This window comes from Heterodontus francisci, chromosome 43 (assembly GCF_036365525.1).
Source record: "Heterodontus francisci isolate sHetFra1 chromosome 43, sHetFra1.hap1, whole genome shotgun sequence".
NCBI classification, from domain to species: Eukaryota; Metazoa; Chordata; class Chondrichthyes; order Heterodontiformes; family Heterodontidae; genus Heterodontus; species Heterodontus francisci.
The window spans coordinates 30,920,886-31,161,496 of NC_090413.1; the positions used below are offsets into that span (position 1 = coordinate 30,920,886).

The 240,611-nt window shown below is 49.3% G+C and overlaps 7 protein-coding genes across 22 annotated transcripts in view; 2 read left to right on the forward strand and 5 right to left on the reverse strand.

The window, feature by feature from the left end:
- Positions 1-56,740, reverse strand: part of LOC137355658 (potassium channel subfamily T member 2-like) — a 121,357-nt gene extending 64,617 nt beyond the window's left edge. The window contains exons 1-6 of the mRNA XM_068021031.1: positions 56,551-56,740; positions 27,000-27,079; positions 20,066-20,168; positions 7,550-7,606; positions 3,065-3,144; positions 2,315-2,453 (exon numbers count right to left, since the gene is read on the reverse strand). Coding sequence (XP_067877132.1) covers positions 2,315-2,453; positions 3,065-3,144; positions 7,550-7,606; positions 20,066-20,168; positions 27,000-27,079; positions 56,551-56,639 — 548 coding nt within the window. The 5' untranslated portion in view covers positions 56,640-56,740. The remainder of the gene's footprint in view (positions 1-2,314; positions 2,454-3,064; positions 3,145-7,549; positions 7,607-20,065; positions 20,169-26,999; positions 27,080-56,550) is intronic.
- A 3,621-nt stretch (positions 56,741-60,361) lies between these two features.
- On the reverse strand, positions 60,362-76,102 carry qtrt1 (queuine tRNA-ribosyltransferase 1). Of its 3 annotated transcripts, XM_068021357.1 has the most exons (10): positions 75,834-76,101; positions 74,716-74,784; positions 73,473-73,611; positions 71,868-71,946; positions 71,576-71,691; positions 70,751-70,889; positions 70,272-70,347; positions 69,579-69,688; positions 68,973-69,057; positions 60,362-60,696 (listed from the first exon to the last, which is right to left on the reverse strand). In XM_068021357.1, the coding sequence occupies exons 1-10, from the start codon at positions 76,050-76,052 to the stop codon at positions 60,544-60,546; spliced, it is 1,185 nt and encodes a 394-aa protein (XP_067877458.1). In that variant the 5' UTR covers positions 76,053-76,101; the 3' UTR covers positions 60,362-60,543. The 3 variants fall into 3 exon arrangements, with proteins under 3 accessions (XP_067877458.1, XP_067877460.1, XP_067877459.1); XM_068021359.1 differs by lacking the exon at positions 68,973-69,057 and having other exon boundaries at positions 60,609-60,696; positions 75,834-76,102; XM_068021358.1 differs by lacking the exons at positions 60,362-60,696; positions 68,973-69,057 and adding an exon at positions 69,076-69,315 and having other exon boundaries at positions 75,834-76,102.
- A 9,456-nt stretch (positions 76,103-85,558) lies between these two features.
- Positions 85,559-99,031, forward strand: LOC137355813 (uridine-cytidine kinase 2-A-like). 6 transcript variants are annotated; one of them, XM_068021362.1, is made up of 8 exons: positions 85,559-85,689; positions 90,370-90,529; positions 90,800-90,896; positions 91,650-91,792; positions 92,866-92,963; positions 93,323-93,371; positions 93,679-93,838; positions 98,399-98,487. In XM_068021362.1, exons 1-7 carry the CDS (start codon positions 85,594-85,596, stop codon positions 93,810-93,812), a joined length of 777 nt encoding a protein of 258 aa, XP_067877463.1. In that variant the 5' UTR covers positions 85,559-85,593; the 3' UTR covers positions 93,813-93,838; positions 98,399-98,487. The 6 variants fall into 6 exon arrangements, with proteins under 6 accessions (XP_067877463.1, XP_067877465.1, XP_067877461.1 ...); XM_068021364.1 differs by having other exon boundaries at positions 93,679-93,832; XM_068021360.1 differs by lacking the exon at positions 93,679-93,838 and having other exon boundaries at positions 98,399-99,031.
- A 10,748-nt stretch (positions 99,032-109,779) lies between these two features.
- Positions 109,780-184,824, forward strand: dnm2a (dynamin 2a). Of its 9 annotated transcripts, none has more exons than XM_068021375.1 (21): positions 109,780-110,001; positions 120,088-120,161; positions 120,504-120,653; positions 121,233-121,436; positions 123,090-123,188; positions 130,475-130,635; positions 131,803-131,945; positions 132,877-133,012; positions 133,151-133,218; positions 142,548-142,686; positions 147,080-147,166; positions 147,311-147,381; positions 161,472-161,523; positions 162,156-162,167; positions 163,996-164,109; positions 164,646-164,755; positions 165,230-165,341; positions 166,145-166,312; positions 174,156-174,391; positions 176,512-176,736; positions 182,807-184,824. In XM_068021375.1, the coding sequence occupies exons 1-21, from the start codon at positions 109,841-109,843 to the stop codon at positions 182,844-182,846; spliced, it is 2,562 nt and encodes an 853-aa protein (XP_067877476.1). In that variant the 5' UTR covers positions 109,780-109,840; the 3' UTR covers positions 182,847-184,824. The 9 variants fall into 9 exon arrangements, with proteins under 9 accessions (XP_067877476.1, XP_067877475.1, XP_067877469.1 ...); XM_068021374.1 differs by lacking the exon at positions 142,548-142,686 and adding an exon at positions 145,402-145,540 and having other exon boundaries at positions 109,781-110,001; XM_068021368.1 differs by lacking the exon at positions 182,807-184,824 and adding an exon at positions 178,308-181,677 and having other exon boundaries at positions 109,781-110,001.
- A 1,702-nt stretch (positions 184,825-186,526) lies between these two features.
- Positions 186,527-191,410, reverse strand: LOC137355659 (transmembrane emp24 domain-containing protein 1-like). Its single transcript, XM_068021032.1, has 4 exons — positions 190,904-191,410; positions 190,020-190,117; positions 188,664-188,832; positions 186,527-187,456 (listed from the first exon to the last, which is right to left on the reverse strand). Exons 1-4 carry the CDS (start codon positions 191,408-191,410, stop codon positions 187,238-187,240), a joined length of 993 nt encoding a protein of 330 aa, XP_067877133.1. The 3' UTR covers positions 186,527-187,237.
- Positions 191,411-201,442: 10,032 nt separating this feature from the next.
- On the reverse strand, positions 201,443-206,025 carry LOC137355660 (ribosome-binding protein 1-like). Its single transcript, XM_068021033.1, has 6 exons — positions 205,766-206,025; positions 205,286-205,451; positions 204,153-205,168; positions 202,896-203,018; positions 202,200-202,290; positions 201,443-201,532 (listed from the first exon to the last, which is right to left on the reverse strand). The coding sequence occupies exons 1-6, from the start codon at positions 206,023-206,025 to the stop codon at positions 201,443-201,445; spliced, it is 1,746 nt and encodes a 581-aa protein (XP_067877134.1).
- A 79-nt stretch (positions 206,026-206,104) lies between these two features.
- On the reverse strand, positions 206,105-226,520 carry LOC137355661 (putative uncharacterized protein DDB_G0286901). Its single transcript, XM_068021034.1, has 7 exons — positions 226,507-226,520; positions 213,994-214,204; positions 209,418-209,791; positions 208,895-209,299; positions 208,415-208,580; positions 207,937-208,297; positions 206,105-206,259 (listed from the first exon to the last, which is right to left on the reverse strand). The coding sequence occupies exons 1-7, from the start codon at positions 226,518-226,520 to the stop codon at positions 206,105-206,107; spliced, it is 1,686 nt and encodes a 561-aa protein (XP_067877135.1).
- Between the last annotated feature and the right edge of the window lie 14,091 nt (positions 226,521-240,611).

Sequence of the window (240,611 nt, forward strand, 5' to 3'; positions counted from 1 at the left end):
TACCTATAAGAGGCAAATTTATATTCGTTCAGTGTGGACTTTTCGAGATGGGTAACAAAGATGAACCAGATAAATATGACCAGTTAGTCTCACATCATTGATAGGCAAATGCTTGAAATAAAATTTAAAAATGTTTAGAGGTGCCTGGCACAACCAGTATGAATTTGTTCAGGAAAGTTCTGTTACACAAATTTACATTGGATAAAAAACAGGAATGTCGTAAATGGGGTAAATATGAATTCTGAGGCGGTGTCTCACAGAAGGCTAGTTTAAAAAATCAGGCATGTGGTATATGAGGAAGTACAATAGTCTGAATAGAAAGCTGATTAACAGACATGATCTTTCCCAGATTGGAGATGAGGTGATGCTGACATGACCCAAGACTCAGGGCTGGGTCTGCTTCAGCACTTACTGACAACACAAAGCATAGGGATGGCAAGCTCTAAGGCATACTTTAAAAAACTATAGGAGGACAGTGACAGAATAGTTGAATGGATAGATGGTACAAGGTGACAGTATACACTTTGGGAGCTTTGGCCAGTTGGGGTGATGCTTTGATACAGAGAGTGGTTGAGGTCGAAACAAGTGAACCTTTAAAGAAAAATTGGATAATGTCAGTAAACCCTTGTATGCCAATGGGACATATTAATTTCAACAGTTGGAAACTTACCTTAGACTTAATGGGAAAAAAAACCCTCCAAGTAACTTTTAAAAACTAGCAGTCAAGATGGCTACTTACCATTTACATCTGAATCACCAGGAGATTGGACTGGAGACAAAAAGTCTCACAAGAAGCCCAGCCAAGACAATGGCTTGCTCTAAGGGATTGAATTACCTAGAATGGTTTTCATTAGCACAGCAGTCCAAGGCCATCCCCACACATTGACTTTGAATAAGCCAACCCTTTCCAAGTGTGAAATGGACATCCTGGAGCATGTAGAATCATGAATTTTAATAGAAGATTGCAGAAAAAAACTCATTAGAAACCAAGGGGTTTGAGAAGAACCATGTAACCACCTGTGTTCATCTCTGAAAAACAAGTTTTGTTATACAGACAAGCAGTAACCAAGTGGACTGTAGCTGAGAAGGCTGCTGCTTCCCTGTCTCTCTCTTTCCCCAGAAAACATCAAGTGAAAACTGTCTGCGACTGAGGGACCTCCAAGCCTACAGACTGCTACAGCCAGTGACAAAGGGGATGACAGCCAACTGCAATTCTGCCTTCAAGCAACCCTGAGTAAAGCAGGCCAAACATAGTGCACTTTGACCAGCGAGGACTTCAACAATACAGCTTCAACCGAGGACTATTGGATTTACAGACTGTATTTAAGTCCCATTTAGTCTGGACTTTAATCCAACCACCAAATCTGTTTTCCCTCCTGTAATCTATTTGTGTGTGTTGAGATTCTCGTGTGAATGTGTAGCGGTATTTTTTTAATTGGGTTTAGAGTGTTAAGTATAATAAACTTACCTCTTGTTTAAACTCAAGAAAACCTGTCTGATTGGTTCTTTTGTAATCACAGTAAAGGAAAAAGGTAAAACACTCAGAGGTGGTAAGCACAACCACTGTTTAAAAGGAATAAACCCTGTTGCAGTCAAATAAGAGGATGGGACAAGAGGGGAGCCTGAGACCCCCTCCTGACCTGGCCATAGCAATAAATATTCAAAGCACAAGGAGAGGGGGCTACAGGGAAAGAGTGTTGTTATTTTTAGCAGAAAAACACAAAATGCTGGAATTACTCAGTAAGTCTGGCAGCATCTGTGGGTAAAGACACGTTAACTCTGTTTCTCTCTCCACAGATGCTGCCAGACCTGTTGAGCATTTCCAGCACTTGCTGTTTTTATTTCAGATTTTCAGCATCTGCAGTATTTTGCATATGTATTATATTGGGCTGATTTTTGGATTGTTCTCACAAAAAGCTGGCACTGATTTTAATCGCTCCACCATTGGTGGCCATGCCTTCAGCTGCCTGGGCCCTAAGCTCTGGAAATCCCACCCTAAACCTCTCCATCTCTTACTCTCTTTCATCCTTTAAGACACTTCTTCAAACCTACCTCTTTGACCAAGCTTTTGGCTCGCTGTCAAATTTTGTTTGATTACGCTCCGGTGAAGCACCTTGGAATATTCTGCTACATTAAAGGTGCTAATTAATTACAAGTAGTTGTTGTTAGCTTCTATTGTTCTCTGGACTGCAACAGGAAGGCAGTACTGGAACAGTGCTGATTTCTGGTTTTAATATTCTGTAGTGTTAGGTTGGCTTAAATTGTATCTCCTATTTCTGAGTCTGAGGTTTTGTGGGTTCACGGCCTTCAGTACATGATCTCAGCTTCCACTACTTCCCACACTTTGGAAGGCTTGGCTGCCTCTTCGGGTGAATATTGAACATACCATGGCTCAGTTGATCGCACTCTTGCCTCTGAGTCACAAAGTTCCAGGTTCAAGTCCCACTCCAGGACTTGAGCACAAACATCAAGGCTGACATTCCACTGCAGTACTGAGGGACTGCTGCACTGTCAGGAGTGCCATCTTTCACATGAGATGTTAAACCGAGGCCCCATCTGCCCCTCAGGCGGATGTAAAAATCCCATGACACTATTTCAAAGAAGAGCAGGGGAGTTCTCCCCAGTGTCCTGGCTAATATTTATCCCTCAATCATCACAAAAACAGATTATCGGGTCACTAACACATTGTCGGAGCTTGCTGTATGCAAATTGCTGGCTGTGTTTCCTGCATTACAATTTTAACTACACTTCAAAAGTAATTCATTGTCTGCAAAGTGTTTTGAGATGTCCAGTTGTTGTGAAAAACGTGAATCTTTCTTTCTGTCTTGTTTTCCAACATTCCTCCCTCAACCAACATCAATAAAATGGAATAAATGGTCATTTACTTTATTGCTGCTTGTGGGGTCTGCTGTACAGAAAATGGCTACCAATCTCACCCACATATCAAAACTAACATCACTCTCTGTCGGGTGATCACAGGTTTTGATGTAATAAAAGGTACTTGGTAAATGCAAGCCATTCTAATCCCAAGACTCCAAGATCTTCACCTGTATGACCCCTTTACCGACAACACTTGGAGCCTCAGAGTCTCTTACCTGTAAGACCCAGAAAGGCAGCGGTCTGTTCACCCAAATGATTGGAGACCTGCAGACGGAAAGAGTGAGTTATCACATTTGTATACAGAAACAAAAACCGGACCTCCGTCTCAAACACACACAACACACAGCTCACCCGCTCAGGGGACTTTCCCCAATGTCTGAGGAACACACCTGAGTGCCCAGCATACAGTTTATTCATTTATTCAAAGAATCCTCACCCCTCCATCTCCCTCACCCTCGACCCCCTCCGTCTCCCTCACCCTCTTCTCCCTTGACCCCCAGTCTTCCTAACCCTCGAACCCCCCTTCCATCTCCCTCACCCTGGACCCCACTTCCATCTCCCTCACCCTCGACCCCCCCCCTTCCATCTCCCTCACCCCCAATCCCCCCGCCAACTTCCTCGCCCTCGACCAACAACCCCCGCCAACTTCCTCGCCCTCGACCAACCACCCCTCCATCGCCCTCGACCCCCCTCATCTCCCTCGCCCTCGACCCCCCTCATCTCCCTCGCCCTCGACCCCCGCTCCATCTCCCTCGCCCTCGATCCCCCGCTCCATCTCCCTCGCCCTCGACCCCCCCCGCCCTCGACCCCCCCCGCCATCTCCCTCGCCCTCGACCCCCCCGCCATCTCCCTCGCCCTCGACCCCCCCATCTCCCTCGACCTCGACCCCCCCTCCATCTCCCTCGCCCTCGACCCCCCCTTCCATCGCCCTCGCCCCCGACCCCCCCTTCCATCGCCCTCGCCCCCGACCCCCCCTCCATCTCCCTCGCCCCCGATCCCCCCGCCAACTTCCTCGCCCTCGACCAACAACCCCGCCAACTTCCTCGCCCTCGACCAACCACCCCTCCATCTCCCTCGGCCCCCGTCTCCCTCGCCCTCGAGCCCCCCTGTCTCCCTCGCCCTCGACCCCCCCCTCCGTCTCCCTCGCCCCCCCTCCGTCGCCCTCGCCCTCGACCCCCCCTCCATCGCCCTCGCCCCCCCTCCGTCTCCCTCGCCCTCGACCCCCCCCTCCGTCTCCCTCGCCCTCGACCCCCCCCTCCGTCTCAGTCGCCCTCGAGCCCCCCTCCGTCTCAGTCGCCCTCGAGCCCCCCTCCGTTTCCCTCACCGCGACCCCCCCTCCATCTCCCACACCCTCGACCCCCCTCCATCTCCCTCACCCTCGACCCCCCTCCATCTCCCTCACCCTCGACCCCCTCCATCTCCCTCACCCTCGACCCCCCTCCATCTCCCTCACCCTCGACCCCCCTCCATCTCCCTCACCCTCGACCCCCCTCCATCTCCCTCACCCTCGACCCCCCTCCATCTCCCTCACCCTCGACCCCCCTCCATCTCCCTCACCCTCGACCCCCCTCCATCTCCCTCACCCTCGACCCCCCTCCATCTCCCTCACCCTCGACCCCCCTCCATCTCCCTCACCCTCGACCCCCCTCCATCTCCCTCACCCTCGAACCCCCCTCCATCTCCCTCACCCTCGAACCCCCCTCCTTCTCCCTCACCCTCGAACCTCCTTCCATCTCCCTCACCCTCGAACCCTCTTCCATCTCCCTCACCCCCGACCAACAACCCCTCCATCTCCCTCACCCTCAACTTTCCCATCTCCCTTACCCTCGACCCCCTTCATCGCCCTCAACCTGACACCTGCGCCCTCTCCCTCAGCCGCGTCACCCGCTCCATCTCCCTTACCCTCGACTTCCTCACTCCCGACCTCCCCCACCCCTGACAACCTTTCCATCTCCCTGTATTTATGCATATTGCCCCAAAATATATATCCCAGTCTCTGGTAGTTGTGTTTTTAAACACTCCTCTGCTCCAGACCACTCGATATGAATCTGTGAACATCACTGCCTTAAGAGGGAAACATTCCAGAGATTAGATAGAGAGGGGGTCTGCTGCCTCTTCCTGATAACAGTCCCATCACATGTTCCAAAAACAGCATTTTCAACTCCTCGTCAGAGTCATTTACGGTAGAGGAGGAGGTCATTCAGCCCATTGAGTCCATGCCAGCTCTCTGTAGAGCAATCCAGTCAGTCCCATTCCCTCACTCTATCCCCATAGCCCTGCAAGTTTATTTCCTTCAAGTGCCCATTCAATTTCCTTTTGAAATCAATCATCGTCCCTACCTCCACCACTGTCATAGGCAGCGAGTTCCAGGTCATTACCCCTCGGTGTGTAAAAAGGTTATTCCTCACATCCCCCCCTGCATCTCTTGCCCAAAACCTTACATCTGTGTCTCCTAGTCCTAGCACCATCAGCTAATGGGAACAGTTCTTCCTTGTCTACCTTATTTAAACACATCATAATCGCGTACACCTCTATCAGATCTCCCCTCAATCTCCTTTGCTCCAATGAGAACAACCCCAGCTTTTCCAAAATAACCTTGAAGATAAAATGCTCCATCCCTGGAACCATTCTAGTAAATCTCCTCTGCACCCTCTCAAGAACCCTCACATCCTTCCTGAAGTGTGGTGACCAGAACTGGATGCAGTATTTCAGCTGGGGCCTAACCAGTGCTTTATAAAGCTTCAGCACAACTTCCCTGCTTTTGTGCTCAATGCCTGTATTTATGAAGCCCAAGATCCCATCTGCTTTACTAACCACTCAGTATATCCATCTTCAAAGATCAATGCACATGCACCCCCAGGACCCTCTGCCGCTGCACAATCTTTACAACTGTGCCATTGAGTATATGTTGCCTCTCCCCATTCCTTCTGCATTATTAAATTCTCTATTAAATTCCATCTGTTACTTTCACTGTCCATTCTGCCAGCCTATCTATGTCCTGTTGCAGTCGATTTGTATCATCCTCACTGTTTGTCTCCAAGATTGGTATCATCTGCAAATTTTGAAATTTGACTCTGTATTCTAATATCGTAGTCATTATATATATAAAAAACAAAGTGACTCCTAACAACGCAGCGGGCCGCTGACATCATCAGAGTGCTCCAAGCTGCGCACGTGCGTAAATGGTCTCCTGCATTCAGTGAGATGCTGCGCATGCACAGGAAAACGTCATCGTGTAATGCCAACGTCATCAAGCAGCTGAATGAGGCACTTTGAGGCTGGAGCTCGATCCCTACTACTCGTTATCCCTGCTCGCTTCCCCCCACTCAGATACTCTCTCCCGCCCCACTGGCCGCTCTCTCCTCTCGGCGCAGGGCCTCCATGCTTTCTCCCCGTCCCCCCTCCTCCCCACTGGCCACTTGCCCGCCACAGCCGCTCGCTCAAGACTGGCTGACTGTTCCCCACTTCTCGCTTCCCGCACCCCCACTCCGTTCCAACCGCTCACTCCCCGCCCCCACCACCTGCAGGCTGTAGGCCACGCCACTTTCCTCCACTCGCTCCTATGTTGCCCCGTCACCCCTCGCAGCCCGCCTTGCTTGTTCGGGCGATGCGCGGAGAACAATCAAACATGGGAGCGAGTGGCCGAGAGGAGGGAAGTGGTGCGGCCTGGTGCCAGCATCTGGAGTAGGTGGGGTGGGGGGGGGGGGGAAGCGAGGAGTGAGTGGCCAGAGAGCGGGGTGGCGGGGGTGGGAAGCCAGGAGCGGAGAACAATCGGCTTGGGGGGGGCGGGGGTGGGAGAGCAGTGGCGAGGTCTGGAGCAAGCGGCTGAGGGCGGGGGGAAAACGGCAAGGCTGTAGTGAGTGCTTAGGAGAAGGCAGTGGGGAGCCAGTGGAGAGAAGACGGGCGCAGGAGGGTCCGATAGAGGGGATTTTTGGGTTGACGTTCCTCTGTGATAAATTGAGTAGTGCCATCTTTAATCCTGGCAACTGCCTGAACTTTGCCAACAGTGACATTTCAGTGGAAGAGGCTGCATTTGCGCATGTTCTAGTACTACACCACCTAGTGGTTGTGTTGTCAGCAAACGCAGCCATATAATGAAGAAGTGGTCCAAGCACTGACCCTTGGGGAACACCACTGTCTACCATCCTCCAGCCTGAAAAACAACCATTTACCACGACCACTGGTTTCTGTCCTTAAACCAATTTTTTATCCAAGCTGACACTGACCCTCCTATTCCATGAGCTTCAATTTTGTCAACTAGCCTTTTATGTGATACCTTATTCAAACACTTCCTTAAAATCCCGAGAAACAACATCGCATTCCCTTCATCAACCTTCTCTGTTACATCATGAAAAAATTCGATTAGTTAAGCATGATTTGCCTTTTACAAATCCGTGCTGGCTATCCTTAATTAACTCAAACCTCTCCAAGTGCCTTTTGATTTTTCTTCCTGATTACTGTTTCTAAAACCTTACCCACCACTGATGCTAGACTGACTGGCCGGCAGTTACTAGGACCATCCTTACACTCACTCCATAAAGTGTAGTGGCTCATTCTGCTGTGTATGACATGCAGAAGAAATTCCCTTCCTGGCTAACATTAACAGCAATAAAATCAAGAGCACTCCACAATGACTTCTTGAACACTGACAAACAGGAGAGACACTCACCAATCAAAGGTCACTGATTCCAGATGTACAGAGTGGTTTAATTTGGGACAGTTCCAGCTGTGAACAAACATTGAAGCAGATCATCATGTGGTACTCAGGAGAGTGACTGCAGCCCACTGCAAACTACAGCAGGAGTATGTGGGGGCAATTCGCATCCTATTTCCCTTTACCCATGGCCCTTGGTAGTCTGGCTCCATCTGTCTCTGGAGCTGTCTGTTTATGGCTCGCTGACTGTGGTGAGACTCAGTGCCAGAACATTCCATCAAAAAAGGACAAGGGAATCCAATTGACTGTCAGAGCGATCAACAAGAACATAGTAAGAAAATGTCCCTCTCAAAATATAAGAATTGGCCCATAGGAATTTCATTTTCCAATAGAGAACTGCCTTCAACAATCAGGAGGTAAGGATGGGAAAATCACAGACACAGACCAACATCCCAGCACCGTGTGGGGGAGATCAGAGACACAGACCCACATCCCATCACCGTGTGGGGGAATCACAGACTCAGACCCACATCCCATCACCGTGTGGGGGAATCACAGACTCAGACCCACATCCCATCACCGTGTGGGGGAATCACAGACTCAGACCCACATCCCATCACCGTGTGGGGGAATCACAGACTCAGACCCACATCCCATCACCGTGTGGGGGAATCACAGACACAGACCCACATCCCATCATGTGGGGGAATCACAGACACAGACCCACATCCCATAACCGTGTGGGAGGAAGCACAGACTCAGACCGACATCCCATCACCATGTGGGGGAATCACAGACACAGACCCACATCCCATCACCGTGTGGAGGAATCACCGACTCAGACCCACATCCCATCACTGTGTGGGGGAATCACAGACTCAGACCCACATCCCATCAAAGTGTGGAGGGATCACAGACTCAGACCCACATCCCATCACCGTGTGGGGGAATCACAGACACAGACCCACATCCCATCACCGTGTGGGGGAATCACATACACAAACCCACATCCCATCACCGTGTGGGGGAATCACAGACACAGACCCACATCCCATCACCGTGTGGGGGAATCACAGACTCAGACCCACATCCCATCACCATGTGGAGGAATCACAGACTCAGACCCACATCCCATCAAAGTGTGGAGGGAATCACAGACACAGACCCACATCCCATCACCGTGTGGGGGAATCACAGACTCAGACCCACGTCCCATCACCGTGTGGGGGAATCACAGACACAGACCCACATCCCATCACCGTGTGGGGGAATCACAGACTCAGACCCACGTCCCATCACCGTGTGGGGGAATCACAGACACAGACCCACATCCCATCACCGTGTGGGGGAATCACAGACTCAGACCCACATCCCATCACCGTGTGGGGGAATCACAGACACAGACCCACATCCCATCACCGTGTGGAGGAATCACAGACTCAGACCCACATCCCATCACCGTGTGGGGGAATCACAGACTCAGACCCACATCCCATCACTGTATGGGAGAAATCACAGACACTGACCCACATCCCATCACCGTGTGGAGGAATCACAGACACTGACCCACATCCCATCACCGTGTGGAGGAATCACAGACTCAGACCCACATCCCATCACCGTGTGGGGGAATCACAGACTCAGACCCACATCCCATCACCGTGTGGAGGAATCACAGACTCAGACCCACATCCCATCACCGTGTGGGGGAATCACAGACTCAGACCCACATCCCATCAAAGTGTGGAGGGATCACAGACACAGACCCACATCCCATCACCGTGTGGGGGAATCACAGACACAGACCCACATCCCATCACCGTGTGGGGGAATCACAGACACAGACCCACATCCCATCAAAGTGAGGAGGAATCACAGACACTGACCCACGTCCCATCACCGTGTGGGGGAATCACAGACACTGACCCACATCCCATCACCGTGTGGAGGAATCACAGACACTGACCCACGTCCCATCACCGTGTGGGGGAATCACAGACACTGACCCACATCCCATCACCGTGTGGAGGAATCACAGACACTGACCCACATCCCATCACCGTGTGGGAGAAATCACAGACACTGACCCACATCCCATCACCGTATGGGGGAATCACAGACACTGACCCACGTCCCATCACCGTGTGGGGGAATCACAGACACTGACCCACGTCCCATCACCGTGTGGAGGAATCACAGACACTGACCCACATCCCATCACCGTGTGGGGGAATCACAGACACTGACCCACGTCCCAGCACCGTGTGGGGGAATCACAGACTCAGACCCACATCCCATCACCGTGTGGAGGAATCACAGACACAGACCCACATCCCATCATGTGGGGGAATCACAGACACAGACTCACATCCCATCATGTGGGGGAATCACAGACACAGACCCACATCCCATCAAATTGTGGAGGAATCACAGACTCAGACCCACATCCCATCACCGTGTGGGGGAATCACAGACTCAGACCCACATCCCATCACCGTGTGGGAGAATCACAGACACAGACCCACATCCCATCACCGTGTGGGAGGAAGCACAGACTCAGACCCACATCCCATCATGTGGGGGAATCACAGACACAGACCCACATCCCATCACCATGTGGGGGAATCACAGACACAGACCCACATCCCATCACCGTGTGGAGGAATCACAGACTCAGACCCACATCCCATCACCATGTGGGGGAATCACAGACTCAGACCCACATCCCATCAAAGTGTGGAGGGATCACAGACACAGACCCACATCCCATCACCGTGTGGGGGAATCACAGACACAGACACACATCCCATCACCGTGTGGGGGAATCACAGACACAGACCCACATCCCATCAAAGTGTGGAGGGATCACAGACACAGACCCACATCCCATCACCGTGTGGAGGAATCACAGACCCACATCCCATCACCGTGTGGGGGAATCACAGACACAGACACACATCCCATCACCGTGTGGGGGAATCACAGACACAGACCCACATCCCATCAAAGTGTGGAGGGATCACAGACACAGACCCACATCCCATCACCGTGTGGAGGAATCACAGACCCACATCCCATCACTGTATGGGAGAAATCACAGACACTGACCCACATCCCATCACCGTGTGGAGGAATCACAGACACTGACCCACGTCCCATCACCGTGTGGGGGAATCACAGACACAGACCCACATCCCATCACCATGTGGGAGAAATCACAGACACTGACCCACATCCCATCACCGTGTGGGGGAATCACAGACACTGACCCACATCCCATCACCGTGTGGAGGAATCACAGACACTGACCCACATCCCATCACCATGTGGGGGAATCACAGACACAGACCCACATCCCATCACCATGTGGGGGAATCACAGACACAGACCCACATCCCATCACCGTGTGGAGGAATCACAGACTCAGACCCACATCCCATCACCATGTGGGGGAATCACAGACTCAGACCCACATCCCATCAAAGTGTGGAGGGATCACAGACACAGACCCACATCCCATCACCGTGTGGAGGAATCACAGACTCAGACCCACATCCCATCACCATGTGGGGGAATCACAGACTCAGACCCACATCCCATCACCGTGTGGGGGAATCACAGACACAGACACACATCCCATCACCGTGTGGGGGAATCACAGACACAGACCCACATCCCATCAAAGTGTGGAGGGAATCACAGACACAGACCCACATCCCATCACCGTGTGGGGGAATCACAGACTCAGACCCACATCCCATCACTGTATGGGAGAAATCACAGACACTGACCCACATCCCATCACCGTGTGGAGGAATCACAGACACTGACCCACGTCCCATCACCGTGTGGGGGAACCACAGACACTGACCCACATCCCATCACCGTGTGGAGGAATCACAGACACTGACCCACATCCCATCACCATGTGGGAGAAATCACAGACACTGACCCACATCCCATCACCATGTGGGAGAAATCACAGACACTGACCCACATCCCATCACCATGTGGGAGAAATCACAGACACTGACCCACATCCCATCACCGTGTGGGGGAATCACAGACACTGACCCACGTCCCAGCACCGTGTGGGGGAGATCAGAGACACAGACCCACATCCCATCACCGTGTGGAGGAATCACAGACACAGACTCACATCCCATCATGTGGGGGAATCACAGACACAGACCCACATCCCATCAAAGTGTGGAGGGATCACAGACACAGACCCACATCCCATCACCGTGTGGGGGAATCACAGACACAGACCCACATCCCATCACCGTGTGGGAGGAAGCACAGACTCAGACCCACATCCCATCACCATGTGGGGGAATCACAGACACTGACCCACATCCCATCACCGTGTGGAGGAATCACAGACACAGACCCACATCCCATCACCGTGTAGAGGAATCACAGACACAGACCCACATCCCATCACCGTGTGGAGGAATCACAGACACAGACCCACATCCCATCACCGTGTAGAGGAATCACAGACACTGACCCACATCCCATCACCGTGTGGAGGAATCACAGACACAGATCCACATCCCATCACCGTGTGGGGGAATCACAGACTCAGACCCACATCCCATCACCATGTGGGGGAATCACAGACACAGACCCACATCCCATCACCGTGTGGGGGAATCACAGACTCAGACCCACATTCCATCAAAGTGTGGAGGGATCACAGACACAGACCCACATCCCATCACCATGTGGGGGAATCACAGACACAGACCCACATCCCATCACCGTGTGGGGGAATCACAGACACAGACCCACATCCCATCAAAGTGTGGAGGGATCACAGACACTGACCCACGTCCCATCACCGTGTGGGGGAATCACAGACACTGACCCACATCCCATCACCGTGTGGGAGAAATCACAGACACTGACCCACGTCCCATCACCGTGTGGAGGAATCACAGACACTGACCCACATCCCATCACCGTGTGGGAGAAATCACAGACACTGACCCACATCCCATCACCGTGTGGGGGAATCACAGACACTGACCCACATCCCATCACCGTGTGGGAGAAATCACAGACACTGACCCACATCCCATCACCGTGTGGAGGAATCACAGACACAGACCCACATCCCATCACCGTGTGGAGGAATCACAGACACTGACCCACATCCCATCACCGTGTGGAGGAATCACAGACACTGACCCACATCCCATCACCGTGTGGGAGAAATCACAGACACTGACCCACATCCCATCACCGTGTGGGGGAATCACAGACACTGACCCACGTCCCATCACCGTGTGGGGGAATCACAGACACTGACCCACATCCCATCACTGTATGGGAGAAATCACAGACACTGACCCACATCCCATCACCGTGTGGGGGAATCACAGACACTGACCCACGTCCCAGCACCGTGTGGGGGAGATCAGAGACACAGACCCACATCCCATCACCGTGTGGAGGAATCACAGACACAGACTCACATCCCATCATGTGGGGGAATCACAGACACAGACCCACATCCCATCACCGTGTGGGGGAATCACAGACACAGACCCACATCCCATCACCGTGTGGGGGTATCACAGACACAGACCCACATCCCATCATGTGGGGGAATCACAGACACAGACCCACATCCCATCACCGTGTGGGGGAATCACAGACTCAGACCCACATCCCATCACCATGTGGGGGAATCACAGACACAGACCCACATCCCATCACCGTGTGGAGGAATCACAGACTCAGACCCACATCCCATCACCATGTGGGGGAATCACAGACTCAGACCCACATCCCATCAAAGTGTGGAGGGATCACAGACACAGACCCACATCCCATCACCGTATGGGGGAATCACAGACACTGACCCACGTCCCATCACCGTGTGGGGGAATCACAGACACTGACCCACGTCCCATCACCGTGTGGAGGAATCACAGACACTGACCCACATCCCATCACCGTGTGGGGGAATCACAGACACTGACCCACGTCCCAGCACCGTGTGGGGGAATCACAGACTCAGACCCACATCCCATCACCGTGTGGAGGAATCACAGACACAGACCCACATCCCATCATGTGGGGGAATCACAGACACAGACCCACATCCCATCACCGTGTGGAGGAATCACAGACACAGACCCACATCCCATCACCGTGTGGGGGAATCACAGACTCAGACCCACATCCCATCACCGTGTGGGGGAATCACAGACACAGACCCACATCCCATCATGTGGGGGAATCACAGACACAGACCCACATCCCATCATGTGGGGGAATCACAGACACAGACCCACATCCCATCACCGTGTGGGGGAATCACAGACTCAGACCCACATCCCATCACCGTGTGGGAGAATCACAGACACAGACCCACATCCCATCACCGTGTGGGAGGAAGCACAGACTCAGACCCACATCCCATCATGTGGGGGAATCACAGACACAGACCCACATCCCATCACCATGTGGGGGAATCACAGACACAGACCCACATCCCATCACCGTGTGGAGGAATCACAGACTCAGACCCACATCCCATCACCGTGTAGAGGAATCACAGACACTGACCCACATCCCATCATGTGGGGGAATCACAGACACAGACCCACATCCCATCACCGTGTGGAGGAATCACAGACTCAGACCCACATCCCATCACCGTGTGGAGGAATCACAGACTCAGACCCACATCCCATCACCATGTGGGGGAATCACAGACTCAGACCCACATCCCATCAAAGTGTGGAGGGATCACAGACACAGACCCACATCCCATCACCATGTGGGGGAATCACAGACTCAGACCCACATCCCATCACCGTGTGGGGGAATCACAGACACAGACACACATCCCATCACCGTGTGGGGGAATCACAGACACAGACCCACATCCCATCACCGTGTGGGGGAATCACAGACTCAGACCCACATCCCATAACTGTATGGGAGAAATCACAGACACTGACCCACGTCCCATCACCGTGTGGGGGAATCACAGACACTGACCCACATCCCATCACCGTGTGGAGGAATCACAGACACTGACCCACATCCCATCACCATGTGGGAGAAATCACAGACACTGACCCACGTCCCAGCACCGTGTGGGGGAGATCAGAGACACAGACCCACATCCCATCACCGTGTGGAGGAATCACAGACACAGACTCACATCCCATCATGTGGGGGAATCAAAGACACAGACCCACATCCCATTACCGTGTGGGAGGAAGCACAGACTCAGACCCACATCCCATCACCATGTGGGGGAATCACAGACACAGACCCACATCCCATCACCGTGTGGAGGAATCACAGACACAGACCCACATCCCATCATGTGGGGGAATCAAAGACACAGACCCACATCCCATCACCGTGTGGGAGGAAGCACAGACTCAGACCCACATCCCATCACCATGTGGGGGAATCACAGACACAGACCCACATCCCATCACCGTGTGGAGGAATCACAGACTCAGACCCACATCCCATCACCGTGTGGGGGAATCACAGACTCAGACCCACATCCCATCACCGTGTGGGAGGAAGCACAGACTCAGACCCACATCCCATCACCATGTGGGGGAATCACAGACACAGACCCACATCCCATCACCGTGTGGGAGGAAGCACAGACTCAGACCCACATCCCATCACCATGTGGGGGAATCACAGACACAGACCCACATCCCATCACCGTGTGGAGGAATCACAGACACAGACCCACATCCCATCACCGTGTGGGGGAATCACAGACTCAGACCCACATCCCATCAAAGTGTGGAGGGATCACAGACACTGACCCACATCCCATCACCGTGTGGAGGAATCACAGACACAGACCCACATCCCATCACCGTGTAGAGGAATCACAGACACTGACCCACATCCCATCACCGTGTGGAGGAATCACAGACACAGACCCACATCCCATCAAAGTGTGGAGGGATCACAGACACAGACCCACATCCCATCACCGTGTGGAGGAATCACAGACACAGACCCACATCCCATCACCGTGTAGAGGAATCACAGACACAGACCCACATCCCATCACCGTGTAGAGGAATCACAGACACAGACCCACATCCCATCACCGTGTAGAGGAATCACAGACACAGACCCACATCCCATCACCGTGTAGAGGAATCACAGACACAGACCCACATCCCATCACCGTGTAGAGGAATCACAGACACAGACCCACATCCCATCACCGTGTAGAGGAATCACAGACACTGACCCACATCCCATCACCGTGTGGAGGAATCACAGACACAGATCCACATCCCATCACCATGTGGGGGAATCACAGACACTGACCCACATCCCATCACCGTGTGGGGGAATCACAGACTCAGACCCACATTCCATCAAAGTGTGGAGGGATCACAGACACTGACCCACATCCCATCACCGTGTGGGGGAATCACAGACACAGACCCACATCCCATCAAAGTGTGGAGGGATCACAGACACTGACCCACGTCCCATCACCGTGTGGGGGAATCACAGACACAGACCCACATCCCATCACCGTGTGGGGGAATCACAGACACAGACCCACATCCCATCAAAGTGTGGAGGGATCACAGACACAGACCCACATCCCATCACCGTGTGGGGGAATCACAGACACTGACCCACATCCCATCACCGTGTGGGAGAAATCACAGACACTGACCCACATCCCATCACTGTATGGGAGAAATCACAGACACTGACCCACATCCCATCACCGTGTGGGGGAATCACAGACACTGACCCACGTCCCATCACCGTGTGGGGGAATCACAGACACTGACCCACGTCCCATCACCGTGTGGAGGAATCACAGACACTGACCCATATCCCATCACCGTGTGGGGGAATCACAGACACTGACCCACGTCCCAGCACCGTGTGGGGGAGATCAGAGACACAGACCCACGTCCCATCACCGTGTGGAGGAATCACAGACACAGACTCACATCCCATCATGTGGGGGAATCACAGACACAGACTCACATCCCATCACCGTGTGGGGGAATCACAGACACAGACCCACATCCCATCAAAGTGTGGAGGGATCACAGACACAGACCCACATCCCATCACCGTGTGGGGGAATCACAGATTCAGACCCACATCCCATCACCGTGTGGGGGAATCACAGATTCAGACCCACATCCCATCACCGTGTGGGGGAATCACAGACACAGACCCACATCCCATCATGTGGGGGAATCACAGACACAGACCCACATCCCATCACCGTGTGGGAGAATCACAGACTCAGACCCACATCCCATCACCATGTGGGGGAATCACAGACACAGACCCACATCCCATCAAAGTGTGGAGGGATCACAGACACTGACCCACGTCACATCACCATGTGGGGGAATCACAGACACAGACCCACATCCCATCACCGTGTGGGGGAATCACAGACACAGACCCACATCCCATCACCGTGTGGAGGAATCACAGACACTGACCCACGTCCCATCACCGTGTGGGGGAATCACAGACACTGACCCACGTCCCATCACCGTGTGGGGGAATCACAGACACTGACCCACATCCCATCACTGTATGGGAGAAATCACAGACACTGACCCACATCCCATCACCGTGTGGGGGAATCACAGACACTGACCCACGTCCCATCACCGTGTGGAGAAATCACAGACACACCCACATCCCATCACCGTGTGGAGGAATCACAGACACTGACCCACATCCCATCACCGTGTGGAGGAATCACAGACACTGACCCACATCCCATCACCATGTGGGGGAATCACAGACACTGACCCACATCCCATCACCATGTGGGGGAATCACAGACACAGACCCACATCCCATCACCGTGTGGAGGAATCACAGACACAGACCCACATCCCATCACCATGTGGGGGAATCACAGACACTGACCCACATCCCATCACCATGTGGAGAAATCACAGACACACCCACATCCCATCACCGTGTGGAGGAATCACAGACACTGACCCACATTCCATCACCGTGTGGAGGAATCACAGACACAGATCCACGTCCCATCACCGTGTGGAGGAATCACAGACACTGACCCACATCCCATCACCGTGTGGAGGAATCACAGACTCAGATCCACATCCCATCACCGTGTGGGGGAATCACAGACTCAGACCCACATCCCATCACCGTGTGGGGGAATCACAGACTCAGACCCACATCCCATCACCGTGTGGAGGAATCACAGACACAGATCCACATCCCATCACCGTGTGGAGGAATCACAGACACAGATCCACGTCCCATCACCGTGTGGAGGAATCACAGACACTGACCCACATCCCATCACCATGTGGAGAAATCACAGACACACCCACATCCCATCACCGTGTGGAGGAATCACAGACACTGACCCACATTCCATCACCGTGTGGAGGAATCACAGACACAGATCCACGTCCCATCACCGTGTGGAGGAATCACAGACACAGACCCACATCCAATCACCGTGTGGAGGAATCACAGACTCAGATCCACATCCCATCACCGTGTGGGGGAATCACAGACTCAGACCCACATCCCATCACCGTGTGGAGGAATCACAGATCCACATCCCATCACCGTGTGGGGGAATCACAGACACAGACCCACATCCCATCACCATGTGGGAGAAATCACAGACACTGACCCACATCCCATCACCGTGTGGAGGAATCACAGACACTGACCCACGTCCCATCACCGTGTGGGGGAATCACAGACACTGACCCACATCCCATCACCGTGTGGGGGAATCACAGACACAGACCCACATCCCATCAAAGTGTGGAGGGATCACAGACACAGACCCACATCCCATCACCGTGTGGGGGAATCACAGACTCAGACCCACATCCCATCACTGTATGGGAGAAATCACAGACACTGACCCACGTCCCATCACCGTGTGGGGGAATCACAGACACCGACCCACGTCCCATCACCGTGTGGGGGAATCACAGACACAGACCCACATCCCATCACCGTGTGGAGGAATCACAGACACTGACCCACGTCCCATCACCGTGTGGGGGAATCACAGACTCAGACCCACATCCCATCACCGTGTGGAGGAATCACAGACACTGACCCACATCCCATCACCATGTGGGGGAATCACAGACACTGACCCACATCCCATCACCATGTGGGGGAATCACAGACACAGACCCACATCCCATCACCGTGTGGAGGAATCACAGACACAGACCCACATCCCATCACCATGTGGGGGAATCACAGACACTGACCCACATCCCATCACCATGTGGAGAAATCACAGACACACCCACATCCCATCACCGTGTGGAGGAATCACAGACACTGACCCACATTCCATCACCGTGTGGAGGAATCACAGACACAGATCCACATCCCATCACCGTGTGGGGGAATCACAGACACTGACCCACATCCCATCACCGTGTGGAGGAATCACAGACACAGATCCACATCCCATCACCGTGTGGAGGAATCACAGACACTGACCCACGTCCCATCACCGTGTGGAGGAGTCACAGACACACCCACATCCCATCACCGTGTGGAGGAATCACAGACACTGACCCACATTCCATCACCGTGTGGAGGAGTCACAGACACACCCACATCCCATCACCGTGTGGGGGAATCACAGACACAGACCCACATCCCATCACCGTGTGGAGGAATCACAGACTCAGATCCACATCCCATCACCGTGTGGGGGAATCACAGACTCAGACCCACATCCCATCACCGTGTGGAGGAATCACAGACACAGATCCACATCCCATCACCGTGTGGAGGAATCACAGACTCAGACCCACGTCCCATCACCATGTGGGGGAATCACAGACTCAGACCCACGTCCCATCACCATGTGGGGGAATCACAGACTCAGACCCGCATCCCATCACCGTGTGGGGGAATCACAGACACTGACCCACGTCCCATCACCATGTGGGGGAATTACAGACTCAGACCCACGTCCCATCACCGTGTGGAGGAATCACAGACTCAGACCCACGTCCCATCACCATGTGGGGGAATCACAGACTCAGACCCACGTCCCATCACCATGTGGGGGAATCACAGACTCAGACCCACATCCCATCACCGTGTGTAGGAATCACAGACACTGACCCACGCCCCATCACCATGTGGGGGAATCACAGACTCAGACCCACATCCCATCACCGTGTGTAGGAATCACAGACACTGACCCACGTCCCATCACCATGTGGGGGAATCACAGACCCACATCCCATCACCATGTGGGGGAAATCACAGACTCAGACCCACATCCCATCACCATGTGGGGGAATCACAGACCCACATCCCATCACCATGTGGGGGAAATCACAGACTCAGACCCACGTCCCATCACCGTGCATCGTAGTGTCTAAAAACATGAACTGGTCTTTTCTCGTTTGGATTCAGATCAACCCAATTGTTTTTATTTCTGTGAGGATTCTCTTGTACTGATGCACTGAAAAGTTCAGAGCTACTCACCAGCCCCCTCTGCCCTCACGGGGGTCATCCAGCAGGACTCGGATTATGTAAATCATACAGCTTAGTAACTTGAGAGAGAATTTAAACAGTCTGACTCTCAGACCTGCAACAAAGAAAAGCATCAACAGATCACTGCAAGCACACATCAAATATATACCACTTCCTGCTTAAAGCCCCACCTTCTACCCCATGCCCCCATCTCCACCTCATTCCCACCCCCCCCCACCAATCTCCATCCTGCCTCCACCCTCCCCATGCCCCAGTCTCCATCCTCAACCTCACCTGTGGCAGACTCTGCAGAGTCTGCTATCCTGCCAGTATCACTGCTCCACTTCTTGCATTCCTTCCCAGCCTCCGCTTTTTATGGGGAATCTGTAAACAGTGTGGATTCTGACTGGGGCACAGTGTCTTGGCAATCATTTTCCACATATGTCTAGACAATAAGTGTCAGCATGGTATTTGACCATCCTTGGCCTCAAGAGCCAAGCCCCTTCCCGTCCTCTCCTAGTGCCCCCACATTCAGCAAGCGTGACTGGACCTGGAGTGAGAATCCTGGCTCACTGAAGCCAATCACAGTCAAATCAACTAACTGCGCACAGATTGATCACAATTTGGAACCTCCTTTGTCTGTTGGGCTCAGTACCACAGTGGGCAGTGCCCTTACCCCACTAGGATACAGGGAACACCCAAGCATCGTATTGGCAGTGATTGGATGCTTGGACAGGTAGGTGAGTGCAACTTTCCATTCCTTCAGCTTGAATTATTAACTAATTCACTAAAAAAAAAGATTGTACTGAGATGGCAGGGCTGGTGGTGTGCTCCAACTGCAACATGTGAGAATCTGTGGAAAGCACTGCAATTCCGGACAACCATGTCTGCAATAAGTGTCTGCAGCTTATACGGCTTCAGCTCAGAATTGCTGAACTTGAGACTGAGTTGCAGACACTGCAGAGGATCAGGAAGGGGGAGAGTTACCTGGACACTTTGTTCCAGGAGGCAGTCACCCCCCTTAGAGTAGGGAAAACATTCGAGATGGCCACTGGTCAGGGATAGGAGGGTGTGACTGCGAGTGAGGCAGGCAGGGGGAATCAGCATGTAGTGATGGAGGAGCCTCAACCTCTGACTTTGTCCAACAGATACGAGGTCCTTGCTACCTGTGTGGATGAAGAGAGGACTGCAGGGTGGATGAGTGGACTGACCATGGCACCATGGTGAAAGATGTCATTCCAGTGGGGGGAGTGAAGAGGAATGTGGTAGCGATTGGAGACAGTGTCGTCAGGGGGATAGATACAGTTCTCTGTAGCCATGACCAGGAGCTTCGACCACTGTGTTGCTTGCCTGGTGCCAGGGTTAAGGACATCTTCGCGCAGCTGGAGAGGATCCTGGAGTTGGAGGGGGAGGATCCAGTTATTGTGGTCCATGTGGGAACCAATGTCATAGGTAGAACCAGAAATGATGTTCTGCTTAGAGCATTTGAGGAGTTCGGGTCCAAATTAAAACACAGAACATCAAAGGTAATCATCTCCGAATTGTTACCTGAGCCACACACAAATTGGCACAAGGTCAAGCAGATTAGAGAACTAAATGCATGGTTCAAAGAGTGGTGTGGGAAGAAGGGGTTTCGATTCTTGGGCACTGGCATCGGTACTCAGGGAACAGGGAGCTATTCCATTGGGATGGGCTTCACTTGAACCAGTGAACCAGTGTCCTGGTCAATCGCATAACTAGGGCTGTGGACAGGGCTTTAAAACAACACGCGGTGGGGGGAGAGTTTGGGTAAAGGGAAATTTAGAAATCCAAAGGGAGAGGTTAGGGCATCGGAGCAGGATAGTGATGTGGGTAAATGCCAACAGAATGGGACAGGAAGGGTCAGAAAGTTTAACAAAAATTGCACATTGGCATATAAAATTATTGCAGGGAATAGGGGTAAAAAAATGAAGTTCCTTTATCTGAATGCATGAAGCATCTGTAATAAGATAGATGAATGAGTGGCACGAATAGAAGTAAATGATCTAGATCTAATTGCCATTACCAAGACATGGTTACAAGGAGATCAAGATTGGGAAATAAATATTCCAGGGTACACAATATTTCGGACAGACAGACAGAATGGCAAAGGAGGAGGGGTAGCCCTGATAGTAAAGGATGGCATAAAGACATTAATAAGAAGGAATCTGGCCTCAGAAGATCATGAAAAAGAATCCATTTGGGTGAAAATTAGGAATAGCAGGAGTCAGAAAACACTGGTGTGAGTAATTTACAGGTCCCCTAACAGCAGTTATATTATTGGACAGAACATTAAATGGGAAATTATTGGAGCATGTGAAAAAGGTAATGCATTAGTTGTACAAAGAACAAAGAAAATTACAGCACAGGAACAGGCCCTTCGGCCCTCCAAGCCTACGCCGATCCAAATCCTCTATCTAAACCTGTCGCCTATTTTCTAAGGGTCTGTATCTCGTTACTTCCTGCCCATTCATGTATCTGTCTAGATACATCTTAAAAGACGCTATCATGCCCGCGTCTACCACCTCCGCTGGCAGTGCGTTCCAGGCACCCACCACCCTCTGCGTAAAGAACTTTCCACGCATATCCCCCCTAAACTTTTCCCCTTTCACTTTGAACTCGTGTCCCCTTGTAATTGAATCCCCCACTCTGGGGAAAAAGCTTCTTGCTATCCACCCTGTCTATACCTCTCATGATTTTGTACACCTCAATCAGGTCCCCCCTCAACCTCCGTCTTTCTAATGAAAATAATCCTAATCTACTCAACCTCTCTTCATAGCTAGCGCCCTCCATACCAGGCAACATCCTGGTGAACCTCCTCTGCACCCTCTCCAAAGCATGCACATCCTTTTGGTAATGTGGCGACCAGAACTGCACGCAGTATTCCAAATGTGGCCGAACCAAAGTCCTATACAACTGTAACATGACCTGCCAACTCTTGTACTCAATACCCCGTCCGATGAAGGAAAGCATGCCGTATGCCTTCTTGACCACTCTATTTACCTGCGTTGCCACCTTCAGGGAACAATGGACCTGAACACCCAAATCTCTCTGTACATCAATTGTCCCCAGGACTTTTCCATTTACTGTATAGTTCACTCTTGAATTGGATCTTCCAAAATGCATCACCTCGCATTTGCCCTGATTGAACTCCATCTGCCATTTCTCTGCCCAACTCTCCAGTCTATCTATATTCTGCTGTATTCTCTGACAGTCCCCTTCACTATCTGCTACTCCACCAATCTTAGTGTCGTCTGCAAACTTGCTAATCAGCCCACCTATACTTTCCTCCAAATCATTTATGTATATCACAAACAACAGTGGTCCCAGCACGGATCCCTGTGGAACACCACTGGTCACACGTCTCCATTTTGAGAAACTCCCTTCCACTGCTACTCTCTGTCTCCTGTTGCCCAGTCAGTTCTTTATCCATCTAGCTAGTACACCTTGGACTCCATGCGACTTCACTTTCTCCATCAGCCTACCATGGGGAACCTTATCAAACACCTGAATGAAGTCCATGTATACGACATCTACAGCCCCTTCCCTCATCAATCAACTTTGTCACTTCCTCAAAGAATTCTATTAAGTTGGTAAGACATGACCTTCCCTGCACAAAACCATGTTGCCTATCACTGATAAGCCCATTTTCTTCCAAATGGGAATAGATCCTATCCCTCAGTATCTTCTCCAGCAGCTTCCCTACCACTGACGTCAGGCTCACCGGTCTATAATTACCTGGATTATCCCTGCTATCCTTCTTAAACAAGGGGACAACATTAGCAATTCTCCAGTCCTCCAGGACCTCACCCGTGTTTAAGGATGTTGCAAAGATATCTGTTAAGGCCCCAACTATTTCCTCTCTCGCTTCCCACAGTATCCTGGGATAGATCCCATCCGGACCTGGGGACTTGTCCACCTTAATGCCCTTTAGAATACCCAACACTTCCTCCCTCCTTATGCCGACTTGACCTAGAGTAATCAAACATCTGTCCCTAACCTCAACATCCGTCATGTCCCTCTCCTCGGTGAATACCGATGCAAAGTACTCGTTTAGAATCTCACCCATTTTCTCTGACTCCACGCATAACTTTCCTCCTTTGTCCTTGAGTGGGCCAATCCTTTCTCTAGTTACCCTCTTGCTCCTTATATATGAATAAAAGGCTTTGGGATTTTCCTTAACCCTGTTTGCTAAAGATATTTCATGACCTCTTTTAGCCCTCTTAATTCCTCATTTCAGATTGGTCCGACATTCCCGATATTCTTTCAAAGCTTCGTCTTTCTTCAGCCGCCTAGACCTTATGTATGCTTCCTTTTTCCTCTTAGCTAGCCTCACAATTTCACCTGTCATCCATGGTTCCCTAATCTTGCCATTTCTACCCCTCATTTTCACAGGAACATGTGGGGGAGTTTAATCTGCATATTGACTGGGACAATCAAATTGGCAACAGTGGTCTAGAAGATGAATTTGTAGAATGCTATCCTGACAGTTTCTTGGAGCAATATGTTGTAGAACTGACTAGGGATAAAGTTATCTTAGATCTCGTACTGTGTAAAGAAGCAGGGTTAATCAGCAATGTCATAGTAAAAGATCCACTGGGAAAGAGTGGTCATAATACCATTGAAATTCATATTAAGTTTTAAAGTGACACATTTCATCACAAACTTAAACAAAGCCAATTACGAAGGTATGAAGGGATAACTGGCTAAGGTTAATTGGGTAAATAGACTGGAAGATATGGCAGTAAATGAACAGTGGGAAACATTTAAAGAAACAATTCAAAGGGTTCAACAAAAGTACATTCCATACAAAGCAAAAACCCATCCGTGGCTCACTCAGGAAGCTAAGGAAAATATTAGACTAAAATAAGAGGCTTACAATATTGCAAAAAACCGTTGCAAGTCTGAGGAATGGCAGTGTTTTAGAAACCAGAAAAGGGCCACCAAAAAGTTGATAAAAAGGGAAAAAACAGAATGAGAGTAAACTAGCCAGCAATATAAAAACAGATTGTAAGAGCTTAAGTATTAAAGGAAGAGAGTAGCTAAAGTAGACATTGGTCCCTTAGAGGCAGGGACAGGAGAAATCATCATGGGGAATGAGGAAATAGCAGAGGTATTGAACAAGTATTTTGTGTCTGTCTTCACAGTAGAAGACACAAGTTCCATACCAGAAATAGGCAGTAACCTAGGGGCTAAAGAGTGAGGAAATTAACGATATTGATATCAGCTGAGTAAAGGTATTGGAGAAACGTGAGGAACTAAAATCTGACAAGTCCCCAGGACCAGATGGCCTACACCCTAGGGCTCTAAAAGAGACAGCTGCAGAGATAGTGGATGTGCTGGCTGATTTTCCAGAATTCCTTCAATTCAGGAATGGTTCTGTCAGATTGGAAGTTGGCAAATGTTATGTTGCTTTTCAAGAAAGGAGGTAGAGAGAAAACAGGAAACTACAGGCCAGTTAGCCTATCAGTCATTGAGAAGATGCTAGAAACTATTATTAAAGAAGTCTTAACATTGCACTTGGAACAGCATAGTATGATTTGAATAAGTCCGCAAGGTTTTACTAAAGGGAGATCCTGTTTGACAAATTTATTAGTTTTTGAGGATGAACTAATAGGATAGATATAGGGGAACCAGTAGATGTAGCATACCTGGATTTTCAAAAGGCATTTGATAAGGTGCCACATAAAAGATTAATAGGCAAGATAAAGGCTCATGGTGTTGGGGGTAATATATTAGCGTGGACAGAGGATTCGTTATCAGACAGGAAGCAGAGAATGGGCATAAATGGGGCATTTTCAAGTTGGCAGGCAGTGAATAGTGGGGTGCCACAAGGATCAGTGTTGGGGCCTCAGCTATTTACACCCTATAGTAATGACTTGGATGACGAGACGGAGAGTAATCTATCTAAGTTTGCTGATGATACAAAGCTCGGTGGAAAAGTAAGCTGCAGGGAGGATGTAGAGAGGCCGTAAAGAGAAACAGACAGGTTAAGTGAGTGGGCAACGAGATCACAAATGGAGTATAATGTAGCGAAATGTGAAGTTGTTCACTGGTCGCAAAAGTAGAAAAGCAGATTTTTCTTTTAAGTTGTGAAACTGGTAAGTGTTGATGTTCAGAGAGACTTGGGGGAACTCGTACAGGGAACACACAAAGTTAACACGCAGGTGCAGCAGGCTATTAGGAAGGCAAATGGCATGTTGGCCTTTATTGCAAGGGGATTGGAGTACAGAAATAAAGAAGTCTTACTAAAATTGTACAGGGCTTTGGTGAGACCGCACCTGGAATACTGTGTGCAGTTTTGGTCTCCACATTTAAGAAATAATATACTTGCACTGGAGGCAGTGCAGCGAAGATTTACTAACTCGGTCCCTGGGATGAGAGGGTTGTCCTATGATGAGAGGCTGAGTAAATTGGGCCGATATTCTCTGGAGTTTAGAAGAATGAGAGGCGATTTAATTGAGACATACAAGATTCTGAAAGGGCTTGATAGGGTAGAAGCTGAGAGATTGTTCCCTCTGGTCAGGGAATCTAGAACACAGGGACACAGTCTCAGGATAAGGGGCTAATCATCCAGGACTGAAATGAAGAGAAATTACTTCACTCAAAGGGCTGTGAATCTTTGGAATTGTCTATCCCAGAGGGTTGTGGATGCTCCATCATTGAATACATTTAAGGCTGGGATAGATAGATTTTTGGTCTCACAGGGAATCAAGGGATATGGGGAGCGGGCAGGTAAGTGGAATTGAAGCCCAAGATCAGCCATGATCGTATTGAATGGCGGAGCAGGCTCGATGGGTCATCTGGTCTACTTCACCTCGTATTTCTTGTGTTCTACACAGTATCTAATACTTCATACCTGTCACCATCCCACATTCACTGATCAACCATCCAACAGAAACTGACTCATTCAAGAAGTTCTCCTTACTGGATCGTTGGTTTTTGATGAAAAATAATTTTAGTCGTTCTTTGAATGTGTTCTCATTTACATAAAACTCCACTTGCACTCTGTAAGAGAATCAAAGCAAGAGAAAATGAGTAAACAAGGGACACTAAGGCAAGGGCAAACACTGGACCAATCCAGGCCTGCAATCTGTGACAAATAACAGACCGATCATAGCAAACGGTCTTCTCTCCATGCACACTCCTCTTCGAGTGCTTACTCTCACTGGGATATAGATTCTACAGAGGCCACCTGGTAACTCATCCAACCCACATTCTTCAAATCCGAGCCGACAATGAGTGTCAGCAAACTATGTGATCACGAAAAGCACCACACATCCTCACCCAACATCCACGTGCACTTTTCCAGCAGGGGTAAGGAGCTGGATCGCTCCTCTCCTTGGCCAAGAGGCACTGAGTACAACTGTAGCCCTGACCCACTGCCAGTCAATCCAGCACTAATTCTAGAATGAACCTAGGCATCTCTGCTCTGCGTGACCAGTTTCAATGCCCAGCAGCAATCACTCCATTCTGTTGAACACATTGATACAGACAGAGTTTACAGCCATGTAGCTCCCAGTCTGAGTGACTGACAGACAGCAGGGATCTCATCAAGGGTGTTTGCTGGTGTAAAAGCTCTTGCAAACAGGCCTGAAACATCTGCACCCGTGACACTGCATCACAACCAATTAATGCTGTTTAATAAGCAGACTCGAGATGGAAAGACACAAAGCAGGGACTGGGTAAGAAGAGGTTGTGATTACAGACTGGGTGAGGATGGGTCAGCAAGGCACAACAGCCACTATGATAATATTGGCCATCTTGTGAGCCAGTGCTGGCACATGATTTTACACAATATCGTGGTCGAGCCACACAAAGAATTGTACCCTCCTAGCACCAGGCTGCTTTATGTCTGGGTGATGACACACAAATAGAGCCTCCACTTCCAAGCACTCCCACTCTCTGTTCACATGCACCTGATACAATTAGAGTTTGTTTTTCTACCAAAGGTCTCTGTCGCTGTGAGGCTAGAGCGCCCTGTTCCTGCAGACACACTCCATCACCAGAAGACAATGACAACACTGAACCTAATCCTTAAGAACAGGTAACACTAACACCTTGGGCATCCTCTCCCCAAATTATTTTCATCCTGCCCTGAAGGCAGTAAGTCTAGCTACAGTTCAGCATTCTCTTGTATTTCAACCAACGGGCTTCCTTTATGTGTTAACTTTGAGACAGCTGGAGTCTCTTCTTAAACCACTCCAGAAATTGTGCAGGACGGCAGCACAGAATGAGGGAAAGATTGGGTGGTGAGCCGTCTCATCTTACAACCTCAACCTGGATTTCCCTTCTGGCTCAGCCATTGCTTGCCTACCCACACATGCTCAAGATCTGTCTGAATCAGTGGAAAAGACCAAACTATTAGATCAAATCGTTTTATTTCTTAACTGGTAAGAGATTAGAAAGTGTGGATGTACAAAGGGACCTGGGTGTCCTTGTCAATAAGTCATTGAAAGCTAACATGCAGGTGCAGCAAGCATTTAAGAAGGCTAATGGTAAGTTAGCCTTTACTACAAGAGGATTTGAGTACAGGAGTAGCAAAGTCTTGCTTCAATTGTATAGAACCTTGTTTAGACCGCACCTGGAGTACTGTGTGCAGTTTTGGTCCCCTGACCTTAGGAAGGATATTATTACCATAGAGGGAGTGCAGTGAAGGTTCACCAGACTTTTTCCCGGGATGGCGGGACTGTCCTATGAAGAGGGATCGGGGAAACTGGGCCTGTATTCTCCAGATTTTCGAAGAATGAGAGGTGATCTCATTGAATCCGACAAAATACTTAAAGGGATAGACAGGGTAGATGCAGCTAAGATGTTTGCCCTGGTTGGGGAGTCCAGAACCAGGGGACACAATTTCAAAATAAGGGGGAAGCTACTTAGGACAGAGATGAGGAGAAATTTCTTTACTCAGAGGGTTGTGAATCTTTGGAATTCTCTACCCCAGAGGGCTGTGGAAGCTGAGTCATTGAGTATGTTTAAAGCAGAGATTGACAGATTTCTAAATACCAATGACATAAAGGGATATGGGGATAGTGTGGGGAAAAGGTATTGAAGTGGAAGATCAGCCATGATCGTATTGAATGGCGGAGCAGGCTCGATGGGCTGAATGGCCTACTCCCACTCCTATGTTCCTATGTTCAGGCAAAAAAAATCCTAAGACTTGTATACCAAATACAATTACACAGAATTGTTGGATTAAATCACCAGACAATATCACTCAACTTTTTACCTTTACACTTTGAACACAATTTTGGACAATACTTGTGGAACTCCTGTAGCCTCTGACTCACATAAAGGCACAATAAAATCTCAAGGGCATGGAGCAGCCTGGTTAAATGCTTTTCGTCTGTTCAGCATTCAAGCTGATGTAAAAGCTATTCCTTCACGACTATTTCTCCAAAATTGTACTTTATTCATAAAATTTGTAAACGTACATTATCTAACAGTTCTAATTTGCCATTACATGAAGTGCAAAACAGTTCTATTTCGTTCAATACAGTATGTGGCACTCTGAGGTACCGCACTACACTTAAAATTACAGGTTATATTTACATTTCATTTTGAACATTCTCTGGTGCATACAGCCCAAGGAATGTTTCATGAGTTCCAGCCCCTCAGTATACTGTGGCGGGAGGACCTTAGACTGTGGTTTTTTTTTCCCCGTTGAGCCTTTGTGCGGCTGCCCCAAGCTTTAGTGCATCCCTCAGCACAAAATTAGGGCCGTTCAGGAGAGATGTTAGGAAGCACTTCTTCACGCAAAGGGTGGTAGAGGTTTGGAACTCTCTCCCACAAACAGTAGTTGAAGCTAGAACAGTTCTAATTCTAATTATGGATGAAAATGGATTAGTGTAGGGGTCAGATGGTTTCACAGGTCAGCGCAACATCGAGGGCCGAAGGGCCTGTACTGCGCTGTAATGTTCTAAAAAAAAAAAAAAAAAGTCCTGAACCTTGGAATGTGTCAGTCTGCAACACTTGGTCATGTACTGGAAGACCAGCACGTTTCGGGCAGACCAAAGAGCATCTTTCCCCATGCTCATGGTCCTCCGACAGCAGTTTATCTCAGTGTGCGTCCCTGGGAACAGCCCGGAGAGCACTGAGGCCTGTATTACAGAGCAGCTCAGGTTAAACCTCAAAAACCACTGCATCTCTTTCTGGACCTTTGCAAAGGCAAATTCCAGAAGGAGGAAGTTTTTTTCCCCTCCGCAGCAGCATCGGGGTGTGCATGAAGGATCGGACAAGGTCAAGCTACGCCTTGGTGCTTGCTGAAAGTTCTAGCGATGAGGCATTCTGAAGACATTTGGCAGAATGACATTGAGAGTCTGCTCAGGAAACTATCCATCAGGATCTACAATCTCCTTTTTCCACAGGGCCTCCAGAACATTGCGTGCAGACCACTGTCTGAATGACTTGTAGTCAAAGGTATTTTTCTGTCCAAACCCTTTCACGAGGAACAGGTATTAGGGCATGGTCCAACTGAATGGAGTGTTCTACGGCAAAGTTGCCAAACCCATTCTTCGTGACACTGTGGACAGATGGAACCTCAGCACATAGTGACATTTGCTGTTTACATACCGGGGTCGACGCACAGCTTGATGCAAACGCACACAAAGGTGGCCATCAGGATGAAGGCGACATTGGGTATTTTTTTTCCCCTCTGCCTGAAGATTTGTATATCATGTCCCTGTGGACATTGTATCCTTCATAATTAAACTGAATCCAACTATTTGAAACTTCTACTTCCAGTGATAGTCCATAGACAAAGGGATCTGCAAAAATTATCTACACCAGCAAATACAGCCACACCAAACAGGACATGACTCTAAGATCAGCAAACTCATATTGTTTGCTGAACTAATAAGCCACTTTGTCCCAATGGGACTGTCTGAAGTAATGTAAATAATTTCCATTGAAGTGGCATCTATACACTAGATATGGTCTACTGTTTCACCACCCCCAACACACAGACATAAACCAGCAAAAACAGATATCCAGATATAATCTTGCTATACAACTTGGGCTATCAGAAGGAGCCGTGATCAGTTGTTACCTTCCGGGAGCCAAGCGGAGTGGAGTGGACCTGCGGGGAGAATCACCGACCTAGCAGAGGATAAATAGAGGCCGAGGATCACGGCCTGGTTACTTACCTTCCGGGAGCCGAGTGGAGTGGAGTGGACCTGCGGGGAGTATCACCGACTGAGGAGAGGATAAATAGAGGCCGAGGATCACGGCCTAGTTACTTACCTTCTGGGAGCCGAGCCGAGTGGTGTGGACCTGCAGGGAGTATCACCGACCGAGGAGAGGATAAACACAGACACAGTCCAGGCGCGCCGGAGTGTTTGAAAAAAACAACAGTGACATCACAGGACAGCTGCAAGTTGATTGGTTGGTGAGTAACTACTGTTAGGGAATAGCTCTAAATAGGTGACTTAGTAACTAAGCTAAGAAAGGTCTATAGTTTATTTTCCATATATAGTAAGTAGTGTTTTTTAGGGAGTTCTGCAGTAACGAGGACCAGGGAAGAAGGGTCCTAGAGTAATTGATATTATTTGATATTAAGCATCCTCCAAAAGGTTTAATTTAAAGGGTTAAGTCATGGCAGGAGAGCTCAAAGCCATGGTGTGCTCCTCGTGCTCTATGTGGGAAGTCGGGAACAATTCCAGTGCCCAGGACCAGCATGTGTGCAGGAAGTGTCTCCAGATGCAGCTCCTGGAAGCCCGGGTTTCGGAGCTGGAGCGGCAGCTGGGGACACTGTGGAGCATCCGAGAGGCAGAGAGTATCATGGATAGCACATATAGACAGGTGGTCACACTCCACAGGCAGGAAGGGAATGGGTGACCACCAGGGAGAGCAAGAGGACGAGGCAGGCAGTTCAGAAATCTCCTGTGGCTATTCCCCTGCAAAACAGGTATACTGCTTTGGATACTGTTGGGGGGAATGGCCTCTCAGGGGAAAGCAGCAACAGCCCAATTCATTGCTCCAAGGTTGGCTCTGCTGCACAGGGGAGGAGTAAAAAGTGTGGGAATGCAATAGTTATAGGGGATTCAATTTTAAGGGGAATAAATGGGTGTTTCTCTGGCCGCAAACGAGATTCAAGGATGGTATGTTGCCTTCCTGGTGCTCGGGTCAAGAATGTCCAGCGGTTCCAGGACATTCTGAAGGGGAAGAGTGAACAGCCAGTGGTCGTGGTACACAATGGTACAAACGATGTCGTTTAAAAAAAAGGATGAGGTCCTAAAAGCAAAATATAGGGAGTTAGGAAGTAAATTGAAAAGTAGGACCTCAAAGGTAGTGATCTCAAGATTACTACCAGTGCCACGCGGTCAGAGTAGAAATAGCAGGATATATCGGATGAATACGTGGCTGAAGAGATGGTGTGAGGGGGAGGGTTTTAGATTCCTGGGACATTGGGACCGGTTCTGGGGGAGGTGGGACCAGTACAAACTGGACGGGTTACACCTGGGCAGGACCGGGACTGATGTCCTAGGGGGAGTATTTGCTAGAGTGGTTGGGGAGGGTTTAAGCTAAAATGGCAGGGGGATGGGAACCTTTGCAAGGAGTCAGAGGAGAGGGGATCAAAGACAAGAACAAAAGACAGTAAGGGGAATAAGGAAAGCGATAGGCAGAGAAATCAAGGGCCAGAATCAAACAGGGCCACAGTGAAAAACTGTGGGAAGGGGACAAGTAATGTTAAAAAGACAAGCCTTAAGTCTTTGTGCCTTAATGCGCGGAGCATTCGCAACAAAGTGGATGAATTAATCACACAAATAGATGTAAACGGGTATGATATAGTCGGGATTACGGAGACATGGCTGCAAGGTAACCAGGGATGGGGAATGAACATCCAGGGGTATTCAGTGTTTAGGAAGGACAGACAAAAGGTAAAAGGCGGTGGAGTTGCATTGCAAGTTAAAAAGGAAATTAACGCAATAGTGAGGAAGGATATTAGCTCTGACGATGTGGAATCTGCATGGGTAGAGCTGAGAAACACTAAGGGGCAAAAAACGTTAGTGGGGGGTGTATATAGACCACCAAACTGTCATGGTGATGTTGGGAATGGCATTAAACAGGAAATTAGAGACGCATGTGATAAAGGAACATCTGTAATTATGGGTGATCTTAATCTGCATATAGATTGGGCAAATCAAATTAGTCACAATACCATAGAGGAGGAATTCTTGGAGTGTATACGGGATGGCTTTCTGGACCAATACGTTGAGGAACCAACTAGAGAACAGGCCATCCGAGACTGGGTATTGTGTAATGAGAGGGGAATAATTGACAATCTAGTTGTACGAGACCCCTTGGGGATGAGCAACCATAATATGATAGAATCTTCACCAAGATGGAGTGTGACGTAGTTGATTCTGAGACTAGGGTCTTGAATCTTAATAAAGGAAACTACGAAGGTATGAGGCACAAGTTGATGATGATGGATTGGGAAACGTTACTTAAAGGGACGACGGTGGATAGGCAATGGCAAAGAGCGCATGGATGAACTGCAACAATTGTTTATTCCTGTCTGGCACAAAAGTAAAATGGGAAAGGTAGCCAAACCATGGCTTACAAGAGAAATTTAGAGATAGCATTAGTTCCAAGGAAGAGGCATATAAATTCGGCAGAAAAAAAAAAACAGACCTGAGGATTGGGAGCAGTTTAGAATTCAGCAAAGGAGGACCAAGGGATTGATTAAGAAGGGGACAACAGAGTACGAGAGCAAGCTTGCAGGGAACATAAAAACTGACTGTAAAAGTTTCTATAGGTATGTGAAGAGAAAAGGATTGGTGAAGACAAATGTAGGTCCCTTACAGTCAGAAACAGGGGAATTTATTATGGGAACAAAGAAATGGCTGACCAACTAAATGCAAACTTTGGTTATGTCTTCACAAAGGAGGACACAAATATCATACCAGGAATGTTGGGGAACACAGGGTTTAGTGACAGGGAGGAACTGAAGGAAATCAGTATTAGTAGAGAAATGGTGTTGGGGAAATTGATGGGATTGAAGGCTGATAAATCCCCTGGGCGTGATGGTCTGCATCCCAGAGTACTTAAGGAAGAGGCACTAGAAATAGTGGATGCATTGGTGGTCATCTTCCAAGATTCTATAGACTCTGGAACAGTTCCTACAGATTGGAGGGTCGCTAATTTAACCCCACTCTTTAAAATGGGAGGTAGAAAGAAAACAGGGATTTATTGACCAGTCAGCCTGACGTCAGTTGTGGGGAAACTTCTACAGTCCATCAACAAAGATTTTATAGTAGAGCACTTAGAGAACAGTGGTAGAATCGGGCAGAGTCAGCATGGATTTATGAAAGGGAAATCATGCTGAACACATCTACTAGAATTCTTCGAGGATGTAACTAGTAGAGTTGATGAGGGGGAGCCAATGGATGTGGTTTATTTGGACTTTCAGAAGGCTTTGGACAAAGTCCCACATAAGAGATTAGCATGTAAAATTAAAGCACATGGGATTGGGGGTAGTGTATTGCAATGGATAGAAAATTGTTTGGCAGACAGGAAACAAAGAGTCGGGATAAATGGGTCTTTATCCGAATGGCAGGCTGTGACTAGTGGGGTACTGCAGGGATCAGTGCTAGGACCCCAGCTATTCGCAATATACATTAATGATTTAGATGAGGGAACTAAATGTAATATCTCCAAATTTGCAGATGACACAAAACTGAGTGGGAGGGTGAGTTGTGAGGAGGATGCATAGGGGCTTCAGGGTGATTTGGACAAGTTGAGTGAGTGGGCAAATGCATGGCAGATGCAGTATAATGTGGATAAATGTGAGGTTATCCACTTTGGTAGCAAAAACAGGAAGGCAGATTATCTGATCGGCTATAAACTGAGAGAGGGGAATATGCAACGAGACCTGGGTGTTCTCGTACACCAGTCGCTGAAGGTAAGCATGCAGGTGCAACAGGCGGTAAAAAAGGCAAATGGTATGTTGGCCTTCATAGCGAGAGGATTCGGGTACAGGAGCAGGGATGTCTTGCTGCAATTATACAGGGCCTTGGTGAGGCCACACCTGGAATATTGTGCGCAGTTTTGGTCCCCTTATCTGAGGAAGGATGTTCTTGCTATCGAGGGAGTGCAGCGAAGGTTTACCAGACTGATTCCTGGGATGGCGGGACTGACATATGAGGAGAGATTGAGTTGATTAGGATTATATTCGCTGGAGTTCAGAAGAGTGAGGGAGGATCTCATAGAAACCTATAAAATTCTAACAGGACTTGACAGGGTAAATGCAGGAAGGATGTTCCCGATGGTGGGGACGTCCAGAACCGGGGTCATAGTCTAAAGAAACGGGGTAAACCATTGAGGACTGAGATGAGGAGAAACTTCTTCACCCAGAGAGTGGTGAACCTGTGGAATTCGCTACCACAGAAAGCAGTTGAGGCCAAAATTGTATGTTTTCAAGAAGGACTTAGATATAGCTCTTGGGGCGAAAGGGATCAAAGGACATGGGGGGAAAGTGGGAACAGGTTACTGAGTTGGATGATCAGCCATGATCATAATGAATGGCGGAGCAAGCTCGAAGGGCCAAATGGCCTACTCCTATTTTCTATGCACACAAATGCCAGGCAATGCCCTTCTCCAACAAGAGAGAATCTAAACTTCTCCCCTTGACATTCAACAGCATTACCATTGCTGAATCCCCCACTATCAACATCCTGGGGGTTACCATAGACCAGAAACTGAACTAGACTAGCTATATAAATACTGTGGTCAGAGGCTGGGAATTCTGTGGCGAGTAACTCACTTCCTGACTACCCAAAGCCTGTCCATCCTCTGCAAAGCACAAGTCAGGACTGTGATGGAATGTTCTCCACTTGCCTGGATGAGTGCAGTGCCCACAACACTCAAGAAGCTCGACATCATCCAGGACAAAGCAGCCCGCTTGATTGGCACCCCATCTGCAAACATTCACTCCATCCATCACCGACGCACAGTGGCAGCAGTGTGTACCATCCACAAGATGCACTGCAGCAATGCACCAAGGCTCCTTCGACACCACCTTCCAAACCCGCGACCTCTACCACCTGGAAGGACAAGGTTAACAGTGGGAACACCAACACCTGCAAGATCCCCTCCAAGCCACACACCATCCTGACATGGAACTATATCACCGTTCCTTCATACCAACACCCCAAGGACTGCAGCAGTTCAGGAAGTTGGCTCACTACCACCATCTCCAGGGCAATTTGAAATGGGCAATAAATGTTGGCCTTGCAAATGATGCCCACATCCCAAGAATGAATAAAAAATTTAAGGATGGGATAAAACATAGAAAATAGGAGGAGTAGGCCATTCGGCCCTTTGAGCCTGCTCTGCCATTCATTATGATCAGGGCTGCTCATCCAACTCAGTAACCGGTTCCCACTTTCCCCCCATACCTTTTGAACCCTTTCGCCCCAAGAGCTATATCGAACTCCTTCTTGAAAACATACAATGTTTTGACCTCAACTGCTTTCTGTGGGAGCGAATTCCACAGGTTCACCACTCTCTGGGTGAAGAAATTTCTCCTCATCTCAGTCCTCAATGGTTTACCCCATATCCTTAGACTATGACCCCTGGTTCTGGACTCCCCCACCACCGGGAACATCCTTCCTGCATCTACCCTGTCAAGTACTGTCAGAATTTTATAGGTTTCTATGAGATCCCAACTCACTCTTCTGAACTCCAGCGAATATAATCCTAACCGACTCAATCTCTCCTCATATGTCAGTCCCGCCGTTTCAGGAATCAGTCTGGCAAACCTTCGCTGCACTCCCTCGATAGCAAGAACATCCTTCCTCAGATAAGGAGGCCAAAACTGCACACAGTATTCCAGGTGTGGCCTCAACAAGGCCCTGTATAATTGCAGCAAGACATACCTGCTCCTGTACTCGAATCCTCTTGCTATGAAGTCCAACAGACCATTTGCCTTTTTTACCACATGTTGCACCTGCATGCTTACCTTCAATGACTGGTGGACGAGACCACCCAGGTCTCATTGCATATTCTCCTCTCTGTTTATAGCCGTTCAGATAATAATCTGCCTTCCTGTTTTTGCTACCAAAGTGGATAACCTCACATTTATCCACATTATACTGCATCTGCCATGCATTAGCCCACTCACTCAACTTGTCCAAATCACCCTGAAGCCTCTCTGCATCCTCCTCACAACTCACCCTCCCACCCAGTTTTGTGTCATCTGCAAATGTGGAGATATTACATTTAGTTCCCTCATCTAAATCATTAATATATATTGCGAATAGCTGGGGTCATAGCACCGATCGCTGCAGTACCCCACTCGTCATGGCCTGTCATTCAGAAAAAGACCCATTTATCCCGACTCTTTGTTTCCTGTCTGCCAACTAATTTTCTATCCATCGCAATACACTACCCCCAATCCCATGTGCTTTAATTTTACACGCTAATCTCTTATGTGGGACTTTGTCGAAAGCCTTCTGAAAGTCCAAATAAACCACATCCACTGGCTCCCCCTCATCAACTCTACTAGTTACATCCTCGAAGAATTCTAGTGGATTTGTCAAGCATGATTTCCCTTTTGTAAATCCGTGCTGACTCTGTCTGATTCCATCACTGTTCTCCAAGTGCTCTGCCATAAAATCTTTGATAATGGACTGTAGAATTTTCCCCACTACTGACGTCAGGCTGACTGGTCTATAATTCCCTGCTTTCTCTCTACCTTTCTTTTTAAATAGTGGGGTTACATTAACTACCTTCAATCTGTAGGAACTGTTCCAGAGTCTATAGAATCTTGGAAGATGACCACCAAAGCATCCACTATTTCTAGGGCCACTTCCTTAAGTACTCTGGGATGCATACCATCAGGCCCTAGGGATTTATCGGCCTTCAATCCCATCAATTTCCCCAACACCATTTCTCTACTAATACTGATTTCCTTCAGTTCCTCCCTGTCACTAAGCCCTGTGTTCCCCAACATTCCTGGTATGATATTTGTGTCCTCCTTTGTGAAGACAGAACTGAAGTTTGCATTTAGTTGGTCAGCCATTTCTTTGTTCCCATAATAAATTCCCCTGTTTCTGACTGTAAGGGACCTACATTTGTCTTCACATACCTATAGAAACTTTTACAGTCAGTTTTTATGTTCCCTGCAAGCTTGCTCTCGTACTCTACTTTCCCCTTCTTAATCAATCCCTTGGTCCTCCTTTGCTGAACTCTAAACTGCTCTCAATCCTCTGGTCTGTTGTTTTTTTCTGGCGAATTTGTTTGCCTCTTCCTTGGATCTAATGCTATCTCTAATTTCCCTTGGAAGCCATGGTTTGGCTACCTTTCCCATTTTACTTTTGCGCCAGACAGGAATAAACAATTGTTGCAATTCATCCATGCGCTCTTTGAATGTTTGCCATTGCCTTTCACCGTCGTCCCTTTAAGTAACATTTCCCATTCCGTCATAGCCAACTCACGCCTCATACCTTTGTAGTTTCCTTTACTAAGATTCAGGACCCGAGTCTCAGCATCAACTACGTCACTCTCCATCTTGGTGAAGATTCTATCATATTATGGTCGCTCATCCCCAAGGGGTCTCGCACAACTAGATTGTCAATTATTCCTCTCTCATTACACAATACCCAGTCTAGGATGGCCTGTTCTCTAGTTGGCTCCTCAATGTATTGGTCCAGAAAATCATCCCGTATACACTCCAAGAATTCCTCCTCTACGGTTTAGTTTAGTTTAGAGATACAGCACTGAAACAGGCCCTTCGGCCCACCGAGTCTGTGCCGACCAACAACCACCCATTTATACTAATCCTACACTAATTCCATATTCCTACCACATCCCCACCTGTCCCTATGTTTCCCTACCACCTAACTATACTAGGGGCAATTTATAATGGCCAATTTACCTATCAACCTGCAAGTCTTTTGGCATGTGACTAATTTGATTTGCCCAATCTATATGCAGATTAAGGTCACCCATAATTACAGATGTTCCTTTATCGCATGCGTCTCTAATTTCCTGTTTAATGCTATTCCCAACATCACCACTACAGTTTGGGGGTCCACTGTATTGCGAATGCTCCGCGCGTTAAGGCACAAAGCCTTAAGGCTTGTCTTTTTAACATTACTTGGCCCCTTCCCACTATTTTTCACTGTGGCCCTGTTAGTTTCTGGCCCTTGATTTCTCTGCCTATCACTTTTCTTGTCCCCCTTACTGTCTTTTGTTCTTGTCTTTGATTTTCCCCTCCTCTGACTCCTTGCAAGGGTTCCCATCCCCCTGCCATTTTAGTTTGAGCCTTCCCCAAACACTCTAGCAAATACTCCCCCTAGGACGTCTGTCCCGGTCCTGCCCAGGTGTAACCCGTCCAGTTTGTACTGGTCCCACCTCCCCCAGAACCGGTCCCAATGCCCCAGGAATCTAAAACCCTCCCCCTCACACCAACTCTTCAGCCACGTATTCATCCAATATATCCTACTATTTCTACCCTGACTAGCACTTGGTGTGAATGTTACTGCCATTTATCAGCCCAAAGCTCAATATTGTCCGGGTCTTGCTGCATGTGGGCACCGACTGATTCAGTATCTGAGCAGTCTCAAATAGTACTGAACACTGTGCAATCATCAGGAAACATGCGCACTTCTGACCTTATAGAACATAGAATATTACAGCGCAGTACAGGCCCTTCGGCCCTCGATGTTGCGCCGACCTGTGAAACCATCTGATCTACACTATTCCATTTTCATCCATATGTCTATCCAATGACCACTTAAATGCCCTTAAAGTTGGCGAGTCTACTACTGCTGCAGGCAGGGCGTTCCATGCCCCTACTACTCTCTGAGTAAACAAACTACCTCTGACATCTGTCCTATATCTATCACCCCTCAACTTAAAGCTATGTCCCCTCGTGTTTGCCATCACCATCCGAGGAAAAAGACTCTCACTATCCACCCTATCTAACCCTCTGATTATCTTATCTTTCTTTCTTTCTTTTGGGCCTCCTTATCTCGAGAGACAATGGATACGCGCCTGGAGGTGGTCAGTGGAGTAACCTCTCCATGGCGCATGCCTGGGCAAATTTATGGAGGTTGAGAGTTGCCCAGTCGTCAAAACCCCCCTCTCGGCCTTTCTGGTGGGGTCCAAAGGAGTGCAGGACACGACGTTTGGCACCAGTATGGCTGCAGGAACTGCCGGAAACATGCCAAAGGTGACACATGACCGCCTACGGGGTTCCGCTCCGGATTTTCTGTTAGGGTTTACTCCCTTAGCCTTGGTCTCTCCCGAGACGCCCACAAGGCAGTGGGGTTGTTGGGGCCCCTACACAGGTGTAGGATGGTGCCGGTGGGAGGAGGGGATGCAAGGGGGAGGGGTAGAGGGAGGGGGTGGGGGGGGGGTGCAGGGGAAGGGGGTGCGGGGTGAAGATGGTGCGACCCTAGGAGGCAGTTATTCAGCTACTTTTGTGACACCATTGAAATAACTTCACATCAATACCAGAATGATAGTATAACTCTGAAGTTGGGTTCTGACCTGACTCCAGAGAGATGTGTGTGAGAGAATCCCTGGAGAATTGGTCTCTCCAGCTTAACAGTGTACAAAGAATAAATTAACTGAGTTAGCATTGCATGTAGTATAAATGCAGTGTCAAGCCAAGTTCAATAAACATTCAGGGGGTCCTGGCTACTTTACAGACATATGCAGAGACAATTTAAAGGTTTTCAGAATGTGGCTGCATTCAAAACAATCAAAATTTACCATCTGCAGCAAGCATACACAGAATTCTCATGAGTCCCCGAGATTCTCATGTTGCTTCACCAACTATTTTCAATAATAGTTATCTTTCTTTTAAAAAGAGAAAATTATGTAAATTAACAGTTTGAAATCCAGAGTTGGGACATTCAGCTAGATATAGGCAATAATGGATGCCCAGGATTGATGACAAGGCAAACATTTCACTAACGTCACCTGACCCCTCAATAAAAACTTATACTGGTACGTCCCCTCACTCAGGAGGGTATCTTGTGGCACTTAGCAATGAGGAGAAGGAGAACATCAAATGGGCACAGAAAGAAAAGAATTTGAATTTATATCACATCTTCAGTCATAGCCAGTCGAGTCAAATCTGCTCTGGAGTTGGTGATTTACCTTAATCAGACCTGCACTGTACCCGGCAGGAAGATCTCTGATAGTCTCGTGCTACTCAGGGATACGAACGTTATCTTATATGTCTCTATTAAGTCACCTCTCCTCCTCCTTCTCTCCAACGAAAACAACCTCAAGTCCCTCAGCCTTTCCGCGTAAGACCTTCCCTCCATACCAGGCAACATCCTAGTAAATCTCCTCTGCACCCTTTCCAAAGCTTCCACATCCTTCCTATAATGCGGTGACCAGAACTGCACGCAATACTCCAGGTGCGGCCACACCAGAGTTTTGTACAGCTGCAGCATGACCTCGTGGCTCCAAAACTCGATCCCCCTACTAATAAAAGCTAACACACCATATGCCTTCTTAACAGCCCTATTAACCTGGGTGGCAACTTTCAGGGATTTATGTACCTGGACACCAAGATCTCTCTGTTCATCTACACTACCAAGAATCTTCCCATTAGCCCAGTACTCTGCATTCCTGTTACTCCTTCCAAAGTGAATCACCTCACACTTTTCCGCATTAAACTCCATTTGCCATCTCTCAGCCCAGCTCTGCAGCCTATCTAAGTCCCTCTGTGACCTACAACATCCTTCGGCACTATCCACAACTCCACCGACCTTCGTGTCATCCGCAAATTTACTAACCCACCCTTCTACACCCTCATCCATGGAGGGAAGATCATTAATGAAGCAACTGATGGTCGAGCCTAGGACTCGAAATGAGGAACTCCTGCAGTGATATCCTGGAGCTGAGATGATTCACCTCCAACAACCACAAACATCTTCCTTTGCGCTCGGTTTTCCCCGATTCCCACTGACAATTTTGCTAGGGCTCCTTGATGCCACACTTGGTCACATGCTGCCCTGATGTTAAGGGCAGTCAGTCACCTCACCTCAGGATGCTTGGGGTCCTTTGCTACTCTGGCTGGGATCAAGCAACTGACCATTGGCCAGAGATAGAACCTGGGTTTTTCCTTAACTGCATGGCCCAAAACCACATAAGGCAGTGCATTTATCAACTGAGTTGTAAGCTGGGACGGTTATATTACAAACAGATTTTAAGAAACAAAGGACAGCCCCAAGAACCATCATTACAGGATCATTTTATCTTTTAATGTGAATGAAGTGGTGACAGGAAGTTGGGGTTTTGTTGCAGTTATCAGCAGATTATGATGGCCACAGTGCACGTTGAATAATTACTCAACTGCCTCTCCACCTTTTGCTGAAACCCTCATTCATGACTTCCTTATCTCTAGACATGACTTTTCCAATGCTCTCCTGGCTGACCTCCCATCTTCCACCCTCCATAAACTACAGCTTATCCAAAATTCTGCTGCCCGTATCATAACTTGTATCAAGTCCTGTTTGCCTGTCATCCCAGGACTCGCTGACCTACTTTGATTCCCGGTCCATCATCACCTTGAATTTAAAATTCTAATCCTTGTTTTCAAATGCCTCCATGGCCTCACCCCTCCCTATCTCTGTAATCTCCTCCAGTCCCACAACCCTGCAAGATCTCTGCACTCCTCCAACTCTGGCCTCATTACTCGACTCCAGGTGGCTGCGCCTTTGGTTGCCACGGCCCTAGCTGCAATTCTCTCCGCCTTTCGACCTCACTCTAATCCTTTGAAGACACTCCATAAAACCTTGCACTTGGACTCAACATTTGATCACTTGTCCCAATCTATCATGTGGGTCAGTGTCAAATTTTTGTTTGGTAACGCTCCAGTAAAATGCTTTAGAAACATAGAAACATGCATAGAAAATAGGAGCAGGTGTGATATAAATTGTTGCTGTGGTATCTCCTCGCCATCCAGACACGTACCTCTCATTGGCAAATCACAAAATAGTAGGGAACAACCCCAAAAATTCAGGAGCAGAATCAGGATTAAGCGAGCTTTCGCAAATCCCTGTCTAACCAGACAGGCTGTCCTGGCCACAGGCTGGCAATGAGGGCTGGTCAACTCTGTGAAGTGAGGGCAATTGACAGGAACCTGCCAGGCTCCAGAAAACTTTAACTGAGACACTGACTGAAGGATAAACACTAATTAAATTGTTGCGCTTAAACTCTGCAGCCTAGGAGACATGACATCACTCTGTCCCCACCCGGCAATGCAGAGATCACGGAGCCAAGGCTGCACCTGATCAGGGACAACCTAATAGTCACCATGACAACAGACAGTGATCGCTGGCTAGCCCCTCCCTATCGGACCACATTGAACAATCAAAGTAAATACTGTCAGCAATTGTTTCCAGAAACTGCAGGAAGGGCTGCTCATTAAAGAATTAGATTTCATTACCAAAGACTTGGGGCACTGCCACGTCTGAGTAAAAGGCAGCTGTTAATACTCACTGCACATATATCATGTCATAATTTACTCTTTATGAACACGGAAACTTGACAATTTAACAAGCCCAGGAACAAGGATGTTTCCAGGTCCACCACTGCTCTCCCAGCCCAGATCAGCTAACTTATTTTATTTATTTAGAGATACAGCACTGAAACAGGCCCTTCGGCCCACCGAGTCTGTGCCGACCAACAACCACCCATTTATACTAACCCGACAGTAATCCCATATTCCCTACCACCTACCTACACTAGGGGCAATTGACAATGGCCAATTTACCTATCACCTGCAAGTCTCTAGCTGTGGGAGGAAACCGGAGCACCCGGCAGAAACCCACACGGTCACAGGGAGAACTTGCAAACTCCACACAGGCAGTACCCAGAATCGAACCCGGTACCTCGAGCCTGTTCTGCCATTCAATCAGATCATTGCTCAATCATTTACAAACCTTGATAGGAAACAGGAATTGGTCACCTTTTGCACCCGGAAGGTCTGGATCTGTACTCGCTGAACAAATAATCCGCCAGTGAGTGTCAGTGAATGTGGAACCGTACCCCAGTGAGATTTGGTACCTGTGGAACAGTACCCCAGTTAAGAGTCGGTACCTGTGGAACTGTACCCCAGTTAAGAGTCGGTACCTGTGGAACTGTACCCCAGTTAAGAGTCGGTACCTGTGGAACTGTACCCCAGTTAAGAGTCGGTACCTGTGGAACTGTACCCCAGTTAAGAGTCGGTACCTGTGGAACTGTACCCCAGTTAAGAGTCGGTACCTGTGGAACTGTACCCCAGTTAAGAGTCGGTACCTGTGGAACTGTACCCCAGTTAAGAGTCGGTACCTGTGGAACTGTACCCCAGTTAAGAGTCGGTACCTGTGGAACTGTACCCCAGTTAAGAGTCGGTACCTGTGGAACTGTACCCCAGTTAAGAGTCGGTACCTGTGGAACTGTACCCCAGTTAAGAGTCGGTACCTGTGGAACTGTACCCCAGTTAAGAGTCGGTACCTGTGGAACTGTACCCCAGTTAAGAGTCGGTACCTGTGGAACTGTACCCCAGTTAAGAGTCGGTACCTGTGGAACTGTACCCCAGTTAAGAGTCGGTACCTGTGGAACTGTACCCCAGTTAAGAGTCGGTACCTGTGGAACTGTACCCCAGTTAAGAGTCGGTACCTGTGGAACTGTACCCCAGTTAAGAGTCGGTACCTGTGGAACTGTACCCCAGTTAAGAGTCGGTACCTGTGGAACTGTACCCCAGTTAAGAGTCGGTACCTGTGGAACTGTACCCCAGTTAAGAGTCAGTACCTGTGGAACTGTACCCCAGTTAAGAGTCAGCACTCACATGAGACACTGATGGGTAAATATAGAATGGCAATGTTTTATCATCCTCTCCTGCAGGCTCGCCCCTCACAAACCAAGTCAAATATTATATTCAGAGAAACAACTGATCTTTTTAAATGATTTCATATCATCTTTGCCTTTTGAAAGATTCATTGCGACTGTTAAATAAAAGTTGATCACCGATGAGTGAACGTTTGTCACAATAAAAGACATGCAGAATGTACACCCTGTCAAATGACTCCTTAAATGAGCTTTCCCAAAAATACCACAGTGTACGGGAATTATATTCTGAGCCGAGTCAAAAAGAAAAAGGAAGCATTTGTAAGGGCTGGAAGGCTGGGAACAGATGAGTCCCTTGAGGAATATAAAGACCGTAGTAAGGAACTTAAGCAAGGAGTCAGGAGGGCTAAAAGTGGGTCATGAAAAGTCATTGGCAAACAGGATTAAGGAGAATCCCAAGGCTTTTTATACGTATATAAAGAGCAAGAGGGTAACCAGGGAAAGGGTTGGCCCGCTCAAGGACAGAGATGGGAATCTATGTGTGGAGCCAGAGGAAATGGGCGAGGTACTAAATGAGTACTTTGCATCAGTATTCACCAAAGAGAAGGACTTGGTGGATGATGAGCCTAGGGAAGGGAGTGCAGATAATCTCAGTCATCTCATTATCAAAAAGGAGGTGGTGTTGGGTGTCTTGCAAAGCATTAAGGTAGATAAGTCCCCAGGGCCTGATGGGATCTACCCCAGAATACTGAGGGAGGCACCTTTTGTATCAGTCTGCCATGAGGGACCTTATCAAAGGCTTTACTGAAGTCCATATAGATAACAGCCACTGCCCTTCCTTCATCAATCATCTTTGTCACTTCCTCAAAAAACTCAATCAAATTAGTAAGACACGACCTCCCCTTCACAAAACCATGCTGTCTCTCGCTAATACGTTCGTTTGTTTCCAAATGGGAGTAAATCCTGTCCCAAAGAATCCTCTCTAACAATTTCCCTACCACTGACGTAAGGCTCACCGGCCTATAATTTCCTGGATTATCCTTGCCACCCTTCTTAAACAAAGGAACAACATTGGCTATTCTCCAGTCATCTGGGACCTCAGCAGTAGCCAATGAGGATGCAAAGATTTCTGTCAAGGCCCCAGCAATTTCTTCCCTTGCCTCCCTCAGTATTCTGGGGTAGATCCCATCAGGCCCTGGGGACTTATCTACCATAATGCTTTGCAAGACACCCAACACCACCTCCTTTTTGATAATGAGATGACTGAGACTATCTACACTCCCTTCCCTCGGCTCATCATCCACCAAGTCCTTCTCCTTGGTGAATACTGATGCAAAGTACTCATTTAGTACCTCGCCCATTTCCTCTGGCTCCACACATAGATTCCCTTCTCTGTCCTTGAGTGGGCCAACCCTTTCCCTGGTTACCCACTTGCTCTTCATCTTCGTATAAAATTCCTTGGGATTTTCCTTAATCCTATTTGTCAATGACTTCTCATAACCCCTTTTAGCCCTCCTGACTCCTTGCTTAAGTTCATTCCTACTGTCTTTACATTCCACAAGGGATTCGTCTGTTCCCAGCCTTCCAGTCATAACGAATGCTTCCTTTTTCTTTTTGACTAGGCTCACAATATCCAGCGTCTTCCAAGGTTCCCGAAATTTGCCAAACTTATCCTTCTTCCTCACAGGAACATGCTGGTCCTGGATTCTAATCAACTGACATTTGAAAGACTCCCACATGTCAGGTGTTGATTCACCGTCAAACAGCCGCCCCCAATCTAAATTCTTCAGTTCCTGCCCAATATTGTTATAATTAGCCTTCCCCCAATTTAGCACCTTCACCCGAGGACTACTCTTATCCTTATCCACAAGTACCTTAAAACTTATGAATTATGGTCACTGTTCCCGAAATGCTCTCCTACTGAAACTTCGACCACCTGGCCGGGCTCATTCCCCAATACCAGGTCCAGAATGGCCCCATCCCTAGTTGGACTATCTACGTATTGTTTCAAGAAGCCCTCCTGGATGCTCCTTACAAATTCTGCCCCATCCAAGCCCCCAGCACTAAGTGAGTCCCAGTCAATATAGGGGAAGTTAAAGTCACCCACCACTACAACCCTGTTACCTTTACATCTTTCCAAAATCTGCTGGGACCTTTGCTCTTTGTAGTATATATAAATGATTTGGAGGAAAATGTAACTGGTCTGATTAGTAAATTTGCGGACGACACAAAGGTTGGTGGAGTTGCGGATAGTGATGAGGATTGTCAGAGGATACAGCAGGATATAGATCGGTTGGAGACTTGGGCGGAGAAATGGCAGATGGAGTTTAATTCAGACAAATGTGAGGTAATGCATTTTGGAAGGTCTAATGCAGGTGGGAAGTATACAGTAAATGGCAGAACCCTTAGGAGTATTGACAGGCAGAGAGATCTGGGCGTACAAGTCCACAAGTCACTGAAAGTGGCAACGCAGGTGGATAAGGTAGTCAAGAACGCATATGGCATGCTTGCGCCTTCATCGGTTGGGGCATAGAGTATAAAAATTGGCAAGTCATGTTGCAGCTGTACAGAACCTTAGTTAGGCCACACTTAGAATATTGCATGCAATTCTGGTCGCCACACTACCAGAAGGACGTGGAGGCTTTGGAGAGGGTACAGAAGAGGTTTACCAGGATGTTGCCTGGTCTGGAGAGTATTAGCTATGAGGAGAGGTTGGATAAACTCGGATTGTTTTCACTGGAACAACGGAGGTGGAGGGGCAACATGATAGAGGTTTACAAAGTTATGAGCGGCATGGACAGAGTGGATAGTCAGAAGCTTTTTCCCAGGGTGGAAGAGTCAGTTACTAGGGGACATAGGTTTAAGGTGCGAGGGGCAAAGTTTAGAGGGGATGTGCGAGGCAAGTTCTTTACACAGAGGGTGGTGAGTGCCTGGAACTTGCTGCCGGGGGAGGTGGTGGAAGCAGGTACGATAGCGATGTTTAAGAGACATCTTGACAAATACATGACTAGGAAGGGAATAGAGGGATATGGACCCCGGAAGTGCAGAAGGTTTTAGTTTAGGCAGGCATCAAGATCGGTGCAGGCTTGGAGGGCCGAATGGCCTGTTATTGTGCTGTACTGTTCTTTGAACCATTTGACCAAACTCCAGTTGGGTCGACTCTGTTGGGGACCCCCTTGGAATTTCCCAGTCTGGGCCGTTTGGATTAGCACAGTTCATTCTACGTAGTCTGAAGGCCCACCTCCATCAGCCAAGCCAGTAATCTGTGCAGCTGACAGAATCGCAAGACATAATCAAAATATCCAGATACCTCTTCAACAGAGTCTAATATATTCAATCCCTGTTAATTCATTGGTTCAATTTGATGGAAATAGGTAAAAGTTTAAAGACATAAGGAGCAAAGGTGGGTCAGTGAAGTCGAGGAAGAGATCAACCATGATCGGACTGAATGGCGCAGCTGGCTCGAAGGGCTGAATGGCCTCCTCCCGTTGCTATGTAAACACTAATTGTGGTGCTGAGGAATGAATTCTCCTCACTCAATCCCACATTGAGAGAAATGAAAGCAGTGAAATTGCAGTGACCCATTACTGGGCAGTTTTGCTGCAAACCACATCAGGAGCTTGCCAGGTGGCTGATCATTGCAGACAATCTGTTAGGACTGAGCTAAGAGAGGTGAATATCACACATGGCCCATTAGAGATTCAGCAACAGGATAGAAGCACTGACATTTCAAGGCACTGATTATACAGTCATTAATGTCATTCAAAGGCCACTTGTGCATTACAAACAGCACTGCATCCAGAGGTAACACTCCCACACAACAGGCAGCTGGGCTGGGGGCGTGCAGTCAACATACTGTTTAACAAATCTACAGTAGGATTTGGCTCTGTGCAAATCCTAAGGGCTGGTGATAATCAGAGGTGCTGGGGAAAAGACAGTTTTGTTGGAACAGAGGGAGTTCATTCAGCTCAAGTCCGATGTGCCGTTTACTTTTGATCAGGGATGATCTGTACCAGAACTCCATTTATAGAACCATACAAAAATTATGGCACAGAAGGAGGCCATTCAGCCCATCATGTCCGTGCCAGCCGAAATAACTAGCCGCCCAATCTAATCCCACCTTCCAGCACCTGGTCCATAGCCTTGCAGGTTACAGTACTTCAGGTGCAGATCCAGGTACCTTTTAAAAGAATTGAGGGTTTCTGCCTCCATCACTGATCTGGGCAGTGAATTCCAGACACCCACCATCCTCTGGGTGAAAAGGTTTTTTCTCATGTCCCCTCTAATCCTTCTACCAATCACCTTAAACCTGTGCCCCTGGTAATTGACCTCTCCACGAGGGGAAACAGGTCCTTCCCGTTTACTCTATCTAGGCCTCTCATAATTTTGTACACCTCAATTAAGTTACCCCTCAGCCTCCTCTGTCCGAAGAAAAACAACCCTAGCCGATCCAATCTTTCCTCATAGCTGCAACTTTCGAGCCCTGGCAACATTATTGTAAATCTCCTCTGTACTCTCTCCACAGCAATTATGTCCTTCCTGTAATGTGGTGACCAGAACTGTACACAATACCCCAGCTGTGGCCTAACGAGTGTTTTATACAGTTCCAGCATTACATCCCTGCTTTTGAATTCTACACCTCAGCCAATGAAGGAAAGCAATCCATAGGCCTTCTTCACCACTTTATCTAGCTATCCTGCCACCTTCAGGGACCTGTGGGCATGCACTCCAAGGTCTCTCACTTCTTCTACCCCTCTCAATATCCTCCCGCTTATTATTTATTTTTTATTTTATTTATTTATTGATACAGCACTGAAACAGGCCCATCGGCCCACCGAGTCTGTGCCGACCATCAACCAACCATTTATACTAATCCTACACTCATTCCATATTCCTACCACATCCCCACCTGTCCCTATATTTCCCTACCACCTACCTATACTAGGGGCAATTTATAATGGCCAATTTACCTATCAACCTGCAAGTCTTTGGCAGTCTTTATGTATTCCCTCGCTTTATTTGCCCTCCCCAAATGCATTATCTCACACTCCTCTGGTTTGAGTTCCATTTGCCACTTTTCCGCCCACTCAACCAAACCATTGATATCATTCTGGAGTCTACAGCTATCCTCTTTACTATCAACTACACGGCCAATTTTTGTGTGATCTGAAAATTTCCCAATCATGCCTCCCATATTTAAGTCCAAATCATTAATATATACCACACACAGCAAGGGACCCAACGCTGAACCCTGTGAAACGCCACTGGAAACAGCTTTCCATTCACAAAAACATCTGTCGACTACTACCCTTTGTCTCCTGTCCCTGAGCCAATTCTGGATCCAACCTGCCACCTTCCCCTGTAACCCATGGGCTTTCATTTTAATGATCAGTCTGCCATGTGGGACCTTGTCAAATGCCTTACTAAAATCCATGTAAACCACATCCACTGCACTACCCTCATCAATCCTCCTAGTTACTTATTCAAAAAACTTTTTCTGTTTATTTCATAAGATCTTTCAGGTGATGGATCTAATGAGAAATAAACAAGCTTGGGTTAAAAATATTTTGTCCTTTCCCTCCCTGTTTGTTTTCTTTCCGTGTCTCCATGCTGTTCCCTGGTTACAGAAGGTTGGCTGATCATCCATCCCATTCACTTGGATGTCACGCTCGGAGATGTAGTAAAGCAGCTAATGTTTGCCTTGTGCTCCTGATTTCCTTTGGGGCTGGCCACTTTTCAGACACAGCCTGGAATTCAGGGAGTCACTGATGGGAAACTGTCAACACAGAGTCACCCAGCAGTGTAAACTGATCCAAATACAAGGAACCAGGTCATTTACTCTCTGCTGAGACTCTCCTACATTAACCACACACCATTCCTTCCTGCCACATCACTCCTTCCTATTTTCTCTTGGTAGAGAGAAACTCAGCAGCTAATCGCGAACCATTTGCAAATCTGGAGCTTCAATGACATAACAGTGTTGCTGAGAGTGGTGGGACTGCGCATGAGAGGCAGATGGCTGAGAATAGCTAAATAATCTTCACACTGAGAATAAAGATACCGTATCTTCTTCCAATGGTGTCTTTTTAATCAAGTCTGTCATTGCAGGCTTCCTCAGAGACATTTCAATCAATAACACATCCAAACACTGGCCTGCAATTGCTGCAGCTGCACTGAATTTAATAGGCATTACTGAGGATCATACTCACTGATTACAATCTGCTGCTGCTTGCTCCTGTATACTTTTCCTGAGTTTGCTCTGTCACTTTTTAAAAAATTCATTCATGGGATGTGGGCGTCGCTGGCCAGACCAGCATTTATTGCCCATCCCTAATTCCCCTTGAGAAGGTGGTGGTGAGTTGCCTTCTTGAACTGCTGCAGTCCATGTGGGGTAGGTACACCTTCTCTAATAATGTTAAGGCGCGTATCCATTGTCTCTCGAGATAAGGAGGCCCAAAAGAAAGAAAAGAAAGAAAGGATTGCTAATTCCAGGCCATGTTACTGTTTACACATTTTCACACGCATGCAGACACCACTTTCCTCTGACATCAGGTTTGCTCAACCCAAGACAAGACTGAAATATTGAGATTTTTCAAATTTATCCCCCTTCTAAAGCTGCTAACTCATGCTGGCAAGCCTTTTCGCCCAAGGGGGCTGACTCTCCCGTGGGCACAGCACCCCCTCCTCTCCTGAAGGTGCTGACTCTCCCGGGGGCACAGTTCCCTCCTCTCCTGAAGGTGCTGACTCTCCCGGGGGCACAGTTCCCCCTCTCCTGAAGGTGCTGACTCTCCCGGGGTACAGGTGCATTGGCACAGTCTGTCTCTAGTACCACACTTGTTTTCCATTCTTCAGGGAAGTCAGTGGGATAGTTTTCTGTGGAGGCATGTGAAGAGATCGTAGTCACGCTGGATTCTGCCCTCACTCTGTGCACTAAAGACACTATTCAGCTAGACCCTCTGGACAATGATGAGCAGCAGGAGCCCTGGCTGAGTTTCCCACACTCCCTGCCCCTAAATTCCAGGGCAGCCTCCCTTATAATCTTGGTCCCACAATCCTGGATATGTCTTGCAGATTATCAGATCTCACTGAGGCCACTGAACTTGTAATGTCCCAGGATTTACAAAGTAATGGTACGTGACACTGTCTGACACTGACTTACTTCACGTTCCACCATCTTTCGGTGCTCCAATGGATTCCTATTCAGGATGGGCTGCCCTGACATGAAAGGAGGGAGTGGTGCTCACTGTGGTAGCTAGCCAAGGCTTTCTGAGCCCAAGTTTGGTGTGTGACTCTTGCCAGTTCCCTAACGTGGATCTTCAATTTAATGAGACCTCAAGGATTAGCTGATCTACTCACCTGAAAGTGTCTGGATACCATGCAAGGTTATAGAGTTCATGAATATTAAGCAGCGTCTGTTCTGTTTATTCCGATGGAATCATCAGCTTCCGACCTCTCTTGGAATTGGCAGGGATCAATAAAACAGAACAGTTTGTGACATTTATTCCTGCCAGAAGCTCGAAATACATTGGTTACTGAGCACTGGCACCCGGCCTCAAGCATTTGGATATATTCAGATCAGTAGCAGAAAGCGTGGCTGATTTTCCCAACCCAGGAGTGCTGAATCCAATTAGAGCACAGATTGCTACTCCTTTGAGAACCTGGGCCCTTTCTGCACTGTGTGCGCTCCACACCGAGTCAGATCAACTACCAGCTCAGTATAGAAAGAGAGGCTCCTCCACCCTCCCAGCACCGGGAAGTCCCCCGGGCAGAGAGAGGCTCCTCCACCCTCCCAGCACTGGGAGGCTCCCCGGCAGAGAGAGGCTCCTCCACCCTCCCAGCACCGGGAAGTCCCCCGGGCAGAGAGAGGCTCTTCCACCCTCCCAGCACCGGGAAGTCCCCCGGGCAGAGAGAGGCTCCTCCACCCTCCCAGCACCGGGAGGCTCCCCGGCAGAGAGAGGCTCCACCACCCTCCCAGCACCGGGAGGCTCCCCGGCAGAGAGAGGCTCATCCAACCTCCCAACACCGGGAGGCTCCTCGGCAGCGAGAGGCTCCTCCACCCTCCCAGCACCGGGAAGTCCCCCGGGCAGAGAGAGGCTCCTCCACCCTCCCAGCACCGGGAGGCTCCCCGGCAGAGAGAGGCTCCACCACCCTCCCAGCACCGGGAGGCTCCCCGGCAGAGAGAGGCTCATCCAACCTCCCAACACCGGGAGGCTCCTCCACCCTCCCAGCACCGGGAGGCTCCCCGGCAGAGAGAGGCTCCTCCACCCTCCCAGCACCGGGAGGCTCCTATGCAAGAGCACCCACTCCCCCAGGTGCTGGAGAGAATGAAGGAGCCATGAGTGCTGGAGTCATGTCACTTTCCCCATTGTAAATCTCCAGGCAATCCTTGGCATCTCAAATGGGGGAAGGGGTTCAAAAGACTGGAATTTTTCACTCCTGTTGGGGAAAACCGAGGGACAAAGTATCTGATTTTCCCACTCAGTTCTGTGTGGATTATTTCATTTATTAAAACCATCATATTTAAGTTTGTGCTGGTTTGTATAGAAAAGAGTTAAAACTGTTTTTCTGCTGAATAATCTAACACCCCAGGGAAGTGGCTGATGGTAATAAAATTTCTCTATTCAGCTGCTGCAATGGTAATGGCTTCATGTTTCCATAGTCACCGCTCAGCAGGAGGTGATGTGACCAGCATCAGGTGCTGACACACTGAGCCTGACTCGCAGTTGACAGGCAAAGAGTGGGAGCTGGGAATCACCAACAACTCACCCATAATGTTCCCCAGAGTGTCTCCAGCACTCTTAGATCCCCCACACCCGCCAAATCCCCCAATGCTGTAAACCACAAAATCACTCAACACCAAACAGTTTTACAATTATATTAGGAAAAAGAGTGTGGTCAGGAGCAATGTGGACCCCTTGCAAACTGATAACATTGATAATGTCAATGAAAATAAGAGAATGATGCTTATGTATATAATTACTTTGCAGCAATACTTACAATGAAGGAAGAGGTCAGCATGCCAGACATCAAGGAAACTAATTTTGTATCAGGGACAGGAACTCAATAAAATTAAATGAAGCAAAATAACAGTAATGAAGAAAATAATGGCACTAGGAAGTGACAATTCCGCAGGAGCAGATGGTTTCCATGCCAGGGTTTTAAAAGAGGTGGGGAAAAGTAGATACCCTCACTATAATCTTCCAAAGTTCTCTTGATTCGGGAACTGTCCTTTCAGATTGAAAAATTGCACGTCACTCCTCTATTTGAGAAAGGCGAGAGGGGGAAACTGGCAAATTATAGACCAGTTAGCTTAACATCTGTTATTGGGAAATAATCAAAAAGGCTATTGAGTGCTGACCTTTATATCTAGAGGTCTCGAATACAAGGGGATCAAGTTATGCTTCAGTACAAGCCCTGGTCTGACCACCCCTGCAGTTACTGTGAGCAGTTCTAGGCACCACACCTTAGGAAGGACATCTTGGCCTTGGAGTGCAGTGTAAATTTAGCAGAATCACATCTAGCCTCCGAGGGTTAAACTACAAGGAACGATAACAAACTAGGATTGCGCTCCCTAGAAATAAGGAAGTTAAGGGATGATTTGATCGAAGTTTCCAAGATATTAAGTGGAACAGATAGGGTAGATAGAGAAAAACAACTTCCACTGGTTGCAAAGTCTACAAATTAGAGCCAGTCTTTTCAGGAATGAAATTAGGAAACACTTCTACCACCCTTTGTGTGCAGAAGATTGGAACTCTCTTCCACAGCAATTTATTCTTGATCAATTGTAAAAAAACTGATGATAGAGTTTTGTTCTCCAAAGGGATATAAGGCAATGGCTTCAAATTATGAAGTTAGGTTGGGTCTGCTATGATCTCATTGAATGGCAGAACAGGGTTTAGGAGCTGAATGGCCTACTCCTGTTCCTATGTTCCTAAACCAGGATCCCCAATATTCCTCAATGCTGGAATCGCCAATATTCCCCAATGCTGTGTTGTACCTGTGGGCCTACACAATGAGTGTCAGTAGTCAATTAAACCGCAGGTCTGATCCTTCCTTCACATCAGACACAATAGAGAGGAGATTCCCACTAGTGTCAGTACTGGGACCGAGGATGAAAATAAATCACACCAATTGGCATGAGGATTCACAAGAAGTTCAGTGCCAGCAGTACTGAAATGTTTTGTAACTGCTTTTTGGTGGCGAGAGTTCCAGATTTCCACTACCTTTTGTATGAAGAAGTGCTTCCTGGCATCACCCTAGCTCTAATAGAAGGTTATGCCCAAAATTAACAGCGCAGAACTGACTCTCAGTACAACTCCCATAAATGGCAGAGGGGAAAGGTCACAATGCTGTCGATACAGCGGGGAGGGGGAGGGGTGCGCGAGCTGTCACAGTGCTGTGGCTATGAGAGGTGAGGTTCACTTTAATTGAGAGGTTAAGATGCATTCGTGGACTCTTTGTCAATTCCAGCCATATACTGATGTCATCACAAACAGAATGAGATTAGAGCCAGGAAACAGTAACTTCTTTCTTTCAATGATGTGTTTCCTGTTAATGATGCACTGTAGATGCAAAGTGCGCATAAATTCGCACATTGACATTGTTACTGTCGAAGACAATACACTGCGATTCTCAGCACCTTAACAACTTGAATTTATATAGAGATTTTAATGTGGTCAAATGTCCCAAGGGGGCACAAGAACAATCATCAGACAAAATATGACACAAAGCGACATAAGGAGATATTAGGATAGGTAACCAAAAGGTTGGGCAGAGGTAGGTTTTAAGGCACGTCTTAAAGGAGGAAAGCGAGGTGGAGAGGTTTCGGAAGGGAACTCCAAAGGTTAGGATCTCAGAAGTTGAAGGGGTGGTCGCCAATGGTGGAGAGATTAAAATCAGGGATGCTCAAGAAGACAGAATTAGATAAATCCTGATATTTCAAGGGTTATGAGGCTGAAGGAGATTACAGAGATAGGGAGGGGCGAGGCCATGGAGGGAATTGAAAACAGGCTGAGAAATTTTAAAATCAAGGTATCAGGAACTGATGGCTGGGTTGCTTTTTAAGAAAAAAAGAGAAAATTAACCAGTGAGATCATCATTGACACAAATACTGCAACTAACACTTCCACTGGCCCTTCACTGACAGGGATACTAAAAACCGCAATGATTTGTATTTGCCCAGCTCCTCTAACATAGAAAAGTGTCAAACAGTCAAAATGACACTGAAACCAATAACATCTATAATAACAGCAATACTAACACTATCACTGATGCTGTCGCTGACACCAATACCAGCACTGCAGATATATTGGTACTGATATCAGTTTGATGTCACAGCCAATAAACTGTGGAAGAAATAAAGATAGCTGAACTACAAAATTCAGAGACGTGTGAGAGTGGCCCCATTAACCTGTTGCCATAATGTTCTTTGCCCACACTTTAGATTTGCCAGGATTTTAGTTTAGTCAAAGATGGGTGTGAAACACAGGAGCAGATGATTCCCCAAAGAAACACACTTGGATGGGAGGTACTAATGGAATTTGAAAGCTGAGGGAAATTCAGCAAAGGGTTAAATCAAACAATTTAAAGCAAAATAGAACACTATCAGACTGTTTTAATATGCTATGATCTTGCTTGCTATTTAATTTTGGAAAAAATCTCTTTGGAATAAGTAGACTTACCGGTCATCGGCCTGCCACTCGCCCAGCAGCACATCCCGGAATCGGTACCGAGGGGGGAGGGGAAGAACATCTTTTTCCAGCTCCACCATCTTCAGCAGCAAATTTTGATTTCTAATAGGAGCCAGGATTCATTTAACTCTAGTAAACACACTGCCCAGATGCCACGTCCAGACCTCTTTGCTCCAAACTCTATCTCCTTTCAAAAAACAAGAGTTTTAAAACAATTTTATAATGATAAAGAGGAAAGTAAGTTGTAGCAACACTGGTTTAGCTCCAACAGGATACGCTCATGATTCTGACCAGGAGCAAAAGGCATTTTTGCTTTTCACAAGAAGCTCAGTACAACTGCTACTTAGTAAAGCTCCTGTTGAATGAGAGACAAGAGGGGCATTATCTGCTATTATAACTTCAAGCTTTGTGTACCTTCCTTAGACGCATGCAGAGCAGGATAGAGCCAACAGCACAGAATGCATAAGGTACAAGAATCCAAACAATACGCTGCTCTAAGGGCTTGGATCTAGGGCAGCACAGCCCCTCATTCCTCACAGCTTCTGCCTCTGACTGGTTCCAAAATTGCTCTGGCACAGACTGAATTTCTGGCAGCACAAGATGTTCAGTTAGGAATGGCAGAGAATATAATCATCAAGGAGATGATTAGTGACACGACAGTCCATAAATCACTATTAGTTACAAAAACAAAAGTGGAAATGGCTTCTTGTCATCTAATAAGCATTACCCAGATGTAATGTTACCCTATCATTTCCTGCTCATTATCTCTTGATTCTCAATTGATAAGCTTATAAAGATTAAATGACAAACATTAACCCTTTGTGTGCACTGTCACCGTGCTGCTACTCCTCGTCAGCTTCTGTTGGCAAAAGATAAAACTGCACAAAGCTAATGATAGTTGATAGCTAAATAATGGTAAAGCTCGCTGGTTCAGTGAGTTTCTCCAGTAACAAGCTGGTCCACAGAGAGGTTCAAAGCCCCAGATACCATCTCTACTCTATGCAGTGTTAGTTGGCTACAACTAAGGGAACATTTGGGTTTATAGTTGGCCTTAGCATTCATTAAGCATAGGAAAAGTCAGACAGGATTCCTGGGGTGGGGCGGGGACGCACGCGCATGTGTAAGGCTCAGCTCTGATCAGGATTGGCTAAAATGCCCCTGGCCACGGATTAACCATAAAAACACAAGGAATAGGAGTAGGCCATACAGCCCATTGAGCCTGATCCGCGCCATTCAGTAAGATCATAGCTCACCAACATCAATTTCACTTTCTTACCCTATCCTCACCTCTTTCAATTCTCTTAATGCTCAAATATGGGCACTGACAGGATTTACACATACATAAAGAATGGGCCCTTGTCTGCAGACTAAATTACTGCACAAAGCAAGAAACTGGGCAGGAAATTGAAGGTTAGACAATAGCATAGCCTGGAAAAATTTCAGGGCTGTTGGTGTGTACAATGCTTATGATGGATGGATATTGGCATAACTGACGATTCCTGTAGCAATGGTTACTACAGTTAATAGCTCCTGTGGCCAATAATTAGTGTAATTGGCAATTACTGCAGCCAATGAGTAGCTACTGCTGAGGTTCGTGTAATTGTTGGTTACTGTGCCCTATGGTTAGTAATGGTTGATAGTTAGTGTTGGGATAATTCCTTCCTGATCCTTTTAACAGATTCTTAAAACTAGAATCCGTTGTATGTCTGACAATTAATTTCATTTAGTCTTGCTTCAAACTTGAAATTTCCTACAGAACAGTACACTTTAGACCCATACCTAAAACCATCTGTACAGGGAACTTGTAGAGGGAAATCGCTTAAATTGACACATGCAAGATCCTGAGGGGTCTTGACAGGGTGGATGTGGAAAGGATGTTTCCCCTTGTGGGAGAATCGAGAACTAGGGGTCACAGTTTAAAAATAAGGGGTCGCCCATTTAAGACAGAGATGAGGAGAAATTTTTCTTTTTAGAGGGTTGAGAGTCTTTGGAATTCTCTTTCTCAAAAGGCGGTGGAAGCAGAGTCTTTGAATATTTTTAAGGCAGAGGTCGATAAATTCTTGATAAACAAGGGGGTAGGTTATCGAGGGTAGGGGGAAATGTGGAGTAATCAGTTCAGCCATGCACTGGAGCAGGCTCGAGGGGCCGAGTGGCCTACTCCTGCTCCTAATTGGTATGTTCTTATCCAATTCACATGTCCTGATCTTGAAGATCGACAAAGTTCGTACTGAGTGAAACGTTGTGTCTTTTAATTCCATTTTCTTGTTCCTGCTGGATTCAGCACTGTTGGGTGTTTTATGACCCATCGTTCTTTGAACAGATGCTAGGATGGGGAGGGCCCCACACGGTAGTGTCATTTTCTATGCTTGTTTTGCCTAAGTCAGTTTTTGATACACAAACCCCTGATGTTATGGTTAAAAGCAACAGGAACCCAGTGCCTTTTATATTGCAGCAATCTCTTCTCTTACACGCCCCCTGCTGTGATCAAAAGCCTCTGAATTATTAAGCTAACACCCTTTTAGCTCCATACCATCCAACTAGCCTATTTATTTAATAATCTATGTGCCAACCCTTACAGTACAATGTCCTCAGTCCTGAAATTCATCTTCATTTTATCAACATCAGAGGAGAAAAAACAGGATTTGTGAGCAAAAAACTTCAACTAGTTGTGCTACATTAGCTGTTCTATATCAGAATAATGTAACAACACATTTACACTTGGTGTAATGGTTAGTTACTGTGGCCAAAGATTAACATTTAATGTAACTGGTGGTTACTTTGGTCAATGGTTACAGTTGATCCTGTAACAGTCAGTAGTTACTACAGATAACAGGTCGATGATTACTTTTGACTACTAAAATGATTAAGTTCACACATTTAGTGTAAATAAACCCATAAACATTCTTTCTCTTCAAAATAATATTGGCTTTGGATCTTATTATTCACTGTGGCAATCACGATTGGCTTAATCCAACCAATTGCACCATCTAGTGGAGCCGTTCATACTGTAAGTGGTTACGGTGCACAGAATCACAGATGGTCATATTTGTTAAAACAATTGCTGGCAAGTCTCTGAGCATCTTGTATTTCTTGTGTGCTCCATGTTCAGAAACTCAAACCACTCTTTGGCTGGAGTAACACAGGTGCCTCTCTGCTGGCATTTGATGGAGCCTGATCTCTGTGGTCATGCATTGCGTGGGGTCTTGGTTGAGCAAAGAGAGGATGAGGCTCAGCTATAATGCCAACAGTTGAATGTCTTACCGGTAGTCACTATTGGAATCTCATGTACAAAGAATGACCAGTCTGGTGAGCAAATGTCAGCATTTTGAGGGTATCTGAGGTGGGGGGCGGAGGGGATCAGCCGAACTGATGGGAACAGGAAGCACTGGTGTCAGATGTGACCCTTCTTGATGGAGTCTATGACCATTATGTCCCTTGGCTGTACTTATTTGTCGAAGCTGCAGTGGTCAGGTTGCTCGATATCGCTGCTCTTCAGGAAACAATCGATCACACGGGCAATACCTCAGTCCCTCAACCAATTGTGGTTCAGCTGGTCATTCACGTGGGAGCTGAGGTGTCGCCATTCAGGGAAAGCAGACCCTGAGGGAGGCTGAACAAGAGCAGAATTTCATCACTTCACATTCTTGCACAGGAATTAAATCCAACCAACTTACACTAAGCTTCCTCGCTCCAGTGCAAGCTTCAGACAGACTGGCCAAACTCCTGGAGTCAAGATCCTGTTATTGGCAATGGGAACTGAGGCGTTGTCATGTGTATAATACACTCTAGACTGATGAAGCACTTCTTAAAAATCATTTTTATTTTCAGAAAAAATTATTACACAGACAGCAACACAACATGGGTGAGTGCAGCAGTGTGAGAGGTCATAGTCACATGTGCTGGAGGGTGTCCTTTGGGTGAGTCCCTCACCTTCACAAAGCAACAAGTGCTGGAAGACATGAACCTTCCCCGGTCCCAGTCTCTCTATTCCAGTTTAACATTGACAGTGCCGAGTGCTTCAACAGCCCAGCGTGGGTATTGTTCCATGCTCCCATACATCTGCTTCATGAACTGCTGAATGAAGGCTGGGAATCGCCCCTGCTGAATACTCTCTCGGATTGAGCGCATCAGGTTCAACTGCAAAACATAATTAAGTGCCTTAAAAACAAAACCAAAGAACTAATCCTGGCTCAGCACAAGCGACAGCCCTGGCTGGAGAGACACAGGATGCAGCCCTGACCAGCCAAGAGCTCTGGATGCCAGCTGTGATGCCACCATAACCGACAGCATCCTGTCTTAGGGACCAGGGAAGCAACCAGGCTTATTCCTGCTGATCACTATCATCAGAATGTATACACGTCCATACGTCAAGAGGATAAATTTTTTTTTTCAACAGTAAAATAGCCCTTGATATTCACAAGATTATTTAACCAAGCCACCTGCAGCACCACAAGAGTCAATAATGCCGAGAAAGGGGAGAAAACGGCAGACAGAGGCACCAAAAGCACAGGTACTGCATGCTAACAGCGCAAGCATGCTACACCAAAAGCACAGGTACTGCATGCTAACAGCGCAAGCATGCTACACCAAAAGCACAGGTACTGCACGACATATTCAACACCTTCTGGCAAGGGTGAGGCAAGCAGCAACAGTATGGGTACCTTTGTTTGATTTTAGTATTGTGTCATCGTGGTAAAGGAGTTACTGGGGTTAATGAAACACACTGAGGCTGTACAGGACATTAGTTAGACCACATCTGGAGTATTGTGTGCAGTTTTGGTCTCCTTACTTAAGAAAGGATATTATTGCATTAGAAGCAGTTCAAAGAAGGTTCACTCGACGGATTCCTGGGATGAGAGGTTGTCTTATGAGGAAAGGTTGAGCAGGTTGGGCCTATACTCATTGGAGTTTAGAAGAATAAGAGGTGATCTAATTGAAACATAAGATCCTGAGGGGACTGGACAGTGTGGATGCTGAGAGAATGTTTCCTCTTGTTTGGGAGTCGAGAACTGGGCGACAGTTTAAAAATTAGGGGACTGTCACCTAAGACGGCGATGAGGAGAAATGTTTTCCTCTGAGGGTCATTAGTCTGTGGAATTCTCTTCCCCAGAAAGCAGTAGAGGCTGGGTCATGGAATATATTCAAGGCTGAGTTAGATTTTTGATCTACAAGGGAGTCAAGAGTTATGGGGGACAGACAATAAAGTGGACTTGAGGACACAATCAGATCAGCCATGATCTTATCGAAGGGCAGAGCAGGCTTGAGGGGCCGAATGGCCTACTCCTGCTCCTAATTCCTGTGTTCTCTACACTGTCCCATCAAACACTCCTAGAGCAGGTACAGCACGGGGTTAGATACAGAGTAAAGCTCTCTCTACACTGTCCCCATCAAACACTCCCAGGACTGGTACAGCACGGGGTTAGATACAGAGTAAAGCTCTCTCTACACTGTCCCCATCAAACACTCCCAGGACAGGTACAGCACGGGGATTGGCTGGGCAATTTGGAGCATTTCCTGCCAGCAATCAGGGGGAGCAGCTGCACCTGTGCTGCAGCAACTGCAGAGTGGAGATTGGAAACTGCAGCAACTGGGGAGAGAGACTGGAGAAAGGTGAATACAGAGTGGAGAGTGGAGACTGCAGCAACTGGGGAGAGAGACTGGAGAAAGGTGAATACAGAGTGGAGAGTGGAGACTACAGCAACTGGGGAGAGAGACTGGAGAAAGGTGAATACAGAGTGGAGAGTGGAGACTGCAGCAACTGGGGAGAGAGACTGGAGAAAGGTGAATACAGAGTGGAGAGTGGAGACTGCAGCAACTGGGGAGAGAGACTGGAGAAAGGTGAATACAGAGTGGAGGGAAACCATCAAGGAAGGCTGCAATTTTTCTGGAGAGGTGGGTGTCAGGGCACCTGAAAGACTCTTCAGTTTGAACTGTTTGGGGGAGGGAGAAGAGGCCTGAAGACTCAGGGGTGGGGCAGCCAAATCCAGTAGGGGCCCCTGTATTTGTATTGGTGTTTGCACACAGGGAGCTCCCTCCCCACCCCAACTGCCTGCTCGGGACAGCTGGAGTTGCCCGGGTGAAGACTGTCTTGTTAAAATCAGAAGAGGGGAGTACTGGGCGGCTCCAGCCGTCCTGGGCGAAGAAGCCTCCCCCAACTGGAAGACAACAAACAGTTTTGGACTAATTGATATAAAGGTGCTCCACCTGGCAGTTGGATCAAACATCCTTTTCAGCCTTTCTCTCCCTTCCTCCACTCAGTCGCCTCAGTCACCTATCCTCCCCTTTTCCTTTACCATCCTACGCCATCCTCCTTTACTCCCACTCCACCTTGTTTAAAGTTTGCTTTTTTAAAAATTGTGTAAATTTGCTTTGTTTCTTGGGGGTGGACGTGGCTCTTAGACCCCATGGCAAGCCCTCCTTCGCCGGTGGCGGGGCCTTCCCGTACATATGCTGCTGCTGCACCTGTTGCCCCGTCACCGTTTGCTTTATTAACATCGAAGCATGGGGTCAAGAGCTACGTCCACCCGAACATGACTATGGAGGCATGCGTGAAAGCAATGGCCGAGGTTGTCGGCCCTTCGGCCATTGTTGCAGCCTCTAAAATGTACGGGAAGGCAGTGTTATTCCTGAAGACCGAGCGGGCAGTGTCCCTGGCTCTGAGCAAGGGGCTCACCGTGGGCGGGACCTTTCTGCCAGTGGACCCCCTGGAGGCCACTGCGCAAAGGCTCATTTTATCCAATGTCCCACCCTTCATCCCTGGTGAGCTCCTCCTTCCCCACCTGCACCATCTGGGGGAGGTAAAGACGGGGCTCACCCCAGTCCCGCTCGGTCTTCGGGAGAACAGCCTCCGACACGTGTACTCCTTCCGCCGCCAGTTATTCATGCAGCTGGCGCGGGAGGAGGTGACAGAGGGCAACTTTAATGTAGAATTCCAGGGGACGGCCTACCGCGTCTTCTGGACCTTGGACGGGGTGCGGTGCCATGTCTGTAAGGGGGTGGGGCACGTTCCTAAGAACTGCCCCAACCTCCCGGCTGCCAACTCCAACTCGGCGGCCCAGGGTGGCGACGCTGCACCTCCTCCCACCCCCCCTACACCACCACCAGATGCCATTCAGTCGGTACCGGAGGCTGTGGTTTTCACGGCCTCCGGCAGGGAGGGGGGTGACCGTCCAAGTGGAAGGAAGGCGCGGAGGAGAAATAAACATAGAGAGGCGCGTCCCCTAGACACCGTGACACTACCCGAGTCTGAGCTCAGCCCAAGGCCCGATCTCGGGAAGTCAACTTGCCCCAGGGCTGGGCTCAGGACCAGGGTGAATAAAAAAAAGGAGAGTGTGGAGGTGAAGGCCTCTGATGATATGGAGGTCTCTGAGCCTCCGCACACAACTGGGAAAAAGAGGAGAAGGCACCCCTCCACAGAGGTAACAAGGGGCCCTGAGGCGCAGGGCCCATCTGTTGGAGGGGAGCTGTCTCCTGTTTCGGGTCCCCAGGTTTCCCCTACCGCCACCACCAAGGCTGCAAAGTCCGGGAAGGCACCGGTACTTGAGGCCCCTCCTGAAGGAGTAAGTGGGGCCCTGCTTGTGGTGGGGGAGCCTGGGGACGCCGCCCATTCTGCCACTGCTACTGGGTCGGGTGCCCTGAATGAAGGGGAGGGCGAGGCCCCAGAGGGTCGGGCCTCCCAGCCGGAGTCCACCACCAATCAGGAGACACCCGACCCAGTGATAACTGAGAATGCTGCCCCATCTGCTGGGCCTGTGGGTGCTGGCGGAGCGGGAGATAGCCTCCTCCCTCCGCCTCCAGTCTCGGCTCCGGCTGGTTTCCCGGAGTCCGGAACTTCTGTCTCCCCTGGACCACTCATTGGCCTGGGGACGGAGGTGGAGGGGGGTCCTGAACCGCTGGTGCCTACAGGCTCCAGTTTCACAATAGAACCCAGAGAGGACTCCTCCGCCATCGATCCTGGGGGTGGGATCGTGACGGAGGCGGGACCAGCTGGCGCGGCCGGGACGTCCGCCCCACAGTGTGTGGTGGATGTGTCGGCCGCTGGCGGTGACGACCCGGAGGAGGATGGGGATTCGGTGCGGGGCACGGAGGATGATCTTGATTCCATCGCCAGTGAGGTGGTGGAGTCCCTCGTGCTGCCCACCGAATCTCCTCTCATCCCCACAGCGGAACTCCGGGATTTCCTCGCGGCTTGCAGGGGTTGCCGCAATAAAGTTCAGCTGGCCCTCGACCGTTGGTCGAATCTGGCGCTGATCATACAGTCCGTCCGTGCCGCCCTTAAGATAGCGGGCAAGCGCGCGGACGTGAAACTGGTTGAGAGGCGCCGTTTTAATGTGTTCCTCAATGGGTTGCTGGGGGAGTGGAGGGCCAGGTGCACTTCCACTCCCTCCTCACAGTGAGGTGTTGGTGTCGGGTTTTAAGTACCTTTGACATGAAGATAACCATAGCCAGCCTCAACATCAACGGCAGCAGAGGGGCTCACCGCAGATTTCACAATCTCTCAGTCATTAAGGAAGGGAGATACGCGGTGAGCTTTCTGCAGGAAACCCACACCGTTCCGGGAGACGAAGCCACCTGGCTCCTGGAGTGGCAGGGTGGGGTCTACATGAGTCACCTCACCCCTATTTCTAGTGGGGTGGCTATCTTGTTGGCCCCGACTTTTCAGCCTGAGATCTTGGGGGTCAAGGAACTAGTGCCGGGCCGCTTGCTCCACCTCGCCGTTCGCCTGGGTAGCGTGCCGCTCCACTTTGTGAATGTGTACGCGCCCAGGCCCGGCACGTTGCAAGCGCGCTTCTTTGAAGAAGTGTCCGCTCTCTTGAGCTCCATCGATAGCGGCGAGTGCATCATCCTCGAGGGGGATTTTAACTGCACCCTCGAGGTGGGGGATCGCTCTGGTCCCCAGTGCGGCCAAGCGTCGGTGGAGAAGTTGAGGGGACTGATCAGCTCCCTTAACTTGGTGGACGTCTGGCGGAATCTCCATCCCGACTCCAGCGCCTTCACATGGAGGTCTGGAGGAGGGGGGTCGCGAATCGACCGCCTCTACATTTCGCAGGCGTACGTCTCCCGCGTCTCGGCGGCCACCATGCGGCTGGTGCCGTGCTCGGACCACCACCTGGTGTGGGCGGAGTTCACTCCGCTCCGCACGCGGGCGGGGTCCGCATACTGGCACTTTAACAACCGGCTGCTGGAGGACGTGCGATTTCGGGACTCGTTCTGTCGATTCTGGGCCGACTGGGGAAGGAAGCAGGGGGGCTTCCCCTCCTTGAGGCTACGGTTGGATGTGGGCAAGACTCACATCCGCGTCTTCTGTCAGGAGTACGCGAAGGGGTCGACCAAGAGGCGGGAAGCCGAGATCGGGCGCCTTGAGAGGGAGGTGCTTGACTTGGAGTCCCGCCTCGGTCATGCCGTCGTGGACCCGGCCCTGTGGCAGGCGTACAAAGAGAAGAAGGGCGCGCTGAGGGACCTGCAGCTCATAGGGTCCCGAGGCGCGTACGTGAGGTCGCGGATCCAGATCCTGGAAGATTTGGACCGCGCCTCACCCTTCTTCTACTCGCTGGAAAAATGGCGGGGGGGTCCGTAAGCAGCTCGTCGAGCTGCTGGCCGACGACGGATCCTCCATCACGGATCCGGAGGGAATGGGCCTCCTGGTCTGTACTTATTACAGTGCGTTGTTCTCTCCGGATCCGTCCAGCGAGGATGCGCGCAGAGTTTTGTGGGAGGACCTGCCGCAGGTCAGCCCGGAGGGCGCCGAAGGATTGGAGGCTCTGCTCACGTTGACGGAGCTGACTGGCGCCCTCCACCAGCTCTCGAGGGGCAAATCCCCAGGGCTGGATGGGTTGACCGTGGAGTTCCTCAGGGCGTTCTGGGACGTCCTGGGGGACGATTACGCGCGGGTCCTGGGGGAAAGCCTGGCAACCGGGGAGATGCCCCTCTCGTGGCGCAGGGCGGTCATCGTCCTGCTGCCGAAGAGGGGCGATCTCCGCCTGCTTAAAAACTAGCGTCCGGTCTCCCTCCTCAACACGGATTATAAGATCTTTGCCCGGGCTATGTCTACCCGCCTGGGCTCCATGCTGGCCCACATGATCCACCCCGACCAGTCCTACACGGTCCCGGGCCGGTCCATCCAGGACAACATCCACCTGGTCCGGGACCTGATCCATCTTTCCCAGAGGACTGGTCAGTCGGTCGCCTTTCTCTCCCTCGATCAGGAGAAGGCGTTCGACAGGGTGGATCACGATTACCTTTTCGGGACTCTGCACGCTTTCGGACTCGGGCCGCATTTTGTGGCCCGGGTCCGACTTTTATACGCTGCCGCAGAGTGTCTAGTCAAAGTTAACGGGTCCTTGACGGCGCCCCTTCGCTTTGGGAGAGGAGTGAGTCAGGGATGCCCCATGTCCGGCCAATTGTATACCATCTGCGTGGAACCCTTCCTGTGCCTGCTTCGCAGGAGGTTGACGGGATTGGCTCTGCACGAGCCGGCCATGCGGGTCATCCTCTCGGCTTACGCCGACGACGTGCTCCTCGCAATCACAGATCCCGTTGACTTGCGGAGGATGTGCGACTGCCAGCAGACCTTTTCTGCCGCGTCCTCCGCGAGGATCAATTGGGAGAAATGTTCCGGACTCCTGGTTGGTCAGTGGCGGGTGGACTCCCTGCCGGAGGAGATGACACCTTTTGCGTGGAGCACCACGCACCTCCTCTATCTGGGAGTCTACTTTAGCCCCACTGTTGAAGCCTGGCCGGCAAACTGGCAGGAGTTGGAGGCGAAAGTCACTGCTCGGCTGGGGCGCTGGACAGGACTGCTCAGAGTGCTTTCCTACAGGGGCCGAGCGCTGGTCATAAACCAACTGGTGGCCTCCATGCTGTGGTACTGGTTGGTCACTTTGGCCCCGCCCCCTGCATTTGCCACCAAGATCCAGAAGAGACTCGTCATTTCTTCTGGGGCAAGAGGAAACACTGGGTCTCTGCCGCGGTCCTGAGTCTCCCGATTGAGGAGGGCGGCCAGTCGCTGGTGTGTGTCCGCACCCAGGCTGCGACTCTCTGTCTTCGGACCCTGCAGAGATACCTGTACGTCGAGCGTCCTCCTAGATGGTGTGCACTAGCGACGTATTTTTTCCGCCAGTGTCACTGCCTTCAAGACTACACGCAGCTCTCGGCGGAGTCCGTCAGCCGCGCCTCTCTGAGGGAGTTGCCTGTCCTTTACCGGGATCTATTCCGAGTCTGGAACATGGTCGCCTCCAGTCAGGGCGCTCCCCCGCCGGCGGAGGTGAGCGCCTTGGCTGTCCATGCGGCCGACTCCGGGGATGGACCGGCGGGCGGAGGAGTAGCCGGAGCCCACGGGATGCCTCTCACTGCAGGTGGCGAGGGGGCTCGGGAGTGCAGAGCACTCCCGGCCGAGCCGACGCCTGCTCGGAACTGCTCATCGGACCCAGGCCCCGAAACCCTCTTCGGGAGCTGGTCCCGCACAACCCGAGCCGCCTCTCGGAAATGCCCTCTGTGCCAATCCAATCGGCGCGGAGGGGTTTCCTGTACGGGCTGCTCCTGCACACACTCCACTTCCTCGCCCTCGTCAGCCGGCTGGACACGCCCTGGCGGTCCGCGTTGCCATCTGGCGGCGAGGGGAAACCCCGATGGAGGTCTCGCTCCGCGGGAGTCTTCCTCCTTTACATCGGGGACCTGGGGTGGAGGGTGTTGCACAGAGCAGTCCCATGCAATAGGCTTTTAAGTAGGTTCACGGACACCCAGGCCGCCTGTACTTTCTGCGGCCTGGACGAGTCCGTGTTCCACGTATATACGGAGTGTGTGAGGTTGCAGCCCCTATTTGAGTATTTGAAGGGGCTGCTCCTCAACTTCTGGCTGCACTTCAGTCCCACGCTCCTGATCTTTGGGCAGCTGGGGCGGAGGGGCGTGGGCCGGGAGGAGGATCTCCTCGTCAGTCTGCTCCTGGGCCTGGCCAAGGTGGCAATTCACAGGTCTAGGCTGCGGCCCGTCGGGGGGTCCGTCCTCCATGATTGCCTGCCCCTCTTCCGCGGTTACGTTCGCGCCCGGGTGTCCCTGGAGAAGGAGCATGCGGTGTCCACTTGAGGCCTTCCGCGACCGGTGGGCACCGCAGGGACTGGAATGCATCATCGACACATTTGATTTGAGTTTTTTGTTTATCTGTTTTTAATAAAGTTATTTTAAAATTATGTATACAAAGGGGGCCTGAGGAATAAAGGCCCCCTCGTCATGAAAAATATAAACAGGGCCTGGGGTATAAAGGCCACCTTAAATTTAAAAAAAAAGAAACAGGGTTAAATACAGAGTAAAAATAAAACAGGGTTAGATATAGAGTAAAGCTCCCTCTGCACTGTCCACATCAAACACTCCCAGGGCAGGTATAGCACGGAGTTAGATAGAGAGTAAAGCTCCCTCACCTGGTAGGCGATGTTGTGGATGGTGATGTGATGGAGGGCGGCAGTGTCATTCCTGAATAGAGCGTGGAGGTATGCTCGAGTGTACCTGTCAAACACAGCGCAGCAGTTTCAACAGATTCATAGAACTGATGGGCCAGCAGCTCCTCTGACCCCAATCGCAACAGGGATATTTCTGTTTCCTGCAAAATTCTGCCGCGCCGACTCGGCCTACAGTAGTTACCCTTCAATACCCTCTTCCAGTTGCCATTCTTCAAGTTTGAGCCAATTGGACTATGGAGCATGTCACAGTTGAATTCTGACCTGTCCTCCCCGATATCCATTCACACACACTTCAGCAGGGTCCCTGCATAGTGACCAAGAGCAGCAGTCACAGGATGATTTTTCTCAATCTAACCCAGAGCCAAGGCTAATTATATCACCTTAAATGCTACCCCCAGCTGAAATCAGCACACTTAGCATAGATCAAAGATCAAGCCAGGCACCTGGCTTGATATCTCTAATCTAAACCTGTCTGTCTGTAGTGCTCAGTAGCACAGCAGAGTGAGTTTTCCCCACACAGCCCTTCAAACAGCAGCTGACTATAGGGCAATTAGCCACCTTTCTTACCTCTTACATGTAGGACAACTACAGTCCTCATCGATGGGCTTGAAATCCTTGGCATATTGTCTGTGTTTCAGTTGCAGAGCTCCCCATGGAACGAGCGCAGACCCAAACCGCTGAGAAACCAGAAGGGAGAGGTTAGACTGCAGGGTTGAAGCGAGCAACTAACAGCAGCTCAGAGACAACCCAAAGCCCATAAATGCTGTGTGTTTAGCAGTGTTCCTGATCCCGACTTCCTCACCGCCCTAAAATTCAGCAGCACAACTAAGTGAACAAGGTCCCCACAGCGGGATGCTCCTCACTCACCAAAGCTGCATTCCAAGAAATAAATCCCTATCCTCCGGCTTGAACCTTGAATCCTCTGAGCGAGCAGAGATTATTTTGCCCATTCTTAGTCTCGCTATGCCACACCCCATCTGCCCAAAGTCAGTTACCAGTCTCTGCCCAGAACTTGCAAATTTGCTCGATTCAGCCTTTCACATCACTATCGAGCTGCCTTAGCAGGTCCTGTGCATCTTTTGGTCAGACAATTCTCGCCCAATGACGCCTTAGACCAACATCTGCTCTACAGGGTTCTACAAAAGGTGCTCTTAGGACAGAAAACACTGAAAAAAATCACATCTGCACATCTCCCAGAAGGAAAGGATTTCACGTCCAAAACGTTGGGTTTGCCTGCGCTGCAAACAAAGAAATTCTTACCGCTGTCCGTGTGGGAAACACACAGTCAAACATGTCACAGCCCAGAGCCACACACACCACAAGATCTGTAGCATACCTGGGGGAAAAGAGAAAACAGAGAGGATCAGAGACCTTAAATATATTACACAGTTCTCATCACTTTAAGCAGCACACTGTCATCTGCTATAGTGGACATATGGTGACAAGGTGGGTAGATGGCCCCATGAGATCCATGCAGATAAGAAAATTCCCCAAACCCCGCCCTCCCCACAAGAACTCCCAACCCTACCCTCCGAGAGGGAGAGTCATGCGCACCCAGACTGAGAGTCTGGACTGCGGGGTAGGCCAGAGGGCAGGATGGAACGGCAAGACGGGAGCCGAGAGGACGAGCGAGGGAGCGAGAGAGAGGGAGAGGGCGAGCGCCCGAGCGGGAGAGCATGAGCGCCCGAGCGAGCAGGAGGGAGAGAGCGAGAGTCCCGCGCACCCAGGAAGTCTCCTACCCCACTCCCATCAGGTAGCGTGGCTTCTCTTGTGGGAGGTACTCTGTGCTGAGTGTCACCATTCTCCAGAAATGTTCCTTCTCTTCTCCTCCACTCAGCCCCCCAATGGCAAAACCAGAGACATCACGCTTGATCATCTCTGAAATTGTAAAGCACATAGGAATACTAAGAAATAGAGTAGCTGGTAATGGGCATGGAGACAGAGCAGAGGCAAGAGTCAGCATGAGTGTCCAGAGATGGGCATTCACAATATCAGAATCTGAGCGTCAGTGAGAACGGCACGGAGGTCCATCTACTTGTGCATCAACAGGAAGGCAGAACAGGCAAGGACGGGGTGAGGAAGATTGATGGAATAACTAATGGATCATCCATCAGAAGATCTAGTCAAATGATCCATTCTCCTGCTTCTCAAGTTGCTGAAATGTGTTCAGCGATCCTTCATACCTCATGCAAGTGACCACTGTTTGTACTTTCCTTGCAGAGAGTGAGACGGTGGGGGTAAGCTGGCCGAGATATTGGGCTGGGGGGGTGGGGGGCAAGAGATGGGGCTGGGGGTGGGGGGCAAGAGATGGGGCTGGGGGGGGGGAGGGGGGGGGGGGGGAAAAGAGACCGAGGCGGGGGCAGGGGGGAATGGAGGAGACCAAAGCAGGGGGAAGACAGAGGGAACGAAGCATGTGGATAGTCTGTGATGGCAGCTTAACTCACAACATGGATCAGTTGAGCAGCCAGAAACAGCACCGAGAGACGTCAATCAGCAAGCAATGGGAAAAGATGTTTTAGGAACAAATCTCCTGTTAACTATTAAAGAACAGTTTGAAGTCTCACCTGTCAGACATTTCTTACGTAGTTCAGCATTCAGACCGCCCTGAATAATTGCAAACAGATTCTGCTGCCCGGGGTTCTTGTTTGCTGCAATGCAACGATCCAACCAGCGGACAGACCTGAGGGGGAGAGGGGGGGGGTGGGGGGGGGGAGGGAAGAGAGAGAGAGAGAGTGGGTGGGTGGGTGGGTTTTAGAGAGGGGGGGAGACAGTATGATACCATGAGCATGAAAGTGAGTGTTTGGGCGTGATCAGCAGAGATCACGGTAACCCTGAGAGAGATCCGATGCTACTGACCTGTGCATGGCTTCCTCCACTCTGGGTCCACACATTGTGCTGCTGACAACATCATCCAACTGCATCATGATGTCTGAACCTAGCTCAAAGAGAGAAAAGTAACGAACCAGGAGGAGCAGAAGCCCCCTCTCCTTCATTCCTCCAACCCCATTCTCCCACCCCCATCCTCCGACCTCGCCCCCCTTCGCCTGGCTGCCAACTCAACCACTCCCCATTGCTACACCCAAACAATAGCCTCTTCAATTTATTTTGTTGCACTTGGCCTATTCATTTCAGTGTGTGGTACCTTTAAATTCTTATGCGCCACGCCCTGGCAGGGTATCTGAAAGGTAATGACCTGAGTGGCCTGCGCGGTAACGTCCTGGTTGCTGCAGGCCGCACATCAGTGCAGCTTAGAAGGAACTGTATCCGTCCCCGTCACACCATACCTCCAACCTTCTCCCCAGCTACAGCCGACCCGCACCCACACCACCTCCCCCCCCCCCAAACACCCGAGCCCCCCCAACCTTCTCAACACCCCCAACACCCGAGCCCCCCCAACCTTCTCAACATCCCCCAACACCCGAGCCCCCCCAACCTTCTCAACATCCCCCCCCAACACCCGAGCCCACCCAACCTCAACACCCCCCCCAACACCCGAGCCCCCCCAACCTTCTCAACACCCCCCCCAACACCCGAGCCCACCCAACCTTCTCAACACCCGAGCCCACCCAACCTTCTCAACACCCGAGCCCCCCCAACCTTCTCAACACCCGAGCCCCCCCAACCTTCTCAACATCCTCCCCCAACACCCGAGCCCACCCAACCTTCTCACCCCCCCAACACACGAGCCCCCCCAACCTTCTCCCCCCCCCACACACCTTCTCCCCCCCCACACACCTTCTCCCCCCCCACACACCTTCTCCCCCCCCACACACCTTCTCCCCCCAACCCCCGAGCCCCCCCCCAACCTTACCCCCAGTCGCCCGAGCCCACCCAACCTTCTCCACCCCTTCAACACCGGAGCCCCCCCAACCTTCTCCCCCCCCAACACACGAGCCCCCCCAACCTTCTCCCCCCCCACACACCTTCTCCCCCCCCACACACCTTCTCCCCCCAACCCCCGAGCCCCCCCCCCAACCTTACCCCCAGTCGCCCGAGCCCACCCAACCTTCTCCACCCCTTCAACACCGGAGCCCCCCCAACCTTCTCCCCCCCCAACACACGAGCCCCCCCAACCTTCTCCCCCCCAACACACGAGCCCCCCCAACCTTCTCCCCTCACACACCTTCTCCCCCCACAACACCCGAGCCCCCCCCAACCTTACCCCTTCAACACCCGAGCCCCCCCAACCTTCTCCCCCCCCAACACCCGAGACCCTCCAACCTTCTCCCCCCCAAACACCCGACCCCCCCCAACCTTCTCCCCCCCCCCAAACACCCGACCCCCCCCCAACCTTCTCCCCCCCCCAAACACCCAAGCCCCCCCAACCTTACCCCCAGACACCCGAGCCTCCCCAACCTTCCCCCACCCTGACACCCGACAACCCCCCACCAAACCTACCACCTATGCTCGACTGCATTAACCAGTCTATTTGAGGCTGATTGACTTTCCCCGGATAGTTACCGAGAACATTCTGTATTTCAATAGATTTTTCAGGTGACAGAAGAATTTCCTTCCCATCATAAGGAGAGCGGAAACGCACCCCTTCTTCTGTCACTTCTGCCAATTCCACCAACGACACCATTTGAAACCCACCACTGTCCTGCAGGGAGAAAGGAGACAAAGTAGCAGAGAGGCACCCAGATACCCACTCACACTGTGCATTTATACGTCAGAGTTATACAGCACAGAAACAGGCCCATCGTGTCTGTGCCAGCATCTAATCCCAAAGTTTTCCTGGTTTTATTTCAAATTGTGTTCTTTTTCTTATGTAAAGGCAAGGGATTGTCCAGGAAACGGAGACTATTACAATAAGTTTGATATAGCATCTTGCATTTATGTAAAGTCTTCATCTTAAAAAGTCCCGAGCTGCTTCAAAGGAGCGTTACAAAATATGACACCAAGCCAAATAAGGATATATTACGGTAGATAACCAAAAGCTTGGTCAGAGGTCAGTTTTTAAAAATATCTTGGAAGAGGTAGAGACGCAGAGGGGTTTAGGGAGGGAATTCCAGGGTTTGGGGCATTGGCAGCTGAAGGCATGGCTGCCAATGGGGGAGTGATTAAAATCAGGGACGCTCAAGAGATCAGAATTAGAACACAGAAAGCTCGGAGGGTTGTAGGATTGGAGATTACAGAAATAGGGAGGGATGACGCCACGGCAGGATTTGGGGACTAAACATGAGAAGCTGTTTCACCTTGTCCAGAACAGTTGAACCAGAGGACATGGTCTGTGCTGAAATGGGGGAGAAATTCAAAACGAATGAGTGGGTGATCAATCTAGGGTACAGGCTCCCTTGGGAATGCTGGAAGCTGTTAGTACTGATTCATTCCAATGCAAATTAAAAAGACTTCTACCACAAATTATCAATCATTTGAGGCGTGACAAACGTTGAATGGAGTGTGCTTGGGAGGAGCAGCTGCGTTTGCACCTATGGTTCCCAAAGCTCTCCCCCACTGGGGGGTTTTCCTCACCTCCTGTCTGGGTCTGTTGCAGACTCTGTCAGTGATTGATTTTTGTGATTAGTAAATAACTTCATCATTATAACATGTGTCCACCAGGATGGTAGAAAGGGAACTGGATGGACCTTGGTCAGTGTCGAGCAATTCCTACGCTCTGCTAAGTGTTAAAAAGTATTGCATCCAAAAATCTGTTCTCTAAAGCACACATTATTCCTACTGTTAAATATTTCCATGAAAGACTTACTGTGAGCAGTGCTCTCTTCCAGTTCATGAAACAATGCAGCCCACTGGCCTTTCTGATAAGTTCCGGCCCCTGCAGTGAAAAACATGTTACCACACTCCGCACACCGCGATACACAGTCAACAGCCGCTCTCAAACACAACAGCAACCACCCACCCCCCCCGCCCCCTCCCTCCATCCTCACCCCCCCACCCCCCCCCTCCCTCCATCCTCCCCCCCCTCCATCCTCCCCCCCCTCCATCCTCACCCCCCCACCACCCCCCTCCCTCCATCCTCCCCCTCCCTCCATCCTCACCCCCCCACCCCCCCCTCACCCCCTCCCTCCATCCTCACCCCCCCACCCCCCCCTCACCCCCTCCCTCCATCCTCCCCCCCCTCCATCCTCCCCCCCCTCCATCCTCACCCCCCCACCACCCCCCTCCCTCCATCCTCACCCCCCCACCCCCCCCTCACCCCCTCCCTCCATCCTCACCCCCCCACCCCCCCCTCACCCCCTCCCTCCATCCTCACCCCCCCCTCCATCCTCCCCCCCCCTCACCCCCTCCCTCCATCCTCCCCCCCCTCACCCCCTCCCTCCATCCTCCCCCCCCTCACCCCCTCCCTCCATCCTCCCCCCCCTCACCCCCTCCCCTCCATCCTCCCCCCCCTCACCCCCTCCCTCCATCCTCCCCCCCCTCACCCCCTTCCTCCATCCTCCCCCCCCTCACCCCCTCCCTCCATCCTCCCCCCCCCTCCATCCTCACCCCCTCCCTCCATCCTCACCCCCCCCTCTATCCTCACCCCCCCCACCCCCTCCTTCCATCCTCACCCCCACCCCTCCCTCCATCCTCACCCCCCACCCCTCCCTCCATCCTCACCCCCTCCCCCCTCCCTCACCCCCCCTCCCCCCCTCCCCTCCCTCCATCCTCCCCCCCCCTCTCCCTCCATCCTCACCCCCCCTCACCCCCTCCCTCCATCCTCACCCCCTCCCTCCATCCTCACCCCCTCCCCCCTCCCTCCATCCTCACCCCCTCCCCCCCCCCTCCCCCCTCCCTCACCCCCCCCTCTCCCTCCATCCTCACCCCCCCCTCACCCCCTCCCTCCATCCTCACCCCCCCCACTCCCTCATCCCCCGTCCTCACCGGCCTCATCCCCAGGTGGTAGGTGTTCCCCAAGCAGATCTGGCAGCCGAGTGCCTCCAGCTGCGACACCGTGATCCCCTTCAGGGTCCCCTGTGTCCCGACCGGCATAAATACCGGGGTGTCGACGACTTGATGGGGAAGCTGGAGACGGCAGAGCCGGGCCCGGGTGACGGGGCAGTCGGTGCGGCTCAAGGTCCGAAGCGGGAGCGGGGCCGCCATGGCCGGAAACGGAAACTGCTGCAACCCCTGGCAACTGGTCGGAAGCGGAAACTGCTGCAACCCTTCACAACTGGCCGGAAGCGGAAACTGCTGCAACCCTTCACAACTGGCCGGAAGCGGAAACTGCTGCAACCCTTCACAACTGGCCGGAAGCGGAAACTGCTGCAACCCTTCACAACTGGCCGGAAGCGGAAACTGCTGCAACCCCTGGCAATGTTCCGGCAGGTTTCCTTTTTATTAAACAATTTAAATTATGCAATATTCTATTAATTATCATTTCACCAGCAAAGTGCATTGTTAACACTTCCTTAATAGTAGATTCCAGCAATTTCACAACAGATATCTGGGGTGAATTGCCCAGAGTCAGGCAGCTTCCTGGGTGCAGGTTAACTGACCGGGAATTCCCTCCTTCCATCAAATCAAAGGATTGACCCGGAGAGAATAGTGTCCGTGGGAACTTTAACCTTCACCTGACCCTCCGACAGTGCAGCACTCTCTCAGTACTGACCATCCGACAGTGCAGCACTCCCTCAGTACTGACCCTCCGACAGTGCAGCACTCCCTCAGTACTGACCCTCTGACAGTGCAGCACTCCCTCAGTACTGACCCTCCGACAGTGCAGCACTCCCTCAGTACTGACCCTCCGACAGTGCAGCACTCCCTCAGTACTGACCCTCCGACAGTGCAGCACTCCCTCAGTACTGACCCTCCGACAGTGCAGCACTCCCTCAGTACTGACCCTCCGACAGCACAGCGCTCTCTCAGTACAGACCCTCCAACAGTGCAGCACTCTCTCAGTACTGACCCTCTGACAGTGCAGCACTCCCTCAGTACTGACCCTCCGACAGTGCAGCACTCCCTCAGTACTGACCCTCCGACAGTGCAGCACTCCCTCAGTACTGACCCTCCGACAGTGCAGCACTCCCTCAGTACTGACCCTCCGACAGTGCAGCACTCCCTCAGTACTGACCCTCCGACAGTGCAGCACTCCCTCAGTACTGACCCTCCGACAGTGCAGCACTCTCTCAGTACTGACCCTCCGACAGTGCAGCACTCCCTCAGTACTGACCCTCCGACAGCACAGCGCTCTCTCAGTACAGACCCTCCAACAGTGCAGCACTCTCTCAGTACTGACCCTCTGACAGTGCAGCACTCCCTCAGTACTGACCCTCCGACAGTGCAGCACTCTCTCAGTACTGACCCTCTGACAGTGCAGCACTCCCTCAGTACTGACCCTCCGACAGTGCAGCACTCTCTCAGTACTGACCCTCCGACAGTGCAGCACTCCCTCAGTACTGACCCTCCGACAGTGCAGCACTCCCTCAGTACTGACCCTCCGACTGTGCAGCACTCCCTCAGTACTGACCCTCCGACAGTGCAGCACACCCTCAGTACTGACCCTCCGACAGTGCAGCACTCCCTCAGTACTGACCCTCCGATAGTGCAGCACACCCTCAGTACTGACCCTCCGACTGTGCAGCACTCCCTCAGTACTGACCCTCCGACAGTGCAGCACTCCCTCAGTACTGACCCTCCGACAGCACAGCGCTCTCTCAGTACTGACCCTCCGACAGTGCAGCACTCCCTCAGTACTGACCCTCCGACAGTGCAGCACTCTCTCAGTACTGACCCTCCGACAGTGCAGCACTCCCTCAGTACTGACCCTCCGACAGTGCAGCACTCTCTCAGTACTGACCCTCTGACAGTGCAGCACTCCCTCAGTACTGACCCTCCGACAGTGCAGCACTCTCTCAGTACTGACCATCCGACAGTGCAGCACTCCCTCAGTACTGACCCTCCGACAGTGCAGCACTCCCTCAGTACTGACCCTCCGACAGTGCAGCACTCCCTCAGTACTGACCCTCCGACAGTGCAGCACTCCCTCAGTACTGACCCTCCGACAGTGCAGCACTCCCTCAGTACTGACCCTCCGACAGCACAGCGCTCTCTCAGTACAGACCCTCCGACAGTGCAGCACTCTCTCAGTACTGACCCTCTGACAGTGCAGCACTCCCTCAGTACTGACCCTCCGACAGTGCAGCACTCTCTCAGTACTGACCCTCTGACAGTGCAGCACTCCCTCAGTACTGACCCTCCGACAGTGCAGCACTCTCTCAGTACTGACCCTCCGACAGTGCAGCACTCCCTCAGTACTGACCCTCCGACAGTGCAGCACTCCCTCAGTACTGACCCTCCGACTGTGCAGCACTCCCTCAGTACTGACCCTCCGACAGTGCAGCACACCCTCAGTACTGACCCTCCGACAGTGCAGCACTCCCTCAGTACTGACCCTCCGATAGTGCAGCACACCCTCAGTACTGACCCTCCGACTGTGCAGCACTCCCTCAGTACTGACCCTCCGACAGTGCAGCACTCCCTCAGTACTGACCCTCCGACAGCACAGCGCTCTCTCAGTACTGACCCTCCGACAGTGCAGCACTCCCTCAGTACTGACCCTCCGACAGTGCAGCACTCTCTCAGTACTGACCCTCCGACAGTGCAGCACTCCCTCAGTACTGACCCTCCGACAGTGCAGCACTCCCTCAGTACTGACCCTCCGACAGCACAGCGCTCTCTCAGTACAGACCCTCCGACAGTGCAGCACTCTCTCAGTACTGACCCTCTGACAGTGCAGCACTCCCTCAGTACTGACCCTCCGACAGTGCAGCACTCTCTCAGTACTGACCCTCTGACAGTGCAGCACTCCCTCAGTACTGACCCTCCGACAGTGCAGCACTCTCTCAGTACTGACCCTCCGACAGTGCAGCACTCCCTCAGTACTGACCCTCCGACAGTGCAGCACTCCCTCAGTACTGACCCTCCGACAGCACAGCGCTCTCTCAGTACAGACCCTCCGACAGTGCAGCACTCTCTCAGTACTGACCCTCTGACAGTGCAGCACTCCCTCAGTACTGACCCTCCGACAGTGCAGCACTCTCTCAGTACTGACCCTCTGACAGTGCAGCACTCCCTCAGTACTGACCCTCCGACAGTGCAGCACTCTCTCAGTACTGACCCTCCGACAGTGCAGCACTCCCTCAGTACTGACCCTCTGACAGTGCAGCACTCCCTCAGTACTGACCCTCCGACAGTGCAGCACTCTCTCAGTACTGACCCTCCGACAGTGCAGCACTCCCTCAGTACTGACCCTCGGACAGTGCAGCACTCCCTCAGTACTGACCATCTGACAGTGCAGCACTCCCTCAGTACTGCAGTGTCTGCCAGGAGAATGTGCTGAAGCTGCTGGAGTGGAACTTGAAGCCATGACTTTTTGACTCTGAGGAGAGAGTGATATGAACGGAGTCACAGCTGACACCAGCAGGGGAGGCAGTGCCCTCAGCAGGTTCCTTCAGGTCTATCTGATCCTGCACTGTCTGTTTCACCCAGGAACCTGCCTGACTCTGGGCAGTTCATCCCAGTTGTCTGTCTGACCTGTGATAGACTGTCTGACAGCTGTTCACATTCTGCAGTTTCGACTCTTTTAATTGTCAATTAGAATGTTACTGTCAGAAATCAATTAACATAAGCCCCCAGCCCACATCAAAGGGGTGCAATCAATAAATCCAAATTATTAATAAGACAAAAGGAAACTTATCAAATTAAATCTCCTGAATGCGCAAGACCTGAAGCATACCGTCAGAGACGGCACAGTCCCTCAAACAGGGCCACTGAATTTCCAATGTAATTAAAGTACTTTAATTTGCAGATTCTTTAAATAATTATTTGTTTCCAAAATTGAAGAGTTTGTGCTGCTCTTGACTCTGTTCAGAGTGATCCTTCACCAGGTCTGGCACAGAGATTGTGTTTAAATCAGCCTGGGTCAGAACAGGCTGCAATGTGGAAATGCTGCAACTGAAAGGAAAAGCAATCGCAGCCTCCCCATCTGGAGACTGGGAACTATCCTGGGAGTAAGATCCAGAAACAGGCCCAGGAATCATGCAGTCTCATGGCCCAGATTTAAAATATAAATTCATTGTTCCATTAATTTCCTTCCATCTCAAACTGACTATTCAGGGCAGTTCAGGAAAACCTCTGGAGCCAAACTCACTTCAGTGAGGAAAGAGAATTATCTGAATGGACAGCACACTGAACCCGCGCCCCCATCACCCTGACCTCCACACTGACCCTCCCCATCACCCTGACCCCCCCATCACCCTGATCTCCAGCCTGACGCCCCAACACCCTGACCCCCAACACCCTGACCCCCCCAACACCCTGATCTCCAGCCAGAACCCCCAACACCCTGACCCCCCCAACACCCTGACCCCCCCAACACCCTGACCCCCCCATCACCCTGATCTCCAGCCTGACCCCCCAACACCCTGACCCCCCCAACACCCAGACACCCCATCACCCTGACCCCCCCCCCCCCATCACCCTGACCCCCCCATCACCCTGACCTCCACACTGACCCTCCCCATCACCCTGACCCCCCCAGCACCCTGACCTCCACACTGACCCTCCCCATCACCCTGACCCCCCCATCACCCTGATCTCCAGCCTGACGCCCCAACACCCTGACCCCCTAACACCCTGACGCCCCAACACCCTGACCCCCAACACCCTGACCCCCCCAACACCCTGATCTCCTGCCAGAACCCCCAACACCCTGACCCCCCCCAACACCCTGACCCCCCCAACACCCAGACACCCCATCACCCTGACCCCCCCCATCACCCTGACCCCCCCATCACCCTGATCTCCAGCCTGACCCCCCAACACCCTGACGCCCCCAACACCCTGACCCCCCCAACACCCTGACCCCCCCATCACCCAGACACCCCATCACCCTGACCCCCCCATCACCCTGACCTCCCCCCCCATCACCCTGATCTCCAGCCAGAACCCTCAACACCCTGACCCCCCAACACCCTGACCCCCCCAACACCCTGACCCCCCCCCATCACCCTGACCCCCCAACACCCTGACCCCCCCAACACCCTGACCCCCCCCCATCACCCTGACCCCCCCAACACCCTGACCCCCCCCCATCACCCAGACACCCCATCACCCTGACCCCCCCCCATCACCCTGACCCCCCCGTCACCTTGACCTCCAGACTGACCCTCCCCATCACCCTGAACCCAACACCCTGACCCCCCCATCACCCTGACCTCCACACTGACCCCACCATCACCCTGACCTCCAGACTGACCCCCCATCACCCTGACCCCCCCGTCACCTTGACCTCCAGACTGACCCCCCCCCATCACCCTGACCCCCCCGTCACCTTGACCTCCAGACTGACCCCCCATCACCCTGACCTCCAGACTGACCCTCCCCATCACCCTGAACCCAACACCCTGACCCCCCCATCACCCTGACCTCCACACTGACCCCACCATCACCCTGACCTCCAGACTGACCCCCCATCACCCTGACCCCCCCGTCACCTTGACCTCCAGACTGACCCCCCCATCACCCTGACCTCCAGACTGACCCCCCCATCACCCTGAACCCCCCATCACCCTGACCTCCAGACTGACCCCCCCATCAACCTGACCTCCAGACTGCCCCCTCATCACCCTGACCTCCAGACTGACCCCCCATCACCCTGAACCCCCATCACACTGACCTCCAGACTGACCCCACCATCACCCTGACCTCCAGACTGCCCCCCCATCACCCTGAACTCCCCATCACACTGACCTCCAGACTGTCCCCCCCCCCCATCACCCTGAACCCCCCAACACCCTGAACCCCCCATCACCCTAACCTCCAGACTGACCCTCCCCATCCTGACTCCCCAACACCCTGACCCCCCCATCACCCTGACCTCCAGACTGACCCCACCATCACCCTGACCTCCAGACTGACCCCCCAACTCCCTGACCCCCTCATCACCCTGACCTCCACACTGACCCTCCCCATCACCCTGACCTCCAGACTGACCCCACCATCACCCTGTCTCCCCCCACTCTGACCTCCAGACTGAGCCCCCCATCACCCTGACCCCACCATCACCCTGTCTCCCCCCACTCTGACCTCCAGACTGACACTCCATCACCCTGACCTCCAGACTGACCCCCCCATCACCCTGAACCCCCCATCACCCTGACCTCCAATCTGACCCCCCCCATCACCCTGACCTCCAGACTGACCCCCCCATCACCCTGATCCCCCGTCACCCTGACCTCCAGACTGACCCCACCATCACACTGACCTCCAGACTGACCCCCCCCATCACCCTGAACCCCCCAACACCCTGAACCCCCCATCATCCTAACCTCCAGACTGACCCTCCCCATCACCCTGACTCCCCAACACCCTGACCCCCCCATCACCCTGACCTCCAGACTGACCCCACCATCACCCTGACCTCCAGACTGAACCCCCAACTCCCTGACCCCCTCATCACCCTGACCTCCACACTGACCCTCCCCATCACCCTGACCTCCAGACTGACCCCACCATCACCCTGTCTCCCCCCACTCTGACCTCCAGACTGAGCCCCCCATCACCCTGACCCCCCCGTCACCCTGACCTCCAGACTGACACCATCACCCTGACCTCCAGACTGACACCCCATCACCCTGAGCCCCCCAACACCCTGACCCCCCCATCACCCTGACCACCCCCAACACCCTGACCCCACCATCACCCTGACCTCCAGACTGACCCCCCCATCACCCTGACCTCCACACTGACTCTCCCCATCACCCTGACCTCCAGCCGGACCCGCCATCATCCTGAGCCCCCCAACACCCTGACCCCCCCATCACCCTGATCCCCCCATCACCCTGACCACACCCCCCATCACCCTGACCACACCCAACACCCTGACCCCACCATCACCCTGACCTCCAGACTGACCCCCCCATCACCCTGACCTCCAGACTGACCCTCCCCATCACCCTGACCCCCTCCCCCATCACCCTGACCCCCCCATCACCCTGATCTCCAGCCTGACCCCCCAACACCCTGACCCCCCCAACACCCTGACCCCCCCATCACCCTGACCCCCCCATCACCCTGACCCCCCATCACCCTGGCCCCCCAACACCCTGACCCCCCATCACCCAGACCCCCCCAACTCCCAGACCCCCCCAACACCCTGAACCCCCCATCACCTAGACCCCCCCATCACCATGACCCCCCCATCACCCTGATCTCCAGCCTGACCCTCCCAACACCCTGACCCCCCCATCAACCTGATCTCCAGCCTGAACCCCCCCAACACCCTGACCCCCCCCAACACCGTGACCACCCCATCACCCTGATCCCCCATCGCCCTGACCGCCAGACTGATCCCCCTATCACCCTGACCTCCAGAGTGACCCCGTCATCACCCTGACCTCCAGACTGAACCCCCCATCACCCTGACCCACCCATCACCCTACCGCCAGACTGACCCCCCCCCCCCCATCACCCTGACCCCCCCCGTCACCTAGACCTCAAGACTGACCCCACCATCACCCTGACCTCCAGACTGACCCCCCCATCACCCTGAACCCCCCATCACCCTGACCTCCAGACTGACCCCCCCCATCACCCTGACCTCCAGACTGCCCCCTCATCACCCTGACCTCCAGACTGACCCCCCCCCATCACCCTGAACCCCCCATCACACTGACCTCCAGACTGCCCCCCCATCACCCTGACCTCCAGACTGCCCCCTCATCACCCTGACCTCCAGACTGACCCCCCCCCATCACCCTGAACCCCCCATCACACTGACCTCCAGACTGACCCCCCCCATCACCCTGAACCCCCCAACACCCTGAACCCCCCATCACCCTAACCTCCAGACTGACCCTCCCCATCACCCTGACCTCCAGACTGACCCCATCACCCTGACCTCCAGACTGTCCCCCAACACCCTGACCCCCCCATCACCCTGACCTCCACACTGACCCTCCCCATCACTCTGACCTCCAGACTGACCCCCCCGTCACCCTGACCTCCAGACTGACACCCCATCACCCTGAGCCCCCCATCATCCTGACCCCCCCATCACCCTGACCACCCCCAACACCCTGACCCCACCATCACCCTGACCTCCACACTGACTCTCCCCATCACCCTGACCTCCAGCCTGACCCGCCATCACCCTGAGCCCCCCAACACCCTGACCCCCCCATCACCCTGACCTCCAGACTGACCCCCCCATCACCCTGACCCCCCCTAACACCCTGACCCCCCCCATCGCCCTGACCTCCAGACTGACCCTCCCCATCACCCTGAACCGCCCATCACCCTGACCTCCAGACTGACCCCCCCATCACCCTGACCCCACCATCACCCTGACCTCCAGACTGATCCCCTAAACACCCTGACCCCCCATCACCCTGACCTCATGACTGACACCCCCATCACCCTGACCCCCCCAACACCCTGAGCCCCCCATCGCCCTGACCTCCAGACTGACCCCCCCATCAACCTGACCCCCCCAACATCCTGACCCCCCCAACACCCTGACCCCCCAACACCCTGACCCCCCCATCACCCTGACCTCCAGACTGACCCCCTCATCACCCTGACCTCCAGACTGACCCCCTCATCACCCTGACCTCCAGACTGACCTCCCCATCACCCTGACCTCCACACTGACCCTCCCCATCACCCTGAACCCCCCCCAATCACCCTGATCTCCAGCCTGACCCCCCCCAACACCCTGACCCCCCCATCACCCTGACCTCCAGACTGACCTCCCCATCACCCTGAACCCCCCCCCCCCAATCACCCTGACTTCCAGACTGACCCCACCATCACCCTGACCTCCAGACTGACCCCCCCCCATCACCCTGACCTCCAGACTGATCCCCCCCATCACCCTGACCCCCCATCACCCTGACCTCCAGACTGACCCCACCATCACCCTGACGTCCAGACTGACCCCCCCCCATCACCCTGACCTCCAGACTGATCCCCCCATCACCCTGACCCCCCCATCACCCTGACCTCCAGACTGACCCCATCACCCTGAACCCCCCCCCCCCCAATCACCCTGACTTCCAGACTGACCCCACCATCACCCTGACCTCCGGACTGACCCCCCCATCACCCTGACCTCCACAGGTAAATTGTCCATTGTAAATTTCCCCTTGTGTAGGTAGGTGGTAGGTGAATTGAGGGAAGGTGGGGATGTGGTAGGGAATATGGGGTTCATGTCGGATTAGTTTAATGGGTGATTGATGGTCGGCACAGACACGGCGGGCCGAAGGGCCTGTTTCAGTGCTGTATCTCTCTATGACTCTATGTATATGTATCTATGGTTGTGTCTTTGGAATTCTCTTCCTCAAAAGGCGGTGGGAGCAGAGTCTGTGAATATTTTTAAGGCAGAGGTGGATAAATTCTTGATATAAAGGGGGCGGAAGGTGGCCGAGTGGCCTACTCCTGCTTGGTCTGTTCATCTGCCAACCTGTCCAGCTGGTGTAAGGGCGGGACTCCAGCTTTGACTGACACCTTTCGTGACCAATAGAAATACGAAGCAGTAGCTCCTTGACGTCATCGGGAAGGCTCAGCCATTCACAGCGCGCCTTAGAATCAGGTTCGGTTGACGCAGCTGTGTAAAAATACGCATGCGTGAGTTGTGCCAGTAATGTCGGCGATGATGGTGGGAGATGCGGTGTTGGCGAGGAAGATGCAGCACCGGCCTTTCCTCATTGCCGTTAGCGGCGGGACCGCAAGCGGGAAAGTAGGTGGTGGTATAGATTATGGCGACTTTTAGCCCGGTGTTTGACAAGGACCGCGTGTCGGCCGCAACCTTCAGGTCGAGTTTGAGGGAAATCAGCATGGCAAATGGAGCGCAGGCGCAGTGCCGGGTCCGGGTGGCGCGCAGGCGCAGTGCCGGGTCCGGGTGGATTTCTGCAAGTGAGCTGTGATTTATTTATTTTATTTAGAGATACAGCACTGAATCTAATCGTAACTTCAATGGAAAGATTTGCTTTAATTATTGGCTTCAGATACTGCCTGGGTTCAGGGAGGGACTGTCTGGATCTGCTTCTTATCCACATCCACATGAGCAGGAGGAGGCTATTTGTTCTGCCTTGTCTCTGTGACTGTTGTTAACAAAGAGGAAGAGCGTCACTGACCTGAAACCTTGTGTCTGCACAGATGCTGCCTGACCTGCTGAGTATTTCCAGCATTTTCTGTTCTTGAGGGAGTTAGATCAGGTTTTAACTACCCTTTGTATGAAGTGATACTTCTTGATATCAACCCTCAACAGCCAAGCTCTAACTTCAAGTTGTGCCACTTGTTCTAGAATGTTCCACCAGAGGAGATAGTGTCTCTCTGTTTAGATTATGTTTTTTATTAATCATCTTAAGTACCTCAGTTAGATCACACTTAATCTTCTATACTCCAGGTAGTGCCAGCTGAGTTCATGCAACCTGCCCTCATAATTTAAGTTTTAGACCCAGTATCTTTCTGGTGAATCTGTGGTGCCCCACACTACGACTAATTTTTCTTCTTTGGCCTCCTTGTCTCGAGAGACAATGGGTAAGCGCCTAGAGGTGGTCAGTGGTTTGTGAAGCAGCGCCTGGAGTGGCTATAAATGCCAATTCAAGAGTGACCGACTCTTCCACAGGCTTTGCAGATAAAATTGGTTGTCGGGGCCGTTACACAGTTGGCTCTCTCCTTGCGCTTCTGTCTTTTTTCCTGCCAAGAGCTAAGTCTCTTCGACTTGCCACTCTAGCCCTGCCTTTATGGCTGCCCGCCAGCTCTGGCAATCACTGGCAACTGACTCCCACGACTTGTGGTCAGTGTCACAGGACTTCATGTCGCGTTTGCAGACGTCTTTAAAGCGGAGACATGGACGACACGGTGGGTCTGATACCAGTGACGAGCTCGCTGTACAATGTGTCCTTGGGGATCCTGCCATCTTCCATGCGGCTCACATGGGCAAGCCACCTCAAGCACTGCTGGCTCAGTAGGGTGTATATGCTGGGGATGTTGGCCGCCTCGAGGACTTCTGTGTTGGAGATACGGTCCTGCCACCTGATGCCAAGGATTGTACGGAGGCAGCAAAGATGGAATGAGTTGCAACGTCACTCTTGGCTGATATACGTAGTCCAGGCCTCGCTGCAAGGTACTGAGGACACAGGCTTGATACATTCGGACTTTTGTGTTCCGTGTCAGTGCGCCATTTTCCCATACCCTCTTGGCGAGTCTGGACGTAGCAGCAGACGCCTTTCCCTTGCGCTTGTTGATTTCTGTATAGAGAGACAGGTTACTGGTGATAGTTGAGCCTAGGTAGTTGAACTCTTGAACCACTTCCAGAGTGTGGTCGCCGATATTGATGGATGGAGCATTTCTGACGTCCTGTCCCATGATGTTCGTTTTCTTGAGGCTGATGGTTAGGCCAAATTCATTGCAGACAGCCGCAATCCTGTCGCTGAGTCTCTGCAGGCACTCTTCAGTGTGAGATGTTAATGCAGCATCGTCAGCAAAGAGGAGTTCCCTGATGAGGACTTTCCGTACTTTGGTTTTCGCTCTTAGACGGGCAAGGTTGAACAACCTGCCACCTGATCTTGTGTGGAGGAAAATTCCTTCTTCTGAAGACTTGAACGCATGTGAGAGCAGCAGGGAGAAGATCCCAAACAGTGTAGGTGCGAGAACACAGCCCTGTTTCACGCCACTCAGGATAGGAAAGGGGTCTGATGAGGTGCCGCCATGTTGAATTGTGCCTTTCATATTGTCATGGAATGAGGTGATGATACTTGGAAGCTTTGGTGGACATCCAATCTTTTCTAGTAGTCTGAAGAGACCATGTCTGCTGACTAGGTCAAAGGCTTTGGTGAGATCTATGAAAGCAACATCGAGGGGCATCTGTTGTTCACGGCATTTCTCCTGTAGTTGGCGAAGGGAGAACAGCATGTCAATGGTGGATTTCTCTGCTCGAAAGCCACACTGTGCCTCAGGGTAGACACGCTCAGCCAGCTTCTGGAGTCTGTTGAAAATGACTCGAGCGAAGACTTTCCCCACTATGCTGAGAAGGGAGATTCCACAATAGTTGTAGTCACTGCGGTCACCCTTGTTCTTAAAGAGGGTGATGATATTGGCATCGCGCATGTCCTGTGGTACTGCTCCCTTATCCCAGCACAGGCAAAGCAGTTCGTAGGGTGCTGAAAGTATAGCAGGTTTGGCACGCTTCATGATTTCAGGGATAATGCCGTCCTTCCCAAGGGCTTTTCCGCTGGCTAGAGAATCAATGGCTTCACTGAGTTCCGATTTTGTTGGCTGTACGTCCAGCTCATCCATGACTGGCAGAGACTGGGCTGCATTGAGGGTGGTCTCAGTGACAACATTGTCCCTGGAGTACAGTTCTAGGTAGTGCTCCACCCAGCAGTCCATTTGCTTGCGTTGGTCAGTGATCGTGTCCCCTGATTTAGACTTGCGGGGGGGTAGGGGCGATCTTCTTGATGGTTAGCCCAAAAGCTCCCTTAATGCCATCATACATTAGAGTCATCGTGCTACAACACTGAAACAGGCCCTTCGGCCCACCGAGTCTGTGCCGACCATCAACCACCCATTTATACTAATCCTACATTAATCCCATATTCCCTACCACATCCCCACCTTCCCTCAATTCTCCTACCACCTACCTACACTAGGAGCAATTTAAAATGGCCAATTTACCTATCAACCTGCACGTTTTTGGCTGTGGGAGGAAACCGGAGCACCCGGAGGAAACCCACACGGTCACAGGGAGAACTTGCAAACTCTGCACAGGCAGTACCTAGAACCGAACCTGGGTCGCTGTAGCTGTGAGGCTGCGGTGCTAACTACTGTGCCACCCTCTGATGTTTCTGGTGTCGGAGACCAGCTGAATATGACTGCATAGGTGTTGCCAGTAGTCATTTGCGCAGCACCTGGCTGTTCTTTGTGCAGTGCTTCTGGCTGCTTTAAGTGCTACGGATGTTAACTCGCTGGGGGCTTTCTTGTAGTTCAGCAGTGCAATGCGCTTAGTGGCTATGACAGGTTCCAGCTCTTCAATGTGAGATTGAAACCAGTCTGCATTCTGCTTCACACGTTTGCCATAGGTGGTCATTGCTGAGTCGTAGATGGCGTCTGATGTGGGCCCACTTGGTCTCTGCATCCCCTGTGGGAGTGTTTTGAAGGGCTTTTTCGAGTGAATTTAGAAAGTTACGTAACAGCTGTGGATGAGAAATTCTGCTAGTGTTGATGCGCGGGCGACCCTTCTGCTTGGAGTGATGCAGCTTCTTTGGTTTGAGTCTAACCTTGCTGCACACCAGGGAGTGGTCGGTGTTGCAGTCCGCACTGTTGGAGCTGCGTGTGATTTGGACAGTGTTTATCGAGGCTCACCTTGTGACGATGAGGTCCGGCTGGTGCCAACGACGTGATCTTGGGTGCCTCCATGAAACCTGGTGTCAGGGTTTAGTATGAGGACGAGTTGGTGATGCAGAGGTTGTGATAGATACACAACTCCACACTAAGGTCAGCATATCCCTTTTGTGTTGCGCTGTCCAGACCTTAATGCTTAGATGCCATTTGGGACCCTCAAATGTTTCATTTGTAGCTCATCCTGAGTTAAACGACCTGCCCCTTTCTCACTGCACATATAATGTAACAACTTTCAATCCTTCGTATTCTTGATAAAGGCCAACATTCCATTTACTGTTTGAAATTTTTTTGTACCTGTCCCTTAGCTTTTGGTGATTTCTGTACTTAGATTCCTAAATCTCTCTCCTCATCCACAGTTCCGAGCTTCTCCCAATTTAGAAAATTGATCTTTCCTTCTCAGGTCCACATTGAACTCCATCTGCCACTGTTTTTCCCACTTGCTTAATCTATTAATGTTTCTTAACTTTCTGCTCCTATCTGGACTTCTTACAATGCAACCTTAATTAATGTCAGCAAATTTCAACGTCCAGCTCTCCGTTCTAGATGCAGGAAGCACCGAGCAGGTCGCTTTACAGCTGGGGCAAGAGACTCTGGTGTTGACCCCTCCGGCTCAGCTTGAGGTGCCACTCCTCCCTCTTATTGTTAGACCCCCTACCTTTCATTTCAGAGCAGTGCACTGCATTTTGCAATGATACTGACATTACTTGCTCATCAAATGTGGTTCCCAGTTGGTGGGTGGGGGGTGGGGTGGGGGGGTAGGGATCATGTCACTGCCCCCCCATCCCCCCCTGCCAGTCACTGAGATCAGACAATTATGTATGTGAAAATACAATAAATAATTTGCTGATGTACTTTAAATTACTGACGAATAGTGAATTTGAGTCTGTTGTGAATTGTAAATCATTGTAGTGGTTGTGATGTACCAAACTTGCCTTTTTAAACTCTGAAAAATGGGTGAGTTTGGATGTGTTAAATATTTGAGATATTGTTTAATTGTCTGTTTTTGTCACAGTCTTCGGTGTGTCAGAAAATTGTTGACCTGCTGGGACAGAATAAAGTGGACCAGCAGCAGAGACAGGTGGTGATCCTGAGCCAGGACAGTTTCTACAAGGTTCTGACCGCAGAACAGAAAGCCAAGGCTAGTAAAGGACAGTATAACTTCGATCATCCAGGTACCTGCATGAGAGAGAGAGATTGGGTGGGAGAGGAGACGGTAGGAGGGGGGTCTGTGGGGGTGGGGGGGTAGGGTTAGCATGGCTTTTGCAATTTCTGTTTAGCTTTCCTTGCATTAATGAGAGTGTGAATTCTACTTTTGTTCTGTGTAGTGTCATGGTGCTAGGGTCTTCTGGTGAGGCTATACGAGAAAGTTCTCTGTCTGTGTGTTGTGGGGACTCTGGCTTTGCTTGTTGCTGATTTTGTTTTTTCATTTCCACTATATACAGATGCATTTGACAATGAGCTGATTCTACGCACCCTGAAGGACATCATCAATGGCCAAACAGTATCGATTCCTGTCTATGATTTTGTTACACATTCACGGTGTGTATCAGAGCATGTGGAATTGTCACACCGAATTCTGTGTGAAATAGACAGCTAAAGAAATGCAAAGCAAAAGTTGTAGGAATTGGAGTCAAAACTGCTTGTTTGGGAGTGCGGACTGAGGGGGGAATGGGCTAGAGTGTCTGCTGCGCCACTGGTAAGGGGTACTAGTTAGATCTTGTGTGGTATTGGTGCGGGGTGGTGGCGGGTGCGGCGGTATCAGGCTGGCCTTGTGTTTCCTGGGTGGGGGCAATTGGCCAGGGTTGCTATAGCTGCTGGTTTGGGTGGGGGTGTGTAACCTTGGGTGATTTGGCCATGGCTCCTTTTAATTGAATCCTGCCCCTGCTGAAAAGTAGATGTGGCTGTGGATATTGGGTGAAGGCAGCAGCACGGTTAAGTGCAATGGCCCCCGCAGTGGACTGCCCTGCACAAATAAAGACTGGCTACTTGGTTAAGATGCTGGGGACAGGCATTGCCTGTGGACCTATCCAAGCAAATAACCAGAGTGGGGGATTGACTGTGGGGACGATATGTCAGCGATTGCTGGTTTATGTGGCAAGGTGGCTAGACCTCCATCGGCATGTTTGTATTCTGGCAAACCCATTGTTCCTTAAACTAAGGAGGGCTGGTAATCAGTTTAAATCTGAGATGGATGGAGATGGGTCTGATTCAATGGCGGAGAAGGGTGGAGAGGCTAAGCGGCCTCCTTCTGTTGTGGATTTGGGGTGAGACTGACAGGCTTACTGTGTGCAGGAAGGCGGAGATGGTGCAGGTTTATCCAGCTGATGTGGTCCTCTTCGAGGGGATCCTGGTTTTCTATTCCCAGGAGATCAGGGATTTGTTCCAGATGAAACTTTTTGTGGATACAGATGCGGATACCCGGCTTTCCCGAAGAGGTGAGAGTGGGTCCTGGGATGGGGTGGGTGTTGAGGTGGCTCAGGGTTGCAGGAGCCCTCATATTGGGATGGTATTGAATGCTAAGTAAACAGGATTTGCTTTCTTTTTCTTCTGCACTGCACTCTGCTTCCCCATTTCCTGCATTGCTCCCTCAAACTTCTGCTGTTTTCATCACCCCGCTCCCTGCCCTGCTACGTGCTGGGACTGTGGGCGGTGAAGCCTGCTCCCTACCCTGCTACGTGCTGGGGCTCTGGGTGGTGAAGCCTGCTCCCTGCCCTGCTACGTGCTGGGGCTCTGGGTGGTGAAGCCTGCTCCCTGCCCTGCTACGTGCTGGGGCTCTGGGTGGTGAAGCCTGCTCCCTGCCCTGCTACGTGCTGGGGCTCTGGGTGGTGAAGCCTGCTCCCTGCCCTGCTACGTGCTGGGGCTCTGGGTGGTGAAGCCTGCTCCCTGCCCTGCTACGTGCTGGGGCTCTGGGTGGTGAAGCCCGCTCCCTGCCCTGCTACGTGCTGGGGCTCTGGGCGGTGAAGCCCGCTCCCTGCCCTGCTACGTGCTGGGGCTCTGGGCGGTGAAGCCCGCTCCCTGCCCTGCTACGTGCTGGGGCTCTGGGCGGTGAAGCCCGCTCCCTGCCCTGCTACGTGCTGGGGCTCTGGGCGGTGAAGCCCGCTCCCTGCCCTGCTTCGTGCTGGGTCTCTGGGTGGTGAAGCCCGCTCCCTGCCCTGCTTCGTGCTGGGTCTCTGGGTGGTGAAGCCCGCTCCCTGCCCTGCTTCGTGCTGGGTCTCTGGGTGGTGAAGCCCGCTCCCTGCCCTGCTTCGTGCTGGGGCTCTGGGTGGTGAAGCCCGCTCCCTGCCCTGCTTCGTGCTGGGGCTCTGGGTGGTGAAGCCTGCTCCCTGCCCTGCCCTGGGACTTTGGACGGCAGAACTTTGAGCTGTCAGATGGGACTTGCCTGTGGTTGTTTAGTGTGCAGTTTTGGAGAATTCCCTGCATTACCCTGTCCTGCTTGTGCTCTTGTACATTGTTTCTGTGTTTTTATAATTTAACTGTGTATTTTTACCTCACCCTTTCCGCCCTACAGTTTTGAGAGACATCAACGAAAGGGGCAGGGACCTGGAACAAATTCTGACACAGTACACCACCTTTGTAAAACCAGCTTTCGAGGAGTTCTGCCTTCCGGTGAGCAGTGATTTTGAGATAATGGGGTAAAGAGTGTGGTTCTGGGAGCAGTGGTTGGGGTAATAGTGGGCTGTGTGATCAGTGTTGGTGAGGCTATTGCAGGGGTCAGTGCTGTGGGAACTGAGCTTGTATGTCAAGACCTGGTGAAATGAATTCTTTGAGTTCTGAGATGCTACTTCATTGTGTTCACTTTAAATATTCACTGAAATAAAAGTTGATTTGGTGCCTGGGCGGGAACAGGAGCTGTGCAGTCGGTGCGCTGTCGAGCTGGTTAATGATTGTTTGAGGAGCTTTCGAGGCTGGGTGTGGTTGTTCGTACTTTGAGAAGAGGCTGTAACTACTTGTATTCTCATTCACAGACCAAGAAATATGCAGATGTCATCATTCCCAGAGGGGTGGAAAACCTGGGTAAGTGTAGAGATCATTTCCTGCCCCCCCCCCCCCCCCCCAAACTACACAGTGGCCTTGTCAGTGTGAGTGTTTAGTGCAGGCCTCTTAACACGAAAGTGGGGGGAGCAAGGGTGGTGAGGTGGGGTGGGGTGTGGTCTCAAGATTGTTTGTTCGGGAAGGGATGTTTTCAGGGAGGGTGGGGGAAGAGTACAGGGTGGGGCCTGCTTACTGCCGTTCTCTGTGCCTGCTTGGTTTTATTTGGGTTGACCCAGTGGAGTTTGATTATCGGCTTTCTTTCTATTTTTCTCTCTCTCTCTCTCTCCAGTTGCCATAAACCTAATCGTGCAGCACATTCAGGATATCCTGACTGGCGGTCTGACCAAACGCAATGGCTGTGTGAATGGACATACAGTGCCCCGCATTCGACACACCTCCGAGTCCAGCACACGGCCACATTGACCCTGACAGCACAGAGAGGGGTGAGGGTCAGTATTGAGCTTCTCTCAGTCACAGGGTGAACTCACTGTGTGTGGATGACCAGACTTCTCTCTTGATGTAAAGAATTAACTTAACCGTGGGCCTCGGGTTCTCCCTCCCCACAGGCATCTCGTAAAAGCAAGTGCATTGGGAGCTGTGTCTTTGTACAGAAATGTTTCAATATCCACCCAGAGTCAGCACTGTCTCTCTGAAAGCATGAGGGAATATTGACCCCTGGACTATGTTGACTGTTGATTTTCGTTGTATTTTACATTGTGGGGTTGTGAAGAAGCCTCTCCCCTCCTGAGCACACTGCTGGCTCTTGCTGTGCCCCTCCTTTGTACTGGATTTATTAGCCCAAACTATTTTTCTGTGAGTGGCTCCATAAACTCCATGTGAAGGGCACTGTTGCCTGGCTGGGTGTTCTCAAGCTGAAGCAGGCTCCCCTGGCTGGGTGTTCTCAAGCTGAAGCAGGCTCCCCTGGCTGGGTGTTGCTTAAGCCTGCAGTGGGATCACAGCTTTTGTGCATTTTTACTTGAAATTTTCCAACCTGAAGTGACGTGATTGATTTGGGAACTTGTAGTCTGAGCTTCTACAGTCTGTATGGTAAGTTGCTTTTGTGTTGAATGTAGGTGTTGGCCTGAATTCATACAAACGAACAAATTAGGAGCAGGAGTAGGTCACTTGACCCCTCGAGCCTGCTCCGCCATTCTATAAGTTCGTGGCTGAACTGATTACTCATTTCCATCTACCCCCGATAACCTTCCACTCCCTTGCTCATCAAGAATCTATCTCTGCCTTAAAAATATTCAAAGACTCTGCTTCCACCGCCTTTTGAGGAAGAGAATTCCAAAAACTCACGACTCTCTGAGAGAAAAAATTTCTCCTCATCTCTGTCTTAAATGGGCAACCCCTTATTTTTAAACAGTGACCCCTAGTTCTCGATTCTCCCACAAGGGGAAACATCCTTTCCACATCCACCCTGTCAAGACCCCTCAGGATCTTGTATGTTTCAATCTCTCTGCATGACGCACCATCAGTCCCTGTGTGGGGTGATTGCATCAACTCAGCGCTCTTTTTAAATGGTCCTGTCCTGTGTATGGTGCCTGCAGTCGCCTAGCCGTAAGGGTGGTTAAGCAGCTTGTTTGAAACATGTCATTGGTGCTTTGACCAGCTGAGAGGAGGCTTGTGCTTGTCACCAGTGCATAGTCTCCTCACCAGGATGCTCAGGTCTGTCAGGCAAGTATCATGCCACATGTGTCCTTGTATGGGGTGCTGTGAACCACAGTTGTGTGTGTGTGTAAGTAGCTAGGCTGGTTGAGTGACCTGTAACCCAGGACGAGTGTTAATTGTTTGCAGCTTCTGCTCAGCGGTTGCAGCCTTGTATTCATTTACATGTGTGCTCCCAGTCCCACTGCTGAGTGTGATCATTTCCCTCCACATTACAGTGATGACACTTCAGATGCTTCATTGGGATATCCTGAGCTTGTGAAAAGCAGCATATAAATACAAGTTTGTTCTTAATGGACCTATTGGCCAGCAGGTCATTCAGGGAGATCATAGCTGATCTGTACTTCAGCTCCCTCCCCCTATCTTTGCTTCATATCATTTCATACCTTTGATGGCAAAAATCTGTTGATCTCAGATTTAAGTTTATGTACTGAGTTAGCACCGACTGCTTTTTGTAAAAGTTCCACACTTCTCCCACTCCTTGTGTGAAGAAGTGTTCCCTAACTTCTCTCCTGAATGGCCTGGCTCTGATGTTTTAGGTTATGTCTCCTTGTCCTTGACTTGCCCTTTTCTCTCCATCCACCCACCACTCCCCAAACACCAGCAGAGAAGGTTTTTCAATATCTACCCTGTCAATTCCTTTCATCCTTTCAAAATCCTTATTGAATCAGCCTTTAACCTTCTCCATTCCAGGGAATACAAGACTAGTTTGTCATTCCTCAAATTTAACCCTTAGATCTCTGGTAACGGTCTGGTGAATCTGTGTGCTGTGTATGGCCAAATATACTTACTAAGGTGTAGTGTCCACAACTGTACACCATACTCTAGATGTGGCCTAAGCAGGACTTTATATAGCTGTAGCTAAACATTCTCCCCTTTATATTCTAGTCCTTCAGTTTTAATGTCATCTATTTTATGGGCTCAGTTACCACTGACTGAAATCCAACATCAAGGGTGACATCATAATTTACCCCCCCAAAAAAAATTCCCCCTCTCCCGTGTGCTGGGTATGTTTCCAGTTCACTCATCCAAAGCTACACTCATTGTGTTCAGTCTACACAGGGGGTCTTTGAACAGTGAGTAGAACCCCTGGCTGATTTACCTCTCTGACTGAAGACTGCTCAGACCTACTGTGGCCCCAGGCACACTCTGCATAAATGGAGATGCTCGGGTATGTTTATTGAGTAGAGAGACAGTGATCTTTGACCACAGCTTGAATGCAGCTGAATGACTTACCCAGAGGTCAGAATTACATCAGGATTCCTCTCCTCAACCTGCAGTTACTGTGGTAATGTGTAAGCGGCTGTATCATTGCATTTAACATGTTGACTCACTTAAAATGATGCTCAGTAAGATTCGATTCAGCGCCACGACCCAGTGTTTCAGTGAGATCTGAATGGTGAAAGAAATACTGTATCAGTGCAGGCAGGGCTGCTAAAGACAGGCGCCCAGATTTGCCCTGAGTCCTTTTAATATCTGTGTTGACTGTTAACTGTGACTAAATGCTGAGATTTTGATAGGGAGGGTAGAAAGTAAAACTTACAAATTTCACCACGAATCAGACCTCCAACTGAGTGTCAAAGAAGCTCATCACTGGTGGAATTCCTTGTCTTTTTCTAACCCTGAAATGCTCTTGTAGAGTTAAAAGTGACGGTGCGCAGTAGTCTGCTGTAGAAGCTGTGTGTAATACCTGCTGTGATATTTCATATTTAGTGGGGTAAGGAGACCAATTCAGTCTCAGCACAAAAGCAAAATATTGTGGATGCTGGAAATCTGAAATAAAAACACAATGCTGGAAATACTCAGTGGTTTTGGCAGCATCTGGTGAAAGGTCACAAACCTGAAATGTTAACTGTTTCTCTGCACAGATGTAGTCTGACCTGCTGAATAACGTCTCAAACAGGGGTAGTGAGAGTGGGAAACTTTGCCCAATGCCTTTAGTGGGAATCTGATGTTCAGAATGGAGAACGGAGCAGGGGTTCACTGTGTACTGATGGGGGGCCTGGGTTTCGATTTATTGCAGTGTTGTGTGGTTTGAGACAGTGTGCTCAGACTGATGCAGCATTAGCCCAGGCATATGTCCCTCTGCTTGCTGGTCCTTCCAGTTTCATTTTGTGGTTGAAAGATGTTTCCGTCTTGTCCTGCTGTCTGATTCTGGCACTGCAAATCAGGCACTGGCTCAGATACCAATGTGTTACTGTTACCACATCACTCCCTCCTTTTAACAGCTGGAACCTGCAGTCACTTCATTTTCCTCAGATTCCATCTCGCCTTTTTGTAAATGTGGAGTTTCTTTTTGTTGGGGGTAGGGAATGGTGAGAGCAGGGGAACAGAGACTGGGGTGATGTGGAGGATTTGCGTGGGGGGTGGGTGGTGTATGGTGAGGTATAGAGAGAGGATGGGCTATGGCAATTTAACATTCTTCACCTTGTGATTTGTGATCACTGTTAGATTAGATTAGAGATACAGCACTGAAACAGGCCCTTCGGCCCACCGAGTCTGTGCCGAACATCAACCACCCATTTATACTAATCCTACACTAATCCCATATTCCTACCAAACATCCCCACCTGTCCCTATATTTCCCTACCACCTACCTATACTAGTGACAATTTATAATGGCCAATTTACCTATCAACCTGCAAGTCTTTTGGCTTGTGGGAGGAAACCGGAGCACCCGGAGAAAACCCACGCAGACACAGGGAGAACTTGCAAACTCCGCACAGGCAGTACCCGGAATCGAACCCGGGTCCCTGGAGCAGTGAGGCTGCGGTGCTAACCACTGCGCCACTGTGCCGCCCGTTCTGCTTGATCTTGAACAATGCTTTTGCACTTAATGTCTGTTTCTTGAAATGAAGTTTATTGAATAAATTTTTTTTTATGGGTATCTTGTGCCTTTGTGTGAGCAGTGAACACTGTGTGGCAGAGAAAGGATTTAAAGTGATTGGTAGAAGGATTAGAGGGACATGAGGAAAAACGTTTTTACCCAGAGGGTGGTGGGTATCTGGAATTCACTGCCCAGATGGGTGGTGGAGGCGGAAACCCCAACTCATTTAAAAGGAACCCGGACCTGCACCTGACATGCTGGAAGCTGCAAGGCCGAGACCAGATGCTGGAAGGTGGGATTAGATTGGGCAGCTGTTATTTTTTTTCAGGCGTGCAGATATGATGGGCTGTGACTTTTTTTTTCTATGGTTCTAGGAACAAACCCTATTTGCATTTTGGGATTTGAGTGACTAGTTCACTGCTGCTGTGGAATGAACTTTGTTCATATTTGTTTATTTTTAGTATTTGTATATAATTGTATAAGTATTTGTAACAGTTATTTTTTTAAAAAGGCTCCACACTGAAGAACAACAGCTGTCTGAATAATGAGCTACTCCGTCATCGCTGGAGACTCAGCCACATGAAGCAGCAAAGGGGAGCTGGGCCTTGGGGGTCCTGTTTTTTTTATCACTGCCGTGGAGTTTATTGGTGGGGGCGGGGGTGGGGGGAGGCAGAGGGAAGCAAGAAGATCTCTTCTAACCCAAAAATGCTTATCCCTTCCAGCTGAGGTCAACAACACGCTCTGCTGTCCACAGTGCGGCCACCCCTTTGAACCCACGCAGACATGGTTTATTATGCAACTGAGTCAGTTGTAGCAGCCCATCGCACTGCCTGTGTCTGGACCTCAATCAGATCAGACATGGGGTACAGTCATCTCAATGTGGCTTCTCCCTAAATTGGATTTTTGTTTCCAAGGATGTTGATGTCCTGAAAACATGAGGCTTTCTGCTTGTTACAGCTTGTATTGTGTAAAGCCTCCTCTGTTCCTTTAGCCTTGTGTATGATGGGTGAGACTGTAATATTTGGGTTGATTTTGCATATGATTTATTTCCTCTTGGACTCCTGTCTAACAGTGAAATTATTTGGTGGCTGTGACACATTGCAGTTATTTACTTTGTGAAGATTAAAATAGTTTTTTAATAAAATCCAGTGTTCAAAATTTCTGCTACGTCATAACACAAACCATATGTAGCCTCTCTGGGAAAAGCTGAACTGAATTTGAGCTTATGGATGGGGTTGTATTCATTCTCTGAACAGCACGTTAGCCAGATTGCAGGGTATGGTTTTATGTTCTAAATTTCCCTTTGCAGTGTCTCTACCCACTGTCTGTTGCTGGTATGGTGTAACACTGCTGTCTAGTCCTGACTGAGCCACAATTTCCTCCAGTTAACTATTGGGTTTTTGTCTTTCCCTCCTGCAACAAACTCTGTTCCCTAGCCACCCGTTCCATTCCACTTTCTGGCCACTATCTGAGACTGAACCACTTTGCCGTCATGTTGCAATTCTGGTTAACAGCTTAATGAAACCAGTGGAACAGAGAGCCATATATGCAAGTTTGTTGACAGCATTAAGTCAGGTGGCACAGTAAATAGTGTAGATAGAAGCAGAAAGTTGCACAGGGTCATAAATAAAGCGAGTGAGTGGGCAAAACTGTCAATGGTGCTCAATGTGGGGGGGAAGCGTGAAATCATCCAATTTGGACAGAGCACTAAGATGGTGAGAAGCAAAGGGAGGAGCAGAGAGATTCAGGGGTCGAAGTACAAAAATCCCAGAAGTTAGTAGATCAGCTTAAAAAGAATGTAAAAGGTGAATGGAATTAGCCTGTAGCTGCAGGTGGCTGGAACACAGAATATTGAAGTTCTGCTACAGATAGACCATAGCCCATTGAACAGTAGTTCCATTACCCGAAGTAGTAGAACTTGAGCAACGGTTGCTTGTCTCTTTCCAACCCAATTAGAAAAATGTCAGCTGTGGCTCAGCGGCAGCACTCTGGCCTCTGAGGCAGAAGGTCATGTGTTCAAGCCCTGCTCTAGAGACTTGAGCACATAATCCAGCCTCTCACTCACCGTGCTGCACTCTCGGAGGGGCAATACTGAGCTTGCTGTTGCAGGTGCCATGCTGAACTGAGGCCTTGTGTGCCATCTCCAGTGGACATAAAAGATCCCATGGCACTGTTTCACAGACAAGCAGAAGAGTTCTTGTCCCAGCCCTCAAACAGCAGTTAAAAACATCTGGTTATTCTCACCTTGCCTTGATGATGGCTGTTGCATTTCCTACACTAAAACAGCCACTACATGTAAAGTGAAGCACCTTGGAAGGTTCTGAAGTTGCAAAAGATGCTAAATGCAAGTTTTCAATTGGCTATCAGGTTCCTATTTCAAGTCTGTTTTCCCATCAGTTATGGAATAAACATCTGGTCTCATCACTATCGGTGGTGCACCAGGTAAATGTTCAAGTGCCAATGTGAAATAGCAGGTTTCCTCATCAACTGTATGTGCCCATGTGAGACTGACTCCTTATGGTACCACTCAGTGATCGGTTGGTGGCCCTCGCTTCCCATCCTAATTGCCCTTGAGAAGGTGGTGGTGAGCTGCCTTCTTGAACCGCTGCAGTCCATTTGGGGTCGGTACACCCACAGTGCTGTTAGGGAGTTCCAGGATTTTGACCCAGCAACAGTGAAGGAATGGTGATATAGTTTCAAGTCAAGATGGTGTGTGACTTGGAGGGGAACTTGCAGGTGTGGTGTTCCCATACATCTGCTGGCTTTGTCCTTCTAGGCGGTTGAGGTTGCGAGATTGGAAGGTGTTGTCGAAGGAACCTTGGTGAGTTGCTGCAGTGCATCTTGTAGATGGTGTACACTGATGTGGGCAGTGAACAATACAAGGAAATGATCAGAGATGGCCTTATCTGTAATCGATAAGATGGCAAGGTCAAGGGGGTGGCTGTCAATATTGGTTGAGGAGTTTACATGGAGTGAGATATTTAGGGAGGATAAGAAGGCTGTGAGAGAGAACACGATGAGTTGAAATGGAGGTTGAAATCACCAAGGATGAGAAGTCGTTCGGTGTAGAGGCTGAGGCAGGAAAGCGGTGAAGGTATCATGGGGTGAAAATTTTTATTGTATGCGGAAGGGCGGTAGAGAAGGATAATTTTGAAAGGTGAGAGGGTTAGAACATGGTTGAGATGCTCAACGGAGGAGAAAATCCAGAGGAGTAGGGAATCAAGCCAAGGTGTGATCTGGTGAGAAGCATCACACCGGCACCTCGACAGTCTTGGGCCAAGTGGTGGAAGATGTAAGCAGATGGAGAGGCTTCAATAAGGGACTAGTTGTCATCACCCTTTAGCCAGGTTTCCGTTAAGGCCATGATGTCCGTGCAATCATCCACAGTAAGTTCATGGATGGCAAGAGTCTTGCTCACAAGTGAAAGGACATTCTGGAGGGAGATGCGTAGACGGCTGGTGAGAGCTGATCCATCAGAAGAGTCTGCAGGGTCAGCAGTGGGAGGGGTGAGTTGGACAGGAATGAGATTGGCAAGAATAGCCCCCAGCGGGCGCACTGGGTGGGAAAGTCAACAAAAGAGTGGGATGGGGAAATTGGGGTTGTTGCTCTTAATGAGCTAGCACCAAGTGCCTTTATGAGCCCATTGGAGAATGCCAAGAGAGGCACAGAGGGAAGCTGTAGACTTATTTAAGAGGGAATCAAGCCTGGGATGGCGGCAAGAGAGCAGGAAGGTCGAGATGTACTGAAGGGTGTGGGTGGGGAATTGGGAGGGCAGGGTATCTGAGAGTGGAGAAATGAAAGGAGGCATGTCAATAGAATAGAAGAGTCTAGGAGGGATAAAGAGAAAAGAAGTTGAAGAGAAAGAGCAAAAGTGGATGGGCTCGAGTCCAGAGTAGCAGCCAAAATGTGACGTGAATGGACTCGAGCTCAAGTTGCAAGTCTGGTTACGTAAAAGTTAGGGTACATAAAAACCTGAGAAGATGGTGGTGAGCTGTCTGCTTGAGCTGCGGCAGTCCATATAGTGTAGATACATCCAGAATGCTGTTAGGAAGGGAGTTCCAGGTTTTTTGACCCAGTGACAGTGAAGGAACGGCGATTTAGTTCCAAATCAGGGTGGTGTGTAACTTGGAGGGGAACTTGCAGTAGTGGTGTTCCCGTGCATCTACTGCCCTTGTCCTTCTAGGTGGTGGTGGTGGTCACCAGAACACAAGAAATAGGAGCAGGCGTAGACCATACAGCCCATTGACCCTTTTCTGCTATTCAGTACGATAATGGCTGATCTTGGGCTTCAATTTCACTTTCCTGCCCGGTCCCCATATTCCTCAATTCCCTGAGAAACCAAAAATCTGTCTATCCCAGCCTTAAATGTATTCAATGATGGAGCATCTACAACCCTCTTGGGTAGAGAATTCCAAAGATTCACAGCACTTTCAGTGAAGAAATTTCTCCGCATCTCAGTCCTAAATGATTGGCCCTTAGCCTGAGACTGTGCCCCTGTGTTTTAGATTCCCCGATCAACAGAAACAAGCCCCTTCAGGATCTGTTTCAATTAGATCGCCTCTCATTCTTCCAAACTCCAGCGAATATAGGCCCAATTTACTCAGCTTCTCATCATTGGACAATCCCCTCATCCCAGGGACCAATCGAGTGAACCTTTGCTGCACCGCCTCCAATGCAAATATATCCTTCCTTAAATATGGCGACCAGAAGTGCACACTGTACCCCAGATGTGGCCTCACAAAAGTCCTGTACAATTGTAGCAAGACTTCTTTATTCCTGTACTCCAATCCCCTTGCAATAAAGGCCAACGTGCCATTTGCCTTCCTAATTGCTTGCTGTACCTGCATGCTAATTTTCTGTGTTCCTAGTATAAGCACACCCAAGTCTCTCTGAACATCAGCATTTAACATTCACGCCTTTCAATAAATATTCTGCTTTTCTATTCTTACGACCAGTGAATAAGTTCACACTGCCCCACATTATACTCCATCTGCCATCTTGTTGCCCACTCACTTAACCTGTCTATATCTTTTTTGGAAGGTGGTGTTGAAGGAGGCTTGGTGAGTTGCTGCAGTGCATCTTACAGATGGTCCACACTGCTGCCACAGTGTGGTGGTGGTGGAGGGAGTGAATGTTTAAGGTGGTGGATGGGGTGTTGATCAAGCGGGCTGCTTTGTTCTGGATGGTGTTGAGCTTCTTGAGTGTTGTTGGAGCTGCACTGATCGAGGTATTCCATCACAGTTCTATGCCTTGTAGATGGTGGACAGGCTTTGAAGAGGAGTCAGGAGGTGAGTTACTTGCTGCAGAATTCCCAGCCTCTGAAATGCTCTTGTGGTCACAGAATTTATATGGCTGGTCCAGTTAAGTTTCTGGTCAATGGTAACCCCAGGATGTTTATGGTCGGGGTTTCAGCGATGGTAATGCTGTTGAATATCAAGGGAAGATGGTTAAAGTCTCTTGTTGGATATGTTCATTGCCTGGCACTTGCGTGGCGCGAATGTTACTTGCCACTTATCAGCCTAAGCCTGGATATTGTCCAGGTCTTGCTGCATGTGGGCATGAACCGTTTCAATATCTGAGGAGTTGAAGATGGTGCTAAACACTGCAATCTTAAATTAACATCCTCACTTCTGACCATATGATGGAGGGAAGGTCATTGATGAAGCAGCTGAAGATGGTTGAGTCTAGGACACTACCTTGAGGAAGTCTTGCAGTGAAGTCCTGGGGCTGAGATGATTGTCCTCCAACAACCATCTTCCTTTGCACTAGATATGACTCCAACCAATGGAGAGTTTTCCGCTAAAATGCTGCAGATGCTGGAAATCTGAAATAAAAACAAAGTCCTGGAAATACTCAGCAAGTCAGGCAGCATCTGTGGAGAGAGAAGCACAGTTAACGTTTCGGGTCTGTGACCTTTCATCAGAACTGGCAAAGGTTAGAAAAGATTAGGTATAAAGCCTGACATAGTCATACTCACAGAATCAAACCTTACAGACAATGTCCCAGACACTGCCATCACCATCCCCGCGTATGTCCTGTCCCACCGGCAAGAGGTGGCACCAGAGGTGGTGGCACAGTGCTACAGTAGGGAGGAAGTTGCCCTGGGAGTCCTCAACATCGACTCTGGACCCCATGAAGTCTCATGGCATCAGGTCAAACATGGGCAAGGTAACCTCCTACTGATTACCACCTACCGCCCTCCCTCAGCTGATGACTCAGTACTCCTCCATGTTGAATACTACTTGGAGGAAGCACTGAGGGTGGCAAGGGCACAAAATGTACTCTGGGTGGGGGACTTCAGTGTCCATCACCAAGAGTGGCTCAGTAGCACCACAACTGACCGAGTCTTAAAGGACACAGCTGCTAGACTGGGTTGGCGGCAGGTGGTGAGGGAACCAACACGAGGCAAAAACATACTTGACCTCGTCCTCACCAATCTGCCTGCCGTAGATGCTTCTGTCCATGACTGTATTGATAGGAATGACCACCGCACAGTCCTTGTGGAGACGATGTCCCGCCTTCACATTCAGGATACCCTTCATCGTGTTGTGTGGCACTACCACCGTGCTAAATGGGATAGATTTTCAACAGATCTAAAAATGCAAAACTGGGCATCCATGAGGCGCTGTGGGCCATCAACAGAATTGTACTCAACCACAATCTGTCACCTCATGGCCCGGCATATCCCCCACTCTACAATTACCATCAAGCCAGGAGACCAACCCTGGTTCAATGAAGAGTGCAGGAGGGCATGCCAAGAGCAGCACCAGGCATACCTCAAAATGAGGTGTCAACCTGATGAAGCTACAACACAGGATTATCTGCGTGCCAGACTGCGTAAGCAGCATGCGATAGACAGAGCTAAGCGATCCATAACCAACGGATCAGATCTAAGCTCTGCAGTCCTGCCACATCCAGTCGTGAATGGTGGTGGACAATTAAACAACTAACTGGAGGAGGTGGCTCTACAATTATCCCCATCCTCAATGATGGGGGAGCCCAGCAGATCAGTGCAAAAGATAAGGCTGAAGCATTTGCAACAATCTTCAGCCAGAAGTGCTGAGTTGATGATCCATCTCGGCCTCCTCCTGAAGTCCCCAGCATCACAGATGCCAGGCTTCAGCCAATTTGATTCACTCCGCGTGATATCAAGAAATGACTGAAGGCACTGGATACTGCAAAAGCTATGGGCCCTGACAATATTCCGGCAATAGTACTGAAGACCTGTGCTCCAGAACTTGCCATGTCCCGAGCCAAGCTGTTCCAGTACAGCTGCAACACTGGCATCTACCCTGCAATGTGGAAAATTGCCCAAATATGTCCTGTACACAAAAAGCAGGACAAGTCCAACCCGGCCAATTACCGCCCCATCAGCCTACTCTCAATCATCAGGAAAGTGATGGAAGGTGTCATCAACAATGCCATCAAGCGGCACTTGCTTAGCAATAACCTGCTCAGTGACGCTCAGTTTGGGTTCTGCCAGGGCCACTCAGCTCCTGACCTCATTACAGCCTTGGTTCAAACATGGACAAAAGAGCTGAACTCAATAGGTGAGGCGAGAGTGACTGCCCTTGACATCAAGGCAGCATTTGACCGAGTATGGCATCAAGGAGCCCTAGCAAAACTGAGGTCAATGGGAATCAAGGGGAAAACCCTCCACTGGCTGGAGTCATACCTAGCGCAAAGGAAGATGGTTGTGGTTGTTGGAGGTCAATCATCTAAGCTCCCGGACATCACTGCAGGAGTTCCTCAGGGTAGTGTCCTAGGCCCAACCATCTTCAGCTGCTTCATCAATGACCTTCCTTCAATCATAAGGTCAGAAGTGGGGATGTTCGCTGATGATTGCACAATGTTCAGCACCATTCGTGACTCCTCAAATACTGAAGCAGTCCGTGTAGAAATGCAACAAGACCTGGACGATATCCAGGCTTGGCTGATAAGTGACAAGTAACATTCGCGCCACACAAGTGCCAGGCAATGACCATCTCCAACAAGAGAGAATCTAACCATCTCCCTTGACATTCAATGGCATTACCATCGCTGAATCCCCCACTATCAACATCCTTGGGGCTACCATTGACCAGAAACTGAACTGGAGTAGCCATATAAAGACCGTGGCTACAAGAGCAGGTCAGAGGCTAGGAATCCTGAGGTGAGTAATTCACCTCCTGACTCCCCAAAGCCTCCAGATCAATACCTTGGGTCTCTGGGTTACTAGTCCAGTGATAATACTACTGCGCCACCGCCTACCCCAACACAGTGGTGCAGTGGTTAGCACCGCAGCCTCACAGCTCCAGTGACCTGGGTTCAATTCTGGGTACTGCCTGTGTGGAGTTTGCAAGTTCTCCCTGTGACTGTGTGAGTTTCCGCCGGGTGCTCCGGTTTCCTCCCACAGCCAAAGACTTGCAGGTTGATAGGTAAATTGGCCATTATAAATTGCCCCTAGTATAGGTAGGGGAATTGAGGGAAGGTGGGGATGTGGTCAGAATATGGGATTAATGAAGGATTAGTATAAATGGGTGGTTGATGGTCAGCACAGACTCGGTGGGCCGAAGGGCCTGTTTCAGTGCTGTATCTCTGAATAAAAAAAATAAAAAAGCCTGTCCACCATCTACAAGGCACAGGTCAGGAGTGTGATGGAATACTCTCCACTTGTCTGGATGGGTGCAGCTCCAACAACACTCAAGAAGCTCGACACCATCCAGGACAAAGCAGCCCGCTTGTTTGCACCCCATCCACAAACATTCACTCCCTCCGCCACCGACGCACAGTGGCAGCAGTGTGTACCATCTACAAAATGCACCACAGCAACGCACCAAGGCTCCTTAGACAGCACCTTCCAAACCCACGACCTCTACCAACTAGAAGGACAAGGGCAGCAAATACATGGGATCACCACCACCTGCAAGTTCCCCTCCAAGTCACACACCATCCTGACTTGGAACTATATCGCCGTTCCCTCACTGGCGCTGGGTCAAAATCCTGGAACTCCCTTCCTAACAGCACTGTGGGTATACCTACCCCAAATGGACTGCAGCGGTTCAAGAAGGCAGCTCACCACCACCTTCTCAAGAGCAATTAAGGATGGGCAATAAATGCTGGCCTAGTCAGCGATGCCCACATCCCATGAATGAATAAAAAAAAAGGGAGATGTGTGATAGGGCAGAGGGCAGGAGAGATTAAATGACAAAGCTGTCCTGGGACAAAGGCAAAGAGTGGGTTAATGCTTGTGGTGAAAGACAAAGCATTAGTTCAGAGAGAGTGTTAATAGAATAATGTGCAGCTCAGAAGAGTTTTCCCCATCATTCCCATTGACATGAATTTTGCTAGGGCTTCTCAATGCCACACTCAGTCAAATACAGCCTTGATGTCAAGGGCAGTTACTCTCGCCTCCTCTGAAATTCATCTCTTTTGTCCATGTTTGGACAAAGGCAGTAATGAGGTCTGGAGCTGTGTGCCTGTGGCAGAACCCAAACTGAGCATCTGTGAGCAGGTTATTGCTGAGTAAATGCTGCGTGATGACACTGTCAACCATACTTTCCATCACCTTGCTGATGATTGAGAGTAGACTGATGGGGCAGTCATTCAGCGGACTGGACTTGTCTTGCCTGTTGTGCACCGGACATATTTGGGCAACTTTCCACATTGTTGGGTAGATGCCAGTGTTGTAGTTGTACTGGAATAGCTTGGCTTGGGGCACAGCTTGTTCTGGAGCACAAGTGTTCAGTACAACAGCGGGATGTTGACAGGGCCCATAGCTTTTGCAGTATCCAGTGCCTTCAGTCGTTTCTTGATATGACTCGGAGTGAATGGAATTGGCTGAAGTCTGGCATCTGTGATGCTGGGGACTTCAGGATGAGGCTGAGATGGATCATCAACTCGGCACTTCTGGCTGAAGATTGCTGCAAATGCTTCAGTTTATTTATTTATTTAGAGATGCAGCACTGAAACAGGCCCTTCGGCCCACCGAGTCTGTGCCAACCATCAACCACCCATTTATACTAATTTTCCTCCACACAAGATCAGGGGGCAGGTTGTTCAACCTTGCCCGTCAAAGAGTGAAGTCCAAAGTACGGAAAGTCCTCATCAGGGAACTCCTCTTTGCTGACGATGTTGCTTTAACATCTCACACTGAAGAATGCCTGCAGAGTCTCATCGACAGGTTTGCGGCTGCCTGCAATGAATTTGGCCTAACCATCAGCCTCAAGAAATGAGGCAGGACGTCAGAAATGCTCCATCCATCAATATTGGCGACCACGCTCTGGAAGTGGTTCAAGAGTTCACCTACCTAGGCTCAACTATCACCAGTAACCTGTCTCTAGATGCAGAAATCAACAAGCGCATGGGAAAGGCTTCCACTGCTATGTCCAATCTGGCCAAGAGAGTGTGGGAAAATGGCGCACTGACACGGAACACAAAAGTCCGAGTGTATCAAGCCTGTGTCCTCAGTACCTTGCTCTACGGCAGCGAGGCCTGGACAACGTATGTCAGCCAAGAGCAACGTCTCAATTCATTCCATCTTCGCTGCCTCCGGAGAATCCTTGGCATCAGGTGGCAGGACCGTATCTCCAACACAGAAGTCCTCGAGGCGGCCAACATCCCCAGCTTATACACACTACTGAGTCAGCGGCGCTTGAGATGGCTTGGCCATGTGAGCCACATGGAAGATGGCAGGATTCCCAAAGACACATTGTACAGCGAGCTCGCCACTGGTATCAGACCCACCGGCCGTCCATGTCTCCGCTTTAAAGACGTCTGCAAACGCGACATGAAGTCCTGTGACATCGATCACAAGTCATGGGAGTCAGTTGCCAGCGTTCGCCAGAGCTGGCGGGCAGCCATAAAGGCGGGGCTAAAGTGTGGCGAGTCGAAGAGACTTAGCTGTTGGCAGGAAAAAAGATAGAAGCGCAAGGGGAGAGCCAACTGTGCAACAGCCCCGACAACCAACTTTATCTGCAGCGCCTGTGAAAGAGTCTGTCACTCTAGAATTGGCCTTATAGCCACTCCAGGCGCTGCTTCACAAACCACTGACCACCTCCTGGTGCATATCCATTGTCTCTCGAGACAAGGAGGTCAAAGAAGAAGAATATTCCTACCACATCCCACCTGTCCCTATATTCTCCTACCACCTACCTATACTAGGGGCAATTTACAATGGCCAATTTACCTACCAACCTGCAAGTCTTTTGGCTGTGGGAGGAAACTGGAGCACCCGGAGAAAACCCACACAGACACAGGGAGAACTTGCAAACTCCACACAGGCAGTACCCAGAATTGAACCCGGGTCGCTGGAGCTGTGAGGCTGCGGTGCTAACCAATGCGCCACTGTGCCAACTTCCTCTGCACTGATGTGCTGAGCTCCCCCATCATTGAGGATGAATATTTTGCATTTGTTTCTGTACTCATTGCTTGCTGTATGTACCATGCTGCCTGTATACTGGTGTACACACAGCCTGTGTATTTGCTGCCTTATAACAACCGACAATTCGGAGCGGGCGAGAGCATGTTTCCAGGTGACCTCATTATTCTCCAATCAGCTCTGAGTACTGATGATTGACATGGAGGAACAGTCAGTCAACAGCGAGTAAGGTGGGACAATAGTTTCCTCCCACTCACTTCCCCCAATCAGAGGCCGGAAGTGGATGATTGACAACAGGCATAAGCCAATGAGTGACGGAGGAGGCGTGAATAATTCAACATTGACGTCTGATCAATCCAATCGGATTGAGAACTGAAGTGACTGACGGACAAAATAACCCAATGAGATTATGAGTCTGTGGAATTGCCAGGAGAGAGAGCCCGGCCTTCCTCCGGGTAGCTCGGTCTGATTGGTTGCGTAGAAATGATTGATAGCTACTCCACCAATGGGCGGCGGTGCCGGGCTGAGAGAGCGGGGTGGGAGCGGAAGTGCGGGCCGCAGGCGGTGGGAGTGAGTGATTCCCGGAGCCGCGCAATGGGGAACCGGGGGATGGAGGATTTGATCCCGCTGGTCAACAAGCTGCAGGACGCCTTCAGCTCCATCGGTCAGAGCTGCAACCTCGACCTGCCGCAGATCGCCGTAGTGGGCGGACAGAGCGCCGGCAAAAGCTCGGTGCTGGAGAACTTCGTCGGCAGGTGGGAGGCCCAGGGGCGGGAGAGAGAGAGAGAGAGAGACAGGGTCCTGGGGGGGGGTGAGGGGGGGGAGAGAGAGAGAGACAGGGTCCTGGGGGGGGGTGAGGGGGGAGAGAGAGAGAGAGACAGGGTCCTGGGGGGGGGTGAGGGGGGAGAGAGAGAGAGAGACAGGGTCCTGGGGGGGGGTGAGGGGGGAGAGAGAGAGAGAGACAGGGTCCTGGGGGGGGGGTGAGGGGGGAGAGAGAGAGAGACAGGGTCCTGGGGGGGGGTGAGGGGGGAGAGAGAGAGAGAGACAGGGTCCTGGGGGGGGTGAGGGGGGGGAGAGAGAGAGAGACAGGGTCCTGGGGGGGGGTGAGGGGGAGAGAGAGAGAGAGACAGGGTCCTGGGGGGGGGTGAGGGGGAGAGAGAGAGAGAGACAGGGTCCTGGGGGGGGGGTGAGGGGGGAGAGAGAGAGAGACAGGGTCCTGGGGGGGGTGAGGGGGGAGAGAGAGAGAGACAGGGTCCTGGGGGGGGGTGAGGGGGGAGAGAGAGAGAGAGACAGGGTCCTGGGGGGGGGTGAGGGGGGAGAGAGAGAGAGAGACAGGGTCCTGGGGGGGGGTGAGGGGGGAGAGAGAGAGAGAGACAGGGTCCTGGGGGGGGGGTGAGGGGGGAGAGAGAGAGAGACAGGGTCCTGGGGGGGGGTGAGGGGGGAGAGAGAGAGAGACAGGGTCCTGGGGGGGGGGGTTGAGGGGGGGAGAGAGAGAGAGACAGGGTCCTGGGGGGGGTGAGGGGGGAGAGAGAGAGAGAGACAGGGTCCTGGGGGGGGGGTGAGGGGGGAGAGAGAGAGAGACAGGGTCCTGGGGGGGGGTGAGGGGGGAGAGAGAGAGAGAGACAGGGTCCTGGGGGGGGGGGGTTGAGGGGGGGGAGAGAGAGAGAGACAGGGTCCTGGGGGGGGGGGGAGAGAGAGAGAGACAGGGTCCTGGGGGGGGGGGTGAGGGGGGGGAGAGAGAGAGAGACAGGGTCCTGGGGGGGGGGTGAGGGGGGAGAGAGAGAGAGAGACAGGGTCCTGGGGGGGGGGGTTGAGGGGGGGGAGAGAGAGAGAGACAGGGTCCTGGGGGGGGGGGGTGAGGGGGGGGAGAGAGAGAGAGACAGGGTCCTGGGGGGGGGGGTGAGGGGGGGGGAGAGAGAGAGAGACAGGATCCTGGGGGGGGGTGAGGGGGGAGAGAGAGAGAGACAGGGTCCTGGGGGGGGGTGAGGGGGAGAGAGAGAGAGAGACAGGGTCCTGGGGGGGGGGGGGTTGAGGGGGGGGAGAGAGAGAGAGACAGGGTCCTGGGGGGGGGGGTGAGGGGGGGGGGAGAGAGAGAGAGACAGGGTCCTGGGGGGGGGGGTGAGGGGGGGGAGAGAGAGAGAGACAGGGTCCTGGGGGGGGGTGAGGGGGGGGAGAGAGAGAGAGACAGGGTCCTGGGGGGGGGTGAGGGGGAGAGAGAGAGAGACAGGGTCCTGGGGGGGGGGTGAGGGGGGGGAGAGAGAGAGAGACAGGGTCCTGGGGGGGGGGGGGGTGAGGGGGGGAGAGAGAGAGAGACAGGGTCCTGGGGGGGGGTGAGGGGGGAGAGAGAGAGAGACAGGGTCCTGGGGGGGGGGTGAGGGGGGGGAGAGAGAGAGAGACAGGGTCCTGGGGGGGGGGTGAGGGGGGGGAGAGAGAGAGAGACAGGGTCCTGGGGGGGGTGAGGGGGGAGAGAGAGAGAGAGACAGGGTCCTGGGGGGGGGCGTTGAGGGGGGGGGAGAGAGAGAGAGACAGGGTCCTGGGGGGGGGGGTGAGGGGGGGGAGAGAGAGAGAGACAGGGTCCTGGGGGGGGGGGTGAGGGGGGGGAGAGAGAGAGAGACAGGGTCCTGGGGGGGGGGGGGGTGAGGGGGGGGAGAGAGAGAGAGACAGGGTCCTGGGGGGGGGTGAGGGGGGAGAGAGAGAGAGAGACAGGGTCCTGGGGGGGGGGGGGTTGAGGGGGGGGAGAGAGAGAGAGACAGGGTCCTGGGGGGGGGTGAGGGGGGAGAGAGAGAGAGACAGGGTCCTGGGGGGGGGGTGAGGGGGAGAGAGAGAGAGACAGGGTCCTGGGGGGGGGGGTGAGGGGGGGAGAGAGAGAGAGACAGGGTCCTGGGGGGGGGGGTGAGGGGGGGGAGAGAGAGAGAGACAGGGTCCTGGGGGGGGGGGGTGAGGGGGGGGAGAGAGAGAGAGACAGGGTCCTGGGGGGGGGGGGGTGAGGGGGGGGAGAGAGAGAGAGACAGGGTCCTGGGGGGGGGTGAGGGGGGAGAGAGAGAGAGAGACAGGGTCCTGGGGGGGGGGGGGTTGAGGGGGGGGAGAGAGAGAGAGACAGGGTCCTGGGGGGGGTGAGGGGGGAGAGAGAGAGAGACAGGGTCCTGGGGGGGGGTGAGGGGGGAGAGAGAGAGAGACAGGGTCCTGGGGGGGGGGTGAGGGGGGGGGAGAGAGAGAGAGACAGGGTCCTGGGGGGGGGGTGAGGGGGGGGAGAGAGAGAGAGACAGGGTCCTGGGGGGGGTGAGGGGGGAGAGAGAGAGACAGGGTCCTGGGGGGGGTGAGGGGGGAGAGAGAGAGAGACAGGGTCCTGGGGGGGGTGAGGGGGGAGAGAGAGAGAGACAGGGTCCTGGGGGGGGGTGAGGGGGAGAGAGAGAGACAGGGTCCTGGGGGGGGGGGGTGAGGGGGGGGAGAGAGAGAGAGACAGGGTCCTGGGGGGGGGGGTGAGGGGGGGGAGAGAGAGAGAGACAGGGTCCTGGGGGGGGGGGGTGAGGGGGGGGAGAGAGAGAGAGACAGGGTCCTGGGGGGGGGGGGGTGAGGGGGGGGGAGAGAGAGAGAGACAGGGTCCTGGGGGGGGTGAGGGGGGAGAGAGAGAGAGACAGGGTCCTGGGTGAGGGGGGGAGAGAGAGAGAGACAGGGTCCTGGGGGGGGGTGAGGGGGGGGAGAGAGAGAGAGACAGGGTCCTGGGGGGGGGGGGGTGAGGGGGGGGAGAGAGAGAGAGACAGGGTCCTGGGGGGGGTGAGGGGGAGAGAGAGAGAGACAGGGTCCTGGGGGGGGGGGTGAGGGGGGGGAGAGAGAGAGAGACAGGGTCCTGGGGGGGGGGGGGGGTGAGGGGGGGGAGAGAGAGAGATACAGGGTCCTGGGGGGGGGGTGAGGGGGGGGAGAGAGAGAGAGACAGGGTCCTGGGGGGGGGGTGAGGGGGGAGAGAGAGAGACAGGGTCCTGGGGGGGGGTGAGGGGGGAGAGAGAGAGACAGGGTCCTGGGGGGGGGTGAGGGGGGAGAGAGAGAGACAGGGTCCTGGGGGGGGGGTGAGGGGGGAGAGAGAGAGAGACAGGGTCCTGGGGGGTGAGGGGGAGAGAGAGAGACAGGGTCCTGGGGGGGGGTGAGGGGGGAGAGAGAGAGAGAGAGACAGGGTCCTGGGGGGGGGTGAGGGGGGAGAGAGAGAGAGAGAGACAGGGTCCTGGGGGGGGGTGAGGGGGGAGAGAGAGAGAGACAGGGTCCTGGGTGGGGTGTGAGGGGGAGAGAGAGAGAGACAGGGTCCTGGGGGGGGGGTGAGGGGGGAGAGAGAGAGAGACAGGGTCCTGGGGGGGGGGGGTGAGGGGGGAGAGAGAGAGAGACAGGGTCCTGGGGGGTGAGGGGGGAGAGAGAGAGAGACAGGGTCCTGGGGGGTGAGGGGGGGGGGAGAGAGAGAGACAGGGTCCTGGGGGTGAGGGGGGGGGGGAGAGAGAGAGACAGGGTCTGGGGGGTGAGGGGGGGGGGGGAGAGAGAGAGACAGGGTCTGGGGGGTGAGGGGGGAGAGAGAGAGAGACAGGGTCCTGGGGGGTGAGGGGGGAGAGAGAGAGACAGGGTCCTGGGGGGGGTGAGGGGGGAGAGAGAGAGAGAGACAGGGTCCTGGGGGGGGGTGAGGGGGGTGAGAGAGAGAGAGACAGGGTCCTGGGGGGGGTGAGGGGGGAGAGAGAGAGAGAGACAGGGTCCTGGGTGGGGGGTGGGTGAGAGAAAGAGACAGGGTCCTGGGGGGGGGGGGGGGTGAGGGGGGAGAGAGAGAGGGTCCTGGGGGGTGAGGGGTGAGAGAGAGAGAGAGAGACAGGGTCCTGGGGGTGAGGGGGGGGGGAGAGAGAGAGAGACAGGGTCCTGGGGGGGGTGAGGGGGGAGAGAGAGAGAGACAGGGTCCTGGGGGGGTTGAGGGGGGAGAGAGAGAGACAGGGTCCTGGGGGGGGGGGGGTGAGGGGGGAGAGAGAGAGAGACAGACAGGGTCGTGGGGGGGGGTGAGGGGGGAGAGAGAGAGAGACAGGGTCCTGGGGGGGGGTGGTGAGGGGGGAGAGAGAGAGAGACAGGGTCCTGGGGGTGGGTGAGGGGGGAGAGAGAGAGAGACAGGGTCCTGGGGGGGAGGGTGGGGGTGAGGGGGGAGAGAGAGAGAGACAGGGTCCTGGGGGGGGTGAGGGGGGAGAGAGAGAGACAGGGTCCTGGGGGGGGGGGGGGGTGAGGGGGGAGAGAGAGAGGGTCCTGGGGGGTGAGGGGTGAGAGAGAGAGAGAGAGAGACAGGGTCCTGGGGGGTGAGGGGGGGGGGAGAGAGAGAGAGACAGGGTCCTGGGGGGGGTGAGGGGGGAGAGAGAGAGAGACAGGGTCCTGGGGGGGGTTGAGGGGGGAGAGAGAGAGAGACAGGGTCCTGGGGGGGGGGGGGGGGTGAGGGGGGAGAGAGAGAGAGACAGACAGGGTCGTGGGGGGGGGGGGTGAGGGGGGAGAGAGAGAGAGACAGGGTCCTGGGGGGGGTTTGGTGAGGGGGGAGAGAGAGAGAGACAGGGTCCTGGGGGGTGGGTGAGGGGGGAGAGAGAGAGAGACAGGGTCCGGGGGGGGGGGGGGGGGGGTTTGGTGAGGGGGGAGAGAGAGAGGGACAGGGTCCTGGGGGGTGGGAGTGAGGGGGGAGAGAGAGAGAGACAGTGTCCTGGGGGGGGGTGAGGGGGGAGAGAGAGAGAGAGAGAGAGACAGGGTCCTGTGGGGGGTGAGGGGGGAGAGAGAGAGAGAGACAGGGTCCTGGGGGAGAGAGCGAGAGAGAGAGAGACAGGGTCCTGGGGGGTGAGGGGGGAGAGAGAGAGACAGGGTCCTGGAGGGTGAGGGCGGTGAGAGAGAGACAGGGTCCTGGGGGGGGGGGGGGGTGTGAGGGGGGAGAGAGAGAGAGACAGGGTCCTGGGGGGTGAGGGGGGAGAGAGAGAGAGACAGGTCCTGGGGTGGGGTGAGGGGGGAGAGAGAGAGAGACAGGGTCCTGGGGGGGGTGAGGGGGGAGAGAGAGAGAGACAGGGTCCTGGGGGGGGGTGAGGGGGGAGAGAGAGAGAGACAGGGTCCTGGGGGGGTGAGGGGGGGGAGAGAGAGAGAGACAGGGTCCTGGGGGGGGAGGTGAGGGGGGAGAGAGAGAGAGAGAGAGAGAGACAGGGTCCTGGGGGGAGAGAGCGAGAGAGAGACAGAGACAGGGTCCTGGGGGGGTGAGGGGGGAGAGAGAGAGACAGGGTCCTGGGGGGTGAGGGCGGTGAGACAGGGTCCTGGGGGGGGGGTGAGGGGGGAGAGAGAGAGAGACAGGGTCCTGGGGGGTGAGGGGGGGGAGAGAGAGAGACAGGGTCCTGGAGGGTGAGGGGGGAGAGAGAGAGACAGGGTCCTGGGGGGGGGGGGTGAGGGGGGAGAGAGAGAGAGACAGGGTCCTGGGGGGTGAGGGGGGAGAGAGAGAGAGACAGGGTCCTGGGGGGTGAGGGGGGGGAGAGAGAGAGAGACAGGGTCCTGGGGGGTGAGGGGGGAGAGAGAGAGAGAGACAGGGTCCTGGGGGGTGAGGGGGGTAGAGAGAGACAGGGTCCTGGGGGGGGGTGAGGGGGAGAGAGAGAGAGAGACAGGGTCCTGGGGGGTGAGGGGGGAGAGAGAGAGACAGGGTCCTGGGGGGTGAGAGAGAGAGAGAGAGAGAGACAGGGTCCTGGGGGGTGGGGGTGAGGGGGGAGAGAGAGAGACAGGGTCCTGGGGGGTGAGGGGGGAGAGAGAGAGAGAGACAGGGTCCTGGGGGGTGAGGGGGGAGAGAGAGAGAGAGAGAGAGAGAGAGACAGGGTCCTGGGGGGTGAGGGGGGAGAGAGAGAGAGAGACAGGGTCCTGGGGGGGGGGTGAGGGGGGAGAGAGAGCGAGACAGGGTCCTGGGGGGTGAGGGGGGAGAGAGAGAGACAGGGTCCTGGGGGGGTGAGGGGGGAGAGAGAGAGAGAGAGAGAGACAGGGTCCTGGGGGGTGAGGGGGGAGAGAGAGAGAGAGAGAGAGACAGGGTCCTGGGGGGTGAGGGGGGAGAGAGAGAGAGAGAGAGAGAGAGACAGGGTCCTGGGGGGTGAGGGGGGAGAGAGAGAGAGAGACAGGGTCCTGGGGGGGTGGTGAGGGGGGAGAGAGAGCGAGACAGGGTCCTGGGGGGTGAGGGGGGAGAGAGAGACGGGACTGTGAGGGAGGGGGAGAGAGAGAGACGCGGCTGAGCGGGGGGAAGAGAGAGAGAGAGAGAGAGAGAGAGAGACGGGCTAGGGGGAAGAGAGAGAGCCGGGGCTCGGGGGAAGAGAGAGAGGGAGGGGGGCATGGATAGGGGGGAGGAGAGAGAGAGAGAGCGGGAGGCGGAGGGATGGCTTTTGGGGGAGAGAGAGAGGGGAGGACAGGGCAAGGGGGGAAGGGAGGGAAAGGGGGTGGACACGGATTGGGGGGGGGAGAGAGAGAGACAGGGCTGGGGGGTAGAGAGCGCGAGACGGGCTGGGGGGGGTGGAAAAGAGAGACGGGGCTAGGGGGAAGAGAGAGGGAGAAAGAGAGAGAGAGGGACGGGGAGAGGGAGAGAGAGAGAGAGAGACGGGGCTGGGGGGTAGAGAGCGCGAGACGGGCTGGGGGCGGTGGAAAAGAGAGAGAGTGAGACGGGGCTACTGGGAAGAGAGGGGGAGAAAGAGAGAGAGAGAGGGACGGGGATAGGTGAGTGGGAGAGAGTGGAACGGGGGTTGGGGGGGCAAGAGAGAGAGGAACGGACGGGGATAGGGGAGAGGGAGTAACGGGGGTAGGGTCGAGAGAGACGGGGCGCGCGGGGCTGTGAAAGAGGCGAGACATGGGACGCATGGGTGTGCTTGGAAATTATTTTGAGCCAGGTAATGTCAGAAGCTGTAACTTGTTTTGAGCAGCCAGTGTTTTGTGTGAAACTGGGGAATGTGCTTTGACCCCCACCGAGTGTGCCTTGGCCGTCGACAGTACAGGGGTCATTGGGCGCGTGACAATCAGTATTTTGGGTATTGGAGAGACAACATCCCAATTTGCAACGAAGACCCAAGTATGAGTGTGGATAACTGAAGAAGATTTTGAGCTCCTTCAGGACGACTAGTGTGAAGTGATTCATTTTGGTAGAAAGTACAAGGAAAGGCAATATAAATTAAATGGAACAATTCTAAATGGGCTGCAGGAGCAGAGGGACTTGGGGGTATATGTGCACAAATCATTTAAGGTTGCAGGGCAGGTTGGGAAAGTGGTTAATAAAGCATCTTGGATTTTGGGCTTTGTCAATAGGGCCATGCAGTACAAGAACAAGGATGTTATGATAAACCTGTATAAATCACTGGTTTGGCTTCAACTGGAGTATTTTATCCAGTTAGGGCACCACACTTCAGGAAGGATGTGAAGGCTTTAGAGAGGGTGCAGAGAAGATTCCTGGCAATAGTTCCAGGGCTGAGGGATTTCAGTTGCAGGGATAGATTGGAGAAGCTGGGCTGTTCTCCTTGGGAAAGAGAAGGTTGAGAGGAGATTTGTTAGCTGTGTTCAGAATCATGAGCGCTCAGATTTACAAGAATGTTGCCAGGGTTTGAAAATTGCAGCCATGAGGAAAGATTGGATAGGCTAGGGTTTTTTTTTTAGAACAGAGGAGGCTGAGGGGTACAAAATTGAGGGGCCTCGATAGAGTAGACAGGCAGGACCTGTTTCCCCTCGTGGAGAGGTCAATTACCAGGGGGCACAGGTATAAGGTGATTGATGGGATTAAAGGGGACACGAGGAAAAACTTTTTCTCCCAGAGGGTGGTGAGTGTCTGGAATTCACTGCTTGGATCAGCGGTGGAGGCAGAAACCCTCAACTCTTTTAAATGGTACCTGGACCTGCACCTGAAGTGCTGTAACCTGCAAGGCTATGGACCAGGTGCTGGAAGCTGAGATTAGATTCGGCGGCTAGTTTTTTCGGCCAGCACGGACACGACGTGCTGAATGGCCTCCTTCTGTGCTGTAATTTTTCTATGGTCTGAACAGAGTAGATGTGGCAAAACTATTCCCATTAGCAGATGGGCCGAGAACTCGAGGGCACAGATTTAAAATAATTGGTGAAACAAGCAGCGGCAACATGAGGAAAAGCTTTTTTACTCAGCGAGTGGTTAAGATGTGGAATGCGGTGCTTGAGAGTGTGGTGGAGGCAGATTTAATTGTGGCTTTCAAAAGAGAACTCTCTGAAGAGAAAAATTTGCAGGGATATGGGGAAATGGCGGGTGAGTTGGTGTTGCAGAGCGCTGGCACAGACATGACGGGCTGAATGGCCTCTTGTGCTGTAACCGTTCTGACAGGCGCACACACAAATTGGTAGAACTTTAAATGAAATAGAAGAACAGAGACTTGAGGTTCGATGGTTCAGAAAGGGTGTTCTAGCCTTGGCAAGGGTGTGGCAGAGATCCAGTGAAATTATCCCAGGAATGAGTGGCTTCTGTTAGAAGCAACGATGAGCAGGTAAATAGGTGTCTAAAATGATTAGGGGTAACAACAGTGAAAGTAGGCTAACTATGTCCACAGACTGATGGATTGGTAACATGGCATGTATTTAAGATCATAAGTTTGAAAGGAGAGGTTACAGATTGCTTTGGTGTATTCAAGACTTAAAATCCCTCTTCTCATTTCTCCAGATCTGACTTTGCTCCTCTCATATTGCTCAACTCCATCTCAGGAGCTGTCACTTCTCAGCTGGTCCTCTGCTGTCTCAAATATATCCTTGTTTAATGTTGGGCTTGCTGCTGCTTTGGGCAGTGCCCAGGAAGAGATTCTGTTGATAAAAGAAGGCTTAATGAATTTCTGGTTGATAACAGGAAATTGACAGAGGAGGATTGAGTGTTGAGCAAAGCCCATGAGAAGGCCATGCTGGGAAGGAATGAGCTGTAAGGTGTAAACTGCAGCAATTGGAGCTCAGCAGCAGTTTTTTCCCCCTACTGGTGTAGCCTGTTCCCTGTTCGCTTGAATTCATAGCCTGGGGGATTGGATTGGGCAACATTGACAGATGCTGCACAGTGGCCTACACTGAGGTTTGCATGGGCCTGCTCTAGGTGTGAGGGGAGTAACAACTTGTGATGGGGCAATGTAGTGCAGTGGGGAAGGGGCTTTGGCGTGGGGCGGAGGAGTTTTGGCTGTGGCAGTGGGTTTAGTGGTGAGGCAAGGGAGGGATTAGTATTGGTCAGGCTGCTCAAGGAGCAAGAGGTCCATTTGAACATGAATATCCATTAACAGAGCAGAGCGGGATGTGGCTTTTGTGGTAATATTGTTATTGATCAACAGCAGCCGTGGCAAATGTTACACCGCATTCTGAGCAAACTGTTGGTTATATACTGTCCATTGGTGAACGAAGCCATGTAACAGTCTGTACAGGGATTAAACTCCCCCCACGTGCACACTTAGCCGCAGCCTCACGCTCCCCCATCCCCACATCCACTCTCACTCGTGGCCTCCTCCCCACATCACTCAAGTTGTACTGTCAGAGGAAGGGTGTCATAAACCAAGTTCTGCCCAGTACTGCTTCCTCTTAATTTGTTTTGTAGCTTCTGAAGTCTAGTTACTGAGTGGGTAATAACCATGTACAGTGTAGAATGATGAGTATTTTGAGAGTAAGGGGGTAATACACTCCTGATTCTGTACTGTACATGTTGTTATCGGGAGCACAGGGACAATATAACTCTTGTTCTGTACTGCATCAGGGAGTGTGTTCTCGCCTACCTGATGCTCCTCGTAGAGGTGTCCAGTCACTTCTGATTGGTGATGGTCATGAATTGCCAATCAGTGCAAGAAATGCTCATTGCTTTCTCTTTTCAGGGATTTCCTTCCTCGTGGCTCTGGAATTGTCACTCGCCGGCCGCTCGTTCTGCAGCTCATCAATGCAAAGACAGGTAAATGTGTCTCTGGGTATTGCTGTGGTTTGTGGCAGCAGTGTGTGCGACTGTTCAGTAACTTATAACTGTAGTCCAGATTGCTTGAAGTCTAGTTGGGCCCTCACAAATAAACAGTGCGCCCAACATGGTGTTCCCTCTAATGCACAATCGATGCTCTGATCCCCATATCGGTGTCTCTAGAAACAATCTAATTTTATTATGACACACAATCGGTGTAACTTTGATGTTTTGGAAGGGCTGGAGTCCTCGTGTTTATCTGTAGAGTCCTAAATTCTATTAGAGTTCGCATTGTACTTGGGCTCAAACTGCAGCTGTGTAATGGTTTGCTTCGTCCTGCAGAACATGCCGAGTTTCTGCACTGCAAAGGGAAGAAATTTACGGATTTTGATGAGGTTCGGCAGGAAATTGAAGCTGAGACAGACAGAGTTACAGGGAGCAATAAAGGAATCTCATCAATTCCCATCAACCTGAGAGTACATTCTCCACATGGTGAGTGGGATCTTCAAACTGCTCGAGCCAGGTCTAGGAGGTGAAGATTGAGACCTTGCAGAATAGGAGTGATGTCCAGAAGCTGTGATTTCCCTCTCTTTATTGTGTTGTCACTAATTCAATAAGTAAGGTGGGTGGGGCGGGGGGGTGGTGGGGTGCGGAAGGTGTAAACTCCAGAATCTGCAATAAGCCTGGAGGAGCAGTGTCAACAGGTAGTCACAGCTATAACTGTGCTGCTTTTTGGAATCCCAATGACTGCAGCCTTGGGAGTTCAGGGTTTTGTGGTCCTTGGGTTGAGTGTGTCACACCAGGACAGAAGGGTGCAAGCAGAACCAAACCAGCTCTCACCTGGTCCCAGCTCCTGTCACTGCACAAACAATGCCAAGCTTTCCAGAAGCTCACTTGGATCTGCCAATAATTCAAGCCTGCACCTGCTGAGTGAGAAACGTTATCTGTGTTATCAGGTGAGGACAGGATCAGGCTCAGTATTTTGCAGGAATAGTATTTTTTTTTCTCGCTGTGTTTGGCTGTTTGTAATTATTGGTCCCAATTCAGCCTTCCCACTTGCCTTTCTCTTAGTTTTAAATCTGACGTTGATTGACTTACCGGGTATCACCAAGGTGCCAGTTGGTGACCAGCCAGCTGATATTGAACACCAGATCAAGGAAATGATCATGCAGTTTATCAGCAAAGAAAACTGCCTCATCCTTGCTGTTACTCCAGCAAACTCGGACCTTGCCAACTCAGATGCACTAAAGATTGCCAAGGAGGTTGACCCACAAGGTAAGAAGTCTGTTTGTCGTGTTGTTCCAGTATTCCTGCTCTCCAAGGATGGAGACTGGGTTGGATGGACAGCTATCACTTCTGGAAAAACAGCAGTGTTCTTGAAGTGACTGTAAAGTGAGCTGTAGACTTGCAATTGCACCAGGTCCAGATCTACCTGCCGTGTCTTGCTTATTTACTGAGCAAAAATTAAACACGTTGGGAGAAATTTCAAATTCTAACGAGAGGAGAGAAATATCTCAGCCTCGGGAATGTGCAGCAGTTTATTTCTGTGTTGTGGCTGCATTCGTGGAGCGCAACATCACACAAGTATCCCGAGGCTGTGATACATTCTCACTAACTAACATGTCAATGTTGGGCTGACTGACTTTTGTGACCAGAATGCCCTAAATAACTTTACCTGAGGTTATAAGCTAAAATATACATGTGGTTGTTGATTATGGAACTGAAAATGATGTTTAACAGCTCTTACCAAAGTCACAAATGACATCCTATGTGACTGTCACAAAGGCAAACTTTACCTCCTCGCAGCCTCTGATGCAGTTGACTACATCCTCCTCTAGAGCCTCTCCACTGTTGTCTAGCTGGGTGGGACTGCTCTCACCTGGTTCTATTGTTATCGATCTAATCGTAGCCAGAGAATCATTTGCAATAGCTTCTCTTCCTGTTCCCACACTGTTACTTTGGGTGCCCGAAGGGTCGGCCCTTGGCTCCCTCCTATTTCTCATCTACATGCTGCTCCTCGGTGATATCATCCAAAAGCACAGTGTTAGTTTTCACATGTATGCTGACAACACTGAGCTTGACCTCATCACCACCTCTCTCTGCTCCTTCACTGTTGCTAAATTATTGTACTGCTTTTCTGACATTCAATACTGAATGAGCAGAAATTTTCTTCAGTTAAATATTGGCAAGACTGAAGCCATTGCTTTCGATTCCCACTCCAAACTCCGTTCCCTAGCTGCTGGCTCCATGCTTCTCCCTGCAACAGTCTGAGATTAAGCAAGCTTGTTTGCAACCTCCGTGTCACATTTGACCCCAAGATGAGCTCCCAACCTCATCCGTGCAGTCACAAAGACTGTCTATTTCCACATTGCCTTCATTACCTTTTGGTTTGATTATTCCAACACAGTCCTGGCTGGTCTCCCACATTCTACTCGTATCGTAACTTGCATCAAGTCCTGTTCACCTATCACCCCTGTGCTCGTTGATCGACATTGGCTCCTGGTTAAGCAATGTCTTGATTTTAAAATTCTCATCCTTGTTTTCAAATCTCTCCATGGCCTTGTCCCTCCCTATCTCTATAATCTCCTCCAGCCCCACAATGCTCCAAGATATCTTCTCCCCTCTAATTCTGGCCTCTTGTGCATCCCTGATTTTAATCACTCCACCATTGGTGGCTGCACCTTCAGCTGCCTTGGCCCTAAGCTCTGGAATTGCTTCCCGACACCTCTGTCTTTCTACATCGCTTTCCTCTTTTAAGACTGCTTAAAACCTACCTCTTTGACCAAGCTTTTGGTCATCTCACCTAATATCATCTTACGTGGCTCGGTGTCATATTTTGTTTTACAATGCTCCTGTGAAGTACTTTGGGAAGTTTACTTATGTTAAAGGTGTGAAATAATTATAAGTTGGGTTGTCCTCTCTGCACAGGTTTGAGGGTCATTGGTGTGATCACGAAGCTGGATCTGATGGATGAAGGGACCGATGCCCGGGATATACTGGAAAACCGGCTCCTGCCTCTTCGCAGGGGTAAGTTCAGCACAGGCCATTCAGCCCAGTTGGTCAATGCTGGTGTTTATGCTCTACACAAACCTCCTCCCACCTTTTATTTTCGCTTCATCAGCATACCTTCGATTCCTTTGTCCCTCATGTCCTTCCCCTTATGCATCTGTATCGCACAACACAAGTGTCAGGCAATGTCCATCTCCAACAAGAGAGAATCTGACCATCTCCCCATGACATTCAATGGCTTTAACATCGCTGAATCCCCACTATCAACATCCTCGGGGTTATAATTGACCAGAAACTGAACTGGACCAGCCTGTGGCTACAAGAGCAGGTCAAAGGCTAGGAGTCCTGTGGCGAGTAACTCACCAGACTCCCCAAAGCCTGTCTACTGTCTACAAGGCACAAGTCAGGAGTGTGATGGAATACTCTCCACTTGCCTGGATTAGCGTAGCTCCAACAACACTCAGGAAGCTCAACACCATCCAGGACAAAGCAGCCCACTTGATTGGCACCCCATCCACAAATATTCACTTCCTCCACCACCGACGCACAGTGACAGCAGTGTGTCCATCTACAAGATGCACTGCAGCAACTCGCCAAGGCTCCTTCGACAGCACTTCCCAAACCCGCGATCCCTTCCACATAGAAGGATGAGGGCAGCAGATGCATGGGAACACCACCACCTGCAAGTTCCCCTCCAAGTCACACACCATCGTGACTTGGAAATATATTGCTGTCCCCTCACTGATGCTGGGTCGGAATCCTGGCACTCCTCCCTAACAGCACATTGGGTGTACCTGCACCAGATGGACTGCAGAGGTTTAAGAAGGCAGCTCACCACCACCTTAGAATCATATAAAGTTTATGGCACAGAAAGAGGCCACTTGGCCACCTTCTCAAAGGCAATTAAGGATGGGCAACAAATGCTGGCCTGGCCTAGCCAGCAGAGCCCACATCCCATGAAATGAATAAAAGAAACAGCTCTGCAACTTTGTGTGATAATGAATTTCACATTCCTACCATTCTCTTGTTTAAGAAGCTTCTTTTGCATTCCTTTTTGGATTTATTTGTGACTGTCTTCTATTTATGGCCCCGATTCTGGCCTTGGCCACAGTGGAAACATCATCTCTACACCTATCCTATCGAACCTCTTCATAATCTTAAAGACCAGTGGGAGTCATTCTAAAAGGAAATAGTGAGAGTTCAGGACCAACATGTTCCCGTAAAGATGAAGGGTGGGACCAACAAGTCCAGGGAACCCTGGATGTTAAGGGATATGGAGGAGTGGATAAGGGAAAAAAAGGAGGCTTATGGCAGATTCAGGTGGCTGAAAACCGCGCAGGCCCTAGAGTATAGAAAGTGCAGGGGGGTACTTAAAAAGTAATTCCGGGAGCGAAGAGGGGGCGCATGAAAAACACTGGCAGGCAAGATAAAGGAAAATCCCAAGGCATTTTCAAAGTATATTAAGGGCAAGAAGATAACCAGGAAAAGAGTAAGGCTCATTAGGGACCAAAGTGGCAATCTGTGTGTGAAGCCAAAGGACGTAAGTGAGGTTTTAAATGATTACTTTTCATCTGTGTTCATTATGGAGAAGGACGATGTAGAGGTGTAGCGATCAGGGAGGGAGATTGTGATATATTTGAACAAATGAGCATTGAAAGGGAGGAGGTATTAGCGGTTTTAGTGGGCTTAAAAGTGTAAAATCCCCAGACCTCGATGCGATGTATCCCAGGCTGTAATGTGAGGCAAGGGAGTAGATAGCAGGGGCTCTGACACAAATTTTCAAATCGTCTCTGGCCACAGGAGAGGTGCCAGAGGATTGGAGGACAGCGAATGTGGTACCATTATTCAAGAAGGGTAGCAGGGATAGATTAGGTAATTACAGACCAGTGAGTCCAACATCAGTGGTTGGGAAACTATTGGAAAAATTCTGAGGGACAGGATTAATCTCCATTTGGAGAGGCAGGGATTAATCAAGGATAGTCAGCCTGGCTTTGTCAAGGGGGAGATTATGTCCAACAAACTTGATTGAATTTTTTGAGGGTTCCCTGGACTTGTTGGTCAAGATGTGTAAATGAGGGTAAAGCAGTTGATGTAGTCTACATGGGCTTCAGTGAGGCTTTTGATAAGGTCCTGCATGGGAGATTGGTTAAGAAGGTAAGAGCCCATGGGTTCCAGGGCAATTTGGCAAATTGGATTCAAAATTGTCTTAGTGGCAGGAGGCAGAGGGTGATCGTCGAGGGTTGTTTTTGTGATTGGAAGCCTGTGACCAGTGGTGTACCACAGGGATCGGTGCTGGGACCCTTGCTGTTCGTAGTTACATTAATGATTTAGATGTGAATATGGGAGGTATGATCAGTAAGTTGGCAGATGACACGAAAATTGGTGGTGTTGTAAATAGTGAGGAGCAAAGCCTTAGATTACAGGACAATATAGATGGGCTGGTAAAATGGGTGGAGCAGTGGCAAATGGAATTTAATCCTGAGAAGTGTGAGGTGATGCATTTTGGAAGGACTAACAAGGCAAGGGAATATACAATGGATGGTAGAACCCTAGGAAGTACAGAGGGTCAAAATAAAGGCCTGCTACCTGACCCGAACCCGATGGGACCCAACTTCGGGTCGGTCCGGGTTGGGCCAAACACACACGGTAAGTGCTCTGCTGGTAAGTATTAAAATTTTAAAAACTTCCCTGAGGTGGGAGTCTGGGACGTCAAGTAGGGAAACTGAGTCTGCAAAGTGAGCGAGTGACGTCTCTATGACATCATCATGCACACGCTGCAGCTTCCTGGAGGTTCCGAGTCGGAAAGTAAGTAAAGGGGTGGTCGGGGGCGGGGCAAAATTGGAGGGACTCTGGTTGGATTCGGGTCAGCTGTGGTTCGTTCGGGTCGGGTTCTTTTTCCCCGACCTGAGAGGCCTTTAGGTCAGAGGGACCTTGCTGTACTTGTCCATAGATCACTGAAGGCTGCAGCACAGGTAGATAAGGTGGTTAGGAAGGCATATGGGATACTTGCCTTTATTAGCCGAGGCATAGAATATAAAAGCAGGGAGGTTATGATGGAGATGTATAAAACGCTAGTTAGGCCACAGCTGGAGGACTGTGTACAGTTCTGGTCACCACACTATAGGAAGGATGCAATTTCACTGGAGAGGGTGCAGAGGAGATTCACCAGGATGCTGCCTGGACTGGAGCATTTCAGCTATGAAGAGAGACTGAAAAGGCTAGGGTTGTTTTCCTGAGAGCAGAGAAGGCTGAGGCGGGGGGGACCTGATTGAGATGTAGTAAATTTTGAGGGGCATAGATAGGGTAGATAGGAAGAAACTTTTTGCCTTAACGGAGGTGTCAATAACCAGGTGGCATAGATTTAAGACCAGGGGCAGGAGGTTTAGAGGGGATTTGAGGAAAAACTTTTGCACCCAGAAGGTGGGTTGGAATCTGGAACACACTGCCTGAAGGGATGGTAGAGGCAGGAACCCTCACAACATTAAAGAAGTATTTAGATGAGCACTTGAAACGCCATAGCATTCAAGGCTACGGGCCAAGTGCTGTAAAATGGGATTAGAAGATAGGTGGTTTTTGGCGGGCATGAACACGATGGGCTGAAGGGCCTGTTTCTGTGCTGTATAACTGACTTCTATCAGGTCACCCCTCAGTCTTTTTTGTAAAAAAAAATTGCCAGCCTTTTCAATCTTTCCTGATAACTATAATCTCTCAGTGCTCGTAAATTTTTTGCACCTTCTGCAGTGCCTCGATATCCTCAATGTGCCTGACACTTCCCAACAGATGAACAATGGCGGGCATGTAAAGACCCTGTCCATCCAGCCTGACCCACACAATTGATACCTTGTGTATTGCAATCTACGCGTTCACTGCCCCACCCAAACCATGTGATCTCCTGGGAGAACCAGATATAAACCAAGGCCAATTTGGGGTGAAAATATCTGGGAAATTTCTCTCACCCATCTGTTGGATTGAAATTGGTCTTGGAGATCACTCTGGCTTTGAAATCTCAGCTGTACCTACCTTTGTAAGAGGTGATGTCTGCCCCGGAAACTAATCCTGCTCTTGCTTGATCGAATTCAGCAAATTGACCTTCACTGCACAAGGCAGCCTGTTCTAGAGATTTACTATTCTCTGGAAAAAGAACCACCTCCAGGGTGTTCATTGAGTATATTCAAAGCTGAGTTAGACAGATATGGGAGTCAAGGGTTATGGGGAGTCAGGCAGGAATGTGGAGATAAGGCTGCAATCAGATCAGCCATGATCTTATTGAATGGCAGAGCAGACTGGAGTAGAGCATGGCGATCTGACCCGGACCCGACGACATGTGTCGGGGTCAGGTCACTTCCGGGTCCGGCATTTGGTGTTGGGTCTGGCTGGATCGGACACAGTGACAGCCAGGATGTCAAGGTGGGAAACACTCCGCACTAGTCTGCAGTGAGCAATTCCATCCAAGGTAGAGCACACCTCTTCAATAAAGTTGATTATATTCCGGTGGTCGGATCGGGCGCGGGGAAAAATGAAAGGACTCGGGTCTGATGTGCTTCTGTCGGGCTTGGGTCGGGTTTCATTTGCAGATCCGAGCAGGCCTTTAGACTGGAGGGGCCGAATGGCCTACTCCTATTTCGCATCATCTTATACAACTTAAAATTTAGTCTCCTGTCCTCCCTAACCTATTTAACTGAAACAAACCTTCAGATAGATCTCAATCTATTCCCATGAACTTCGAAATCTACATCAGATCACCCCTAAGTCTGTGCTTCTCTAAAATGTAGAATTCAAACTCTTTTAGCCTATCTTGATAATTAAGATAATCTTTTGGGAAATTAGTCTAATGGCTATCAAATAAACCCTTTCCAAACCTCATTATCACCTGCCATGTGAGGAGACAAAACTGGACACAATATTCCAACTGAAGCCTGACCAAGGTCTTGTACAAGGACAAGATAGTCTGCCCCGCCTTATCAATTGTTCAATAAATGCAGCCCAACACCCTTATTGCTCGAGCTATTGCTCATGATACTCTACAGCAGTATGCACTAGAGTAACTAGATCTTCCTGTTTGCACCTTTAATGTTTATCCTGAAGAGTGTATGAAGTTGAGCATTCGCTCTGTCCACATGCATTACGCTGCACTTACCCATATTAAACATCTGCCAGTTATGAGTTCAATTTTCTAACACATTAAAATCCACTTGAAGTAGTTGAGCATCATCTACTGCCACAGATCTTAGTCCCATCTGCAAGTTTGCAGATTGTGCCCCCTAAACCTACGCCATTAATAAAAATAGTAACAGCAACGGCTCCAACATTGACTTCATCCTACCAGCCAGTTCCCAATCCAGCTCAATATATTACCACTAATACTGAAGACTGTATTCTTGCAGAGAAGTCTCTTGTGTGGTACCTTGTCCAAAGCTTTTTGGAAGTCTTAGTCGGGCTTCCTTCATTGACCATCTTGGTGACTTATTCAAAAAAACAATTAGATTTGTAAGACATTGACATTTTGGGTGTCCCTAAATGTCCCCCTATATCCAGATAATATATTTTTAAAATTCTTTCATGGGATGTGGGCGTTGCTGGCAAGGCCAGCATTTGGTGCCCATCCCTAATTGTCCTTGAACTGAGTGGTTTGCTAGGGCCTTTCAAAGGGCAGTTAAGAGTCAACCACATTGCTGAGCGTCTGGAGTCACATGTAGGCCAGACAGGGTAAGGACGGCAGATTTCCTTCCCGAAAGGACATTAGAAAAGCAGATGGGTTTTTGTGTCAATCAGTAGTCTCATGGCACCAGAACTGAGACTAGCTTTAATTCCAGATTTTTTTTACTAATTAATTGAATTTAAATTCCACCAGCTGCTGTTGTGAGACTTCATCCTGTCTCTGCAGGACTTTAGCCTGGGCCTCTGGATTACTAGTCCAGTGACATTACCACTAACCCATACTGTACCAGCCCTGAGTGTGTTTAGGACAGTGTAGACTCTGTATATAATTCATACTGTACCAGCCCTGGGAGTGTTGAGGACAGTGTAGACTCTGTATATAATTCATACTGTACCAGCCCTGAGTGTTTAGGACAGTGTAGACTCTGTATATAATTCATACTGTACCAGCCCTGGGACTGTTCAGGACAGTGTAGACTCTGTATATAATTCATACTGTACCAGCCCTGAGAGTGTTTAGGACAGTGTATACTCGATATAACCTGTGCTGACCGAGCCCTGGGAGTGTTTAGGACAGTGTAGACTCTGTATATAACTCATACTGGACCAGCCCTGGGAGTGTTTAGAACAGTGTAGACTCTGTATATAACTCATACTGTACCAGCCCTGAGCGTGTTTAGGACAGTGTAGACTCTGTATATAATTCATACTGTACCAGCCCTGGGAGTGTTGAGGACAGTGTAGACTCTATATATAATTCATACTGTACCAGCCCTGGGAGTGTTGAGGACAGTGTAGACTCTGTATATAATTCATACTGTACCAGCCCTGGGAGTGTTTAGGACAGTGTAGACTCTGTATATAATTCATACTGTACCAGCCCTGGGAGTGTTTAGGACAGTGTAGACTCTGTATATAATTCATACTGTACCAGCCCTGAGAGTGTTCAGGACAGTGTAGACTCTATATATAATTCATACTGTACCAGCCCTGAGTGTGTTTAGGACAGTGTAGACTCTGTATATAACTCATACTGTACCAGCCCTGAGAGTGTTTAGGACAGTGTATACTCGATATAACCTGTGCTGACCGAGCCATGGGAGTGTTTAGGACAGTGTAGACCCTGTATATAACTCATACTGGACCAGCCCTGGGAGTGTTTAGGACAGTGTAGACTCTATATAATTCATACTGTACCAGCCCTGGGAGTGTTTAGGACAGTGTAGACTCTGTATATAACCCATACTGTACCAGCCCTGAGTGTGTTTAGGACAGTGTAGACTCTGTATATAACTCATACTGTACCAGCCCTGGGAGTGTTTAGGACAGTGTAGACTCTGTATATAATTCATACTGTACCAGCCCTGAGAGTGTTTAGGACAGTGTAGACTCTGTATAACCTGTGCTGACCGAGCCCTGGGAGTGTTTAGGACAGTGTAGACTCTGTATATAACTCATACTGTACCAGCCCTGGGAGTGTTTAGGGCAGTGGCTGCCTGAAATGGGAAGTGTTTCAATCCCCAGCACCAATAACCTGCATTTAATGAGCACAAAATTCACAAAAAACAAGAGGTTTTAAGTAAAATGGCAACCGCTTCACCTGCACCTGTAAGTAGGCTGTAACCCTCATGTCCCATCCTTTGCAGGTTACATTGGTGTGGTGAACAGAAGTCAGAAAGATATTGATGGTAAGAAGGATATCCGTGCAGCCCTGGCGGCTGAGAGGAAGTTTTTCCTGTCTCACCCTTCGTACCGGCACATGGCTGATCGCATGGGGACCCCACACTTGCAGAAGATGCTGAATCAGGTGAGGGGCTGGACAGGGCTGCATGTTTCCCAGCACTTGTGCTCGTGTTTGGGAGGAAGGGATTTGCTAATTGTGCTCATATTTATTTCTATTTATTTTTATTTCGAGATACAGCACTGAAACAGGCCCCTTCGGCCCACCGGGTCTGTGCCGACCATCAACCCCCATTTATACTAATCCTACACTAATCCCATGTTCCTACCACATCCCCACCTGTCCCTATATTCCCCTACCACTTACCTACATTAGGGGCAATTTACAATGGCCAATTTACCTATCAACCTGCAAGTCTTTGGCTGTGGGAGGAAACCGGAGCACCCGGCGAAAACCCTCGCAGACACAGGGAGAACTTGCAAACTCCACATCGGCAGTACCCAGAATTGAACCCGGGTTGCTGGAGCTGTGAGGCTGCAGTGCTAACCACTGCGCCACTGTGCCGCCCTGTTGATTGACACATGAGCACCTGAGTTTTTGAAAATGTTCTCCCCTTTTCCCTTGAAGGCACTGGCTGGATGTGCTGGGTTAAAGTTCCACAGTCAGTGCCTCGCCCAAAGGCCCAGTCTTGCATTGTGAGCCCATGCATTGAGTGACAGTGGGCTTTGAGTGTGGGTATTTCTGCTGAGCCTGACCCTCACACCAACAATGTCTTACTAGAGTTATTGGATAGTGGTCAGGTGCTGGGACCCTGGCTTCCGTTTCTGTCTACTTCACTCACTCAATCGTGCTGATATTATACTGGGATCTCTGTGTCTATTTAGTTGTCCCTCTACTCCAGAATTAAACCTTAATGATCTCATACTGATGGCGAATGGCTGATGGACAAAGCTGCTCTTAAACTTAAACTCCCTGAGTCTGTGTTCTGAAACTGGTGGGTCTATGATTGGTCACACCTGTGGGAAGGAAGCCTCACTAAGTTGAATAGCATTGGCACATTGTGAAGCGACATTAATGTCATGCAGCAGGAGGTTACAATCGCAAGCGGAAAATTATCAGGTTTAGCAGAAGGGGGAGATATTCATTGTGTCGCTTATGGGCAGTGTTGGTGGGCACATCGTAAAAAGGTGCAGGTGACAATGTGGGTGTGGTATTGCCATTTGTGTCCCAGTTTTTGCTGCTGCTGCAATTTGCTGCTCGATTTTTTTCACTTCATTTTTATTTGTAACCCAGCAACTGACAAACCACATCCGTGAAACCTTGCCTGCATTGAGGAACAAGTTGCAAAGCCAGATGTTGTCCCTGGAGAAGGAGGTCGAGGAATATAAAAACTTCCGGCCGGATGATCCCACCAGGAAAACCAAGGCACTCCTCCAGTAAGTGGAGCAGCACGGTCGGGGTGGAGGGTGCGGAGTTTTGCGTCAAAGGGTAGTTGGCCACTGCACGGTTTCCCTGTCACCTGTGCCCCGTGTTTCCCCTCACCCTCCCGCCATTGCTGATGTATTGACCCTTTTGGGAAATGGATGCAGTCAGCAGTCTGGAAATGTGAGAGATAGTCACGATTCAGTTTGGTGCTTGAGTGTTGTCACACAGCTGCTGATTCCTGCTCACCGCCCTGCTGGCCAACACATGTTGCGGATCACTTGGTGAATTTGGTTGCTGTGCTTCTATCACTGATTGTTGTTCTTGCCTCAGCAGCACATTCTGTTTCCTTATGTAAATCTAGGGCAGCACTTCAAAGTTTATAAAACGTTCTCACTGTTTCTGAGCGTGTGTTGCTGCACCCGGCCACCTCTAAACATCACTAGTGGAAGGTTTGCAAGCTTTTTAACACTTGTGGCATGGACACGATGGGCTGAATGGCCTCCTGTGCTGTAAATCTTTCTAAGTTTCTATGTTTCATTGTGTCAGTTCAGTGGTAACACTCGCCTCTGAATCAGAAGGTTGTTGGTTTAAGTCCAACTCCAAAATAATCAGACTAACAGCTGCATTGTTGGATTAAGATGCTGTCCTTTTTGGGTAACAAGTTTGATGAAGGACTGTTCCGGTAGACATTGAAGATTCCATGGCACTATTGGCAGAAGAGCAGGGATGTCCTTCTCAATGTTTGTCCATTAACTACCACCATCAAAAATAGTTTCACAACCTTATTGGTGTTTGTGGAATTATGCTGTGGAAAATGGCAGCCATATTTGCCTACATAACATCACTACATTTGGAAGTGATTGAGATTGTACGTATCCTGAAACAGGGCAGGATATGTGGGAACACAAGTCTCTCTTTCACTGCTCGTGCTCTCACCCTCAGGATGGTGCAGCAGTTCGGGGTGGACTTTGAGAAGAGAATCGAAGGCTCAGGGGACCAGGTGGATACGGTGGAACTGTCTGGAGGTGCAAGAATTAACCGCATCTTTCATGAACGATTCCCATTTGAGCTGGTGAAGGTGAGGCGGTGCTGGGGGAGGCGAATGATTACTTAACCATCCTCTGTCAATGTCAGCCTGATTGTAAATTCTCCCTCCATCCCTTTTCTCTATCACAGTTGCTCAATGTTGTAACCGTGATTTGTGTTTTCTATACAGATGGAGTTTGATGAGAAGGAGCTCAGAAGAGAGATCAGCTACGCAATCAAAAATATCCATGGTGTCAGGCAAGTGTTGTTGGCCACGTGAACTCTGATTTCTGAAGGAGTACAGCCAGAATAAAAACCCACACTTTGGGGAGAGGAGACAGAAAGTAGAAGGAATAGACACTTCACATCAGGAGACTCTTGGAACTGCCAGATTAACGTAGTTAGTGCAGAATGTTGCGGGGTCCTGGACTGTACTGATCGCATGGCGAGTGACGTGATGTCCTCACCAATGTTCCCTTTAAAAAAAATTTTTTTTGTGTGACCTGTTTTTTTCAGTACACTATCGCTTTTTAAATCTTTTTGCACGGTATTTGTCACCGAGCAAGGCCTGCATGACCATGCACCTGAGCAGCTTGGTGGGAACATTGGTGCTGACCCATTGGTGTATAATATAGTGTTGTTTGAGTAAGACATACCCTGGATATGTTGCTTGAAGTTGTTCAGGATCTTTTTGCAGTGAGTTACGTTCGTTATCTGGAGAGTTCAAATGTAAAACCTTTAGATCAAATCCTTGGTCATAGTAAGTGTTTGTAGAGCATTTCTCCAGGAACATTGTTTAGGTGCCGGATGCAGTAAGGGCAAAGGAAACACCACCTCTTGTAAGCTGCATAATTCTGGGTTGGAAATGTTCTAAACTTAGCAGTTACTGATCCTTCAGTTGGGTTTTGGGAACATAACCTGTGGATGTTGTTCCTTCTCTCTCTGCCCTGCTTAATATCTTTGTATATTTTCACTGTGTGAGGTTTGTTTGTTTGTTTAGCTTCATTCATTCTTGGTCTGATTAGAGGCTTGATGACACATGGTGCAATTCCAGCTGCCATTGAGACTGGAGCAGGGTGTGGGGCAGATACGTTAAGAAATCCACACATCATCCTGACATTGAAATGTTACATTGGGGACAACCAGTGTGATCTTGCTGGGGAATGGAGTGGGAGGGGGGGGACAGCGTGAACTTGCTGGGGAATGGAGTGGGGGGGGACAGCGTGAACTTGCTGGGGAATGGAGTGGGGGACTGCGTGAACTTGCTGGGTAATGGAGTGGGGTACAGCGTGAACTTGCTGGGGAATGGAGTGGGGGACAGCGTGAACTTGCTGGGGAATGGAGTGGGGGACAGCGTGAACTTGCTGGGGAATGGAGTGGGGGACAGCGTGAACTTGCTGGGGAATGGAGTGGGGGACAGCGTGAACTTGCTGGGGAATGGAGTGGGGGACAGCGTGAACTTGCTGGGGAATGGAGTGGGGGACAGCGTGAACTTGCTGGGGAATGGAGTGGGGGACAGCGTGAACTTGCTGGGGAATGGAGTGGGGGGGGACAGCGTGAACTTGCTGGGGAATGGAGTGGGGGGGGACAGCGTGAACTTGCTGGGGAATGGAGTGGGGGGGGACAGCGTGAACTTGCTGGGGAATGGAGTGGGGGGGGACAGCGTGAACTTGCTGGGGAATGGAGTGGGGGGGGACAGCGTGAACTTGCTGGGTAATGGAGTGGGGTACAGCGTAAACTTGCTGGGGAATGGAGTGGGGGACAGCGTGAACTTGCTGGGGAATGGAGTGGGGGACAGCGTGAACTTGCTGGGGAATGGAGTGGGGGACAGCGTGAACTTGCTGGGGAATGGAGTGGGGGACAGCGTGAACTTGCTGGGGAATGGAGTGGGGGACAGCGTGAACTTGCTGGGGAATGGAGTGGGGGACAGCGTGAACTTGCTGGGGAATGGAGTGGGGGACAGCGTGAACTTGCTGGGGAATGGAGTGGGGGACAGCGTGAACTTGCTGGGGAATGGAGTGGGGGACAGCGTGAACTTGCTGGGGAATGGAGTGGGGGACAGCGTGAACTTGCTGGGGAATGGAGTGGGGGACAGCGTGAACTTGCTGGGGAATGGAGTGGGGGACAGCGTGAACTTGCTGGGGAATGGAGTGGGGGACAGCGTGAACTTGCTGGGGAATGGAGTGGGGGACAGCGTGAACTTGCTGGGGAATGGAGTGGGGGACAGCGTGAACTTGCTGGGGAATGGAGTGGTGGGGGGACAGCGTGAACTTGCTGGGGAATGGAGTGGTGGGGGGACAGCGTGAACTTGCTGGGGAATGGAGTGGTGGGGGGACAGCGTGAACTTGCTGGGGAATGGAGTGGGGGACAGCGTGAACTTGCTGGGGAATGGAGTGGGGGACAGCGTGAACTTGCTGGGGAATGGAGTGGGGGACAGCGTGAACTTGCTGGGGAATGGAGTGGGGGACAGCGTGAACTTGCTGGGGAATGGAGTGGGGGACAGCGTGAACTTGCTGGGGAATGGAGTGGGGGACAGCGTGAACTTGCTGGGGAATGGAGTGGGGGACAGCGTGAACTTGCTGGGGAATGGAGTGGGGGACAGCGTGAACTTGCTGGGGAATGGAGTGGGGGACAGCGTGAACTTGCTGGGGAATGGAGTGGGGGACAGCGTGAACTTGCTGGGGAATGGAGTGGGGGACAGCGTGAACTTGCTGGGGAATGGAGTGGGGGACAGCGTGAACTTGCTGGGGAATGGAGTGGGGGACAGCGTGAACTTGCTGGGGAATGGAGTGGGGGACAGCGTGAACTTGCTGGGGAATGGAGTGGGGGACAGCGTGAACTTGCTGGGGAATGGAGTGGGGGACAGCGTGAACTTGCTGGGGAATGGAGTGGGGGACAGCGTGAACTTGCTGGGGAATGGAGTGGGGGACAGCGTGAACTTGCTGGGGAATGGAGTGGGGGACAGCGTGAACTTGCTGGGGAATGGAGTGGGGGACAGCGTGAACTTGCTGGGGAATGGAGTGGGGGACAGCGTGAACTTGCTGGGGAATGGAGTGGGGGACAGCGTGAACTTGCTGGGGAATGGAGTGGTGGGGGGACAGCGTGAACTTGCTGGGGAATGGAGTGGGGGACAGCGTGAACTTGCTGGGGAATGGAGTGGGGGACAGCGTGAACTTGCTGGGGAATGGAGTGGGGGACAGCGTGAACTTGCTGGGGAATGGAGTGGTGGGGGGACAGCGTGAACTTGCTGGGGAATGGAGTGGTGGGGGGACAGCGTGAACTTGCTGGGGAATGGAGTGGTGGGGGGACAGCGTGAACTTGCTGGGGAATGGAGTGGTGGGGGGACAGCGTGAACTTGCTGGGGAATGGAGTGGGGGACAGCGTGAACTTGCTGGGGAATGGAGTGGGGGACAGCGTGAACTTGCTGGGGAATGGAGTGGGGGACAGCGTGAACTTGCTGGGGAATGGAGTGGGGGACAGCGTGAACTTGCTGGGGAATGGAGTGGGGGACAGCGTGAACTTGCTGGGGAATGGAGTGGGGGACAGCGTGAACTTGCTGGGGAATGGAGTGGGGGGGGACAGCGTGAACTTGCTGGGGAATGGAGTGGGGGACAGCGTGAACTTGCTGGGGAATGGAGTGGGGGACAGCGTGAACTTGCTGGGGAATGGAGTGGGGGACAGCGTGAACTTGCTGGGGAATGGAGTGGGGGACAGCGTGAACTTGCTGGGGAATGGAGTGGGGGACAGCGTGAACTTGCTGGGGAATGGAGTGGGGGACAGCGTGAACTTGCTGGGGAATGGAGTGGGGGACAGCGTGAACTTGCTGGGGAATGGAGTGGGGGACAGCGTGAACTTGCTGGGGAATGGAGTGGGGGACAGCGTGAACTTGCTGGGGAATGGAGTGGGGGACAGCGTGAACTTGCTGGGGAATGGAGTGGGGGACAGCGTGAACTTGCTGGGGAATGGAGTGGGGGACAGCGTGAACTTGCTGGGGAATGGAGTGGGGGACAGCGTGAACTTGCTGGGGAATGGAGTGGGGGACAGCGTGAACTTGCTGGGGAATGGAGTGGGGGACAGCGTGAACTTGCTGGGGAATGGAGTGGGGGACAGCGTGAACTTGCTGGGGAATGGAGTGGGGGACAGCGTGAACTTGCTGGGGAATGGAGTGGGGGACAGCGTGAACTTGCTGGGGAATGGAGTGGTGGGGGGACAGCGTGAACTTGCTGGGGAATGGAGTGGTGGGGGGACAGCGTGAACTTGCTGGGGAATGGAGTGGTGGGGGGACAGCGTGAACTTGCTGGGGAATGGAGTGGTGGGGGGACAGCGTGAACTTGCTGGGGAATGGAGTGGTGGGGGGACAGCGTGAACTTGCTGGGGAATGGAGTGGTGGGGGGACAGCGTGAACTTGCTGGGGAATGGAGTGGTGGGGGGACAGCGTGAACTTGCTGGGGAATGGAGTGGTGGGGGGACAGCGTGAACTTGCTGGGGAATGGAGTGGTGGGGGGACAGCGTGAACTTGCTGGGGAATGGAGTGGGGGACAGCGTGAACTTGCTGGGGAATGGAGTGGGGGACAGCGTGAACTTGCTGGGGAATGGAGTGGGGGACAGCGTGAACTTGCTGGGGAATGGAGTGGGGGGGGGGGGACAGCGTGAACTTGCTGGGGAATGGAGTGTGGGGGGGGACAGCGTGAACTTGCTGGGGAATGGAGTGGGGGACAGCGTGAACTTGCTGGGGAATGGAGTGGGGGGGGGGGACAGCGTGAACTTGCTGGGGAATGGAGTGTGGGGGGGGACAGCGTGAACTTGCTGGGGAATGGAGTGGTGGGGGGACAGCGTGAACTTGCTGGGGAATGGAGTGGTGGGGGGACAGCGTGAACTTGCTGGGGAATGGAGTGGTGGGGGGACAGCGTGAACTTGCTGGGGAATGGAGTGGGGGACAGCGTGAACTTGCTGGGGAATGGAGTGGGGGGGGACAGTGTGAACTCGCTGGGGAATGGAGTGGGGGGGGACAGTGTGAACTCGCTGGGGAATGGAGTGGGGGGGACAGTGTGAACTCGCTGGGGAATGGAGTGGGGGGGACAGTGTGAACTCGCTGGAGAATGGAGGGGGGGGGTGGACAGTGTGAACTCGCTGGAGAATGGAGGGGGGGGGTGGACAGTGTGAACTCGGTGGGGAATGGTGGGGGGGACAGTGTGAACTCGCTGGAGAATGGAGGGGGGGGGTGGACAGTGTGAACTCGGTGGGGAATGGAGGGGGCACCGTGTGAACTCGGTGGGGAATGGAGGGGGCACCGTGTGAACTCGCTGGGGAATGGAGGGGGGGGGGGGGACAGTGTGAACTCGGGGGAATGGAGGGGGGGACAGCGTCACCTCTGTGGGGAATGGAGGGGGGGGACAGTGTGAACTCGGTGGGGAATGGAGTGGGGGGGGGCGGGGAGTGTGAACTCGCTGGGGAATGGAGTGGGGGGGGGCGGGGAGTGTGAACTCGCTGGGGAATGGAGGGGGGGACAGTGTGAACTCGCTGAGGAATGGAGTGGGGGGGGGACAGTGTGAACTCGCTGGGGAATGGAGGGGGGGGGGGACAGTGTGAACTCGCTGGGGAATGGAGGGGGGGACAGTGTGAACTCGCTGGGGAATGGAGGGGGGGGGGGGACAGTGTGAACTCGCTGGGGAATGGAGGGGGGGACAGTGTGAACTCGCTGGGGAATGGAGGGGGGGGGGGACAGTGTGAACTCGCTGGGGAATGGAGGGGGGGGGGGGACAGTGTGAACTCGCTGGGGAATGGAGGGGGGGACAGTGTGAACTCGCTGGGGAATGGAGGGGGGGACAGTGTGAACTCGCTGAGGAATGGAGTGGGGGGGGGACAGTGTGAACTCGCTGGGGAATGGAGTGGGGGGGAAATTGTGAACTCGCTGAGGAATGGTGGGGGGGGGAAATTGTGAACTCGCTGGGGAATGGAGGGGGGAAATTGTGAACTCGCTGGGGAATGGAGGGGGGGGGGTGGAAAGTGTGAACTCGCTGGAAAATGGTGGGTGGGGGGGACAGTGTGAACTCGGTGGGGAATGGGGGGGGGACAGTGTGCACTCGGTGGGGAATGGGGGGGGGACAGTGTGCACTCGGTGGGGAATGGGGGGGGGGACAGTGTGAACTCGCTGAGGAATGGAGGGGGGACAGTGTGAACTCGCTGGGGAATGGGGGGGGGGACAGTGTGAACTCGCTGAGGAATGGAGGGGGGTGGCGGACAGTGTGAACTCGCTGGGGAATGGAGCGGGGGACAGTGTGCACTCGGTGGGGAATGGCGGGGGGGGACAGTGTGAACTCGCTGGGGAATGGAGGGGGGACAGTGTGCACTCGGTGGGGAATGGGGGGGGGGACAGTGTGCACTCGGTGGGGAATGGCGGGGGGGGACAGTGTGAACTCGCTGGGGAATGGAGGGGGGACAGTGTGAACTCGCTGGGGAATGGAGGGGGGACAGTGTGAACTCGCTGGGGAATGGAGGGGGGACAGTGTGAACTCGCTGGGGATTGGAGGGTGGGGGGACAGTGTGAACTCGCTGGGGAATGGAGGGGGGACAGTGTGAACTCGCTGGGGAATGGAGGGGGGACAGTGTGAACTCGCTGGGGAATGGAGGGGGGACAGTGTGAACTCGCTGGGGAATGGAGGTGGGGGACAGACAGTGTGAACTTGCTGGGAATGGAGGGGGGACAGTGTGAACTCGCTGGGGATTGGAGGGTGGGGGGACAGTGTGAACTCGCTGGGGATTGGAGGGTGGGGGGACAGTGTGAACTCGCTGGGGATTGGAGGGTGGGGGGACAGTGTGAACTCGCTGGGGAATGGAGGGGGGACAGTGTGAACTCGCTGGGGAATGGAGGGGGGACAGTGTGAACTCGCTGGGGAATGGAGGAGTGGGGGACAGTGTGAACTCGCTGGGGAATGGAGGTGGGGGACAGACAGTGTGAACTTGCTGGGAATGGAGGGGGGACAGTGTGAACTCGCTGGGGAATGGAGGTGGGGGACAGACAGTGAACTCACTGGGGAATGGAGGGGGGACAGTGTTAACTCGCTGGGGATTGGAGGGGGGGGACTGTGAACTCGGGGATGGAGTGGGGGGGGGACAGTGAACTCGCTGGGGAATGGAGGGGGGGGTACAGTGTGAACTCGCTGAGGAATGGAGGGGGGTGGCGGACAGTGTGAACTCGCTGGGGAATGGAGGGGGGGGTACAGTGTGAACTCGCTGAGGAATGGAGGGGGGGTGACAATGTGAACTCGCTGGGGAATGGAGGGGGGACAGTGTGAACTCGCTGGGGAATGGAGGGGGGACAGTGTGAACTCGCTGGGGAATGGAGGGGGGACAGTGAACTCGCTGGGGAATGGAGGGGGGACAGTGTGAACTCGCTGGGGAATGGAGGGGGGACAGTGTGAACTCGCTGGGGAATGGACGTGGCGGACAGACAGTGTGAACTCGCTGGGGAATGGAGGGGGGACAGTGTGAACTCGCTGGGGAATGGAGGTGGGGGACAGTGTGAACTCGCTGGGGAATGGAGGGTGGGGGACAGACAGTGTGAACTCGCTGGGGAATGGAGGTGGGGGGACAGACAGCGTGAACTCGCTGGGGAATGGAGGTGGGGGACAGACAGCGTGAACTCGCTGGGGAATGGAGGTGGGGGACAGACAGCGTGAACTCGCTGGGGAATGGAGGTGGGGGACAGACAGTGTGAACTCGCTGGGGAATGGAGGTGGGGGACAGACAGTGTGAACTCGCTGGGGAATGGAGGCGGGTGACAGACAGTGTGAACTCGCTGGGGAATGGAGGTGCAGGACAGACAGTGTGAACTCGCTGGGGATTGGAGGGGGGACAGTGTGAACTCGCTGGGGAATGGAGGGGGGGGGACTGTGAACTCGGGGATGGAGTGGGGGGGGGACAGTGAACTCGCTGGGGAATGGAGGAGTGGGGGACAGTGTGAACTCGCTGGGGAATGGAGGTGGGGGACAGACAGTGAACTCACTGGGGAATGGAGGGGGGACAGTGTGAACTCGCTGGGGAATGGAGGGGGGGGACTGTGAACTCGGGGATGGAGTGGGGGGGGGGACAGTGAACTCGCTGGGGAATGGAGGGGGGGGTACAGTGTGAACTCGCTGAGGAATGGAGGGGGGTGGCGGACAGTGTGAACTCGCTGGGGAATGGAGGGGGGGGTACAGTGTGAACTCGCTGCGGAATGGAGGGGGGGTGACAGTGTGAACTCGGGGTATGGAGGGGGTGGGGGACAGTGTGAACTCGCTGGGGAGTGGAGGTGTGGGACAGACAGTGTGAACTCGCTGGGAATGGAGGGGGGACAGTGTGAACTCGCTGGGGAATGGAGGGGGGACATTGTGAACTCGCTGGGGAATGGAGGTGGGGGGACAGACAGTATGAACTCGCTGGGGAATGGAGGTGGGGGGACAGACAGTGTGAACTCGCTGGGGAATGGAGGTGGGGGGACAGACAGTGTGAACTCGCTGGGGAATGGAGGTGGGGGACAGACAGTGTGAACTAGCTGGGGAATGGAGGTGGGGGACAGACAGTGTGAACTCGCTGGGGAATGGAGGTGGGGGACAGTGTGAACTCGCTGGGGAATGGAGGTGGGGGGACAGACCGTGTGAACTCGCTGGGGAATGGAGGTGGGGGACAGACAGTGTGAACTCGCTGGGGAATGGAGGTGGGGGACAGACAGTGTGAACTCGCTGGGGAATGGAGGTGGCGGACAAACAGTGTGAACTCGCTGGGGAATGGAGGGGGGACAGTGTGAACTCGCTGGGGAATGGAGGTCGGGGACAGACAGTGTGAACTCGCTGGGGAATGGAGGTCGGGGACAGACAGTGTGAACTCGCTGGGGAATGGAGGTGGGGGGACAGACAGTGTGAACTCGCTGGGGAATGGAGGTGGGGGACAGACAGTGTGAACTCGCTGGGGAATGGAGGTGGCGGACAAACAGTGTGAACTCGCTGGGGAATGGAGGGGGGACAGTGTGAACTCGCTGGGGAATGGAGGTCGGGGACAGACAGTGTGAACTCGCTGGGGAATGGAGGTCGGGGACAGACAGTGTGAACTCGCTGGGGAATGGAGGTGGGGGGACAGACAGTGTGAACTCGCTGGGCAGTGTGCGATGTTCCTGCGGTCTGGTGATCATTTCAGGGGTGCCTGCATTGTTCACATTGCTTCTTAGATTAAGTTAAATATCTTAATTGGGCAACACTCGATGGATAAATGCCTTACTGAGCCTTAAAAAAACCAGTAATATCCCAGTTTATCACTTTGCTGCATGAGTTAATGGTTGAGGTTGGGAGGGGAGAAGATCAGCCCTGTTTTTGTTCCTGATTGTTATCCGGTGATCCGTGCTAACCTGCTGTCCTGCAGTCTCCTGAAGATCACCACCTTCTGAACCAAACCCCGGCAAATCCAAGTGCCTTCGGGACATCAAATCAGAGTCCAAGTAAATAGTTTGTAGAACCTGTGCTTTCTGAGCACGGTCTCGTGTTCTTCCTCATGTTGTGTTGACTTGATTTTCCTTTTTTTGTTTTGCTTTTTATCTCTCCCTCCCCTGACTGTAGAACGGGGCTCTTCACCCCGGACTTGGCATTTGAAGCAATAGTGAAAAAGCAGGTGGTGAAGCTGAAAGCGCCGTGTTTGAAGTGTGTGGACATGGTTATCCAGGAGTTGGTAAACACAGTCAGACAGTGCACACTCAAGGTATCCCTGCCTCGGAGGCTAGCTTGCCTTGCCTCATACCAGCAGCTTATACTGTGTAATTGTGTGTGCATGATCTAACATTTAAACTGTCTGCTGTGCATGAGGAGCAACCGGGACACAAGGGGCCAGGAATGCAGTGTGGCTCAATAAATCCACAACCTCAGCTACCAGTCCTGGCACCCTCTCAGTCTGCAGAGCACTTGTTTGGAAGGTGCAAGTGGAAAGGACACTGTCAGCGGCGAGTCAATGATTCCTTTCTGTGTAGCAGTGTTAGTAAAGAGTGGAGAGGGGGAGATGAGGGACCAGCCTGTTAATTGGATATTGTTCCTGTGTATCACTCCCCCTCTCATGTACTCCAAGTCCTTGTCCCTCACCACTTCCCACTTCTTGGTCTCTCTCTCCACCCCCCCAACTCCCACTCTTTCCCTCGCCTGGGTCTCTCTCTCTTCCCCCCTCCTTGTCTGGGTGTCTGCCTCTCTCCACCTCTCCTCCTCATCCGTCTGCCCCTCTCCTCCTCCTCATCCGTCTGCCCCTCTCCTCCTCCTCATCCGTCTGCCCCTCTCCTCCTCCTCATCCGTCTGCCCCTCTCCTCCTCCTCATCCGTCTGCCCCTCTCCTCCTCCTCATCCGTCTGCCCCTCTCCTCCTCCTCATCCGTCTGCCCCTCTCCTCCTCCTCCTCCGTCTGCCCCCCCCCCCCCCAAGTCTCTGGTGCATGAGCGTACTGGGGCAATGGATTCTGATGGTCAGGCACTGCCCTAATCGGTTTACTCGTGTTCCATTCCTCCTCTTAAGTGCATGGAGATGTAGAACAGTTTAAATGTGTGCTTTACTGTAGAAACACAGTCCGAGAGGCAAAGCCTGAGTGGCGACGGGGGCTGTGTATTTTTGTGTTGGGTTGGTAAATTGATGGTTTTACAGCTCTGACGCTCCCAAGTGTTTGAGCTCTGGTGTAGATATCTGAATTGTTGCACAGTGGTACATTAGACTTGCTGCGTGTTCCTTCAGCTGCCCCAGGATAAGTGTCCGGCCCCTGTGGAGTGCTCAGAATCCTGCCTCTTCTGGAGTAGGTGTAGCCCTGTTAACAGGTTGGAGTGTGGTTCTACCTGGGGAATGATTTAGCTGTTGCAGTTATGTTGGGATGAATGAATTCATTTAACAAACATTGGAAGATTTGTATTTGGGGGTGTAAGGGATTGGAGGAGATTATAGATCCTTCCCCTACCCGTAATCCTTTGATGCAAAGAATATCTAGGCCTGTGCAGACTTGGCTAACAGCAGGAGTTATTTAGCTTAATAGTCAATGACTGAGACCTTCAATCAGGCCAATCCAACGTGAAGCAAATCTGGTGTAATGTTACTAAAGTCACTAGTTACAGACACTGCTGTATCAACATTTACTCAAGCTGCTGTCATTGGTTATGAGCAGTGCAATCCCAGCAAACAGAATTTAAATAATTCTCTCTTCCTGTGTTGGTCCAAATTTTTTGTCACTTTACAAACTGGCTGTATTCATTATTTCAGTCCAGTGTTTGTGCCAGTGCTGATAGTGAAGGGTACTGTCACTGCTACTGAACTCTCCACTGTAGCCCCACTCCTGTTGCCTCTGCTCCCATCCTGCGGACTGGATGAAGGGTCTCCCGCGCTCGTCTTTCGTCGTTAAGCTCCAGCTGGTGGGGGTGTCCAGTCAATGAATGCTGTAGTTCATCGGGAGGTTACTGGACTGTCATAATTGTCCAGGCAGTCCCTGCACTGAAGGAACAATAAAGCCAGCAGTTAATTCGACCGTTTACCTACAGAATCAGTGTCTGGGCACTTTGGTCAAGCAGGTGTTAATTCAGGGAGTTGTCCAACCAATACTCTCCCCTCTCGACTCTCCCTATTCCTCAAAAAAAAAACAAGAAGCTCCAAGCTAAAGGAACACAAAGCAGGTATAATTGTTTGTCAGAAGTAATGGTGCATGTGTTACTGAGCAGGGGTAAGCAAACTGAGCAGGCTGGGTCCTGTGTGAGTGCTGTGAGCTGGTAGGAGGTTACACACTCTGCTATCTGTAACGTGTCCTGTGTTTGAACCAGTCACCACAAACAGGAGGGCTGGCTGAGGCTACAGCATGCCCCAGCCAATGGCGGGAGGGCTGGCTGAGGCTACAGCATGCCCCAGCCAATGGCGGGAGGGCTGGCTGAGGCTACAGCATGCCCCAGCCAATGGCGGGAGGGCTGGCCGAGGCTACAGCATGCCCCATGGTTCTCCCCATATAAGCATTCAGGTGGATTGCAGGTTGCACCATGTTCTGCCCCCTCTTTACGTAGACAGTCAGGGCTGAAGGCAATACCTCTTTACAATTTCCCCCCTCTTTTCCACCTCGGGGCATGGTTTGTGGCTGGTTTGTTTCCTTCAGTCGTGCACTCGAGCCACTGAAGAAATGTTAATTGTGAGAGCAGATCTAAGCATTTAAATGCAGAACTGTTTCTTGTCCCTGGAGCCTGGACAGTGACTCTTCCTCACAGACCTCATAGCGCTGACACAACCTGTCTTAAGTTCAGTTTGCTGATCTTGATGTTGGACATGCTAACTCTCTTGCATTCTCTGTCTATTTTTGTTTTTTTTTTTCTCCCCTTCTATGTCTCCCTTGCTTGCTCTCTCTTGGTGTCTCTGTTTCCACATTTTCCCTGATCCTGTCCCTGCCCCTGTTCTCTCTGCTGTGCTTGCTGTATGTAGGACAGGGCTGTTCACCCCAGACATGGCATTCGAAGCCATAGTGAAAAAGCAGGTGCACAAGTTGAAGGAGCCGTGCCTGAAGTGCATTGATATGGTGGTCTCCGAACTGGCCACTGTCATCAGAAAGTGTAGCGACAAGGTAACAATACCGCTGAAATTTATGTGGGACTCTTTTTATAAATTACTGAGCTGTTTCAAGTGAGGCTGCCCTCGGGCACTAATCTCAATAAATGTTCAATCACCTCCAGGGAGGTGAGGAGGCCCCACAATTACCCAAGTCTAGTGAGCAGATAGAGCAACATAGCTGAGCACCCTGTTCACTAGCTTGCAATCCATGTCTCCCACAATCTGCAGAGTCTGTGCAACCCTGACATTAGCAGTGATACACTGGAGCAGCTGACTTCACATTTCCCAAAGGCAGCAGAGAATCAACAGCACCATATTGTAGCACAGAAGGAGGGGGATACGAGCTCGTGTGCCCAAGGGATGTGTTGGGAGACTCCAGCTTGTATGTAGTGGGGATGTGCGAGGGGAAGCCAGCTAGTGTGTCGTAGGGATGTGTTGGGGGAATGCCAGCTAGTGTGTATCTGATCTTTGGCACGAGTCTGCTCTCTGTGGCCCTGATATGCAGCCTCAACACAGGGCTGTGGTTCTATAACTTGCCCCCGATGGAAGTGAGATACTTTAATATCTGAGCCATAGAAATTTAATGTTCCAGATTTTTAAAACTCTTAAATTTTCCCATTTTAGTTGGCATCAGAATTTGCCCAAATGTTAACTTTGGATTTAGTACTGCACTCTGGCAGTTTATTGAGTGCTATGGGGCAGCCTCTGAGTTGATAGTTTGAACCAGTGTCAGTACTTTATATTGTCCCGCCTTTTCACATTCTACCCCAACTGCTGTCCCTTTCAGAGGATTGTGACCCTGAGCGCTCCTTCCCCTCTGGAAAGCAGGAAATGTTTTGACTATTTTTGGCAGTCTCCCTTTCTCAGGTCTGTGGTTAAATGAGAGTGGGCTTTCCCACTGTCAATACCATTGGATTTGTGTCCTTCACCGAGCTTTCCAGTTGGCCAGCCCGATATATGGCATCCTCTTCACTGGACTGAGCACTCGCTGCTTCTCTATGGTGCCAGTATACCTCCGATCAGTCTGGTCTATTTTATATCTACTGCTGGCATCTCTTCTGATCCAGGGTTTTCCATTTTCCTGTAGTTTGAGATTGGGGCAGTATTCCCAAGGTTGTTGCTGACCTTTTACTTGATATTCTCCATCCCACGTGCCTGCTCAGTCTGTACTTGCTGTCCTTAACACTCATTTATCTGTCTGCACCAACCTGTCTTGTCTGGCTGCTGTCCAGCTAACTCGTTTGGTTGTGATGAAGCTTTGAGTAAAGATGGGCTGCCACCCACGCCAGATCCTTCCATTTAAATGTTCTAAAATGACCCAGATCAGTTTATGCGGTGACTAGTGTAAATTTAATCAAAGCTTTCTCCCAACCCTGCTGGTTTCTGTTATCTGGTGATGTCTGATGGAAATGAGCTTGCTGTGTTTCTTGGTGAACCCAATCCGCTCCAGCTGATCATGTTCCTTCTCCTCACTATACTGACCTGATTGTGACTGTTAGTTTGAGTTAGACCCCAGCAAACTGCAGTGCTGTCTGCTTTCCTCTCCCTGCAGCTGAACTCCTTTCCCAGGTTGCGAGAGGAGACCGAGAGAATCGTAACCACTCATGTCCGAGACCGGGAGGGAAAGACCAAGGACCAGGTCAGTGAACACTTGTAATAGTAACGTGCACCAATTTAATATACTGCCATTGGGAGCTGGTCACTAATTGGCCTCGATTGGTTGTGTGTACTTATCCTGAGGACTTGTTTGCAGCAACCCTCATCTGTACCTGATCTCTCTTAGATCCTCTTACTGATTGACATCGAACTATCCTACATCAATACAAACCACGAAGACTTCATCGGATTCGCAAAGTAAGTTTGGAAAGTTGGACGTAACAACCTTAGAAATAGGAGTTGGAGTATGTCATATAGCCCCTCGAGCCTGCTCTGCCATTCATTAAGATCATAACTGATCTATTTCAGCTCCACTTTCCCACCCTGTCCCTTCATTCCCTTAGTGCCCCAAAAATCTATTGATCTCTGCCTTGAATATACTCATCAACTATGATCTACAACCCTCTGGGTTCGAGAATTCCGAAGATTCACAACCCTTTGAGTATTTTTTTTATTGGTTCATGGGTCGTAAGTGTCGCTGGCTAGGCCAGCATTTGTTGGCCATCCCTAATTGCCCTTGAGAAGGTGGTGGTGAGCTGCCTCCTTGAACTGCTACAGTCCATGTAGTGTAGGTACACCCACAGTGCTGTTAGGAAGGAGTTTCAGGATTTTGACCCAGTGACAGTGAAGTAATGGCGATATATTTCAAGTCAGGATGGTGTGTGGCTTGGATGGGAACTTGCAGGTGGTGGTGTTCCCATGCAGCTGTTGCCCTTGTCCTTCTAGGTGGTAGAGGTCACTGGTTTGGAAGGTGCTGTGGAAGGAGCCTTGGTTGGTTACTGCAGTGCATCTTGTAGATGGTACACACTGTTGCCACTGAGTGCCGGTGGTGGAGGGACTGAATGTTTAAGGTGGTGGATGGGGTGCTGATCAAGCAGGCTGCTTTGTCCTGTAAGTTTTTCCTCGGTTCACTCCAAATACGAACATATTCTTATGACCCTTCTTCGGAAGGGTCACTGACCCGAAAAGTTAGCTCTGCTTCTCTTTCCACAAATGCTGCCAGACCTGCTGAGTGGTTCCAGCATTTCTTGTTTTTATCACAGCTTCATTAGTTTGGTCAGTACCGCTTCCCTGGTGATTGTAATTTTAACATGTTCCTCTCTTCCTTCCACTTCCTGATTTTCAGTTATTACTGGAATTTGTTTGTATCCTCTATGAATACAGAAGCAAAATATTTGTTAATTTCATCCACCATTTCCTTATTATCTACTATTAACTCCGTTTTTACACTACTAGCTCGCTTCCTCTCAATGCTCTAATTTCTTTCTCCTGATTAACCTTTTGGTCATTCTTTGCAGTTCTTGATATTCTGTCCAATCATCTGACCTGCCACTCATCTTTGCACATTTATATGCTTTTTCCTTAAGTTTGATGCTTTCCTTAACTTCTTTAGTTAGCCACAGATGGTGGGTCCTCCCTTTAGAATGTTTCTTTATAGTAGGAATATACTTATTCTGAGTATTCTGAAATATCCCCGTAATGTCTGCCACTGCTTCTCTATTGATCTATCTCCTAGCCTAGTAACCCAGTTCACTTCAGCTAGCTCAGCTTTCATGCCCACATAGCTGTCCTTATTTAAACTTAAAATACTAGTCTTAGACCCACTCTTCTCTCTTTCAAACTGGAAGTAAAATTCAATCATATTGTGGTCGCTGCTACCTAGAGGTGCCTTTACTCTGAGGTCATGAATTAATCCGGTCACACTACATAAAACCAAGTCTAATATAACCTGCTCTCTGGTTGGTTCCAGAACGTGCTTCTCTAAGAAACTGGCTGACTCCTTATCCTGAGACTATGCCCCCTAGTGCTAGACACTCCAGCCAGGGAAAACAGCCTCTCAGTATCTACCTGTAAAACCCTATAAGAATTTTTATATGTTTCAATGATATCACCTCCAATTCTGCTAAACTCCAGAGAATATAGACTCATCGTAATCTTCCTGCTGCATGAGCTGAAGAGCAAACTGTCTAATACCTCAACAATTGTGGAACAACTTCTGACCTGGAGTTAAATCACAGATCAGCCAGGATCTCATTGAAGGGCAGAATAAGCTCAAGGAGCTAAATGGCCCACTCCTGTTTCCATGTTCATAATCGAGACCATGACAAACTGAGCCTGGAGACCCTGAGGCAGCAGACAGACTCTTGGTTTCTGCTGCCTTTCATGGTGTGAGTTGGGTGAGAACAGTTGGTTAGCCTGTGTAATGTGTTCACCTGTCGGTATGTTTGCCCTAAACCCACACTCTGCTGGTGATTGATTAAACTTTGCTTTTTAGATATTTTTTGTGAGTTTTCTGTTTTCAGTCGGTGACTGTTGCAGTTGATGCGATTCATGTCAGAGAAGTCCCAACTTTGATTCCCTTGCCTCACTTCACCCGCTGGAACCCTCATCCATGCCTTTCTTACTTCTAGAGGTGACTATTCTAGTGCTCTCCTGACCGGCCTCCCATCTTCCACCCTTCATGAACTTCAGCTCATCCAAAACTCTGCTGCCCGTATCATAACTTGCACCAAGTCCTGTTGACCCATCACTCCTGTGCATGCTGACCTTCATTGACTCCTGGTTAAGCAATGCTTCGACTTTAAAATACTCATAGTTTTCAAATCCCTCTGTGGTGTTGCCCATCCCGTCCCTATCTCTGTGATCTCCAGCCCCACACCCCTCCAAAATCTTTGTGCTCCTTGAATGATGACCTCTTGAGCATCCCTGATTTCAATTGCTCCACCATTGGTGGCCATGCCTTCAGCTGCCAAGGCCCTAAGTTCTGGAATTGCCTCCCTAAACTCCACGTTTACACCTCTTTCCTCCTTTAAGACGCTCCTTTAAAATGTACCTCTATGACCCAAACTTTTAATTATTTGCCCTAATATCACCTTTGGTGGTTTGGTGTTAAATGTTATATGTTAACTCGACTGTGAAGTGCCTTGAGGCCTTTTATTACATTAAAGGCGCTATGTAAGTATAATTTGGTGTTCTGGAATACAGGGACAGGAGGAGGCCATTCAGCCCCTTGATCCTGTTGCACTGTTCTCTGGCTGATTTGTATCCCCACTCCGTCTGTTGAATCTCTACCAGGGCAGTGAGAGGAGGAACGAGGTGCTGCTAGAAAAATGAGCCTGTGCCAGCATTGGGTAAGGAAAGGATTGACTTTACTGTGATGCTACCCATAACCAGCTAGCTGGTAATATTGCATTTTTAGGCTCATGTGTAAAGGATTGAGACGCCCAACATGTTTTGGGAAGGGAGGGGATGGAATGTGCTTTAAATATCAGTGGTGAGTGAGCTAGTGCAAAGGCAGGAAACGGAACTGAATATTCCTGCATACCAGGTGTTCAGGAAAGATGGGGAAGAAAAGAAAGCAGGAGGGGTGGCAATATTGATTCAGGAGAATATTACAGTGCTGGGGAGAGGGGATGCCCATAGAACCATAGAAAAATTACGGCACAGAAGGAGGCCATTCAGCTGATAGTATCTGCGCTGGCTGAAAAAACTAGGCACCCAATCTAATCCCACCTTCCAGCATCTGATCCGTAGCCTTGCAGGTTACAGCACTACAGGTGCATGTCCAGGTACCTTTAAAAAGAGTTGAGGGTTTTTGCCTCCATCACCGATCTGGGCAGTGAATTCCAGACACCCACCACCCTCTGGGTGAAAACGTTTCTCCTCATTTCCCCTCTAATCCTTCTACCAATCACCTTAAATTTGTGCTCCCTGGTAAATTGACCCCTCCGCTAAGGGGAAACCCTATCTAGGCCCCTCATAATTTTGTGCACCTCACTTAAGTCCCCCCTCAGCCTCCTCTTTTCCAAGAAAAACAACCGTAGCCTATCCAGTCTTCCTTTATAGCTGCAACTTTCAAGCCCTGGCAACATTCTTGTAAATCTCCTCTGGACTCTCTACAGCAATTATGTCTTTCCTGTAATGTGGTATTATGACCAGGTGGGAAAGGTGTCTAGGGGTCCCTCTCCGCCTTCACCTGGTCTTAGTGTAACAGGGTTTGATTTGAAACACTGTGTTTTGAGCTCCCCCTTGGTGAATCCCTGTTCACCGCTGTCCAATTAGCAGGCAAAGAAATGAGCACAAACGGACTTTCTTGGGTTTAAAGAAGAAAGGTGAAATTTAATTAAACTTGAGCTACAAACTCTAATTCGGTTAAAGCCTACGGATACACGCTGCGCCCATGCTAGCATGCATACGCGATATGCACTTGCAAATAGAGACAGAGGAGAGCAGAAGAAAAGATAAAGTGGAACTGTTTGAGGCAATCTCTGAGGAGGGTTTTTTTTGTTACTGTGCTTCAAGCTCGCTGTAGAGTCCTTCTGTAGGCTGATCTTGCTTTTCGTTGGGGCCCGGTATTCTTCTTAAACCTTGATCACTGTAGGAGACTTTTATTTCTTGGGGTTCATGTATCTTCAGTGGGTTTCAGTTTTGTGAGAAAGATGGAAGTAGACAGGAGAGGCTGCAGTGAGTCAGCCAGGAGAGGTCTCTTCAGTCCAGGAGCAAACCGCTTTCTGAGTTCAAATTCTCTCTGGCAAGTTCAAAAAAACCTGCGGCAACCAGTTAGTCATGTGACTTAAACTGGTCTGACCATGTCTGTTCTGTGCATTGGGAGCAGGGGATTGCTGCTTTGTTCCAACACTGTCTGCTAATATGCAAAAATGTCTTTCTGGCCAGGGGCTTGGCAATCCCTTGTAACAGGCCTTCTCTTCCAGCAACAATTTGAAATTTCATGTTCATGTGGTGAAATTAATGTGCCTCATTCTTGGCAGGTGGGAGCCTTCATGACAATGGTGACCAGAATTGTATGTAATACTCCGGCTGTGGCCTAACCAGTTTTCGACAGTTCCGGCATTACATCCTTGCTTTTGAATTCTATACCTCAGCCAATCTGGAAAGCATTTCCTATACCTCCTTCAACACTCTGATCTACCTGTCCTGTCATCTTCAGGGACCTGTGGACATGCACTCCAAGCTGTTTCACTTCTACTCCTGTCAATATCCTCCTGTTTATTGTGTATTCCCTCGCTTTGTTTGCCCTCCCCAAATGCATTAACTCGCACTTCTCCGGATTGAATTCCATTTGCCGTTTTTCCGCCCACTCAATCAAACCATTGATATCATTCTGGAGTCTACGGCTATCCTCTTCACTATCAACTATGTGGCCAATTTTTATGTCATCTGCAAATTTCCCAATCGTGCCTCCCACATTTAAGTCCAATTCATTAATATATATCACAAACAGCAAAGGATCCAGCACTGAGCCCTGTGGAAGGCCACTGGAAACAGCTTTCCATTCACAAAAACATCCGTCGACCACTACCCTTTGTTTCTCGTCACTGACACTGAGCCAATTTTGGATCCAACTTGCCACACTCCCCTGTATCCCATGTGCTGTAATTTTTCTGACCAGTCTGCCATGTGGGACCTTGTCAAATTCCTTACTAAAATCCATGTAAACCACATCCACTGCACTACCCTCATCAATCCTCCTAGTTACTTCCTCTAAACATTCAATCAAGTTAGTAAGACACGACCTTCCCTTAACAAATCCGTGCTGACTATTCCTAATTAATCCATGCCTTTCTAAGTGGCAGTTTATCCTGTGTCTCAGAATTGATTCTAATAATATACCCACCACCAAGGTCAGACTGACTGGCCTATAATTATTTGGCCTATCCCTCGCACCCTTTTTAAACAATGGTACAACATTTGCAGACCTCCAATCCTCTGTTAGCTCACCTGCATCTAGTGAGGATTTGAATATGTTCCTCAGAGCATCCGCTATTTCCTCCCTTGCTTCCTTTAACAGCCTGGGATACAGTCTATCTGTCCATGGCGAATTATCCACTTTGAAGGATGTCAAGATCATCTAATATTTGCTCTCTCATTATGCTTATTGTATCTAATATTTCACACTCTTTTACGACACTGTCTGCATCATCCCTCTCCTTTGTGAAGACAGACGAAAAACTCATTAAGAACCTGCCCACATTTTGTGTTCCCTTGTACATCTCTGATGGGCCCTACCCTTTCCTTAGTTATCCTCTTGCTCTTAATGTACTGGTAAAACATCTTTGGGTTTTCCTTGATTTTACCTGCTAATATTCTTTCATGTCCTCTCTTTGCTTTCTTAATTTCCTTTTTTTACTTCATCCCTGCACTTTCTATACTCTTATAGGCTTTCAAAAGTATTAAGTTTTTGGTAACAGTCATAAGCTTTCTTTTTCTGCTTATCTCTTGCCCTGTATGCTTCTAGATAATCAGGGGCTCTAGATTTGGCAGTACCACTCTTTATCTTTGTGGGACATGCCTACATTGTGCCTGTAGAATCTCACTTTTGAATGCCTCCCACTGGTTTACCACTGATTTTCTTTCAAGTAGCTGTATCCAGTCCACTTTTGCCAGATCACCTCTCAGCTTCATAACATTTGCCTTCCCCCAATTCAGAACTTTTACCCCTGTTTTATCTTTGTCCTTTTCCATAATAATGCTAAATCTAACTGTATTATGATCACTATCTCCAAAATAGTCACCCACTGTTACTTCATCCACTTGCCCAGCTTCATTACCGAAAACTAGATCTAGAATTGCGCCCCCTCTTGTTGGGTTTGTTACGTGCTAGCTAAAAAAGTTCTCCTGAATGCGGCACAGTGGCGCAGTGGTTAGCACCGCAGCCTCACAGCTCCAGGGACCCGTGTTCAATCTGTGCGGAGTTTGCAAGTTCTCCCTGTGTCTGCGTGGGTTTTCGCCGGGTGCTCTGGTTTCCTCCCACAGCCAAAGACTTGCAGGTGATAGGTAAATTGGCCATTGTAAATTGCCCCTAGTGTAGGTAGGTGGTAGGGAATATGGGATTACTGTAGGGTTAGTATAAATGGGTGGTTCTTGGTCGGCACAGACTCGGTGGGCCGAAGGGCCTGTTTCAGTGCTGTATCTCTAAAATAAAATGAATAAATTTCAGGAATTTTGTCTCCTCTGTGCCCTTCACACTGTTTGTATCCCAGTTGATATTGGGGTAGTTGAAATCCCCAATTATTATTGCCCTACAATTCTTGCAATCTGAAATTTGCCTACTTATTTGTTCTTCTATCTCCCTCTCACTATTTGGGGGGTCTATAGTACTCTGCTAGTAGTGTCGCCCATTTTTTATTTCTGAGCTCAATCCATATGGACTGATTTGATGATTCATTTAGCATATCATCCCCCCTCACAGCTGTAATTGATTCCTGAACCAATAATGCTACACTCCCTCCTTTTTTTAAACCCCTGTCTATCCCACCTGAAAACTCTATATCCAGTGATATTGGGCTGCCATTTTTGCCCCTCTTTAAGCCAAGTTTCCGTTTCAGCAATGCTATCGTGTTGCCATGTGTCTATTTGTGCCCTCAGCTCATCAGCTTTATTTACTATACTCCTTGCATTTAAATAAATACCTTTTAACACTGCCAAATTCCTGTGCTGCACGCTTTTTAACCTTACCACTATTGCTCTCCTGTCTTTTCTCCTCCCTCCCTGCACAGCTGAGCCACCCATGGTGCTCTGGTCATGATTCTTGCTGCATTCTCCAGAGGAACCACCTCTCCCATCGGTACTCAGAACTGAATACTGGTTAGAAAGTGAGATGCTCTCCGGGGACTCCTGCATTACCTGTCTTCACCAGCTTGACTGTCTGGCAGCCACCCAGTCCCTCTCTGCCTGTGCTCTCTTAAGCTCCAGGGTGACGACCTCCTGAAACGTGCTATCCACGTAGTTCTGTACCTTGTGGATGCGCCACAGTGACTCCAGCTACCGCTCGTGTCCCGAAACCTGGAGCTCAAGCTTCTGTGGCCGCTGACGCTTCTTGCAGATGTGTTTGTCAAGGACACATGGTGTGTCCACGACTTCCCATATACCACAGGAGGTACATTCCACTTGGTCGAGTTGCCCTGCCATACCTTAGCTTTACAAACTAATTATTGCTAGTGTAATAAGTAGAATAACTTACCACTTACTTGCCAATCAGCTTCTTCCCCAGTACTGTGGAGGCTGAAAAAGCAGGAAAGAGACCAAAGAGCACCTCCTTCCCTTTGTCAGTAACATCCCTCACACACCAACTCACAGCCTCACACTCTGTCCAAACAGCACTTTTTAATTAGTAATTACTAATAAATTACCTGGAGGGATCAAGGACAGAATCTATTTAGTTAGAGTTAGGAAACAGTAGAGGTACCATTATACTAGGTGCATTCTTTAGGCAACTGACTGGTGGGAAAGGTGTAGAGGAACATATTTGCAAGAAAATTACGGTGAGGTATAGAAACTATGGAGCAGTGATAATGGGGAACTGCAATTATCCTATTATAGACTGGGGTAGTAATGTAAAGAGTTTCTGAAGTGTGTTCAGGAGAATTTTCTTAATCACTATGTTTCTGACCTGACGAAGAAGGTGGCGTTGCTGGATCCAGTTCTGGGGAATGAGGTGGCTCAAGTGTTATAGATTCTTAGAAAGTTTAAGGCACAGAAAGAGGCCAATTGGCCTATGTCTGTGCCGGCCGAAAAACGACCCACCTATTCTAATCTCACCTTCCAGCATTTGGTCCGTAGCCCTGCAGCTTATGGCACTTGAGGTGCATATCCAGACTCCTTTTGAATGAGTTGAGGGCTTCTGTCTCAACCACCCTTTCAGGCAGTGAGTTCCAGACCATCACCACCCTCTGGGTGAAAAAGTTTTTTCTCATCTCCCTTCTAATTTTTCTACCAATCACTTTAAATCTATGCCCCCTTGTCACTGACCTTTCTGCTAAGGTAAACAGACTCTTCACCTCCACTCTATCCAGGCCCCCCAAAATCTTGTATGTTTCTATCAGATCTCCCCTCATCCTTCTCTGTTCCAAGGAGAACAACTCCAGCCTATCCAGTCTTCCTTCATAGCTGCATTTTTCCAGTCCTGACAACATCCTTGTAAATCTCCTCTGTACCCTCTCCAGTGCAGTTACATCATTCCTGTAATGAGATGACCAGAACTTTTTTTAATCATTCATGGGATGTGGGCATAGTTGGCTAGACCAGCATTTATTGCCCATCCCTAATTGCCCTTGAGAAGGCGGTGGTGAGCTGCCGCCTTGAACCGCTACAGTCCACGTGAGGTAGGTACACCAACAGTGCTGTTAGGAAGGGGGTTCCAGGGTTTTGACCCAGTGACAGTGAAGGAACGGCAATATAGTTCCAAGTCAAGATGGTGTGTGACTTGGAGGGGAACTTACAGGTGTTGATGGTCCCATTCATTTGCTGCCCTTGTCCTTCTAGTTGGTAGAGGTTGCGGGTTTGGAAGGTGCTGTCTAAGGTGCCTTGGTGCGTTGCTGCAGTGCATCTTGTAGATGGTACACACTGCTGCTACTGTGTGTCGGTGGTGGAGGGAGTGAATGTTTGTGGATGGGGTGCCAATGAAGTGGGCTGCTTTGTCGTGGGTGGTGTCGAGCTTCTTGAGTGTTGGAGCTGCACCCATCCAGGCAAGTGGAGAGTATTCCATTACACTTTTGACTTGTGCCTTGTAGATGGTGGGCAGGCTTTGGGGAGTCAGGAGGTGAGTTAATTGCCACAGGATTCCTTGCCTCTGACCTGCTCTTGTAGCCACGGTATTTATATGGCTACTCCAGTTCAGTTTCTGGTTAATGGTTGCCTCTAGGATGTTGATAGTGGGGATTCAGCGATGGTAATGCCATTGAATGTTAAGGGGAGATGGTTATTGCCCGGCACTTGTGTGGCGCGAATGTTACTTGCCACTTATCAGCCCAAACCTGGATATTGTCCAGGTCTTGCTGCATTTCAACACGGACTGCTTCAGTATCTGAGGAGTCGCGAATGGTGCTGAATATTGTGCAATTATCAGCGAACATTCCCACTTATGATTGGAGGAAGGTCATTGATGAAGCAGCTGAAGATGGTTGGGCCAAGGACACTACCCTGAGGAACTCTTGCAGTGATGTCCTGGAGCTCAGATGATTGATCTCCAACAACCACAACCATGTTCCTTTGCGCTAGCTATGATTCCAACCAACAGAGTTTTCCCCCTGATTCCCATTGACTCAAGTTTTGTTAGAGCTCCTTGTTGCCATACACGATCAGATGCTGCCTTGATGTCACTCTCACCTCACCTCTTGAGTTCAGCTCTTTTTGTCCATGTTTGAACCAAGGCTGTAATGAGGTCAGGAGCTGAGTGGCCCTGGTGGAACCCAAATTGAATGTCACTGAGCAGGTTATTGCTAAGCAAGTGCTGCTTGATAGCACTGTCAGTGACACCTTCCATCACTTTACTGATGATTGAGTGTAGACTGAAGGGGCAGTAATTGGCTGGGTTGGACATGTCCTGCTTTTTGTGTCCAGGACATACCTGGGCAATTTTCCACATTGCCGGGTAGATGCCAGTGTTGTAGCTGTACTGGAACAGCTTGGCTAGGGGCGCGGCATGTTCTGGAGCATAGGTCTTCAGTACTGTTGCCGGAATATTGTCAGGGCTCATAGCCTTTGCATTATTCAGTGCCTTCAGTTGTCTCTTGATATCACGCGGAGTGAATCAAATTGTTTGAAGTCTGGCGTCTGTGATAGTTATAGAGAGATACAGCACCAAAACAGGCCCCTTGGCCCACTGAGTCCCTGCCGACCATCAACCACCCATTTATACTAATCCTACGTTAATCCCATTTTCCCTCTCACATCCCCACTTTTTTTTCCTCAATTCTCCTACCACCTACCTACACTAGGGGCAATTTTTATAATGGCCAATTTACCTATCAACCCACAAGTCTTTGGCTGTTGGAGGAAACCGGAGCATCCGGAGGAAACCCACGCAGTCACAGGGAGAACTTGCAAACTCCACACAGGCAGTACCCAGAATTGAACCGGGTCGCTGGAGCTGTGAGGCTGCGGTGCTAACCACTACGCCACTGTGCTGCTCGTGATGCTGGGAACTTCATGAGGACGCCGGGATGGATCATCAACTCGGCACTTCTGGCTGAAGATTGTTGCAGATGCTTCAGCCTTATCGTTTGCACTGATGTGCTGGGCTCCCCCATCATTGAGGGTGGGGATATTTGTGGAGCTACCTCCTGCAGTTAGTTGTTTAATTGTCCACCACCATTCACGACTGGATGTGGCAGGACTGCAGATCTTGGATCTGATCCATTGGTTATGGGATCGCTTAGCTCTGTCTATTGCATGCTGCTTACGCTGTTTGGCACACAGATAGTCCTGTGTTGTAGCTTCACCAGGTTGACGCCTCATTTTGAGGTATGCCTGGTGCTGCTCCTGGCATGCCCTCCTGCACTCTTCATTGAACCAGGGTTGGTCTCCTGGCTTGATGGTAATGGCACACAGTACTCAAGTTGTGGCCTAACCAATGAGTTATACAATTCCAGCATAACCTCCCTGCTCTTGTATTCTATACCTTGGCTAATAAAGGAAAAGATTCCATATGCCTCCTTCACCACCATATTGGTCTGTCCAGCTACCTTCAGGGATCTGTGCACATTCTCTCCAAGGTCCCTTACTTCCTCTACACTTCTCAGTATTTTCCCATTAACCATGTATTCCTTTGCCTTGTTTGACCTCCCCAAACACATCACCTCACACTTCTCCAAGTTGAGTTCCATTTGCCACTTTTTTGCCCATCTGACCACACCATCAATATCTTCCTGCAGCTATCCTCCTCGCTACCTACCACATGGCCAATCTTTGTGTCGCCCGCAAATGTCTTGATCTTTCCCCCTACGTTTACATCCAAATCGTTAATATACAAGACAAAAAGCAGGGATCCCAGTACTGAGCCCTGCAGCATGCCACTGGAAACAGCCGTCAACAATTACCCTTGCTTTTTTGCAACTGAGCAAATTTTGTATCCACCTTGCTGCATTTCCCTGGATCCCATGGGATTTTATTTTTTTAACCAGTCTGCCATGTGGGACATTGTCAGAAGCCTTGCTAAAATCAACTGCACTACCCTTATCTATCTTCCTTGTGACTACTTCAAAAAGTTTGATCAAGTTGGTCAAACAAGATCTTCCCTTAACAAATCCATGCTGACTATTCTTGATTAACCTGTGCCTTTCTAAGTGACAGTTTATCCTGCCTCTCAAAATAGATTCCAATAATTTGCCCACTACTGAGGTTAGACTGACTGGCCTGTAATTATTCAGTCTATCCTTCACTCCCTTTTTAAACAGAGGTACAACGTCAGCTCCAATCCTCCGGCACCACACCTGTATCCAGTGAGGATTGGAAAATGATGGTCAGACCTTCTGCGATTTCCCCTTTCGCTACTTTTAACAGCCTAGGATACATTTCATCTGGCCTTGGTGATTTATCAAGTTTCATGGATGCTATTCCCATTAATGCTTCCTCTCTCCTTATGTTTATCACATCCAATACTTCACACTCTTCCTCCTTAACTACAATATCTGCATCACCCCCCTCTTTTGTGAAGACAGATGCAAAGTATTCATTAAGAACCATACCAATATCTTCCGCTCCTACACATGGGTTACTTTTTTGGCCTTTTATGGGTTACTGAAAAAGTAATAAAAAGAGCAAAGGTAAATTATGAAAGAAAACCAGCGCAAAATATAAAAATGGAGAGCAAAAGCTTCTATAAGTATATTAAAGTGAAGAGAGTAGCTAAAGTGAATGTTGGTCCTTTGGAGGATGAGACGGGAGTTAATAGAGGGGAACACAGAAATGGCAGAGACACTAAATCAGTATTTTGCCTCCGTTTTCATGGAGAATGGTAAATGTTACACCCTTATTCAAAAAAGGGTGTACTGATGAGCCCAGCAACTACAGGCCAGTCGGTATAACCTAGATGGTGGGAAAGCTTTTAGAAACGGTAATCCGGGACAAAATTAACAGTCACTTGGACAAGTGTGGATTAATTTAGGAAAGCCAGCACAAATTTGTTAAAGGCAAATCGTGTTTAACTAAAATTTTTGATGAGGTAACAGAGAGGGTTGATGTGTACATGGACTTGATAAAGTGCCACATAACAGGTTTGCCAGCAAAGTCGAAACCTATGAAATAAACGGGACAGTGACAGCATGGATCCAAAGTTTGCTGGATGACAGGAAATTGAGAGCAATGGTGAGAGTTTGTTTTTCAGACTGGAGCATATTATCTAGTGGGATTCCCCAGGGATAGGTATGAGGACCACTTTTGACCTATATTAATGACCTAGACTTGGGTGTACAGGGCACAATTTCAAAATTTGTTGGTGCAGCAGCAGAACCTGGAAATATTGTGCACTGTGAGAAGGATAGTGATAGACTTCAAGAGTACATAGGCTGGCGAAATGGGTGAACAAGTAGCAGATGAAATTTAATGCAGAGAAGTATGAAGTGATTAATTTAAGAATGTGAAGAGATGATATAAAATAAAGGGTACAGAAGCAGAGGGACCTGGGGGTATATTTGCACAAATCATTGAAGATAATAGGGTAGGTTGAGAAAGCAGTAAATAAGGTATGCAGGCTCCTGGGCTTTAAATAGAGGCATAGAATACAAAAGCAAGGCAGTTATGATGAACCTTTATAAAACACTGAAGTATTGTGTCCGATTCTGGGCACAGCACTTACTTGGAAGGATGTGAAGGCTTTAGAGAGGGTGCAGAGAAGAATTAGGGAAATGATTCCGGGGATGAGGAACTCCAGTTACATCGGTAGATTGGAGAAGCTGGGCTGTTCTCCTTGGAGAGAAGGTTGAGAGGAGATTTGATAGAGGTGCTCAAAATCATGAGGGATCTGGACATATTAGATAGGGAGAAACTGTTCATGAAAGGTTCGAGAACATGGATTTAAAGTGATGAGGCAAAAGAAGCGAAAGCGATAAGAGGGAGCATTTTTACATAGTGAGTGTTTAGGATCGGGAATGCACTGTCTGAGAGTGTGGTGGAGGCAGGTTCAGTGTGTGTTTAGGATCTGGGATGCACTGTCTGAGAGTGTGGTGGAGGCAGGTTCAGTGAGTGTTTAGGATCTGGAATGCACTGTCTGAGAGTGTGGTGGAGGCAGGTTCAGTGTGTGTTTAGGATCTGGGATGCACTGTCTGAGAGTAGTGGAGGCAGATGCAATCATGGCTTTCAAAAGGGAATTGAATATGCACCTAAAAAGAGAAAATTTGCAGGGCTACAGGGAAACGGCAGGTGAGTTGGGACGAAGTAATTTGTGCTTACAGAGAGCCAGCGGGGATGTAATAGACTAAATGGCTGCCTATGCTGTAACCGTTCTGTGAATCTAGGTGTCAGGTTCTTATACAATTTGTTCTTTCCTCCAGTGCACAACAGAGGAGCAGCCAGTTAACGAAGAAACGAGCAATCCCAAACCAGGTAAGGACACAGTCAAGCCCTGTGCTAGTCTGTGGGAGGAGAGCAGTGCACCATGGGGGAAGCCTCTTGAAATAGTTTGATTTGCATGAGTGGGTGGTTGTGTAACATTTAGATTGAGTGCTTAGGTTTCATTATTAGTTTTCACTTAGATTGCATCAATTTAACCAAGTTTTGCTGAGTGTTGGAGTGGTGTTCACTAACTAGTCAGTTACTGCATTTAGTTAATGCAGGAGGAGTAAGATAGAGCTGGATGCTGCTTGTTGCCTCAGCTGACTCTGCCCCCTTCCTCCCTGCTCCTCCCTGTGCCCCTTACCTCCCTCCCTGTGCCTCTTCCCTCTCCCCTCCCCCACTGCCCCACCAGTGAATGCTGATTGGAGAATGGGACTGGGCTGCTACTTTGGGGAAACTGGTATGTGGTTCTAACTGGTATTGTAGTAAATGGGATATTTCTGGTGTATGAAACCTCGGCTGAGGTGAGCGTGTAATAACTGCATGTCATTTTGTTTTCTCTCTTTACTGACTGTTTGCTGCCACCTCTGCTCTCCGTCCCTTTTTACTCCAACCCTCCCTCACTCAATGCACTTTTTTTCATCTGATATTCCTGCCTCCCTTAAACTATAACACTGCTAAAGGGTGAGATTCTGGTAAGTACCGTTTGTGTTGTGTGTTGCTTCGTTTAGTTGGTTTGAATTTGTCTGGTGATAGAGTTTAGATTGGGGGATGTTCAGTAAACACTGCCCACGTCCAGCCATTGCTGAAATAATTTTCTCTTGGGTTTCTGTCTTTTCCTCTGCTGTTGTAATCAGATTCGATTATCCAACTGTTCAAATCCTTTCATCAGATAAAATGAAAGCCCAGATCAACTTGAATCATGTTTTGTTGCTTTTGCTCCTGTATCTGGTGATGGTTTAGGCTCCATTAGGCTGGCAATTCATTGATCGGCTGCTTCCCTGGCAGCCAGTGGAATGATGCATCTGTGGTCAGATTAATGTTCAGCTTTCTGTCCTTCCTTTATTGACCTGCCTCCTGATGGGAGGCTGGGCTCCTGCAGGTGAGTTATCAGTCTGGCGCTCACCACCATTGACTGGTTTCTGTTTGACTGTGCAGGTGGCCACTGATTGAAGAATTGTCTCGTCACTGAATTCGGTGTCATTTTATTTGATTGTCATCGATCACAAGGCCTCTATCCTAAAAAAAAAACTAATCCCAAAATTCAGCATCTCCCCCCACCCCCTCGCCCCGGCCCCCCCCCCCCCCCTCGCCTCGGGGCTCCCCCTCTGCCCTCCCCACCTCACCCCGGCCTCCCCACCTCGCCCCGGCACTCCACCCCAGCCCTCCCCCCGGCCCTCGCCCCTGCCCCCCCCCCCGGACCCCTTCTCTCCACCCCCCCCCCCCCCCCCCCCCTTGATTTGTTCAGTATAGGGCTTGATCTGCATGAAGGGTTTCAGTCTGTGAACCAGTCATCCTGTTAATTTGCAGTCTTAACCACGTCTGTGTTTCAACACCTTTTTGAAAATGACCCTATGAAAGCTGGTGTATTGATATGGGAACAGAGATGTCTGTGCTGTGAAAGGAATAGCCCTCTGAGGTTGAGGGGTTGTTCAGAGTTAGAGATGGGATGACTGTGGCTGAGGTAGCTGACTAACAAAGTTTGTTTTGAATTAACCCGTTCGTTTTGTGTAACTTGTCTCTGTAAAATTACCAGGCATTGATCTGGCTTTCCGCTTCCCAGATTTCATGCTGGAACTGCAGCCGCATTTTGGTAGTGGGATTTGTCCACATCTTGCATGGGTTTTTGCTCCAGCTGCAGGGGGCAAGTTTATAAACTAGTCTGGCTAACTGTGATGTGTCATCGCTTCCTAATTAGCTCTGTATCTGTGAAGCTTCTCAGAGTGCTGTACTGGGTAGAATCTGACTGGCAGTAGGAGGTGCCACCGCCCCAGCCCTGCCTTATGCCCTGCCTTATGCCCTGCACACCCACCCCCACTTCAACTTGGGGTCCTGTGCGCCCTCCCCCCCGCTTGCCTTTGGGCTCCAAGCGCTCCTCTCTTTTCCCCCCCCCCCCCCCCCTTGCCTTTGGGTCCTGTGTGCCCCCCCCCCTTCCCCACCTTGCCTTCAGGCCCCTTGTTCTCTCTTTTCCCCCCCCCCCCCCCCCCCACCACATTGCCTTGGGGCTTTGCGCATCCTCCCCCTGCTCACCTTGGGGTCCTGTGCGCCCTTTTCTTCCCCCCCCCCCCCGCCGCTTGCCTTTGGGCTCCATGTGCCCTTCCCCCCCCCTTGCCTTTGGGTCCTGTTCGCCCCTCCCTCCCTTCGCCCCCCCCCCCCACCACCACCTTGCCTTCAGGCCCCTTGTTTCCCCCCCCCAGGCCTTGTGGCCCCGCGCACCCTTCATACCCCCCTTGCCTTGGGGCCCCGAGGGCGTTGGGGTGATGTGCCGTCTCTCTCACTCATTATTTTGCTTACTGTTTGCAGGTTATCCGCAGGGGCTGGATCACCATCAACAACATTAGCATCATGAAGGGTGGGTCCAAGGAATACTGGTTTGTGCTAACAGCGGAGTCACTGTCCTGGTACAAAGATGAAGAGGTGAGCAGATCTGACCGTTTCTCATTGTTCTCATTTATATTTTGAATTAAATTGTTGAGGAGAGGGTCTGCGGGCTTCTGGAATTTGGCTTTAGATTATCCTGTGTATAAATCTACTGTAGCCATGAACCTCCCTCCCATGTGGGTTCATAACCTGATCTCGATTCTGGGCAGTGATTATCAGATTCGCACTCCTTCGTGTTTGTGTGGTGGGCACTTGCCTGCTCTGCATGCGTCGCTCCCCACCCACCAACCCCCCCCCAAAAAAACCTGCCCCAAACCCCCTTTCTACTCTAGGCCCCCTCACACCCAGCTGCTTTGATTAAGCTTTCGGTCACCTGCACCCATGGAGCCTCTCACCTGCAATCTTTGATCTATCCCCACTTTCCCTCAGGCCTTTGAAGAACCCTGGGGATATTTCTCGATAGGATTTCTTAAAGGGACTGTGTAGATGTAAGTTTGATGAGGGGCCTGCTGTGGAAGCTGAGTCTGGCAGCATGATGGAAGGGTTTTCTGATGGTTGTGTGAATGTTACAGGAGAAGGAAAAGAAATACATGCTGCCACTCGATAACCTGAAGCTGAAGGACGTGGAGAAAGGTTTCATGTCCACTAAGCACGTCTTTGCAATCTTCAACACAGAGCACAGGTCAGTACTTGCCAATTGGCCAGCTGCTGCTTGCCTGTCTCCAACCCAACATCCAGTGACGGGTGAGGGATACTGGGAAAGGGGGGAGTAAAGTGCTTGGGGCATTGTGTGGTGGGGTAGTGGGGAGAACGATACCTGCTCTGGTTAGTACGTTATCCATGAACCCCAGGTCCAATCCAGAAACTGTCTGCACTTGAGATTTTTGGCTGAGATCTCATTGAGTCAATCCAGTCGTGTGAGGATGAAGGCGCTTAGTCCCTTTCCTTCAGACCTTGTGAGAATTGCCCAGCTATTGCTGAGCTTTCTATCTTCTATGTGTCTGGAGCGGTCATGGAGTCTACATTGGAAATTAAAATGGGACCTTGTCTGTTGCTGCTTAAAGCTTCCATCACCCGTTAGCCCAGTGTAATGAACTCTGTTCCTAGTGTCTGTTGCTGGATGAGTGTTTAGTATTGACAGTCTCTTCCTCTCTAGGAATGTTTATAAGGACTATCGGCAGATCGAGCTGGCTTGTGAGTCCCAGGAGGATGTGGACAGTTGGAAAGCATCATTCCTGAGGGCGGGGGTCTATCCGGAGAGGGAGAATGTAAGTTTCAACTGTTTGTGACAGTCTCACCTCTGAGCCAGGAAACTGGGATTGCTGTCACCTCTTGTGTTACTGCATGTGTTAATCTTGTGTAAAAGTAGCTGTTCCTTCACACCTGATATCTCTATTCACTCGGACAAGGGCCCTAGAAACCCAGCGTGTTCTGACATGCAGGGGAGTGGAAATCTGGAACTCTTCCCCAAAAGGCTGTGGATACTGGGGGAACAAAAGCTTTAAGACTGGAATCGATTGCTTTTTATTGGGAAGGGTATTGAGGAATATGGAGCGAAGGCAAAGTAGGGTTGAGGTTCAGGTCACCTATGATTTGATTGAATGGTAGAGTATCTCGTGAGTTTGAATGGCTTCCTCCTGTTCCTGTACATGTTCCCATTGGGGGGAGGATGCCTTGTCCAAATGTTGGAGGCTCCAATATTATTTAGAATGGCTCAGTAGGTAAATGCACATGGCACAGTACTGAGTCATGCAGAACCAGTGAGCCTTCAGTTCCATGGCCTGTGTGCTGTTCAATTAGTTCAGTTGGGACTGTGTTTGTCTGGGAGTGACAGATTTGTTATGGTTTATTGTCCAGTGACCCTGGCTATAAAGTGTGAGCTTCATCGTTGCATACCCTGCTGACACACTTGATTTGAACTAGCACTGGAGGGTGAGTGCCCACAGGCTAGGATCCCAGCAAGGGGTTAACATCTTGAGAGGGCAGAGAGTTTCAGCTCCTGTGCATGCTGGTGTTGGGGGATGTGCAGCATGGAATCACTCCTGACCTAACTGTTGGTGACGCTCTGTAGGCTGAGAATGATGAGGGGGGCAGCAGTCCGGACACGTTTTCCATGGACCCTCAGCTGGAGCGACAGGTGGAGACGATCCGCAACTTGGTGGATTCCTACATGGGGATCGTCAATAAATCGATCAGGGATCTGATGCCAAAGACCATCATGCACCTCATGATCAACAATGTAAGTTTTGCTGTGGATGTTTGAGGGGAAGGAGAAATCTTGGGTCAGTGGAAAATTTCTTTTGTCATTTAAACTGTTAAATTCTTTGTTGCCCTCCATGGCCCTTCTAGGGGCTGTCCTGCAGTTTATGGAGAGTAGAATGTGGGAGCTGGCCAGGACAGTTTTGGAATAGTCAAGTCTGGAGGTGGCAAAGACGGGGATGAGGGTTTTAGCGGCAGATGGACCCAGGTAGAGATGTTGACGGGTCATGTAATGGAGGTGGATGTAGATGGGCTTGAAAGAGAGGACATAGGGTTAGAAGCTCAGCTCAGGTCAAATGGGAGCCAAGGTTTTGAACAATCTGGTTCAACATGAGTCATTGGGGGGTGGGATGGAATTGGTGGAGGGGTGGACAGAGGAGGGAATGAGGAGGGGTTGGGGGGGTTGTTTGGAGGCAGGAGGTTGGGTAGAGGGAAAAGACTTGCATTTATATGAGAGGGAGACAGTGAGCAGCGGGAGCAGAGCTTTAAAAAGCTTGTCAAGGATGACATTGGTGCAATAGTTAGAGATGACCTTGGTTCAGGAGATCAGGATGTAGAATCAATTTGGGTGGAGATGAAGAATAGTAGGGGAAAGAGGTCACTAGTGGGAGTGGTCTATAGGCCTCCTAATAGTAATCGCAATGTAGAATGAAGTATCCAAGAAGAAATATTGGGTGCTTGTGATAAAGGGATGGCGCAGTGGTTAGCACCGCAACCTCACAGCTCCAGCGACCCGGGTTCGATTCTGGGTACTGCCTGTGTGGAGTTTGCAAGTTCTCCCTGTGTCTGCGTGGGTTTCCGCCGGGTGCTCCGGTTTCCTCCCACAGCCAAAGACTTGCAGGTTGATAGGTAAATTGGCCATTGTAAATTGCCCCTAATGTAGGTAGGTGGTAGGAGAATGGTGGGGGTGTGGTAGAGAATATGGGGTTAATGTAGGATTAGTATAAATGGGTGGTTATTGGTCGGCACAGACTCGGTGGGCCGAAGGGCATGTTTCAGTGCTGTATCTCTAAATAAATAAATAAATAAAAATATTCATGGGTGATTTAATCTACATATAAACTGTAAAAATCAGATTGGCAATAGCAGCCTGGATGAGGAGTTCATAGAATGCTTTTGAGATAGTTTCTTAGAGCAGCACATTCTGGGACAAACCAGAGAGCAGGTTATTAGTTTTGGTTTTGTGTAACGTGACCGGATTAATTCATGACCTCAGAGTAAAGGCACCTCTAGGTAGCAGCGACCACAATATGATTGAATTTTACTTCCAGTTTGAAAGAGAGAAGAGTGGGTCTAAGACTAGTATTTTAAGTTTAAATAAGGACAGCTATGTGGGCATGAAAGCTGAGCTAGCTGAAGTGAACTGGGTTACTAGGCTAGGAGATAGATCAAAAGAGAAGCAGTGGCAGACATTTAAGGGGATATTTCAGAATACTCAAAATAAGTATATTCCTACTATAAAGAAAAATTCTAAGGGGAGGACACACCAACCGTGGTTAACTAAAGAAGTTCAGGAAAGCATCAGACTTAAGGAAAAAGCGTATAATTGTGCAAAGATGAGTGGCAGGTCAGATGATTGGTCAGAATAGCAAGAATGGCAGAGAATGACTGAACGGTTAATCAGGAGAAAGAAATTAGAGTATGAGAGGAAGCTAGCTAGAAATGTAAAAACGGATAGCAAGAGTTTCTACAGGTATTTAAAAAGAAGAGTAAGTAAAGTGAATGTTGGTCCTCTGGAGAGTGAGAATGGGGAGTTAATAGATAATAAGGAAATGGCGGATGAAGTGAACAAATATTTTGCTTATGTCTTCACTATAGAGGATACAAAAAACATTCCAGTAATAGCTGTAAATCAGCTGGAAGGAAGAGAGGAACTTGGTGAAATTACAATCACCAGGGAAGCGATACTGACCAAACTCATGAAGCTGTGAGCTGACAAATCCCCAGGTTCTGATGGGCTTCATCCTAGGGTCTTAAAAGAGGTGGCTAATGAGGTAGTAGATGCGTTGGTGTTAATTTTTCAAAATTCGCTAGATTCTGGAAAGGTTCCATCAGACTGGAAAGTAGTAAATATAAACCCTCGATTCAAGAAGGGGGTTGGGAGGTAGAAAACAGGTAACTATAGGCCAGTTAGCTTGACGTCTGTCATGGGGAAGGTGTTAGAATCGATCATTAAGGAGGTTATAGCTGGGCACTTAGAAAAACTCAAGGTAATTGGGAATAGTCAGCATGGTTTTGTGAAAGGGAAATCATGTTTAACCAATTTATTGGAGTTCTTTGAAGGAGTAACATGTGCTGTGGATAAAGGGGAGCATGTTGACGTACTGTACTTGGATTTTCAGAAGGCATTTGACAAGATGCCACATAAAAGGTTATTGCGCAAAATAGGAGCTCGTGGTGTAGGGGGTAACATATTAGCATGGATAGAAGATTGGCCGCAGGCAGAAAACAGAGAGTTTGCATAAATGAGTCCTTTTCTGATTGGCAGGATGTGACTAGTGGAGTCTCACGGGTCTGTGCTGGGGCCTCAACGTTTTACAATTTATATCAATGACTTTAGATGAGGGAAGCGATGGCTTGGTAGCTAAATTTGCAGATGGCACAAAGATAGGTCGGAAAGTATGCTGTGAAGAGGACATGAGGTTGCAGACCGATTATAGATGGGTTGAGTGAGTGGGCAAAAATCTGGCAGAGGGAGTATAATATGGGAAAATGTGAAGTTATTCACTTTGGCAGGAAGAATAAAAAAGCAGAGTATTACTTAAACAGAGAACAACTGCAGAATTCTGAGGTGCAGAGGGATCTAGGTGTTCCAGTACATGAGTCACAAAAGGTTAGTATTCAGGTACAGCAAGTCATCAATAAGGCTAATGGAATGCTATCCTTTATTACGAGAGGAATTGAAAATAAAAGTAAGGATTTTATGCTTCAGTTATACAGGGCATTGAACATAGAACATTACAGCGCAGTACAGGCCCTTCGGCCCTCGATGTTGCGCTGACCTGTGAAACCATCTGACCTAAACTATTCCATTTTCATCCATATGTCTATCCAATGACCACTTAAATGCCCTTAAAGTTGGCGAGTCTACTACTGCTGCAGGCAGGGCGTTCCACGCCCCTACTACTCTCTGAGTAAAGAAACTACCTCTAACATCTGTCCTATATCTATCACCCCTCAACTTAAAACTATGTCCCCTCATGTTTGCCATCACCATCCGAGGAAAAAGACTCTCACTATCCACCCTATCTAACCCTCTGATTATCTTATATGTCTCTATTAAGTCACCTCTCCTCCTCCTCCTCTCTAATGAAAACAACCTAAAGTCCCTCAGCCTTTCCTTGTAAGACCTTCCCTCCATACCAGGCAACATCCCAGTAAATCTCCTCTGCACCCTTTCCAAAGCTTCCACATCCTTCCTATAATGCGGTGACCAGAACTGCACGCAATACTCCAGGTGCGGCCTCACCAGAGTTTTGTACAGCTGCAGCATGACCTCGTGGCTCCGAAACTCGATCCCCCTACTAATAAAAGCTAACACACCATATGCCTTCTTAACAGCCCTATTAACCTGGGTGGCAACTTTCAGGGATTTATGTACCTGGACACCAAGATCTCTCTGCTCATCTACACTACCAAGAATCTTCCCATTAGCCCAGTACTCTGCATTCCTGTTACTCCTTCCAAAGTGAATCACCTCACACTTTTCCGCATTAAACTCCATTTGCCATCTCTCAGCCCAGCTCTGCAGCCTATCTATGTCCCTCTGTAACCTACAACATCCTTCGGCAAAATCCACAACTCCACCAACCTTCGTGTCATCCGCAAATTTACTAACCCACCCTTCTACACCCTCATCCAGGTCATTGATAAAAATGACAAACAGCAGTGGCCCCAAAACACATCCTTGCGGTACACCACTAGTAACTAAACTCCAGGATGAACATTTGCCATCAACCACCACCCTCTGTCTTCTTTCAGCTAGCCAATTTCTGATCCAAAGCACTAAATCACCTTCAATCCCATACTTCCGTATTTTCTGCAATAGCCTACCGTGGGGAACCTTATCAAACGCCTTACTGAAATCCATATACACCACATCCACTGCTTTACCCTCATCCACCTGTTTGGTCACCTTCTCAAAAACTCAATAAGGTTTGTGAGGCACGACCTACCCTTCACAAAACCGTGCTGACTATCGCTAATGAAGTTATTCTTTTCAAGATGATTATAAATCCTGTCTCTTATAACCTTTTCCAACATTTTACCCACAACCGAAGTAAGGCTCACAGGTCTATAATTACCAGGGCTGTCTCTACTCCCCTTCTTGAACAAGGGGACAACATTTGCTATCCTCCAGCCTTCCGGCACTATTCCTGTCGACAATGGCGACATAAAGATCAAGGACAAAGGCTCTGCAATCTCCTCCCTGGCTTCCCAGAGAATCCTCGGATAAATCCCACCTGGCCCAGGGGACTTATCTATTTTCACACTTTCCAAAATTGCTAACACCTCCTCCTTGTGAACCTCAATCCCATCTAGCCTAGTAGTCTGTATCTCAGTATTCTCCTCGACAACATTTTCTTTCTCTACTGTAAATACTGACGAAAAATATTCATTTAACGCTTCCCCTATCTCCTCTGATTCCACACACAACTTCCCACTACTAGCCTTGATTGGCCCTAATCTAGCTCTAGTCATTCTTTTATTCCTGATATACCTATAGAAAGCCTTAGGGTTTTCCTTGATCCTATCCGCCAATGACTTCTCGTGTCCTCTCCTCGCTCTTCTAAGCTCTCCCTTTAGATCCTTCCTGGCTAGCTTGTAACTCTCAAGCGCCCTAACTGAGCCTTCACGTCTCATCCTAACATAAGCCGCCTTCTTGCTCTTGACAAGCGCTTCAACTTCTTTAGTAAACCACGGCTCCCTCGCTCGACAACTTCCTCCCTGCCTGACAAGTACATACTTATCAAGGACACGCAGTAGCTGCTCCTTGAATAAGCTCCACATTTCGATTGTGCCCATCCCCTGCAATTTCCTTCCCCATCCTACGCATCCTAAATCTTGCCTAATCGCATCATAATTTCCTTTCCCCCAGCTATAATTCTTGCCCTGCGGTATATACCTGTCCCTGGCCATCGCTAAGGTAAACCTAACCGAGTTGTGATCACTATCACCAAAGTGCTCACCTACATCTAAATCTAACACCTGGCCGGGTTCATTACCCAGTACCAAATCCAATGTGGCATCGCCCCTGGTTGGCCTGTCTACATACTGTGTCAGAAAACCCTGCTGCACACACTGGACAAAAACTGACCCATCTAATGTACTCGAACTATAGTATTTCCAGTCAATATTTGGAAAGTTAAAGTCCCCCATAACAACTACCCTGTTACACTCGCTCCTGTCGAGAATCATCTTCGCTATCCTTTCTTCTACATCTCTGGAACTATTTGGAGGTCTATAGAAAACTCCCAACAGGGTGACCTCTCCTCTCCTGTTTCTAACCTCGGCCCATACTACCTCAGTAGATGAGTCCTCAAACGTCCTTTCTGCCGCCGTAATACTCTCCTTGATTAACAATGCCACACCCCCCGTCTTTTACCATCTTCTCTGTTCTTACTGAAACATCTAAATCCCGGAACCTGCAACATCCATTCCTGTCCCTGCTCTACCCATGTCTCCGAAATGGCCACAACATTGAGATCCCAGGTACCAACCTATGCTGCAAGCTCACCCACCTTATTCCGGATGCTCCTGGCGTTGAAGTAGACACACTTTAAACCAAGTTCTTGCTTGCCAGTGCCCTCTTGCGTCCTTGTAACCTTATCCCTGACCTCACTGCTCTCAACATCCTGTACACTGGAACTACAATTTAGGTTCCCATTCCCCTGCTGAATTAGTTTAAACCCCCCCGAAGAGCACTAGCAAATCTCCCCCCCCCACCCCCAAGGATATTGGTACCCCTCTGGTTCAGGTGAAGACCATCCTGTTTGTAGAGGTCCCACCTACCCCAGATAGAGCCCCAATTATCCAGGAAACCAAAACCCTCCCTCCGACACCATCCCTGCAGCCACGTGTTCAACTCCTCTCTCTCCCTATTCCTCGCTTCGCTAGCACGTGGCATGGGCAACAACCCAGAGATAACAACTCTGTTTGTTCTCGCTCTAAGCTTCCACCCTAGCTCCCTGAATTTCTGCCTTAAATCCCCATCTCTCTTCCTACCTATGTCGTTGGTGCCTATGTGGACCACGACTTGGGGCTGCTCCCCCTCCCCCTTAAGGATCCCAAAAACACTATCCGAGACATCACGAACCCTGGCACCTGGGAGGCAACACACCAACAGTGAGTCTCTCTCGTTCCCACAGAACCTCCTATCTGTTCCCTTAACTATGGAGTCCCCAATGACTAATGCTCCGCTCCTCTTCCCCTTCCCTTCTGAGCAACAGGGACAGACTCTGCGCCAGAGACCTGTACCCCATTGCTTACCCCTGGTAAGTCGTCCCCCCCCCACCAAACAGTATCCAAAATGGTATACCGAGACCACATCTCTAATACTATGCAGTTTTGGTCTCCTTATTTAAGGAAGGATGTAAATGCGTTGGAGGCGGTTTAGAGGAGGTTTACTAGATTGATACCTAGAATAAGCGGGTTGTCTTATGAGGAAAGGTTGGACAGACTGGGCTTGTTTTCACTGGAGTTTAGAAGAGTGAGGGAAGATCTGATTGAAGTATAGAAGATCCTGAACGGTCTTGACAAGGTGGATGTGGAAAGGATGTTCCCTCTTGTGGGTGATTCCAGAACTGGGGAGCACAGTTTGAAAATTAGGGGTCGATCTTTTAGGACAGAGACGTGGAGAATTATTTTCTTTTAAATTCTGTGTCTCAGAAGGTGGTGGAGGCGGGGTCATTGAATATTTTTAAGGTGGAGGTAGATAGAAGCTTGTTAGGCAAGGGAATCAAAGATTATCGGGGGTGGAATTCGAGACAGAAACAGATCAGCCATGATCATCATAAATGGCAGAGCAGGCTCGACGGGCTGAATGGCCTACTTCTCCTAATTCATATGGTTGTATATAGCATCTTTCACAACCACTGGACATCTCAGTGCTTTACAATAAAATACTTCTGAAGTACAGTCACTGTTGCAATGTAGAAAGCGCGACAGCCAATTTGCACACAGCAAGATCCCACAAACAGCAGTCTGATGATGACCAAATAATCTCTCTTTGTGATTAAATAAAAGCAAAATTCTGCAGATGCTGGAAATCTGAAATAAAAACAGAAAATGCTGGAAATACTCAGGTCTAGCAGCCTCTGTGGAGAGAGAAGCAGAATTAACATTTCAGGTCACAGACCTTTCATATTTTATAATCTGTTTTAGAGATGTTGATTGAGGGATAGAAATTGGCCAGAACACCAGAGAGAACCCCCCTACTCTTTGAAGTAGTGCCGTGGGATCTTTTACATCCACCCGAGCAGGCAGATAGGGCCTTGGTTTAACATCACATCCGAAAGATGGCACCTCCAACACTCACCGTACTGCACTGGAATGTCAGCCTTGATTTTTGAGCTGAAGTCCTGGAGTGGGACTTGAACCTTGTGACTCAGGCAAGAGTGCGACCAACTGAGGAGGGTTGGGATTGGGAAGGTGTTGGTGTCAGGCTGAAAATGATCGCCTGAGCTAATCCACTTCTGGTCAGCACAATGTTCAGTGCGGGTCTCTAGCTCTCACTGCAACTGTGGCTATGGGTGGGGTGGCAGATCCTATTCAGTGAGGGAGGGACTACACACCAAGGGTGAGAGCTGTTTTTCTTCTGACAGACCAAGGACTTTATCCACTCGGAGTTACTTGCCTTCCTGTACTCATCCACGGACCAAAGCAGCTTAATGGAGGAGTCGGCTGAGCAAGCGCAGAGACGCGATGAAATGCTACGAATGTATCACGCCATCAAAGAAGCTCTCCGCATCATCGGGGACATCAGCACCACCACCATCACCGCACCCCTGCCTCCTCCAGTTGATGACTCCTGGCTCTCCGTCCAGTCAGGGGGACACAGGTAAGCAGACGTGGAGGGTGATAGGACTGAGAGTCTGGGCTGGGTGGCAGGGTGCAGGGGAGTGAAGTGTACAGGTTAGTCTGACGGCAGCCCTGGTCCCCTCCACTTGCCCAGCTATAAAGTCTCATTAATCGTCGCTGTGTGGCTCTCCCTGGACTCCCCATGCCCCTTGACTTCCTACCCACTGCGTGCCACTCTCAGCACCCTCTTGCCCCACCTCACTGTCCCCCCTCCAAATGTGGTTACTGTCCCTGAGTATGCCCTGTCCCACCAGCAGGACAGACCCACCAGAGGTGGTGGCACAGTGGTGTACAGTCAGGAGGGAGTGGCCCTGGAAGTCTTCAACATTTACTCCAGACCCCATGAAGTCTCATGGCATCAGGTCAAACACGGGCAAGAAATCCTCCTGCTGATTACCATCTACCACCCACCCTCAGCTGATGAATCAGTACTCCTCAGTGTTGAACACCACTTGGAGGAAGCACTGAGGGTAGCAAGTGCATAGAATGTACTCTGGGTGGGGGACTTCTATGTCCAACACCAAGAGTGGCTAGGTAGCTCCAGGTATTCGTCTCGTAAACCTTCTCTGAACTGCTTCCAACGCATTTACATCCTTCCTTAAATAAGGAGACCAGTACTGTACACAGTACTCCAGATGTGGTCTCACCAATGCTCTATAACTGAAGCATAACATCCCTACTTTTGTATTCAATTCCCCTCAAGATAAACAATAACATTCTATTAGCTTTCCTAGTTACTTGCTATACCTGCATACTAACCTTTTGCTATTCGTGCACTCGGACACCTAGATCCCTCTGCATCTCAGAGCTCTGCAATCTCTCACCATTTAGATGATATGCTTTTTTATTCTTCCTGCCAAAATGGACAATTTCACATTTTCCCACATTATACTCCATTTGCCAGGTCTTTGCCCACTCACTTAACCTATCTATATCCCTTCGTAGCCTCCTTAAGTCCTCTTCCAACCTATCTTTGTGTCATCAGCATATTTAGCAACCATACCTTCGGTCCCTTCATCTAAGTCATTTATATAAATTGTAAAAAGTTGAGGCCCCAGCACAGATCCCTGTGGCAACACCACTCGTTACATCTTGCGAACCAGAAAATTACCCATTTATGCCTACTCTCCGTTTCCTGTTAGCTAACCAATCTTCTATCCATGCCAAAATGTTATTCCCTTTTACTTTTTAATATCTATAGAAACTCTTCGTATTTTGTTTTTATATTTCTAGCTAGCTTTCACGCATACTCTAATTTTTCTCTCCTCGTTAATCTTGTAGTCATTCTTTGCTGTTTTTTATATTCTGTCCAATCTTCTGACCTGCCTCCCATCTTTGCGCAATTATATGCCTTTAGGTTTGATACTGTCTTTAACATTTTAGTTAACCACGGATGGTGGGTCCTCCCCTGCTACAGGTGGTGAGAGAACCAATAAGAGGGTAAAAACCTACTTGACCTCGTCCTCACCAGTCTATCTGTCGCAGATGCAGCTGTCCTTTATAGTATTGATAGGAGTGCCCACCGCACAGTCCTTGTGGAGACAAAGTCCTGTCTTCACATTGAGGACACCCACTATTGTGTTGAGAAACTCCCTCCTTACACCACAGGACTACAATTGTTTAAGAAGGCAGCTCACCACCACCACCTCGAGGCCAATTAGGGATGGGTAGTAAATGCTGGCCTAGCCAGCGATGCTCACATCCCATGAAGGAAAAAAAAACGCTGTCTTCCTCCTTGAAGCAGTCACGTTAGTCAGATCCTGTTTCTGAGAAGCTCAACTGCACTCAATGTGCTGTAAACTGTCCCCATTTTACATTCCAGCTGCTTGTGTTTATAGCTCAAACTGATCCAGCTCATAGCTGCCAGGACTCACCAACAGCTTCAAGTGCAAGGCAGCTTGCATCAATGCAGAACTTTTCTGCTTCTTAACTCTGGGTGGGAGGGGTGTCGTTGAGGAGGGATTGCAGGTGGGAGGGGTGGCTTTGCTGTGTGGGGGTGGGTGGGGGATGAGGGGGTGGGGTCTGTGTATAAACTGTAATGTTGCACATTGTTTGGGAGGTTGGATTGTAATTGAAGTTTCTGGTTTGTTTCTCCCATAGTCCAACACCTCAGCGCAGACCCCACTCTGCAGTGGGCCCACCAGGACGACCTCCCGGGGTTCGGGGACAGACTCCAGGCCCTATGTTAATGCCAACTCCTATGGCGAGTTTTGGAGCTCCTCCCATTCCCTCCAGGCCTGTTCCCACTAATGATGCCTTTGGGGCACCACCTCAGATTCCTTCCAGGCCAGCGCGTATCCCACCTGGCCCTCCCGGGCTGCCCAGGTATGTCTCAACTTCAGCCCACCCTGCTTATTAGACGGTGCAGGGGACAGGCATGTATGGTGTGTGTGTGTGTGAGGGATTGAGGGTGGTAAGTGGGAGTGTGAGGTCTGTGTGTGCATGCTTGCATCTCACTCTGGCTTCTGGCAATTGCCTGTTTGTTCAATCTGCTGCCATTCTGCAACTTCAAGCTCTCCTCACAGTAAAATACAGTTCCTCTTTAGCTGGGAGCCATTTCAGCCTCACCGGTTTCTGAAGCTTGTACTTGCCTTACACCCTGTGTTTGGAGCTTTGTACTATTCTAATTCTGCAGTCCCTGATGTTTAGTTATTGGTGGTTCATTTACAGTGTCCTCCCTCTCCTGTTTCTACACTGAAAACCAGAATTATTTTTACCTTTTTTGTTTTCCCTCATGCCCTGGGATATGTAGAACAGTACAGTAGGAATAGTTAGTCATTGGTCATCTTCTGCAAAGGCTGGTGTGTGTGTTGCACCTGGATGATGGTTACTCACAGACCTGGAAGCTGTGGTCTGGGCAAAATTGTGCTCGGCAAACATCCCAGGATCGGCAAGTGCCGTATGTTACCCATTAATGAGGAATGAAGGGGCCAGTGTTCATGGTATGATTTTTGTGTTTAGTTTGTGCTTTTCTCTGTAATGTTGAGTTTTTACACATCCTTCATCTCGCTGCAACCTCAACACCTCATTCAGTCCAATCTGAACCTCCCTAACTCCAACGCTCCAGCCACTGCTTTAACAGGAGACGTTGTTCAGTCCACTCTGTTTATTCCTGGGGCTCAGTGAAAGCCATGAAAAATTGACTTGTAAGATAACCGTCTTGTCTGTTTTGCATGCTGGTCTGGGGGTGATAAGTGGGACTGGGGCAGGGGCTGGTGCAAGAGGGAAAGAATCATCTGAGATTTAACCGGACAGTTGCTGAATATAAAGTGTGAACCTCAGACTGGCTGGGTCTGTGCTGTGGTCGCTGTTCTCAGGTAAAAGTTGGAGCTTTATTTGGCCTTGGTCACTTTGGCTTAGAGAGGGGAAGTAACTCAGTGGTGGCCTCTGCCTGTCAGTGCCCCCCTCCTTACACTCACTATCTCACTTCTTCCCTCACACTACTGTTAATATTTCACACATGAAAATCGACCATTCTGATGAAGAAAGTCTGGGGTGATGGGGGTAGCGGAGCAGGGGTGGTATCTGAGACATTTCAAACCTTATTCCGAAACTCGGCCATGGGGGAGTGCTGCACCTCTGACAAGTTGCAGCGCTCTGCTGAACTTCTGACTCATGGTCTAAACTGTAGTTCTGCGTGACTCATCCTGGACAGTGGGGAGTGACCCTGGGCTGCCAGGTGTCCCTCTCCAGTGCATATGCTCAGTCAAGTACTATTTCTCCTGTCGTTTTGTGTGCAATTAATGGAACGTTGTGATACGAAGGGTAGAAAGAAAGTATAAAAGCAGATACCAGCTCTGTACTGACTGCTGTGCCGGGAGATGTTGAATTGAACCCTGACTTGCTCCTGTTTCTTTCACTATTATATTGACCCCCGTTTTTTTGTCTCCCCTCAGCAGAAGACCACCCGCTGCTCCGACCCGGCCCACAATTATCCGGACAGCCGAGCATTCCCTACTGGATTAAACAGTGGGATTTATCCTGTGAAGCATTTTATTGTAGGCTATAGTTGATTAGCCCGACCTTATTCTCACGCATTTAATCCGCTGAGGGGCAGTGGTGGTGTGAAGGGCAGGACCCGCATTTACCAGAGTGTTATCCAGATCTCTTGGCTTTTCACACTATCTGGGAGCACCAAGATGTTCTTAACTGAACTTTATTTAAACAAGGATTTACTTTTTTTTTGTTTCCCCAGCAATAGAATTGGATATAGTTTCTCTCACTCACTGCTCCCTTGATCTGCCTGATTGAGAAACTTTACGCTCCCTAAATAATAAAATTAGTGCCTTTTTTCATCTGTTGGGATCATTGTTCCCAGAGACATTGCATAAATCAAAGAATTATAACCATGTTGGCTTGTCCTATCTCCGGGCATCTACTTACATTTTTTGGTGTGTGGAAGGAGGTAATAAACATCAAAGTTTTATGCTGTCTCATCCCCATTGCACTGACGCTGCAAGCAATCGGAGCAGTGAGTGTTGGGGGATTTGAACAAGTCCTGCTCCCTCACATCGTGTGGCCTTTAGTACACTTGGGAAGGTGAGGATACGGAGTGGAGTTGGAAGAGAGGTTCAGGCGCTATTACATTGCACTGACGTCAGCAGGCTGGTAGTGTGAAAGAGTAATCAATGGAATTAGGAAGTGCAGCAGCAAACTGTCTGGTCGGGAGGGGGTAACCAGTCGAAGGGGAGGAATTAGTGGAGCCTATGTTCTGGTGAGGTATTAGAGTGGGTGGGAGTGAGGAGTAAAGGAATGGAAACCTTGGATGGAGTAGTCAGAGAGTGAGCTTGGGCAGGAAGGTATTCTGGGAGGAAAGCCTTGTTTAGGGGGTTGGTATTGAGACCAAACCCTGGAGGTGAAGCGGGGGAGATGCTGTGGACCATGCACTGACTGCAGCAGAGGTTTATTTTGTGGCTGATGGGTTCTTTGCGTGAAAATATGGTGGCTTGAAGAATCTGATTGTAATCTTTAAATTTTTTTAAACTCCAGCGACTAGAAATTTATTCTCTGGTCAGTGACTGCAGGACCTGAGGTTCAGGAACATATTTGAATTTCGGGTCATGTTGTGTAGCAGGCTGAGCTCAGCCAGTGAACGTCCTGTTGGCCTCATGCTGATAACACGTGTCCGTCTGTAGGTGGATGTTTATCATTTACTCTCCGCTGAATTTTGCACTTGTTCTGACCTGTGCCTAGCTGCCAGAGATCAGCTTGTCAGCTATTGAAAATTACAAAATGAACCAGTTCAACCGTCTCCGTTTGTTAAATGTTGCTGAATTGTTCTGATGGAGGGTTTATGGTTCTCTTGTGTTGGATGTTTCTGGCTGTTGGAGTTCTTGCAGCTCTTCCCCAAGCTCAGTTCACTGGCTGTTATCTCTCGCTGATGTGACACAAATGCTGAGACACAGTGAACTGGGAACCAGCAACATAACAGCTTGTTAATTTGTCTCTACATCACACCGGTACATATCCACTTTGTTTCTTGTTTTTGTTGGGTTCAGGGTATCGTGACTAGGAATCTAGTCTAAATCAATACTCCTGGCATACGCCCGCAGGCCAGAAAATTCTCATTCAGTGGCCTCTAGATAAAGGAGTGTAGTAAACAATATTTAAATTGGCTGAGATACAGCCAGCAGTTACAGCTAGTGCACTACTTGATCCAAACAAAATGGAACTTTATCAACCTGTCTTCAGCCCTTGAACTCCTCAACCTGCCTCCGCCACCCTGTACTGGGGTACCAGCCCCTGCCCTGCCTGTACTGGGGTACCAGCCCCTGCCCTGCCTGTACTGGGGTACCAGCCCTGCCCATCCTGCCCTTTACTGGGTACCCCTGCCCTGTACAGGAGTACCAGCTCCCTTTGGGTTACTGTCCTATGCACCTTTCTCTCATTCACTTGCCTGCAGTATCTGCAATTATTTCTATTTGAGCACTGACTTGGGAGCAGAGCATCTCAGATCAATCTGAAAGCACAGCCTGTATCCATTAAACTCCCTATTCAGCTATTGTGAGGAAACTTCTGTTAGCACTGAAAACTGAAATAAAAACAGAACATGCTGGAAATGCACAGGTTAGCACCTGGGAATGAGATGGCCACACTTGGGCTGCATCTGGTTAAACTTGCTCTGTATCAGATACTAATTAATCTAGTATATTTCCAACATTTTCTGTGCTTTGTTCCAGGTTTCCAGCACTGGTTACAAAGCTGGAATCTGCTTCCTGATTAGAATATTGTCACTCGCACAAATTCCTGATGTAAATAGCCTGTTCACCTTTTTGCCGTGGGGACTATGTGCCCAGGTTTTTTGGGGTTGATGTCTGTGTGCCTGCAGGGTGCATGATGTTGCCTGCTGCTGAACCAAATTCCTCACCCAGATGGAACCAGGGCATTAACACTTCTTAAATTAGCAACTTTCTCTGGACGGGGCAAGTTTGCTGCAGGAAATTGTTGCTTTTGTAGGAGTTAGAATATAGTTTATTTAGATGGGAAAAGGAAAAATCAGGAACAGTAAGAACAGTTACATGCACTCAATTCTCCCCTCCCCAGCCCACACATGCCTGCGCACATACAGTCCAGAGTAAAATTGTCTGAAGGAGAATTGGCCAAAAAAGCAAATGGAGCAACATTTGAGAGGGAGTTCTCTGTACAGCTGGTTGGGAGTGGGTTAAATGCAGTGTTCACCCAGCCTTTTTCTGGAAACCATTCTCTGAAACACCCTAATGATTGTGTCTTACTGTCCTACTGTTGGTGGGACCAGTTTTATATAAAATATATATATATTAGTTATTGAATCAAAACTAATTTCTCCAAGTTTGAGAGGGAGAATCTGCTGGAGGCACTTGGGTCTAATCCTTGATGCTTGATCACAGTTGCAATAAAGAGAATGTAACTTGTGCATGTTTGGGCAGTGTCTCCACAGAAAATTGCTGCACCATCTGTGGGAGATTAGCTCAAAACTCCTGTTAATTTTTGTAGTAACACAAATGGCAGAAATTGATCAAGGATGCTGAAGATCTTTCTATAAACTACGATTTCTAGAGAAAATAACTGAATTAATTAACGGTATTTTACAATGTAGTAGCTGAAACCTTTTCCAATGATTATTTCATCAAATTCAGGGACCTGTTCCAGTCAGGGCTCTGCTCTCATTAACAGATACCTGAATGTTCTCACTCCTGGTGTGTGATTCTATTGACTGTTAACTGATTTGAAATGAAGTGCCTACATTCTGTACGGTAATAAACTGAAATAAAGGGATCGACAGTAGAAGGAGCCTTCATCTTGTGTCTTTGTCTGTTTCCCTCTTTTCTGATTCTGGGTTCCAGGAGAGAGGAATAGCAGCCCCGCTACAAACTGCCTGATGGTGAGGGGACAGAGGTGACGTGCTTGCTCAACAGAGGCTTGGGGCTAGCTCCTCAGATGCTGCCACTAAATATTCTGAGGGGGTCAGGAACAGTTTTCAAGCCTGGTGCACTCTTGGGACGTTGGGGTCTGTCCTACACTTTGCTTCTCCAATCAGCACAGTCAGAATTTACAAAATGCAAACCGTAAACAGTTCCTCTTATTGTAGAGGGGTTCAGATCTTGACATGAATTATTTTACATGAGAACTGTATAGCTATTGATGTCCATCATAGAATTTTACAGCACAGAGTCCATTTTCAAGTTATTTATCCGCTTCCCTTTTGAAAGTTCCTACTGAATCTGCTTCCACCTCTCAAGCAGTGCATTCCAGATCAAACCATCTTGAGTCATTAAAAATTCTAATTTACCAACCCCCACCCCCCAGATTTTTTGCCAATTATCTTAAATCTGTGTACTCTGGTTATCAACTCTCCCACCAGTGGAATGTTTCTCATTTCCTCCAATGCCCCTCACAATACTAACAACACAAGTTACTGAAAAATGACCTATTGTCGCTCAGGTTGGGCTCTTGTCATGCTGGCATTGGGGTACTGTGGAGCCTGCAGCTGAGTGGGTTAAGTTGGAGCTGGGGTTGTACCTCAGATGAGACGACTTTCCCTTTTCTGAACCAAATCTGCGCTGCCTAGATCGAAGAGAGATGTGTCCATATGTTGCATAAACTGGTTAGTGTACAGGCCACAGAAGTTACACAATCTGAGCACCTCATACGTGCACAGATTTGTCTGCTTGACATATAGAACTACTGTAGATGAGACAGCAAATACAAACATCCCCGTATCCCTGTGCTGAGAATTGGTACGGACACTGCTTCTGGTTCATCAACTTACGTGAAGCAGCTCATCTACTTGAGGCCCCAGTTCACAGGTAAGGAATAGACGAGATGTTCTTGATGTGTGCCTTTTGTTATGTCTGAAAGCAACAGATGTTTTCTTGAACAATTTGTTCTAAATGTTCTGCTTTTCTCTTGTATTTAGACGTCCACCTCCAGCAGTGCCTTCAAGACCCGGCTACTGAATTTGTCCCACTATTTTCTACCTGCTTAAGCAGACTATTTATCTGTAATTACAGTTGCATGCCCAGGTGCTGTGACTCCCATCTCAAACTCTCGCCTGCTGCTCCCTGCACACAATGCTTTAGTGTGGACACAGTAACAAACCCTTTCCAGCAGCCTGGGCACAATTTGCTACTCCAATTATGTCATTTTTCTTCCCTCACTTCGTTTAAAGAAGATCTGTCTGGGTTACATGGGATTTTTTGAAAGCTGCGATTTTAATGGATCTGAACATGGGTTTGTCTGTACAATATTTATTGATCAATCAACTTGGGATCTGATCTAATTTATTTCATACTTACAGTAGATATTTCTACATTGAGGCTGGTTTAAGGGTTGCACACCCTCTAATGTTGAGGGCCACAGAATGAAGTGCACAGCTGGTGATAAAAAATAAGATTTAGCTAAATTGGTTTTAATTTGGAGTATGGGAAGGGGCTAGAAAGATGAAGACAAAATAAATCGTAACATTTCTCCTAGTGTTTGTTCTGCATTTTATGTAGATTACTAGCAGGACTATCAGGGAAGATGTCCTGATCTTTAAAGTGCCACCTGCAGTGTTGGAGAACTGCAGAGTAAAGGCCTGTTTGGGTATAAAATTGAAGCCCGACCCAACCATGAGCACAGCCAACCCAACCCAACCCGGGCTCGGGTTTATGTCGCGCCCGATCCAACACGAGTATTGCAATAAGTTTGATGATTTCAAATGTTATTGTGCCCTACCCTGTCCAAACGGTAATACAAGTGATTCTGTTCATCCATTCCAGCAGCAGGCTATTCCTGCGGATGTAGTAGCGGGGAATCACTGGTGAGCCTGATCCCATAAGTTCCCGGAGGCAGCACTGTCCAGCCCAACCTGACCCCGAATGCTGGACTCTCGGAATATAGACCCGACCGGAACCCGACACGTACTGTGGGTTCGGGTCGGGTTGCCAGGCTTTACTGCAGAGGGGGTAGAGGATTACTGGCTGGGGAAAGGCATATTGTGGATGGTGAGTTGATGGGTTTATTGTGAGGGTGTAGAGTCAACATTGCTAGTATTGCCTGCAATGGGGCTAAGTGTTGAAAAATTCCATTACTCCAACATTCCTGAGTGACCATCACTAGCCCTTCCACAGGATGGGAGCAGAAATGTTAAATCTGTGCAAATAATTCTGCACAATCTTTACAAATCCTGTAGTGTTGATACAGCCAATGATGAGCAGATTGGGGGAGACATTTCCTGTACAAACAGGCAGGAAAGCAGTTCTGTCCCCTTATCCCCTTCGCACTGGGTTTTCATTACCAGGATTACAAGCAAATTGTGTGATCCTGGTGTAACAGGCTGCACCCCTGTGAAAGATTCGCAAATACAAATGTAATTTTTAAAAAAGCTTGTTTTGTTTTCTTACTTTAAATCTTCAGAGCATGGGGCCCCCAGGGTCCAGCTGCCTTCTACCCAGGTTAAGTTCTCACTATTGAATGTTGAATACAAATAAGTACAATCCCATCCTTATAATGTCCACATGTACTTGTCAGCTGGGATCATTGAGGCTAGGTGTAGCTCCAACTGCTGTATCATAGCTGTGTGACAGTCCCATCCCAAGCAGTAATTTCATACAACCTACTTTAGGTAACGGACCAAATTCTTCCCTCAAGCAAGAGTCTGGGAACAGTAGTGGTGAATAGTTGTTTTTCAGGAAGGTGTACTGTGGAGTTCCCTAGGGCTCAGTACTAGGAACACAGCTTTCTCAATCTATATTAATGACTTAGACTTGGGTGTTCAGGGCACAATTTCAAAATCTGCAGAGAGCCAGCATGTACATGAAGGGCTGAAAGGCCTTCTCCTGTGCTCTAACCAGTCTGTAATTCGATGAATTCAGCAAAACAGCATTTTAATTGGCTGTCACTCTACCTTCTGTATATTTTTGCTTGTAAATTACCTGGGGAATAAAATGATTTTGTACAGATTGGTGTGTGGGGAAGGCTGATGTATTCCTGGATATATGCTGTTTAATTTGAAATATTTTAAGACCCACATACCATACCTGAATTTGGAATTTGATGCTGGTTTAGATTCAGCTATGGATTGGGGCCTTTTATCATTGGGGGAAGTAGTATCAGCTCTCGTTGGGCTTGAAGCTGGATTGGACCAGTGTTTAATTTTGGATTCATGTTTGCTTTTCTCTCAGGTGCTTTTGCCATGTTGAGTCCCTGGGAAATGGTTGAAGCATCATGTTAACGAAAGCCAGCAGTTGGAACGTGAGGAAGTTGGGATTATGTCCAGATATTTACTATAGGATAAAGTGGGTGTAGGGCAGAAAAGTGAGATAGCTGGCCAGCGTGCATGCGTTTTTCAGGAGAGAACATTTGAAGTGAGGTAATGCCCTAAATGTAAAGTACTGAGACTTATAGAAAACTCTTACTGAAATTCATCCAAAACTCTGCTGGCCATGTCTTAACTCACACAAAGTCCCACTCACCTATCACCTGTGTGCTCGCTGACCTACTCTGGCTCCCGGTCAAGCAATGTCTTGTTTTTAAAATTCTCATCTTTGTTTTCAAATCCCTCCATGGCCTCGCCCCTCCCTATCTCTGTAATCTCCTTCAGCCCCACAACCCTCTGAGATCTCTGCTCCTCTAATTCTGGCCTCTTAAGCACCCCTGATTTTAACCGCTCCACCGTTGTTAGCCGTGCTTTCAGTTGCCTCGGCCTTAAGCTCTCTAATTCCCTCCTTACACCTCTTTGCTGCTCTACCTCTCTTCCTTGAAGAGACTCCTTAAAAATCAAGCTTTTGGTCACCTGTCCTAATACCCCCTCAAGTGGCTTGGTGTCACATTTTGTTTTATAATACTCCTGTGAAGTGCCTTGGAGCATTTAATTACGTTAAAGGCGCTATTTAAAAATTTGTCGTATGAAACGCTGTTATACAAGCTTAAGGCACTGTATCCAATATTGTTATCTGATTGCAGCAGGTGCTTCCCTGAAATGACAGCACCAGAAATATAGAAAGGGTTGCATATGCAAATTCTTTAAAGGGAAATCAAACAATAGATTCTGTGCTGACTCCTAGTATTTTAGAAAGGTTTAGCATAACTTCCTTTTACGCTCTATGCTCTATTAATAAAGCCAAGGATCCCATATGCTTTAACAGCCTTCTCAACTTGTCCTTTGAAGATTTGTGTAACCCCAGCCCCAATTCTGTTTCTGCACATTAATAGTAAACATATTGACTTCGTAGAATGAATACATATTTAACATTCAGAGGGTATTCTGTGAAATTATCCACTGAACAGTCTTACCGTCAGCTTATCCCAATGCCCCAACTAATCCCAAAAGCAACGAAACCACAACCAGCCACCCCAAAACGAGTAAAAGAATCTGCAGCTACTCAACCACAACAGTCCATGCCTCTGTTCCAGTTGTCATTTTCTTAAAAGTTCTGTTTTAAAATTGTACCACTTAGTTTATATTGTCTTTCCTCATTCTTCCAACCAAATTTCATCATCTGTATAGTTGTCCATTTACTACATTTAAGTTTTGTCATCTGCAAACTTTGAAAATATGCCCTGTACAGGTCGTTAATATAACAATGAACACCTTGGGATATTCTGTTCAATTCTGGTCAGTGTGACACATGGAAAACACTATTAAATATTAGGGTTTAGAGCAGGTTAAAGCACTTTTAATAGAAAAACTGCGATTTGCATAAAATAGACTTACAGGTTTGGAAGGAGACATCAAAACTACCCCCGCCCCCCAGTTCAGACTTGTCACTCCTCATTCCCATGGGCTTCTGCTGAAGGCCAGGTGCGGCTCAATGCCACTGGATACAAGTTTCGGCCAGTCCCACCTTCCAGCCCAATAGGACCCATGAACGAGTGACCAGGAACATTACAGGGCTGTTCACTGTACAGTCTGAGTCCTTGACCACTGCACCATTTCAACTGCACCTGCTTCTGTTTTAAAAGCATTGCATCTTTCTCCCCTACCAAATGGGTGATACTTTGCAGACAAGAATAGCAACATCATAAATAAAGACTAATTTACTTCATTAATTACATTGTTTAAAATCAGAGCTGAACTGCTTATTAAATGTTTCTTTGAACCTTAAAACAGGATGTAATTACTGATTCCCAGAACCTTTCCCCAGTTTATTAAAAAACATATTGACTTCGTAGAATAAGTACATATTTAACATTGAGGGTATTCTGTGAAACTATCCACTTACCAGTCTTTCCGTCAGCTTATCCCAATGCCCCAACTAATCCCAAAAGCAGCGACACCACAACCAGCCACCTCAAAACAAATGTAAGAATCTGCAACTACTCAACCACACCAGTCCATGCCTCTTCCAATTGTCATTTTCTTTTTTTAAGTCTGGACTTTTCTGCGGTCATCAAAGAGACTTTTCAACATGTAGACTTGGACAAATGACACCACCAGCATCACCCCAAGATTGACAGCTGACCAAAAATTGACCCGTCCCAAGTTGCCCTCTTGCAGATTGCGATCCCGTGCCTCGAAGGCTCTGAGAATAGCCTGGATCTGCACACTCTTTGCCAGCTTGCTGTTCATATTCCCAATGGACTCCTGAAAGAGGGATGAACAGTTACTGAGAGAGAGATGGTGACTATCGTCAGCATTCCAACTCTTACATTAACTCTCTGCTTTCCCCGATGGTAACTGAGGATGACTGTAAATGACTGAAGAGGAAGTTAGTAGATTGGACAGATTAGTGTTAGGTGAAACTTATTCTGAGGAAATGTGAGGTGATACATTTTGGTAGGAGGAAAGAAAATATATACAGGAGGTGATAGTGAGTAGAGAAACTTATAGGTTCTGACACCCATCTTTAAAAGCAAGTTAAGTTGATAACTCTAAATTAAACAAAAGTGGATGGAATCCTAGGTTTTATAAACAGGGCTTGCAAACTAACAGCTACGAGAATGCTAAACCTAGATGTCAGTGGTTAGGCTGCAGAATATTGTACCCTCCACTTTAAAAAGGATATCAAAGCAATGAAGGTGGTGCAGAATGCATTCACATATTATCGTCATTTGAGAAGCTTTAGCTGTGAGGAGAGACTAGAGAACCAGAATAGAGATCTGATAAAGAGGCTCAATATTATCAGGGGTTTTGTTAGGTATAAGGGGGAAACCTCTGTACTGGTCAGTGTTGGTAAAATGGAGGGAATAAATTTAAAGATGGAGGGGATAGAATGTTTTTTTCCCACTGAGGGTTGTTAGGTCATGGAATTCCCCACAAGAAACAAAGGAAAGTGGATAAATATTTGAAACTGAAAATTTATAAGGCTATGGGAAAAGGGTAGGGGAATGGAACTAATTGGATAGCTCTTTCAAACAGCCAGCACACACATGATGAACCGAATGTTTTCTTCTGTGCTGGAAAATTGTTTCTATGACTTTGAAGCTGAGGAGCTCCCTCAGACGATCATTCCTGCTACAATTTACAGGCTTTTAAAACCCAAGCTTGACCTCCCAAAGCTAACTTGGCATCCAGGTCAATTTAGTGCTATCCATGTGTGCTTTTTATTATCTGTTTTTCCATCTTCTCCTAGTCCTCACAAAAAATTGTGGAGTCTCGTCTGCTGCTTTGTTTTCCCAGAAGTGTGCACAATTCACTACACAGGAGTGGGCAGTGGCAGTCGAGCCTACTTTCAGACTTTCTAACACTCCATTCCATTTCTGCAGCACCTGACTGTACTTGCATTTACACACCTGTTCAGCATATCAGCACTTCAGATAGGATGGGTTCTGATACAGGGTCACTGGCTCACCTTGATATCATCAATTTTAATGTCGAGCAGCTCCTCTGGTTCCACAATCTCTGACCAGTCCTCCTCTACATCATCAAAAATCACTTCAAAGAAGATAAGCTTCTCAGAAATGGTACTGAAGGAATTGTCAAAGCAGATTTTATAATCACCAATAATTGTAGGCTCGATCCTGGAGAGCAGATTAGAAAAACATCAGTTATAGAGCTCACTTTGCCTTGCTGTCCCAGACAATAACTGACCGTAAAATCATTGTCAGCAAGAAATGTATTGAAATAAATCTAAACTTTGCTCCAAGCAAACAACAGCCACTTGTATTTAATATAATAAAACAATCACAGCAGTGATAATCAGAAATCAAAATTTGAGAGCCACTGGGAAAGGTTAGGGCAGATGACCAAACGAGAGGTGAAGAGGTTTAGGGAAGGAATTCTAAAACTTATGGCCTAAACAGCTGACAATTAAAATCAGGGCAGCATGAGAGGTGTTGATTGCAGAAGGTGTAGGGCTGGAGGGGTTACACAGATGGGGAGCAGCAAGGCCATGGAGAGATTGGAAATGATGCAAATTTTAAAATTGATCTATTGCCATGTCTGCAAGCACGGAATCCCTGGAGGAGGTAGAGTCAACCTAGTGAACTGGATTTAAACTGGCCTCTTGTAGATATTAAGAATTTGATTTATATAATAGATCATATTTCAATTCTTGATCCACTTGTTTGTGCAATTCATAATCAGACCCAAAGAGGTGATCTCCAGCTAAGGTATAACATGAGCACTCAGGAAGCTGTGTCTAATGAGAGATTCACATTGCAAAGGCAACCCCATGAATTGAGAAGGGAAAATGCTGCATCTGTTTCTACACTGGAAAAACCAGGCAACAAAAGTGGCTAAAAGCATTGTCCTGCACTTAGCTCTCGGGCAGCCTTCCATGACAAGCACTAGAATCTGCAGCAAGAGAATGCTGGTGCATTAGACTCCTGGCTGTAGTAGGTGCTTGGGATGCTGCTGAGTTGTGCAGTCTAGGAGGATCCCAAGCTGTGTTGCGTTATCGACCTCAACATCCTTGAGTTACAAAGGGAAGCTCCGCCAGGGCTCCTGCCTTTGCTTATTGAGAGTGTTTGCAAACTGCATGCATGGGTGCTGGGTGAGGCCAGGATTGAGTTCACTGTGATTCCCTGTACAGTCAAATAGCCTGCCAACACATTCAAGGCTGACATGTGAAGAATGGTCACTTGGTACCAGAAAGCCGGTGAACCGTAACCCTGCTTCAGGTAGCACTTTCGAGAGGAGAACCTCATACAGAGAACTGACAGAGAAAAAGCAATTTGGAGCTCTGTCCAGGGGTACTGACACTCACATATGGACACCGTCAGACCTTCTGGACTCCGTGATCAGGCTTTCACCATTGGGGCTAAACACAGTGAAATCGACATCCAGCCCGGCACCGCCAATAACCTGTGGGTAAAGCACAAAGAAGCCTGGTTCAGACACATCAAACACCCAACAGTTTATCCTCAGAACACAACTTGCCATGAAAGCTCCGCAGTGGCAACAAGCCACAGTTTTGTTCAAGATCTTCAAATTGTTTATGACAAAAGAAAATTGAGATGAATAAAATCAGGATTGAAAAGTTGAAACAAGAAATCACAAAAGTTCGGTGGAAGAAAATGATATTTTCAGTTGAGACACAGTCAAACGTCAGTTTAACCCAGAGTCAATGGGGATCTCAGCAGAGCAGAAAGCACCACTTGCTCAAAACTGACCGCAGGAACACTGGGCCCATCTTGTTTGAATATTGGGCACGATGATGGGAAAAGGGGGCAAAGTCCCCACCCCAGATAGTGGCAGAAGGACACTGTTCCCCCTCCCCCCGGGATAGGGATGGGGCAGGGGGTGATCACAGTCCCGGGGGTCAGGGGCTGATCAGAGTCCCGGCCCCGGGGGGCAGGGGGTGATCACAGTCCCGGGGGTCAGGGGCTGATCAGAGTCCCGGCCCCGGGGGTCAGGGGGTGATCACAGTCCCGGGGGTCAGGGGGTGATCACAGTCCCGGCCCCGGGGGTCAGGGGGTGATCAGAGTCCCGGGGGTCAGGGGGTGATCACAGTCCCGGGGGTCAGGGGGTGATCAGAGTCCCGGGGGTCAGGGGGTGATCAGAGTCCCGGCCCCGGGGGGCAGGGCTCTCCTCCCACGGATCAGCGGACCCTCTCTGGCCGACATTCGAGTCTTGCGCCTCCAGCCCCACCTGGTACTCCAGCTCCATGCTGCTGTTGTGGCCGGCGCTCTGGTAGAAACATTCCTGTCTGCCCGGCGGCAGCACAAATGTGAATTCCGAGTCCGAGGGCCGGGTAAAGGACTCGGCCCCGAGGGAGTGGATCAGCAGCGACAGCAAAAGCACTGCCCCCCAGGCCCCGATCCCCGGCCCCCGCGCCCCCCAGGCCCCGATCCCCGGCCCCCGCGCCCCCCAGGCCCCGATCCCCGGCCCCCGCGCCCCGATCCCCGGCCCCCGCGCCCCCCAGGCCCCGATCCCCGGCCCCCGCGCCCCCCAGGCCCCGATCCCCGGCCCCCGCGCCCCGATCCCCGGCCCCCGCGCCCCGATCCCCGGCCCCCGCGCCCCCCAGGCCCCGATCCCCGGCCCCCGCGCCCCCCGCGCCCCGATCCCCGGCTCCATGCCCGGCCTCAAACTTCCCAAAAACTTTTCACTTCCGCACAACTTACGGCGCCATTGATTGGTCCTCAGGATTGATGTCATTGTCCAATCAGAGACAACCAAATGGTCCGTCAGCGGAATTTACACCAATCAGAGCAAAGCAAATAGCATCAGCGAATGGTGACAGCGCAGCAGGAGGCCATTCAGCCCATCGTGTCCCTGCTAGCCCCGAGAGCAACTCATCAGGTCCCATCCCCCAAGCCCTGCAAATCCTTTCTCTTTAGATAATTATCGAATTCTCTTTTGAAAGCCATGATCAAATCTGCCTCCACCAAACGGTCAGGCCACGCATTCCAGATCCCAACCACTCGCTGAGTAAAAAACTTTCCCCTCATCTCACCCTGGCTTCTTTTGCCAATTACTTTAAATCTGTCTCAGCCTTTCTACCAGTGGGAACAATTGTTCACCATCTACTTTGTTCACACCCCTCATGATTCTGAACACCTTTAACGAACCTCCTCTCAAACTTCTCTAAAGAGAACAGCCACACCTTTCCAAACTATCCACGTAACTAACTCCCTCGTCCCTGGGACCATTGTTGAGAATCTATTCTGCACCCTCTCTAATCTTCACATCTTCCTAAAGTGTGATGCCCAAACTGGATACAATACTCCAGTTGTTTTATACAGGTTTATCATAACTTCCTTATGTTTCAATTTGACTGATAAATGCATCCAGTCACTAACATGGATCGCAGCAAATGATAGATGTTCCCCTGGTGATTCTCCCACTTCAAAAAAGCTCATGACAATCTCAAACCAGTTTGATAGTTTATCATATAATTAAAATCAGTGTTCAATTAATTAATCAGGTCTAGGCGACAAAGTTAAAATTAAATAGCAAGGGATAGTAACACTAAAGTGTTTTGAAATTTAAGTAAATTACTATCCGAGGTATATAGATAATAAGAGTTAAGTAAAACATTTAAAACCGACTGAGGACCCTGACTTCGAGCATTTGGAAGTGGCATCCAGGAGTTTAGAGATTTGTTAGAGGTATTCAAAATCATGAGGGGTCTGGACAGAGTAGATAGAGAAAAACTGTTCCCACTCGTGAAAGGATTGCGAACGAGAGGGCACAGATTTAAAGTAATTGGTAAAAGAAGCAAAAGCAACATGAAGAAAAACATTTTCACGCAGCGAGTGTTTAAGGTCTGCACGCACTGCCTGACTGAGTGGTGGAGGCAGGTTCAATTTTTTTTAAAATTCATTCATGGGATGTGGGCATCGCTGGCCAGGCCAGCACTTATTGCCCATCCCTAATTGCCCTTAAGGAGGTGGTGGTGAGCTGCCTTCTTGAACCGCTGCAGTCCATGTGGGGTAGGTACACCCACGGTGCTGTTAGGAAGGGAGTTCCAGGATTTTGACCCAGCGACATGAAGGAACGGCAATATAGTTCCAAGGCAGGATGGTGTGTGACTTGGAGGGGAACTTGCAGGTGGTGGTGTTCCCATGCATTTGCTGCCCTTGTCCTTCTAGTTGGTAGAGGTCGCGGTTTGGAAGGTGCCGTCTAAGGAGCCTTGGTGTGTTGCTGCAGTGCATCTTGTAGATGGTACATACTGCTGCCACTGTGCGTCGGTGGTGGAGGGAGTGAATGCTTGCAGATGGGGTGCCAATCAAGCGGGCTGCTTTGTCCTGGATGGTGTCGAGCTTCTTGAGTGTTGTTGGAGCTGCACCCATCCAGACAAGTGGAGAGTATTCCATCACACTCCTACTTGTGCTTTGTAGATGGTGGACAGGCTTTGGGGAGTCAGGAGGTGAGTTACTCGCTGCAGGAGTCCTAGCCTCTGACCTGCTCTTGTAGCCACGGTATTTATATGGCTACTCCAGTTCAGTTTCTGGTCAATGGTAGCCCCTAGGATGTTGATAGTGGGGGATTCAGCGATGGTAATGCCATTGAATGTCAAGGGGAGATGGTTAGATTCTCTCTTGTTGGAGATGGTCATTGCCTAGCACTTATGTGGTGCGAATGTTACTTGCCACTTATCAGCCCAAGCCTGGATATTGTCCAGGTCTTGCCGCATTTCTACACGGACTGCTTCAGTATTTGAGGAGTTGCAAATGGTGCTGAACATATTGCAATCATCAGCGAACATCCCCACTTCTGACCTCATGATTGAAGGAAGGTCATTGGTGAAGCAGCTGAAGATGGTTGGGCCTTGGACACTACCCTGAGGAACTCCTGCAGTGATGTCCTGGAGCTGAGATGATTGACCTCCAACAACTACAACCATCTTCCTTTGCGCCCGGTATGACTCCAACCAGCGGAGAGTTTTCCCCCTGATTCCCATTGACCTCAGTTTTGCTAGGGCTCCTTGATGCCATACTCGGTCAAATGCTGCCTTGATGTCAAGAGCAGTCACTCTCACCTCATCTCTTGAGTTCAGCTCTTTTGTCCATGTTTGAACCAAGGCTGTAATGAGGTCAGGAGCTGAGTGGCCCTGGCGGAACCCAAACTGAGCGTCACTGAGCAGGTTATTGCTAAGCAAGTACCACTTGATGGCACTGTTGATGACACCTTCCATCACTTTACTGATGATTGAGAGTAGGCTGATGGGGAGGTAATTGGCCGGGTTGGACTTGTCCTGCTTTTTGTGTCCAGGACATACCTGGGCAATTTTCCTCATTGCAGGGTAGATGCCAGTGTTGTAGCTGTACTGGAACAGCTCAGTTAGGGGCGCGGCAAGTTCTGGAGCACAGGTCTTCAGTACTATTGCCGGAATATTGTTAGGGCCCACAGCCTTTGCAGTATCCAGTGCCTTCAGTCGTTTCTTGATATCACGCGGAGTGAATCAAATTAGCTGAAGTCTGGCATCTGTGATGCTGGGGACGTCAGGAGGAGGCCGAGATGGATCATCAACTCGGCACTTCTGGCTGAAGATTGTTGCAAATGCTTCAGCCTTATCTTTCGCACTGATGTTCTGGGCTCCCCCATCATTGAGGATGGGGATATTTGTGCAGCCACCTCCTCCAGTTAGTTGTTTAATTGTCCACCACCATTCACGACTGGATGTGGCAGGACTGCAGAGCTTAGATCTGATCCGTTGGTTATGGGATCACTTAGCTCTGTCTATCGCATGCTGCTTACGCAGTTTGGCACGCAGATAGTCCTGTGTTGTAGCTTCACCAGGTTGACACCTCATTTTGAGGTATGCCTGGTGCTGCTCCTGGCATGCCCTCCTGCACTCTTCATTGAATCAGGGTTGGTCTCCTGGCTTGATGGTAATGGTAGAGTGGGGGATATGCCGGGCCATGAGGTTACAGATTGTGGTTGAGTACAATTCTGCTGCTGCTGATGGCCCACAGCGCCTCATGGATGCCCAGTTTTGCATTGCTAGATCTATCCCATTTAGCACGGTGATAGTGCCACACAACACGATGGACGGTATCCTCAATGTGAAGGCGGGACTTCATCTCCACAAGGACTGTGCGGTGGTCACTCCTACCAATACAGTCATGGACAGAAGCATCTGCGGCAGGCAGATTGGTGAGGACGAGGTCAAGTATGTTTTTCCCTCTTGTTGGTTCTCTCACCACCTGCCACCGACCCAGTTTAGCAGCTATGTTCTTTAGGACTCGGCCAGCTTGGTCAGTTGTGGTGCTACCGAGCCACTCTTGGTGATGGGCATTGAAGTCCCCCACCCAGAGTACATTTTGTGCCCTCGCCACCCTCAGTGCTTCCTCCAAGTGGTGTTCAACATGGAGGAGTACTGAGTCATCAGCTGAGGGAGGGCGGTAGGTGGTAATCAGTAGGAGGTTACCTTGCCCATGTTTGACCTGATGCCATGAGACTTCATGGGGGTCCAGAGTCGATGTTGAGGACTCCCAGGGAAATTCCCTCCCTACTGTATATCACTGTGCCACCACCTCTGGTTGGTCTGTCCTGCCGGTGGGACAGGACATACCTGGGGATGGTGATTGCAGTGTCTGGGACATTGTCTGTAAGGTATGATTCCGTGAGTATGACTCTGTCAGGCTGTTGCTTGACTAGTCTGTGGGACAGCTCTCCCAACTTTGGCGCAAGCCCCCAGATGTTAGTAAGGAGGACTTTGCAGGGTCGACAGGGCTGGGTTTGCCGTTGTCGTTTCCGGTGCCTGGTCCGTCCGGTTTCATTCCTTTTTATTGACTTCATAGCGGTTAGGTACAACTGAGTGGCTTGCTAGGCCATTTCAGAGGGTATGTAAGAGTTAACCACATTGCTGTGGGTCTGGAGTCACATGTAGGCCAGACCAGGTAAGAACAGCAGATTTCCTTCCCTAACGGACAATTGAACCATTCAAAAGGGAATTAGAGTGTTATATGTAAAGGAAGAATGTGCAGGGTTACTAGGAGAAGGCGGGGAGTGGCACAAGGTGAATTGCTCATTCGGAGAGCCAGTGCAGATATAATGGGCCGAATGGCATCCTTCTGCGCTGTAACAATTCTGTGATTCTGTTAACTCACTATAAAATAAAGTGGCACCAGCACAAGGAAAGCAACTGATTGGTGAGTAGTTGGGGTGAATCTTTATTTATTTAAGTCTTAAGTTCATTTTTATTAAGTCAGTTAGTCGTTGAAAAAATAGAGGCATGGCAGGGCATCTTAGTCCCATGGAGTGCACATTCTGTTCCATGTGGGAACTCCAGGACACTACTCGTGTCCTGGACAACATGTGCAGAAAGTGTCATGAGCTGGAGCAGCTCCAGGTTTCAGATCTCGAAAGGCAGCTTGTGTCACTGATGTGCATATGCAAGGCTGAGAGTTTCATGGATAGCACGTTTCTGGATGTGGTCACCCCATAGCTTAAGGGTATCAGGCAGAGAGGGAATGAGTGACTACCAGTCGAGGAGGACCAGGCAGGTAATGCAGGAGTCCCCTGAGTACATCTTGCTCTTCAATTCGGATTCAGTTCTGAGTACTGGTGAGAGTGATTGCTCCTTTGCAGAGTGCAGCCATATCCGAGATGACAGCATATAGCTGGCTCAACTGTATGGCGGGGGTGGGGGGGTGGGGGGTGGTGGGGTGGGGGGAGGGTGCGGCAGGAGGAGATTGAGAAAGTAATAGTGATAGGGGATTTATAGATAGAGGAACATACAGGTGTTTCTGCAGTCACAGATGTGAATCCAGGATGCAATGTTGCCTCCTTGGTGACAGGGTTAAGGATATAACTGAGTAGCCGCAAAGCAGTTTGATGTGGGAGGGTGAACAACCAGGGGTTGTGGTCCATATTGGTACCAACGACACAGGTAGAAAGAGCAATGAGATCCTGCAGGTAGATTTTAGGGAGCCAGGAAGAAAGCTAGCAAGAAGGACCTCAAAGATTGTAGTCTCTGGATTACTCCCAGTGTCACACCTAGTGAGTATAGCAATCAGAGGATAGAACAGATGAATGCCTGGCTGGAGAGATGGTGCAGAAGGGAGGTCTTTAGATTCCTGGGACATTGGGATCAGTTTTGTCGGAGATGGGACCGGTACATGCTGGACGTATTGCACCTGAACAGAGTTGGGTCCAATGTCCTTGCGGAGCGGTTTGCTGGGCAGGGTTTAAACTAACCTGGCAGGGGGATGGGAACCAGGAGGTAACATTACGAGAGGAAAAACAAGGTGCACAAAGAATTGGGAGAGACAGTTAACATTAGAGAAAGAAATAATAAGGCATTAGGGTGGGGTCAGAGTGAGAGGAAATGCAATAAGGTCTAAATTGGGTTTACTGTGCACGTATGTGATGGCACAGAGTTTGGTCAATAAGGTTGGTGAGCTGCAGGCCCAGGTAGCCACATAGGAATATGATGTTGTGGTGATAAGAAAGACCTGGCTCAAAAAAGGACAGAACTGGGTACTACATATTCCTGGATAAAGATGTTCAGGAAAGATAGGGAAGAAAAGAAAGGAGCAGGTGTGGCAGTATCGATTAAAGACAATGGGCTGCATTTTAAGAGTCTGCTGCTGAAGTAAGCGGCATACATAAAAAAATTGGGGCACACCCACACGGGCACCGCGCCACGGAGCCGCCATGATATCAAACGCGACGGCTCATTTGCATGGCAGTGGAGGGGGCATGTGAGCCACTGCAGGCAACAGTGTCCAGGACCAATGTGCAGGAGCTGGTTCCATTTATAAAGGGCTTATTGCCCTCAGTGGACATTTAAAAATTAAAGGGACAGCTAAGTCGAATTTCCACAAAACAGATTTCAATGACCTTTAAACGCATTCCCTGCCACCACCCCCTCCCCAACCCCCCATGGCATTTCCAGACATTTGTGCCCCCCTGGAATTCTAATAATGACAATTGGACCTCTTCTCCCCCCACCCACCCCAAAGTTCAGCAACTTTGCCCTTTACCCCTTCCCATCAACCCCCGACAAATCCGCAGTGTTGTTACCCTCAGAGAAATAAATACTCCTCCCCCCTCCCCACAGGTGTCACGCCAAGTTTCACTGAACTGAGATTTGAAGACGTGGCATTATCGGCTGCCTGCCTGAATGAAAATCGGTTCAGTGATTAAGGAGGCGACGGGTCTCTCATTAAATCAGGTATGTAAATTAGTTTACATATTGAAATGGGGCCTGCTGCTGTCAGGGTCAGTGGTGGGTCTCCGCCACACCGATCTTCATTGCCCCCCCCACCCCCACCACATTTCCTGACAGCAGAGCGACTTTAAAATCCAGACTAATATTACAGTACTGGAGGGAGAGGATGTCCGAGAGGGATCAAGAACAGTATCTATTTGGTTAGAGCTAAGAAACAATGGAGGTATCATCACACTACTGGGTGTATTCTATATGCCAGCAACTAGTGGGAAAGATATAGAGGAACAAATTTGCAAGGAAATTACAGAGAGGTGCAAAAACAATAGAGTAGTCATAATTGGGGACTTTAATTATCCTAATATAGACCAGGATAGTAACAGTATAACAGGCAGAGAGGAGAAAGTGTTTCTGAAGTGTGTTACGTTACTTAAAGGGATGACGGTGGATAGGCAATGGCAAACATTTAAAGAATGCACAGATGAACTGTAATAATTGTTTATTCCTGTCTGGCGCAAAAGTAAAACGGGAAAGGTGGCCAAACCATGGCTTACAAGGGAAATTAGAGATAGCATTAGATCCAAGGAAGAGGCATATAAATTCGCCAGAAAAAAACAACAGACCTGAGGATTGGGAGCAGTTTAGAATTCAGCAAAGGAGGACCAAGGGATTGATTAAGAAGGGGAAAATAGAGTACGAGAGCAAGCTTGCAGGGAACATAAAAACTGACTGTAAAAGTTTTTATAGGTATGTGAAGAGAAAAAGATTGGTGAAGGCAAATGTAGGTCCCTTACAGTCAGAAACAGGGAATTTATTATGGGGAATAAAGAAATGGCTGACCAACTAAATGCATACTTTGGTTCTGTCTTCACAAAGGAGGACACAAATATCATACCAGAAATGTTGGGGAACACAGGGCTTAGTGACAGGGAGGAATTGAAGGAAATCAGTATTAGTAGAGAAATGGTGTTGGGGAAATTGATGGGATTGAAGGCCGATAAATCCCCAGGGCCTGATAGTCTGCATCCCAGAGTACTTAAGGAAGTGGCCCTAGAAATAGTGGATGCATTGGTGGTCATCTTCCAAGATTCTATAGACTCTGGAACAGTTCCTACAGATTGGAGGGTAGCTAATGTAACCCCACGATTTAAAAAGGGAGGTAGAGAGAAAGCAGGGAATTATAGACCAGTCAGCCTGACGTCGGTAGTGGGGAAAATTCTAGAGTCCATTATCAAAGATTTTATAGTAGAGCACTTAGAGAACAGTGGTAGAATCGGGCAGAGTCAGCATGGATTTACAAAAGGGAAATCATGCTTGACAAATCTACTAGAATTCTTCGAGGATGTAACTAGTAGAGTTGATGAGGGGGAGCCAGTGGATGTGGTTTATTTGGACTTTCAGAAGGCTTTCGACAAAGTCCCACATAAGAGATTAGCATGTAAAATTAAAGCACATGGGATTGGGGGTAGTGTATTGCGATGGATAGAAAATTGTTTGGCGGACAGGAAACAAAGAGTAGGGATAAATGGGTCTTTTTCTGAATGGCAGGCAGTGACTAGTGGGGTACTGCAGGGATCGGTGCTAGGACCCCAGCTATTCACAATATATATTAATGATTTAGATGAGGGAATTAAACGTAATATCTCCAAATTTGCAGATGACACAAAACTGGTTGGGAGGGTGAGTTGTGAGGAGGATGCAGAGAGGCTTCAGGGTGATTTGGACAAGTTGAGTGAGTGGGCAAATGCATGGCAGATGCAGTATAATGTGGATAAATGTGAGGTTATTCACTTTGGTAGCAAAAACAGGAAGGCAGATTATTATCTGAACGGCTATAAACTGAGAGAAGGGAATATGCAGCGAGACCTGGGTGTGTTCTCGTACACCAGTCGCTGAAGGTAAGCATGCAGGTCCAACAGGCGATAAAAAAGGCAAATGGTATGTTGGCCTTCATAGCGGGAGGATTCGAGTACAGGAGCAGGGATGTCTTGCTGCAATTATACAGGGCCTTGGTGAGGCCACACCTGGAATATTGTGTGCAGTTTTGGTCTCCTTATCTGAGGAAGGATGTTCTTGCTATAGAGGAAGTGCAGCGAAGGTTTACCAGACTGACTTGGGATGGTGGGACTGACGAATGAGGAGAGATTGAGTCGGTTAAGATTATATTCGCTGGAGTTCAGAAGAGTGAGGGGGGAATCTCATAGAAACCTATAAAATTCTAACAGGACTTGACAGGGTAGATGCAGGAAGGATGTTCCCGATGGTGGGGGAGTCCAGAACCAGTGTCATAGTTTAAGGCTATGGGGTAAACATTTTAGGACTGAGATGAGGAGAAATTTCTTCACCCAGAGAGTGGTGAACCTGTGGAATTCGCTACCACAGAAAGCAGTTCAAGCCAAAACATTGAATATTTTCAAAAAGGAGTTAGATATCACTCTTGGGTCTAATTAGTTAAAATAATTAGTTGGAGGATAGCTAATTTCAATGGGGTAACACCAGATCTGACCCAGGTAAACTGGATAAAAGGATGGCAGACAAAACTGTAACTGAACAATGGATTGCCTTTGACGAGGAGATAGTTCATGTCCAGTTGAGGTGCATTCCCACAAGGGGGAAAGGTAGGACAAACAAAGCCAGAGCTCCCTGGATGACAAAAGAAATACAGGGTAAGATGAAGCAGGAAAAGGGGACTAGATTTTCAATTGCCATGGGGGGCAAATGCGGGTGTGGGTGCGCATGAAGAATCGTGTTCCCAGAGGCATCATGGGAGCCCAATGCCTCGAGAACACGACGCGATTTTCAAAGGGAGGGGTGGGGCAGGGGGAGGAGCTGGAAATCTGCAGGCCAATTAAGTGATTGTTGAGCTCATTAAAAGACTTCAGAGGAGCAGTTTTAAATCTTAATTTGGGAAAAACGCAGTCTCTGGGACACACGTCAAGGTGCAGCTGCCACAAACACAATGAGGGCAAATGGATGCACTGGTCAACATACCTAAGCAGCGGAGAATAATGCTCAGCTGCTCAATCAGTGACACAAAGTTGCCATCAGTGAAGTTGCATGCGTGAGCAGTGAGTGGTAGGACTCGAGAGGGAGCGAGACTGCTGGCATCACTTAGGCACGAAGGGAAGAAGGCGCGACCCAAGACATTGGGCGTACCGTTCAAGAGTCAGATACCTGCAAATGACAGAGTTCCAATTCCGTAGGAGGCTGCGTCTATCCAGGAAGATGGTCTCGGACATCTTCGCTCTGATCTGCAATGACTCGATGCCTCGCGGCCTCCGTGACAGTTCCTTATCTGCAGCAGTCAGGGCCTAGTTGCCCTGAACTTTTATGCATCTGGTTGTTATAGGAATTGGCTGCAGACATAGGTGGCATCTATCAGGCAGGTCACGGATGCCCTATTCTGGAGGGCAGGGAAACTACACCCATTTTGAGACAGATGAGCTGGCACAGGCACAGAGGGCATTGGGTTCTGCCACCATCAATGGATTCCCTCAGGTCCAGCAGCTCATCGACTGCACCCACGTAGTCATCAAGGCACCAGATTCCTGAACAGAAAAGACTTCAACTCACTGAATATCCAGCTGGTCTGTGACCACAGCAAGCGCATCTTGCAGGTCTGTGCTTGGTTCCCAGGCAGCTGTCATGATTCCTTTGTCCTTCAAGAGTCACAGGTGCCGTATCTCTTCAGGTCAACATCCCAACTCTGTGGGTGGCTGCTGGGGGATAAAGGTTATCCCCTGAGAAGGTGGCTCCTGATGCCTGTCCAGTACCCAGACACTGATGCAATGAGGTGCTACAACCAGGGCCATCTACCAACACAAAGCTGCATTGAACAGTCCATTCCACAGTATTCTATCACACTCCTGACTTGTGCCTAGTAGATGGTGGACAGGCTTTGGGGAGTCAGGAGGTGAGTTACTCGCCACAGAATTCCCAGTCTCTGACCTGCTCTTGTAGCCACAGTATTTATATGGGTACTCCAGTTCAGTTTCTGGTCAATGGTAATCGCTAGGATGTCGATAGTGGGGGATTCAGCGATGGTAATGCTGTAGAAAGTCAAGGGGAGATGGTTAGATTCTCTCTTGTTGGAGATGGTCATTGCCTGACACTTGTGTGGTGCGAATGTTACTTGCCACTTATCAGCCCAAGCCTGGATATTGTCCAGGTCTTGCTGCATTTCTACATGGACTGCTTCAGTAACTGAGGAGTCGCTAATGGTGCTGAACATTGTGCAATCATCAGCGAACATCCCCACTTCTGACCTTATGATGGAGGGAAGGTCATTAATAAAGCAGCTGAAATGGTTGGGCCGAGGACACTAACCTGAGGAACTCCTGCAGTGATGTCCTGCCAATCCTCCTTAGGTATAGGGGTAGTTGCAGAGGACTGGAGAGTTGCAAATGCAACAACCTTGCTAAAAACAAGGGTGTAAGGATAAGCCCAGCAACTACAGGCCATTCAGTTTAACCCTGGTAGTGGGAAAGCTTTTAGAAACAATAATCTGGTACAAAAATTAACAATCACTTGGACAAAGGTGGATTAATTAAGAAAATCCAGTGCAGGTTTGTTAAGAGCAAATCATGTTTAACTAATTTGATTGAGTTTTTTGAGGACGGAACAGAGATGAAGATAATGCAGTTAATGTGCTTTACATGGAATTCCAAAATACATTTGTTAAACTGCCACATGACAAGCTTGTCAGCAATGTTGAAACTGATGGAATAAAGGGGTCAGTGACAGCAATAGATACAAAGTTGGCTGAGAGTAGTGAGAGTAGTTGTTTTATGGACTGGAATATGGGATATAATGGGGTTCCCTGGGAGTCCCCAGGAACACTGTTTTTCTTGATCCAAATTAATGACTAGATTTGAGGATACAGGGCATAATTTCAAAATCTGCAGATGACACAAAACTTGGAAGTATTATGAACTGTGAGAAGGAAAGTGATAAAGAGGACAATGACCCTTCATCAGACCTGAAACGTTAACTCTGCTTCTCTCTCCACAGATGCTGCCAGACCTGCTGAGTATTTCCAGCATCTGCAGTATTTTGCTCTTGTACTCCTTTTCAAATCTCTGGTTAGGCCTCAACTGGAAAATTATAAGGGGTTTTGGTAGAGCAAGTATGGAAAAACTATTTCCTCTGGCAAATGGATGAGTAACCAGAGGTCACAGAATAATTAGTGAAAGAACCAAAGGGGTAATGAGGAGATTTTTGTCACAGAGTTTATTAAAGTTTGCAGCACACTACCTAAAGGTGTGATGGAATCAGATTCTAGAGGAAGTTTCAAAAGGCAACCGCACATGTGCTTGAAGAGGATTAATTGCAAGGAAATGGGAAGAAAGCTGGGGTGTGGGACTAACTGAAGAGTTCTTTCAAAGATCTAGCATAAGCACGATGGACTAAATGGCCTTCTTCAATGCTGTATGGGTCCATGATTCTAAGTAAGGTAGTGACAGTTCATTATTAGCAAAAGTCCTGTTTTTAGCTCTCCGACCCACTAACCTTCAGTTAATATAATGGTCAGTGCCTCAGAATGGAAAATTACTTGCATATAAACCTGCCTGTTGTAAATGGCTGGTAATAAATGTTCCCCAAGTGCACTACCTGCTGACAGTACTGGTTTGAGAACTTGTTGACATTTCACTGACCTGGATCTCTACACCTCACCTCTACTGAAAGAAATCCTAAACCTTTCTCCAAAAATCAGAGTCCTGAGCCCTGGACTCATCCTCATTCTTCCCTGAAACCCTCTCTGCTGTATCAGTGTCATATCAAGGTGCCATCTCTCTGATCAGAGATGGAATCCCAAGGCAGTTGTAGTCGTCTAGACTGAATATGAGTTTTCTTTCCTTCCATGTGTTCTATCAGTAGTTCACACATTAGCTGTCACTATGCTTCTCTGTCCACAATATCTGCTCCTTTGACTATGCTTTCTGACTTATAAGGTTGAGCATCTGGTAGTTCATCTGGTTTAATGTGGAGCATCGACATTTCAGTGGCTTGCAGGAGGGGCCACAGTGCACACCAACAAGCTCGTTCCCAACCAGATGTAATCTGCTGCTGGGCTAAGCTGCCATATGTTGTTAAATCCTCCTGCTCATGTGTAATAGTCTGTACAGCATTTCAAAACCTTTTCAGGTTTTCATCAAATATACTTGAAATGCATTCCAGTACTCCATTGGTCTTTCTAGTGTTGCTTTGATGCTGAGAGGAAGCTGCATCAACCTGGTTCAGTCTCTCTGTGTCAGCAAACACCCATGCTTCCTAATGTACTTCGATTTATCCTGGTTCAATTTACCCTGGTTTAATTTACCCTGGTTCGATTTATCCCGGTTTGGTTTATCCCAGTTTGATTTACCCTGGTTCGATTTATCCTGGTTCAATTTACCCTGGTTCAATTTACCCTGGTTCGATTTACCCTGGTTCGATTTATCCTGGTTTGGTTTATCCCGGTTTGATTTACCCTGGTTCGATTTATCCTGGTTCAATTTACCCTGGTTCGATTTATCCTGGTTCGATTTACCCCGGATCGATTTATCCCGGTTTGGTTTATCCCGGTTTGATTTACCCCGGTTCGATTTATCCCGGTTCGGTTTATCCCGGTTTGATTTACCCTGGTTCGATTTATCCCGGTTCGGTTTATCCCGGTTTGATTTACCCTGGTTCAATTTATCCCGGTTCGGTTTATCCGTGTTTGATTTACCCTGGTTCAATTTATCCCGGTTCGGTTTATCCCGGTTTGATTTACCCTGGTTCGATTTATTCTGGTTTGATTTATCCCAGTTTGGTTTATCCCGGTTTGATTTACCCTGGTTCGATTTACTCTGGTTCGATTTATCCCGATTCGATTTACCCTGGTTCGATTTATCCTGGTTCGATTTATCCCGGTTTGGTTTATCCCCGTTTGATTTATCCTGGTTTGATTTACCCTGGTTCGATTTACTCTGGTTCGATTTATCCCGATTCGATTTACCCTGGTTCGATTTATCCTGGTTCGATTTATCCCGGTTTGGTTTATCCCCGTTTGATTTATCCTGGTTCAAACTATCCTGGTTCGATTTACCCTGGTTCGATTTATCCCGGTTCCATTTATCTCGGTTTGGTTTATCCCAGTTTGATTTATCCCGGTTCCATTTATCCTGGTTTGATTTACCCTGGTTCGATTTATCCCGATTTGATTTATCCCGGTTTGGTTTATCCTGGTTTGATTTATCCTGGTTCGATTTATCTTGGTTCAATTTATCCCGGTTTGGTTTATCCCGGTTTGATTTATCCCGGTTCAGTTTATCCTGGTTTGATTTACCTGGTTTGATTTATCCCGGTTTGGTTTATCCCGGTTCCATTTACCCGGTTTGATTTATCCTGGTTCGGTTTATCCCAGTTCGGTTTATCCTGGTTTGATTTACCCGGTTTGATTTAACCCAGTTCGGTTTATCCCGGTTCGGTTTATCCCGGTTTGATTTATCCCGGTTCAGTTTATCCTGGTTTGATTTATCCCGGTTCGGTTTATCCTGGTTGGATTTATTCCAGTTCAGTTTATCCCAGTTCGGTTTATCCCGGTTCGGTTTTATCCTGGTTGGATTTATTCCAGTTCAGTTTATCCCGGTTCGGTTTATCCCAGTTCGGTTTATCCCGGTTTGATTTATCCTGGTTCGTTTTATCCTGGTTCGGTTTATCCCAGTTTGATTTATCCCGGTTTGGTTTATCCTGGTTTGATTTATCCTGGTTCGATTTACCCTGGTTCGATTTATCCCGATTTGATTTATCCCGGTTTGGTTTATCCTGGTTTGACTTATCCTGGTTCGATTTATCTTGGTTCAATTTATCCCGGTTTGGTTTATCCCGGTTTGATTTATCCCGGTTCGGTTTATCCTGGTTTGATTTACCTGATTTGATTTATCCCGGTTTGGTTTATCCCAGTTCGGTTTATCCTGGTTTGATTTACCCGGTTTGATTTAACCCAGTTCGGTTTATCCCGGTTTGGTTTATCCTGGTTTGATTTATCCTGGTTTGATTTATCCCGGTTCGGTTTATCCCGGTTTGATTTATCCTTGTTCAGTTTATCCTGGTTTGATTTATTCCGGTTTGGTTTATCCTGGTTGGATTTATTCCAGTTCAGTTTATCCCGGTTCGGTTTATCCTGCATGGATTTATTCCAGTTCGGTTTATCCCGGTTCGGTTTATCCCGGTTCGGTTTATCCCGGTTTGTTTTATCCTGGTTCGTTTTAAAACTGGTTCGGTTTATCCCAGTTTGATTTATCCCGGTTTGGTTTATCCTGGTTTGATTTATCCTGGTTCGATTTATCTTGGTTCAATTTATCCCGGTTTGGTTTATCCCGGTTTGATTTATCCCGGTTCGGTTTATCCTGGTTTGATTTACCTGGTTTGATTTATCCCGGTTCCATTTACCCGGTTTGATTGATCCCGGTTCGGTTTATCCCAGTTCGGTTTATCCTGGTTTGATTTACCCGGTTTGATTTATCCCGGTTCGGTTTATCCCGGTTTGATTTATCCTGGTTTGATTTATCCCGGATCGGTTTATCCCGGTTCAGTTTATCCTGGTTTGATTTATCCCGGTTTGATTTATCCTGGTTCGGTTTATCCCAGTTTGATTTATCCCGGTTTGATTTATTCCGGTTCGGTTTATCCCGGTTTGATTTATCCTGGTTCGGTTTATCCTGGTTCGGTTTATCCCAGTTTGATTTATCCCGGTTTGAATTATCCTGGTTCGGTCTATCCCAGTTTGATTTATCCCGGTTTGATTTATCCCGGTTTGATTTATCCTGGTTCGGTTTATCCCAGTTTGATTTATCCCGGTTTGATTTATCCCGGTTTGATTTATCTCGGTTCGGTTTATCCCAGTTTGATTTATCCCGGTTTGATTTATCCCGGTTTGATTTATCCTGGCTCGGTTTATCCCAGTTTGATTTATCCCGGTTTGATTTATCCTGGTTCGATTTATCCCAGTTTGATTTATCCCGGTTTGATTTATCCCGGTTTGGTTTATCCCGGTTCGGTTTATCCCGGTTTGATTTATCACAGTTTGATTTATCCCGGTTTGATTTAACCCGGTTTGATTTATTCCGGTTTGATTTATCCCGGTTTGATTTATCCCGGTTTGATTTATCCTGGTTCGGTTTATCCCAGTTTGATTTATCCCGGTTTGATTTATCCTGGTTTGATTTATTCCGGTTCGGTTTATCCCAGTTTGATTTATCCCGGTTTGATTTATTCCGGTTCGGTTTATCCCAGTTTGATTTATCCCGGTTTGATTTATTCCGGTTCGGTTTATCCCAGTTTGATTTATCCCGGTTTGACTTATTCCGGTTCAGTTTATCCCAGTTTGATTTATCCCGGTTTGATTTATTCCGGTTCGGTTTATCCCAGTTTGATTTATCCCGGTTTGATTTATTCCGGTTCGGTTTATCCCAGTTTGATTTATCCCAGTTTGATTTATCCCGGTTTGATTTATCCCAGTTTGATTTATCCCGGTTTGATTTATTCCGGTTCAGTTTATCCCAGTTTGATTTATCCCGGTTTGATTTATCCCAGTTTGATTTATCCCGGTTTGATTTATCCCGGTTTGATTTATCCCAGTTTGATTTATCCCGGTTTGATTTATCCCGGTTTGATTTATTCCGGTTCGGTTTATCCCGGTTTGGTTTATCCCGGTTTGATTTATCCCGGTTTGATTTATCCCGGTTCGGTTTATTCCGGTTCGGTTTATCCCAGTTTGATTTATCCCGGTTTGATTTATCCCGGTTTGATTTATCCCGGTTCGGTTTATTCCGGTTCGGTTTATCCCAGTTTGATTTATCCCGGTTTGATTTATCCCGGTTTGATTTATCCCGGTTCGGTTTATTCCGGTTCGGTTTATCCCAGTTTGATTTATCCCGGTTTGATTTATCCCGGTTTGATTTATCCCGGTTCGGTTTATTCCGGTTCGGTTTATCCCAGTTTGATTTATCCCGGTTTGATTTATCCCGGTTTGATTTATCCCGGTTCGGTTTATTCCGGTTCGGTTTATCCCCGTTTGATTTATCCTGGTTTGATTTACCCTGGTTCGATTTACTCTGGTTCGATTTATCCCGATTCGATTTACCCTGGTTCGATTTATCCTGGTTCGATTTATCCCGGTTTGGTTTATCCCCGTTTGATTTATCCTGGTTCAAACTATCCTGGTTCGATTTACCCTGGTTCGATTTATCCCGGTTCCATTTATCTCGGTTTGGTTTATCCCAGTTTGATTTATCCCGGTTCCATTTATCCTGGTTTGATTTACCCTGGTTCGATTTATCCCGATTTGATTTATCCCGGTTTGGTTTATCCTGGTTTGATTTATCCTGGTTCGATTTATCTTGGTTCAATTTATCCCGGTTTGGTTTATCCCGGTTTGATTTATCCCGGTTCAGTTTATCCTGGTTTGATTTACCTGGTTTGATTTATCCCGGTTTGGTTTATCCCGGTTCCATTTACCCGGTTTGATTTATCCTGGTTCGGTTTATCCCAGTTCGGTTTATCCTGGTTTGATTTACCCGGTTTGATTTAACCCAGTTCGGTTTATCCCGGTTCGGTTTATCCCGGTTTGATTTATCCCGGTTCAGTTTATCCTGGTTTGATTTATCCCGGTTCGGTTTATCCTGGTTGGATTTATTCCAGTTCAGTTTATCCCAGTTCGGTTTATCCCGGTTCGGTTTTATCCTGGTTGGATTTATTCCAGTTCAGTTTATCCCGGTTCGGTTTATCCCAGTTCGGTTTATCCCGGTTTGATTTATCCTGGTTCGTTTTATCCTGGTTCGGTTTATCCCAGTTTGATTTATCCCGGTTTGGTTTATCCTGGTTTGATTTATCCTGGTTCGATTTACCCTGGTTCGATTTATCCCGATTTGATTTATCCCGGTTTGGTTTATCCTGGTTTGACTTATCCTGGTTCGATTTATCTTGGTTCAATTTATCCCGGTTTGGTTTATCCCGGTTTGATTTATCCCGGTTCGGTTTATCCTGGTTTGATTTACCTGATTTGATTTATCCCGGTTTGGTTTATCCCAGTTCGGTTTATCCTGGTTTGATTTACCCGGTTTGATTTAACCCAGTTCGGTTTATCCCGGTTTGGTTTATCCTGGTTTGATTTATCCTGGTTTGATTTATCCCGGTTCGGTTTATCCCGGTTTGATTTATCCTGGTTCAGTTTATCCTGGTTTGATTTATCCCGGTTTGGTTTATCCTGGTTGGATTTATTCCAGTTCAGTTTATCCCGGTTCGGTTTATCCTGCATGGATTTATTCCAGTTCGGTTTATCCCGGTTCGGTTTATCCCGGTTCGGTTTATCCCGGTTTGTTTTATCCTGGTTCGTTTTAAAACTGGTTCGGTTTATCCCAGTTTGATTTATCCCGGTTTGGTTTATCCTGGTTTGATTTATCCTGGTTCGATTTATCTTGGTTCAATTTATCCCGGTTTGGTTTATCCCGGTTTGATTTATCCCGGTTCGGTTTATCCTGGTTTGATTTACCTGGTTTGATTTATCCCGGTTCCATTTACCCGGTTTGATTGATCCCGGTTCGGTTTATCCCAGTTCGGTTTATCCTGGTTTGATTTACCCGGTTTGATTTATCCCGGTTCGGTTTATCCCGGTTTGATTTATCCTGGTTTGATTTATCCCGGATCGGTTTATCCCGGTTCAGTTTATCCTGGTTTGATTTATCCCGGTTTGATTTATCCTGGTTCGGTTTATCCCAGTTTGATTTATCCCGGTTTGATTTATTCCGGTTCGGTTTATCCCGGTTTGATTTATCCTGGTTCGGTTTATCCTGGTTCGGTTTATCCCAGTTTGATTTATCCCGGTTTGAATTATCCTGGTTCGGTCTATCCCAGTTTGATTTATCCCGGTTTGATTTATCCCGGTTTGATTTATCCTGGTTCGGTTTATCCCAGTTTGATTTATCCCGGTTTGATTTATTCCGGTTCGGTTTATCCCAGTTTGATTTATCCCGGTTTGACTTATTCCGGTTCAGTTTATCCCAGTTTGATTTATCCCGGTTTGATTTATCCCGGTTTGATTTATTCCGGTTCGGTTTATCCCAGTTTGATTTATCCCGGTTTGATTTATTCCGGTTCGGTTTATCCCAGTTTGATTTATCCCAGTTTGATTTATCCCGGTTTGATTTATCCCAGTTTGATTTATCCCGGTTTGATTTATTCCGGTTCGGTTTATCCCAGTTTGATTTATCCCGGTTTGATTTATCCCGGTTTGATTTATCCCGGTTTGATTTATCCCAGTTTGATTTATCCCGGTTTGATTTATCCCGGTTTGATTTATTCCGGTTCGGTTTATCCCGGTTTGGTTTATCCCGGTTTGATTTATCCCGGTTTGATTTATCCCGGTTCGGTTTATTCCGGTTCGGTTTATCCCAGTTTGATTTATCCCGGTTTGATTTATCCCGGTTTGATTTATCCCGGTTTGATTTATCCCGGTTTGATTTATCCCGGTTTGATTTATCCCGGTTTGATTTATCCCGGTTCGGTTTATTCCGGTTCGGTTTATCCCAGTTTGATTTATCCCGGTTTGATTTATCCCGGTTTGATTTATCCCAGTTCGGTTTATTCCGGTTCGGTTTATCCCAGTTTGATTTATCCCGGTTTGATTTATCCCGGTTTGATTTATCCCGGTTCGGTTTATTCCGGTTCGGTTTATCCCAGTTTGATTTATCCCGGTTTGATTTATCCCGGTTTGATTTATCCCGGTTCGGTTTATTCCGGTTCGGTTTATCCCAGTTTGATTTATCCCGGTTTGATTTATCCCGGTTTGATTTATCCCAGTTTGATTTATCCCGGTTTGATTTATCCCGGTTTGATTTATTCCGGTTCGGTTTATCCCGGTTTGGTTTATCCCGGTTTGATTTATCCCGGTTTGATTTATCCCGGTTCGGTTTATTCCGGTTCGGTTTATCCCAGTTTGATTTATCCCGGTTTGATTTATCCCGGTTTGATTTATCCCGGTTCGGTTTATTCCGGTTCGGTTTATCCCAGTTTGATTTATCCCGGTTTGATTTATTCCGGTTCGGTTTATCCCAGTTTGATTTATCCCGGTTTGATTTATTCCGGTTCGGTTTATCCCAGTTTGATTTATCCCGGTTTGACTTATTCCGGTTCAGTTTATCCCAGTTTGATTTATCCCGGTTTGATTTATCCCGGTTTGATTTATTCCGGTTCGGTTTATCCCAGTTTGATTTATCCCGGTTTGATTTATTCCGGTTCGGTTTATCCCAGTTTGATTTATCCCAGTTTGATTTATCCCGGTTTGATTTATCCCAGTTTGATTTATCCCGGTTTGATTTATTCCGGTTCGGTTTATCCCAGTTTGATTTATCCCGGTTTGATTTATCCCGGTTTGATTTATCCCAGTTTGATTTATCCCGGTTTGATTTATCCCGGTTTGATTTATTCCGGTTCGGTTTATCCCGGTTTGGTTTATCCCGGTTTGATTTATCCCGGTTTGATTTATCCCGGTTCGGTTTATTCCGGTTCGGTTTATCCCAGTTTGATTTATCCCGGTTTGATTTATCCCGGTTTGATTTATCCCGGTTCGGTTTATTCCGGTTCGGTTTATCCCAGTTTGATTTATCCCGGTTTGATTTATCCCGGTTTGATTTATCCCGGTTCGGTTTATTCCGGTTCGGTTTATCCCAGTTTGATTTATCCCGGTTTGATTTATCCCGGTTTGATTTATCCCGGTTTGATTTATCCCGGTTCGGTTTATTCCGGTTCGGTTTATCCCAGTTTGATTTATCCCGGTTTGATTTATCCCGGTTTGATTTATCCCGGTTCGGTTTATTCCGGTTCGGTTTATCCCAGTTTGATTTATCCCGGTTTGATTTATCCCGGTTTGATTTATCCCGGTTCGGTTTATTCCGGTTCGGTTTATCCCAGTTTGATTTATCCCGGTTTGATTTATCCCGGTTTGATTTATCCCGGTTCGGTTTATTCCGGTTCGGTTTATCCCAGTTTGATTTATCCCGGTTTGATTTATCCCGGTTTGATTTATCCAGGTTTGATTTATCCCGTTTTGATTTATCCCGGTTTGATTTATCCCGGTTCGGTTTATTCCGGTTCGGTTTATCCCAGTTTGATTTATTCCGGTTCGGTTTATCCCAGTTTGATTTATCCCAGTTTGATTTATCCCGGTTTGATCTATCCAGGTTTGATTTATCCCGGTTTGATTTATCCCGGTTTGATTTATCCCGGTTTGATTTATCCAGGTTTGATTTATCCCGGTTTGATTTCTCCCGGTTTGATTTATCCTGGTTCGGTTTATCCCGGTTTGATTTATCCCGGTTTGATTTATCCCGGTTTGATTTATCCCAGTTTGATTTATCCCGGTTTGATTTATCCCAGTTTGATTTATCCCGGTTTGATTTATCCCGGTTTGATTTATCCCAGTTTGATTTATCCCGGTTTGATTTATCCCAGTTTGATTTATCCCAGTTTGATTTATCCCGGTTTGATTTATCCCGGTTTGATTTATCCCGGTTTGATTTATTCCGGTTTGATTTATCCCAGTTTGATTTATCCCGGTTTGATTTATCCCGGTTTGATTTATCCCAGTTTGATTTATCCCGGTTTGATTTATCCCGGTTTGATTTATCCCGGTTTGATTTATTCCGGTTTGATTTATCCCAGTTTGATTTATCCCGGTTTGATTTATCCCGGTTTGATTTATCCCGGTTTGATTTATCCCGGTTTGATTTATCCCAGTTTGATTTATCCCGGTTTGATTTATCCCAGTTTGATTTATCCCGGTTTGATTTATCCCGGTTTGATTTATCCCGGTTTGATTTATCCCGTTTTGATTTATCCCGGTTTGATTTATCCCGGTTCGGTTTATTCCGGTTCGGTTTATCCCAGTTTGATTTATTCCGGTTCGGTTTATCCCAGTTTGATTTATCCCAGTTTGATTTATCCCGGTTTGATCTATCCAGGTTTGATTTATCCCGGTTTGATTTATCCCGGTTTGATTTATCCCGGTTTGATTTATCCAGGTTTGATTTATCCCGGTTTGATTTCTCCCGGTTTGATTTATCCTGGTTCGGTTTATCCCGGTTTGATTTATCCCGGTTTGATTTATCCCGGTTTGATTTATCCCAGTTTGATTTATCCCGGTTTGATTTATCCCAGTTTGATTTATCCCGGTTTGATTTATCCCGGTTTGATTTATCCCAGTTTGATTTATCCCGGTTTGATTTATCCCAGTTTGATTTATCCCAGTTTGATTTATCCCGGTTTGATTTATCCCGGTTTGATTTATCCCGGTTTGATTTATTCCGGTTTGATTTATTCCGGTTTGAGCCTGTTTATTTTTGCAAATACTTTTCTAATTCAGTCCTGCACCACACTGGCTCCACCTAATGGTGAACCCGAGTATTGTGACAGAAGGTGTCTCAAAGCTGCAGAATTCCCTTCGGCCCATCCAGCCCTCCTATCCACCGCATTCCCTTCGGCCCATCCAGCCCTCCTATCCACCGCATTCCCTTCGGCCCATCCAACCCTCCTATCCACCGCATTCCCTTCGGTCCATCCAGCCCTCCTATCTACCGCATTCCCTTCGGCCCATCCAGCCCTCCTATCCACCGCATTCCCTTCGGCCCATCCAGCCCTCCTATCTACCGCATTCCCTTCGGCCCATCCAGCCCTCCTATCCACCGCATTCCCTTCGGCCCATCCAACCCTCCTATCCACCGCATTCCCTTCGGCCCATCCAGCCCTCCTATCTACCGCATTCCCTTCGGCCCATCCAGCCCTCCTATCCACCGTATTCCCTTCGGCCCATCCAGCCCTCTTATCCACTGTAAACCGGGATAAACCGAACCGGGATAAACTGAACTGGATAAATCAAACCAGGATAAACTGAACCGGGATAAATCAAACCAGAAGGTGGCCATTCAGCCTGTCTTGTCTGTGCTGGCTTGCTGCAAGAGTAACTCACCTAGTTCCCACTCCCCCACCTTTTCCTTGCAGCCCTGCAAATTTTTCTCTTCAGATAATTATCCAATTCTGTTTTGAAAGCCATGATTGAATCAGCCTCCACCACACTCTCATGCAGTGCATTCCAGGTCCTAACCACTGGCTGCGTAAAAACGTTTTTCCTTATGTCACCATTGCTTCTTTTGCCAATCACCCTAAATCGGTGACCTCTGGCTCTCGACCCTTCTGCCAAAGGGAACAGTTTCTCCCTCCAGAGGTCATGCCACACAACATGATGGAGGGTATCCTTAGTGTGAAGATTGGACTTTGTCTCTACAAGGACTGTGCAGTGGTCATTCTTACCAATACTGTTAAGGATAGATGCATCTGCAACAGGTAGATTGATGAGGGGGAGGTCATGTAGGTATTTCCCTCTTATTAGTTCTCTCACAACCTGCTGCAGGCCCAGCTTGGCAGATATGTCCTTCAGGATTCGGTCAACTCGGTCAGTCGTGTTGCTACCGAGCCACTCTTGGTGATGCAAATTGAAGTCCCCCACCCAGAGTACATTCTGTGCCCTGATACTCTCATGTGCTTCTTCCAAGTGGTGTTCAACAACATGGAGGAGTACTAATTCATTACTTGAGGGAGGGCAGTAGCTAATCAGCAGGAGGTTTCCTTGCCCATATATGACCTGATGTCATGAGACTTCATGGGATCCGAAGCCAATGTTGAGAACTCCAAGACCCACTCCCTCCCGACTGTATAGCATTGTCAGGACATACCCAGGGATGGTGATGGAGGAGTCTGAGACATTGGTTGTATGTTTCTGTGAGTATGCCTCCATCAGGCTGTTGCTTGACTAGTTTATGAGACAGCTCTCCCAATTTTGGCACAAGACCCCAGATGTTAGTGAGCAGGACTTTGCAGAACAAATAGGCAGGGTCTGTGATTGTCATTTCCGGTGCCTAGGTCAATGCCATAGTCAACATATCTGTAGCAGTTTGATACAACTGAGTGACTTGCGAGGCCATTTCAGAGGGCAATAAAGAGTCAATACGTTGCAGTGGGTCTGGAGTCACATGTGGGCCAGATCGGGTAAGGACAACAGATTTCCTTCCCTAAAGGACGTTAGTAAACCAGATGAGCTTTTACAACAATCCAAAGTTTTATGGTCACCATTACTTTTTAATTACAGATTTATTAATTAAATTTAAATTCCAACAGCTGCCATGGTGGGATTTGAACTAATGTCTCCAGAGCATTAGCTCGGGCCTATGAATTAGCAGCCCCTTATTATTCTTCCTTACATTGTCCATAACTCTCCTTATCAGTCCGCAGGGACTTGCCTTCTCAGGGGAACTGCTGACACTTTGATTTTCATTTTAGAGACTAAATACAACTAACGTCAGAGCGGCTATCAGATGCAAAGCGAGATGGATGGACTGCATGTGCTGAGCATGGGATGGTCAACATAAGAACATAAGAAATAGGAGCAGGAGTAGGCCATTCGGCCCCTCAAGCCTGCCCTCCCATTCAGTAAGATCATGGCTGATCTGCCCCAGACCTCAACTGCTCTTTCGTGCCATCTCCTCATAGCCCTCAACTCCCCGATATTTGAAAAATCTGTCTACCTCCTCTTTAAATACTTTCAGTGATCTAGCTTCCACAACTCTCTGCGGTAGAGAATTCCAGACAATCACTACCCTCTGTGAGAAGAAATTCCTTCGCATCTCAGTTTTAAATGAGTATCCACTTATTCTGTAACTATGTCCCCTAGTTCGAAATTGCCCCCACTAGTGGAAACATCTTCTCAACATCTACCCTGTCAAGCCCCTGCCGAATTCTGTACGTTTCAGTAAGATCACCCCTCATTCTTCTAAACTCTAATGAATAAAGGCCGAACCTGTTTAGCTGTTCTTGATAAGACAGCCCCTTCATCCCAGGAATCAGCCTAGTGAATCTCTTTTGAACTGCCTCCAATGCCAGTATATTCTTTCTTAAATACGGGGACCAAAACTGTACACAGTACTCCAGGTGCAGCCTCACCAACACCCTGTACAGTTGTAACAAGACTTCCCTATTTTTAAACTCCAACTCCCTAGCAATAAAGGCCAAAATGCCATTTGCCTACAGTTTGGTGTGTAGTGTCACAGAGTAATTTACAGCACAGAAGGAGGCCATTTGGCCCATCAAGTCCATGCCGGCTCTTCACAGAGCTATCCAGTCAGTCTCATTCCCCCACTCTATCCCCGCAGCCCTGCAAGTTTATTTTCTTCAAGTGCCCATCTAAGTTCCTTTGAAAATCATCGACTGCCTCCACTTCCACCACCCTCGTGGGCAGTGAGTTCCAGGTCATTACCACTCACTGTGTAAAAAAACTCTTCCTCATATTCCCCCTACATCTCTTGCCCAAAACCTTCAATCTGTCTCCCCAAGTCCTTGTACCATTAGTTAATGAGAAAAGTTTTTCCTCCTCTAACTTACCTAAGCCTGTCACAATCTTGTACATTTCGATTAAATCTCCCCTCAATCTCCTTTGTTCTAAGGAGAACAAACCCAGCTTTCCCAACCTAGCCTTGTAAATACAATCTCCCATCCCTGGAACCATTATGATTAATCTCCTCGACACCCTCTCAAGAACCCTCACATCCTTCCTAAAGTGTGGTGACCAGAACTGAACATAAAACTCCAGTTGGAGAATGGATGGACGGGACTGTGTGTAGAATGGATGGACGGGGCTGTGTGTAGAATGGATGGACGGGGCTGTGTGTAGAATGGATGGACGGGACTGTGTGTAGAATGGTTGGAAGGGGCTGTGTGGAGAATGGATGGACGGGACTGTGTGTAGAATGGATGGACGGGACTGTGTGTAGAATGGATGGACGGGGCTGTGTGTAGAATGGATTGACGGGACTGTGTGTAGAATGGATGGACGGGGCTGTGTGTAGAATGGATGGACGGGACTGCGTGTAGAATGGATGGACGGGGCTGTGTGTAGAATGGACGGACGGGACTGCGTGTAGAATGGATGGACGGGGCTGTGTGTAGAATGGATGGACGGGACTGTGTGTAGAATGGATGGACGGGACTGTGTGTAGAATGGTTGGAAGGGGCTGTGTGGAGAATGGATGGACGGGACTGTGTGTAGAATGGATGGACGGGACTGTGTGTAGAATGGATGGACGGGACTGTGTGTAGAATGGATGGACGGGACTGTGTGTAGAATGGTTGGAAGGGACTGTGTGTAGAATGGATGGACGGGGCTGTGTGTAGAATGGATGGATGGGGCTGTGTGTAGAATGGATGGACAGGGCTGTGTGGAGAATGGATGGACGGGGCTGTGTGTAGAATGGATTGACGGGACTGTGTGTAGAATGGATGGACGGGACTGTGTGTAGAATGGTTGGAAGGGGCTGTGTGGAGAATGGATGGACAGGACTGTGTGTAGAATGGATGGACGGGACTGTGTGTAGAATGGATGGACGGGACTGTGTGTAGAATGGATGGACGGGACTGTGTGTAGAATGGTTGGAAGGGACTGTGTGTAGAATGGATGGACGGGGCTGTGTGTAGAATGGATGGATGGGGCTGTGTGTAGAATGGATGGACAGGGCTGTGTGGAGAATGGATGGACGGGGCTGTGTGTAGAATGGATTGACGGGACTGTGTGTAGAATGGATTGACGGGGCTGTGTGTAGAATGGATGGACGGGATTGTGTGTAGAATGGATGGACGGGACTGTGTGTAGAATGGATGGACGGGGCTGTGTGTAGAATGGATTGACGGGACTGTGTGTAGAATGGATTGACGGGACTGTGTGTAGAATGGATGGACGGGACTGTGTGTAGAATGGATGGACGGGACTGTGTGTAGAATGGATTGACGGGACTGTGTGTAGAATGATGGACGGGACTGTGTGTAGAATGGATGGACGGGACTGTGTGTAGAATGGATTGACGGGACTGTGTGTAGAATGGATGAACGGGGTTGTGTGTAGAATGGATGGACGGGGCTATGTGTAGAATGGATGGACGGGACTGTGTGTAGAATGGATGGACGGGACTGTGTGTAGAATGGATGGACGGGGCTGTGTGTAGAATGGATGGACGGGACTGTGTGTAGAATGGATGGACGGGACTGTGTGTAGAATGGATGGACGGGACTGTGTGTAGAATGGATGGACGGGGCTGTGTGTAGAATGGATGGACGAGACTGTGTGTAGAATGGATGGACGGGACTGTGTGTAGAATGGATGGATGGGACTGTGTGTCGAATGGATGGACGGGGCTGTGTGCAGAATGGATGGACGGGGCTGTGTGTAGAATGGATGGACAGGACTGTGTGTAGAATGGTTGGAAGGGGCTGTGTGTAGAATGGATGGACGGGACTGTGTGTAGAATGGTTGGAAGGGGCTGTGTGTAGAATGGATGGACGGGGCTGTGTGGAGAATGGATGGACGGGACTGTGTGTAGAATGGATGGACGGGACTGTGTGTAGAATGGTTGGAAGAGGCTGTGTGTAGAATGGATGGACGGGGCTGTGTGTAGAATGGATGGATGGGGCTATGTGTAGAATGGATGGATTGGACTGTGTGTAGAATGGATGGACGGGGCTGTGTGTAGAATGGATGGACGGGGCTGCGTGTAGAATGGATGGACGGGGCTGCGTGTAGAATGGATTGACGGGACTGTGTGTAGAATGGATGGACGGGGCTGTGTGTAGAATGGATGGACGGGGCTGTGTGGAGAATGGATGGACGGGACTGTGTGCAGACTGGATGGACGGGGCTGTGTGTAGAATGGATGGATTGGACTGTGTGTAGAATGGATGGACGGGGCTGTGTGTAGAATGGATGGACGGGACTGCGTGTAGAATGGATGGACGGGGCTGCGTGTAGAATGGATGGACGGGGCTGCGTGTAGAATGGATGGACGGGGCTGCGTGTAGAATGGATGGACGGGGCTGCGTGTAGAATGGATGGACGGGGCTGCGTGTAGAATGGATGGACGGGACTGTGTGTAGAATGGATGGACGGGACTGTGTGTAGAATGGATGGACGGGACTGTGTGTAGAATGGATGGACGGGACTGTGTGTAGAATGGATTGACGGGACTGTGTGTAGAATGGATGGACGGGACTGTGTGTAGAATGGATTGACGGGACTGTGTGTAGAATGGATGGATGGGGCTGTGTGTAGAATGGATGGACGGGGCTGTGTGTAGAATGGATGGACGGGACTGCGTGTAGAATGGATGGACGGGGCTGCGTGTAGAATGGATTGACGGGACTGTGTGTAGAATGGATGGATGGGGCTGTGTGTAGAATGGATTGACGGGACTGTGTGTAGAATGGATGAACGGGACTGCGTGTAGAATGGATGGACGGGGCTGCGTGTAGAATGGATGGACGGGGCTGCGTGTAGAATGGATGAACGGGGCTGCGTGTAGAATGGATGGACGGGGCTGTGTGTAGAATGGATGGACGGGACTGTGTGTAGAATGGATGGACGGGGCTGTGTGTAGAATGGATGGACGGGACTGTGTGTAGAATGGATGGATGGGACTGTGTGTAGAATGGTTGGAAGGGGCTGTGTGGAGAATGGATGGACGGGACTGTGTGTAGAATGGATGGACGGGACTGCGTGTAGAATGGATGGACGGGGCTGCGTGTAGAATGGATGGACGGGGCTGTGTGTAGAATGGATGGACGGGGCTGCGTGTAGAATGGATGGACGGGACTGTGTGTAGAATGGATGGACGGGACTGTGTGTAGAATGGATGGACGGGACTGTGTGTAGAATGGATGGACGGGACTGTGTGTAGAATGGATGGATGGGGCTGTGTGTAGAATGGATGGACGGGGCTGTGTGTGGAATGGATGGATGGGGCTGTGTGTAGAATGGATGGACGGGGCTGTGTGTAGAATGGATGGACGGGGCTGTGTGTAGAATGGATGGACAGGGCTGTGTGTAGAATGGATGGATGGGGCTGTGTGTAGAATGGATGGACGGGGCTGTGTGTAGAATGGATGGACGGGGCTGCATGTAGAATAGATGGACGGGGCTGCGTGTAGAATAGATGGACGGGGCTGCGTGTAGAATGGATGGACGGGGCTGTGTGTAGAATGGATGGATGGGGCTGTGTGTCGAATGGATGGACGGTGCTGTGTGTAGAATGGATGGATGGGACTGTGTAGAATGGATGGACGGGGCTGTGTGTAGAATGGATGGACGTGGCTGTGTGTAGAATGGATGGTCGGGGCTGTGTGTAGGATCGACGAGGCTGGATGTAGGATGGACGGGGTTGTGTGTAGAATGGATGGACGGGGCTGTGTGTAGGATGGATGGACGGGGCTGTGTGTAGAATGGATGGACGGGACTGTGTGTAGAATGGATGGACGGGGCTGTGTGTAGAATGGATGGTCGGGGCTGTGTGTAGGATCGACGAGGCTGGATGTAGGATGGACGGGGTTGTGTGTAGAATGGATGGACGGGACTGCGTGTAGAATGGATGGACGGGGCTGCGTGTAGAATGGATGGACGGGGCTGCGTGTAGAATGGATGGACGGGGCTGCGTGTAGAATGGATGGACGGGGCTGCGTGTAGAATGGATGGACGGGGCTGCGTGTAGAATGGATGGACGGGACTGCGTGTAGAATGGATGGACGGGACTGTGTGTAGAATGGATGGACGGGACTGTGTGTAGAATGGATGGACGGGACTGTGTGTAGAATGGATTGACGGGACTGTGTGTAGAATGGATGGACGGGACTGTGTGTAGAATGGATTGACGGGACTGTGTGTAGAATGGATGGATGGGGCTGTGTGTAGAATGGATGGACGGGGCTGTGTGTCGAATGGATGGACGGGACTGCGTGTAGAATGGATGGACGGGGCTGCGTGTAGAATGGATTGACGGGACTGTGTGTAGAATGGATGGATGGGGCTGTGTGTAGAATGGATTGACGGGACTGTGTGTAGAATGGATGAACGGGACTGCGTGTAGAATGGATGGACGGGGCTGCGTGTAGAATGGATGGACGGGACTGCGTGTAGAATGGATGGACAGGGCTGCGTGTAGAATGGATGAACGGGGCTGCGTGTAGAATGGATGGACGGGGCTGTGTGTAGAATGGATGGACGGGACTGTGTGTAGAATGGATGGACGGGGCTGTGTGTAGAATGGATGGACGGGACTGTGTGTAGAATGGATGGATGGGACTGTGTGTAGAATGGTTGGAAGGGGCTGTGTGGAGAATGGATGGACGGGACTGTGTGTAGAATGGATGGACGGGACTGCGTGTAGAATGGATGGACGGGGCTGCGTGTAGAATGGATGGACGGGGCTGTGTGTAGAATGGATGGACGGGGCTGCGTGTAGAATGGATGGACGGGACTGTGTGTAGAATGGATGGACGGGACTGTGTGTAGAATGGATGGACGGGACTGTGTGTAGAATGGATGGACGGGACTGTGTGTAGAATGGATGGATGGGGCTGTGTGTAGAATGGATGGACGGGGCTGTGTGTGGAATGGATGGATGGGGCTGTGTGTAGAATGGATGGACGGGGCTGTGTGTAGAATGGATGGACGGGGCTGTGTGTAGAATGGATGGACAGGGCTGTGTGTAGAATGGATGGACGGGACTGTGTGTAGAATGGATGGAGGGGACTGTGTGTAGAATGGATGGATGGGGCTGTGTGTAGAATGGATGGACGGGGCTGTGTGTAGAATGGATGGATGGGGCTGTGTGTAGAATGGATGGACGGGGCTGTGTGTAGAATGGATGGATGGGGCTGAGTGTAGAATGGATGGACAGGGCTGTGTGTAGAATGGATGGATGGGACTGTGTGTAGAATGGATGGATGGGGCTGTGTGTAGAATGGATGGACGGGGCTGTGTGTAGAATGGATGGACGGGGCTGCATGTAGAATAGATGGACGGGGCTGCGTGTAGAATAGATGGACGGGGCTGCGTGTAGAATGGATGGACGGGGCTGTGTGTAGAATGGATGGATGGGGCTGTGTGTCGAATGGATGGACGGTGCTGTGTGTAGAATGGATGGATGGGACTGTGTAGAATGGATGGACGGGGCTGTGTGTAGAATGGATGGACGTGGCTGTGTGTAGAATGGATGGTCGGGGCTGTGTGTAGGATCGACGAGGCTGGATGTAGGATGGACGGGGTTGTGTGTAGAATGGATGGACGGGGCTGTGTGTAGGATGGATGGACGGGGCTGTGTGTAGAATGGATGGACGGGACTGTGTGTAGAATGGATGGACGGGGCTGTGTGTAGAATGGATGGTCGGGGCTGTGTGTAGGATCGACGAGGCTGGATGTAGGATGGACGGGGTTGTGTGTAGAATGGATGGACGGGGCTGTGTGTAGAATGGATGGAAGGGGCTGTGTGTAGAATGGATGGAAGGGGCTGTGTGTAGAATGGATGGATGGGGCTGTGTGTAGAATGGATGGACGGGGCTGTGTGTAGAATGGATGGAAGGGGCTGTGTATAGAATGGATGGAAGGGGCTGTGTGTAGAATGGATGGACGGGGCTGTGTGTAGAATGGATGGAAGGGGCTGTGTATAGAATGGATGGAAGGGACTGTGTGTAGAATGGATAGATGGGGCTGTGTGTAGAATGGATGGACGGGGCTGTGTGTAGAATGGATAGATGGGGCTGTGTGTAGAATGGATTGACAGGGCTGTGTGTAGGATGGATGGATGGGGCTGTGTGTAGAATGGATGGATGGGGCTGTGTGTAGAATGGATGGATGGGGCTGTGTGTAGAATGGATAGATGGGGCTGTGTGTAGAATGGATGGAAGGGGCTGTGTGTAGAATGGATAGATGGGGCTGTGTGTAGAATGGATAGATGGGGCTGTGTGTAGAATGGATGGACGGGGCTGTGTGTAGAATGGATAGACGGGGCTGTGTGTAGAATGGATGGACGGGGCTGTGTGTAGAATGAATGGACGGGGCTGTGTGTAGAATGGATAGATGGGGCTGTGTGTAGAATGGATGGACGGGGCTGTGTGTAGAATGGATGGTCGGGGCTGTGTGTAGAATGGATGGACTGGACTGTGTGTAGAATGGATGGACAGGGCTGTGTGTAGAATGGATGGACGGTGCTGTGTGTAGAATGGATGGATGGGACTGTGTAGAATGGATGGACGGGGCTGTGTAGAATGAATGGACGGGGCTGTGTGTAGAATGGATGGATGGGGCTGTGTGTAGAATGGATGGACGGGACTGTGTGTAGAATGGATGGACGGGGCTGTGTGTAGAATGGATAGATGGGGCTGTGTGTAGGATGGATGGACGGGGCTGTGTGTAGGATGGATGGACGGGGCTGTGTGTAGGATGGATGGAAGGGGCTGTGTGTAGAATGGATGGATGGGGCTGTGTGTAGAATGGATGGACGGGGCTGTGTGTAGAATGGATAGATGGGGCTGTGTGTAGAATGGATGGACGGGGCTGTGTGTAGAATGGATAGATGGGGCTGTGAGTGGAATGGATGGAAGGGGCTGTGTGTCGAATGGATAGATGGGGCTGTGTGTAGGATGGATGGACGGGGCTGTGTGTAGAATGGATAGATGGGGCTGTGTGTAGAATGGATGGACCGGGCTGTGTGTGGAATGGATGGACGGGGCTGTGTGTAGAATGGATGGACGGGGCTGTGTGTAGGATGGATGGACGGGGCTGTGTGTAGAATGGATAGATGGGGCTGTGTGTAGAATGGATGGACGGGGCTGTGTGTGGAATGGATGGACGGGGCTGTGTGTAGGATGGATGGCCCGGGCTGTGTGTGGAATGGATGGAAGGGGCTTATGTCAGTTTGGTGGGGCTGTGTGTATGATGGATGGGCTGTGTGGATTGGGCGGACAGGGCTGTGTGCAGCTGTGTGGAGGGGGCTTGTGTCAGTGGATGGGGCTGTGTGTAGGGTAGATAAGTGGGCCGCTGTTCAGAGTGGATGGACAGCATTTTGTGTGCGGAAGACTGATTGTCCGTCATAGAGCCTGTCGTGTATGTATCAGATCCTGACTGCTGGTGAGGCAAGGTCTGTGGGTGGAGAGAACGCTCACACTTCCTGTTTATTTACAGATTCCCATAAACACTTGTTTTTGGTTTCACCACTGGTTATTTCTGGTTTGAGACTCACATGGGTAGTTCCACCTCTGACTAAAATGCAGTTTTCACATTTACAGTTTCTCACCTTGACTGGAATCTGTGGTTTGATTGTATTGATAACGGCCCTGAATCAAGCACTTTCAGTCTCATGGGAGGAAACAATGAGTATTGTTGCTAATCTGTCCCCAGTGCGGCTGTCACTGTCCACCAAGGAAATGCAAGAAAAAAGTCTGCAAACAATTTACTAAACAAAGAGTGCCTTTACCCAACATGACTTCCTGAACTTCGTGAGAGGTGAGGAGAAAATTAGCCTCCCACCATAGAGTCATACAGCACTGAAACAGGCCCTTCGGCCAACCGAATCTGTGCTGACCATGTTTACTTGTCTACGTCCAAATTATTCTGTCCAACTCACAAGCACAAAATAAATTTTTAGATCTGTCTCTCTCTCTTCCTGTTTGCTGGACCTGGTTCTACAACTGGGTTCCCCAGTGTCATCAAGCAAAAGAACTAACAAAAGGGGCACAACTAATAAATACCCAAATCATTAAAGAGACCAAAGTAAACTTATCAAATGAAATCATGCATGATAAACAGCAGAAACAGTATGCGATAGACAGAGCTAAGCGATCCCACAACCAACGGATCAGATCTAAGCTCTGCAGTCCTGCCACATCCAGTCGTAAACGGTGGTGAACAATTAAACAACAGGAGGAGGTGGCTGCACAAATATCCCCATCCTCAATGATGGGGGAGCCCAGCACATCAGTGCAAAAGACAAGACTGAAGCATTTACAACCATCTTCAGCCAGAAGTGCAGAGTTGATGATCCATCTCGGCCTCCTCCTGAAGTCCCCAGCATTACAGATGCCAGGCTTCAGCCAATTTGATTCACTCCGTGTGATATCAAGAAACGACTGAGGGCACTGGTTACTGCAAAAGCTATGGGACCTGACAATATTCCGGCAATAGTACTGAAGATCTGTGCTCCAGAACTTGCCGCGTCCCTAGCCAAGCTACAACTACAACACTGGCATGAACTTGACAATGTGGAAAATTGCCCAGGTATGTCCTGTACACAAAAGGTAGAACAAGTCCAATCTGGCTAATTACCGCCCCATCAGTCAACTCTCGATCACCAGCGATGTGATGGCAGGTGTTATCAACAGTGCCATCAAGCGGCACTTAAACAGCAATAACCTGCTCACCGATGCTCAGTTTGGGTTCTGCCAGGGCCACTCAGCTCTTGATCCCAATACAGCCCTGGTCCAAACATGGACAAAAGAGCTGAACTTAAGAGATGAAGTAAGAGTGATTTCCCTGGATATCAAGGCACCATTTGACCGAGTCTGGCATCAAGGAGCCGTAGACAAACTGAAGTCAATGGGAATCAAGGGGAAAACTCTCCGTTGGCTGGAGTCATACCTAGCACAAATGAAAATGGTTGTGGTTGTTAGAGGCCAATCATCTCAGCCCCAGGCCATCGCTGCAGGTGGTCCACAGGGTAGTGTCCTCAGTCCAACCATCTTCAGCTGTTTCATCAATGACCTTCCCTCCATCATAAGGTCAGAAGTGGGGATGTTCGCTGATGTACAATGTCCAGTACCATTCAGAATTCCTCAGTTATTGAAGCAGTCCGTGTAGAAATGCAACAAGATCTGGACAACATCCAGACTTGGGTTGATAAGTGGCAAGTAACATTCGCGCCACACAAGTGCCAGGCAATGACCATCTCCAACAAGAGAGAATCTAACCATCTCCCCTTGACGTTCAACGGCATTACCATCGCTGAATCCCCCACTATCAACATCCTGGGGGTCACCATTGACCAGAAACTGAGCTGGACCAGCCACATAAATACTGTGGCTACAAGAGCAGGTCAGAGGCTGGGAGCTCTGTGCTGAGTAACTCAACTCCTGACTCCCTAATGCCTGTCCACCATCTACAAGACACAAGTCAGGAGTGTGATGGAATACTCTCCACTTGCCTGGATGGTGTTGCCTCGGTGAGTTGCTGCAGTGCATCTTGTAGATGGTACACACTGCTGCCACTGTGCGTCGGTGGTGGAGGGAGTGAATGTTGAAGGTGGTGGATGGGGTGCCAATCAAGTGGGCTGCTTTGTCCTGGATGATGTTCCTTCACTGTCGCTGGGTCAAAATCCTGGAACTCCCTTCCTAACAGCACTGTGGGTGTACCTACCCCAAATGGACTGCAGCAGTTCAAGAAGGCAGCTCACTACCACCTTCTCAAAGGCAATTAAGGATGGGCAATAAATGCCGGCCTCGCCAGTGACACCCATATCTCAGAAACTAATTTTAAAAATTATCCTCTGCCACTACTGCTGGTGTCTCCAATCAGGTCTGCGCTAAAAGACCAAAGTGAACCAGAAGGGTTTTTTTTACAACGATCGACAATGGTTTCACGGTCACCACTAAACCAGCTTTTAATTTCGGATCTATTAATTGGATTCAAATTCCACCACTTCCCGTGGTAGGATTCAAACTCATGTCCCCAGAGAATAAACCTAGGGCTCTAGGTTACCCGTTTGGTGACATTACCACGACAACACTGCCTCCCAGGAGTGGAGGAATAGCACAGACCTGATCAGAGACACCAGGAGCATTGGTGGAGGAATAAAAGAGAGAGTGTGAGGGAAAGGCGGGGACCTGAATGGTGTTTTTCCAAAAAAGCAAAAAGAGGGTTACAAGGTAGCCAGGAAGGAACTGAAGAATGGACTTAGGAGAGCTAGAAGGGGACATGAAAAAGTCTTGGCGGGTAGGATTAAGAAAAATCCCAAGGCGTTCTACACTTATGTGAGGAACAAGAGGATGGCCAGAGTGAGGGTAGGGCCGATCAGGGATAGTGGAGGGAACTTGTGCCTGGAGTCGGAGGAGGTAGGGGAGGTCCTAAATGAATACTTTGCTTCAGTATTCACTAATGAGAGGGACCTGGTCGTTTGTGAGGACAGCGTGGAACAGGCTGATATGCTTGAACAGGTTGAGGTTAAGAGGGAGGATGTGCTGGAAATTTTGAATGATATGAGGACAGATAAGTCCCCGGGGCCAGACGGGATATACCCAAGGATATTACGGGAAGTGAGGGAAGAGATTGCTGCGCCTTTGGTGATGATCTTTGCATCTTCACTGTCCACTGGAGTAGTGCCGGATGATTGGAGGGTGGCAAATGTTGTTCCCTTGTTCAAGAAAGGGAATAGGGATAACCCTGGGAATTATAGACCAGTCAGTCTTACGTCGGTAGTGGGCAAATTATTGGAGAGGATTCTGAGAGACAGGATTTATGATTATTTGGAAAAGCATGGTTTGATTAGAGACAGTCAGCATGGCTTTGTGAGGGGCAGATCATGCCTCACAAGCCTTATCGAATTCTTTGAAGATGTGACAAAACACATTGATGAAGGAAGAGCAGTGGATGTGGTGTATATGGATTTTAGCAAGGCGTTTGATAAGGTTCCCCATGGTAGGCTCATTCAGAAAGTAAGGAGGCATGGGATTCAGGCAAAGTTGGCTGTCTGGATACAAAATTGGCTGGCCCATAGAAGTCAGAGGGTCATAGTAGATGGAAAGTATTCAGCATGGAGCTCGGTGACCAGTGGTGTTCCACAAGGCTCTGTTCTGGGACCTCTGCTCTTTGTGATTTTTATAAATGACTTGGGTGAGGAAGTGGAAGGCTGGGTTAGCAAGTTTGCCGATGACACGAAGGTTGCTGGAGTTGTGGATAGTGTGGAGGGCTGTTGTAGGTTGCAACGGGACATTGACAGGATGCAGAGCTGGGCTGAGAAGTAGCAGATGGAGTTCAACCTGGAAAAGTGTGAAGTGATTCATTTTGGAAGGTCGAATTTGAATGCTGAATACAGGCTTAAAGACAGGATTCTTGGTAGTGTGGAGGAACAGAGGGATCTTGGGATCCATGTCCAGAGATCGCTCAAAGTTGCCACCCAAGTTGATAGGGTTGTTAAGAAGGAGTATGGTGTGTTGGCTTTCATTAACAGGGGGATTGAGTTTAAGAGCCGCGAGGTTATGCTGCAGCTCTATAAAGCCCTGGTTAGACCACACTTGGAATATTGTGTTCAGTTCTGGTCGCCTCATTATAGGAAGGATGTGGAAGCTTTAGAGAGGGTGCAGAGGAGATTTACCAGGATGCTGCCTGGACTGGAGGGCATGTCCTACAAAGAAAGATTGAGGGAGCTAGGGCTTTTCTCATTGGAGCGAAGAAGGATGAGAGGTGACTTGATAGAGGGGTACAAGATGATGAGAGGCATATATAGAGTGGATAGTCAGAGACTTTTTCCCAGGGTGGAAAGGGCTATCACCAGGGGGCATAATTTTAAGGTGATTGGAGGAAGGTTTCGGGGAGATGTCAGAGGTAGTTTCTTTACACAGAGAGTGGTGGGTGCGTGGAATGCGCTGCCAGCGGTGGTAGTAGAAGCAGATACATTAGGGGCATTTAAGCGACTCTTGGATAGGTACATGGATGATAGTAGAATGAAGGGTAGGTAGTTACTTAGATCCTAGAGTAGGTTAAAGGTTCGGCACAACATCGTGGGCCGAAGGGCCTGTACTGTGCTGTACTATTCTATGTTCTATGTGACGTCAGAGGACAGCAAGTAGGTGATTGCTTGGTGAGTATTAGATTTATTAAAAAACTACTAGGGCAGTGGTTTATATTAGGACCAAGAAACTCTAAAGTACTGAAACCTGAAACATTAACTCTGTTTCTCTCTCTCTACAGATGCTGCCAAACCTGCTGAATATTTCCAGTACTTTTTTTATTTCAGATTTCCAGCATCCGCAATATTTTGCTTTTTCTATAAAGTACTGAATTTACAGCTGAACTAGTTAAAACTATTTAATAAAATTTCAATTGGGGTAAGTATAAGAGTAAGAGATTTAGTATTAAGAGTATTCGCACAGAGCAAGTTTAGATCCATTAATTAAAATTAATAGTTTATGCAAGATATTAACGAGATTCTAAAAGAGGGAATAGAGATTTTTTTTCTTCAATCATGGATGGGCAGCTGAAACCTGTTGCTTGTGATTCCCATGCCTGGGGGAACTTCAGGACACTTCCTGTGTCTTGGGGGAACGAGATGTGTTGGAAGTGCCTCCAGCTGCTTGAGCTCGGGCTCAGGATTTCCGAGCTTCAGGGGCAGTTGGAGTCATTGTGGAGCATCAGGGAGGATGAGAGTTTCCTGGATCGTATGTCCCAGGAAGTGGCTACCCCACAGACAGTGAGAGTTTAGGATAGTAGATGGGAGGCCATTCGGAAGAATAGGAAGAGGCAGGAGGTACAGATGTCTTCGGGGTGTGTGCCACTCTCAAACCCGTACTCAGCTTTGGAGACTGCTGTGAGTAACGACACCTTGAAGACATGCAGTCCAAACCATGGCACCAGTGGGCAAGGGACTGTACAGGAGGGAGCAGCAAAGAATAGAAAAGCAGCCATTATGGGCGATTCCATTGTTAAGGGGACAAACAGGTATAATTGTCATCATGAGTCCCGCAAGGTGAGTTGCCTCTCTGGTACCAGGATAAAGGACATCATGGAGAGGGTGAAGAATATTCTGCAGGGGGAAGGGAGTGAGCCAGAAGCTGTGGTACATGTTGGTACCAATGACATAGAGAGAGCAGGGACTGAGTTCCTACAGTCAGATTGTCAGGAGCTACGGATGAAGTTAAAAAGGACTCCAAAGGTAGTAATCACTGGATCTCTCCCAGTGTCACGCGCTAGTGAGAGGAGAAATAGGAAAATAGGGAGGACCAATGCATGGCTTAAGGCATGGTGCAGGAGGGAGGGCTTCAGATCCTTGGGACATTAGGACCAGCTCTGAAGGAGGCACCCATTCACAAGGGATGGGTTGCATCTCAATAGGACTGGGACCAATGTCCTCATGGGTAGGTTCACTGGTGAGGTTGTGGAGAGTTTAAACTAAATTGCCAGGGGGCTGGGCACCAGCATATAGAAGTAGAAAAGAGGTATAAGGTGCATAAAGGAGTGAGAGTATTGGATAGCACTAGAAAAGGAAGTAGTAACATATTAGGAGAGGTCTAAGCGGGACTACGAGGAATACAAAGACAAGTTTAGAATGGATGTGTGTAAACACACAAAGTGTTGTGAATAACCTTGGTAAGCTACAAACACAAATAGCCATGTGGGAATATGATGTAATGACAATAACAGAAACGTGGCTTAAAAACGTTGAGGACTGAGCATTTAATATTCAAAGATGCAAAGTGTTCAAAAAGATAGTGAAGGAAGAAGAGTGGCAGTATTGATTAGGGAAGACATTGTAGTGTTGGAAAGAGGATGTCCTTCATTTAGGAAAAGACAGAATCCATTTGGTTAGAGTTGAGAAGCAAAAAGGGTTTGATTAGTCCAAATCTGCAGGGAAATCAGAGTGATGTGCAAGAACTATCGAGTGGTGATATTGGGGCACTTTAATTACCCAAATATTGATTGGGCTAATATTAGAGTAAAGGGTGAGGAGGGGGAGGAATTTCTGAAACATGTTCAGGAGAACTTCCTTGATCAGTATGTTCTCGGCCCAACTAGAAAGGAGACATTGCTGGATCTGATGCTGGGAAATGAGGTGGGGCCAAGTGGAACAAGTGTCTGTGGGGGAGCACTTGGGTAAGAGTGATCATCATATCATGAGGTCTAGATTAGTAATGGAGAAGAGCAAGGAATAATCTGAAGTAGAACTTCGAAATTGGAAGAGGCATAACTTCAGTGGGATGAGAGGGGATCTAGCCATGTAAAACAGAATCAAAGATTGACAGAAAAAACTGTAACAGAACAATGGATGATTTTTAAGCAGGAGATGTTTCAGAGACTGGCTAGGTATATTCCAACAAGGACGAAAGTAAGGGAACAAAAGCCAGGGCTCCTTGGATGACTAGGGAGATTGAGGATATGATGAAACAAAAAAGGATGATGCATGACAGGTGAATTCTCCAAACGAGAACTATTAGGGATAAAGAGGTAATATATGTTTGAGGTGCAGGTCAAGGTTAAAATACTTAATGAGTACTTTGTATCGGTGTTCACTAAAGAAGAGAGTACTGACAAAATATTGGTAGGAGTGGCGATGGTAGAGGTAATGGATAGGGTGAAAATTGATAGGAAGGATGCTTTGAGTGGATAAGTCGCCTGGTCTGGATGTCTTGCATTTCAGGTTGCTAAATGAAGTGGGAGTGGAGATAGAGGAAGGGCTTGCTATAATCTTCCACTGGGAGATGCCAGAGGATTGGAGAGTGGCAAATATGACACCCTTATTCAAGAAAGGGTGTAAGGAAATTTCTAGCAACTACAGGCCGGTTAGTTTAAAATCAGTAGTTGGTAAGGTTTTAGAATCAATAAGGGAAAAAAATCAACAGGCACTTGGTGAGGTTTGAGTTAATTTAGGAGAACCAGCACAGATTTGTAAAAGGCAGATTGTGCTTGGTTAATGTAATTGAATTTTCTGATGAAGTAACAGAGAAGGTTGATGAAGGGAAAGCAACGGATGTTGTCTGTATGGACTTTAAGAAAGTGTTTGACAAAATACCACATAAAAGGCTGGTTAACAAATTTAAGGCTCATGGAATAGGAGGGTCAGTGTCAGCATGGGTAAAAAATTGGCTTAAGGCAGAAAACAGTGGTCGTGGTAAATGGTTGTTTTCAGACTGGATGATGGTAGACAGTGGTGTTCCCCAAAGGTCAATGCTAGGACTACTGTTTTTATTTTAATATAGACATACAAATGACTTGGATATTAGAATACAGAGTAAAATTTTAAAATTTGCTGATGATACCAAACTTGGAGATGTGGCTGACAATGAGGATGATACAAATTGACTGCAACAGGACAACGCTAGATTAGCAGAATGGGTAGACAAGTGGCAGATGGAATTTAAGAGAAGTGTGAGGTGATGCATTTTGTCAGAAGGGATAGGAAGAGGCAACATAAATTTAATGGCACAGTTCTAAAAAGTCTACAGGGACAGCGGGATTTAGGGGTTCATGCACATAGATCTTTGAAGATGGCAGGACATATTGAGAGAGTAGCCAGCAAAGCAAATGGGATCTGGAGCTTCATAAATAAAGGTATTGAGTACAAAAGCAGGCAAGTTACGTTGAACCTCTATGAAGCTCTGGTTAGGCCACAACTGGAGTATTGTGTCCAGTTCTGGTCACCACACTTTAGGAAGGATGTGAGGGTCCTTGAGAGGGTGCAGAGGAGATTTACCAGAATGATTCCAGGGATGAGGGATTTCAGTTACACGATTAGGTTGGAGAAGCTGGGATTGTTCTCCTTGGAGCAAAGGAGATTGAGGGGAGATTTGATGGAGATGTACAAGATTATGACAGGTTTAAACAGTCCTAATAGTCAGAGGGAAGTGGAGAAGCATATATGTAGGGAAATCACAGATAGGTGTAGGAATTATAGGGTTGTAATAGTAGGTGATTTTAACTTCCCTAATATTGACTGGGACTGCCTTAGTGCTAAGGGATCAGATGGGGAAGAATTTGTTAAGTGTGTCCAGGATAGTTTTCTGAAGCAGTATGTGGATGGCCCTACTAGAGAAGGGGCTACACTCGACCTCCTCTTAGGAAATGAGGCTGGGCAGGTGGTTGATGTGTCAGTGGGGGAGCACTTTGGGACCAGTGACCATAACTCTATCAGCTTCAAGATAGTTTTGGAAAAGGATAGGACTGGTCCTCAGGTTGAAGTCCGAAATTGGGGGAAGGCTAATTTCATTGGCATCAGACAGGAATTCTCAAAAGTTGAATGGGAGAGGCTGTTTACAGGTAAAGGGACGTCTGGCAAGTGGGAGGCTTTAAAAGTGAGATAGGAAGAGTTCAAGGCCGGAATGTTCCTGTTAGATGGAAGGGCAAGGCTGGCAAGATTACGGAACCTTGCTTGTTGAGGGATATTGAGGGTCTGGTCAGGACAAAGAAGGAGGCACATGTCAGGTATAGGCAGCTGAGATCAAGCTGAGTCCCTCGAGGAGTATAGGAGATGTAGGGTTACACTTAAGAAGGAAATTAGGAGGGTGAAAAGGGGCCATGAGATTTCCCTGGCAGATAAGATAAAGGAGAATCCTAAAAGATTCTATAAGTATATTAAGAGTAAAAGGGTAGCTAGGGAGAGAGTAGGTCCCCTTAAAGATCAGTGTGGCAATCTATGTGTGGAGTCACGGGAAATGGGCGAGGTCTTAAATGAATATTTCTCGTCTATATTTACCGTGGAGAAGGTCATGGAAGCTAATAAGTTCAAGGGAGGGAACACCGATATCCTGGAGCATATCAACATTACAAAGGAGGAGATGTTGGAGGTTTTGAAGCGCATTAAGGTGGATAAATCCCCAGGGCCTGACCAGGTGTATCCTAGGATGCTATAGGAAGCAAGGAAGGAGGTTGCTGGGGCCCTGGCAGAGATTTTTGTATCATCGTTAGCCACGGGTGAGGTACCGGAAGACTGGAGGATAGCTAATGTTGTGCCTTTATTTATGAAGGGCAGCAGGGATAAGCCAGGGAACTACAGGCCGGTGAGCCTTACATCAGTGGTGGGAAAGTTATTGGAAGGGATTCTGAGTGACAGGGTTTATATGTATTTGGAAAAGCATGGTCTGATTAGGGATAGTCAGCATGGCTTTGTGCGTGGGAAATCATGTCTCACGAATTTGATTGAGTTTTTCGAGGAGGTGACCAAGAAGATTGACGAGGGCAGGGCGATGGACGTTGTCTACATGGACTTTAGCAAGGCTTTTGACAAGGTCCTGCATGGTAGGTTGGTCCAGAAGGTTCAAACATGTGGGATCCAGGGTGAGCTAGCAAATTGGATACAAAATTGGCTTGGTGATAGGAGGCGGAGGGTGGTAGTGGAGGGTTGTTTTTCAGATTGGAGGCCGGTGACCAGTGGTGTGCCGCAGGGATCGGTGCTGGGCCCTCTGTTGTTTGTCATATATATTAATGACTTGGATGTGAATGTAGGGGGCATGATTAGTAAGTTTGCAGATGACACCAAAATTGGTGATATAGTGGACAGTGAAGAAGGTTGTCTAAGGTTACAACAGGATATAGATCAACTGGGAAAGTGGGCAAGGGATTGGCAAATGGAATGTAACACAGACAAGTGTGAAGTGATGCATTTTGGGAAGTTAAATCAGGGCAGGACATATACAGTGAATGGCAGGGCCCTGGGGAGTGTTGTTGAGCAGAGAGACCTTGGGGTGCAAGTACATAGTTCCCTGAAAGTGGCAACACAGGTAGACAGGGTGGTGAAGAAGGCGTATGGCATGCTTGCCTTCATCGGCCGAGGCACTGAGTACAAGAGTTGGGACGTCATGTTACAGTTGTACATAACGTTGGTTAGGCCGCATTTGGAGTACTGTGTGCAGTTCTGGTTGCCGCACTCCAGGAAAGATGTGATTAAGCTTGAGAGGGTGCAGAAAAGATTGACAAGGATGTTGCCTGGTTTGGAGGGCTTGAGCGAAGGAGGCTGAGAGGGGACATGATGGAGGTATATAAAATTATGAAGGCATAGATAGGGTAGATAGCCAGAGTCTGTTTCCCATGGTAGGGGTGACTAAAACTAGAGGGCATAGATTTAAGGTGAGAAGGAGGATGTTTAAAGGGGATCAAAGGGGTAAATTTTTCACACAAAGAATAGTGGGTATCTGGAATGAGCTGCCTGAGGAGGTGGTGGAGGCAGGAACAGTAGCGACATTTAAGAGGCATCTGGACAGGTACTTGAATGAGCAAGGCATAGAGGGATATGGAATTAATGCAGGCAGGTGGGATTAGTATAGATAGGCATTATGGTCAGCATGGACGCGGTGGGCCGAAGGGCCTGTTTCTATGCTATATGACTCTAAATAAGGTAGATAAAGAAAAGCTGTTCCTGTTAGCTGATGGTACAAGGACTAGGGGACACAGATTGAAGGTTTTGGGAAAGAGATGCAGGGGGCCACGTGAGGAGGAACGTTTTTATGCAGTGAGCAGTAATGACCTGGAACACGCTGCCTACAAGTGTGGTGGATGTGGAGGCAAGAAATGATTTCAAAAGGAAATTGGATGGACATTTGAGGGCAATAAACTTGTATGGCTACAGGGATAGAGCGAGGGAATGGGACTGATTGGATTGCTCTACAGAGAACCAGGATCGACTTGATGGGTGAAATGACCGCCCTCTGTGCAATAATGATTCTATGACCTCACCTTTGAAATTTAGTTCTTCTGTCCATGTTTGGACCAAGGCTGTAATGAGGTCTGGAGCCGAGTGGTCCTAGCGGAAACCAAACTGAATATCGGTGAGCAGTCTATTGGTAAGTGCCACTTAATAGCACTCTCAACAACGCCTTCCATCACTTTGCTGATGATTGAGAGCAGTCTAATTGTGTGAGAATTGCCAGATTAGATTTTCCAGCTTTTTCTGGGCAGGACATACCTGGGCAATTTTCCACGTTGTCGGGTAGATGCCAGTGTTACAGCTGTACTTGGAACAGCTTGGCTAGGGGTACGGCTACTTCTGGAGCATAGGTCTTCAGCCGGGATGTTGTCGGGGTCCATAGCCTTTGCTGTATCCAGTACGCTCAGCCGTTTCTTGATATCATGTGGAATGAATCTGAAGTCTGGCATCTGTGATGGTGGGAACTCAGGTGAATCTTCCACTTGGCACTTCTGGCTGAAGGTGGTTGCAAACGCTTCAGCCTTGTCTTTTGCACTGACATTTGGGGTTCTGCCTTCACTGAGGATGGGTATGTTCGTGGATCTCCCCCTGTGGTTAGTTGTTTAATTATCTACCATTCATGACTGGATGTGGCAGGACTGCAGAGCTTTGATCAAATTCTCTGGTTGTGGGATGTTGCTTAGCTCTGTCTATAACACACTGCTTCCGCTGTTCAGCATGCAGGCAGTCCTGTGCTGTAGCTCCACCAGATGGCACTTCAATTTTAGATATGATGGCATGCTCTCCTATACTCCTCATTGAACAAGGGTTCAATGGCTTTGACATTAATGGTAGTGTGAGGGATATGTTGGGCCATGAGGTTACAGTTAGTGTTGGAATACAATTCTGCTGCTGATGATGGCCAACAGCTTCTCATTGATACAAAAGCAAAATACTGTGGATGCTGGAAATCTGAAATAAAAACAGAAAATACTAGAAATACTCAGCAGGTCTGGCAGCATCAATGGAGGGAGAAACGGAGTTAACATTTCAGGTCGATGACTTTTCATCATGGAAGGTCACATGGGTATGTTTTACCTTGAGACTTCATGGGGTCCAGAGTAAATGTTAAGGACTCCCAGGGCCACTCCCTCCGAACTGTATACCATTGTACCACCACTTCTGGTGGGTTTGTCCTGCTGGTGGGACAGGACATACCCATGGATGGTGATAGAGAAGTCTGGGACATTGGTTGAAAAGTATGATTCCGTGAGTATGATTATGTCAGGCTGTAGTTCAGCTAGTCTGTGGGACAGCTCTCCCAATTTTTCCTCATCCCCAGATGTTAGTGAGGAGGACGTTTCAAGGTCAACTGGGTTGAGTGTGTGTTTGTTGTGGCTGGTGCCTAGGTGTATGGCAGGTGATGCATCTGATTTTATTCTTATTTAACTTTTTCGTACTGGTTTGATACAACTGAGTGTCCATTTCAGAAGGTAGTTAGGAGTCAATACATTGCTGTGGGTCTGGAATCACATACAGGCCAGACTGGGTAAGGAAGGTAGACTTCCTCACCTAAAAGGCAATCCAGTAATTTCATGGGGCTGGATATTATGTAGCTGGCAGAGGTCCCAACTCTGGGCCAGAAAGGCGAGGGGAACTCTGTCTTTCTGGCCGTTTGGGTGACCCCCCATCTGCATTTTATTGCACTCAGGCAGTTAACTACCGGGCGCCAGAATCCCCGTCCCTTTCAGGACATGGATCCTGCCTCCAAAAGGACTGGGAGCGGTGGCCACTGCTGGGGCAGGCCCAGGATCAGGAGCAGCCAAGATGCCCCAGACTGCAGGTAAGTGGAGTGGGCTTGCCGGGGCCAGTCAGGCACATCCTGGCAAGGGAACGGTAGGTTGTTGAAGGAGGGGGTGTTGGCACAGGGGTGGTCTTTGCTGCCAGGGGCCTCCCTGGGTCACAGATTGCCCAAGCAGGGAGGTTGCCTGGCCCTCGACTTTCCACGCCCCTGACTTAATAGGAGAGAATTGGGAAGGCGATGAGCACTCCACCCCCCACTTTCCCTCCCAATTCTATGGCCCTCGGCAAACCCCCCGCCCCACCTCCCAGCTCATTCCCAAGGAGGGAATTACATTCTGCTCATGGTCACCATGACTGAGGCTAGCTCTTTTATTCCAGATTTATTTAATTAAATTTAAACTTCCCAGCTGCTGTGGTGAGATTTGAACCTCTATCCCTAGAGCACTGGGCTAGGTTTATTAGATTACTAGTCCAGTAACATACCCATTCTGCTACTGAGATAGACACTAACCAGGCTCACCCCAAAAAACATCCTGTTGGTTGGACTAGTCTCTTTCTCTTTCCACTCCTTGGACAATTAAGAAATAATTCCAGTTTGGATAGCTTTGCACACATGATGATTTTCATTTAAGGGCAAATTCCAATTAAGAATGATGCTCAGTTCACAGAGGGTGCCATTCAAATGTGTTTTAGTAATTTTGAAGTTTTTGATGGGTAGCATCATCAGTTAAAGCTGCTTGAAAGAGATTATTTTTGTCACTGGTGTATGCAGACTTTTTCTGATGGATATGTCACCAAACAGGTTTTAGAAATAAAATATCATTAAGGGCTGTGGAGGAGGAGCTCAGAACATTAATCAAAGTGAGGTGACTTACAAATGACTCGATGAATCTAATCCCTCCATTTGTTCAGTATCTTTCTATGTAGCAGTTAATTGCTCAATACTTTTTGCTACATCTTACATGGAGGGAATGGGTTGTTTTTTTCTGTGTCTATAACATTTCTTGGATTCAGGAGCGAGCAAAAGTGTTAGTTGAGGAGGCAGCAAGTATTGGTTGAATGGGGGGGAAGCCTTAGCTGAAGAGGAGAGTTGAAGCACTTCTGCTGATGGAACTTGTAATCTAATTTAGAATCACAACTAGTGGATATGACTTTAGTTAGAATAATAAAAGTATAAGATTTAGAAAATGGGATATCTCAGAACTGGAGCAAACAGCTATAACATTGTTGGGTAAAGAACTGGAAGTAGCTGTCTTGGTTTGGATCAGATTCCCTCCTCTATTCTGGACTCCATATACTGGGGCCACATTTAGTTGCTATGCAAGTAGAACCTGAAACCCAGCCTATCAGATACTGCTTTGTATCCAACCAATAGAAGCCAGTGACCAGCATCTCTGTGGTGAGCCATTTGATGACTGCCCCTACAGCTGTACATTATGGGGCAGTGGCCACTGACTGCAGAGCACCATCTCACCCCTGCCCAAATCCTTCAGCTCAGTAAAAGTACTTGCATCCAAGGGGCAAAGAATCCCTCTGAGTTGCTCACTGACTCTCTATGTTTTGACACAATCATGTCATGTGTCTTAACAAAGAGCAACTTTCTAAAGAATCTTTCTTTGAATTCCTGGTATGAGATATTCAATTGAAGTAATGCTCTCTGTGTAAGGTGATCACTTTATTAAGAAATAATTTTGTTGAAATAATTACTTGCATCTCTAGGTTAACAGTTAAAAAGTGAGTGAAGTAGAGTTGCAGAGTTACTGATGTGGGTGTTGGGTAAATGCCAAGTTTTCTGTCTGTGCTTCTTTATATCGGCCAGTGACTGTGACAATTGAATTTGAGTCATAAGAGGATACCTGCTTTCACTGTCTGAAAGTGTCTAAACAGCACCATGGTTGAGAAGTCTGAACAACCCAAACCACAGGGCTATTGATCCCTACCACATGGGTCATATTGGGAAAACACAGTTGGTCATTTTGAGCTGAAGATTATCAAAGAATAAAAAGAGCACAATTCAACTCTGTGGCTTATGGGAGCAGACAGTTGAGGTTGGAGATACTGCAGAGTTGGAAGCTGCCTGATATAGACTCAGCACAGTTCTCAATATGAATAGTTTACACTGAGGGACAGGACCTGCTTGGTTACTGTGGTACAGTGTGTGGTACTGTATATACTTCCTGAAACTTCAAATTTGCATATTTCTGCTCAGTGATTTAGCAGGATCATTCTTATAGGTTTGCACAATCACCTATGAGTCATCAGTAATCAGATCACCTTTACACATTCTTTTCACACACAGTAAAACCCCAACCACTGAGTGTGTGGCACTGGGCAAGCAGTTTAAAAAAAAATTGCCCTAGGATGTAAATGACAGTGTAATGTGTATCCTGAATAAACCTTCCTTGCACAAGTTTCTTCAGAGAGCAATAACAGTACAGACTGGACTAGGATATATTAAGGCTAAGATCAAGTGTAGTATCTTCCAGCGCAATGAGTTGTCCACGACCGAGTGTTGCAGACTGGCACATTCCAAGGTCCAGGACTACGTACTGAGGGACGCACTAAAGCTTGGGGCAGCCGCAGCAAAGGCTCAATGGGGAAAGACCACAGTGTAAGGTCCCCCCACCAAGCTGAACTGAGGGGCTGGATCAATGGGAAACCCCTCGAACTGTATCGGAGAAATTTTGTGTGCTGTAAATGTAAAAATGTATATGGCATGACAATGAAATGGAAGGGTTGTGAGGCAACTCATGATTGTATAGAAGGAAACTGATCACCTTTGCACTGTCTGTATTCTTTGACTTGATGCTGTTTTAAACTGTTTGGGAATGTAATTTTTACAGATTTTTATGAATAAAGTATATTTTGGAAATAAAAAAAAAAGATCAAGTGTAGTATCTGTTCTTATCAGTGCTTACTTGGTTGAGAAGAGACCATGATCATTGCCTTTTGATCCTGGGGAAGCTTTGAGTAAAATGGCTATAACCAATCTTCGAGCTTTGGGCCAGGGAGTGTGCAACACTGTTTGGGTGGTCGTGAAGGACAAGGAAGGAGATGCACCGGTCGATCGCACCTTCTTCATCAAGAAAATTCTCTTTGATTGCTGCGGATTTCAAGCGACGGACGTCTTCTGCCTGCAGGATTTCCCCAGCAGTGGATACTTCGACGTGACGTTCCGGAACGTGGCAGGATGCATCAAGTTCCTGAAGGCGTTCAAGGAGAAAGGGGACCGGGCGCCACTGTCGATCCTCACAGCGGAGCCGCTCTTCACGCTTCCGTCACAACGGGACCGGGTGGTGACGATTCACCTCTACAACCCCCATGTTCCGGTGGTGGATGTACTCACCTTTCTCGCCAGGTATGTCGAGGTGGCCGGCAGCAGCACTGATGTCAAGGACCCCTTTGGGATCTGGACCAGCAAGCGGCAGGTCAAGGTGACCTTGAAGGTAGATCCCAGTGGAGCCATCATCCACCCTCCCTCCAGCTTCGCTATCGGGGGAAGTCAAGGCTTCTTGGTCTACGCTGGGCAGCCCAGAGTTTGCCGCACCTGTGGCAAATCTGGTCACATGGCAGCCAACTGCAGCACGGTGGTTTGCAAGAACTGCAAGGAGGAAGGCCATCAGACCAAGGACTGTAAGCAGACTAAGTGTTGCAACTTGTGCGGTGCGGCAGG

Bases quoted from the DNA above. Each gene is read 5' to 3' on its own strand.
- qtrt1 (XM_068021357.1), bottom strand. From the start codon at position 76,052: ATGGCGGCCCCGCTCCCGCTTCGGACCTTGAGCCGCACCGACTGCCCC. The intron at 71,692-71,867 runs GTCAGTAGCATC...TCTCCCCCTCAG, and splicing joins GTGGAGGAAGCCATGCACAG to GTCTGTCCGCTGGTTGGATC. The intron at 70,348-70,750 runs GTAGGAGACTTC...CTTTTCCCCCAG, and splicing joins CGCTACCTGATGGGAGTGGG to GTATGCTACAGATCTTGTGG.
- LOC137355813 (XM_068021360.1), top strand. From the start codon at position 85,594: ATGTCGGCGATGATGGTGGGAGATGCGGTGTTGGCGAGGAAGATGCAG. The intron at 85,690-90,369 runs GTAGGTGGTGGT...TTTTTGTCACAG, and splicing joins GCGGGACCGCAAGCGGGAAA to TCTTCGGTGTGTCAGAAAAT. The intron at 91,793-92,865 runs GTGAGAGTGGGT...TCCGCCCTACAG, and splicing joins TACCCGGCTTTCCCGAAGAG to TTTTGAGAGACATCAACGAA.
- dnm2a (XM_068021368.1), top strand. From the start codon at position 109,841: ATGGGGAACCGGGGGATGGAGGATTTGATCCCGCTGGTCAACAAGCTG. The intron at 133,219-142,547 runs GCAAGTGTTGTT...CCCTGACTGTAG, and splicing joins AAAAATATCCATGGTGTCAG to AACGGGGCTCTTCACCCCGG. The intron at 147,167-147,310 runs GTCAGTGAACAC...GATCTCTCTTAG, and splicing joins AGGGAAAGACCAAGGACCAG to ATCCTCTTACTGATTGACAT.
- LOC137355659 (XM_068021032.1), bottom strand. From the start codon at position 191,410: ATGACATCAATCCTGAGGACCAATCAATGGCGCCGTAAGTTGTGCGGA. The intron at 190,118-190,903 runs GTGGGGCTGGAG...CTTTACCCACAG, and splicing joins GCATGGAGCTGGAGTACCAG to GTTATTGGCGGTGCCGGGCT. The intron at 188,833-190,019 runs GTGAGTGTCAGT...TCTGCTCTCCAG, and splicing joins AGGTCTGACGGTGTCCATAT to GATCGAGCCTACAATTATTG.
- LOC137355660 (XM_068021033.1), bottom strand. From the start codon at position 206,025: ATGCAGGATAAACCGAACCGGGATAAACTGAACTGGAATAAATCCAAC. The intron at 205,452-205,765 runs GTAAATCAAACC...AAATCCAACCAG, and splicing joins ACCGGGATAAATCAAATCAG to GATAAAACCGAACCGGGATA. The intron at 205,169-205,285 runs GTAAATCAAACC...AAATCAAACCAG, and splicing joins ACTGGGTTAAATCAAACCGG to GATAAACTGAACCGGGATAA.
- LOC137355661 (XM_068021034.1), bottom strand. The intron at 209,792-213,993 runs GTTAGGACCTGG...AAACCGAACCAG, and splicing joins ACGTTTTTACGCAGCCAGTG to GATAAATCAAACCGGGATAA. The intron at 206,260-207,936 runs GTAAATCAAACC...AAATCAAACCAG, and splicing joins CCAGAGTAAATCGAACCAGG to GTAAATCAAACCAGGATAAA.